This window comes from Triturus cristatus, chromosome 5_2, assembly GCF_964204655.1.
Source record: "Triturus cristatus chromosome 5_2, aTriCri1.1, whole genome shotgun sequence".
Classification (NCBI taxonomy): domain Eukaryota; kingdom Metazoa; phylum Chordata; class Amphibia; order Caudata; family Salamandridae; genus Triturus; species Triturus cristatus.
In genome coordinates this window covers 397803872-398092229 of record NC_140588.1, presented here as the reverse complement: position 1 = coordinate 398092229, position 288358 = coordinate 397803872, and positions in this window count along the sequence as shown.

Here is a 288358-nt window from a genome sequence, read left to right as displayed (position 1 = left end):
TGTGTCCTCAGTGCCATCAATTATAACAGTTCATGGTTTAAGAAAGTCCTTTGTTTGATGCTTGGCACTCCTCCCAGGATGTCCTTCACAGGTACAGTCTGCCTGGGGTCAGGACGAGGTTATTGTTGCTCATCTTTTAGCGCAGTCGCACTTCACATAGGGGCATATGCATCAACATTAGCATTTGCGATTCCTTATTAGCGAAAAATAAGGATTCGCTAATAAGGAATAGCAAAAGGCTATGCATGTAGGAATCGCTATTCAAATAGCGATTCCTTAACTTTCCTTAATTGCTACTAGCAAATAGCGAGTAGCAATTAAGGAATGCCGTCCCAATCATTCCTATGGGCCTCCGGCCCATAGGAATGAATCGGAGATTGCATGAGCAAATAGCGAGTACCAGTAGGTTCTCGCAAATTGCTCATGCAATTTCAATGGTGCAAGGGTGTCAAAATGACACCCTATAGCACCCCTGAAAATGATATGTGCACATATGTTGCACACACACATGCTCTAAGGGCATGTGTGTGCGCAACATAAAACTTTGAAAAATGCACAAAAGTGCATTTTTCAAAGTTTTTGCAAATTAACATGCAGTTCATCCTCATGGTAATTTGCTCCCCCTATTAGCGAAATCGCTAATTTTTTAACTTTGATGCATTGCATTTAAGGAATCTCACTTTGGGATTCCTTAAATGCAATCGCTATTTAAGGAATCGGTATTTAAGGAATCCCTATTTAAAGAATCGCTATTTAAGGATTCCTTAAATAGCGATTTTTGCTTTTGGGTTGATGCATTGGGATTGGGTATTTTTAACTTAATACCGGGAGCTATTAGCGATTCGGTATTTTACCGACTGGATTTTGGGTTGATGCATGAGGCTGCATGTGCCTTCTGTGTCTTGTCGGTGCATCAAAATAGGGATGGCAGCCATTTTGTGGCCACTCCCGAAAGGTCAACTTAAGCAAAGAGACATAAAACGTAATTAATACATGGAAATGACTATCAAAATATTATTCCCTCACTAACCCTCTATGTGTGTGTATTTATCTAGCAAAAGCAACACGCATTGCAGTTTATACTCACAATTTAAAGCACGATTCACAAATCACATCACAAAAGCAACATATATCATGCAAATTCTAAATATCTGACATTAGTATGCATACAAAATGAGTTTACATATCAATCAAGCCATGCAAATGCGATTCCCACGTGTATTTTATATTTAGTAATGTTGATTAATCAAACCCACAGCAAACCATTAATACTATTAATGTTAATCAATTATTCATGTTAATTCAAAATGATAATATGGAGGAGGTATACGATTCTTAGGCAAAACCTCGCTCCAGCAACCCTCGGCAATATGGGCTGGGATAAAGCCCCATCATCCAGGCAAAAATTGATGAATATACTTCCCCCCTTGGGGGTCACAGAAGATAGGGAACAACACAGCCCTCATCTGTGAGAAGTTGGCCTGGCATATGCTGGTCATTAGTTATAGTGGCCACCTTGCACCAGTCCAATTCGACTCTTATGGTAGATAGGTTTAAGACAACCTTTTAAAGAAAGCTATCCTAGTGGTAGCTGTGGAGAGCAGCCTTCAGGCTAAGTCTCTGAGGAATGTAAAGCAGCTTGTTTTACCTTATAATCTCTTGAATTGCCAAATGAAAAGGACACCACACAGGTATATATATCAAATATATATGTATTTATTTCTAGATACACTCTACTAATCTCTTTATGAGATTAGAACCCAGATACACATTCAAATTTCAACAGTTCTCAATAAATTAAGCACAAATATGGCTGGAGCCCGAGGGGCGTACCAGACCATATACTAAGATAATGGTTTAACAGACTCGACTTTCAAAATGAAAAGGCCTAGGGCCTTGGGAATCGCTGGGGCTTCACTTCTGCAGTGTTAGCAGTTAAGTAATCAGCCCACGGGAGACGCGTGCAGTGTCTAAACACAGCCGCGGGTTTCCTATAGGTTTCAATGGCGTAAGTCGTGGTTTGTATTTTAAAGTTTTAGGGCACTTCGGAGAGGTCAACAAGCAAGCCACTTACAAGGTAAGTATTTCGAGGACCAGCACACACTTGGGCACCGGAGTGCACGAGTTACCTCACCCAGGGAAGCCGGGTGCATAGGTGTCTTTTGGTGTCGGGTCGAGATGCTGTTTTCAATGGAGATCACTGAAGACTTGCTGCTTGTGACGACTGGAGAGGCGCCCGCAGGAATCCGAAGGTGGATTGAAGTTGAAGAAGACCTGAAAATTGAGGGGACAGTATTCAAGGTCACTTGCCAGTGATCGGTGGCCAGCAAGATGGATGACCACGGATGTCGCGTCGATTCAGGCTGTTGATGGAGTTTTGTCTCTTCGCTCACGAGGTCCAGGAGTGATCGACGATGACCAGCAGCTGGATTTGAAGGGTCCCACAACGTCTGCAGCTGATGGAGGTGTCGGCAACCAGATGGGCGCCAACAAGCCTTGGCAAATGCAACTCTTGTGTAGACTGAAGATTGACAATGGTGCATACCAGCAAGGTCTGATGGACTTACTCAGCAAGGGTAAGTGAGGGCAGGCCCGGAGCAACTAGGAGAGCCCTTGAAGTTGATGAGGAAGTCTTCGGGTGAGTCACTAGCCAATGGGCAAGTAACCGCAAAGACGCCTTTGCAGGAAAAGTTTCACAGGAGCCCACGGTCACTCAGGATGGGGTAGGCCGCTGATTTTCGGAACCAGACCTGCTAGGGACTTGGACTACAGATGGTCTAAAGCACAAGTTCATAGAACGTTGTTTATGGTTTGCACTCGAAATCAGTGCACGGTTCCCTTGTATTGCTGTTCCTCGTCACTCGTGGGGTCCAGATGCCACAGCTTCGCTGGGGACTCAAAATGGCCAACGGGAGGTCAGGAAATCCACTTCAGGGGACGCAGGGACTTCGGACTCCGGCGGGATGAAGAGTTTTGGTGCCTGCCAAGCAGGGGAGTCACTCCTTGACTCCAAGGGAGATTCTTCAGTCTTCCAGAGATAGTGGAACGTCGAAGGGCCAGGATTCTTCTTTGTAGAGCGTCGTCCAGGGTAATCTGAATTGCATTGGCAGTGCTTGGTATCTTATAGTGAAGATAGGGGAGGGACTAGCTCTATGACCACTCCTCTAGGAGGGTCAGGGTAGTGGGTGGTTACACCCACTTCCCTTTGTCCAGCTTCGCGCCAGAGCAGGGGCAGGTAGCCCCTGAACTGGTTTGAGCTGGCATATGCACAGAGGAGCCTACTGCTCCCCCAGTGAAGGACTTCAAAGCACTCTAAGAGTGCACCTACCTAGCTCCAATACACTAAATCCTGTCTGGGAGGTGGTGACACCTCCCTGTGACAGGATACCTTTTGTTGGGCTTCCTCCACTGCGAGTTTCGGTCATCAGCAGGAGGGCAGCCCAGTGTCTGTGCTGGTGGCATCCATTTTGTGATGCCAGGGCTCTAGGAGATTTCTACCGTTTAGTACAGTGAGTACATGTCATCCCCTCTAGAAGGGTGGGATCATACTCCCACACCAGTTACTGGTGTGGGGGTATGATTCCAAGTTGTTTGACACCAATCACAGCATGTTTTGATGCAGTCATTCCAAAGTTAGCATTTACCGCGAGGTTATAATGCACTTAAGAGTATATGGTTTAACCGCATCCACAAACAGCAGCAGAGGATAGACTCTGCCAGCTACAGAGGGGTCCTGCTCATGCAGAAGCACCCCCTCACATAGTAAACCAAGCACCCTGCCCTCAGGATTGTTAGGGCCTGTAATAGGGGTGACTGATAGGTTTATATGTGTGTGTATGGTGAGATATAGGAACCTATACCTCAGTGAGGAGTGCTAACACTACCTCACACAGGCTGCAGTAGCAGGCCTGTGGTGTCAGATTGTGAATGCTTCCCAGGGGTGGCATAATACATGCTGCAGCCCCTGGTAGGCCTGTGGAGTACCAATGCCCTAGGTACCTAAGGTACCATATACTAGGGGCTCATAAGGTACCACAGTATCCAATCACTAGTGCATCTAATATTCACACCAAGTTGTTTTAGAGAGATCAGTGAGACTGGGGCCCTGATTAGCAGGGACCCAGCCAGACTATAGCCAGAAACCAGTGTATACATCAGAAAAAAAGTGGGGGCAACATAAGTGCAGATCCTACTCTCCTACATTATCCTATAGGCTATTTAGGACTCCAAGGCACAGTTGGAGATAAAGATCAGTGAGGTGACATCTGATGGCTCCCTTCTCAGACAGGATTTGCGACAGACGGTAGAGATTGTCTCTGAGGTAGAGGAGAGGATCTTCTCCCTAGAAGATACAGTGAAACGTCTATCATAGGAGATGGCCCACTTAAACCGCAAATTGAAAATCCTCCAGGATCGTGCAGAAGATGCTGAAAACAGGGCGCAGCACAAAAACTTCATTTTATTGGCCTTCCAGAGGGTGCAGAGGATCAGGACCTGGGCAAGTTTCTAAAGTGCTGGCTCCACTCCTGGGTCGATCCTGCGCACCTCTCCTCCCACTTTGTGATTGAGCGAGCGCACCACTCTTTGGCCCAGATGCCTCTTCTTGGCCCATGAGAGACCGAACTTTGAACTACAAAGACTGTGACGGTATCCTTCAAGGAGCTCACTAAGCCAAAATGTTGATTTTTCAGTCTAGACGCAATGTGATTTTTCCCGACTACACGCGGGGATGCAGTCCCAATGCAAATCCTTTGATCAAGTCAATGCAAAACTTCGCCTCATGCGCATCTCTTATATGCTACTTTATCCCACCAAGGTGAGAGTGATTCATCATTCTAAAACTCTCTTTTTTAAATCCCCAGTAGAGGCTTTGCAGTGGCACATCTTGACCAGTGTGGGTTAATTCCTTGTTGGGGTACCAAACATTGTATTCATTGTGTCCCTGTGGCTCTGTCTGTCATATAAAAGCCTTGGGAGTACTGGTGGCCCTCTTCCTCATTGGCTTCAAAAAGGATTTTAAAATGGGTGATTGACTTTTTATTGACACAACCTTGCATGCCATGGGTTTGGGCTGCAGTTTAAGGCATAAGTGAAGGTCTTGTAAGCTGGCCCCCATGTCGGGTGAGCCTTAATGGCATCTTTTCTCATGAATTCTCTATTAGATGATATACTCGCCAGGGCTATCCCTCGTCCCCGCTTCATTTTGCCCTAATTATAGAACCTGAGGCCACATGCGTACGATGCGAATCTCAGGTATGGGGTTTTGACTGGGGCCTCGCCAAAGACGTCTGCATAGCTTTGTATGCGGACGACGTTCTGCTTTTTATGGCCCGACCAGCAGAAACTAGATGCAGGGTTCTTCACATTTTACAACTCTTTGGCGTGTTAATTGCCCAAATCCCTACTAGTCCCTCTGCAGGGCAACCCAGCACTATATCATGTCAGTCTCATATTCCGGTCTGTGAGGTCAACTTTCCATATGTGGAAATGTAAATCTTTACAGAGCCTGGCCTCACGCAAAGCCTCAACTTGGACACCATGACTCATAGGGTCCGCAAGGATTTGAAACAGTGGCAGAACCTTCCCCTCAATGTCATGGGTCACATTGCCCTTTTTAAAAATGAAGGTTCCCCCAAACCTACTGTATGTCCTACAAAATTATCCCTTACTCCTGCCTCAGACATTGCTTGATGCTATCAGAGCCATGGGATGACAATTCCTTTGGGCAGGCGGCTCTTCCAGGGTTGCTTGGGGGAAATGTACCCAGGTGCCCTACGATGTGGGATTAGCCATGGCTGATAATAAGGTATATTAATGGGCTACTCATCTTCTCCCTCTGAATGACTGGTTGCATGGGAGATGGGATGATCCTGTATTCAGAGGCAAGCTGGTCCTGCTGGGTCTCCAAAAAATAATGGGTAGACTATACGGTGCCCCTATCAACTCGCAGTTGCCGGAGATCCCCCAGGTCGTGTTTCTTACATGGACGGCGGCACTACACTGGACTGGGTAGAACTGTAGGCTCACTCTGGAAACTCCACTGTGGGAGGGCACATGGCTTCATCAGGTGGCCTCACTTGAGGGATTCAGGGGTTGGGACAATATGGGAACTTCCAGAATTGGAGATGTTTGGAAGGGAAGGGCGTTGAAGTCCTTTCAGGTACTGGTGGCAGAATTTATTATGCCTTCCTCCCAGTTTTTTCATTATCTACAGCTCAGCCATGCTCTCTCCCCTCATCAAGATGCTCTCACTGATGTCCTCAAATGAAGCCCCCTGAAGTGTAAGTTTCTTATGGGTCACTTGGGTAAGGTAGGGGTGTCACAGATTTATCGATCCCTAGTAATACATTCCTCCACGACAGTAGATACCCTGCTAGTCAAATGAGAGGCTTGGGTTGGAGATCTAGATGAGGTCAACTGGCGTGATGCATGCATGACTCCCCGGACACTGGGGATCTCAGCCAGGCTTCGTCTGATACAATTGAAATATTTGTACCAAGCATATATGACACATTTGCGGAGGTGGAGAGCTGGCCTCCACGATTCCGCCGCATGCCCCAGATTCCAACACTCTCCTGGGGATTTCTTCTATGTAATATGAGCATACCTGGTCATCCAGTCTTGCTGGGAGGCTCTCTTTTCTATCCTTTTTGCTGTGATTGGAGATCATATTGAGCTGCAACCACAGATGGACATTTTAGGTATTCTGGAGGATCTGGGTGGCTCCAGAGGGGTCAGAACGCTGGTGGGCCCTCCAGCTTTGATAGCCTAGAGAGACATTGCTCGTCACTGGACTACTGTGTCAGCACATCCTATCGAGGCATGGAGGAAGGGCATGGAATGGTGTGGCAAAATCAAAGAAATTATATATGTGGCAAAGGGGTGTCCTAAAAAATTCACAAAAGTGTGACATAAGTGGTAGGAATATTATGGTCTGTTAGGAGGATAACTTCTGTCCAGCTGTCTGTGAGCAGCGTGTTGGAGGCTGTATTGGTGTCTCTAGTTTGCGGGTGCATTCAGTATTGCTCTATTTAATTTCCTCCTTAAAGATGTATTGTATGACACAATTTGTGTTATAATGTTTGGGATTCAAATCAATAAAATGTGTTATAAAAAATAAATCACAACTTATTTTGAAGTCAGATTTTAAATTGTAAGTCTGAAATACCGCTTTTAGAAGGTTGGCATTTTCTTACTTTAACCATTCTGTGCCTCTCCCTGTCTCAGAATACATTTCTGGGTTGGGTGACAGCTGGGCTTTGTGCATTTCCTCTAGACATTCACACAAAGAGAGCTGAGGTGTGACAATTGCATTCTGATGGCCCATCACCAGGCTGATAGGCCTTCCTGAGGTAGATTTGATTGGAGGAGCTGACACTTGCACGTGAATAAAGCTGTGCCTGGCCGCACACAGAGAGCTGCATATTCCCCAGTTGTAATTCTGGAGCCAGAGTAGGAAAGGCATGGACCTTGTGACCTTCAAAGGCCTCTTTGAAGTCTCCTCCACTTCAAAGGCACATTTGGGTATAAGTACTGGAGGACCCCTGACACCACCAAAGGAGAACTTTGCTGGAACCAAGGACATTCTGCCTGGAAGAAGAGCTGCTGTGCTGTAGGAGGGACTGCCACTTTGCTAAATGCATTGCTATGTTGGCCTGCTGAATGCTGATTGCTGTGCTGTAAGAGGGACTGCCACTTTGCTATCTGCTCTGCTCTCTTAGACTGTTGCCTGCTGCTTCTTGCCTGGAAGTGAAAAAGACTGGTCCTATTCTCTACATCCTTGAACCCAAGTTTCTCCAAGGACTTGCAGGCTTGCCTCCTGTTTTCTGAAGTCTCAGGGTCATAAAAAAATTATTGCAATTCTGCTGGTGCTTCTGGACATCTGTGAGTCCTACCCTTGCCTGAGTTGACCCCCTTGACTCCTGGGCCCCAGAAGTGGGTCCTGCAGCAGTTTTCTGCAAAAAGCGATGCAGTGACAACTTTGCATTGATCGGAATCAACGAAGTACCATACGATGCCGATGCAGAGCAAATCCAACGAAATTTCTGCGCAGCTCCACAATGATGTGGACCCGGCTGCAAGGCTTTATGATGACACCGCTCATTCCATAGACACCACTCTGAGGCTAGACTTCGACACATAACACAGACTGTGTGAAATTGGATCAATGCATTGAGTCTTCATTGGTGACGCTGCCTTCATCCAAGGTACTTTTTCAGTGAGCCCTGCATTGGTCCTGTAACAGGCCTGCCCTCCATTGTGGTTGCCCTGGAACTTTGGATTTACATCGGTCTAGCACACTCTTCCGTAACCTTTTAGTGCTATTGACTTCTTAGCACGGTTTTTGGATTCAATCTTTAAATATTCATATCTGGACTTCTACTTATTGGGCTTTTGTCATTTTGGTCTTGTTTTACTCAAATAAATATTCTATATTCTTCCAAATGTTGTGGAGTCTTTTTGTGGTGTTTTCACTGTGCCACTGTAATTAAAGTGAGCACAAATTATTCTGAGTTTTGTATAGCGCCTGGTTACCAGTAGGCATCCCAGCGCTTGCTGGCTAATACCGCTACTGCAAGGATGAGGGGGTTACACAGCAAACAAAAAAGTTTTTAGGAGTTTACGGAACCGGAGGAGACTGGCTTCCGAGCGCAGCTGTAGGGGTAATGAGTTCCACAGAGAGGCCACATTTATTGAGAATCTTCTGCCACCGGTTCTTGCCTTTTTCACCCTGCCAACCTGAAGGAGATGTTGATGATCAGAGCGGAGAGAACAAGAGGCCTTGTAGGGCTGGACCAATTCCTCCAGAATAGGTGGACCTACCCCATGCAAAACTTTGTGGGCGATACAGAGTGACTTAAATTTCACCCTGTCCCTCACCGGGAGCCAGTGCAATGCCCTCAACGCCGGGCGGGCAGATTGCCGTCTAGGGAGACCCGTCAGGAGCCTGGCAGCCGCGTTCTGCACTTGCTGCAGTTTGTTCAGAGTAGCCTCGGGAGCGCCCAGGAAAAGCGCATTACTGAAATCCAGTCGCGAGATGATAAGTCCCTGGATAAGAAGCCTACGAGTAGCTACTGGGAGCAAAGGCAGAATCTTCTGGGCTGAGCGGAGCAGGCCGAAGCACACGCCAGCAGTTTTTTTGGCATGGGTTTTAAACGATAGGTCCTGCTCCAGCCATACCCCCAGGCTCTTGATCTCCTGCTTGGGGGGGGTACCGGTCCAAGACAGTCAGGCCAGCTGCTGGGGGACAAAGATGGAGAAGAGTTCCCCAGCAGCATCAATTCCGTCTTGGAACCATTTAACTTTAGGGCTGAGCTGCACATCCACGTGTAGATCTTGCCAAGGCACGTGTGCAGCCGGTCGGAACGGTGCGCCGACTGGGAAAGGCCAACCACCAGCTGAGTATCATCAGCGTAGCTGATGATTTTAATACCCAGCGGCAGTACCACACTCTCCAGGGGGGCCATGTAAACGTTAAATAAGGTAGGGCTCAATGAAGAGCCCTGTGGCACACCACACTGGAGAGGTGATGGAGATGATTTTTCCTGGCCTTCCCAGACCTCAAATGAGCGACCTTCCAAAAAGGAGGCGAACCACTTGAGGGCCAAACCCGTAATCCCCACCCCCGAGAGCCGTTGGAGAAGCACCTGATGGTCCACGGTGTCAAAAGCAGCGCTGAGATCCAGGAGGATCACTGCCACTGCGCCTCCCGAATCCAGCATGCTCCTCGCATTCTCCACAACGGCCAGCAGGGCGGTGTCAGTCCCCTGACCGGGGCGAAAACCCGTTTGGGAGTCGCCCAAAAGGGAGTTGGTTTCCAAAAAGTTCGAAAGGCGGCTGTTCACCAGCTTCTCAGCCACCTTACTGATACCCGGCAGCAGGGAGATAGGCCGAAAGTTGGCGAGGTCGGCGGGATCAAGGTTAGGTTTTTTCAAAAGGGCCTTAACCACCGCCCCTTTCCAACTCGGGGGAACTACCCCCTGGACGAGAGACAGGTTTATCAGGTCCGTCACAGGGCCACCAATTACAGATGACACCAGTTTAAGATATTTAATAGGTACTGGATCTTTCGGGGAGCCGCTCTTCATAGACCCCAAAGCCATCAAGACTTCCTCCTTAGTGACCGGACCCAGAGAGGCCAGCTCCGCCGATTGCAACCTAAGTTGGGAGGTAGAATTAGAATTATCCCCCGAGGGTGTGCCCTCATCGAGCCGGGGAAGAGAGGCCAGTATACTGTCAATTTTGCTTTTAAAAAACAAGGCCAGTTCTGTACATTTTTTACGGGGGTCCTCGTGGATAACCTGAGGATCGGGGGCATTCAGTAACTCCTTAATCACCCTGAATGACTCTTTAGACGAGTTAGCCGCCGAGCCTATGCGCTCTTCAAAGAATCTTGATTTTGCCACCCGGATAGCGGCTTTATACCTGCTCAGGGCCACACGATATTCTGTACGACTTGCTTCACTCCAGTCTCTCCTCCAGGACCGCTCTAGCCTCTTGCATCCCTTCCTCAGGATTCTGAGTTCTGGCGAGTACCAGGGTGCAGAGCCCATTCGCTTCCCCTTCGTAAGTTGTTTCTTTTTAGGTAAGAGAGTATCCAAAGATTCCACGAGCCAGGTGTGAAAAGTAGCATCGGCAGCTATTGGATTAGCTCCCAGAGGGGGCTGCGTGGCCTCCAAGTGTGCCACCCAGGTGTCAACTGGGAGCCTCGACCAGGCTCTCTCCAGAGTGTGCACCCGTGAGACCACTGCAGTTGGGCTAATGAATTGCCATGACGCGGACACCAGAAAGTGGTCTGTCCAGGGCAAGGCAAGAGCCGGAGATGACGTAAGGTGGTCCAGGTTGGAAAGTATGGGATCAAGCAAGTGGCCCTTCTCATGAGTCATGCCCGAGTTGGCCAAGTTAATTCCAAAAGATTTAAAATCATCGAGCAGATCCACTCCCGCAGCATTGGTGGGGTCCTCAAGATGTATATTGAAGTCCCCGAGGACAACAAAGTTGGCAGTTGAAGAGGCAAGAAGTGCAGTAGTTTCAAGGAGAGAATTAGAGAAGCTACCCAGAGGTCCAGGAGGACGGTAAATCAGCAAACCTACCAGAGACACTGTAGGTGACAACCGAAGGGAGAACTGTAAGCTCTCACAGTCAGTCACCCCTCCATTCTGAATCTTACAGGCAAGAGCGTCTCTATAGAGAACCGCAATTCCTCCTCCCCTCCCCTTAGGTCTATCAAGATGAACTATGTGAAAGCCCGGGGGGAGTGCTCTGACCATGTCTGGACCTGAGCTGGGGGAGAGCCAGGTCTCTGTAAGAAACAACACATCCAGCTCGTGGTCTAAGAACAGTGAGTTAATTTCAATGGCGTGGCTCGGCAGGGACCGGCAATTTAGCAAAGCCATAGAGAGAATAGATTTGACAGCCACTGAATTATGGCCGGAGGGGCAGGCTCTACATGGTAAAAACGGAATAGTTCCCATCTGTGAAAAGCCACACCTAATAGGGTGTGGTGGACGCATCGACAATAGTACTTCCCTCCCATAACAAAGCCTGGTCAAAGATGGCGCCACAGAGTCGGGCATGATGACAGGCCCTAGGCCCGTCTGGGCCCGGACGGGCACAGACGGGCTTGACTCTGGCGAAACTCCGGCGATATTCCGGTGATGACGCTGCGTGATGACGCTGCGCGTCAGCATGGTTGGCTTAATGCTCGCCGAGCGCGGGCTATTCGAATCACTAGAGCGCTACCTGCGCCTCACGCAATGTCCCCCCTCCCAAGATGGCCACCAACCCGAGACAGTGGGCAGGGACCCGCTAAAACGCGGTGATTGTCCAAGTTACGATGCGAGTGAGGTGGCAGAAATGCGGGAATGCGGGTGGCTGACAATTAAAAGCAGGGGAAAACCAGGAAACTAAGCTGAAAATAAATGACAAAAACGGGACGATTTTTAAAATTGAATACAGCAGCAGCCAACAGCGGAGTAGCGGTAAGTGCGAGGCTATCCCAACGCAAGTGGTCAGATGTTAAGGGTGCTCACCTGCGGTTTGCCTGGCTTTATGCTCGCCGAGCGCGGGCTATTCGAATCACTAGAGCGCTACCTGCGCCTCACGCAATGTCCCCCCTCCCAAGATGGCCACCAACCCGAGACAGTGGGCAGGGACCCGCTAAAACGCGGTGATTGTCCAAGTTACGATGCGAGTGAGGTGGCAGAAATGCGGGAATGCGGGTGGCTGACAATTAAAAGCAGGGGAAAACCAGGAAACTAAGCTGAAAATAAATGACAAAAACGGGACGATTTTTAAAATAGAATACAGCAGCAGCCAACAGCGGAGTAGCGGTAAGTGCGAGGCTATCCCAACGCAAGTGGTCAGATGTTAAGTCCCTGGATAAGAAGCCTACGAGTAGCTACTGGGAGCAAAGGCAGAATCTTCTGGGCTGAGCGGAGCAGGCCGAAGCACACGCCAGCAGTTTTTTTGGCATGGGTTTTAAACGATAGGTCCTGCTCCAGCCATACCCCCAGGCTCTTGATCTCCTGCTTGGGGGGGGGTACCGGTCCAAGACAGTCAGGCCAGCTGCTGGGGGACAAAGATGGAGAAGAGTTCCCCAGCAGCATCAATTCCGTCTTGGAACCATTTAACTTTAGGGCTGAGCTGCACATCCACGTGTAGATCTTGCCAAGGCACGTGTGCAGCCGGTCGGGACGGTGCGCCGACTGGGAAAGGCCAACCACCAGCTGAGTATCATCAGCGTAGCTGATGATTTTAATACCCAGCGGCAGTACCACACTCTCCAGGGGGGCCATGTAAACGTTAAATAAGGTAGGGCTCAATGAACAAATACTCTACACATTGCATCTTAAGTTATGCCTGACTGCTTTGTGCCAAGCTACCAGAGAGTGAGCACAGGTTGCTTTAGGGGGCGTATCTGACTTACCCTGACTAGGATTGTGGTCCCTACTTGGACAGGGTGCAAACCTCTGCCATATAGATACCCTATTTCTAAAATTTACTGTTTGAGATCTACATAAATCCTCTACACATTGCCTCTAAGCAATCCTAACTGCTTTGTGCCAAGCTACCAGAAAGCGAAGCACAGGCTCATTTAGTGGCTGCTGTGGTTCACCCTTACAAGGATTGTTATTATTATTTAAGGTGGGTTTTCTCCCCCCTCAAATAATACTCTTATTTCTTAATCTATGTTTGATGATTAAAAAATGTATAAAGCCTTCAAGGTAATCAAAATGTGATAATTCCATCAATTTTCTCATACCAGGATACTCATGTGTTTCACATTTGTCATTACCTTCTTTTTCATGGCGCAAGTTAGGGAAAATAAATGTTACACTTTAAAAATTTAAATGTTTGCATTTCTTTGAAGAATCATGCAAATTTTACTTTTTGGGTGCTAGTGTAGAAAGCTTTTCCTTTACTTCAGTGCCCCATAACTGATCTGACAATCTAAAATTGTCCAAGAACCCTTGCATACATAGAGTTGAATTATCACTATGGCAAGTCTATTTGGCTGAACACATGTAGCAAAGACTTGGTCATAAGAACTCATTTACTCCAGAGGTCAAAATATAAAATGTCAGAGAAAAACATATTTCAAGGTCAAGGACAAAAAATAGAACCATTAGTTTCTGCACAATAGTTGGGTGGAAAGAGTAAAGTTATAGTATGGCAGTATAATAACGCTCATACATCACTCTAAAATGGATTCTTGGTTACGATGTTCATTGACTAATTTTGCATTTAGTTTCTGCAATTGTGTCCTGAATTCTAACTAATGATGTATAATAATGCTGTTAATCTTTAAAACCGATGGAGTATAAATAACCTTGCTAAATCATAGAGACTAAACCAATGACAAATTGAGAGACCGATTCTCCCAGGAGCAAGCCGGGAGTTTCAGAAATTCTCTCTACAAAGAAATGTTTTAAATGGGAAATGGGTGACTAAAAGGTAATGAGTCAGGTAGTATCAGCTACCTATTTAATTTGTAAACACCAATGCTGACACAAATGCCAGCCTTTAATGTGCAGGAAATATTGCCATGAGTTTGTTGTATTCTGAAAATACAGCATTTTGTTTCGAAAATATCAGAATTTTCAGTACATATAGCAATTTTGTCCTCAAATAGAAGTCTATGTCATTAAGTGCCACCTTTCCTTATCAGATGTCAGGCATGCCATCATGTGTCTCGGTATTCATCATATGTCAGCCACTACAATGTTATGCCCAAGATAAGTCCGGTATGCCAGTTATCCTCTTGTTACAATCAATAGCATTATGATTAAGTGCCACAATAATTCAGTGCAACATGTAATGCCATGATGCACCTCAGTTAACCAACTGATGTAGCTCAGGTATCTACCCCCATACAGATCAATGGAATGATGTACCCAACATAACACTCTTATGCCATTCAGTGACATTACATGATTGATTCTAGTTAACAAATGTATGGAGCCCATATAATGTATGTATTGCAGCTAACTGCATGATGTTTCATATATTCTAAATAATGCCATGATTCCGCTTCCCAAAAATGCTTGACTTTATAATGATGTGCCTCTGTTATCCACTAATATTTTGGTGGATGCTAGGCTGGACCAAATCTATGCCCACATTGTGAGTAATTTGTGTAAGATGTCATTTTAGGCCTATTGCTAAGTCTTTGACAGATTACATGTGCAAGATCAATATGGGACAAAAAATGATTCATGCATTGACCATAAGTTGGCCCTAAAAATAATCGTGAGCAAGAGTAACAAAATTGATTGCCAGTACAAATGAGGGATGTGTTCTGTGTACCTTTATGGTATATTAAGGTACCTCTTTACAAATTTCCAATAGACTCATAACACTACTGCAACATACCTAATTTTAATAGGAAAATTATTTAACCAGTATGGGGCCCATATTGGTTACCATGTGTGAGAAAATGACCCTTTTTATGCGGCCACAGCAATTTTTGCCTGAATTTTGTTGCTGCCTTTTAGAATCCGTTCACTGGGGGCACTGATGTCCAGTGCCCAGTGTATGTGCTCTGACCCTTAAAATGTAAAAATTGTCTAATCCCTGATTGGCATATTTAACTCTTATAAAAGGCCATAGTATATTGTGTAGTAACTACACACATGGTATGGAAAGTTAAATGTCACCTGTAGACTACAACACTTTATTGTGCCATCCACTATTGTGACAGTGAAAGCATAGCTTGAGGCGTGCCAGTGTCACCAGACCGCTGCAGTTTAAACATGCAGCCTTTCTATCAGAATAACCATTTTGACATGGGAAAATCCTTGCTTTTAAATAAGTTACCCGTATTCATGCCTTGTAGCCCACAAGATAGGGCGCATGGAATTTTGAAATGAGACAAGAAGACATTTATTGTCACCATGTTCCTGCAGTGACAAGCCCCCAAATTCTATTTCCACTGTGGAGGGCCCAGGCTGTTCTATGCAAAAACTAGAGCACAGATGGGATAGGATACTCCATCACAAAGCTTGACGACATCCCATCCACCGTATTACAAATGCATTATTGCCCAGGGCACGTACAGTGTGGAGGACGGAATGTCGGTCATTTTTGTGAGGGAGCATCCCCTTCGCCAAACTCTAAATCAGGTCTTTTATTACTTGTGATGGACAACTATGCACCCCAATTAATTACTCACTGTCTTACACCATATATTGGCTAAACTAGCCATCTTGTCAAAACTGGCACTTTCTTTCCCATCCTTTCTCTAAGTTTGGGTTGAGGCCAATGCAATTTATTGCACAATTACTTCTGGTATTTTAATGATAACTGTGACCAACCATGTTGTTTAAACTAAGAGTTGTGAACGTTTGGGAGAGGGTTGGACCTGATGCCGATGGAATAATAGGCAAGGCTATGGAGTTTCCTTTCAGCTGCCCATTATCATCAGAATAATGAAAGCATTCTTGCCTTAATTATTTGTCTCTAGCCCAAGTGACAGAGAACATCATGGATGCTAATTAGAATGACCTAACAGCAAGAAAAATCCCAAAACTGGGAGTTAGTGAAGAGGGCCTGAGTGAGCAAAAAAGGTAGCAATAACCAGCTGGTGGATGCATGTTGCCTGAGATGACCCGCCCTGCAGCCAGAAAGTGTCACAACTTGATATAGGAGGTAGCTGTAGTGGAGCGGGGACTTAAAATGATTATTTGGTTTATGGTATCAATTTTATTACTCATCTTTAGGAAAGTCCTCACTCGTTGCTGGGCCCAGGGCCCAAAGACCGTGGATATAAGAAGAGAATGCTGCAGATCAGCAATTCTAATTTTCTATCCATTAGATTTCAAATAACGTTTCTTGGGAGTCAATGATTAGATTTGATGTGAGCTTTCAAAGTTTTAATACATCGTTTAGTAAGTACATCTTTAATCTCAAAATAGGTATTCAATTCATTAGTAATACAATACAGAAAAATTATATAAAGCAATTTCCATAAAAGTAAATTTCTATTCTAAATCTAGGAAATGAGAGAAAAGGTGTCTTTAGAACCCATAAAAAGTTCTAATTGAGTGGTAAAATTAAACAGTCCTCAATCAGTTAGCACTCCCCATAAGGAGAAGTTCACAAAGTTGCTTTAAAATCTCAGAGCAGCATAGATTCAGGCAAGGGAAATGACTTGGGGCCATATGTATCAAAAAAGAGTTTTGCGAGTCTCAAATTGCGATTGTTAGAGAATCGCAATTAGAGAATTGCAAAATGCAATGTATGTAGGATTTGCCAAAACATTTGCGAATCCTACATATTCCCAGTTGCAAATCGCATATTGAGATTCTCAAATAAGGAATACCTTCCCATTCATTCTTATGGGCTAGGAAGCCCATAGGAATGAATGGGAAGATATTCTCAAGTTGCGGTTACCAATTAGAGAATCGCAAATTGAGAATGCAATTTCAAGGTTGTAAGGGTGCCAAAAGGACGCCCTGTTGCACCCCTGAAATATGCATGTGTGCACATTTTGCGCACATGCGACATATGGCACTTTTTAAAAATCAAAAAAGGGCTTTTTTAAAGAAAATCGCAAATTACCATCAACTTGAAGTTGGTGGTAATTTGCAATTCCTTAAGGCCAAATAGCAAATCTCTGGTGCTTCCAGAATTGCATTTAAGGAATCACAATTTGCAATTCCTTAATTGCATTTGCAAAATAGAGAATCGCAAATTTTGCACTTCTCTATTAAAGGCTTTTTCAAATTCGCAAACAGGCCGATTCTGAGAATCTGCCCGTTAGCAAACGGGGAAAAGGCTTGATACATATGGCCCTAGGTCTCTCTGAATAAATCAGAGAAAATCTCAGCAAAGTGCTCAGCAGAGAGTCTAGAAAGGCCCTGTAGAATCTCCTCACACTACTCTAGGAAAACTCTCTAATATAACATTTTGATATCTTTCTTTTTAGTTTGAAAATGCTTTATTAGAGAAAATGAGAGAGAACAACGAGATACAGAACATTCAAATAACATTGTCCATGTTGAATTAAAAAAGAAAACAGTAGATCAATATTCGCTAACAAAAGAAACATAAAAAGCATTTTGTAAAAAAAATTTTATAGACAAAAAAGAAAGGGGGGGAAAGAGAGAAGAAGAGGAGAGAGGAAAGGAGGGAAAGAAAAAGAATAGGTAAAAAGGCATTATAAAGAGAATAGGAAGAAAATCAGGCAAAAGAATAGGTAAGGTAGAAAAAGCAAAAAAGCCTAGAATAGGGAGTATTTAAATGCAGGAGACATAGATGTAAATGGAAAAATATAAGAAAGATGGAAGAAGAAGGACAGAGAAAGAGCTGCTCATGGAGGTTTAAAATTCTCAGAGGATAAGGGAGAGGTACTTTTCAGAGCCATGCGGTCAAGATATGTTGTGAGAGGCAACCAAAATAAATCTCTATTAAGGGTAGGGGTGGAAGCAGCAGCAAAGCGCACATCAAGCCTATGGTAATGACAGAGAGAGTTCCACCAACATTGTATAGAGAGTTTAGTAAGATCCTTCCAGTTAAAAGATATGTGTTGAAAAGCCAGAGCAAGCATAAGATCTAATAGACCAGAGGAGTGTGGAGGAATATCTAAAGTGTCAGAAAGACTACCTAAAAAGAGAAGAGGGATAGAGTAGGGAGTAGAGATTGAAAATAGGCGAGAGACATAAGACCACACCTGACCCCAGAGTATGAGAACAGAAGGGCAAAGAAAGAGTAGATGAAAGAGATCAGCATTAGGGGAGGAACAGGTCCAACAGTTAGAATCTTTATCAAGAGAAAAGCGAGAAATAGAAACTGGAGAAAGATACAATCTGTGGTATAGAAAAAACATAGATTGGGTCAGTGAGGCAGAACGAGAGATTTTTAAGGACCTGGACCAAACTTTACTCCAAAGAGCTATAGGCCAGTCACAGCCCAGATCCGACTCCCAAACACATTCCAATTTAGATTTCGGACGGGTCGGATTGGGGGAGGAGAAAAATGTATAAATAAGAGAGGCTTTGGGAAGAGTAGACAAAATCTGAAGTAGGGGGTAGGGAGATAAGGGAGACGACGACGAAGGAAGGGAATAATAAACATCAAGTATAAGGGCCATGAGGACAGTGAATCTGCAGAAAAAGGATTGCGGGCAATGAAACAAAAGTCGGAATCGAGGAAAAGAGCATGGAAGAAAACCATCAAAGAGTTGGTTAACCCACACCAGACCTTTTGATCTCTACGCATTCCAGCAAATAGGGCGATTGTTTAGGAGAATAAGCGAGTTATACCAGATAGGGGAGGCCAAAAAGGATTCACGAGTAATAGGATCAGGACGGACCAAAGCGTATAGAAGAGAGGAAGTGTGTTTGAACAAGGGGAGAGGAGTGGTTAAGTTATGATAGAGACGAAAGTCCGGAAAATTGACTCCACCATTCGATTTTGGTTTACGAAGAGCAACTAGAGCAACCCTCGATTTTTTATGGTTCCATAGAAACTTAGAGAGACAGGAGTCGATGCGTTTGAAATAAATATCAGGAATATGTATGGGGAGCATGGAGAGAATGTATATAAGAATGGGGGATATCATCATTTTAATCGAGTCCAGCCGACCCCACCATGAGAGAAAGAGAGGATTCCAAGAGGATAACAATTTATCAATATGGGATAGTACAATAGACATGTTCAACCGAATGGATGAAGAAATGGAGTTAGAAAACCATACTCCGAGATATTTGATTTTAGAAGAATTCCATGCAAAGCCAGTGGCAGAGAACTGATGAGGGAGACAAAATTTGGTGAGAGGGAGAATCTCAGTTTTATCAGAGTTGATCTTGTAACCAGAAACTTGGGAAAAGGAATTAAACTCGAGCAATAAGGCAGGAATGGATTTTTCAGGATCAGAAATAAATAGGAGAATGTCATCTGCATATGCAGAGAGTTTCAAATAGGTCTTGTCATAAGGGAAACCAGAAATAGATAAGTTATTCCTAATAGACGTAAGAAATGGCTCTAGGGCCAAAACAAAAAGTAGTGGGGACAAAGGACAACCTTGACGGACTCCACGTTGGAGGGGAAAATAAGGGGATAGATGACCATTGACTAAAACAGACGCCTTAGGGGCAGAACAAAGTAAAGAAATAAAATTAGGGCCAAAACCGTGCCACCGCAAGGCGGCAAACAGAAAGGACCAATCCACTCTATCAAACGCCTTCTCAGCATCGACCGAGATAGCGGCTAAAGGGATGGTGAGAGAAGGTAATTTATTTAGGACATTGAGGAAAAGGCGGGAATTATCCGAGGTAAGTCTGCCCTTAACAAAACCACACTGTTCCTTGCCAATGAGATGGGGGAGAAGAGGATCCAAGCGTAAGGCGAGAAGTTTAGCAAATAATTTGTAGTCTACATTAACTAAGGATATTGGTCAGTAGTTTTTACAGAATTGGGGGTCACGACCATCCTTGGGTATAAGGCAGATCGTAGCCTCGTGGAAAGTACCAGCAGCTGTGCCAGAGATAAAGAAGGACTGGAAAAGTGAGAGAAGTTTAGGAAGCACAAGGTCTGAAAAATGCAGATAGAATTCCACAGAGAAGCCATCAGGACCCGGGGATTTACCTTTAGTTAGAGTCTTTAAGGCGCTATCAAGTTCGGTAATAGAGAGATCATGCTCAAGACCAGGGAGGTTTAGATGAGAAGTGGAGGGGGCAGGGATGCTATCGAAATAGGACTGAATAAGAGAAGCAGAGGGAGGCGATTCAGGAATATAAAGTGACTGGTAGAAAAGTTGGAATTGGGCAAGTATATCCTGTTCCTTGTGTAAGAGAAGATTATCGGTAGAATAAATCGAATCTATAGAATTACGCTCCCTCCGGGACTTAAGATAGTTAGCTATAACTTTACCCGATTTGTTGCGACCTCCGTAGTAACGCGCACTACTCCGTAGTAAGATTGAAGAAGCATTATCGGTAGTAGTTTTGTTGAAATCGAGTTTGGCACGTATAAGATCTGGTAAAACAGTTTTATTAGAGGAAGTATAGAATTTATGCTCTAGGGATTTAATATGAGCCAGCAAATCTTTCTGTTTATTAAGGAAGCGTTTCTTTTTCTTCGAAACAAAGTCTATTACAAAACCACGAGCGGTTGCCTTAAAAGAATCCCAGATAACATGAGGGGCTAAAGAGGGATCGGAGTTGAGCAAAAAGAATTCTGTAGCAAAGGAGAGAAAGGAAGAGGAAAAAAGAGGATCCATAAGAAGAGAATTATTGAAACGCCAACGAGAAGACTTGGGATGTGGAGGGAGAAGATCAAGAACTGTGACAATTGGAGCTTGGTCCGAGATACCTATTGGTTCTATAGACGAGGATAGAAGATTTTGAGAAAGAGATTGAGAGAGGAAAATGTAATCAATCCGAGAAAAAGAGGCATGGGGAGGTGAAAAAAAGGAGTAGTCTAGAGTATCAGGATGGGAAAGTCTCCATGAGTCAATGAGGTGTGATTTAGAGATAGTGTCTAGAAATTGGGTGTGTGATTTGTGAGGTGTAAAGCGGGCAGAGGATTTGCGATCAAGAAACGGATCAACAATTTGATTACAATCCCCTCCCAAGATAAACATGGAATCACTGTATTGAAAACATTTTGAAGTGATTAAAGGCCAAAAATTGCAATCGGGGTGGGTAGGACCATAAACATTAAATACAGTCAAAGATACAGAATTGATTAACAACTTAACTAAAACCCATCGGCCTTCAGCATCATTCTCTTGAGAAAAAACTTTACATTTGAGCTCCTTGTGACACAAAATAGCCACACCATTCTTTTTATTAGATGTAGGAGAGAATAAGACCGTTCCAACCCAGCCTCTCTTCAGCTTAAGAGACTCAGCCTCAGAGAGATGAGTTTCTTGTAAAAGGACTAAATCAGGATCATAAGAAGCTAGATGGGAAAGTATTCTCTGTCGTTTAATAGGATTAACAAACCTTTCACATTCCATGAAATAACTTTGAATTAAAAACAGTAAAATTGTAAGGAACAAAGAAAAGCCATAAATACAAAAAAGTCATAAAAAGTGCCAACCTATATATGAGAAAAAAGAGCGAGACAAAAAGAAATTCGAGAGATACAATAAGAGAAAGAGAAGGGAGAGAGGGGAAAAGGCAAAGAGAAGAGTGCCAAAAAATACATGAGAAGAGAGAGTGAGAAAGAAAAGAATTTAAAAAGGGAAACATAAGAGAACAAAAGAGAAAAAATAATAAGAGGGAGCAAAAGAGGGGGGAAAGGTACAACCAAAAAATAAAAAGGACAGAAGGGATGACAGGGGAGAGGAAGAGAGAGGGAAAAACAAGAAGAGACAGTACATATCCAAAAAGTATGACTGAAGACAACATACCTGAGGGGGAGAGGGGAACAGAGGACGGTGGGGCAATGGCAACACTCAACAAGACGAGCCCCCTATATGCGAGAGTCCGAACCACACAAGGACAGAGAAAAACGCAGAGAAGGAGGCGACAAAATGAACTAGACCCAGGCAACCTATTAGAGCAAAACAAAGAAAAGCAATTAACACAGAAAGAATTAAACCTAAGAATAGAAATATGATGTCTAAAAAATAAAAACCTGAAAAGAGGCAAAGCCTAATAGGAACATTACACTAAGACAACTAATATAACATCAAAACAATACAACTGCAATGAAACCGGAGGCAAAAAATATGAATTCAGGAATCCAAGACCTGTAAGGAAAGAAGATTATACGATCAACCATTAGAAGGGGCGGAAGTGTCCATGCCGTTGGGAGCGTGGATATGAATAACGTTTTTAAGTTCTCCAGGATTCTGAAAAGTCCACGTTTGATTTTGGTACGTGACTTTGAAAAGACATGGATGGAATAAACCATATCTAGCGCCTAGAGAGCGAAGAGGAGCTCGAAGTTTCAGGAACTCCTTCCTTCTGGTCGCAGTAGCATTGGAGACGTCTTGTGAGAGAAACACCCTCTGACCCATCCAGGAGATCTGACGTTTGGATCTAGCAGCCGAAAGGACCGAAAGAAGATCTGCAAATTTCAAAAAGAGGATGATGACTCCACGTGGCTTGGTCGAGGAAGATGTACGAGGGCCAAGTCTGTGCGCCCTCTGAATACTGAGAGAAGTGGTAGATGGCATCTCCAGAAGTTTCAGGAGAAATGAGGTGAAGAACAAGACAGGATCGTTTCCCTCCAAAGATTCCGGCAGACCATAAACACGAAGATTGTTCCTTCTATTACGATTTTCTAAATCCCCGGTGTGTTGCTGAAGAGCGAGGACCGACTTCTCCAAGGAGGAAATTCGCTGTGAATTGGCTGGAATGTCTGTAACTTGCTGCTCCATCAGAGACACTCTATTCTCCATAACGGACCCCTTCTCCTCAAGGGATTGCATCTTGTGATTGGTTTCTTCAACAAACGGCCGCAAAGCACGGATCTCGTCTAGGAGGAGCTCCAGAGAGACAGGGGGTGTCGTCTTATCTGGGGAGGGAGGATCGTGCTTCAAGCGCTTAGAAGAGGTAGTAGGTGGAGAAGTCTTACCAGTCGATGTTTGCGCCGACAGAGGACGATTTGAAGAAACTCCCGCCATTAGGTCTGCTTTAGAAGGAGAGTCTGTGAGGGAGGAGGGTGAACTCGTTGTCGCGGGAGGGCGTCTAGAGGGGATGAAAACAAACTTTGGACTACGCAGTTTTCCCATAAAGAGGTAATTGTCCACAAACCTCAAGGCGCCCAGTAGATGACGTTACAATCCACAATGGGGAACATGGACGCAGAACAAGGCAGGAAAAAGAAGCCATGCGAGCAGAATTGAGCATTGCAAAACGGGCGAAAATCACCTCAGCTGGAACGGCATCTCATTCCCTCGCAGCGCGCATATCCAAAATGGCGGCCGCACCGAGGAAATCTTCCCTGGCAGTCAAACTCCGAAGTGCGTAGCTGCTTACATCCACAAACCGCCTCACGATGCGCACAAAGCATTCTCTGGAGCGATGCAGGCGGCAAACGAGCGTCCGTGAGGGGGAATCATGCCGGTAATATCGAGTGAAGGTCCCTGTGTGAAGAGCGGAGACTCTAGGCAGCCATCTTGCGTGGTGCCGTAGCCATGCCCCATTTTGATATCTTTCACTAAGGCAAAATGTTGCATTCTTCAATCTTCTCAGCAAATCAATGTGCTGTGTCATCATGGGAACAGGAAAGCTTCCATCATCTAAGTAGTCCAGGATAAAAGACTTACAGACATTAAGTACTAAAACGAAACCTTTCATATTCAATGTACAAGTTGATGTTTGGTTCCCACTGTTCCTTTCTACAACAACAAAAAACAGTCGATGCTTAGGTCTCTATATCACACAGATAAAATCAAGCAATTCACACACATTCTAACTTGTACATTTTGCTCACAAAGAAACATTTTACGGACATTTAACTACACAATTTAATACATTATTGCATTCTATGAAAATATCTCAATGGGAAGGCCAAAATCTAATGTTTTCTATTCGTTCATGTTCAATTCATCAGAGGAAAGAAAATGGAAAAAATGCATTCAAAAGTTTCTCTAACATAATGGCCCTAATTATGATGCCGGTCGGACGAGCGTCTGACATGCATCGTACTGGTAAAGGGACTCGCCGACAGGTAGTCGGCAGTCCTGACCACCTAATTAGGATCCCACCACCATGGAGGCGGTCGGAAATATGCCTTTTGGCATTGAGGCATGTGCTGCGGCCCGGAAAAGGGCCGCAGCACAAGCCCCTATGCCGAAAAGCATGGTTTCAAACATCCCTACACCCTCTGTCCGGCACCTCCTGGTGCCTTCCACATGGGGCATGGATGTATGTGGGGGCACCTGTGGTGCCCACCTGGCCTCATAGCGCAGGCTGCAGGGGGACGGAGGCCCTGCTAGGGGCCCCAAACGTCCATTTCCAACAGCCTTTCAATGACGGTCGGGCTGTCATTGAACGGCCGTCGGAAAGGGCCATTGTGATCCCTACGGCAGTGTTGAGCAGGCACCGCCCTCATTGTAGGGATTACATTCCGACCGCAGAGCTGAACGGCTCCTTGAGCCCGTCGGAAACCGCAGCGGTTGGTCCTTCACCCATGTGGTCAAACCGACTGCATTGTAATGCAGCGGTCTGACCGCTGCTTTATATGTCGTAGGGACCGTCAGTCTCACCGACATCCTAATGAGCCCCAATATGTGCAGCTATGAGAGCCTAGTGCTTTAAAAATGTGGCTTTTCTTTTGAGGCTTACACATTATTTCTACTTGTTAATTGTATTAATTTTTATTTATTAAAAAAATTTTTACAGGTGCAAGCACAAATGACTGATGTACATGCTTCATTAATAAGTGGAGAATACCGCTCACACACATCACTGAGAGAGAGCACACTGACAGGGAGGTTCTGTTTTTGTAATTGGATGGAATAATGTTGTTAAGCTGTAGATATGTATTCATTACTGTGAGGGTAGATGGAAAAGAGTTATTACTCAGCTCTATGCACTAAATGTTGATCAACACAGATTTCTAGATGTACTGTTGAACCGTGTAGTCCAGTATGGACATTTGCCAAAGTTGACTGGCAGGGTTTTATCAGTGTGAGAGGCAGTAGAGTGGATAGATCCTACCCGCCATTAACACTAGTATCAGTACTTAAGACATCCAAAGCATTGGAAGAATGGTTAAACAACTGGAAAATGAGAGACGCATGGATATTTAAATAGCCTGAGCTGAAGAAGTAGTCGCAATATTCGCACAAACATGTTTTACATGATAGATTGAACTACACATTATGCGGAAATCTGTGCACTAGGGTGGCACAGCTAGAGTACATGAAAAACTATTTTCAGATCACAAGCCTCTTATTCTGGAATGGACCTGGGCTATGCCTAGCACACCAATACTAACATGGAGGCAACAGGTAACTGCATTAGAAGGCACAACCTTCAAGAGCATATTACAGGCACAAAATACTGGAATACCTGAAGAACAATCAGGGCCCAGCTGCTGACTCCTGACTTCTGGGTAGAGCAAGAAGCATTTGAAATGGTCTTGAGAAGGAAAAGCCTAGGAACAATTCATGGTGCCAAAAAGAGATTAGACGGAGAAATAAAATCAGTAGAGGAACCGTTCAAAATTTGAGAAAAAAAGTCTCTAGAGGGTCTTTAGAATAGCTAATTACCACTGAAGAAAAGCTTTCATAATTGGCCTAGAGAATACAATGCTTAAATTGGGAGGAATATCTAGCTAAAATGCATAATGAGGGAGATAAAACAGGAATATTGCCATTTAGAATAATTAAAGCAGAGGGTGAGAGTAACCATATAATTCAAATATGAGACTCCCTGGGAGCATTACGCAGCAACCAACTAGAGATAAATAACTGTAGATAAATAGGGAATTTTGCAGATATTATGTTAAATGATGTAATCAGGGACTGAAATAGAATTTAGAAACAAGAAAAGAGAGCTCTAATTTGATAGAAGTTGTGATTAAAGTATGTGACCATATAGTATACGTATACATAGTATGTTAAACACTTAGGGCCATATGTAGGTAAGTGAAATTGACCAATTCCTAAATACCGAATTTTACCGAATCGGTATTTAGAAATCGGTATTCCGTATGTACCTAATTTTTCTGTAAAGATTACCGATTCGGTAAAATTCGGGAAATGGTTATCGATTCCACAATACCGACCGGTATTCCTGAATCGGTATTTACCGAATCGGTATTTACTGATTCGGTATTTACCGAATCGGAATGTACTGAATCGGAATTTCAAAAACACATCAATTGAGGAATCAGCCAATCATGTGCAACCAACACCCCTCCTAACCAGGAAGTGGCCACACCCAGGCAGGTGCACACAATTAGGCCTGGGCGAAAATTTCGTTCCGTTCGCGGAAATTGCGATAATTTGACATTTTCGCGTTCCGCGGAGAGCGCGAAAATGTCAAAAATTCCGGTCTCCGCAGCTTGGCGATAATTTGTTTCTTGCTCGCGCTGTAAAATAATACATTCTCGCGCGCGCGCGATCGCCTTACCTGAATCCCTGCGTTCGCCGACAAGTTTTCTTGATCCGGTCGCGTTCTCCATGAGATGTTGTATTGTTTTTAGCCATTTGCGATGTCTCGCGACAGTTCGCGCCCGCAGGGACGTCATGCGTCGCGCGATCACGTCTTTCTTCTCGCGATCATGCACCGCGAGACAACTCAAAACAAGATGGCCGCGCCCGCAAGCAACCACATGGGTAAGTTGGCGACCCGCAACCATGCAGAAAATCTCGCGAACATGCCGGAAAAAAACTTCCGCATCTTTGCGATATTTCCGCTTGTTTGCGATAATTTTAAACATTTTCGCGATAATTTGCGAAAGTTAATTTCGCAAATTCCGCCCACCCCTACACACAATCAGAACCCTCTGAAGAGGCTGGGAGTGCTGAGGAGTGCTACAGAGCCAGTGCCTGAACATTGTTAACTGATCCTGCACAATGGCCAGCAAGGACACAGATGGAGGTGAAAGGAAGAGGAAAATGAAATTCAGCCAGAAGGAACTGCAGGTACTTGTGGAGAAGGTGGTGAAGCAGCACAATAAGCTTTTTGGAAAGCAGTCCCTGCAAGTTGCAGAGTCTGAAAAAAGAAGAATCTGGCAAGGAATCCAGTCGCAGGTAAATGCCATTGGAGTGACCCCCCGGGACATTGATGTGCTGAAGAAGCGGTGGTATGACATCCGGATCATCACCAAGAGGAAGATGGCTGATATTAAAAAACAGGCCAGCCAGACAGGAAGAGGAAGGAACAGGGCACCTGCCCTGACAGACCTGGAGCAGCTCGTGGAGTCCACGATAGAGCCTGAAATTGTCGTTGGGATTGGTGATGCAGACAGCTCAGCCAGAGCTGCTACCAAAAAAGGAAAGAAGCATGCGCAGCATTGTGCCCCCCTTCCCCTATCCCAAATCCCCAATCGGGCAATGTGATTCCCACTCCAGTACAGGTTTTTGTTCAGACCAGCAATGCATTATGGGTGATGTAGTCAGGGAAACCCCTATCATGACAGGAATTGCACCGAACAACAAGGCATGTGACACACATCTGCGATAATCAGTCACAGGACAATGAGATAGTGTTGCAGAAATGTATTATGATGTGAGCAATGCAGGGCTGCAGGTACACTGAGCTAATGTAAAGTTTCTGTCCACAGGCGACACATCGCGCAGGACTGCTCAGGAGAAGGGAGAGAGGGCACCCCGGAAGCACATCACTGAGAAGGCCACCACGAGTGCAGGGCACACAACACCACCAATGCCAGCCTCACCGCCACAGCCAGCCTCACCACCACAGCCAGGCACGCCACCACAGCCAGCATCGCCACTTCTGCTAGCCTCGCCAGCATCAACACCACCTGCAGTGGTGAGACCTAGGAGGCGTGCTGTTGCCAGACTGCATGTGTCCGATTCCTCCTCAGAAGACTCGAGGGGGGATCAATCAACCACCGTGCCACTGGACGATAGCAATGCTGGGGTGCTGTCCACCGTTGAGGGAGCACACACAGGTGCCAGATGCCGCCGCAGGGCTCGTGTGAGCAGTCCGCCTCCACAGGGTGAGAGCCATGGTGTCTTCGGAGGGCTGGAGGCAACCATGGTGAAGGTGCAGCGCCTACAAGGGAAGGCAATACAGTTGGTACTTCGACAAATGAAGTGCCTCAATGATAATATGAGCAACATTGACAGGGGCATTTCCTCAATGGCTGAGGGCATGAGGGAGATGGCTGCGGGCATGTGGGACATGTCCCAGTCTGTGATGCTGTTGTGCAGTAAAATGGAGGAGGACAGAGCAACACGGCGAAGGGAGAGGCAGAAAATGGAGCACCATACGAGGGCAGTGAACCGACTGGCTACTGCCACTACTCTGCTCTGCAGGCGCTCCGTGGCCATGCAGGAGGGGCTTGTGCACTGCAGCACTGATGTTTCTAGGGGGCTGGTTAAGGTGACCACTGCTCTTGAGGTACTGCTGATGAGCCAGTCTGCCAATACTGGTGCTGTGGATGTTGTGGACAGCGAGGACACGACTAGTCGGAGCAGCATTACCCCCCCCTGTCACAGACACACGAAGGAGCAGCAGACGGCATGGGGCTGCCACTGGTCCCACAGCCAGTGAGGAAAGTCAGTCACTGGCATCCCACACTGTAGTGCGTGGCCGCAGACGCTAATGCAGGCCACACTGCCAGGACAGACTTGGGTGAAGTAACCCATGACTTCCTACAATGGATGTCACCAATTTGAAAGCCCAGTTTGGCTGTTTGTGTTGTGGCGTAGTGCCCACAAATTAAAACTACGTCACTGCATCCAACAATTGGGTGTGTCTCCTTACTTACTTAGAAATAGTTGCATGTGATCTCTGCCCGTCTCTCTCTCCCATCTGTTGCTGCTGGCACTCCTGCTGCGTTGGGCTCTGGCTGTGCAAAATCATCATCATCATCCTCCTCAAAATCTGTTATTTCCACTTCTGTACCTTTCTTTGTGGCAAGGTTATGCAGCATTGCACAAGTAGCAATCATCTTGCAGCAGATGATGGTGTGTACTGGCGTGCGCCTCCGCTCTTGTGGAGGCAGCGGAAGCTGCTTTTCAATAGTCCAAACGTGCGCTCCACCACGTTGCGTGTTGATTTGTGTGCCACATTGTATCGTCTCTCACTCAGGGTTGATGGGTGTAGGTAGGGAGTGAGGATGAATCACCGCATGGCATATGCACTATCGCCTAGGTGAGAAAGAGGGTGCTATTAGTCACATACACCAATACACATTCATCTGCGGTAAGTATTAGGGTAAGTATTAGGGAGTGTCACAGTGATTTACCTAGCAGGTATCCTTCTCCAAATTCTCCCGCAACCAGGCGTGTGTAGATCCCACTGTTCTGGAAGATGTAGGAGTCGTGGGTGCTCCCAGGAAATTTGGCTACGATGTCAGTAATTATGTTGGCAGCATCGCAGATTACCTGCACATTTCTGGAGTGGGTGGACTTTCTGTTCCTGTAGATATACTCAGTGGCTGCTGGTGGGCAGATTGGAATGTGTGTGCCATCGATGCAGCCTATGACATGCGGGAACTGTGCCATCTGGTAGAAGTCTGTCTTGGTTTTCAGCAGTTCAGCCTGTGTGTTTTGTAGTGTTGCATTCTCTGCATCATGGCATCCAGGAACTTCCTGAAGAAACGGGACAAGCGACTCTGGGATACCCCGCTTACCGCAGCTATCACCCCCTGGTAACTGCCAGATGCGAGTAGATGGAGGCTACACAGCACCTGCACATGTGGTGGTATAGCGTGCGCCCTTGTTGTTGGATGGTCCAGGAGTGGGTGCAAGTCCCTTATCAGGTCCATGATGGTTTGGGGGTGTAGCCTGTACCTTTCATGTATCTCTGTCTGTAAATGCGCTCCTCCCGTATCCAGACCCTCATTCCTGCTGCCTGTAGACGTGGGCGCCTTGCAATCACATACAGAGCCGCCATGGTGATCACGCTGTTGCATTTTGGGATTGCTTATATGCACTTTAGCTGATTACCACCTGCTTTCACTCAGTGTTAAATACCGACTCTTAAATACCGAATTTCATGCAATTCGGTAATACCGAATTTACCTACATCTCTTTTCTCGTTTTACCATTTCCTATTTACCGATTCAGTAAATAAGAATTCGGTAATTCCGATTCGGTAATTTAGAATTCGGTAAAGTTGAATCGGTATCTACCGATTCATAATTACCGAATCCTGCTTTTTGGCCTCTTACATCTCAATCGCCGAAATATCGGTCGGTAACGTGATATTTACCGAATTTCGGCCGTTACCGACCGGTATTTAGCTACCTATATATGGCCCTTAAAGTATAAATTCAAAGCTATGTAAAATGATGGAAAACCTAATAAAAAGTAAAAAAAAAAAAATCCTAATCTGGCAACGACAGCAGGATCCAGGGACTGTTGTCTCGCTTTGTTCTTTCCAAGCACAAGTGCTAGTGCTTAGTCCTCCAGATGTATCTTTCTTTGTAACCAATTCAATGCCATACATTTCCTTCTGTATGTAAAGCAGCGCGCTGTAGTCAACACTGCGCATGCGTCCGCTCTCTTGACATGCAATAAACTTTTTTGTTAGTTGATTGACATATAAATACGGTGGCACATTGGTTCTGTCTTTCTCTTGCAATCCTTGCTCCAGGCCACCAGTTAAATCAGTGTCATCCTATTGGCTGAGTAAACTTTGTTTAGCCGCGATAGTGGAGTTATTACCCATTTGTACCATTTTGACTTTCTCACTCGTTATGGTCATTTGATTTCTCTAGACCAATGACTAAATGCCATCAATAGTGATTGTGCGGCTTGTTCACTGTCACTTGGGCAATCCAATTTATTAATGTAGTCTCGACATTTTCCCTTTTAATAGTTAAGTGTATACTTCTCTGAGCCTTTTGGATTTATTTAGAACGGAACGCATGTGTTAAATCCAATTTTTGAGGTATTTTCTGTCATTGCCAGGTTTTCCTTGAGCAATATGTATAAAGTATAATGTTGGAGTGAAAAGTCTATTTAAAATGTTCTTTTTTACTATGCCAATCTTTGTACATAACTTGCTTCTTGGGAGACGTCTAAGATGGCGGCTGTGAGGTAGCACAGTTTATGCCCATTTTGAGTTACTTATTCAAGGATTCTCATTCAATTTGCTGCACCACTCTGATTTCACTCTAATTATCTGAGGTTAGCAGTAAATCATTCAGTATCATTAAGCATTATTCAACTTTATGTCATGTTGGGCCATATGTAGGTAGCTAAATACTAGCCGGTAACGGACGAAAATCAGTAATTTTCCCGTTACTTGCCGGTATTTAGCCCTTTCTAATGTAGGAGGCTGGATGTAAGGATTCGGTAATTTACCGATTCGTTATTTTAAGGAATCGGTAAAATACCAATTCCTTAATTTAAGGAATCAGTAACTTACCGAATCCTTAAATCCTATGTAGGGAGAACTCAAGTGAGTGCATTTGTGGTTTGAGGATTTGTTATTTACCACCAACTACAAGTTGGTGGTAAATACCGAATACCTTTCCAAAAGCAATTTTGTGCTCTGTTAAAAGTGCCATGTGGCAGACAAAGGGCATGTATGTGCGCCACATGTGCACACATGCATGTTTCAGGGGTGCAACAGGGTGTCAATGTGACACCCTGCCACCCTTGAATTTGCTCCCCCTATTACCGATTCGGTATTTACCAAATCGGTAATAGTGAATGGCTTTCCATTCATACCTATGGGCCTCCAGGCCCATAGGAATGAATGGGAAGGTATTCCTTATTACCGATTCTGTAAATACCGAATCGGTAATAACGAATATTACCGAATCGGTAAAATTTACCGATTGTTTACTGACATTCTATTTACCGATTCTTAAATACCGAATCGGTAAAATTCGGTATTTAGGAATCGGTAAATAGAAATTACCTACATATGGACCGTATTGTTTAATTGGTGCCAAATGTATGCCCAGTCACCCTCTTAAGTTGTGTTTCCTTTGTCTTTTGGACAAATGCATATTGAACAACTTGCATTTTTTGGTGCAACGAGTATCATGTTAATACAGTTATTATTTTGTAATATTTATACATCGAGATACGGCAAAGCTAATGGACCTCGTTCATTGTGACTGATTTGTTTTGTTCAACTGAGTTATTGTCCAATCTTTTTTAAATTCATCAGGTGTGTTTTTTAATTCCCTTATGTTTGTCATATTGGTGTTCTGAGGAAAGTGCCTATTATTAGTGACAATACACAACACTGAATACATGCAAAAGGCTAGATGTCCCTAAATGCCCTCAATTGTTTGAATTACTTTGTTTTGAATTTGTAGAATCAAGGATTTGTCTTATATCCTTCTATTATGGGCTCGAAGCGTTTTTCTTTTTTCGTGTTTTGATTTAGGGGAGTGTAAGTAATTAAGTTAGCCCAGGTTGTGTACTATGGTTAATCGATTGTCTGTGTTTGTGTGTAAATGTAAATATTTAGTTGTGTAACAATATTTTTTCGACTTTGTGTCTTTTTGTTTTTTAATTAGAGGTTTTACTGAATATATTTCATGAACATTTTGTTGGTTGATTAGTCTGGCCTCGAAAGGGATGAGAGATGCATTTAATTATTTGTAATAGTTATAGAAATCGGAATATTTTTTGTCCTGTAGGGCGCCCTGTGTCTCAAGTGGTATGCAAGGCAGGGGATGAAACTGCAGTGCACGGTGGTCACCTTTCCCCAAGAAGTCGAGGACATAGCAAAACTGCAGCCAACCACTATGAAGGTGTATAGTATTCCAAAAGAAAACAACCTAAGAAATGCCCTGCTGCTACATCTCAGAAGAGGAGCAAAAGAATTCAGACAAATGTTGAAGGATACCTGGTGGTTTCACTCTGCTCCACCTTTTAACAAGGTGGATCAGTGATAGAGGGCCGGGAGAGAAGTTGAATCAAAGAACAGTTTTTAACTCGCGGAAGTGATGCACTTCTGCATTCCCTTGTGGAGCACATGAAGGCTATTATGACAAGCTATGGCATCTGGCACCATAGCCTCTTCCACAGAGAAGAATATCCTAATTATTGACTTCAAAATTGAGATTCAGCTGCCCTATGGAAGTTTCATCCACAAGCCGCTTTCTGAATAGTACATCGGCTATCCTTTTAGTTTTTTTAGCAGACCTGAGACCTTTGGACGTATGTGTATACTTTTCAGAAGACATTGTCTCAGCACAGGAATCTCAGTACCTTTGCCACTTTTGCATTCCGCACAATGGGACAATGGATGTCCATCATTCTTGATATTCATGCTTGAATCTCTTCCACAGTTTGATAATCGTATGTCAGAGTATCGCTGTCAGAAATATTGTCTGACATAAATTTCGTGTCCTAAATACTGTTTACAAAAAAAAAAGAACATGGGCCTATTTACAAAGGGAAACATGCACATGAATAATTCTACATGAGTATATTTACTCTTGCACTTTTTCCTAACTTTAATACTTTGGGCTATTCACTATTTACATGTATAAAGTTACTGAAAAGTGAAATGTCCCCACCCCCAAATTCAGGGAGTGGAGCCTGATTTACAAGTGTAAAGTTACTACTTGCAACCTTTCATACATAGGTGTCGATCTCCATAGCTAGGATGGAGTTCTCTGCATATAAAATGAAGAATGAAGACCTATGCATGTAAGTATGTGAATAGCATGTTGTAACACTATTGGTAGTTGTATTGTAGTACTACTAAATGTACTACAGAATGAAGTTTGTGAAAATGACCAATTGTGTAAAAATCTACAATTTTTGACTCCAATGGGAAGATGTTTTTGCAAACAATGCTTAAGAATTTATATTTATGTCAGATAGTATTACTAATTAAAGGTCTAGGTGTGGCAGTGGAAACAGCATGGAGGTGGAGTCATGAATAATGTTAACTGACATATTTATTTAAAAAAAGAAAACCTCTGAAGCAAAGTAATTAGCTACAAAGAGAAATGTGACTGTAAATCTGTTTTGACTTACTTAATTGGTAATAAAGATGTTGCTTTTAAAATGCCTTACAGGGTTCAGGCACCAGCTGCAGAAATTCTTGTCTTCCTAGAGATGTCCTAGTAATAATAATAATAATAATAATAATAATAATATAATAATAATAATAATAATAATAATAATAATAAGATAACTCTGATAGTTAATGCACTTTTAGGAGAGTTCTGTGTTTTCTCTAGTCACAGTTTTGACTCATAAAGTAGCATAGAGGGTTATTGTGGGCGCTGCAAAACACATTGGTGCCGATTACGATCCTGTAAAAAAATTCCCCGTACGACTCGTATCCGGTCTTTTTACCGTACGAATCGTACAAGTGCCGTACAAACTGCCAAGTACGATTCGCATGAGAAAAAGTCCATACGAATCGCATTGGGAATTATTCCCCACACGTCCTCGGGTCGAAAAATGTGTCCGACACGTCCTCGGACGATTTACCGTACAAATGTGAAAAGTGAAGTCCGACCGCGGAAGTACGATCCATCCTGTGTGTCCGATGTTACAACCGTATGGAAAAAACACTGTCCGCACCGAACTCCCATAGCAACCATGGAGACATGTGCCCGCATACGCGCCCAACACTCCCCCCAGCCCTTCCATGTACGAGTCGAATCCCCACCCATGTATGGACACCCGTGTATGTACGAGACGTACCCCCACCCGTGAATGTATGGAGCGTACCCCCACCCCAACCGTGTATGTACGACTTGTACCCTCACCCGTGTACGTATGGAGCGTACCCCCACCCCAACAGTGTATGTATGACCCGTACCCTCACCCGAGTATGCATGGAGCGTACCCCCACCCCAACTGTGTATGTACGACCCGTACCCTCACCCGCGTACGTATGGAGCGTACCCCCACCCCAACAGTGTATGTACGACCCGTACCCTCACCCGCGTATGCATGGAGCGTACCCCCACCCCAACCGTGTATGTACAGACCGTACCCTCACCCGTGTACGTATGGAGCGTACCCCCACCCCAACAGTGCATGTACGGACCGTACCCCCACCCCAACCGTGTATGTACGACCCGTACCCTCACCTGCGTACGTATGGAGCGTACCCCCACCCCAACAGTGTATGTACGACCCGTACCCTCACCCGCGTATGCATGGAGCGTACCCCCACCCCAACCGTGTATGTACGGACCGTACCCCCACCTCAACCGTGTATGTACGACCCGTACCCTCACCCGTGTACGTATGGAGCGTACCCCCACCCCAACAGTGCATGTACGGACCGTACCCCCACCCCAACCGTGTATGTACGACCCGTACCCTCACCCACGTATGTATGGAGCGTACCCCCACCCCAACCATGTATGTACGACCCGTACCCTCACCCGCGTACGTATGGAGCGCACCCCCACCCCAACCGTATATGTACGGACCGTACCCCCACCCCAACCGTGTATGTACAACACGTACCCACACCCACGTATGCATGGAGCATACCCCCATCCCAACCGTGTATGTACGGACCGTACCTCCACCCCAACCGTGTATGTACGACCCGTACCCTCACCTGTGTACGTATGGAGCGCACCCCCACCCCAACCGTGTATGTACGGACCGTACCCCCACCCCAACCGTGTATGTACGACACATACCCACACCCGCGTATGCATGGAGCGTACCCCCACCCCAACCGTGTATGTACGGACCGTACCCCCACCCCAACCGTGTATGTACGACCCGTACCCTCACCCGTGTACGTATGGAGCGTACCCCCACCCCAACATTCTAAGTACGTAGCGCACCCCAGGCCCCAACACCAGCACCTTCACACAACATCGCGCATGTACGAGCCTTTGCAACAGACTCACTGCTGCCAGACCCCACAGACAACCCACAGCACCATACTTGAACCTTTACTACACCTTACACTTGCACACCTTCACACAACCACCTTCACAAACACCCCCTCATCACATTCACACACACAGCTGCACAACCACACCCACACACCCACAACCAACCACACCCCTCACCATGCCCACTAACAAGAATCCAAAGTTCACTAGCCGAGAGTTGGAGGTCCTTGTCGATGAAATCCTCAGAGTCGAGCCACACCTCTTTGGAACATTGGTCAGACAGACCAGCATTTCAGAAAAAACAGCCATGTGGCAGACGATTGTCGATGCTGTGAATGCTGTTGCGTCCACCAGAAGGACCAGGCATGAATGCCAAGCCAGGTGGTACGATCTGCAGAGGAGGGTCCGAGCCAAAATGACCGACGACCACAACCAGGCCAATGTCACTGGAGGAGGGCCGCCCCGCAGACCCGTACAATACCATCCCTGGGAGGAGAGGGTGATGGCCATACTGCCGGTGGTGGCAGTGGATGGATTAGAAGGACTCCGAGACCCGGGTGAGTACACAAACAACTCACCTCACATGGGGGGAACGTCATCCACAACCAAACTCACAAACAGACACGCAACCACCCCAAGCTATCGCATGACTCAACCACACTCCATGAACACGCACATGCCACTGGCGCCACCATGCCCCATGCACCCAGCTGGACAATGCCAAGTCACAGGCCACAGAAAACACCAACACAAGACACGGTAGGCCGGATGGCGGGAGTGTGTGCCCCAAAAATCACATAGTGCAACTCAGAAGCAGACAACAATGCCCCCTGCCCATATGGCCTAGGTCACAGCCAGACAAACAGTGTGTCCCCACACAGGAAAGACTTGCCAGCAAATGGCGGACGCCTTGCAATAACACATGGGGGTGACGGCACGTTTTTGCACATGACAGCAGATAATGAACAGCCAACACTGTGAAAGAGTGGCAGCACACACCACCACAGCAGCAGCGCAGACACAGACACTACACCCAATGGGTGCCTGGAGATCAGAAACAAACTCACATCAACAAGCCAAGGGCCATTCAAAGATCTGCAAAAAGTGTGTGCCTAGGAAGCTGGGCTGAGGTGACAGAGGGTGACACACAGAGGGAGGGAGAGGGGGACAGAGAGGGAGGGAGACACAGGGAGACGGACAGAGGGAGGAGGCTGACACACAGAGGGAGGGAGAGGGGGACAGAGAGGGAGTGAGAAAGGGACACACAGGGAGCCCAATTCAGCCTTGGGGGTGTGGGAATGTCTGCTCGTCAGCAGGTGGACTGCGTGCATGTAGACAAGGGTGGCCAGTGCCAGAACCCCCCTCTTCTCCATGGCAAAACACAGGGCCATGTCTCAACCTGTGCACGAGCACAACGCCAGCTACCTGCATTATCTAAGTGTGTTGAACCACTCCATGTGCCCACATACAGTGCAACACGGAAGGCGCCAATGCTTGGCTCGCCACACCTGCTCACTCCACTGCTGACTGCAGTCACAATTGACGCAGCAAATAAGACTGTGCCACACATAGGTAAAGTCGCAAAAGCTGTGGCCAAGGGACATACCCATGCACAAGTGCACTGTGAGTGGAATGCAAGACATATCCAAATTCCCAGAGGAAATGTGCCAACTTAGAAACGAATGAAACATGGATGTTGCATGGAACAAAATTAACATTGTCTCTCTCACACATAGGTCAACGTCGTGAATCACCCCCCAACACTGGGGGGGAAGACTCACAGGACCGGGCTCTGCGGGATGACGGACCCACCGGCAGCGACGACTCTCACCACTTTGTGGACGAACCCGACCAACCTGGCCCCTCTGGTGTCCAACGACCTGCAGCACCTGAGTCAGGTACAACTGGGCCAACCACCACCCCCACTCCTGCCACATCCCAGGAGACACCCAGGATCCCTGCCCCACCACCACAATGCAGCCAGGCTGGCCAGGAGGGACACGGTGTACCGGGCACCCAGGAGGAGGCAGGCGACAACGCCAATACCACCCCTCAGGGGTCCCGGAGACCCGATGAGCCCACAAGGGCAGGCCAGGTGCAAGTGGGCAGGGTTGGTGGGAGTGGAGGACGGCGGAGGCGTGAGCCTGACCGGTTGGCTGCGGAACCGGTATATTCCCATGTCAGAAACATCCTGGACACATACCGGCAGGACACCATGGGCATGGCCCAGGTTGTGTCCATCCTTGAGGAGATCAAGACCCAGCAGGCCCAGCAACATGCGGAGCAACATGCCTGTCTACTGCGACACCAAGGGCGGATGGAGGACAGACAGGCTGAGCTCATGACGGTGTTCACGGGAATTCACAGTACACTGCGTCGGATAGCCGACAACATGGGCAACCCTCCCTGTGCCACCAGGCGTAGAACATCACCACCCACAGGGAGGGATCAGGAGGAGGAGGAGTCATCCGACGGAGCATCCCAAACATCGTCACGGCCTGCTTCTGAGGGTCCCCGCAGGAGGGCGGGTCGTCCACGGAAAAGACCGTGAGGGTCAGCGCAACAGCACCATCTCCCAGGACACCTGGCCTGGCACCTGGCCCACTGGACCAACAGCAGCACAGCAGCAAAAGACATTCTCTGCCACATGGACTTGCTGGTCACTGTCTGACCAATGTTGACAAAGACTGAGGCATGGACTCTGAGGATTTTCAATGGCAAGGCCACCAACTCCCCTAGTGAACTTTGGATTCCACACACCCGGAAAGCCCCTCATGTCATACCCCCCCCACGTACCCCAACCAAAATAAAAACTTACACGATAAAGAAATGATGCCTACATTTTGCATTATTACCTTACATGTGTCTTGTAAAGTCTAACCATGCCTGAGTTCTCATTTGACTTCAACCATCCACACCCTGGGGCCTGAGTCTGGCACAGGACACACATGCGTCACAATGTATTAGGAAAGACGGACATGGAGCACCATACACACCCGTGATGGGCCCAACCAGCTGAGGGTTGGCCGCACAACCGTGCCGACAGACATATTGAGTACAGCGACAGCCATGCGCAGAGGTCAGGGATCATGTGGAGTGTCCTGGGGGGCACCCAGGTATGTGTGGACAGGTGGCAGAACCATGTCCTGCAAGCTTGAGTCAGGTGGATGCAGAGAATGGTGGCCTGGCCAACGTTGGATGCATGGGGATGGCACATGTCACAATGCCCACACAGTCATGGACATCATGCACAATACACAGTCTAATCCCACACAAACAGCTTGCATCTTGCTACTCGACACATAGACACATAGCCACTATCACGGAAAACCATGCCAGACATGCCGTATGCACCGTGGCAACACACCAGCATTGACTGAGAAGAGGCACCTTGGAGGCATAGGGACACCTTTATTATTCATGTATTTGGGAATGCAGAGGCAACTCGGAGTACACATGAACAGGTCATGTGGAGTAACATGTGGGTCCAACACTGGAACCCCCCTTCTGCAGCACAAATGCGTGATAGCCATGGAACTGGCACACAAGTGTCGGCTAACAGCTAAACATCCCCTGCTGCTCACGGAGAGGCTGCCATACACCATTGATCCTCTGATGTGGAAGTCCCACACCATGTCAAGCCAATGCAAACCGTATGTGTCCGAGGGCAGTGTTACACACATTGATGCCATCATCACAATCCACTATCCCATCACAGATGACTGGCAACAAGTCTGACCATCTATTCAGGTCTACACAGCTACATGTCATGTGTCCCATGGTGATGCGACATGTCTGCAGAGGAACCAAACATCGACAGGGGCAGTGTGCACACATCGTAAACAACTGCCACACCCAATACACCCCTGATGCATCCCTTACCCTAAGGAGACTTCCAAACTTGTCCGTGCGTGTAACGCTGAGTCAGCACACAATGACATGTCCATGAGGAATAGCTGTGCCACAACAATGCAACCAGCAGACGGCATGCTCAAGTACCTGGGGATGAGAGACACACAAGAAGTCAGCCACAAAAAGCACAGCCACTTGCATGTGCATGTACTCGACACATGTAAGGATGACAACATGCTAGGTCACAATTATGACTGGGGAAATACAACCATCACTGGCACCATCACTCCAGTGACACATCCACACACACCTCTGACTCACGTGGCATACATGCAGATGGACACACACATCGCAACACATGCCACACGGGGACCAATGCGTGCACACACAGACACTGGTACTCACCACTAAGCAAAGAAGTCGCGTATGAGCCGACTCCGGATGTCCTCTTGCGGAACCACATCCTCCACATCACTAGCCCCATTGCCAAGCCCTTCGTCCTCCACGGGTGGATGGTCCTGATCATCTTGATCCAGGATGAGTGGCACAGCTTTCTCAACTGCCATGTTGTGCAGCATGCAGCAGACCATGAAGATTTTGCAGACCTTCGCCGGGGCATATGGGAGGGCGCCGCCGGTCTTGTGGAGGCATCTGAATCGGCTCTTCAGGAGGCCAAATGTCCTCTCTATCACTCGCCTTGTCCGGCCATGGGCGGTGTTGTAGCGGAGCTGGGCCGGCGTGATGGGGTTGCGGAGAGGTGTGATCAGCCATGGCATAGCCATCGTCCCCTACATGGAAACCACATGGACATAAGTAGGACAGGAGAAGCGGTCGTGCTGGAAGTCTACGCAAAATACAGGACAGACAGAGTGTACCCACCAACAACACTTGCTCGTTCGTTGCGCAGCTGCGTCATCATTTCAGGCACCCTGCTACGGCTCATGATGTAGGCATTGTGTGCTGATCCTGGAAAACGAGCACAGACATGTGAAATCACCATGTTGGACAGACACACCACAAGGGCATTGATGGAGTGGTAGTGCTTGCGATTCCTGTACGCCACCTCCTGTGCCTGTGGTGGTACCACAGCCACATGTGTCCCATCTATGGACCCAATGATATGGGGCATCCCTCCCAGGGCATAGAATCCACGCTTGACCCCAGTCAACAGTTCAGGAGTAGGGAAATGGATGAACTCATCCAGGTGAAGCAACATGGCCTCTAAGAAATCATGCAGCACAGGGCTGAACATGCTCTGGGACATGCCATCAACATGAGCTATGGTATATTGAAAGGTACCCGTGGCAAGAAAATGTAGGGCTGCCATTACCTTCAGCTGGGTGTCAGTGCCGTAGGATACCTGTGCAGCGGTTGCAGGTGTGGTGCCAGCCTCGCCGTCAACTCCTCAATCAACGGTTGGGGGAAGCGGTAGCACCGGATACAGTCATTCTCCCGCATGTCAGCCAAGTCCGGATTGGTCGGGGAAGAGGCGGCACTCTGCAGTAATTTGGAAGTGACAAGGAAGAGTGAGTGCACTACAACAACAATTTTTTTGTACTGAGCACATGTCAATCTGTCAATACACATATGCGACATACGGAGTCAGGTATGTGCCACATGCCCTGGACACGTATGGCTGCCAGGTGACACTCCTACCAAGACCCAGCTACACACGGAGATTGTGAACCTCCACATGCCATGGCATGGGATTAGCTGTGTCCCAGTGTAAGTGAACAGCCAGACGCAACACAGGAGTGACATACATCAACACATCAGCAGAAGTAGGATGTCGATTTCAGAGACTGGTAGCGGAACACTAGAGCCACAGGCCACACAACATCACACTAGGACAGCCCACACACCTTGCCAATATGGTGTACATGTAATGACTCACCACACATTCATTGAGAGGATGCAGACATGTCCTTGTTACGCTACTCCGTGTCCCATGCATACATACGCACCTCACATTCGATACCACATGTGGCCTGGTGTGCGTAACAGTGTGCCATGTCCATCTACACACAGACACATGTTGGTTGCTGCAACAGCTGATGCATTTGAGGGAGCACCAACATCAATCTAATGGGAACACCCCACACATACATGACATAGACACATCGTGCACCGTGGGTAGTCACATGTCTGGTGTGGTAACCCCTGTAGCGGGCATCAGGGGACACTTGCGTGTGTTGTTGACTGTGCCATGCCAGTGACGCTCATCTCAAGTGTGCAGTACGACATGCACACATGTCAAAGGCGTTAAGGGCATGCCTGGCACACATTGCACCGTCACACATAACATCTGTACACATCTCATCATACATCTGGTGCCCTCTCGACTCAGGAGTAATGTGCCACATCACAGCCTTTCACACCTGTGCCCCACACATGTAGTGCTGCCCAGACAATGCCTTGATGTCCATCCATGGACAAGTATGTCAGCCCTATTCCTTCCTGTGTGCTGCCTGTCACCACTGTGATGTGTGAAAGGCACCGTACATTCGCTCAGGGGGCCTGTGTACGTTCCCTATCTCTATGGGAGTGCTGCCGTATGTGTACCCATAGTGATAGTGAGCGTACGCACGCGTGTACAGTCCGTACCACTATGGGTACGCATACGCGAGAACTGCTGCTACTGATTCCCTGGAACCATGTCAAGGTCTGTGGAGAGGGCACAGCCTTTCACCCTGGAGGAGAACCTGGCTTTGCTGGATGTGATCCTCCCACAGTACCCCATGCTGTATGGGCGACCAGGGTATCAGGTGAGTGCAGAGTCTACTAGCACAGACTGTGCCCTTTGTTTGTGACTGTGACTTCTGGCATTGCGTCCAGGTGTGACACACATGCTATGTACTGTAGGGGGGGTCCCAGGGGGGGGAATGCCTGATGTCTCCCAGCCAGTGCATGCTGTGGTGCATGTCTGCCATCCTCACTTGCATTGTGTTTACTGTGACAATCACTGCATGGTGCATGCCACATTCTGCCTGTCTTGTCCTCCTGGGAATGTAGCCTCTACAGTCCTCATTCTATTATGTGGTCAGCCCAGTGTGACAGGTGACTGTACCCACAGATGTGTGTTAGTTCTGTGTACCTGTGCTGAGAGTGTCCACATGATGTGTTTGTACCCTGGACATCGGTGTGTGTGTAAGTCCCCTGTCATGTGGGTGGGTGCATATGTGGAGTGTGGCACCTGGGCTGCATGAGGGATGGATATACCCTGCCCATGTGATGTGAGCAGGGAGCGTCTGGCCCAGGTGAGGAAACGCTGCCAGGGTTTAAAGGTGCTGTGCAGATCCATTTACCCACAGTATAGCGGTGCTCTCCTGCCTCCCTTCCCCTCAATGTGCAATGCAATGTGTTCCCTGGTCTGTGTGTAGTCACTCCTTCACAAGGTTATGTAGGCTGGCACTTTCTCCACGTGAACTATGCCTGTTGCATCATGTGTGGCGGTGGTGTGTAACAGGTTTTGGGACCTTGCCTGTGCCCTGTCCAGTTCAGTACTTGTGGGTTCCATGTCAGTTGGCACTGATGCTGAGTCCAGACATGGGAGTTAGTCTCTCAAGTGTCATGCCTTACAGCACGCATGTCCTATGTTGTGGCCTGTGACATGATGTGCATGAGTGTGCAATACGCATAGTGCAGGGATGGTGGCGTGTGTTGCAGTCATTCCCATTCAGGACCATGGAGTTGTGTGGCCACTACTGTCCCCTGGGGCATATTTTCCTAGGTGTCATGTGTGTCATCACAAAATGTGGACACTCTCAGTGTCTACAGCATAGGTTGTGCTCTGTGCCATTGTCCCCTGGCACCATGTATATTGACGTAAAATGTAGTACAAGTGTCCACTGTACAGCCTGACCTGATTTTCCTTGTTCATACTCACGGTGGCCAGTGCCTGTGTGTCTTGTTACAATCATCTGATGCTGCCCATTTGTACATGATTATTTGGAGAGGCGCACCTTGGGTATTTGGTTTCCAATCTTGCATTCATCCAGCCCATGTGTATTTCACCCAGACTAAGAGATGTAAGTGCTTCCTGTGTCTCAACAAATTGTCTCATGTAGGGGGTGGTTGGTGCGGGCAAAGCCTACATGTCAAAACCTGATATCTCCTTGCTAGGTCTGGACAGTGTGTGATGTTTGTCTGCACATGCACTCAAGGTGCAGTGAGCCAGTCATGGTGGGCATGTTTTCAGTATTACCTATGCAGCATGTGCCTCAAGTTCATGGATATGGTCCCTGCTCATCCCTATTTTCGGCAACGCTGTGTGGTGCAGATGCAGTGCTGGATTGTCCCCAGGGCCTGGCTCCTCTGTCAAACTCAATTTCATGTCATTTGCTATTGTGTCATGCTCTCCATAGTTTTTCAGTGGCATGGTGGGTCAACCAACTGTGTGTTGCATGCCCTACATCTGTACCTTGTTTTGTAGATGTTACTGATCTTTCTTTTCAGGCTATGCACTGTAACCTATGTAGATTGGACTCATGTGACATATGTATACAGGTGTATGATTAATTGCTGTCTCTTCACCTTGCCCACAGCATCGTCGGGGGAGACATGAGCACAGACGGAGCGGAGGGACCGAGCACCAGTGCCAGTGACATCGTGCCTGGCACATCGAGTGGAACTGAGGCGGAGGAGAGTGAGGCCGAGGACCTGTCCACTGGCACGACAGAATATGAAGCTGACGGGTCCGAGGATGATCTCTCCGAGTGGGCGGAGGCTGCACCAGCAGCTGACAGCAGCACAACATCTCTCCCCGCCCCCTCCATTGCCATCAGCCGCCTCCCACTTGCTTGTGTCCCTTCCCAGCGTGCCCAGTCACCACATGTCTCCTTCCTGCCAGGCACCGCACCCCCTGCCCCTGTCTCCACTGCTGCCGCCAATGCCGAGTCTGTGGACATCCAGCGGCAGTTGCAGGTTGGTCAGGCTCCGATGCTTAATGTCCTCCATGGCCACAGCCAAGTGCTGCACAACATGGAGGCATACTTGGAGGGCATTTTCTCATCGCAGGCTGACCAACGCAACTTGCTGAGGTCCATTGACTCGACACTGACTGCAGCAGTGGGTCTCCTGCAGCGCTACGTCCAACCCCCTACCCCTGACCCATCCACACTTCCCACTCCCATGCCTGTCCCACGTACACCCAGACGTCAGCATGCACCCACCACAACAGACACAGGCACCACACCAGCAGGGAAGGTCAAACGCACACCTCCTGGCACGCACACACAGGGTGAAGTAGGCACACCCACTGGGTCGGGGGGCAAACGTAAGACACACAGCCAGAGTAGGAGTCCGCATTCCACCCAATCCACTCCCTCCAAATCCCCTCCCCTCAGCTCTCCTGGCCACATATCCGGCAAAGACTCCTTCATGGCCACTCTGTCCCTGAGCCCCACAGTGACACCACCCCGCAAGCGGTCAAGGGAGTCCCCGGTCAGGGTGGTTGAGTCCCCCCCCTGTCCACACCCTCCCCCAGTGGCGGTGCGACCCATCCCTCCACCCACCCCCTCCTTGGGGCCTGTGGTTCCTTCGGGTGCAGGGGAGTTGCTGGAGGACCTTGCTAAGGTGTGCAACGCCATCCTGGCCTCCGCCTTTGGCCCTGACCCACCCCCTGTGGTGGAGTCCTCCATCCCTGCACCCACGACGCCTACCCTTCACCCTCATGTCCCTGCGGTGCCTGGTCCTTCCCCCACACATGATGCCCTCCCCGCTCTGGAAGACGAAGGAGTCTGAGTGTGCAGGCAAGCTAGGGGACACGCGTCCCACTGTGTCCTCCACCTGGATGTGAACTTTGGATTGCCCTATGGGCATTGTACATTTTGAACTTTCAAGGGACAAACACATTTTTTTGATGCTGAATAAAGCAAATTCTTTTTCCTTATTACACTACTGTCTGTCTGGTATTGCTGTTGGTGGACCTGCCCCATTATTTTGGGTGGTGATAATGTGTTGGGTGTGTGGGAATTGTCGTCTTGTGCTGGTCATAGGGTGGATCCTGGTATCTGTGTGCCATCACAAGCTGTTGGCTACATAACTTTGTTCATGTACGCAGTTACTGCATGGTGTCATCGTCCCAAGGTGTGTTCCTTCCTCTGTGTAACCTGACATCTTCCCTGCAGGGTCTTTCCAATATGTGGTGCTGAGCTGTGTCTACATTGGCTGGGTGTGTGACGGACTCGTTAGACTTGGGCCATGCATGCTGAGCGATGTCTCCACCTGCATCATTCGTGGCGTCCTTGGTGGTCACTGTACTTGTGTATGTAGACTGTTGCCATGACTTCATGTGTACATGTTTTCTTTTTGGCGCTATGCATGTGTATACTCCCAGCCTCGCACACATGTGGTACATGTACTGCAGGATCTTTGTGCACCTGACTGACATTTGTGGGCATTAGATCTGTGGGTACTCCACCCTTTTCTTTGCAGGGGCACTGCTGTGAGTGTTAGGCACCCACCCCTCCTGTGTCTGGGCACTGCTGGGAGTGATAGGCACCCACCCCTCCTATGTCTGGGCACTGCTGGGAGGACTCCCACCCACCCCTCCTGTGTCTGGGCACTGCTGGGAGTGGTAGGCACCCATCCCTCCTATGTCTGGGCACTGCTGGGAGGACTCTGCACCCACCCCTCCTGTGTCTGGGCACTGCTGAGAGTGATAGGCACCCACCCCTCCTATGTCTGGGCACTGCTGGGAGGACTCTGCACCCACCCCTCCTATGTCTGGGCACTGCTGGGAGGACTCTGCACCCACCCCTCCTGTGACTGGGCACTGCTGGGAGGACTCTGCACCCACCCCTCCTATGTCTGGGCACTGCTGGGAGGACTCTGCACCCACCCCTCCTGTGACTGGGCACTGCTGGGAGGACTCTGCACTCACCCCTCCTATGTCTGGGCACTGCTGGGAGGACTCTGCACCCACCCCTCCTGTGACTGGGCACTGCTGGGAGGACTCTGCACCCACCCCTCCTGTGTCTGGGCACTGCTGGGAGTGATAGGCACCCACCCCTCCTATGTCTGGGCACTGCTGGGAGGACTCTGCACCCACCCCTCCTGTGACTGGGCACTGCTGGGAGGACTCTGCACCCACCCCTCCTGTGTCTGGGCACTGCTGGGAGGACTCTGCACCCACCCCTCCTGTGTCTGGGCACTGCTGGGAGTGATAGGCACCCACCCCTCCTATGTCTGGGCACTGCTGGGAGGACTCTGCACCCACCCCTTTCTGTGTCTGGGCACTGCTGGGAGTGATAGGCACCCACCCCTCCTATGTCTGGGCACTGCTGGGAGGACTCTGCACCCACCCCTCCTGTGACTGGGCACTGCTGGGAGGGCTCTGCACCCACCCCTCCTGTGTCTGGGCACTGCTGGGAGTGATAAGCACCCACCCCTCCTATGTCTGGGCACAGCTGGGAGGACTCTGCACCCACCCCTCCTGTGTCTGGGCACTGCTGGGAGTAATAGGCACCCACCCCTCCTATTTCAGGATATGTGCGCTTAGAACATACACGGGTGTGGGTTCGCTCCATGCATACGAGGTGGGGGTACGGGTCGTACTTACACTGTTGGGGTGGGGGTACGCTCCATGCATACGCGGGTGAGGGTACGGGTCGTACTTACACTGTTGGGGTGGGGGGTACGCTCCATACGTACGCGGGTGAGGGTACGGGTCATACATACACGGTTGGGGTGGGGGTACGCTCCATGCATACGCGGGTGAGGGTACGGGTCGTACTTACACTGTTGGGGTGGGGGGTATGCTCCATACGTACGCGGGTGAGGGTACGGGTCGTACTTACACTGTTGGGGTGGGGGGTACGCTCCATAAGTATGCGGGTGAGGGTACGGGTCGTACTTACATTGTTGGGGTGGGGGGTATGCTCCATGCATACGCAGGTGAGGGTACGGGTCGTACTTACACTGTTGGGGTGGGGGGTACGCTCCATATGTACGCGGGTGAGGGTACGGGTCGTACATACACGGTTGGGGTGGGGGTATGCTCCATGCATACGCGGGTGAGGGTACGGGTCGTACTTACACTGTTGGGGTGGGGGTACGCTCCATGCATACGCCGGTGAGGGTACGGGTCGTACTTACACTGTTGGGGTGGGACGTATACGTACGTGGGTGAGGGTACGGGTCGTACATACACGGTTGGGGTGGGGGTACGCTCCATACGTATGTGGGTGAGGGTACGGGTCGTACTTACACTGTTGGGGTGGGGGTACGCTCCATACGTACGCGGGTGAGGTTACGGGTCGTACTTACACTGTTGGGGTGGGACGTATACATACGCGGGTGAGGGTACGGGTCGTACTTACACTGTTGGGGTGGGGGGTACGCTCCATACGTATGCGGGTGAGGGTACGGGTCGTACTTACACTGTTGGGGTGGGACCTATAAGTACGCGGGTGAGGGTACGGGTCGTACTTACACTGTTGGGGTGGGGGGTACGCTCCATACGTACGCGGGTGAGGGTACGGGTCGTACTTACACTGTTGGGGTGGGGGTACGCTCCATGCATACGCGGGTGGGGGTACGGTCCGTACATATCCGTACCCACGCTATGGAATGCTGTGCGGGCCGTACCCAGGCCTTTGCCACGTGGGTACAGCCGTCCCGCCATTGTTGGGGTGACGTAGGTGTGGGCGTGGTACGACTCATACCCACGCTCTTAAGGCGTGGGTACGGGACGTACCTGTATTGTTGTGTTGCCGGTTCGCGTCGTCAAGCACTTCCGTTGTGGCGGACGCTGGCTTTGCTGGACACGCCCCCACCCCCTCGTAGTGACCAGGGCCTGGGGGTCAGGTACGTCCAGGGCATGTGTGCTGTGTGACTTTGGTGGGGGTTTTGTGGCCTGCCCCTGCTCCTGCCCCCCCCCTTTCCCCCCTCCCTTTGTTGTTCTGACCTTCTGCGGCGTCTGCGTCATAACCTGTAGAGGAGGTCGACTGCTATGAGGGCCGGGATGACACGTCGGTTCGGGTCCATGTCTGTCCGTCGCGTACAGGTACTCCTTGTTCGCGTTGTCCTGATTTCCCGGCAGTTTTTGGCTGCCGGAAAATATTGTCCGTGCGGGATGACGTCGGTGCGAATCGTACTTCCTGGTTCGTGAATGGCAGGCTGCGTGCGTCCCGATGTCACATCGGCGCTTTCCCGGATCACATTTGTATGATTATTTTCGTCGGTCAGGGTTTTGTACGATTCGTACGGAAATGGTATTTCCGTGCGAATCGTACTTCCATGTTTGTATATTGTTCCGACCGGGTAAGCGTCGGACGGAGAATATGCTCCGTCCGACGATTCGTACCCGGTTTTTACAGGATCGTGATCGGCACCATAGTGTAACCTTTATCTCACAGATTTGTATTTTTTGTAGATAACACAGTGGGTTACTGCTTTTGCCACAGAGACCGTTTTCTTACTTGTAGTTCATATTCAATCATTCTAACATAGCACAGTGAGCTATGCAGCTGCATGTGAGTTGCAAGGCATGGGTTTAGAATGTGATATTTGTTTCTCAATCATTCGCTAATATAAAGTTAATGGAAAGGGTTCCTTTGGGTACTAATTAAGTTGTTTTAATACAGACAACCCCAACCACTGCATTATGTTTAAGTCCTCACTTTATGTTTCTCCACACCATGCACCTTCTACATATGATGCACAACAGTAAGGTGGATATGTGGCTCCTGCACATTAAAATCCCCGTTGTCTTATATAGCATTTCTTATACATTGATTTGCACAAAGTGTGTATGTCTATGTGTGTGTGCCAAAAATGAAATTATGGTAAACCTCACAAAAACCCAGATCCTGGTGTTCAGAAGGAAGGTCAGGAAGTAAGGAAGTTGGTTCCTGGGTTGTCTTTTGGTCTCTAGGTACTTGTTATAAATTCCAAGGTGTCTGGCTGCAGGAACGTCTTTCTTTTTGTTTGCATTTAAACTCATCAAAGCCAAAAACTGCCTCTTTAATTGCAGCATTTCAATCATTATACCGCAAATTACAAAGCGCCACCTTGGCGCCTCTTCTTGCAGTGGTAAAAGTCAAACTTATTCCGACAATCAGCTTTGGCAGAGTGGCTTTCCTGGTGAAGTTTGGGGCCTTTTTTAATTCTGCTCAAAGAAAGGCATTTTGCATTCTTTCCGCCTCCCGATAACCACCGCCCCGGCCCAATTGCAGCTGGAATTTGGTCTGCTAAACCAAGTGTTACAACAGTACGGATCTCTACTTAAGCATATGTCACTACTAAGCCTGTCTGATCAGTTGACACTGCTTGCTGAGATATGGGAAGAAATTCAAACTACAATACCAAAAACAAATAGCTGGCCACAGGCTTTCAATCTGGCCATGAATGTCCTTGAGGCAAAAGAACTATGAGAATCAACAATCCTGTACGTCCTCTTTAATATATCTCTAAACAAGCAAATAGTGAAGATCTCATGGAATAGGGTTAAAAGAGACTTTAGTAAAAGAAGCCACGCATGGACAGTCATTGACTCTTATTAAAAAAACACCTGCAATCATACTTAAGTGCTTTACTGAGATTGTCTTATAAAAGCAAATTGCTGCATGCGCGTTTTGGCATGTGGCAAACTACTGATTGCCTGCCAATACTGTCAAGGAAACCTTTGCGCTCTAAATACAAGCTTTGTCATCTACACACAGAAAATAAGAAGCTGTCCTCACGCCTTACTCTTTGGTTTAAAAGGTGTATGTCCCCCAGTGGCTGCAGCTTTAAACATTTTTATCTTAGAAGCTTATAGGCTGTTGTCAGACAAAGGTTTAGATGCTGCAGTGTGAAGTTGGTGCAATCAGCTTCACACTAACGCCGTTGATTTTTTCCAATGTTCCCTGTTCCATTCTTTTAGCACTTTTGCACAGTTACTTTAGCACTTTATTCTAGATATAATGGAAGTGGCTTTTCCGGACATGATGCGGAACAAGTTCATGAGGGAATACTGTGGAGGAATTTTCCTGATTTGATGCTTCTTATTATTATCTTTCACACTTTGCTGCGAATTTTGCACCAATTGTAAAGTGGACAGGTCGCTGTCAGACAAAATGTTAATTACAGATAGTTCAGTATGAGGGGCGAGCAAACGTGTTTTTTTATCTTGATGTCTGTTCTTCCAGCTTTAGCAGATTTTATTTGTCACACCCCCACTTTGTATTTAGTATTGAAGAGTCAATGAAAGATAATTGGTACTAACATGGAATAAGAACATATGGGGTGACACTGCTGTCCAGAATGAGTCTTACCCTTTCCCTGTTTCTAATTTATGAGACCTTTGCACTTTTAGCCCATCTTGCGGCGCCACATTTGCACTACTTATATGGATTATGGGCAGGTCAATGTCAGATAAAATGCCTAAGATAACCCAACCTCACCCCCTTCTGAACTTGACACAGAGCAGTCAGGCTCCTCCCAGAAGCAATGTGTAAAGTATCTGTACACACTCACAGTAACACTGTGAAAACATCACAAAAGGACTCCACACCAGTTAAAAAAAATAGCCAATATTAATCTGAATAAAACAAGACCAAAATGACAAGAATACACCATACACAAGTAAATGATGAAGTTTCAAAGATTAAATCATTTATAGTGCTCAGAACCACAATAGCTCCAACTGGGGCTATAACAACGTGGTTGACAAAGTCGAATCTCAAAGTTCGGGGCCAACCGCTATGGAGCGAGGGCTTGGTGCGGAGTAGTACAGACCCCAGTTACAGTACATGGAAAGCGATGTCAAAACAAAGTTGTTACCAAGTGCCAGGGAGGTGAGGTGTCGCTGAGGGCAGTGCGGCACTGGTTCCTTATTGTTGGTGCAAATCAGCCCCTGGAGAAACTTTGAAAAACAGGATGCAGAAAGAAAAGTCCAGTCCTTTCACTTCCAAGCCATAAGCAGCAAGCAGTAGGCCAGCACAGCAAATAAATATCAAAGTGGCAGTCGCTCCTGACAGCAACACATTTCTCCTTCCTGGCAGAATGTCCTCAGTCCAAAAGTACATGGTATCAGACGTCCAGCACTTACACCCAATTCAGCCTTTGAAGAAAGAAAACTTCAAAGGAAGGTCTTTGTAGTGCGCAGGGCTCTACTCTTCATTGCCATGTCTCCAGACCACCACAGGGGGGTGAAGACTATGTTGTGAGGGGGCAGGTACAGCCCTATTCAGGTGCAAGTGTCAACTCCTCCCACCACTCTAGCTCATGAAGACCCATCAGCCGGGTGATGGGTCATCAGAATATGAAGGGCCCACCTCAGCTCCCTTTGTGTGTGACTGTCTATATTGTATCCACAAAGTCCAACTATCATCTAACCCAGATGTGTATTCTAGGGACATGCAGAGGCACAGAATGGCTAAGTGAGAAAATGCTGACTTTCTAAAAGTGGAAATTTCAATTTAAAAACCAACTTCACTAAAAGATGTATTTTTAAATTGTGAGTCCAGAGACACATAACTCCAATTTCCCATCAGCCCCCAATAGGCAGTTACACTTGAAAGATGTTATAAGGCAGCTCTAATGCTAACCTATGTGAGACATAGGCCTTGCTGTAGTGAAAAACACATTTAGCAGTTTTTCACTACAAGGACATGTAAAACACAACAGTACCTGTCCTACCTTTTAAATACACTGCTCCTGCCCACAGCCCTAGCTTAGGGGTGCCTTACATGTTATAAAAGGGAAGGATTGGTCCTGGGAAGTGGATGCTATTACCAGGTCGACATGGCAGTTTAACTGCACACACCGACACTGCAGTAGCAGGTCTGAGACATGTTTGCAGGGCTACTCGTGGGGGTGGCACAATCAGTGCTGCAGGCCCACTATTAGCATTTGATTTAAAGACCCCGGGCACACATGGTGCACTGTCCTAGGGACTTACTAGAAAATCAAATAGGCCAATCAGGGAGAAACCAAATATAATTACATTTTAGACAGGGACCACTTGTACTTTAGCACTGATCAGCAGTGGTAAAGTGCCCAGAATCCTAACATCAGCAAAAACGAAATGCAGCACACAGTCAAAAACAGGAGATAAGAGGCAAAACGACTGGGGAAACCACACCATAAAAATGCCAGGTCTAACAAGGGGGATTAAGTAAATGTTTCTTTTTAACTTGATGTCTTCTTCCATTTTTAGCAAATTTTATCTTGTCACGTCTGCACTTTATATCTGGCATTATAATGGGGGCAATGCAAAATAATAGGCAACAATGTAGAACAAGAGGAGATGGGGCATTACTGCTGTTTTGAAATAAGGCTACCTTTTCCTTGTTTCCCTTTTGTGCTGCCCTTGCACTTACAGAACAACTTGTGCGATCACATATGCTCTATACAACCGGTTTTATGAAAGAGGTATTGTAAGGCGAGATGGGACACAGTGTGAAAAAGATAATATGATATGATATTGCTCCCCTGAAAGAGATTATTGTTTTAATTTTCTGTGAACCTTTTTAATGTATTTTATTGTGATCCAAATCCATGGTTTTAATTAACTGACATAAACCTCCCTTGTGTGAGATGTGAAGCACTCGGATCCCTACACTGGAATGAGTAGCACTGTTAAAAAAAAATGTAAACACTAAATGAGTAAGTGCTATTTACATTGTTATCAGTGTAATTACGTATATAGACTGATACATATGGCATTCTCACAATGTAAATGTAAATATCAAGGTACTTAGAGAGCACACTGTCACCAGACGGCCACCTTGCGGTGTCGCCTTTGCGGTTTCCTGGCGCTGATACTCATACCGCTGTGGAACCCCTCCTGGCTTTCCCTGTGAAGTGTCCACTCCTGGGCACCCCCAGGGTGAAGCCAGGCATCCTTAGCGCTGTTGGGGCCGGTGTGGAGGCTGAGCAAGCTATTGCCCAGAGTTGCAGCGTGGGGCCCGTGATTAGAATAGGCACCGAGGCAAGAATATACAGGTCTGAGGAAATTGAGCCCGAGCCCCGCCGAGGCGGGAATCGAACCCTGGTCCCTGGCCTGAACTCCGTTTCAGGGTCTGCCGCTCTAACCATTGAGCCACACTCCTCCTATGTATGCACATCTCATACATGCAAGGGTTGAACAAAGTTGAAAACCTAAGAAGCTGTGTGTCTTTTCTTACCCCCATTGGATCGGCATCTTGGGAATAAGCTCTAGCTAGCTGCGCAGCCTGGATGACACTAGAACAAAATGAGGGCTGATGGCCCTTTAAATCAAGCTTTCATTTTGGGCACTGCTAAAAAGTGTCCCTGTGTTGGCAAATTGCACCTGGACTAATTCAACACATGTCACTGGGGCCAGCTCAGATCCCAAATCGGTCTCACTAATTGCTGCAGGGTTTAGTTTCCAACTATATTCCCGCCATTGCTGTAGTGGTAGCCGGAGGAACAGAACATCTCCCTCTGACTCACCACTCGAAGCGGGTGGAGATCTCTTCAGAAGGAAGGATTAGACCTTTGGGGGACCCAAGCACTAAATGGTCTGGCACATGGTCAGGTAGGAGTAACCAGCAGGAAGATTTCACCTGTGTCGAGTCATCTTAATAAGATACAGAGGATAGACATTTTACTGGAACCTGTGCGCGCTGTTTCCTGACCAGGAAGCATTACCCACTCCTGTACAAGTTAGGACCAACCCCAGGCATGTTTTCGAGTGGTGGGTAGTCAATACAGTTGCGAGGAACCCAGATCTACAATTTTGTAGCACGTACTATTGTTCAATAAGCAGTTTAACACATTTACATGATTACACATGTATGTGTTAAAGCTTGCTTTAAAATCCATATTCACCTAAAAACAAATACTTATCGTGAATTTTTTATAGAAGAGAGAAGCATACGAGTAACAGATTTCCATTTATTTTCTGGCAGCTCAAACCAACTCACACAGAAGCTCTTTGAGCCTAAGAAAACTGCTTTCAGAAAAATAAATCCACGCCTAATGAGACCCAGTGTGCTTTGACTGGGGGAAAAACTATTGTGTACTCTCATATTTGAATAATAAAAGAGCAGCATGAAATCTTATTTTTAAAACAAACTGGTTTGGGTCCATTAGTAAAACACGCATTGCAATAAAAGCATCTGAGCGGCATTGTTTCAATTAGCCAAGCGCCATTAGAGGCAGCTAATTTTTACGAATTATTGCTTCGTCGATATTTAAATCACTGATTGCCAACCGTTTTATCCAACTCTTCTTTATAAACGTAAGACACCCATGCCATTACACAGGTGTGATAAATCATTGTTAAATCTCTGTTAATCTGTATTCGAGACACACCTCACAGGTTGGAAGGTAATGTCAACAGAAATATTTCATCCAAGCACAGTTCTGGCTTTGAAGGACACTGCTCCTGGCTCCAGGGAGGTGAGAACATCGTGTGACTCATATCGTGTATTATAACACATGCACCGGGTTAAAAAGATTATCACATAAGGAGTTATTTGGATTTATTGTCATTCTATTTGCTATCTAGGGGGCAGATTTACAAGTCCCGTGCGCCACTTTTGCGCCGTCGTTGCGTCACTTTTGTGACACAGCGGCGGCGCAAACCTACCACCATGCTGCAACAGATTTACAATGTGGCGCATGTAGGGAGATGCGTCACGCTGTAAAGCCCTGCGCCACATTAAACCCGCGTCAGGTTTAATGTATGCAGGGTGGGCGTTACGTCGGAAAAAGCCTCGGAAAAGTGACTGCGTGAAATCTACAAGATTTCACGCAGTCACTTTTCCGACGCTGGTGCGTCAAATCCTTACGCCTGCTTCAAGCAGGCGTAAGGCGTGAGGCACCATGTTAGGGATAGGGCAGGTTAGAACAGTGCTGGAGTTGCATCGTGCTGGCGACACAACTTCAGCACTGCGCCAACCTTACGCTGGCAGATGCGTCACGCTTCTGCTTGTCCTTGCACCACGATGCACCACATTGTAAATGCGGCGCATCTGCGGTGCCCCATGGGCAAACTTGCGTGATGCATCTTCCCTGGCGCATCTCTGCTGATTTGCATTTGATTCTTACTTAACCTTCACTTATGTATCCACCGTGTCTGCACAAGGTATTGGAAGAGTATAACAGTAACAGTATTAGCTATTACCGTTAAAACAACAGGCACGAAGTCCTGATTCCACCCTTGTCACCCACAGAAAAGCTTTAGTTAATAAATGTAGGTTAGCAATGATGTTCCCAGGTGCATTTATGATTTACACTTGGAAAAATCCTCCTGAACTCCACATCAGCCACAGCTCCTTCACTAAGGCTGTGGAAAAAGGAAAAAAAGGAAATGATAATAACACAAGGTTATTATCATTTAACTTTTCCACTGAGGGAAGTTTACTGGGTGGGGCTAGGCTGTCGTCACAGCCAGCGGGAGAGGAGTGGGTATGATGGTTTTGGCCTGCCGTCTTTGGCCTTTCACACAGTCATGGACACTTTGCATGTTCTCCACTGGATGTTTTGTACAGCCTGGGTGGAGAACATGCACAGGCTAATAGTCCCTTTTTGAGCACCGAACACCAGCGCTCAGACCAATCACGACGCTGCTGTCATAGTAACAGCAGTGTCATGACTGGCTTAGGAGAGCCTATGTGTGCTTCCAGCAGAAACAGAAGAGGATGGAGGTGCGTTGAGGTGGCGGCCAGCAGCCAGGTGAGTCAATTGATTGATTTTCAACCCCCGGCACTTTTTGCTGGCAGCCGCTACTGCTCCACATGCAAAACTTAGAGCTGTTTGAAAGAGCCAGACTCAACTGGGTTATGCCTACGAATCTGTCACCTACGAGTGCAGTGAATTTTCCACTTTCGTGAATGACAAATGAAGCGGAGGAGTGGGCATTCCAAGGGGAGTCTTCAGGAACAAAAACGAACTAGGGTGGACACCCAAACATTTGTCTGTATTGTTAGTCATTCTCCATGCATGGACTGGTGAAGAATTCAACCTTCAGACTTAAAATCTTTTCTGGAAGTCAAATTTCCTCAGCGGGACAAGAATGCAGGCTGCAGCTGTAGAATGGTTCGACAGTGTCACATGTCAGTTGGAGTTGGGCACACTAAAACGGATTTGCTTCTGCAGAGAAGAACATAGTGAGAGATGTAGTGAAATCAGACCCACTGGTGATGCACTCTTGGAGGATCAGACGCATCAGCAGCATCCAGGGCAGATTCAGTTGAAACTGGTGAGCTGGAAACCTCCAAGAAAATGGCTTTCTGCAGCTTTTGTGTCCCTGTGGCTTAAGAGGTGTTCAGCCAATTGAACCTTGAAGTTTTGGGTGCAAGTGGGAGCATGTTCTCACAGGTTTCCACAGCAGATGCAGTCGTTTTGACCTTCACAGGTCAAGTAGGTTCTAAAAATTGTGCCCAGTGGTGCCACATATATGCCTGGCACTAGCCTCTTGGTGGGGATGGAGGTGGCTCTTTCCTAACCAATAGGGAAAAAGTTCCCTGGGGGAACCCTTCACATTTGTGCAGCAGTTCCTTTGTACCATACTACAAACAGTCCTAGAGTGTGTTATCTACATCTATGTATGAAATGGTAGCCCTTGTTGAAGTTAAATAAGTTCCTGGGCAGTGCCAGGTGATCATTGTGTCAGAGGACCAGAGCACCTCCACATACCCAATGCCTTTTTCTGAGCTCAGGGAGCAAGTTCACACCACAACAGGGAGCTATTCGGCTGTCGAGTGACAGTTGGAAGCTCATGCATATAGGCTTCTAGAGGTTTTAGGCATGCAAAAGCTCACGCTTTAAAAAGCACCTTTTGTAAAATATTTATTACAAATCCGACTTTAACATAAAATTGGGTTAGTAACCAATATTTAAAAAGTCCAAGGGAGAACATTTCAGCTGGTTCTAGGAGGATTAAAATTTCTTATCTTTAACAATTTGTCCTGATGCTTTCCTACGGACAGTGAAAACTGCTTTTCTGGCCTTGTCTTTGGAAAGACATATTTAGCCTTAAACTTTTGCATGTCCTACTTTTAAATATCATGCACCTTACCTTATTGTGCATTTAGACCTACTTAGGTGTGACTTGTTAATACTAAAAGGACAGTTTAGGCATTGTAAAAGGGTATTTATGACAGGTCGAATTTGCAGTTTTAAAACTCCACAAACAGGCTTCAGTGTTAGGTCTGCAGTCATGTTTTGTGCTGTCACTCTAGTTGTAGAACAATATCTGCTTCAGTCCACTAGTGATATTTAGTAGGCCCGGGTGTAATTTTAATTAAGCTGGCATAATTGAAGCAATTTAGGTAATTCCATGTTACTCTTTGATGCAGAGTAATCGATAATCAAGTGATTACGCCTGCTCACGTAATTAAAAGTAATTTGGGGAGAAAATAATCTTACAGCAGGAGCACATTTAGCGAACGCGAGCAGTCGCTCGCTATTTGTGTTCTGGTGTATTCAGCGCTATTTGCTAATGCAAAATTAATCCTTTTTTCCATTTTGGATGCAAGGGTGCATTTCGTGCTTAAAAAATTGCTCAATATGCCAGGAGGAAGTTGGGGGTAAAGTTCTACCCTAAGAGCACATTAAGGGGCCGATTCTGATCCTGGACTTTTATTTTACATACAAATCGGATCCGCATTTTTTTCCTTACAAATCGTACAAGTCCCTTCCAACCCGTGTAGTACGATTCGTACGGGAAAAATACATACAGATCGGCCCGATCCTTACAAATTGGATCGGCAAAAGCTGTACGACACGGACTTGTAAAAAAGACCATACAATTTGTAAAAAGGCTGTACAACCCGTCAAGTACGATTCGTACCGGGTTGTCAGCATGCGATTTGTATGGAAAATGGCCTGTATACGGGGAACGACTCATACCGGGCTACGAAGCGAACCCCTATATGCCTTGTACCCTGGTATGACTCGTTCTGGGGGTACGACTCGTACCGGGGTACGGGTCGTATAGGGGTATGAGGCATACAGGGGCCCTCCCACATGCGAGGCGTGTGTATGGAGCGTACCCCAACATCGCGCATGTACGCACCGTACATACACAATTTTGGGGTCCGCACCGTACATACGCACTTTTGGGGTACGGTGCGTACTCAAGCGATTTTGGGGTACGGTGCTTGTACAGTGCGTACACGACCAGTACCCCTTCTGCGCATATATACGCACCATACCCCACTTTCCGTGTCATCGGTACGCTCCGTACATACGCACCGTACCCCTATATTCATGAAGTGTACGACGCGTACATGGGGGGTCCGTCTCGTACTGTTTTCGGGGCGTACAATGTTTTCCCGGCACTTTTTGGCTCCTGCCGTTTGTACGAATCGTACTTGACGGGTTGTAAACTGCTGGCGGGAATACATGTGAACGTCGCGTACAGGGCAATCCGAATCGGAATCGCTTGTATATACGAGTTGTATGGTCTTTTTACAATTTGTATGGAGAGCGTCTATTTGTACGGATCGTACTTCCTAGGTTGTAGGGGAATCCTTACAAGTACGAGTTGTATGGGGAAAACGCACCATACCACGATTTGTACAGCGTTTTTCCAGGATCGGAATCGGCCCCTAGATATCATGATTTACAAGAGTTCAGGAGTTGGAATATATATACATTTTACATTTTATTACATTATTTAATAAAATAAAATGTTGTATGTTAAATAATTTACAGCTTTTTGCCGTTGATATTTTGAAAAGTACATGTATATATTTTAACATTTGTATAATATTTGGAAAATAAAAGTGTATGTAATATACATATATTTTAATATATAATAATTATTATATTATAATTTTTTATAATAAAATAATTCATGTATATTTTACATTTTTTATATGTTTATTTTAAACATTGTTTAAATAATATATATATACAATTGTATACATTTGAAACATTTTTAAATCATTTTTTATTATTTTCCATTCATTCCTATGGAGAGTTGGTCCTATTTTTGTTTTAATTATGCCACCATTTTTTTTCCCTTTATTCACTTTTTCACCTATTTAATTCGTTGTTTGGAACCTCGCGTTTGGGAGCTGCTTCGTCTCTGTTTACTTTTATTTACATTTAAGTTAATTTTAAGGTAGTGTTGAGTTAGTGGTAGCGTCAATGTATTTGTAAAAGTGTTATTTAAACATTTATACGAAAGTTATGTGTTGTTTACGTAGGTTAGTGATTTTGTGTTTTATTTACATTCGAATGTTATTAGAATGCAATGTAATTTGACTTATTACTTTACTGGGGCCGATTCGATCCCGGCCGCAAAACGAACCAACTGGCATGGACCCGGACCGGATACCAACCGACACGGACCAGCGCCGTACGACCCGTGCAGCACGATGCAATGTGTGTGAATTACAACCAACACGTACGGATTGCAAGCCGTACGACCGAGCCGTAGGGAAACTAGTGATCCGGCCGGAAAACCGACACGAATTTCACCGACCGACACGAACCCGGAATGAACCCGACTAACCCATACCCGCGATGTCCGACCTGGGCAGAACGATGCAATGCGTGTAAAACCAGACTGACTCGCACAGAGACCAAGCCGCACGACCGACATGCACAGACAACCGGGCCCACAAGCAATAGAGACCTTTGCGACCGATGCATATGAAACACAGAAGATACGCAGCGTGAACGAGGCGGAGAAACCCGCACAAGCCAACATCAGCATCCGTTTCCGTCAGATGAACGTCTCCTTCATGCTTACAAAACCCAAAGGAAAAAAGACAAAAAAAGGACCAAACAAGCAATGACAAAGCCAATAAATATCACATAATAAAAAACTGGGACAAAGACATACCCACAACTCCAACTATATAAATCACTACCATCATCCCTTGCAAACAGGAGACACAGCCAGAAGCAAACACCATCACACAGCAACCACAGACACACTCACAACTCACCCATCACACACATCAGCACCTCATCCAAAAGCACACACACATACAGCCAGCAAAACCAACACCAACCCACCCTAACACACACATCTCTCACCACCACCACCCATCACCATGCCCCCAAAGAAGAATCCAAAGTTCACACATAGTGAGTTAGAAGTGCTGGTAGACATCAGAGTAGAGCCACATTTGTTTGGTACATTGGTCCAAAGGACCCCCATGTCATAGAAAACCAAGATGTGGGCGAGGATTGTGGACAAGGTGAACGCTCAAGCACCAGCAAGGCGCACAAAGGATGATATCCAGAACAGGTGGTATGACGTGCGCAAGGAGGGTCAAGAAACTCATCGAAAAAGATCACGCCCAGAGTCAGTGCACCGGCGATGGCCCTCTTGCCAAACCAGTCTACTTCAGGACCTGGGAGGAGAATGTGCGGGACATCCTACCACCAGAGAGCGTCCATGGGCTAACAGACATACTAGAGCCTGGTGAGTACACAAACAACAAACCCAAGATTGTGTGGCAAGGGGACAGTGAAACCATGCACCGCAAGCAAAGCTACAGTAACCAATAGATAATCATACCAAGATGTGTATGCCAGTCAGACAAACACAATACCTGCCATCTCATAGTGACTTGGAACTGTGTCATCACATGAACCAACCAACAAACAAATAGAGCAAGGCAGTGGCACAAAGCTTAATAGACACTGCCAGACAGTTTGCCACCACAAACACACTACCTCACAGTGCAGCTGACTGACAGGAAGGAATTGTGGGGATGCAGGTGAAGTGAGTGTATCCAAAAGCATGATGGGACCTGTAGTCACAGATAATGCTCCCCCTCCTGATTGGCCCTTCAAGACCTCTCTGAAACATGCCCACATCACAGGGAGTGGAAAATGACTGACAAGATGGCTGACACTGGCTCCTGCTGTGGGGAGCACAAGGCCCTGCTAGGGCATGTGCGCAAATAAGAAGCAGGACACCACTGACTGACATCCTGAAAGACAACTTGCACGCCCCACAATGTAAGCACATTTCATGGTCGGATGTCTGGCCGGGTGGGAAGGAGGACTGACAGCTCTGACCATACTTACCAGCATGTGGAGACACACACACCCCTCAACACAAACTCCACACAACTCACCGCGTAAAATGCATTGAGCCACACCTCTGTGAAATATCAGCAACAGATACACCATACTGGGTGCTGCTGTGTGAAGCACAGGGGCTCTCTTTGGACTTGTAGCCAAACAAACACGAGGATTTCACAGTCAGCCATCTTGGTGCTGGGAGGGGTGGAAGGCAGAGGGCATGCCTTGCAGAGGGGTCTGGACTGCATGATGACTCCCACCTGGCACGCATCATAGATGCGTACCAGGATAGCACTGGATGATTTGGCCAGGTAGTGGGGATCCTCAAGGACATGCAACATGAGCAGGCTGCCCACCATGCCTGCATGGAGGCCAAGTGGGATGCCCTTACTGCGGTACATCGGGACATACTCCAATGCCTCCGCCAGATCAACACAAACCTGGCCACACCTCCCTGTGTGTCCACAACATCTGTTGCAATACCATCTGCCAGCACCACAGGGAGGGAGGAAGACTCTGGCGGAGAGTCCCCTGCACCGCAGAGGCCTCCACCTGAGGATCCCCCCCAGGAAGAAGAGGGGTCGTCCGAAGAAGGACATGTGAGAGGCAGATGTCCCAGCACATCCCCCAGGGCCTCTAAACCTGTTCTGGACAATGTTCTTTGTGTGCAACCCGTTCACCTTGTCCAATCGCACACAACTCGCCCACATGACATGGAGGGTTCATGTTGTGCTAATGTAGCAGATGACTGTGGACTTTACTCTGGACATTTCATCTACCAGCACATCCAACTCTAATGTGAACTTTGGATTCCAAAACCAATGTACAGCACCCACCATCCTGTGCACTTTCCTCACACATGTTTGAAAATAAACTCACCAGTACACCATACTTGCCTCTGTTGTGATTCCAACTTGTCATGTGTCATGGGCATGTCAATCTGCTACACAACACAGTGCATGCCAAATACTGCAACAATGTGACCAACGTAAGGTGAGTCATGGTGATGTGACACATGTGAGGGAGACACACCACTATGGCACCACAACACATACTCACCATGGCCATGTTACTCATTGCACACAATGATGCTGACCTGAAACACATTGGCATGCACAGACACAACACCAACCCCAGTCAGTGGTAACAAGTCCACAGGTGAGGTAAGCAGATGTCAGTCAGATGTGGGAAGACAGACAACGCACATAACAAAGCATAGCACAGGTTCATTACACATCAGCAACATGTTTATTCCACAATAGTTGCAAGGTAATTCTACGTAACAGTGGACACACGCTCACAAAGTGTTGGAGAATTGAAGACCCAGGGATGTGTGGTACATCAGTTGATGGGAATTGACAACTTCCACACTGGTGTTGGATTCTGGGTGTTGGGAGTCAGTGTTGACCAAACAACAGGCAAAGTACCCTGGGAAGGAGAGACACAAGGCACAGTCAAAAGCACAGCAGAACAGGAGAGAAATGCAATACACATGCACAAAACATGTCGCAAGAAACCTACACAAAAACAAGTTAGCAGTACTACCCTATTGTGGAGTACACACCACCTGAATGGACACGTCACTGCACGCATCCAGTCAAGTGGCACACAGACACACTCAGACAGCAACAGCGCAGCCACAACACATTCCAGGCTACCTCCATACATTGACATAACAACCCTGGAAACTCACATTCAGGTAAAGAAGTTCTTGATGAGCTGTGAGCGGACGTCACCCTCATCCTCATCATCACTGGCATCTTGGCCCAGGCCGGGATCCTCCACAGGTGCCGGAGGTTGGTCATCGTCATCGTCATCCTGGATGAGAGGCACCTCCTTCCGCACTGCCAGGTTGTGTAGCATACAGCATACAAGGATTATTTTGCACACCTTTGCAGGCTCATATGGGAGGACCCCTCCGGTCTTGTCCAGGCAGCGAAAGCGGCTTTTCAGGAGGCCGAATGTCCGCTCAATCACCCTCCTGCTCCGACCATGTGCCTCATTGTAGCGCATCTCGGCTGGTGTCACAGGGTTCCGGAGGGGTGTCAGCAACCACGGCATGTTGGGGTATCCGGAGTCACCTACACACACAAAAATGAACAAGTAGATGAGTTTTGTAGGAGTGCGGAATACAACATTGACAAACACACACAATGAGAAACAGTCAATACACACTGACAAGCCGTGCATGCTGAGCTGGCATCTGTGAGATCAGCGTTGAAATGCGACTACTGCTCATTATGTAGGCATCGTGTGCCAAACCAGGGAACCGTGCACACACATGTGTGATACACATGTCAGCAAGACATACCACCAGAGAATTGATGGAGTGGTAGTGCTTCCTGTTCCGGTATGCCTGCTCATGTGCCTGTGGTGGTATCAGGGCCACATGTGTCCCATCAATAGATCCGATGACGTTCGGCATCCTCCCCACTGCATAAAAGGCATCCTTTATTTCAGGGAGTTCAGCTGGGCTAGGGAACTTGATATACAGGTCTAGGAAATGCAACATCCCCTCCAAGACATCGCGTAGCACCCGACTAAACATCGTTTGTGACATACCACCAGCAGTAGCCACAGTGTACTGGAAGGTACCAGTAGCAAAGAAGTGCAGGGCTGCCATCACCTTCACCTCTCGGGTCAGTGCTGTAGGGTATGTCCGGCCAAGTAGCAGATATGGCGCCAACTGCTCCGCCAACTCCTCAATCAGTGGCCTGGTGAAGCGATACCGTCTGATGCAGTCGTGTTTCTGCATGGTCGCAAGGTCTGGGAATGGTCTATGGACAGCTGGTGCCCTGCAGTACAGAGATGCACAAAGGAAGATTGTCAGTTCCTCCACCCATGTGGCCATGACCAGGCTCAATATCACATGATAGATCATGACATTACACAATGTACTGAGGTGTGTGCTGTTGGGCAAGGACAAATATGTTACCTACATGACCATCACCTCACATCTCAATTCCACATGTCCACATGAGTTCCATGTAGTGCAATGGCCAATCATCTGGCTGTGTCACCCAACCTATGAACTGATGTGACGTTCCAAACACACACCACAGTGACAAGTGAGGCCTGATGACTTCCAGGCATCACAGATCTTTGCCATGCAGAGATCCAGGGTCCCTGTATTGCCACATCGACACTGGCATGGACATAGCGTATCACATACACACCACAGGGCAAGCGTAAGTCCCACAGGTAGTGGCCACTGTTGTTCCTACAGGCCCTACATGTACGTCTCTTAGACACACACACACCATCAAGGTTGATGCATATACCACATGGATGTGGAGACTGTCACCCATTGGGCACATTTGATCAGACACATCTGAGACACAACAAGCACACAGACTGGGTGCACATCAGTATTGTGGCTACAGGTCTGACTGTGACGTGCATGCCATCACCCCCTGGACTCAGGGTGTATGTGACATGCCCCAAACATATCCCACATGAAACTGTGTCCGTGACTCATGCCCATTACTGTACAATTGCACATCACAGTGGTAATGTGCAAGACACACAAAGGATTCTGCCCCCATGTACACGTGCACAGCCTGGGAGTGGCTGCACAAAAGTGCCACCCAACAAACCAAATGTGGCCCCCCCAAACACCCAGGGAATGCAGCCTTACATGCCATGGGACACTGTGTGGCCAATGCTGTAGTGTGGTAGGTGTGCACAGGTGTCCCTGGCAAGTAATTGTGTGTTGAATCCGTAGAATGGTCACACCAATGAGGTCCGACGCGGGTGACAATGAGTACGCATTGCACGGTTCATGACCCAGCCGTGCGTACGCTTTGCCATTGAATGCAACGAGGTCCGACGCAGGTGACAATGCGTGCGCATTGCACGGTTCATGACCGAGCAGTGCGTACGCTTTGCCATTGAATGCAATGAGGTCCGACGCGGGTAACAATGCGTACGCATTGCTCAGTTCATGACCGAGCCATGCGTACGCTTTGCCATTGAATGCAGTGAGGTCTGACACGGGTGACTATCATGCATACGCGTCGGGCAGGCATGGTCCGAGATAGACGTACGCCTTGACCATTGAATCGTATGGAGATGGGTGCATGTGTATTTTCAAAATACGTGTTGTACAGTCAGTTGACCGAGCCGGGCGCACCCATTGGCTCTGGACTGTCATGGAGACGGATGCGGATTCAAAGCTGGTACGAGTTGTGCACTGGAAATTCAGTTAGATGCCTACAACAATGTTGCAATTTCAAGTGTTTCATGAAGGTGAAGATTTGAACGATGCGGAAGGCATGTACGAGTTGTACATTTCCATGGATTGGCCAGATTCATAGAATGCAACCGTGTTGGATCTATCACCTGGGACACATCGCACAGATTCTGCCTCTTCTGCAGCACAGATATAAGGCTGCCTGGACCCCAGGGAGCTCACTTGCCTGCACTACATGCTACTGGACCACATCCCTGCTACCACTGCTGCTGTCTCTGCATCCTCTGGCTCCTGCTATGGCTCGTACTCTGGAGAGGGCCCCAGCCTTCACTGAGGAGGAAAACCAGGCCCTGCTGGACGGGCTCCTTCCACAGTACAGCAAGCTCTATGGGAAACCAGGGGAGCAGGTGAGTGTGCAGTCCACTGCCTTCCTAATTATGAATGTTGTCTGACTAGCAGTACTAGCAGTGTGTACACCAGTGGCAAGCATTCTCACTGACTACTTTCACCCCCCAAAGTCTGTAGGTACATGTAATGAACAGGTGTCTTGCTGCTAAAGTGCATTAGTGCAAGCTTAAACTATCCAGGCATTGTTAACATGTCAGACATGCAGGTGATTTGTCCTTCCCCATGGTTGCACTACCTGTGTAACTCATTTCCCTTTGTGATGATGACATGTATATCCAAATGTGTGCAGCACAAATCTGAGGCATGTGTGTTAATGTACATTTAACTTTGTCATCCTCACAGGTTAATGCTCACCAGAAGCAGGAAATATAGCTGACCATCGCCCGGGCTGTTCGTTCGGTGGGGGTCTACAAGCGCCGGATCCGCAACTGCCAGAAGAGGTGGCAGGACCTTTGGGGCTGGACCCGGAGGATAGCTAGAGTCCAGCTGAAGCTGTCACCTCCATGCAGGAGGGGCGGACACCGGACCCTGACCCCCCACATGCTCCGGATACTGGCGGTGGTCTTCCCGGTCCTTGATAGGCAGCTGAAGGCCAGACAGCAGCAGGAACGGGGTAAGTCCATGTCTAATCTGTGTACTATGTCTGACAAGCTAATTGCAGTCTTTTGGCCTGGTCACACTGATGAATACAAGCCCCAGCTAGGCCCGCAAGAGACAAGGGTTCGCTCTTCTGTAACGAAATCTATAAGGAAGTTGGCACGGAAACTGCAAAGTACAAAAACAACGTTTATTAACCCTTAAGGGTGGTCCTACAATCCACACAACACTCTTCAGTATTGCAAGGAGTAGCACAAAGAACTTGCATACACAGTCCCCTTTTATACACAGCAATGGGGCTCATGAGTGGGTGGATACCACAGAGTTGAAGAACATTACCATTTAGGGTCATTCTCGATACCGAATCAATACAAGGGCGGAGCTAACACACTCCTTGGGCCCGCGAAAACACATGGTCAAGCAAAGCTAATTATAACAGATGTGGTCAAGTCTGGGCATGCGCCAGACGGACAAGAGAGAGCTATTTATAACCTGTTGCTAGGCAGATTACAAGAGCAACTAACACAGAGGTCGGACTCTCCTCGTGGTGAACACATGGCAGCATGTCAATACAAAATGGAGTCCGGACTTCGGCCAACATAATGGGGAGAACACGATAAAAGGGAAACACTAATGTTTTCAGTAAATGCTTAATCACATTCTGCCTTAGTTTACAACAGACGACCCTTTCAGCATTTACTGAAGACATCTGGCTTCCAAGAATAATCATCGTTTATGTCAATTATCATCATTCCCTTAACCTCTTTAGCTAAACCCTTCTGGCGGGCAACATCGGCAATAGCTTTCTTATCTGGAATGCAGAATGAAATGCATACGGAACAGCACAATGGTCCACATTGAATACACATACAGAGAAAGAACAGAATTGCTATAATAATGCAGAGACCAGTTAAGACCTTCCATCCCCAGGCAGTAACCAACGCCCAAAACCATCCAGAAAAGGACCAAGTGCCGTTTTCTGTGTGGATTTCAGCTGCTATTTTATGCAGCTTATTAATGGCGTTATAAACGGATGGCGTATGATCAGGAATGAACACACAGCAGCTACTTCCAATAATTTTACAGGCTCCTCCTCGATCAGCTAGCATTACATCCAATACCATACGGTTCTGCAATGCAACAATTCTGGTAATCTGTAATTCTTCCGTAAGATTCCCAAGAGCAGCAGCAGTCTGATTAGTCACAGCTTCTACCACTCTTGTTAATCTTCGGATCTTCCTACTATTCAAAGCGGCTCCAACAAAGAAGAACAATCCTAAATTAAAATCAATATACTGTTGCAAACTGGTATCTGTTTGATCCACCTCGTCAATTGATAGAGTACGTTTATATCTATTTACAGTCACATTATTCAACAGTTTTAAATCCTTATGATATGACGCGGGTGCTAAAAATACAGGAGGTAATAGGAATGATACATAGCATACCCCAGACCACCCAGCCGGCAAACGGTAATAACCTTTATTTCCACATACAAAGTAGGTATTATGGGATGCTAGGAAGGTGCTGTTATTTAACCCATCAATGTTTAACACAGTTATACAATCACTGACACCAACAGGGATAAAACCCACACTCTGGACACACAGGTCCGCTTGGGCTTGTGCTACTTGAATTACAAATTTATCCTTCCCCACAGTGTCTCTGGTGTTCGTGAAGATATAGGGGATGGATTCATTGTCCGGTCGGTATTCTTCCCATTCCCAAATTGTCCCATCCGCTTGTGGATATCCATTCTTGTCCTGATGGCATTCTTTATTAAGTCTGAAAAGCAATCGTCCCACTGTCGGTTTTCGAGTGGCAAACAACAGAGTGTACCATGCTCTACAGGAGCCATTGTGAGAGAAAGGAAGTGGTATGAATGGCGTACCTCCTTTCTTCTGATGGGCTGGCATCATCCCGCATATCCAACAGTTCGTAGCATTTGTAGCAACGTGGGTGTGATGCAGCATCTGAATGAAAGTGTTATTCAAATAGGATTGCCGATGCTTCAACTCTTGGTATGGCAATGTGTAAAAGTAGTGCTCCGCAGGCACTGGAGTCGTCAACACAAGCATCTTTCGAGCAGGAGTTGCCTCCTCCACAAACCATGTGGTTATACCAACGATGGCTACTGTTAGCATGAACCCCAACGCACAAAGAATTTTCTTCTTCTCCATGTCAAAGGAAACAATACCCTGATATCTTCCTGAAACTAAAAGTCTGTCAGAACTCTTCCCCTTGGGCAGCGGTTGATTTCTTCACCAGCGGGCCAAGACGGGTGTCGCTACACTAATGCAGGGCTGATCCCCCCCCCTTGCCTCATTGGCTCTCCGTTTCACTAACCCAAGGGCCGTTCTGACAGTATGTCCCGGTACTGGAAACCTCACTTCCTTGGTCGCAGATGATATCGCCTTCCTCCAGAAGTCGTGTGGTCCGAAAAGAGCTCCTCAGTGTCGTTTGGCTCTGCAGCACGGCCTGTCTCTGCTGCTAGGATGTCTCGTTGATCGGTCAGCACGGCAGACTCCACCAATCCGGGCGGTACCTTTCGACAGTGCAAGGAATGGATCCAATTCTTCCTGTTCGAGACTCGCACTGCCGTCCTCGTTGCAAGAAGGACTTGCTCAGGTCCGACCCATCTCGGCTCCAAACTGTTCGTTCTGTCGAAGACCTTCAGCATGACATGATCCCCAGGCCGGAGACCATGTCCTTCACCGGTAGACCGATCAGGGAGCGCCTCTCGGACCTGTTGATGAATGGAAACCAAGTTATCCGTTAACTGTGCCAGATAATCACTCATCATCACACAAGGTACATCATACACAGCCTTAGGCCTTGGTGGACCCCAAATATTCATTGGGCGTCCAAATACAATCTCATAGGGTGTAAGGCCGGTTCGAGAGTGTGGCACCGACCTAATTGACAATAACGCCAGTGGCAAGGCGTCTGGCCAAGTCAAAGATGTTGAAGCTTGAATTTTGGCGATCTTAAGCTTCAGTGTACCATTATACTTCTCGACTAGTCCTGCAGACTGAGGATGGAACACGGCGTGGAACTTCTGGGCGATGCCTAGGCCCTTCAAGACATACTTTATAACATCTGCTACAAAGTGAGGGCCGTTATCACTCCACAGAAGTCTACAGACGCCGTATCGGGGGAAAAACTCTTTCAGCAATAGCTTCGCTGTAGTCATTGCAGTATTGTCTTTCGCAGGGTACGCCTCAACCCACTTACTGAAGGCGCAAACCACTACTAGAACATACTTCAAATTGTTACAGCGCTCAAGCTGGATGTAATCCATCTGCAGAACCTCAAAGGGTGCAGTGGGCGTCGCAAATCCTCCTGCTGGAGTTCGCGTGCCTTTCCCTGGGTTATACTTCAGACAGATCATACAGGTCTGCACCACCCTCTTTGCTGTGCTAGCAATCTCTGGATGCTCCCAGACTTGGGTAAGCAATTTCACAATTGCGGAAGCTCCAACATGTGCTAGCCCATGTGCCATCTGAACCATAGGTTGTACGAAAGCCGTGGGTAACTTCCATCTATCCATCTGCTTATTTCTCCAGCAACCCTCGTCATCCAGTTCTCCTTCGCTAGCCCATTGTTCCCGCTCTTTGTCAGAAGCGGTCTTTTGTATTTCTCGCACTTCCTCCTTCGCATCATGCCATCTCTCCACCTGTGACTTCACTACATACATGGCAGTAGTACCGGGCTGCATCGCAGTCTCCCGTGCTACTCGATCCGCTAACGCATTCCCTTCTCCAACCTTATCAACTACTTTCCTATGGGCACTACACTTAACAATGGCAATTTTCTTTGGGTATGTCAATGCAGTTAAAAGGTTGTGGACTAACTCCCCATGCATTATCTGCACCCCATGTGACGTTAGAAACCCTCTCTCCTTCCAGAGTAGGCCGAAATCGTGCGCTACTCCGAAGGCATAGCGGCTGTCTGTGTAAACATTCACACACAATCCTGTACTGAGCTCACACGCTCGTGTTAGCGCTATTAGTTCCGCTGCTTGAGCTGATTTCTGTGGTATGCGTGCTGTCTCCACTATCGTCTGTAACGTGGTAATTGCATACGCTGCTGAAGTCGTACCATCTGGTAGCTTCAGGCATGATCCATCCACCCACAAGTCTCCATCTACATCTGAAAAGGGCGTATCCTGGAGATCAATACGACCCTTTGTTTGTTCCTCAGTCACAAGAATACAATCATGCGCTTTCTGTGCCTCAGGCTGGGTCTCGGGGTATGGCAACAATGTGGCCGGGTTTAATGTCACGCACCTTTTTAACGTAATGTGAGGAGCTAAAAGCGTCAACTCATATCCCGTTAAACGGGCACTGGTCAAATGCTGCGTCTTTGTTTGATTAAGCAGGGCATCAACAGCGTGGGGAACTAACACCAACAGTTTATGGGACAATACAATTCCTTCACTTTGGCGTATTGACACAGCTGTCGCCGCAACCGAGCGAAAACACCCTGGTAATGCTCGGGCGACAGGATCAAGCACAGCCGAAAAGTATGCACAAGGGCGCTGCTTATCGCCGTGCATCTGCACTAAGACTGATAATGCACATCCATCTTTCTCATGCACATACAACGAAAAGGGTTTTGCATAATCAGGGGTCCCTAACACTGGTGCTGAACAAAGGGCCTGTCTCAATTGCTGAAAAGCAGCGTCACATTCATCTGACCAGGGGATCGGGATGGGCGTGTCTTTTGTCAAGAGCGCTAGTAATGGCTTAGCTATGTGTGAAAACCCCAATATCCACTGTCTACAAAAAGAAACAAGACCCAAAAATGCACGCACATCCTTCTGCGTGGATGGCCTTGGTGTGTCCAAAATTACTTGTATACGATCTGGTGTGAGTGCACGCCCCTCCTTAGACAAAAGGTGACCCAAATAAGTCACCTTTGGTCTACAGAATTGCAATTTCTTCCTAGAGACCTTGTGATTGTGGGATGCTAAAAAGGAAAGTGAGGCTATCGTACTTTTCTCGCACAACTCCAGGGTGTCAGCCGCCAACAGGATGTCATCGACATATTGAATGAGGGCGACCCCCTCGAGTAAGGCAAAGGAATCCAACTGTCGCTTCAAAGCCTGACTATAAATACTAGGGCTTTCTGTATAGCCCTGGGGAATTCTACAAAAACGATAAGATCTATTGTTTAATGTGAACCCAAAAAGAAATCGGCTATCAGGGTGAATGGGAATAGAAAAGAAGGCATTTTTCAAATCAATCACTGAGAACATGGTCGCCGTAGGCGGGACCAAGGTAAGCAACGTCGTGATATCGGAAACCACCGGATACTGAGGTATCACGATCTTGTTCACCTCCCTCAAATCAATTATGAACCGATAGACCTTTGCATCCGTGTCCTTTTTCAGAATAGGGAGAATCGGACTGTTACAGATATTATAGGGAACTTCTTCCACTACTCCTACTGCGATCAAATCTTGCACAATCTGTATGAGAGCCTCCTCGCCCTCCTGGGAAATACGATATTGTGGGAGGCGCGGTAGTACCGCCCCCTCCTGGACACTAATGTGGACCGGAGGGATCACCATTTGTCCGACATCTGTGTCCGATGTCGCCCATAAAGTTTGGGGGAGGGTAGCCAACAACGCGTCCTCTGAGATCGTACACATCCGCCCAGATCGGGGGTAGTTGTCATTTAAAATCACCCTCACACCCTCAGGGGAACAGCGAATTGTAGCCCTAAAATGCTTTAACATATCAAGGCCCATAATGTTATCCGGTGTGTACGGAGCAAGCAGAAACGGACAAGGCGCAGAAAAACAATCAACTTTAAATGCAAGGGGCTGTGAAAGAGGGCTGCGGGAGAGTGTACCGTCAAACCCTACCGATGTAACTATTGAGCCGGATGGGGGAGCCCCCGGAACCAAGTACCTAGACAACGCACTACGTGTCGCTCCTGTATCCACTAGGAACTGATCAGTAGAACCTAAAACCTCAGCCGATACATAAGGACCCGTCTGATCGACCGGCACCTCAACTGATTCGGACCCCCATCCAACGCATTCCTATGCATGCTGAGAATCGTGATATCCCAATCGATCGCTGTCCGATACATGATACTGGTGCTGGCGATCGAAAACATTTGAGCTATCTCGGTGCTGTCCAGCAGTATCGAAACGGACATTATCGTTGGAATTCCCTCTAAAGTTCGAGAAGCCCCCTCTACCTCTCGGTCCACCCGGAGTGTGCCCCTGACGCGAAGCACGCAACGCTGGGCAATCCCTGGCCCAATGGCCCAACTGCTTGCAATACGCACACTGGTTCCTATTCAAATCAGATCGGCCCGAAGGGGGACCATAAGATCCACCCCTTCCCCTATTATTATTACCCCGGCGGGGCGGGCCATATACTTGTGCTAACATCACTTTGGTTTTAAGATCTTTCGATTTCTTCTCCTCCTGGCCCTTCGCCTCGTGCTCCTGATGCTCATAATACTGGGCGATGATCAGAAGGGCCGTCGGTGTCGCGGAGGACCAAGAACTCTCACTCGCTTTTAACCGGGCCACAACTGCCGGCAGCAGATTAGCCACATATTTGTCCGCGAAAAGGTGGCGGCCCGTGTCGTCAGTAAGCGACTGGCCACTAAAATCATGGAACGTTTCCTCAAAACGCGTAAAGAAGTCCGCGACTGACTCGTCAACTTTCTGTTTACATGCTGCTAACATATTCCAGTCAATCTTTTTAGGGGGGATAATCGTCTTCAACTTAGCCACAATAGCCGCAGGGAGATCTAAAATATTCTGGGGTGGTTTCTGTGCGGGCTTCCGTTCCCTATCCTCATCCTCAAGGTCAGACCACCGGGCCTTGAAGGCAACCGCATCATCCACCTTCCGGACAGAGCGCCACGTATCCGGCGGTAGGATAAGGCCAAAGAACAGGTCTATATCCGCCAAGGTCATAATGCAAGAATTCAAGGCCCCCTCGACTTCTTCATAGAAGGCCGCTGGATTCTTGCGGGGGTCAGGCAGCGCATTCTTTAATGCCATAACATCGGCCCTATGCCATGGAGTATAAACCCAGTTATATACAAAATATCCCCTTGCGTCGGCGGAGTTAACATCCGAGCTAGTCCCCGCTCCCTTAGGAGGAACATACAAAGGCGCCGCCTCTCGCATTGGTTTAGCATGCACTATGTCATCCTTATCTGACTGGGAGGCGGATGGGTGGCCCCCTGCTGCAGACGAATCCGACTGCTTCTCCTCCTCCGTTTGTTGACGTGCTTTCTCTCTAAGGGCCAGTACCTCGTCCCGCAAAGCGAACAGCCGCCGAGCCGCCTCAGAAGCCTTAGGGGGAGAAAAAACACCATTACGTAATGCTCCGGCATCCGAAGACACGTCGTCAGGCTCAAAGACACTAGAATATTTTCGGAAAGCTGCAATTACTTCTTCTGAAAAATGAGACAGAAAATACACCCTCTCTCTATCTTGCCACGACCCCCAAGCATGGAACAACTCATCCATAGACATCTTGCCCTTAAGTGCACGGAGGGAAAGTTTCCGAAGCTCAGCCATATGCTCGGCCGATAACATGGACCGTGTGTCAACCTTACCCGGAGCCGGGCCAGAATCTTGCGGCCGTGGAGCAGATGCGCCAACATAAGGGGGCGGAGAGCGATCTAGTAAATAAAAATCGTCATCAGGATTATTAAGGACAGGATAAAGCGGCTGACGAACAACATATTGACCCGAAACTTGTAGCCTACGCTCTTTCTCTTGTCTGTCCGTTTGCTCTTTGTCCTCCCGACGCTTCGCTTCCTGCGCTCGCATATGATCATTCTTTCGCTGCTCCTTATCAAACAGCGCTTTCTCACGTTTCTCTCGCTCACGCACTTCCTTCACCCATAATCGCACACACTCAAACATATCCTGACGAGCACGTCGCTTACACATACACTGTTCCACATACTCAATCTTACGTATATCAAACGATCCATACAAAGGCCATCGCAACTCAGGATCCTTCCTAGTATATTTCCTCCATAACGTGCTGTGCATTATGGAAGAAAGACCATGCTTCACGTACATATCCCTATTAGGAGTCCCCTCTGGGGGAGCTGGAGCAGATTCCTCGAGGTTCAACCGGTTCCCAAGACAGCAGCACCACTTACGAAGTGCGCTAAAAGCAGGCATGCTAGAAATAATGCAAAATATGCAGTATTATCAAGAAAAATGGCACTTAATCGTTGCGCCGTTCAAAGTTTACACAGCTCCGGAGAAATTTCTCCACATTACCTGCCTATATGTGTTGCAACGCATATATTTTCACAAAGACAAATTCAAAATATGACTAGTCACCATCAATCAAACTCAAATAGCCAGACCAGGCTTCAAAACTCGGAGCAAGTACCGTACAACGGTTCTTACCAATCAAGAGTCCAGGTTCCAACTGCCAAGCTCCACAATCGCCCAAACGGCTCTCACGGCAGGACCGACAGAAGAGGTCTCAGTCGATGACCGGCGCCACCCAGATGGTCAGCTCGGAAGGGAAGGAAGAAAAACCTCGGGATGCCAAGGCTAAGACGCCGCTGGCAGTGATCACGTCCCTGGCCAAACTCCTCACCTTCGTCGCGACCAGTCCTTCGAGCATCCGAGTCGCCGATGAGCCCCACGTGACGGGCGCCAATTGATGAATACAAGCCCCAGCTAGGCCCGCAAGAGACAAGGGTTCGCTCTTCTGTAACGAAATCTATAAGGAAGTTGGCACGGAAACTGCAAAGTACAAAAACAACGTTTATTAACCCTTAAGGGTGGTCCTACAATCCACACAACACTCTTCAGTATTGCAAGGAGTAGCACAAAGAACTTGCATACACAGTCCCCTTTTATACACAGCAATGGGGCTCATGAGTGGGTGGATACCACAGAGTTGAAGAACATTACCATTTAGGGTCATTCTCGATACCGAATCAATACAAGGGCGGAGCTAACACACTCCTTGGGCCCGCGAAAACACATGGTCAAGCAAAGCTAATTATAACAGATGTGGTCAAGTCTGGGCATGCGCCAGACGGACAAGAGAGAGCTATTTATAACCTGTTGCTAGGCAGATTACAAGAGCAACTAACACAGAGGTCGGACTCTCCTCGTGGTGAACACATGGCAGCATGTCAATACAAAATGGAGTCCGGACTTCGGCCAACATAATGGGGAGAACACGATAAAAGGGAAACACTAATGTTTTCAGTAAATGCTTAATCACATTCTGCCTTAGTTTACAACAACACTTCCATATTAGAAATCAATCCTTAGCACACGTAATGATTCTGAACAACTGGTACGTATAGTATGTTAACACAAATAGACATATACATAGAGCAGAAATTAGTCTTTTCTTCTTGTCAGTAGTTCTTTTATTTGTATGCGATTCTCCTTAGTCAGTCTTTCTCAGCCACAAGCCAACATGTGTTTCGTCGCATGAGGGAAAAGTAGTCCCGTGACTTTTTCAAGGCTGTTTTACATGAAATAAAATAAAGAAACAAAATAATATTTGTAATATTCAACGTTGTGTACTATAAACAGAAAGTTCACAGTACCCAAGTGATGGAAATACAACCTTAAACCAGGTGGGATGTGTAAAAATTATAACTGTCATGTTGCAACCACTTTGTCAAATTGTTAGGGTAGAACGACAAAGCACACGTTGAAATACCATGAACAAGTAAATTAAGTCTATGATCCTAATAGAGATGGAGAGAGCTGGTAGTAGTGGTTGTGAAGTGAGGTATTGTGTTCTAAGCATCGTTTGGAGTGATGAGTAGTGAGTCATTTAAGGTAACACTACCGGGTGAAGTGCCACATTTATATGTGTATAAATGGCCCGAAGTGAGTTACTAAACAAATATAGTCAGGTGAGACTATCCTTCCCATTGATTGTGCAACACATAATAAAAATGGATATATATCTACCTAGTTTCAGATTTAATGAATCATCTGAAATCATAAGAAGCACAAAAAGGAAAAATGTAAGTAGAAAAATACTATAGGTATCATCTGTCTTTATATAGAATGGTGTTGATAGCTAAAAATTCACATACTTAGTAAGCGGTGATACTTCCAAACCGCAGATGGTTTCAGTAATCTCGGCGTCTCTTTATAATGCTCACGTCGTCTTCACTCAGTGCTAAGAATAAACATAAAGACGGCCCATTTGTAGTGTGATATAAGGCATATCTGCGTGGGAAAATATAAGTTCCAAATGGGCAGGTACTCATACTTCGTAAATCATGTTCATAAAGAAGGTGGTGTTTTGACCACCGTCGGTGAGGACAGATTATTATTCCGATAATAGTAAAAATATTTGGATAATATACCGTTCTGTTGGCTATATCCTGATTTACAAGTCGTTATGTAAATAACACATAACGGAACGACCCAGGTCTCCCTCATGGCATATAACAGTAACTCCCATAGTTTGTTAAACTGATAAAAGAGCCCCACACGTAATACCTCAGTCAGCTAAAGTTAACTTGTCTACTCTCTACGACTTTAGTAAATAGGGGGTGAAATCTAACAGGGTGCTTACCTTATTCCACCGCAGTGCAAGATTATTCTTAACGCCCGTAGATAGTGCCCGTAGTCGAGTACGCTAGTGTACGTTTGGTAGTTTCCGTATTTCAAGTTAGAAACGAGATCTAGTCGTCTCGCTTATGTAAAATCCTGTTAGCTGCTTGCTAGTAAGAGCAAAAAGGGACTACGAATATCTAGCGTTAATTTGGCCGCCATCTTGGAACGTATACTAAATGTGTGAATAGATCAATATTTAGATATTCTACAATGATACGGATCCAGTATAACACTAATATCGGTGCCGTGAATAGAATACTTTAAATCGACCGGTCTCTCCATCGATTAGATTCATTACAAAACGAACTTAAAACATTATCATGCTGTATTAGTAATTAAAATCTACTCGTCGTATCTTTCACATGTAGACTTGAAAGAGAAAATGCGAGTGAAAATGTTTACCATTTCAAAAGACATAGCACATCACAATATGATTTGGACAGAATATTGTCATCTGATCCTATTTTACACAGTATAGGTTTGACTCAAAGTCTGTTCACTGGGTTAAATAAAATTATGAACACTTTCATGGGTCATAGTTAAAAACCTTAAGTGTCTCTAAGTATATCCATCTGTAAATCATAGTTAGAAGTTATTTTTGGTGATTATTTCAAAATATTCGAATACAGTGTATTAAATATTATATCCTGTTTTTTCTCCCCTTTCCTACAGAAAAGGAATCAGTGTGTTATAATGTGTTACTCTTGTCAGACAGTTATAATACAAATCATATTACCTCCCCAAAAAATAATGTAGTTCATGGTCTATGTTAAGTCCCTGTTCCACACTGTGAAGTTTGAGAATCCAAAGGGCCTCTTTCTGTCTCAATGTAAGTTCCCTGTTGCCTCCCCTCGGGTTACTAGGGACATGTTCTATTCCATAAAATTTGAAATTGCGAATTATAGATTGAGCCGAGCAGATTGACATGTGTGCTGCTAGTGGATATCTCATGTCACCTTGTTTGACCGCTCTTATGTGTTCACCTATTCTTTCCTTTAGTGGTCTAATCGTGCTTCCAATGTATTGCTTATGGCATTTGCATTCAATTATGTATATTACAAATTTGGTCTGGCAGTTGATGTTAGTTTTAATTGCGAATTTTTTATTCCCTGGTCCTTCAAACTCTGTCTTCTTGTCATCCGCCCATTTGCATGAGCTGCAATGTCCACATATGTAGAAACCCTCAGTGTGTTTGCTCAACCAGTTAGTTTTCTTAACAGGCTTAGGGTAACTGGGGCTGAGTATGTTCCTCAAAGAAACCCCTCTTCTGTATGTTATGTGAGGTTTATCCGTTATAAATTCTTTGAGAGTGCTGTCTGACTTGAGTAAATGCCAGTGCTTGTTCAGACTCTTTCTCAGAATCACAGACCAGTTGTTATAGCCTGTGACTAGTCTAATTTTCTCATCTTGTTTTGTCTGTTTGGGTTTTTCTTTTAGTGTATCTTTGTGTGTTACTTTGTCAATCCTCTGCTCAGCTTTGGTAAGTAATTTTTTGCTATAACCTCTTTTCTCAAATCTAGTCAAAACCCCTTTTTTGTGGATTTGGAATTCTTCTTCATTGCTGCAATTGCGTCTGGTTCTTGTTAGTTGTCCGTATGGGATTGAGCGTATTTGATGATACGGGTGTGCACTACTAGCATGCAGCAAGGCGTTGCATGCTGTTGCTTTTCTATATAGTCTGCTATGTATCTTGTTATCACGTATATAGAATTCCACGTCTAGAAAGGAGATGTTAGTTTTGCTAGATTCCATAGTGAATCTTATGTTGTATTCATTGTTGTTGAGGAATTCCAAAAAACCCAACAGTTTCGACTGTGTACCTGTCCATATCATAATTCAATCGTCTATGTGGAGGAGTGTGGCTCAATGGTTAGAGCGGCAGACCCTGAAGCAGAGTTCTGGCCAGGGACCAGGGTTCGATTCCTGCCTCGGCGGGGCTCGGGCTCAATTTCCTCGGACCTGTCTATTCTCGCCTCGGTGCCTATTCTAATCACGGGCCCCACGCTGCAACTCTGGCCAATAGCTTGCTTAGCCTCCACACCGGCCCCAACAGTGCTAAGGATGCCTGGCTTCACCCTGGGGGTGCCCAGGAGTGGACACTTCACAGGGAAAGCCAGGAGGGGTTCCACAGCGGTATGAGTATCAGCGCCGGGAAACCGCTAAGGCGACACCGCAAGGTGGCCGTCTGGTGACAGTGCGCTCTATAAGTACCTTGACATTTACATTTATGTACGACCCCAGAACAAAATTGAGTCATTCCATTTTGAGCCCGATGGGCCCCAGATCTCCATCTCCTCGAACCAACCCATGAACAGGTTGGCATACGAGGGTGAAAATCTGGAGCCCATGGCTTCTCCTTGTTTTTGTCTGTACCATTATTCCTTGTAAAGGAACACATTGTTATCAAGTATTAATTCGACCATCTCTATTAGCATTTCGGTGTGATTCCAGGAGCTAGCTGCCCTTCTGTTTAGCATCCTCCTCACTGCTGTTATGCCAATGTCTCTTTTAATACTGGTATAAAGTGTTGTTACATCCAATTTCACGATTGTCATGCTTTCTTCCCAGCTCAAATCAGCTAGGGTGCCCAAGATGTGTTTTGTGTCTCTAATATAAGATGGTAGATTTGTCACTAATGGTTTTAAAAAGATATCCACGTATTCTGATATCCTCTCTGTTGGTCCGTCTATTCCTGATATGATGGGTCTACCAGGGGGAAAGGGAAGATTTTTGTGTACCTTAGGTACCGTGTAAATACAGGGATATCTTGGTCGGTCTACTTTTAGGTACATTAACTCATTGTCATCTAGTAGTCCCTGTTCATGCCATCGTCTCAGTTGGTTGTTGATATAGTTGGTTAGCGTCCAAATAGGATTACCTGTTAGAGTCTCATAGCAGTCCACCTCATTAAGTTGTGATAATATCTCTTGTTCGTAGTCTGTGCTACGCATAATCACCATATTGCCCCCTTTGTCTGCCTCTCTGATAGTTAAGTCCCTGTTGTCACTAAGTGTTCTAAGTGCTGCCCTTTCTTTATGTGTGATGTTATCTTTTTTCATTCTAGAGGCGGTATTTTTGTGGCTGAGAAAGACTGACTAAGGAGAATCGCATACAACTAAAAGAACTACTGACAAGAAGAAAAGACCAATTTCTGCTCTATGTATATGTCTATTTGTGTTAACATACTATACATACCAGTTGTTCAGAATCATTACGTGTGCTAAGGATTGATTTCTATTGTTCAGGGCTTTGCCCATAATTCTAGGAAGTCCGGTGGTTCTTCCTACCTTTTAGCACCGTTATAATAAGTAACTCAGATTACTATACATGTGAATTTTCTCTTGGCGCCATATACCTATAACCAATACCACCAAACAGGTTTTAACACTTCCATATTACGTAGGTCTTGTAGTCCAATACTCAGGTCCCTCAATTGTGTGATGCACCCTCCCCATCTGTTCCACGTGTGTGGCCCCTACAGTCTGCTGCTTGTGTCACTAGGGCACTGTGTCCCTGCAGTCAGCTATGCTTCATCTACCGAACAGCATCTGTTCCCGTGACTCTGTTGTGTGTTTCATGGGTGGGTCAATTGTTTGCCCGATGCCTGAGATCTGACATGTGATCTGTGTGTGCCCTTGAGATGTGTTCCACTTGCTGGTCTGACTCGCCACATGTGGCTGGGGTATTCCAAACAAACCCATGCAGCAGGGGACTCCAATTTTGGGGCCTCAGGAGTATGTATATCAAGTACATCACACTTGCTTAGCCACCTGACTACTGTCCAGGGCCAAACACTGTTTCATGGAGACCTGGGCAGTCATGCCTCCTCAAGGGCATTTAGAAACACTCTGTAAACCCACTCCTGTGTATTAAATTACAGGTTGTGCTTAGTTAGTGACATGTGCCCTTAGGTGTCTGCTTCTGTGTCATTAGGGTGTGGCTTGTTGTTACGTTCAACTGGGCTGTCCATGATTCAGAGGGTCAGCAGGACATCTGAGATGTGACTGTGAGAGACAAGACCTGTGTGACATATAGGTGTATGATCATCTGACAGCGCACAATGGTGTATGCAACTGTGTCCTTCATGCAGCTGGGTTACATGCATGGCAGACTGTGATGTGTTAATGTACAGGGAGTTGTGTTTGCAGAGATTCATATGTCTGATTTGCATGATGTGGGGTCTTCTGGGTTCTGTATATGTTTGCAGGGGATGGCCTAGTGCGCCGGTCATCTGCAGAGATAGCTTTACCCCTGAGCTAGGATAGGGAGTCAGTGCATCTTGTTGTTGTCTGGATGCCCTGCCCCTGTGACAGGAGACAGTGTTGACTGGCTTTCCAGGCATCCCAGTTCCATGGCATTTAACTTGCTATGAGTGATCCTGCATTGTGTTCAAGTGTGCACCATGCACCCCATTGTGGCATTGCCCATCAGGACATGAGAACATCATAGTGTGTGTTGCTGGCATGCATCACAAACATGTGAAATGAGTCTCTGCCCATTCCTTCATCCGGACACCTGTACTGAGTCAGTAGCAAGAGATATGCTATGTGTATAGTGACATACTCCTACATGTTCACTTGCATGTCCAAATAATGTCTGGGTGGTGCATGTCAGCACATTGGGGTATTAGCATCCAACATGCAACAGACATATGTGTGCAAGTGAAGGAGGGATATGTGTGCCATGGTTCATGTTGAGAATGACAATTGGCTTATTCTAAACAGTGTTGGCACTTTGAGCTGTGTTCAGCTGATGATGCCAGGGTTTGTCCTGTGATGTGATGTACTCACTGTGGTGTGTGCAGTCGGTGCAGGTGACTGATGTTGTTCTCTTACTTTCCATTCCTATCCAGATACATCCACTGCCACTGGAGGGGACAGCTCCATGGACCAGGAGGAGCCATAGAGCCAGACAGGGACAGAAGGAGAGGAATCAGGGGGACCCAGTGGCACGGAGGGCAAGTGGAGCCACACAGAGGAGTCGTCAGCACCATCACCCCCAGCTGAGGGCCACAGCAGCTCTGAGGATGACAACCTTGTGGAGGCGGGTGTCAGCAGCCACCAAACCCCAGCTAGTGAGGCTGTCCCCGCCACCGCCACCACCACCACCACAATCACCACCCTCCCATTGGCTCATCCCAGAGGTCCCTGTAGGTTCCCGTGTTCGTGAGCATGTCTTCTTTGTGCCAGGCACTGCACCCCCTGCCCCTGTGTCCCCTGCTGCCCTGAGTGAGGAGTCTGTGGACTTACTTAGAAAGATCCATGTAGGGCAGAAGTCGATGCTGAAGGTCCTCCATGCACACACCAGTCTGTTGACACAACTGGTGTCATTCATGGAGGGCATTTCATCGGGCATGTCTACCCTACAGAGGACCAATCAGTCCATGGCCTCCTTCCTGATGACAGCAGTGTCCCTCCTCCAACAGTCCCGCAGCCCTCCTACCCCTGAACCACCCACGATTCCTAGCAGCCTACCTGTCCCAAGCACACAAACACCTGCACATTCTCACAGAGCTACAGACACGGGCAGCACACAAACACCCAAACCAAGGTCTAGACATGCACACAAGCAAGCGCAGGGGACTGATACCACACTCACAGGGGCTGGTTTGCAGACACACACACAGTCATCCACAACCACTCCACAGTCCTCTGAACGCTCTCCCTCCCAGCCCCCTTCCCTTGCCTCACCTGCAACCCCATCTCCCCAGAAGCTCTTCCTCTGTGACCTTGGCCTCTTCCCCACCGACCCAGCAGATCCTGATTACAAGGGGAAGAGGAAGTCCCCACACATGGAGGGGAGTGCCCCTCACACCCAGACACCCTCCCCCAGGCGCAGTCAGACTGAGACCCTCACTCGCAAGTCCCCCCAGAGCCAGAAGAGCAATACCCCCGCCACCACGCAGCTCCAAGGCAAAGTCTCAGTCCTCCATCCCCCTGACCACCACTCCAGAGGTTCTGCTGCCACTCCCTGCCCCGGGTTACCCCACCCACAGATACACCATCCCCAAAATGCTAAGGCCCTCCCCCCCACCACTTGCTCCTCCACACCTGGCCAGATGGTTAGTGCCACTGATGTGGGGACTGTGTCCCCCCCTGTCCTGCCGACCTCACCTGCACCCCATTCCGCTCACATCGATGTAGGCACTGCAGTGGAGTCCACGACCACCCCGTCTGACTTGGGCACTGCAGTGGGGACCCAATCTACTCCATTTGACCTGCCCACTGGAGTTGTGCCGGCACCCACCCCATCTGACTTGTGCCCCACAGTTGTGACTGCACCCACCACTTCAGTCAGATCTACTGCAGTTGCAAGTGTCTCGCCTGCATCCACCACCTCTTCACTGCCTCCTTCTGCTGCGCCCTGATCCTGTCCCTGTGGTGCCTGGCCTGCCCCCATGTATGCCCCTCCGAGGGGATGACCCCGGTCCTTAGCAGTGCAGGCAAGCAACATGTGACAGCTGTCACTCTAGTTCACTCCTTGGCATTTGGACATGGACTGGCCTTTGGCCTTTTGTTTGAACGGACATTTAACTTTTAGTATGCTGAATAAAGCTTTTTTCTTTATCCCTGTGAACTTGATTTAGCTGTACATTATGTTGATGATGTTTAACATGCCCTTGCACCTGTAATGTTGGTTTCCAATGTTGAATACTGATGTGTTGATGTGAGGTACTCCATGTGGTCCATGAGATATGTATCCTATTCTGGTGGGTATCCATGTCATCCTTTGCAGCTACCTGGGTGTGTCATGATCAATTATTTGTGGACATCTCTGTGAACATTTAATTTGCACGGTCACATCTCTGGCTTGCACCCATGCACATATGATGTGCTTCCCATTGTCCAATTTGTCTATTTCACAGACTTTGTGTGCATCACCACTGGACCTACAGGTGTGGGCATCATTGGTATAGGAGCAACTGAGACCTCTGTGCAACTTGCTAGACATATGTTTTGAGTATGTGCAGATGACTTAGGGGAGACTCACATACCCAGGCTGTTGAGACCATTGCCTTCATTGTGTGGTAACTGATGGCTGACTGACCAAGTGTTCTGTTGACATGAGTGAGAGGTGCTGTGGATATGTTTGGCACAGCTGGGCTTCCACAGGAGTTGGGTCCCCTCAAGTAAGTGTGTTGCCCCGTGACATAGCCTGGGCCCATGGTGTGTGTTGTATGAGCATGTGTGTGTGTCCACACCCCTTTTCGTACACAGGCAGTGTTCCCTTGAGATGTTCCTGTTGTTGATGCTTGCTGAGTGGTACTGGGTTCATCCCACTACTTTGCCATGGGCTACCAGATGTGTGGGTGCAGGACACACTACTGTTAATTAGTGTATCATCATTGGGATATGTCAGTTCTGAGTGGTGATGATGTTGTCAGACTCAGATGGGACACAGTCAGGGTTCCCCAAGGCACTTGTTTATTTGCAAAATCATGTAGTTGTCCCTAGGTGGTACCTTTCAGTGATTGAGACATGTGTATGTGTGTGTGACTGCTCCCACTTGTCGGGTTCATGGCTGCAATGTTGGCAGGTGTCAGCATGTGTGCCTTGTGGTTCTCCTTGGCTTCTGCATTGTCCTGGGACTGTGGCAGGTATTCTGAAGGTTACGTGAGCTTTGACGTCATTGCCATGTACCGCATACTGTGCAGTATGTCTGTTATTGCCTAGGGTTGTAAACTGTCCTTGTGTGATGAGTCTGGGCACCTTAGTTTCTTCCAACATTCCTGTGTTTTCCATCGGTGCATGTGCAATGTCACCTGTCCATGTGGGCTTCACAGATGCACATTGTTGTAGTTCAGGGTGTGTGGGGTTGAAGGTGGACTGATGTAAATGTTTGCATGGATGGTCCCCTAGCTCCCGTTTGTCCATGGATGAGGAGCCATGCTGAGTGATTTGTGTTTGTGTATGTGTGACGTACGTTTGTACGACATCTGCCTTTGCCATCACAGTGGAAGTGTCATGCATGCTTGTGTCAACCCAATGTCCGGTCACTGGGCGTAGTGCTGTCGTGTGTCAGTCTCTTGCTGTGTTAGTTGGTGTTCATTCAAGCTTGTGTCACATGTGTCTATTGTGCTCCCTTCTCATCTCACAATGCCTGTTTGCCCACTAAGGGTGTCCCAATGATGGTTTACTTTTGTATGGCACTGTGTCCACATCTGTGTCACTGTGGTTCAACCCCCCTCATGTGTTGTGTAGTTGCCTGGGGATACTGAGACACACACACACACACACATGTTGTGTCAGATGTGAAGTGTGAGGTTGCCTAGCTGCGATTGTGCATCTGCATAAGTGCATTGGTATTGCTGTCGTGGGCCATTGTCTGGATGCTGTTTCTGTGATTTTCCCTGCTGTCCCTGTGAGTCATGTCACATCATTGTGCACATTCATCCTGGTTGTTACAGGCCATTACTGGCATGGAATGGGAGTTTGTGAACTGACATCTACAGTCTACACAGGTTGTTTTGATTAGTGTGTCTATTTTCGAGATGTGTGTATGCTTTGTGATGGTCACTTCTGCTCTTGTGTCATTGTACACTGTATGCATTGTCAGCCCCCATGTGTGGTGCCTGTCTGCACATGGCAGAGAGTGTGTTATGTTTTCACAGCACTGTTAGCCTCACCACATCTCTGTGGGAATGGGACACAACCACTACTTCGCCCCAGAAGTGTTTAATGTGTTGGGAGCAGGGATCATACATGCTGTTTGTTATTTGCAGCTTTGACCATGATGACACTTACCTTTTGGTCACTGTGATGAGGGGGGGTTTAGACCCCATCACCACAATGCTCAACTTCTGCTGCAGTTTGGAAGCCCACACTTAACTTTTGTTCTGCACAGTGAGGGGGTGTTCTTTTTACATTGACACGGTGCTATAGTGATGCTTGCCTTGTGTAGGGCACACTCATTTGTTGGTCACACATGTACTGTTAGTTACATTGTATGTTCAAAGTCATAATCAATGTTGTGGGCATTTGTCACAGACTACACACTGTTGTCATGATGTTAGGGGGGATGTATTTTGCTGACATAATATTGGAGTATGATGGATGTGTGGCACATCACCCATCCTATGAGTGGGGGTGGCAGTAGTGATGGGCAACAGGTCACCTATGGCTGGGGGTGGCAGGAGTGATGGGCACCAGGTCCCCTATGAGTGGGGGTGGCAGGGGCGATGGGCAACAAGTCCCCTATGGCTGTGGGTGGCAGTGGTGAGGGGCACCAGGTCCCCTATGAGTGGGGGTGGCAGGGGTGATGGGCAACAGATCCCCTATGGGTGGGGGTGGCAGTAGTGATGGGCAACATATGCCCTATGGCTGGGGTGGCAGTAGTGATGGGCACCATAAGCCCTATGGGTGGGGGTGGCAGTAGTGCTGGGCAACAGGTCCCCTATGGCCGGGGGTGGCAGTAGTGATGGACACCAGGTCCCCTATGTGAGGGGGTGGCAGGGGTGATGGGCAACAGGTCACCTATGGCTGGGGGTGGCAGTAGTGATGGGCACCAGGTCCCCTATGAGTGGGGGTGGCAGGGGTGATGGACAACAGGTCCCCTATGGGTGGGGGTGGCAGTAGTGATGGGCAACATAATCCCTATGAGTGGGGGTGGCAGGGGCGATGGGCAACAGGTCCTCTATGGCTGGGGGCAGCAGGAGTGATGGGCACCAGGTCCCCTATGAGTGGGGGTGGCAGGGGTGCTGGGCAACAGGTCCCCTATGGGTGGGGGTGGCAGTAGTGATGGGCAACATATGCCCTATGGCTGTGGGTGGCAGTAGTGATGGGCACCAGGTCCCCTATGAGTGGGGGTGTCAGGGTGATGGGCAACAGGTCACCTATGGCTGGTGGTGGCAGTAGCGATGGGCACCAGGTCCCCTATGAGTGGGGGTGGCAGGAGTGATGGGCAACAGGTCCCCTATGGCTGGGGGTGGCAGGAGTGATGGGCACCAGGTCCCCTATGAGTGGGGGTGGCAGGGGTGATGGGCAACATGTCCCCTATGTGTGGGGGTGGCAGTAGTGAAGGGCAACATAAGACCTATGAGTGGAGGTGGCAGGGGTGATGGGCAACAGGTCCCCTATGAGTGGGGTGGCAGGGGTGATGGGCAACAGGTCCCCTATGGGTGGGGGGGCAGTAGTGATGGGCAACATAAGCCCTATGAGTGGGGGTGGCAGTAGTGCTGGACAACAGGTCCCCTATGGGTGGGGGTGGCAGTAGTAATGGGCAACATATGCCCTATGGCTGTGGGTGGCAGTAGTGATGGGCAACATATGCCCTACAGCTGGGAGTGGCAGGGGTGATGGATGGGGGTGTTAGTGGTGCTGGCCATGCAACCCCTATGGTGGCCTGTTGTTAGTGGCCAGGATGTGGATCCCCTGTGTGTGTGTGCCATTTTGCGAGTACGTGTCGTTTGTGTGGTAGGTGTCTGACGTACCGCCTGCGCCGTCGGAGTCGGTTCCAGATCCGGTCATAGATGTAGAGTACTGGTATGACCTGCACGATGGGATTCATGATGTGTTCGTGTCATACACGCTGCTTGTTGCTCTGTCACGTACCCGCTGCAAGCTGGTCCGTCTCGTAGCCGTGGATTGAGTTGTGGCGCGAATCGTAGCTGATATGCTTGTTTTCCGGATGCTGTGACGTGACGTACGTGGCGACCCGTCCGGCGCCTAGGAACTACGCATCGTACTTGTCAGGCCGGAAACTGCTATGGATACTGCTTCCGGGCGACTCGGTTCGGCGTTCGGAGTTACGGCTCGGACGGAGAAGGGAGCTTGAATCACAGCCTACCTGTTGGCTGTGTTTTTGGCAGTTATGCGCGTCGTACTTCCTCTACAGGATGGACCGGCTACGGGTACGTGTGGGTCGCACGGTAAGGCTACGGACAGCTCTCGGAGAGCTGTCCTAACCGGGATCGGAATCGGCCCCACTATGTGTGTTTATATTTATTATATGTAGTTATTTCGATTTGTGGGTTTATATATTTGTTATGGGTGGGTGCTGTTTGCCTCTATTTACAGGTTCGGGCTTTGGTGAACAGATGGAGTTGTTCACGCTTTTTTTTTTAGTAATGGAAATTGTTGTTTCTTGTTTTAAAACAAGTTGCTATACATTTCCTTTTTTTGATCGGGTTGTTGGAGCGTTTTTTACAGCTAAGGGGCCGATTCCGATCTCGGTCGGAAGGGCACCGAATCGGGTTCGGCCGGAAAAACTACAAGCCGTACGTGTGTTTTCTGGCCGACTGCACGAGCGAGCAAGTACGATCCGAGCTACTTGAAATTCACCGACCGAGTCGTTTCCGGGTCGGAACCGCTCCATACGTGTCGGTCGGGAGCTAACCGTGGCGTGCAATGGATGCGATTTACAACCGAGCCAGTACGATGCACGTGTCGGACAGCCTGTGCGAGCCGGAGTGTCCGGCTCGCAAAAGCTCCCGGAGTCGGATTTTGGGGGTCAGCGTCGGACCCCCTGACAGCAGCAGCCCTACGACTCGGACACAGGGGGAGACCTATGGGTCTCCCCAACACAGGCATGTACGGTGCGGGGGGCACCGACTCGTACCCACTGTAGGGGGCGCACTTGTTAGAGACGTACCCATTCAGTCAATGGGAGCCCATGTGCGTGTCATATGACCGGCTCCCATTGACTTCTATGGGAGTCCGACTGAACCGAGTCCGACAGCATACGTGCGCATAGTATTCGCTCGGTCGGACTGTAGGGGTCCGGCTCGGTCGGAAAACACTCCGGATCCGATTCGGTCGGAGTGCTTTCCGACCCGGATCAGAATCGGCCACTAAATATTTTCCAGTTTTTATGGTTTCTTTATTGAGAGGATTGCTGCATTGGATTTTTTATCTACAGTTGTATTTTCCCATTTCTTGGGGTGTTTCATTACTACATGGAATAAAGCTTGCTCCTTCAGCCATTTCTAGGGTATATCTGTGAAGATATATACATATGTGTTGAGTAAATATGCTTTTGTGAATTATAAATATGGTAGTTTTAGTAGTAATTGAAGGAAAATACTTACATTATTGTTCTTTCTGTTTTGTTGATAGCTTTATTTGCTGCTTTTTGATTTTCACAGTTGTAATTTCTGTAGATGGGGTGGAAAATTGTTTATGTTAATTATATTAGAGAATATTTTTAAGGTTCTTTGTCTTAATCATTTTTTTACACTGAAAGTATACTTACTTTTTGTAGTAGATGAATTTAATTTGGTGGATGTTCTTTTGTTGATACAGTTTGTCAAAGCTGTGAAGAAAAATGTATTTATTAGTTTTGTTTTCTCATTTTAGGCATGTAACAAAATTAGACAATTTTCTTTTATTTCTAGGTAAAGTTGCTTTTTTAATCGTTCATTTTTTTATCATGTAGAGTTAGATAAGGTTCTTAATCACATTTGGATTTTTTTTTTTTTGCTGTGGTTGTTAGCAAGTTTAATTTTGATATAAAAATAGTAGAACATTTAATCAATTTAGGTAGTTACGTTAAGGATGTTGAGGCATTTATAATAATAAAAAATGCTTTTTCTTACCTGTGTTGTAGTATAATCTGTTATAGTAGTTTTTGTAGATCGTCTTTCTCTCTCTCTCCAGGAAAGTAACACTCTCCTTCCGTGTTTGGCCGATAAACGGTAATTTTTTTAAAGTTAATTCTTTCGTTTTTATAGTGTTTAGTTAATTACTTCTCAATTTTAATTGGTTTGTGCTCTTTTAGTTTAAAATCATTGGTTGAGATAAATTTTTTGAATTTTGTAGTAGTTACCTTTTAATTAGGTAAATATATGTATTTGTTTGTTTGATGTTTATAATATATTGTTTGTTGTAGTTATTTAAAAATATGTAATACTTTTACTTTATAACGTTAATAAGTGTTGTGTATTATATATATATGTGAATAATTATGTGTTAGTGAGTATATTTATTGTTTTTTGTGAATTGATATATTTATTAGGGTTTTATATAATTGTTTTATAATTGTTTTAAATATATATTATTTCTAGATATGTTGTTATTATTTAATATTATTTGTTTTAATACATTACATTATTATATAGTTGTAAGAGAGTTTATTTAATGTTGAATAGTATTATTGATATTTTTTGTATAAGTTATAATTATATTTGTAAGTCGATATTACTGTCATCGATATTTTTGTTGTGCCTCTTTATAATTTAAATGTTTCAATATTTTTGTTATCAATATGTTTGTAGTCGATATTTTTGTTCACGATATTTACTAGGCCATATTAAAATATCGATAGTTGTGTAAAATCTTGTTTAAGTATAGGATGGCGACAGTTTTGTATACGATATCTTTCCATCGATATTTTTGTACATCAGTGTTTTTGTTATCGATATTTAAACAGTGATCCCATTGTTGCACCCACATACCAGACAGGAGCAGAGAGTTACATATAAAACATTAATCTCATAAATGTGGACTTAAGTAAGTTAAAATCAGATGGTGCATAGGAAACGATAGGTAAGGGATTGTCAATTGTTAGCAACTGGTTAGGTAACTTAGGTTATGAATTGGTAATTTCCATCTTGAGAACTTTAGTGGAGATCTTTTTGTGCATAATGTTTATGATTATATCTATCAAATTTTGAAAATACTGAAAGGAAAAAGAAGGAGTGTAAAAGAATCAGAACTGATATTGAAATAGAAAATGAACAATGTAAATACTATGATGAAATGCAAATCTTAAAAGAGAGTAGAAAATAGAGGTTAAAGACAACAAACCTGTAATCTGTGACGAGATCTGATGAGTTGAGATTGTGATGGATTGATTAGCCAACAGAGGGGGGCTTGATAGTACAAATATTTCAAGACTGCTTTACATTACACTGATTTAGACACAAACCTGAATGTGCATATTCCACAAGATGAAGGATGTGATACAGCAATGGAGACCAGTGAAGTAACAGAACCGTAAAAGCGTGATTGAAAGAGTTAGAAAAAGGAGAGATGACATCGCTCAATAGTTATAATGCTTATTAATAGATTTATGCAACAAGATTACTCATGAAATGATGTTTTACTATTCACACACAGATGAAAACTAATGAATCTAATGATGAGGCCTAACATTTCTAATGCCTTTCATTGCAAATGTATTAGGAATAGATTGTGGTGCAATTATGCAATAAAATTAGTTTGGAAATTTTACTTAGTGATGTGATAGTAGAGACCATAATGATTATGAAAATTAGAAAAAGATTTTAGTAAAATGGTCTTCAAGAATAAGCTACATATATGAATGTTGAAATGTTGTTGCAGAATGTCATAGCTAAAGCTAATCATTTTTGTGTAAAAATACATTTATTATTCTTCACTTATTATGAAATAATGATTTGATGCAATATGTTTGATTCTAATTAAGCTTAATTCATTTAAACCTTTTGTATGCATTTTAAGCTCAAAATGTGTTCTTTCTTAACATGCAATGTTCCCTTAGCAAACAAAATAATTCATTGCCCTTTCTGCAAGTGTTGCATTATTTGTTCTGTGCATATTTTCATCTTAACATTTAAAGTACATTCTTTCAAAGTTCACTGTGAGATGGCTCGGTGGGAAAGTCAACTCCAACCTAATGCCGTAGACTGTTACATTTTATATTTCTTACCGTTGACAAACCTGTGAGGCTAGTAAAGCTAAGTCATTCAAATTAAGTGCTTGGGAATGAATGCAGGAATAACTAAATATAATTAGTAACTACATACATAAAATATTCATATGTTGGACTGACAAGTGGAGTGACACCATGTCATTAAGATGTCATAAGTAAGTCCAAAGGAGGGAAAATGCAAGGCTATTATTTTTCTTTGGGACATACATCCACTCTGTGTCATTATTTTTCTTTCCCTCTCAATGTGAGGATGCCCATAAAGCAATGCAATGCTAATTTTCCTTTCTATGGGACACAACTCATTACACTTTTCATTTTATCTTTTATCACAATGCATACATTTTCCCTATCCTGGACTGCCTTTTTGCTGATGCCAGTGACGGCCCGTGAAGGGCGTTTTACCGGGGAGGTGATATGGCGCAGAAGAGGGGCAGGGTGGGGGTTTGCAAAATGTGGCAAATGGCCAATTTCAGGTAAGTTACGAAAAAAATTAATAAAACGAATTTCGCTGCGCGCGCTGCATCGCCAAATGCGATGCAGCGCGCACAACGAAATTCGTTTTATTAATTTTTTTCGTAACATACCTGAAATCGGCCGTTTGCCGCATTTTGCAACCCCCCACCCTGCCCCTCCTCTGAGCCACGTCACCGCCCCGGTAAAACGCCGTACACGCGCCGTCACTGGCTGATGCCCTTATGCAGTAGATCTTGAATCCTACTTTGTCGAACTAATTGATTTTAGCTTCATATTTTCTATTTGCCAATGCTCATGAACTTACCCTTAAAGGACTTTAAAATTGATTAATTTACCCCTTTGCTTTAAATTTCCAGATGCTGTTAAAAAGGGACAGAACTATCCTTCTTCCTTTAATGGTGGTAGAAGCCTGTAACCTTGTTTCTGATGTTTGTTTTAAACCATTCTCTTTAGATTTGAACCTCTGATTAAATGTGTACACTAATACACATTAGTGTACACTACTACTACATGCCTTAATATTCTTGACTGAGATGCTTAAGAAATTGCTTACCGGTATCGATTCTAGAACATTAACATAATAACTAAACTATCTAAATTGCCTAAGTCTATTATTGTGTCCTGATGTTCTTTATTTGAACCTGAGTTAAAATTATTCTTTTGATTTTAGTGAATCTTTTCAGAATTTTCAAGTTCTGCTTCTATTCTGTGCCACAGTAGCAGAGCTTCGAGTGTTTATCATTTTAGTTAGTTGGATTTCTCCATTGGGATAATTTTTATTTACAGTATGGTCCTGAGAGTAGTGTATTTGAACCTTATTTCAAACATGTGAGTTAGCAACCAATTAATAGTCCTCATTAGGTGGCTAATGTGTTTTGGACATCCTATTTCCCACCCCTGTCGGCAGAGAAAGATCCATCAGAGGGCCATTCGCCTTTGTGTTGAGGGTAATGCTGAAATCCGCCTTGCTAGATACAAATACCAATAAGGGAATCAGTGAATGTGTGTGTGTGAGAATCCGTAACTGATGACTTGTTTTCTGTTCTGATATTGTTTTTAGTGAGATCAGGTGAAACTGAGAACATTATCTATAGTTTTGCTCATATGTGGATCAGGAGTCTATCTAAGCCATTAAATAGTTTTGACAATCGCGTGATTAGAATTGGCGACGACAAAAGAAGGAGGAAAAAGAGGGTGGGGCTCCCCTAGGTAGCAATCTCCCAAAATATAACAGTACAAAAAGGCAATCTGGGTGGAGGGGTATGGAACCAGGAATAACCTGAGTAAGGGGACCCCTATTCTCCATAGTTTGTGTGTCATCCGGATTTTTTTATACAAACTAAGATGAACCCTCACCCATTAACCCTGAATACTAGAAAAATAGTCATCTCCAATATCATCCTGTCGCTCCTTGCTTTTAATGTCAATTTAAAAACCATTTATAAAATTAGGAAAACAGGTTATTCAAAAGGGATTTTTTAAATCATGTTTTCAAGATTCCCCATTTCATAACCAATTGGGAATCACCCACTTACCATAAAGTACTCTATGAGCCTTCAGGGATTCCTTCCGCCCCGCTAAAAAACTGATGGATGAGGCAACTCAAATATGAAGCATACCACTGGGGTGTCAACAATGATGTCCTATGGTCACAGTTGTAACAATAAACTGATACCTTTAGGATAGGAATTCTTTTGACAGCAGGTCACTGCAATTATTGCTGTTTTTTATCGCCCATTTGTAATAAAGTGATTTGCATGCTGTTTCAGTTTGTTCATGCAATGGAAATGCCCTAGGCAAGTTTTTTTCTGTGAAGGGGTAATTTCCCCACAGACAGGCAGCCTATAATTCTTTAAACACAAAATCTGATTTCTCCTTAATAGAATGCCGTTCATCATATGCCTCCCACAAATCTTGTTTAATATACTCACTCTTTGTAAAGTATACCCAAACCTCCCGGCTTGGTTTCAGGAAAAGATACTGGTGCACCAAATAATTACAATTGTTACCTGAAATTTTAATTACACAAGCAAAAGTTCCTTAATTCCCAGATTTTGCGTAACATGAAATTCGTAAATATTCTTGACATTACTCACTATGTGATTTCACATAGTTTTTCTTTTTTACCCAAGTGTGTATCTCGCATGAAAAAAGTCTTACGTGATACTAGAGTGAGATTGGTTCTTGCATATAGACATGTTCTACTAAAACCAATTTCATGCTGACAAATTGCCAGACTATTTAATGGAAGGTGGGCTTTAAGTTATAAACCAAACGCACAAATGTCAATTTACATTTCGCAATAAAAATGTTTTATTGTAAATATTAATGTAATTTTGCGACATTTCACAAAAAAACAAGTCCATTTCACCCTACACTTCATAAAAGTTCACATATATGCCCATTCTATTCTGACAAATGAGGATTAGCACAGACGTGAGAAATAATAAAGTAATCAGGACTTTCACAAGACTCTCTCCTCACTCTTTTATTCATCTCCCACCCTGTCTCTACCTATCTCTTGCTACCTATCCATACCGCAGCCCTTTCTATTTGCCTCGTTTTTGTCTATATCACTTATTCTCGCTCTATTATCTATCTCTCCTTACTTTTCTCACTCCTATTTACCCCTTTTTATTTCTCTGTCTTCATCCCTGTAACATACTTTTATCTCCTGCTCTCTACCTTGCCTCTCTCTTTATCCCTCCCTTCTGTAACAATCTCAACTTTCTCAGCTTCACTAAATCTCTTTCTCTTTCTAACTCTGACACTTCTCCTTTCTTCTCGTCCTCTGCTTCAACTTTCTGCCTCATGTCTCTCATTTTACCTCACCTCACATCTCCAACCAAAACACAATTTCCTTGTCAGTCTCTCCATACTTATGTACCTACCCAATCTCTTTAACACTAACTTCACTACTGCACCTTTCTTTTGTCTTTCAATATAACCATCTCTACTCTACCTCTTTCTACCTATCTCTCATGACTTCACTTCTCTCTCCATCACTCCCTACTTCGTCACTCTCTTTCTCTCTCTATCTCAACTTTCTCTACCTTATCATCTTACTGCAGTGTACTGCTCCATTTCCATCTCACCTCCCTGTATCTCTCCTCATCCATCTCAACTTTCTATACCTCATCTCTATGTGTCGATACTTCTCTATACCTCACTTCTCTCTAGCTCTCTCTCTCCCACTCATCCTCACCATTCTCTACATAATGTGTCATCTCTCTCAATCCCTTTTCAACTGCCTTTTCAAATTATGTAACTGCTTGTATTCAACCTTGCAACTCCACCCCCTTCTTTACTTCGACCATTCGTCATGGTACATTACATTTTGTCTTGCCTATTCCTTTCTTGCTACCTCTCACTTTACCTCTACCTCTTTTTCTCTATCTGTCATTACTTCCTCTCTTTCTCTCCAATCCTTCTCTGTACATTCCTCTCTATTTCAAATCACCTTTTGTACCTCCCCTCTTGCTCTAACAATTTAAATCACTCTGCCTCTCCTCTGGTTACCCTCTCTCTTTACCTTATTCTCTGCCTCACTACTATTTTTAACTAACCTGTCTCGCCATACCTCACTTCTCATTTTTTATTTCTCAACCTCAAAACCTAATCCCACTACCCTACTTCTCTATTTTTATTTCTCTCTACCTCTGTTTCACCTCTCTGTGTACCCTAACCATTTTCTCCCTACATGTTGTCCTCCCTATCTCTAACCCTCTTACCTCAATAAACCCCTACCTATCTGTCTACCTCTTCTCCAGTACCTATCGCTTCCTCATTCTACCTCTTTATATCTTTCTTTCAGGCTACAGCACTTTTATATCCTTACATTACTTTTCTCATTATCTCATCATCCTCTTTACCCTATTTCTGACTGTTCCTCACGTCTTATTTATTTATTTATTTATTTATGAAGTGCACACATCATCCCCAAGGGGACATCTCGGCACTAGAACCAAACAAAGAAACTCTGCAAATAAACACCCTTTAAAGAGGATGCAACCAAGTCTTCAAATGATTGCGAAACAGCAAAGATCCTCCAGGAGACGCATACCTAAAGAAAGCCAATTCCAATGAAGTGCATCTAAATGGCCGAAAGAAGGCCACCCAACCTGGCTTTCCAAATTCGGGTACAAAGAATCAGAGCTTGCTGTGAAGAACACAGTGCTCTACTAGGCTCAAAGTAGCTCAGACTTCCAAGTAAAATAGTTGGTCATGCCTCCTGAAGTGCATTATGCGCATAGCAAAGTATTTTAAACCTGGATCTCTTCCGTGCTAGGAGCCAGTGTAACTGATTAAGGCAGGTGGATGCTGAACTCCTTCCCGGGATGTTGCAAATAAGTCTATCAGCTTAATTCTGAATAAGCTGCAAACGACTGAAAAGATAATCGGCCATCCCTAAATATAAGGTGTTGCCATACTCCAGTCTGTTCAAAATGAGCACCTGTGGGACTGTCCTTCAAACTAGAGGAATCCATCCAAATAGCTTCCTCAGCATGCATATGAGGCCAGAGCAATTTACACACAACAAGTTTACCTGGCACTACATAGTAAGGGAGTTTTCTAATTTGAATACCACGGGGCATATTAGCAAGACCAGCGATAAAATAAGAACTTGGGGGCATATTACAATACAGGCAATAAAATTATCGCTGTTTTAGCGGCAGGAAACTGCCACTAAAACAGCGATAATGGGCTTGATAATATGCGTTATAGAATTCCAATAGAAGCCCAGGTTAGATGTCCTGCACATCTAACCTGGGCTTCTATTGGAATTCTATAACGCATATTAGCAAGCCCATTATCGCCGTTTTAGTGGCAGTTTCCTGCCACTAAAACGGCAATAATTTTATCGCCGGTCTTGCTAATATGCCCCCAAGTTCTTAGTAGGCTTAGGAGCCAACCCAAGGGAGTTTGGCAACCAGGTGTCATTCCAGACTTTATCCACCCCTCTGAACAACAGGACTTTTGGATTTTTCTGCGGTCAGCTGCAAGCAATTAGAACCTATCCAGCTAGCGACCTCCGGGTGACAGCCCAGGAAATTCTCATGAATTTGAAACTTATTCTCATTGATGGTAATAATAAGCTGGGTGTCATCCATGTACGAAAATGGCTCAAAGCCCCAAGATTTAACAATGTTCACAAAGTGAACGACATTGACATTAAACAAGGGCAGGCTTAAAGATGACCCTTGTGGAATACCACCCTTAATCTGCAAGGGGGTAGATTTACCTGGAGCCAATAAACAGAATAAGTGCTCCAGTTCTTTGGAGAGTGGTGAAGAGCAAGCCTGCTTCATGGAGCCCACAAACTAACCGGAAGTGAGACAGTATTGAAGGCAGCAGACAGGTCTAATAGGATCAGGGCAACAGCCTTCCCCTGGTCTGTCTCCGATCTAATTCTTTCAACCAAATCCTGCAGGGTGGATTCTGTGCAGTTATTTGCTCTAAAGCTCATTTGGGGAGTGTCAAGAACATTGTTGACTTCCAAAAATCGTGTTAACTGGGTATTAACTATCCTTTCCAACACCTTCACCAAATAAGGCAGGAGGGAGATAGGACTATAGTTGAAAACCCCCCAGCCTCTGCTCCAGCCTTTTTTAATAGAGGCAGAACAAGTGCTGATTTCCAGCAAGACAGAAAGCCAGCCTTCTCAGAAGATAGCCAAAACAAGCAGGCAATTAAGGACTTAGGACCGGGGCAAGTCGAGAGGGGGACAGGGATCCAAAGGAGACTTTTCATCTCTTGATCAAAGCAGGCAACAGGTGCATTGGCGTTTAGGAAGGTAAACCTCCTTGTGCTCTGGCGGATTTTGTACCCCAGGTTTCACTGCTCTTACAAGCCCATAGCCTACAGAATTGTATACTGCTGCTCAATGAAATACTACAAATACAGGACCAATCACACTGTACCCGGTTACCTCGGATATCAGTAACTTTGTCCTATTAAATGCAAAAATGATCACATGTTGTGAATAATACCAAAAGTGAGAGAATTATTTCAGCATCCATTTATCTTGGGTTCTGATGTCGCCTTAAATACCTTGAAGGTGGAAACACGTTGACCGTTACTTTTCTGAGAGTGGTAAAATCCAAAGATGGAAATGTTGATTCAATCATCCTGCATTGGGGAACTTAATCAGGAGGTCTAAGGATAAGACTGCGGTTCCCCAAACATTATTTTGCGGTTCACTTTCAAACCAGTACAAAGGATGAATGGAACCAGCACTGTGTATGTGAATTTTAAACATTAAAATTATTTACGGGAGAGGCCAAGATTTATCGCAATTTTGTTTGTTTTTTGAGAAATATGTGAATTTATGTATGTTTATGATATTGATAAATATTTACTAAGCATTTGTCTTAAAGAACGCAAAGGAAAATAAAGCAGTGCCAACAGCTGGGTTTGGAAATATGTGGTCTTATGAGTTTTCTTGGATATACGTCACCATAATTAAGTTGATCGGCCTTTCAAACACATTTAGTGTGTTTGTGATAATAAATGATGTTAAGAAGTTATTCCTGCACTCACCTTCTTCTTTTTTGTATGAATAGTTAGCCAAAGAGTGTCAGGGATTATAGGACATCCCCATACACTTTAGAAGTAGTTTTTAATAGAGGCGGCACAAGAGCAGATTTCCAGCGAGACTGAAAGTCAGCCTTCTTCAAACATAGCCGAAAACACCAGCCAATAAAAGGACTTAGGACCAGGGCAAGTCTAGAGAAGATTTAATGGGGACAGGGATCCAAAGGAGATCCCGACTTTACCTCCATCATGGTCTTTTCCACTAGTTCCTGGTTAATCTCCTGGAGTTTACCCCAGTAAATAGATGTACCGGGTGACGACTGACTTCCTCCTGGAAGAACTCTGTCACTGGGGATTGAGTCTCAAAAGCAGAGTAGATCTTCTCAATCTCCTCATGGAATAATTCAGATAGATCTTCACACAGCTGAACCGAAATAGAAATAATTTGATTCACAGCTGTAGGCTGAGATAGTTTCTCATCTTTCTTAAAGAGTTCTTTGGAGGAGCTACAATTCTCCTCTAGTCTACCCACAAAATTAGCTTTTTTATCGATCTTGAGCATTTTCTGATGGTATTTTAAAGCATCTCTAAATTCTCTTGTATTCTAAAGCATCTCTAAATTCTCTTGGTGATCCAGGGGGGAATTAAAAATCCGCCAACAGCATCCTAAAAATCTTACCTCCTAGCAATTCTAAGATCGTTTTTATACCATGTCCCTGAAGGAGAGGATCTCAGTGTACGCCTCAATTTAAGATGGTCACATCTTTCAAGAGGCTCAACAATTGTAAACTCCAGAGCTTTAATATTGGTACCCACAGTGAGATCAAAACTTATAACTGGAGCTCAAAGTTGTCTGTGAATGACTTTAGAGAGACTTTCCTCTAGGGCCTAGACCTCACTGGTGGAGTGTCATGCATGGCAAGAAACTTGTTCTGCACCATAAATGTTAGTTTTACTAAAAAATGATTCGACCAACATACAGGATCAATAGAAAGATTGGAGATGGAACAGAGATTTGAAAACAATAGATCCAGAGTATGTAGTGCTCAATGGATGGCACATTTAATCCACTGAGTAAGATGTAACACTTGCATCTTGTTCTCCAGATTCCTAGTATGCAGGTCCTCCTTCTTCTCAAAGGGGAAAATAAACTCACCAATCAAAATTAAATATTCATATTTTAGAACAAAAGGGGACAATGCTGCTGCTAAGGTCGCAGCTATTTGAGCCAGGGGGTCTATAGCTGACCTATCCGCTGAGCAAAAAAAAGAGATCTTCGTGGGGAGCTGAAATGGCAGCATCTCATAGTCAGCAATCGAGGATGTATTAATTTACGTACACTCAAATCAATCCCTAAAAATGATTGCCACACCACCTCCCTGCCGGTCATCTCGATTACACCTCAAGGTCTTGTAGCAGTATTGTCAAAGCTAGCTCCACCATGAAGTGATAGTTCAGCCATGTCAATGTGACAAACAAAAGGTCATGGTTGGAGCTGTGAATAATATATCCCAAACTTCCAAACAGTGCTTGGTAGGGACCTTGGGTTAAAATAAGTGCAGCTGGTATAAGGGCCAGCTCTTATAGCCCTTGATCCTCTCTCTTCATTCAATACCCCAGAATGAGCTAGTGTGAGAACATATGCACCATTCCCATGATCCAGAAGAGTAGTCTCCTGAGAGTTCAAACATCCCCACTTACAGTTCAAACAAGAAAAAGGGTCAAAGGTAGTTCCAGGCACCCCTTTACACCAGCCATCCCTAAATATAAGGTGTTGCCATAATACAGTCTGTTCAAAATGAGCACCTGAGGGACTGTCCTTCAAACTAGAGGAATCCATCCAAATAGCTTCCTCAGCATGCATATGAGGCCAAAGCAATTTACACACAACAAGTTTACCTGGCACTACATAGTAAGGGAGTTCTCTAATTTGAATATCAAGGGGCATATTAGCAAGACCAGCGATAAAATAAGAACTTGGGGGCATATTACAAGACCGGCAATAAAATTATCGCTGTTTTAGCGGCAGGAAACTGCCGCTAAAACAGCGATAATGGGCTTGATAATATGCGTTATAGAATTCCAATAGAAGCCCAGGTTAGATGTCCTGCACATCTAACCTGGGCTTCTATTGGAATTCTATAACGCATATTAGCAAGCCCATTATCGCCATTTTAGCGGCAGTTTCCTGCCACTAAAACGGCGATAATTTCATCGCCGGTCATGCTAATATGCCCCCAAGTTCTTAGTAGGCTTAGGAGCCAACCCAAGAGAGTTTGGCAACCAGGTGTCATTCCAGACTTTATCCACCCCTCTGAACAACAGGACTTTTGGATTTTTCTGCGGTCAGCTGCAAGCAATTAGAACCTATCCAGTTAGCGACCTCCGGGTGACAGCCCAGGAAATTCTCCTGAATTTGAAACTTATTGTCATTGATGGTAATAATAAGCTGGGTGTCATCCATGTATGAAAATGGCTCAAAGCCCCAAGATTTAACAATGTTCACAAAGTGAACGACATAGACATTAAACAAGGGCAGGCTTAAAGATGACCCTTGTGGAATACCACCCTTAATCTGCAAGGGGGTAGATTTACCTGGAGCCAATAAACAGAATAAGTGCTCCAGTTCTTTGGAGAGTGGTGAAGAGCAAGCCTGCTTCATGGAGCCCACAAACTAACCGGAAGTGAGACAGTATTGAAGGCAGCAGACAGGTCTAATAGGATCAGGGCAACAGCCTTCCCCTGGTCTGCCTCCGATTTCATTCTTTCAACCAAATCCTGCAGGGTGGATTCTGTGCAGTTATTTGCTCTAAAGCTCATTTGGGGAGTGTCAAGAACATTGTTGATTTCCAAAAATCGTGTTAACTGGGTATTAACTATCCTTTCCAACACCTTCACCAAATAAGGCAGGAGGGAGATAGGACTATAGTTGAAAAACCCCAGCCTCTGCTCCAGCCTTTTTTAATAGAGGCAGAACAAGTGCTGATTTCCAGCAAGACAGAAAGCCAGCCTTCTCAGAGGATAGCCAAAACAACCAGGCAATTAAGGACTTAGGACCGGGGCAAGTCTAGAGGGGGACAGGGATCCAAAGGAGACTTTTCATCTCTTGATCAAAGCAGGCAACAGGTGCGTTGGCGTTTAGGTAGGTAAACCTCCTTGTGCTCTGGCGGATTTTGTACCCCAGATTTCACTGATCTTGCAAGCCCACAGCCGACAGAATTGTATACTGCTGCTCAATGAAATACTACAAATACAGGACCAATCACACTGTACCGGTTACCTCGGATATCAGTTACTTTGTCCTATTGAACTGCAAAAATGATCACAAGTTGTGAATAATACCAAAAGTGAGAGAATTATTTCAGCATCCATTCATCTTGGGTTCTGATGTCACCTTAAATACCTTGAAGGTGGAAACACGTTGACCATTACTTTTCTGAGAGTGGTAAAATCCAAAGATGGAAATGTTGATTCAATCATCCTGCATTGGGGAACTTAATCAGGAGGTTTAAGGATAAGACTGTGGTTCCCCAAACATTATTTTGCGGTTCACTTTCAAACCAGTACAAAGGATGAATGGAACCAGCACTGTGTATGTGAATTTTAAACATTAAAATTATTTCCGGGAGAGGCCGAGATTTACCGCAATTTTGTTTGTTTTTGGAGAAATATGTAAATTTATGTATGTTTATGATATTGATAAATATTTGCTAAGCATTTGTCTTAAAGAACGCAAAGGAAAATAAAGCAGTGCCAACAGCTGGGTTTGGAAATATGTGGTCTTATGAGTTTTCTTGGATATACGTCACCATAATTAAGTTGATATGCCTTTCAAACACATTTAGTGTGTTTGTGATAATAAATGATGTTAAGAAGTTATTCCTGCACTCACCTTCTTCTTTTTTGTATGAATAGTTAGCCAAAGAGTGGCAGGGATTATTGGACATCCCCATACACTTTAGAAGTAGTTTTTAATAGAGGCGGCACAAGAGCAGATTTCAAGCGAGACTGAAAGTCAGCCTTCTTCAAACATAGCCGAAACCACCAGCCAATAAAAGGACTTAGGACCAGGGCAAGTCTAGAGAAGATTTAATGGGGACAGGGATCCAAAAGAGATTCCGACTTTACCTCCATCATGGTCTTTTCCACTAGTTCCTGGTTAATCTCCTGGAGTTTACCCCAGTAAATAGATGTACCGGGTGACGACTGACTTCCTCCTGGCAGAACTCTGTCACTGGGGATTGAGTCTCAAAAGCAGAGTAGATCTTCTCAATCTCCTCATGGAAGAATTCAGATAGATCTTCCACAGCTCAACCGAAATAGAAATAATTTGATTCACAGCTGTAGGCTGAGATAGTTTCTCATCTTTCTTAAAGAGTTCTTTGGAGGAGCTACAATTCTCCTCTAGTCTACCCACAAAATGTGCTTTTTTAGCGATCTTGAGCATTTTCTGATGGTATTTTAAAGCATCTCTAAATTCTCTTGTATTCTAAAGCATCTCTAAATTCTCTTGGTGATCCACGGGGGAATTAAAAATCCGCCAACAGCATCCTAAAAAGCTTACCTCCTAGCAATTCTAAGATCGTTTTTATACAATGTCCCTGAAGGAGAGGATCTCAGTGTACGCCTCAATTTAAGATGGTCACATCTTTCAAGAGGCTCAACAATTGTAAACTCCAGAGCTTTAATATTGGTACCCACAGTGAGATCAAAACTTATAACTGGAGCTCAAAGTTGTCTCTGAACGACTTTAGAGAGACTTTCCTCTAGGGCCTAGACCTCACTGGTGGAGTGTCATGCATGGCAAAAAACTTGTTCTGCACCATAAATGTTAGTTTTACTAAAAAATGATTCAACCAACATACAGGATCAATAGAAAGATTGGAGATGGAACAGAGATTTGAAAACAATAGATCCAGAGTATGTAGTGCTCAATGGATGGCACATTTAATCCACTGAGTAAGATGTAACACTTGCATCTTGTTCTCCAGATTCCTACTATGCAGGTCCTCCTTCTTCTCAAAGGGGCAAATAAAATAACCAATCAAAATTAAATATTCATATTTTAGAACAAAAGGGGACAATGCTGCTGCTAAGGTCGCAGCTATTTGAGCCAGGGGGTCTATAGCTGACCTATCCTCTGAGAAAAACAGAGATCTTCGTGGGGAGCTGTAATGGCAGCATCTCATAGTCAGCAATCAAGGGTGTCTTAATTTCCGTACACTCAAAGCAATCCCTAAAAATGATAGCCACACCATCTCCCTGCCGGTCATCTCGATTACACCTCAAGGTCTTGTAGCAGTATTGTCAAAGCTAGCTCCACCATGAAGTGATCGTTCAGCCATGTCAATGTGACAAACAAAAGGTCATGGTTGGAGCTGTGAATAATATCCCAAACTTCCAAACAGTGCTTGGGTAGGGACCTTGGGTTAAAATAAGTGCAGCTGGTATAAGGGCCAGCTCTTATAGCCCTTGATCCTCTCTTTTCATTCATCACCCCAGAATGAGCTAGTGTGAGAACATATGCACCATTCCCATGATCCAGAAGAGTAGTCTCCTGAGAGTTCAAACATCCCCACTTACAGTTCAAACAAGAAAAAGGGTCAAAGGTGGTTCCAGGCACCCCTTTACAGCAGCCAGACAAATGCGGCCCCTGGAGTTTTAGAGCAAGCAGCCTATTGCTCGAAAAAGTAACCAAAGGTTTCTTACCTTTAGTAAAACTTCACTAAACCATTCTCTTTAATTCCCTACCCTTCTCCCATATCCTCCCACTTCCCATTTTTCATACTCAGGAGGGCTGAAAGTCACTGTCTAGATAGAAAGATGTACACATAGAAAGAGGAGAGGAAGGACAAGTCAGGGGAAATGAATTAAGTAGAAAATTATCAGATTTCTCTCAAATTGGAATAGTGAACTTCTTCAGTACTTATTGCTGCATTGAGAACAGCATTTGCGAAAAGAAATTAATTTGGAATTACAAATATCTGGCAATTAAAGTTAAAATTTCAAGTGCTATCTGCATGTGTCTTGTTTTATTATTATATACTAATCCATCAAGCATCCATCAAGTCATCTTCATTGATTCTTTACTAGAGTTAAGTAGTGGTGGGTTAGGCACTACATTCCATGTAAAATGCTGTTGTGAGACAAAATAAATGTAGATCCAAGTGTAAACAATTACTTTATCGATGCATGTTCTTACTTTCTTTTGTTTCCCTTTGATTGGTGGACACAAGTCAGCTTGAGCATCTGGATATTTTCTAAAAGTTAAACAAATTATTCAGTATCGTTTGGTATCAAGAAGGATTAAATTGGCTTAAAGTGTGCATTAAATTTAAAGTTGTTCTGAACAAGGGGCCCCAAAACATGCCTTGCTTTGGGCCCCAGTAAATGTGATCTATTGTCAATCTTCAGCACATGTGAAGTCATCTTCCATTCACTCTGCCACAGTTGCCTTCCAAAACTGGTGCCACTCATGAGATAGATCTCACCAATTCATGTAGAATGCATCTTAATATTTTGTGTTCACAAAAGGCTCCAAAGAAAAGAAATGTGAAAGACTATGTAGGACACGCCACCTGGAGCAAGTACTTGTCTTTTCAGTCTTGAGACCCAACTGACAACCAATATCCCTCATTCACCAACCCCAATATTCTACCTTTGAGTCACGAGTCAGACAGGCTGAGCACAAACATAGAACATTGCACAAGATGTTGTTATCTTTTCTTTATTTGGTTTAGTTGGCATTAGGTTTTCTATTTGGTGTTGCACATTTCACATAGCCTGCTTACTCCACCATCAGGCATTGTGATGCCACAAAATGTAGACTTATAGATGGGTAACAGTGAATTACACGGATGTTTTCAGTGACTGGTTCTGAGTGACATCAAATAGACAGTGAGAGCAGGACTTGAGTTCTCTATGATGTCCCTCCCACCCTGGGTTGAAAAAAAATCGCTGTAATTAACTTTTTACCCGTATATAATTTTATGGACTGTATGACCCCCAAAGGCATCTGCTTCTGCTTTCGGCAGAGGAGTAAGGGGGAGACATGCATAACATTGCCTCTCCTCCTTGTCACGAATAAAAGAAAATACAAAGCCTTCCGCCACCCACTCCACCATTCTCTGTGCCTTCCTAACCTTCCCTCCAGATGCTGTGCTCCCTGTTTTCAAATGCTGCTCTGACATGCTGTTGGAGGACACAGCCAGAGCAGCCTGGAATTCCTTTATGTGGTTTTCCCAAAATTGTTACTACCTCATAGCAAAGAATTAGTGAACTTGGAATCCATTAATTCGCTTTAATTGCTTTGTATTTTGGGCATGCATAGCATAGAATTATAAATAGGTAACAATGAATTAAGGGGATGTTTTTCACTGCGAAGTTCTGAGTGACATTAAATAGAAAAAAGAGCAAAGCTTGAGTTGTCTATGATGTCACTCAGAACCCATAGCTCTATAACTTTTTGTTATGTATGGCCCCCAAAATTAACAGCTTCTGTTTTAAACTGCTATGCAGTGGCAGGGAGGTAATATGGGCACCATATATAACGTGGTCTCTGTTATATATCTCTGTGAGAGGGTAAGGGGTTGTGTTATGAACTGTTGGAACCTCATAACAGTGATTTATGAGATTCAGAAACTGAAATACACAAAAGAGGCTCACTATGGGGCATATTTACAATGAGGCGATAAAAAATTATCGCCGCTTTAGCGGCCGTTTTCGGCCGAAAAGCGGTGATAATTTTATCGCTATATTAGCAAGGTCACGCTAACGCATGGGGATTTCTAACGCCCAGCTTTGCATCTCTAATGAGATGCAAAGTGGGTGTTCCTGACCTGACATGATAGGAGAAATGTCGCTAAGCGACATTTCTCCTATCATCAAGCCCCACGCTATGAAGCATAGCGTCAGGAAAAGTAGCGATAACACCTGTTATCGCTACTTTCCTAACACCTGCTTCAGGACTGACTTAGCCATGATATCCTATGGAAGGAGGATATCATGGCTAAGTTTTGAGTCCCTATCAACAAGCTAACGTGAGATAATCTCACGTTAGCCAGTTAGCGTGAGGATGTTTATCGCTATTGAGATAAGCGTTGCTAATAGCACGCTATCTCAGCGATAAAAATCCACGCTAGCCGGCGATAATTATCCTAGCGCTAAGTGCGCTTTGCGATAATTATCGCCGGTTGTTGTTGATATGCCCCTAAGAGACCCAGACATAAAACTATAAATTGTTACAATAGAGTAGCTATATCATTTTCTTATTAAAGGTGAGTATCGCTATCAGAACTACACAGTAATAAAAAACAAAATGTAGACAAAGTTTTAGAATGGATATCAGACTTTCAAGTATTAAATATCCATGGTTGTGTTTTATTTGAACCTATCAAAATGCCATAGTTCTACAACAGTAATATATCTTTGCTCTTCCAAAAAACAACATTCTGTTGAAATAAGGATTGGGGGAAAGCAACATGTGGTTGGGAGTCAAAGCCTCTTATGCGTAAACGAAAACAGAGGAATATGTCACCAGGTAATTTTCTAAAACCACACACATATATTTTTTGGCAGGAAAGCGAAAATATGTTTTGATTCAAAATGCAGCTCCCACAGTGAAAAGCAAGTACCAAGCCGACCTATACCGGGCAGAATGACAATCTAATTAAGATTTCATATGAATAGACCCTTGCTGTGAAGATCAGCAAGTGTATTTGAAGAGTGAATGATTTGGAACAATTGTGTACTGTTTGGTGCACTGATTTTCCGCCTTTTAATTCCTTAATCACTGGCAGGTGCTGTGCAGTTGTCATAACCCATCCCATTCAACAGCATGTTGCTGGAAATGCGTTAACTAAATTGTAGCTGTTTTTCTCCGTTTGTTCAAAGTTTTGTGAACAAAGCTAGCTCTTTCTCACGAATGTGATTCTTTAATGTCAGTTAGTACTACAAAGAGGCGTTCTGATAAACTGAGACATCTTTCTTGATATACCATGCAGGCGCTCCATTGATCCATTCAAAATGTGTGACTTGTTAACTTAGGAAAGGTTGGGACCTGTCAGGAAAGGAGGCAGGTTTATTTATTTATTTATAAAGCACACTGACACCTGGAAGGCATCCTGGCACTGTCGTACTCCGTGGTAGAAAAAGAGTGTAGCCTTACTCAGTCGCTAGATACTAGATTAACAGCCAGAGACCCTACTCTAATTTTGGGAAAAAACGGGTTTAACCTCCTTTCTTATGTTTGAAAGCTTTATTAAAAAATTGATGACAAGAAAGAGACATCAGCACAGATTGCAATACAAAAACCATTGAGAAGCTTAACACTGCTAATATCAGTATTAGAAACCACAAAGCATTTTAGGAGGATTTTAAACGTTGAGGGGGATAAAGGGAGGGGAGGAAGGGAGGGGGGGAGGGGGAGAGGGAAAGGGGGATATAAAGATAATAAAATAACCATACAATATCTAAAAAATACGACACATAACCAAATTGTAAAAGTCGTAAAAAGTCAGCGATGCACAATTACCATCATAAAACAAGTAAGAATATTAAACAAAACATATAGTGAATAGGAAAGGAGAGAGTTCGAGATGTTCAAGGAGGTTTAAAATTTTCTGCATTGAGACATATAGGTTTCTTTAGGGCCAAGCAGTCCAAATATGTGGTGAGAGGCAACCAGAAAAAATCAACATTGCGAGCAGGTTTACAAGAGGAGGCAAAGGAAACGTCCAATCTATGAAAGTGGCATAATGAATTCCACCAACCTTGCAAGGAGATGGAAGCTAAAGATTTCCAGTTGGAGGAAATATGTTGGAAGGCAAGCGCAAGCGTGAGGTCAAAGAGACCGTGTAGATGATCAGGGAGGTTCAAGGAATCAGAGAGGCTACCCAAGAAGAGAAATGAGTGTGTAAAAGAGGAAGGGAGAGGGAAGATACGGGAGAGGCATGACCACACTTTCCCCCAAAAGGTAGAGACAACAGGGCAAAGAAAAAGCATGTGGAAAAGGTCAGCATCAGAAGAGGAACAAGTCCAACATTTAGAGTCGGAGGAGGGAGAAAAACGGGATAAAGAAAGAGGAGAAAGGTAAAGCCTGTGATACAAATAAAATAAGGATTGAGTAAGAGAAGCAGAGCGGGAGATTTTTAGAGATCTGGACCACAGCTTATCCCAAAGAGTAGTTGACCAATTACAAGAAAAATCAGTTTCCCAAGCGAGCTCCACTTTAGATTTGACACGATTGGGACTAGAAGATACAAGAGATTTATAGATGAGAGATGCTTTAGGGAGCGTAGCAAGAATATTAAGAAGAGGAGAAGGAGACGACGAGGATGATGATGAGGAGGGAAGAGAGTAGAAACAATCAAGAATAATTGCCATGAGGGTTGTGAATTTCCGCAAAAAGGAGCGAGGGCATCGAAATAAAAGTTGAAATTGGGGAAAAGAGCAAGGGGATACACCGTCAAAAAGTTGGTTGACCCATATTATGCCCTTTACCCTCCATGCTTTCCAGAAAATAGGTCTATTTCTTAAAAGGATAAGAGAATTATACCAAATAGTGGAGTTTAAGAAGGATGTACGTGTGACCTCGGAGGGAAGAACCAGAGGGTTTAAAAGAGAAGAGGTATGTTTGAATAGGGGGCAAAGAGAAAAAGGATTCCTGGAAGAGAATCGCATCACCTCGGCAAAAGAGAAGGGTAGTAGTAAAGACTGCTCAATGAGGAGCCAGAGGGGGGTGAAAGGAGAGAGAGTAGATGAGATCCATCTCGAGGCCTGACGTAAAGAGAAGGATCTATGATAAAGACGGAAATCAGGGAAGTTAACCCCACCATTGGATTTAGGCTTACGAAGGGAGGCAATGGAAATTCTGGATTTCTTACCTTTCCAGAGAAAGCGAGAAAGAAGAGAACCAATTTTTTTAAAGTAAGATGCGGGGATGTGAACCGGTAGCATAGAGAGGGTGTAAATTAAAATAGGGGCGATCATCATTTTGATTGAGTCCAAGCGACCCCACCAGGATAAAAATAAGGGATTCCAGGCTGAGAGTGACTGATCAATCCTGGAAATAACTGCCGAGAGATTCAATTTAACCGAGGATGAGATGGAGTTAGAAAACAGAATACCAAGGTATTTAATCTTGGAGCTACTCCATGCAAAACCAGTAGCAGAGAAAAGATGGGGAAGACAGGATGAGGTGAGAGGGAGTATTTCGGTTTTGTCCGAGTTGATCTTATAACCGGAAACCAAAGAAAAGGAGTGAAACTCGGATAATAAGGGGGGGACGGAAGATTCAGGGTCAGAAATAAATAGCAAGATGTCATCCGCATAGGCAGAAAGTTTCAATTGATGAGAGCCATACGGGAAACCAGAAATGGAAGTGTTATTGCGAATGGAGGATAAAAAGGGCTCGAGAGATAAAACAAAAAGAAGCGGGGAAAGCGGGCAACCTTGGCGAACACCTCTCTGAAGAGTAAAAGAGGGAGAGAGTTGTCCATTCACAAGCACCGAGGCCTTGGGGGCAGAATATAGGAGAGAGACAAGGGATATAAATTTGGGACCAAAACCATGCCAACGCAATGAAGCGAACAAAAAAGACCAGTCAACCCTGTCAAAGGCCTTTTCTGCGTCGACAGAGATAGCAGCAAGAGGAGTTGAAAGTGAGGGGGCTTTATTTAGAACGTTAAGAAGAAGGCGAGAGTTGTCCGAAGTAAGCCTGCCCTTAACGAATCCGCATTGCTCTTTGCCAATGAGATGAGGCATAAGGGGGTCTAAGCGCATTGCAAGTAATTTGGCAAAGATTTTGTAGTCTACATTGACTAACGAAATCGGTCGGTAATTCTTACAAAACTGGTGGTCGCGGCCTTCTTTGGGGATCAAACAGATGGAGGCATCTTGAAAGGTGCCTTCAGCCTTGCCAGAAGAGGAAAATGATTGAAAGAGGGCTAAAAGTTTAGGTAGTAGGATGTCTGAGAAATGCAAATAAAATTCCACAGGAAAGCCATCAGGGCCAGGGGTCTTCCCTTTAGTAAGGGCCGACAAGGCAGTGGAGAGTTCCTGAAGAGAGAGATCGAGATCAAGATCCGGAAAATTCAGGTGAGAGTTAGATGGTACAGGGAGCTTCTCAAAATAACTCTGAATAAGGGAAGGAGTGGGAGGACACTCTGGGGTGTAGAGATTCTGATAGAACAATTGAAATTGCTCAAGGATTTCTTTGCCTTTGTGGAGAAGAGTGCCAGCAGGGGAATATATTGAGTCTATAAGAGTGCGTTCCTTACGGGATTTGAGATAATTGGCCAAGAGCTTACCAGATTTATTGCGACCTCCGTAATACCGTGCACTACTGCGAAGGAGAATCGAAGAAGCATTATCTGTAGTTAATTTGTTGAACTCTAGTTTAGCTCGCAGGAGATCCGGTGACATAATTTTATCAGAAGAGGTGTAAAACTGGTGTTCTAGAGTTTTAATATGAGCCAGGGAGGATTTCCGCTTTTGAATAAACTGTTTCTTCTTCCGAGAGACGAAGTCAATAATGAAACCCCTCGCGGAGGCTTTAAAAGAGTCCCACAGAGTGTGAAGAGAAGTACTAGGGTCTGAATTGAGAGAGAAAAATTCCTCAACGAAAGAGCGAAAAGAAGAAGAAAAATTGGGATCAGTGAGGAGTGCACTGTTAAAGCGCCAACGGGAAGGTTTAGGCTGTGGTGGGAGAAGATCAAAAACTGTCACGATGGGAGCGTGGTCCGAGATGACAATAGGTTCAATAGAAGAAGACAGAACGTTCTGAGATAAAGAATTAGAGAGGAAAATATAGTCAAGACGAGAGAAAGATGAATGAGGAGGAGAGAAAAAGGAATAGTCCAACGTGTCCGGGTGTGAAAGACGCCAAGAGTCAATAAGATGTGATTGTGAGATAGTATTAAGAAATTGTTTGTGGGGTTTGTGTGGTGTAAAACGGACTGTGGATTTGCGGTCAAGGAACGGGTCAACAATCTGGTTGCAATCACCTCCAAAAACAAATGAAACATCTTTATATTGAATACATTTCTCTGTAATCAAAGGCCAAAAAGAACAGTCTGCTTGTACAGGCCCATAAACATTAAACACAGTCAAAGGAATCGAGTTTATCAATAATTTAGCCAGCACCCAACGACCTTCAGAGTCCGTCTCCTGGAACAGAACCGTACATTTAAGCCTCTTGTGACAGAGGATAGCAACTCCATTCTTTTTGTTGTCAGAGGGTGAAAATAAGACTGTACCTACCCAACTTCTTTTTAACTTCAGGGATTCAACATCATTAAGGTGGGTTTCTTGCAAGAGAGCAATATCTGGGTTGTAGGAGGCCAAATGGGACAGAACTCTCTGCCGCTTGATAGGGTTAATAAAACCTTTTACATTCCATGTAATAACTTTGAATTAACAAATAATGTAGAATCAAGTAGGACAGAAGAAATAAAGAAGAAGAGGCATACGCAAAAGACAAGTCGAAAAAGAGAAAACTTTAAGAAATACCGATGAAATAGGTTAAGAAGAGAGGAAAAGAGGTAAATGGAAACAAAGGGACATCGGAATTGATCAACCAGTACAGGGAAGAGAAAAGGATAAAGGAGAAGGGAAAGGAAAATAAGTACAAGGAGAGACAGCACATATCCCAAAGGGACGACTGAGGAGAACATACCTGAGGGGAGTACGAAATAGGACAACAGGGAAGTGGCGACACTCAACGAGACAGATCCCCCGAACGGGAGACCAGGCCGGATCGCACCGGAACAAAAGGAACATAACCGAAGAGCCAGGATGAGGGGGAGACGGTCCATCTAGATAAATGAATAAAGAAAGAGTAACATTTGAGAACATGAAGACATACTATGACGAACCAAGGATGATAATGCAAGTGTTGAGGAACAAAACTGGACACAAAACTTAGAAAAGATATGAGGGAGTCTAAGGTTAAAAACATGTAAGTAAGAAAAACATATTATAACCTAATACGAAGAATTAATAAACGGAGACAGAGGCAGGAACAGAAATGGGTGACCTGTAAGGGAAGCAAAAGTTAGACATATCAATTAATCAAAAGATGCAAAACAGTTAAACAATCAGCCACAAGAAGAGGAGGAGGTCTCCATGGCAGAATTAGAACGGGTATGAATGACATTTTTGAGTTCAGCAGGATCCTGAAAGGTCCAAGTCTGATTCTGTAACGTAACTTTGAAAGTGCATGGGTGAAATAAACCAAATCTAGCACCAAGGGACCTCAGCGGAGCTCGCAGGGACAAAAATTCCTTCCGGCGGGAGGCAGTGGCATTTGAAACATCTTGGGAAAGGTATACTCTCTGACCCAACCAGGAGATCTGACGCTTGGCTCTGGACGCTGAAAGGACAGAGAGAAGATCTGTGAATTTGAGAAAGAGGATAATGACACCCCTTGGCCTGGTTGAGGTGGGTGAACGAGGACCAAGTCTATGCGCTCTCTGAATATTAAGGGAGGTGGTGGATGGCATGTCCAAAAGCTTCGGGAGAAAGGAGGAGAAAAAGAGCACAGGGTCGTCCCCTTCTAAAGCTTCCGGCAAACCATAAATACGGAGGTTGTTCCTCCTATTCCTATTCTCCAACTCCTCCGTGTGCTGCTGAAGCGCCAGAACAGATTTTTCTAAGGAGGAGACTCTCTGAGATGTAGAGTGAAGGTCTGAAACCTGTTGCTCCACAACTGTAACTCTGTTGTCGATAGATGACCATTTCTCCTCAAGAAACTGCATTTTACTATTAGTCTCCTCAACAAAAGGCCGAAGGGCACGAATTTCCTCAAAAAGCATCTCCATGGAAATAGGGGATGATGGCTTCTCTGATGAAGAGGCATCCTGCTTAAGGCGTTTAGAAGATGAAGCAGATGGAGGTGAAGATTTGTTTGAAGGAGGCTGTGTTGAGGAGGAGCGAGGGAGGGTTACTCCCGCCATTGGTGCTACCTTGGTAGGAGAGTCCGTCGGTAAATGAGGTGAAGAGGTTACCACAGGAGAGTTCCCCGAAGGGGTAAAGACAAACTTTGGATTACGTAGTTTGCCCATAGAAGCCAGTCAGGAGTTGACAAGCAGTAAACAAGCAGTAAACAAGCGGGCGACTGTGAGGAAAGATGAAGGGATTCAGTCGCATAGAGGTGGAGTAATAATCCAAGGAGAGCTTGTGGAGTGAGTAAGGAAATGTTCCAGAGCGAGCAGAGACAAGCCAGTGCCCAACTAGGCAAAAATGAAGAGTGCAGGGTCAGAAACCAACCAGATCAAAGACGTCCTCCGTCAGAGGCAGTGAGTGCAATCAAAAAAGGAAGACAGGAACATCACAAAGAAAAAGTCATTTATCAGGAACTACCTCATTCCATCCATGTGGAGCAGCACAGGCTAGAAGATATCCATGTGGCATGGCAGCGCCCAGAATGGATGATACCGCAGTCAGGAGGCGTGAAACTCCAAAAAGGGCAATGTAGAGCAGATGCAGTCAAGCCGGCAGAAAAACGGACATCACGCCACAGACAAAATGGCGGCCGCTCTCTGAGGAGAGAGCGACTGCGGCGAAAAAAGGGGCACCCCGGCCCTAAAAATGCGTCAAAAAGCGCTCACCAGAAGCGCGCTGCATTCCGACGTGTAAATCTTGTGTCTGCGGTGAGAAAGGGCTCTCCGGAGGAAAAACGGGATGATTGAGAAGCTCCGTTGCGTCGGAGGTCCCGCGTCAGGCGGCCATCTTGGTCGGCGTCGTGGCCACGCCCCCTAACCTCCTTTCTAAAGTGTAAGAGATCATTAATGGATCTTGTGGTCACTGGCAAATCATTCCAAAGGCGAGCTGCTACAATCATGAATGGCTATCCCCCCAGCCTAGTCCTCTTAAGGACTACGCTCAGAAGGAGCGTAAACTTGTTTGAGGCATACCATTTTAATTTATTTTGCAGAAAAATTGGCCCAATGCCATGGAGTGATTTAAAGACAATGCACAAAGACATGAACATGATTCTTTGCAGTATTCATAGTGGTGTAGGTCAGCTAGAGTTTGGGTTATAGAGTATCTTCTCGGCCTACTCAAGGCCAGTTTGGCTACAACTGCTTGAACTCGCTGAAGTCGCTTAGTTAAATACTTGGGAGCTCCTAACTGTAAGGCATTGCAATAGTCCAGTCCAATTAAAATCACACTCTGTACCACCAGTGCTCTAAAGGAGATAGGGATTAGTGGAAGAGTCTTTCTGTGCACTCTAATTAAGGTCAAACAAGTCCCTACCATCTTATTGACATAATCCTCCAAAGTAAGCTTCCTATAAGCCTCTGTGGGCATCAAAACCTCATCCAAAGATCCTGGCCAAAAATTAGGTGGAAGTGAGACTGGACAACACAAGATCTCTGTCTTGTCTCCTTTAAACTGCAGCGAATTGGATTTGTGCCACGTTGTAATCCCCTTTTACTCTTGGAATGTGTCTAGTGGCATTGATTGATCGCCATCCAATGATAGAATTAGTTGGGTATCATCAGCGTAATTGACCACCTCCACTTTATATGATTTGATAAGTGAAATCAATGGGCTCATATAAATATTAAAGAGTATGGGACTGATTGAAGACCCTTGTGGAACTCCAAATGTATATAACAGCTCTGAATTCTAAACAGAAGATAGGAAGGGACACAGCCTGCTGTCTATCAGGCAAATAAGATTGTGGCAGCTTTGCCACCACACCCCTAATTCCAATTGAGAAGAGCCTGTCCAAAAGAACATTATGAATGACCGTATCAAACACTTCAGATAAGTCCAACAGAATCAGAACCACTGTATGTCCCTTATCTGCTCTCATTCTGAGAATCCATGGACATTAGCAGAGCAGTTTCCATTCCATGACCTGGACGGAAACCAAATTGCTCTTCCACCAGAATCTCTTAGTTTCCAGATAATGAGAGAGTGTTTCACTAACAGAACGTTCCAACATTTTCACAGGATATGGAAGAAGAGAAATTGGCCTGTAATTACTTAATGACTTGGGCTCTAGAGATGGTTTTTTTAAAAGTGGGGTAAGACTTTGAGTGCCAATCTGCTCTCTCAATAAGTGTGGGTAACAATCAGCCCCATAATAAATATACAGTATAATTGACTGTGCAAATTAATATTAACTGCATGCAAAAAATCAATCCCTACAATCTTTATGATGTTCTGTATGTAGCTTGTAGACACATCCTAACATGTCATCAATGCTGAGAAGGTGGATATGATGTCCTTGTAGTGCTTTATTTAAACAAGTGGTTGCAAGTGCTGTCCACTAGAACTCATTTTTGGACTAGGACTTGTTTTTTTATCATAAGAGTTTGAACCAGTACAAGAAAGAGAAAGGCAGATAAAAGTGAAGGGTGACAAAACAGGGATACTGTGACAAAGAGAGGAAGCCAGTATGGCAATTGACCTGCAAAAAGATGTTAGAAAACTGGATGTGCAGAGTGGTGAAAAAATGAGTCATGAGATTGAATCAAGGTTAGACAGCCTTGTTATTTGGCAACCACTGTACTGGGCATCACCAGTGGCAGAATCCTAAAAAACAAAAAATTATGCACAACATTGATACTGACAAATATATTGACATAAAAAGCTGGGGTAACTCAAATATTGTGGTGTAGAGTATTGCAGTTAAGACTCTATTATTTTTAGGTGTTTAATATGTTTTTATTATAGTTTCAGTTAATATTGCTTTTGTATTAGATTTTAAAGTTTTCGCATTTTTGATGTTATTAATAGATTTTTTTAATTGCCTGTAATGCTTATAGTAGTTGTTTCATAGTTTTTATAATATATTTAAAGTTTAGTTTTGGAGTTTATTGAAAAAAAAATGTATTGATGTGTTATTCAGTTTATAGAGGAGTAACATGAGAAGATATTGGAATAAATATTTAACATTCTTTGTACAATGTTTTCCAATTTGAAGTATGTAATTTGTTAATTAGATTCATAATTATGCAAATCATTTAATTGTTACAATATTCAATTAATATTTAACACCACTGTTATTTGATTTTGTATCCATTGGCTAAGTAGATTATTAATTATGTTGGTGTTTTGATTCTTTAATTATTCAATGGTTTGTTTGCTAATTGTTAATTTTTTTATGTTAATATCATTTTTTAATACAATTATGTTGGGTTTTCACAACACTTTCCTTATTGTTGCCTAGTTTGTAGAGGAAATATTAAATCTGATCCCTCCAAACTCCAACATTTTCTATAATGCTGCCTAGGTTTGAGTGGGAATAGTATATTTGTCCCCTCCAAAGACCAACACTTTCCCTGCTTTTGCGTGTGTTGGCCTGGCAATAGGAAATCTAAGCCCTCCAAAGTACAACACCTTCCCTTTTGCTTAGATTGCAAGAGTAATTTTAACTCTGACCCTCTAAAGTTCAAAACTTTCCGTACCTTTGCTTACGTTGGTGTGGAAATTGTAAATGTCACTCCTCCAAAGTCCAGTGTTTTCCCTACTGTGAGTTCGCTTGGAGAGGGAATAGTGAATATGATCCCTCCAAACTCCAAAACTTTCACCAATGTTGTTTAGGTTGTAGTGAGAATACTAAATCTAATTCCACCAAAGTCCATTGCTTTCCCAACCGCACCGAGATTGGGAGTGGGAAGAGTAAATCTGACCCTTCCAAATTCTACTTTAGAAGAAACACATGTTGACTTTGTATTCAATGCCAGGCTGTGTGTTGTTGTCACTAGTCATCTACACTACATCTCTGGAACTCCAAGAAGAAAAATGAAACAGCACCACTGAACCACTTAATTGTTATTGACATCCATTTTATTACAGTTTTATCTACTTACCAGTCTGTGTAATCTAAAATTTTTCTTATCATTTTATTGAGTGACAGCTTTTACCCCACTAGTATATAACACCCATTGGTAACCTGTGGTTTGTGTTGATAGCACCAGTATCTGTTAGACACATTTCCAATGCATCCCTTCTGCACACTAATTCTTTGCACTGCATATGTTGGGCATTTACAACATATTTTTAATGCCTGCCGTTAGACCTGGCATCCTTTGTGTGGTTCCCCCCCAACCTTTTGCCTTGAAACTTCCTGTTTTTGCTGACTTCATTATTGCTGGACTTAGGACTCTGCACACTTTACTAATGTTAACCAGTGGTAAAGTGATTGTGCTTGTTGCTCAAAACATGGTAACATTGGGGCCGATTCACAGAACTAACTTAAGACAAAATCCTAAACGTACTACTTTTGGTATTCACAGAAGTTAGGATTTTGTCTTAAGTTTGTCTTCCCTGGACCGGAAACAAGCTTCCTAGGACCGGTTTCTGGCATTTCAGCCGTCTTCAGCCAAGCTTGCTTGAATCCAGTGGCAAAGTGAGCAAGGGACTCACGTCTGAGCATACCCTGCCAACTTATGGCATTCAAAGCAAAAACCAAAGGAAATGATGGACGGAGTGTTGAACATTGCAAGCACTCACCCCCAGTCAACTGATCTGGGTTTAATCCATCACCGTTCTTTAGGCCACTCTGCCACCCCAGTTCAGACATGGCCATATGCAAATCAGTCTGACCCTGTGCCTCATGGGAACAGTCCAGCCCGAACTGCCAAGCCATGTCTTCCCTGGACCGGAAACAAGCTTCCTAGGACCGGTTTCTGGCATTTCAGCCGTCTTCAGCCAGGCTTGCTTGAATCCAGTGGTAAAGTGAGCAAGGGACTCACGTCTGAGCATACCCTGCCAACTTATGGCATTCAAAGCAAAAACCAAAGGAAATGATGGACGGAGTGTTGAACATTGCAAGCACTCACCCCAAGTCAACTGATCTGGGTTTAATCCATCACCTTTCTTTAGCCCACTCTGCCACCCCAGTTCAGACAAGGCCATATGCAAATCAGTCTGACCTTGTGCCTCATGGGAACAGTCCAGCCCGAACTGCCAAGCCATGTCTTCCCTGGACCGGAAACAAGCTTCCTAGGACCGGTTTCTGGCATTTCAGCCGTCTTCAGCCAGGTTTGCTTGAATCCAGTGGCAAAGTGAGCAAGGGACTCACGTCTGAGCATACCCTGCCAACTTATGGCATTCAAAGCAAAAACCAAAGGAAATGATGGACGCAGTGTTGAATATTGCAAGCACTCACCCCCAGTCAACTGATCTGGGTTTAATCCATCACCGTTCTTTAGCCCACTCTGCCACCCCAGTTCAGACATGGCCATGTGCAAATCAGTCTGACCCTGTGCCTCATGGGAACAGTCCAGCCCGAACTGCCAAGCCATGTCTTCCCTGGACCGGAAACAAGCTTCCTAGGACCGGTTTCTGGCATTTCAGCCGTCTTCAGCCAGGCTTGCTTGAATCCAGTGGCAAAGTGAGCAAGGGACTCACGTCTGAGCATACCCTGCCAACTTATGGCATTCAAAGCAAAAACCAAAGGAAATGATGGACGGAGTGTTGAACATTGCAAGCACTCACCCCCAGTCAACTGACCTGGGTTTAATCCATCACCGTTATTTAGCCCACTGTGCCACCCCAGTTCAGACATGGCTATATGCAAATCAGTCTGACCCTGTGCCTCATGGGAACAGTCCAGCCCGTAGTGGCATAGTGGGCAAAAGAACAATGGATTTAACCCAGATCTCTTGACTGGGGGAGAATGGCTGCATTGTCAGCATTCCGTCCATCATTTGTTTGTTGTAACGCTTTGCGCCCTAAGTGGGATGGGTATGCCCAGATGTGGGTCCCATGCTCACTACGCCACTGGAGTCAAGCTATCCTGGCTGATGACGGCTGATAGCCAGAAACCGGTCCTAGGATGCTTGATTCCGGTCCAGGGAAGACATGGCTTGGCAGTTCGGGCTGGACTATTCCCATGAGGCACAGGGTCAAGACTGATTTGCATATGGCCATGTCTGAACTGGGGTGGCGTAGTGGGCAAAAGAACGATGGATTTAACCCAGATCTCTTGACTGGGGGAGAATGGCTGCATTGTCAGCATTCCGTCCATCTTTTGTTTGTTGTAATTCTTTTCGCCCTAAGTGGGATGGGTATGCCCAGACGTGGGTCCCATGCTCACTACGCCACTGGAGTCAAGCTATCCTGGCTGATGATGGCTGATAGCCAGAAACCGGTCCTAGGAGGCTTGATTCCGGTCCAGGGAAGACATGGCTTGGCAGTTCGGGCTGGACTGTTCCCATGAGGCACAGGGTCAAGACTGATTTGCATATGGCCATGTCTGAACTGGGGTGGCGTAGTGGGCAAAAGAATGATGGATTTAACCCAGATCTCTTGACTGGGGGAGAATGGCTGCATTGTCAGCATTCCGTCCATCATTTGTTTGTTGTAACGCTTTTTGCCCTAAGTGGGATGGGTATGCCCAGACGTGGGTCCCATGCTCACTACGCCACTGGAGTCAAGCTATCCTGGCTGATGACGGCTGATAGCCAGAAACCGGTCCTAGGATGCTTGATTCCGGTCCAGGGAAGACATGGCTTGGCAGTTCGGGCTGGACTGTTCCCATGAGGCACAGGGTCAAGACTGATTTGCATATGGCCATGTCTGAACTGGGGTGGCGTAGTGGGCAAAAGAACGTTGGATTTAACCCAGATCTCTTGACTGGGGGAGAATGGCTGCATTGTCAGCATTCCGTCCATCATTTGTTTGTTGTAACGCTTTTCGCCCTAAGTGGGATGGGTATGCCCAGACGTGGGTCCCATGCTCATTACGCCACTGGAGTCAAGCTATCCTGGCTGATGATGGCTGATAGCCAGAAACCGGTCCTAGGATGCTTGATTCCAGTCCAGGGAAAACATGGCTTGGCAGTTCGGGCTGGACTGTTCCCATGAGGCACAGGGTCAAGACTGATTTTGCATATGGCCATGTCTGAACTGGGGTGGCGTAGTGGGCAAAAGAACGATGGATTTAACCCAGATCTCTTGACTGGGGGAGAATGGCTGCATTGTCAGCATTCCATCCATCATTTGTTTGTTGTAACGCTTTTCGCCCTAAGTGGGATGGGTATGCCCAGACGTGGGTCCCATGCTCACTACGCCACTGGAGTCAAGCTATCCTGGCTGATGACGGCTGATAGCCAGAAACCGGTCCTAGGATGCTTGATTCCGGTCCAGGGAAGACATGGCTTGGCAGTTCGGGCTGGACTGTTCCCATGAGGCACAGGGTCAAGACTGATTTGCATATGGCCATGTCTGAACTGGGGTGGCGTAGTGGGCAAAAGAGCGATGGATTTAACCCAGATCTCTTGACTGGGGGAGAATGGCTGCATTGTCAGCATTCTGTCCATCATTTGTTTGTTGTACCGCGTCTAGTTGACCTGCAGCACTGATTGTGCCACCCACTTAAGTAGCCCTTTAAACATGTCTCAGACTTGCTGATTGTAGAGTCTGTGTGTGCAGTTTTAACCTGCCATGTCGGCCTGTCAAACAAAAACTGTCGCCAGGTCCACACCTTCCTTTTTAATATACATATGTTACCCCTAAGGTAGACCCTGGACAGCCCCAAGGACAAGGTGCAGTGTATTTAAAAAGTTGGACATGTACACTACTGCAAGGCCTATCTCCCCCACAGGTTAACATTAGAGTTGCCTTATTACATTTTATAAGTGTGGTTTCCAAATGGGAAGATATATTTGGTTTATGTTTGGTGTCTCTGGGATCATAATTTTGAATCTAAAGACAGATTTTAAATTACAATTCTGAGAATTACAGTTTTAGAAAAATGGCATTTTCTAGCCCTACCCATATGGTGCCTGCAGCCTATGTCTGTTCACATGACTGGATGTAGTTGGCAGTTGGGAGTTTGTGTTTCCTCCTAGACACCCACACATAATGAGAACTTGTGTGTGAATGGATGGGCTGTCACTGGCAGTATGGGAGAGAGAAGCAGGGCACAGCCCCATTAACACTTAAATAGACTGTGTCCTGTCTCCACTCAAAGGGCTGCATACCCCCTATATTTAGTCTGGAGCCAGGACAGAGAAAGCAGGGCATCTATGCACTTCAAAGGCATGCCTCTAGAAGCTTCTCCGTACTTCAGAGCCATAACTGTGTATAAAAGAAGGACTGAGAAAAAGACAAATGAAGGGAGGGTCCTAGGGAAAGAATTTAAAGACCTGCAAAGGATTATATCCCCAATCAAACAATACAAAAAAACATAATCCTTGGGTCTGAGTTATCTGAACACGAGGACAAAGACAAAAAGGTCCTGACAATATCCCTACAGGCCGAGCTGGGGGATAAATCCCTTTAGGACAAAATCCCTCACCCACCTATGGTGGCATGCTTTATCATTTGGGATTCTCCTCCCAGAGGAAAAACCTGATTACTCTGAGGGCTACAACCCCCTCTCTGAGAGGGAGGAGCACAGGGATGTTTTTATATCTGCTCTAACTGGATTTGCTAAATCCACCAAATGAGACCTGTAGTGTGGGTGAGGACGCAGCGCAACGAAAGAAATAACGTGGGTGAAGTGAAGATAAAACTAACTAGAGAGAACAAAATTGTTGCTTGATTTGTAAGTTCTCGCTGCCAGGATTAGAAAACAGTGTACCTGTGGTATGGATTTAAACCGCATGTGTGAAGTGATAGATTGTGGTCGACATGTTTTAGTTGTAAAGCCCCTATCTCGGGCAAGGCTTTCTTCAGGACCTCTAAGATGCTGCTGCTAAGTGAAATGTACAGCAATTTTTTTTCACTTAGCAGCAGCATCTTTGAGGTCCTGGAGAAAGCTGTGCCCCAAATAAAGCAACAATTTAGTAAGTCTAATGTACCTCAATCCTATGTTTTTTTATTTTCTATACATATGTATATATATTTAAAAAAATTGTGAATAATTTTTAGTTAGGAAAACTAAATTCATTCTTTTTTTTTGTAATAATGTACAGAAGTTGTGCACCCTTCGCGCATCCTACACGATGGCTGCACGCATTCCGGTAGCCATTTTGAAAAGTCGCACTGGGGTCGCGACTTTGGCATAGTTTGTAAAGTATGAAATATCTTTAAATTAATTATAAATAAAAGTTTTCCTTTAAGTGTTTGTCTAAATTAATGTATAAAAGTATTTTTAAATTATTATTTTCAGTATAATTTCGATGAAAGTAAAGTTATGAAATGCGCCGTGTAGCCGCTTAATGTGCGCAACATCTCCCCACGTGTATTTTCGTGGTCGTGCCATGATCGTGCTGAGATTGAGCCGAAGTCGAGACTTCGGCGTACTTTTAAAGTTGAAAAAATGACTATAGAAAGTTTGAATATGATATTAGACTGAACAGTTTTGCTAATATACTTATTAAAAGTTTATAGAAATTTTTATTTATAGTGTATAATGATATATATGATTTTAGAGGGTGCGCGAACGGTGCGTGACGAGTGTGTGCACCCTACGCGACTTCATGTCAGCAAAAGAAAAAAGGAATCTGATTTGTTGAAATCAATTCCATTGTGAAAGAGGGAGGATCCATCCTTCTGATATTTCCCTTACCTTTTGTCCCTGATAGAGAGAAGACCTGTTTCTTGCTTCTCTTTATATTGATATACCTTTTTTGTGTGCTTGTTTATTTTTAATACAACTATGGCTTCTAGTTTTGCCGAAGTTGATCCACTTGCAGTAGAGGAGGAAGAACAGATGGTGCAGCAGAAGAAGAAAAGAAAGGAAAGCATCTTTTGGTCCTTTTTTAGTGTATAAGAGGACCTGCGATGAATGCCGCTTCTACCTTCCGTAACCTAGAACGACACAGTACGGTCAAACTGCGGTGGGACGCACACTCGTTGACTTCTCATGGCACTGCTCCACACTTTGTGGAGGAAGCTTTCCATTAGCTGTGTTTTCTGATGACGTGTCGCGCCGGCCCCGTCCAACAACAGAACTCCTTTAGATCGAAACCGACTTTTCCACTCTCTCACTGGAAGTGAAACCAGGCCACGAGGACACTTTCACAATACAAAAATGCACTTTTCGGTAAAAAAACACATTCCTTACTCCTAATCAAATACAAGACTCACTGAAGAACAGGGGCCAGCTTCTATCAGTAAACAGCTGTTACAACGACTTTTTTACTTCGCAATACCATTACAACGCATGCATTACCATGCATGCGTTGTACATCACGAAGTCATTACTACGCATTTTTTTAGAACGCATGGTCATTTACCACGCATGCCTTTACAACAAATTTCGTTGTAAAGGTATGGATGGTAAGTGACCATGCGTTCTAAAAGAATGCAGATGATCCACGTCGTTGTAAGGAAACATAGGCTGTTCCGTTTCCTCACAACGACATGCACCGCCCCTCAGAGACAACGTGAAGCAGGAACCATGAGGAGTGACAGGTAAGGGGGATTGGGCATGGGGGTTACTTTTCTAGGGTTTAGGGTAGTGTAGTGGTGTTTGGGTAGTGTAGGGGGTCGTGGTGGGGGTAGTGTTTTAGGGTTTAGGGTAGTACAGTGGTGTTTGTGTAGTGGAGGGGGTCGTGCTGGGGGTAGTGTGTTAGGGTTTAGGGTAGTGCAGTGGTGTTAGGGTAGTGTAGGAGGTCATGCTGGGGGTGGTGTTTTAAGGTAGTGCAGTGGTGTTTGGTAGTGTAAGGGGTCGTGCTGGGGGTAGATTTAGGGTTAGGGAAGTGCAGTGGTGTTTTAGTAGTATAGGGGGTCGTGCTGGGGGAGTTTTAGGGTTTAGGGTAGTGCAGTGGTGCTTGTGTGGTGTAGGGGTTGTGCTGGAGGTAGTGTTTTAGGGTTTAGGGTAGTGCTGTGGTGTTTGGGTAGCATAGGGGGTCATGCTGGGGTAGTGTTTTAGGGTTTAGGGTAGAGCAATGGTGTTTGTGTAGTGTAGGGGGTCGTGTAGGGGGTCGTGCTGGGGGCAGTGTTTTAGGGTTTAGGTTAGTGCAGTGGTGTTTGTGTAGTGTAAGAGGTTGTGCTAGGGGTAGTGTTTTAGGGTTTATGGTAGTGCAGTGGTGTTTGGGTAGTGTAGGGAGTCATGCTGGGGGCAGTGTTTTAGGGTTTAGGGTAGTGAAGTTGTGTTTGTGTAGTGTAGGGGGTCATGCTGGGGGTAGTGTTTAAGGGTTTAGGGTAGCATAGTGGTGTTTGGGTTGTGAAGGGGGTTGTGCTGGGGGTAGTGTTTTAGGGTAGTGCAGTGGTGTTTGTGTAGTAGAGGGGTCCTGTTTTAGGGTAGTGCAGTGCTGTTTGGGTGGTGTAGTGGGTCGTGCTGGGGGTAGTGTTTTAGGGTTTAGGTTAGTGCAGTGGTGTTACAGTAGTGTAGGGGGTCGTGCTGGGGGTAGTGTTTTAGGGTTTAGGGTAGTGCAGTGGTGTTTGTGTAGTGTAGGGGGTCATGCTGGGGGTAGTGTTTTAGGGTTTGGTGTAGTGCAGTGGTGTTTGTGTAGTATAGGGGGTCGTGTTTTAGGGTTTAGGGTAGTGCAGTTGTGTTTGGGTAGTGTAGGGGGTCATGCTGGGGGTAGTAATTTAGGGTTTAGGGTAGTGAAGTGGTGTTTGGGTAGTGTAGGGGGTCGTGCTGGTGGTACTGTTTTAGGGTTTAGGGTAGTGCAGTGGTGTTTTTGTAGTGTAGGGGGTCATGCTGGGGGTAGATTTAGGGTTTAGGTTAGTGCAGTTGTGTTTGGGTAGTGTAGGGGGTCATGCTGGGGAAGTGTGTTAGCATTTAGGGTAGTGCAGTGGTGTTTGGTTAGTGTAGGGGGTCATGCTGGGGGTAGTGTTTTAGGGTTTAGGGTAGTGCAGTGGTGTTTGGATAGTGTAGGGGATCGTCGTGCTGGGGGTAGTGTTTTAGGGTTTAGGGTAGTACAGTGATGTTTGGGTAGTGAAGGGGGTCTTGCTGGGCATTGTTTTAGTGTTTAGGGTAGTGCAGTGGTGTTTGTGTAGTGAGAAGCGCATGCGCTGTGTCTCTAGGCGAGACCTAAAAAGCATTGCACCAAGATGGCTGCCAGCACTTCCTGGATTGAAGTGTTGGCAGCCAATTAGAGCCAAGCTTGTGTTTGTGTAGTTAGGTCCCGTCCAGATATATAAAGATTTTTTTCCTTTAATATCTCAAAAACTACTGAATGGATTTACACCCTTTAAAAAAAAGGACACTTTCTGAACCAAGCACTACCTTTTTGCCAAATTTGATATAATTCCGTTCAGCAGTTCGAGCTGTAGCTGTGTCTAAAGTTTCCTATGAGAAATGCATTTTTTGACCTCTTTTTTTTAAATTTCTCAGGAACTACTGAATGGATTTACACCATTTAACAAAAAGGTCTCTTTCTAAACCAATGGCTACCTTTTTGCCAAATTTGGTGTAATTCCGTTCAGCAGTTCGAGCTGTAGCCGTGTCTAAAATTTCCTATTGAAAATAAAATGGAAAAAAACACGTTTTGGAACCCCCCTTTTTTCTCGGCCCTGCTTGGCAAATCACCCAGAAACTTTCGGGATAGGAGCTGACCGGCGCGGGCCATAAGTTTTATAAATTTCGCGAAGATTCGTCAACTGGCGCCAAAGTTATTGGGAAAACAAAAAAACGCTTTTCCTATGGAAACTAGGTCCTAACTATAACTATCTAATGGTGACCGCCAGTAGAATATATATATATATATACATATATATATATATATATATATATATATATATATATATATATATATATATATATTTATATATACATATATAAACCAAACTGCCCCACAGCAATAAGAACGCCCTCAACTTCAAAAGCAAACCTTCCGGTTTATTTACAGGAAAGGAGGCTACAGCATTCATGTACGTTTTTCTCCGATGCGTTTCGAGGCTACTGCCTCTTAGTCATGGATAATTGACACTCCACAGATAACTCCAAATCAGCATGCTCATTCAAATACCCTTGGTGGGCGTCGCTCAATGTGTAATTATTAAAATGCAGGCTGGACCTTGTTGTAAGGATCAGAGTTCATTCTTACCCTCCAGTGGGCTCCGCTAAATGTCCATATTTAAAATGTATTGTTACCCTCCGGTGGGCCATGTTTGCTGCGCACGTTTCTATTATCCTCTTCTAAAGTGCTGGAATAAGTCAGGCATTGTTCATGCTCACAGCCTCTCACTGATAGTCCGGAAATGGTGCAGTTCTCCACGGCAGGGCTGCCGTGTGAATATGTAGAAACCACAGTGCCCCAAAGCAATAAGAACGCTCTCACCTTTAAAAGCAAACCTTCCAGTTTAATTAGAGGAAAACGGGCTACAGCATTCATGTACGTTCTTCTCCGACGCGTTTGGAGGCTCCTACCTCTTAGTCATGGATAATTGACAATCTGCAGTTTTCACAGAAACACACAGACCCTGGATGATGTCTAACCCTGGGCATAGCTTGCGTAGTAGCGCTACGCCTAGCTACGCAAAGTGCACTTTGCACTACGCACGCTACACGTAGGTATGCGAACTGCATAGTTTGGTAGGGAAATGCTGTTTGCACTGATTGAACAGTGCCAGATGCTTGTCTGCTCTGTGCAATCATTGCAAACGGCATCTTGCACAGTGCAAGCGGCATTTTCTGCCACTTGAGTAGATTTGTACTTGAGCGGCAGCTTTCTCAACCCGGACTGGTGGTTTCTCATCGTGAGCATACGCGACCACTCGCAATGAGAAACCTGACCTCCCCACGTTGAGAATCTCGCCGGGAAGTTTATTTTCCACGCTCACGGTCAGCAACTTGATGTTGAGAACCGCGAGCAAGCAAAAAATGCCCGCTACGCTACGCGTTTTTGCACTGTGCTACGTGCAATTTGCATAGTAGCGCAAACTACGCACGCTCTGTGAGCGTAGCATAGTACTATGCCCAGGGTTAATGATGTCATCAGTGATGTCATCAGTGATGTCATTTGAGATGTCATCAGTGATGTCACTGACTATGTCATGAATGATGTAATATATGACGTCATCAGGAGTGCATTGCAGGGGCACAAGTTATAGTTAGCCCAACTAACTATAATGGCCAAATTTCTCTGGTTTTGTATGAGTGAAATGTCCAACTAACTATAACGTCCCTAAAACCTCTGTTTTTTCTGTGAAATTCTAAGCTTTTTTAAATGCTAATTTCTAACTATAAGGTCCCTGAAACCTATGTTTTTTTTCAGTGAATATATATATATTTTTTCAGTGAATATATATATTCACTGAAAAAACCATAGGTTTCAGACATGTTATAGTTAGCATTTAAAAAACCTAAGAAATTCACTGAAAAAAACATAGGTTTCAGGGGTGTTATAGTTAGCTGGACATTTCACTCGTACAAAACAATTGAAATTCCCCCGTTATAGTTAGTTCAGCTAACTATAACTCGCGCGCCCGCAATGCACTTGTGATGGCGTCACATATTACATCACTCATGACATTGTGGTAAATAATTTAATTACCGGGACTTAATTTTGGTACAGAAACATAATAAAACAGCTCAGTAAATAAGAGGCAGAATCCGTGGTATTAGAGGTTCGGAATGGGCTTTATTCCAATGATCGATTATAATCGGTTGCTCCAAGTTCCGTCACCACGAAGGTTCAGGAAGTGAAGTACATACTTTATTGACAAGAAATGACTTTTATAGAACATACATTACAATGAAGCGAATGTGGTAGGCGTAACAATTGATAAGGAAAATGACGATTCATATGCGTAACCGAAAATGGGCGTAATGAAGAGTAAAAAGGAACATAATTGGTTATGATGTCATATATAGGTGGATCTATAAGATAATACTTGGCATAGATGCGCGCGCAGCAGCATGACGTGTGATTGACGTGCAACTAGGGGGTGAAGGGGACTTGACATTTAGCTCTACATGTGGAGACGAAAAGTCTGGGGGGTCAAGTCAACCTAATCCCAAATCATATCTAACATCCTATGTTTAAAGAACTATGTTATCCAAAAAGAAAGATCTCTCGAACAAAATCTATTCTATACTGACTGTGAGTGTGTGTACAAGCGTCTAAGTGTCTACACTAGATGCGAGGGTAGGAATCTTCCATAGTAACAGGGCTATGAATTACTTGCATAAAGACAGAGAAACCGGGCCCTTTGCTCGGCAGCTGGAAGAATGTTTACTTAAACTACTAGACAGGAATGCATCGGCTGGGGAGCGAAGCAGATAACTCGAAGGTGAAATACAGTTCTTGGCAGAGAATAGGCTGATGTCAGGCTTCGTGAGCCGCGCAGAGAATGAGACAAAGTTCATGGTCACAGATGCAGGCTCAGACTAGAGTTTTCAGAGGCAGAAGGCAAGAAGAGTTTGATGACAGAATCAGGGCCTACTTGCCTGGACTGTAAAATGGCATAAGTGAACCATATAAAGTCGGTGGCCTTTCATACTTAGGAATGAAATATCCGACCTATTCATGGCGGATCTGACAGAGGACATGTTGACGGTGGACGCACATGTGTTTGCGTCTTCATAACTGGAACTGGAGGGAACATACATGTACTTGTGATTCATACATGGAACCGTTGGGGTCCAAGATAGGGGACATAACTGATCAGAAAAATCCATATTTCCACATTCCCTCCTTGTCCCCTACTTGCCCGTTAAGAGACATCAATCTTCATCAATCCATTGATCTGTTCATATAACATCATTTGTTCTTCTTTCTTCTTCCGTGATGAATGAAATCTTGGTGGTGGAATACACGATGTGGCACACAGACCACAGATCGCTGGTCCACATTGTAGACATAGACAGCAACTGAATAGTATGAGAAGGCCGATACCTAGGAAAGATAGGACCTTCCATCCAAAGGTAGATAATACACTCCAAAACCAACCGGACCAAGTCCAGGTGCCTGGGTTCTGGTGTATCTGGCTTACAATCTTATGAAGGCGAGTTATGGCTTTATATACAGATGGCGAATTTTCTGGTATGAATACGCAGCAGCTTGATCCGATGACCCTACAAGCTCCGCCCCTATCAGCCAGGATGACGTCAAGGACAAGACGATTTTGAAGCACAACAATCCGCATAGCAGACTGCTCTTCTGTTAAATTGCCTAAAGCGGAAATAGTTTCATTCACTACTGCTTCAAGGGTTCTAGTTAATCTACGTATCAGCTTACTATTAGTAACAGTACCTATATAGGGAAAGATGCCTTTATTAAAATCTACATACTTGTCCCATGCCGTCTCAGTATAATCGACAATTGGGAGATCTCTCCGCTTTCTGTTGTGTACTAAATGAATATTTCTATAATAATCAGGAGGAGCTAGGAAAACGGGTGGCAAAAGAAATGCAATGTAGCAGGTACCATCCCAATCTAGAGGTAGACGCATATATGCAGTCTGACCACATATAAAGTAGGAGTGGCGATAAGCCCTAAATGAAGATTTGCCTTGATCACTGAATTCTACTATAGTAGTGCATTTACTATGGCCCATATGTATGGAACCAACTTTTCTTACACACAATTCACCCTTTGCTGGGAATACTGACATGGTGGGTAAAACTAGTTCAACTTCGGATTCGACATTTAGAATCATGAGATTAGGTGTAAAATTACCTAATCCATATACTTCATTTTCTAGATCAGTTCCTGTTCCTTTGGGGCGACCCTCCTTGTCAGGGTAACAGACTTTGAATAAAACTAGGTTCAGATTTCCCCATACCCAATGGTCTTGATAAACTGCTGTGTCTGAGTCTATGGAATTGATTAAGCTGAACCATGCTCCACAGGAGCCATTATGTGTAAACGGATGTGGAAAGAAAGGCAGGACTCCTTCATAATTCTGATAGGGAGGGAGCCGGCCACACACCCAACAATTAGTAGCATTACTAGTCTGATGGGAATGATGTAACATGCTAATGAAAGTGTTATTGCGCAGCGCAAGTCTATAGGACAATTCATGCGGGGGTAGGTCACTAAAAGAATGTTCAGCAGTAACATTGTAAACATGTCTAGAAATAGGATAATATATGTGCAACAATATACTTGCAGTAATTATTAAAAAACTCAAGAAAAACAAAATTAATAACGTCATTATGCAATGGCTACGCAGTGATTTACAGTACGCCTGTCGTTTCAACATTTTTCGCGATTTTTCATGATTCAGGTCTAAGGGATACATGTCGGAGACAGATTCAACCGCTTCACCTTGGAGAGGACTTAAACAATCAAATCGTCCGACGGTTTAGGCCTGAGTTTTTTTTTATAAAGTTCCTGACTGTTGGCCTCAGCCAAAGGTAGTTTTGAGTCAATGGGTGAAGACACACGAGGTGGGCTATTCACATCCGAAGGAAGTCCATGAAATTTCTTGATATGACTTGAATGAATCCATCCTTTTCTGCCTTCAATCTTCACGGCTGTTCTTGTGGTCAGCAGGACCAACTTGGGTGACTTCCACCTGGGCTCCAGCTGAGTCTTTCGGTCGAAATTCCTCACAAGAACGAGGTCCCCCGGGACTACGTCAAGGGGTTTCACCTCAGTGTTGTCGGGAAAGGCTGCAGCTACCTGTGAACGACAAGATTGTAGTGCAGACATCAAGGAAGCCAAGTAATCTGTCAGCATATTACAGTCAATATCAGTTATTTTTCGTGGCATAGGCGTCCCCCACATATTTGGTGGTCTGCCGAAGATCACTTCATACGGGGATAGCCCTGTTCGAGAGTGTGCTACCATTCTCGTGTAAAAGAGTGCAACTGGTAGTGCTACTACCCAGTCGACACCTTTCTCCCTGCATATTTTGGACAATCTAATTTTCAGGGTCTGATTATGTCTTTCTACGAGACCTGCTGCCTCAGGGTGTCGGACACAGTGGAATTTCCACTGATATCCTAACAAAAGTGAAACATGTTTCATTAGTTCGGATGAGAACGGCTGGCCGTTATCCGAGTGAACAACACGTGGTAAACCGTATCGTGGGAAGAATTCTCGAACCAACTGTTTGGCAGTAGTCGGGGCAGTGTAATCTGAAACCGGGTATGCCTCCGTCCAACGGGAAAGAGCACAAACAACTACGAGGACGTATTTGAATCCTCGACATCGTTCCATCTGGATATAATCCATCTGGAGGACTTCGAAAGGGTGATCAGGAGGATGAAATCCACCCTGTTCTACGGGAACGCTTTTTCCTGGGTTGAACTGGCAACAGATCATACAGGTACGGACCTTTTGTTTGGCTGCTGCTCGTAAATGTTTATTGGACCAAATGTGTTGAATGCTATCTAGCATAGCTTTTTCTCCTAGATGTGCTGGACTATGTATAGTGTTAATTATAACTTGGACCATTGAATCAGGAAGGAACCACACAGACTTTTCCTTCATCATCCATCCTTGGTCCGTTTGGATCCCTCCTAATTCGGTCCATTTCTTTATTTCATCTGGTGTAGCATGTGTCTGGATGTCAATTACGTCAAAAGTAGGATCTTTAACTGTCATACAATGTGTCGGCATCGGGACTATTGTCTTTGTCATGTCGGAGGTTTGAGTTTGAGCAGTCTGTTTAGCTGTTCTGTCGGCTAGATCATTGCCTTGAGAAATGATATCAGTGACTTTCGTATGAGCTTTACATTTCATAATTGATATAGCAGTCGGTAGATGTATCGCATCTAATAAGGCATGAATGAGGGGTCCGTGCTGAATGTGGGCACCGTGGGAAGTTAAATAACCTCTCTCTCGCCACAGCACGCCGAAGTCATGTACAACTCCAAATGCATAACGTGAATCAGTGTATATGTTGACTTTTTTATTAGTGGCTTGAATACAGGCTTGTGTCAGAGCGATGAGCTCTGCGGCTTGAGCTGACAAAGTATTTATATGATTTGTTTCAATGACTTCAGTATCTGTTGTGACTGCGTAAGCAGCCACTAACTCTCCTGTATTTGTTCTCATACATGAACCATCTACATACAATGTCAGGTCTGGATCTGACAATGGGACATCGGTTAAGTCTTGTCTGGGTTTCGTCGTTATAGTAATAACTTCAATACAGTCATGGGCTAGTGGGTCTGTTCCGGTTACTGGCAAAAGTGTGGCAGGATTCAATGTGTTACAGCGTCTGATTTCTATATGTGGCTGAAACAATGTAAGTTCATACCCTGTAAGTCGCGCTAGAGTCAAGTGTTGTGTTTGCGTTCTATTTACAAGAACCTCTACTGCGTGTGGTACTTGAACTGTCAATGGATGTCCTAACACTATGGCATCGCTTTGTCTGATTGCTAAAGCTGTCGCTGCCACTGATTTCAGGCACGCAGGCAAAGCCTGAGCTACGGGATCTAATGTACTAGAAAAATAAGCACATGGTTTGTGTGCTCCTGCTTGTTCCTGAGTGAGCACTGACAAGGCAGTACCTTCGCGTTCTGTAACAAAGAGTGTAAACTGTTTACTGTAACATGGTGTTGCTAAAACAGGTGCTTGACATAAAGCTTTCTTCAGGCTTTCAAAAGCTTGTGTATGTTCCTGAGTCCAAGGGAGAACAGTCGATGTGGCTGCCTCCTGTGTTGTCAACTGAATGAGTGGTTTTGCTAGAAATGCATACTGAGGGATCCACTGCCTACAATATGAAGTGAGGCCTATAAAAGCCCGCACCTCCTTTTGTGTCTTGGGTATTGGCATGTTAGCAATCAACTGGATGCGGTCAGGTGTAAGCTGCCTTCCCTCCTTGGACAGCGAGTGTCCAAGATAAACAACTCGCTGGACACAGAATTGCAGCTTAGAAGGGGACACCTTGTGACCCTTTTCAGCTAGAAATTGTAAAACTGTCAGTGATGCTTTTTCACATTCCGGTTCGCTTCTCGCGGTGATCAGCAGATCATCGACATATTGAAGCAAAGCAGTGTTAACTGGCATGTGGATACTGTCAAGTTCTCGTTTCAGTGCTTGGCTATAGATGCTGGGGCTTTCTGTAAATCCTTGAGGTGCGCGTGAGAATTTAAAGCTACGTCCATTTAAACTAAATCCGAACAAATATTGGCTTTCCGGATCTATTGGGACGCTGAAAAAGGCATTCTTGAGATCAATTACAGTAAAGAATGTTGCTTCGGAATCAATGGCTGTCAATAATGACGAGATATCAGGGACCACAGGGAATTGTGGCACAATACACTTGTTTAATTCGCGCAGATCAATAACCAATCGATATACTGGCGGGGCCTTTGGATCTGTTCGTTTAAGAATCGGAATTATTGGTGAATTACATACATTGGAGTCTGTTTCCACAACTACTCCTTGGGCAATGAGCTCGTCAATGATTTGCAGTAAAGCCACTACAGCATCTGGTGGTAACTTGTATTGTCGCATTCGTGGTAGTACCACTCCTTCCTTTAATGTGACTCGATATGGTGTAATATTCATGCAACCAACATCAGTAGGGCCTTGTGCCCATAGATGTGTAGGTAAAGTCTGCAGTCGGGGATCCATGTCTCTAGATACATAGTGACCTTTAAAATCACGTAAAAACAATCTTACTCCTTCCGGAGAACAACATATTATAGCTCCTAGAGCTTTCAGTGTTTTTATTCCTAACAGATTTTCTGGACATGATTTAGTAAGCAATAAATCGGTAGTTCGGGTCAAAGGTCCTATCGTAAGTGGAAGAGGTTGTGACACTTCATTAACAATAGGTTTTCCTGAAAAACCAAGGGAAATATTCTGAGAGCCTGAGAGGGGTGCCCCTGGAACTTCACTACGTTTTATTGTTGTTCGACTTGCCCCTGTATCGAGTAAAAATTTTCTATCTTGGCCTAATAATTCACTATGTACATAAGGTCCTTCTTGATCTACAGGAATCTCGATAAGGGGTAAGTCAACTTCCCTCTCTAGGCTGGTTCATGCGTATCGCTGGTAATCAGGATAGTCATACTGTGCGGTCTGGTACAGTTGTCGTGTCGTGGTTTGTGTGGCAGCGACAGGCAGCGCTGGTGCAGCTGGCACGAACTGTACAGACTGTGGTGGAGCTGGCATGGACTGTGCATGCTGCGAGGCTCCTTGTTCATTCTGACCCTGTCTAGGTGGCCGTGGTCTTTCTTTTGTATTACCTATGGCGATATTATGTTTCAAAACTGGACAATCGTGTACGTAATGACCTGGCTTTTTACAATAATTGCATGTCCCTTTTACAGGTCCTGTTGAATCACCGGAATGTGTCATACCCTTTTTATGTCCTTCAGCTGGAACTGTCTGAGAAACCAGCATTTTCATTTTCGTATCTTTCATGCGTCTGTGTTCATGTTCTTGTTCCTCTCTAATTCTATTGTGATGGTACTGTAACATTTGTAACATTTGTGATGGAGTGTTACCTTGCCAGGTACTCTCGAATTTTAATACTCTATTCTTTACTTGGGGCAGGGCATTTTCTACTAATTTTGTTACAAACAGATGCGGGTATGATTCGCTACTTGCTTTTATGCCACTATTTATACCAAAACATTTTTCAAATCGGGCATAGTAATCACTAGTGTCTTCATCTTGCTTCTGCTTACAGGCTGAAATTGTACCCCAATCTTCCTTTTTCGTAGTTAATAAACGTGGCAGTACCTGTACTAGTAAACCTGGTAGTGCTTTAGTTTTATCCCCAAGTCCTGCTCCTGCAGTTCGGGCCTTTTCTTCTGCTTCCAATACTGACCATTCGATCTTTTGGTCTCCTACCTCCCACTCTTTTTCCCTGAGTTTCTCATAGATGCCAGCAGGCATCAATACCTTTAATATTGTCATAATGTCGGGATAGGTATACTCTCCCATGAGTAACATGTCTTTAATTTCTCGGTGAAAACCCGCTGGATCTTTGTCATGACTGGGTACCACTTTCTTCATTTCTAACAATTCTATTTTTGATATGGGCGTGTATACAAATACGCGTTTAAACTCATTGTCCTCGCCCTTTATTGGGTGTACTTCTCGTAAAGGATTCTGTCTGTCCATGTAATACGTGGTTCTTTCCTTAATGGGTAGTGAGACACGTTCTGAACATACAAAAAGAATGTACTGCTTTCTTGATTCTAGAATTTCTTTAATTAATTTAGTACCTGAACCTCTCCATCTATTCATGAGTAATTCAGTCAATATATCAGGTAAGGGACCAGGGTCCGAATGCTGACTCTGATATAGTATAAGGAGTTGTTGAATCATATAAATCCCAGCTAAACGCTGTTCATCTGGGGTGAGATTCAAAAATGTGCGTGCTACTGTATCATCACCATATTTTCCGGGACTGTCAACCCAATGGACAGCTGACCTAGCTAAATCTTGTTCATCCATAGAATCGAGAAAATGATAACCCCTTCGTTCTCGGAGTAATTTGTCGGCGGCTTGGAACGAATGCTCGTTAGACCTTATATGGACTATGGGTGTTGGGAAACTCCTGTTATTATCTGGATATATCGGACGTATCGGGTCAATAAGACATCTATTACTATTACAAGATCTTCCTCTACCTACATAGGCTATGGTGTCTGACTGTCCTGTGGACAGTCCTGATCCTTCTTCCTCGCTTTGTTCGAACTGGTCTACCGCTAATCTCTCTTCGTGTAGGCGTTCTATTTCTTTACGGATCTTTCGGCACATGGCTATTATACAATTTTGCTTATCATGTCTGCCTTCTGATATATTCTGGCTCCATCTGGTAAGAATTTGCATTGCTTCCGGGTCTACCCCTGGTCGATCTTGATTTCTGATCACACAATTTATGAGGAAACGTAACAGTTCCCCCTGTATCTCCACTTTCTGGTATTCCATAGCTCTGTTAATACATTCAGAATCTTGCCCTGTTTGGACAAAATGATATATTTTATCTAGATGCGCAGTCATTCCCGGTAACTTCCCTAAATACACTGCGGCTCGTCTGATACGCAGTGATGCCAGGGTCATTTCGTCCTCTTTGCCGGGCACAGGGTCATATCTACAATCTACAAGAAGTTCCTTAAGCGTACGGGCATTTATGAGTTTGGGTGTACGTGAATGTGCTGACTCTTGAAAAGTAAGTTTATTTATTCTGGGTGGCGTAGAAAAAATATTGGTAGCACCTCCCGTAGCCCCATCTGGGGTGTCGGGTGTGAAAGGATTCGTTGAACGCGATACAGCAACTATAGGTGTGGACACAGCTATAGAAGTAGCTGTAGGAACAGATGCAGAAACAGATGCGCTTGCCGGAACTTGTGACACGATCTGTTGCTGTAGGGATACGGGTACTGGATCTTGGCGTTGAACATCCCTGGTATGCGGTCTATGTGGGGCAGAATTAGCATATTCGGGAGCTGCGTCATCTAAATATGAGGAAAGAAAAACATCTTCTGCGGTTCTAGGATGCCCCTTAGGATGTACCTTTATTGGAAATAATGGAGTTGGCAAGTCTTTCGGTATCTCTGGAGTAGCCTTAGGTAATCCTTCGGCCAGAAGGGGGTACATACCATTCATAAGGGCATTTCTTTGTCTGTCTACTTGTTCTGATTTCACTCGGATACCTTCTTCAATTAATAAATTTTCTCGAACTTTATTTGAACTCTCTTTATTCTTTTCTTCCTGTCGGAGTGCTTTTTCTGTGCGTCTATGAGATTCTTTACGCCATAACTCAACGGCATCCTTCTGTGACTGTCTGACTTTCCTTTTCCATAACTCTTCCTCGACTTTCATGATGCACTCTGCATCCCAGGTCCCCGCTGCGGGCCACCTCTGACTTTCTGGTAATTCCTTGGTATAGTCTACCCATAAATCAAGAAATAATATAGCGTCTAAGCCATGTTTATGATACATGAAGTACCCTGGAGTGTCCCTAGGAGGAATAGGAACGGCTTCTTCGAGTACCCCTTTTCTTGTAGTGATCTGTCTTAGTTTCGAAAAGAGCGGCATATTGAGAACTGATCTGATACTTGATTTTGAACAAACTTAATACAGTAAACACGATAATGAACAGTCATTCACACCACAATATGTAGAACGTACTTAAAACATTTAACATTTTAACATTTACCTGAACAATCCGTAATGATGACGGTCTAAGGAAAACTTAAATCACTAAACATAATACTCGACATTAACTGAATTATATTCTTGATATACTGCTATACAGTACAGATACACTGCTGAAACAGTGCAGACCGGATTTGTGTACCCAAACCCGTCTTGACCGGCACAACCTATGTGCACGTCAGAAAGCCTCCCCAGTAATGGTACTCACCGGGTAGCTCGGAAACGGAAGGCCTCGGAAACTGAACTGAACTTGAACCGGACTGGACTCGACTCGAACACTGCGGAGACTGGACTCGACTTGGGACTTCGGAAACTGGTGGGCCTCTGTATACCTCGGATCTTGCTCTCTCAGCTAGGCTCTGGTCGGGATACTTCGCACTTCTCACCGCCTCGTCTGGGTGTTGATCGCAGCCTCAGTCGCCCCCGCTTGACCGGAGGGAGATACAGGAAATCCTGCTGGTACGCGTTATTGTCCGTCCAGCTGTGGCAGGAGACCGGGCCTGCAACTCACCGCCGGCGCGTGAGATGAGAAAGTGTCCCTATTCGGGCGCTATTCTTGTGGTAAATAATTTAATTACCGGGACTTAATTTTGGTACAGAAACATAATAAAACAGCTCAGTAAATAAGAGGCAGAATCCGTGGTATTAGAGGTTCGGAATGGGCTTTATTCCAATGATCGATTATAATCGGTTGCTCCAAGTTCCGTCACCACGAAGGTTCAGGAAGTGAAGTACATACTTTATTGACAAGAAATGACTTTTATAGAACATACATTACAATGAAGCGAATGTGGTAGGCGTAACAATTGATAAGGAAAATGACGATTCATATGCGTAACCGAAAATGGGCGTAATGAAGAGTAAAAAGGAACATAATTGGTTATGATGTCATATATAGGTGGATCTATAAGATAATACTTGGCATAGATGCGCGCGCAGCAGCATGACGTGTGATTGACGTGCAACTAGGGGGTGAAGGGGACTTGACATTTAGCTCTACATGTGGAGACGAAAAGTCTGGGGGGTCAAGTCAACCTAATCCCAAATCATATCTAACATCCTATGTTTAAAGAACTATGTTATCCAAAAAGAAAGATCTCTCGAACAAAATCTATTCTATACTGACTGTGAGTGTGTGTACAATCGTCTAAGTGTCTACACTAGATGCGAGGGTAGGAATCTTCCATAGTAACAGGGCTATGAATTACTTGCATAAAGACAGAGAAACCGGGCCCTTTGCTCGGCAGCTGGAAGAATGTTTACTTAAACTACTAGACAGGAATGCATCGGCTGGGGAACGAAGCAGATAACTCGAAGGTGAAATACAGTTCTTGGCAGAGAATAGGCTGATGTCAGGCTTCGTGAGCCGCGCAGAGAATGAGACAAAGTTCATGGTCACAGATGCAGGCTCAGACTAGAGTTTTCAGAGGCAGAAGGCAAGAAGAGTTTGATGACAGAATCAGGGCCTACTTGCCTGGACTGTAAAATGGCATAAGTGAACCATATAAAGTCGGTGGCCTTTCATACTTAGGAATGAAATATCCGACCTATTCATGGCGGATCTGACAGAGGACATGTTGACGGTGGACGCACATGTGTTTGCGTCTTCATAACTGGAACTGGAGGGAACATACATGTACTTGTGATTCATACATGGAACCGTTGGGGTCCAAGATAGGGGACATAACTGATCAGAAAAATCCATATTTCCACAACATGGTCAGTGACATCACTCATGACATCACTCATGACATCTCAAAGGATATCACTGATGACATCACTGATGACATCAACCAGTGAATGTGTGTTTTACTGAAATTTAAATATGTTTTTTATATGTATATATCAAGGTTGATGGAAGAATAAATAGGGATATATGTGTTTTTAAAGTTTTCTTTTTTTAAATTGTTTGTATAATGGACTGATTAAGTGTATCTTAGTGAATACATGGGTTACTGAGCAATGTTTAAATATGTAAATATGTTTTTAAATCTCACACTTTTTGTATAAATGTAAATGTTGGAGACTTGTAAAGCGCACAGCTACCCCAGCAACGGGGCGTCCCGGCGCTGTAGACCGCTGGGGAACCCGTCCTGGCTATCCCTGTGAGATGGTCCCTTTCTGGGTATCTCCAAGGTGAAACCAGGCATCCCCGGCGTCTGTGGGGGGCCGTTGTAGAGATGAGGCAAGCTTAATGCCCAGAGTTGCCGAGTGTGTTCCTGGTTAGAGTAGGTACCGAGGCGAGAATTATCGAGTCCGTTTTGACCCTGGTCCACGACCCTGCCGCGTCGGGAATTGAACCCTGGTCCCTGGCCGATTCTCTGCTTACGGGTCTGCCGCCTCTAACTAGTGAGCCACACCTCTCCAGTGACTGCATGGGTTGGTAAGTAGCTACATGAGTGTCTATATGGGCTATTAGTTGGTTTGTGAGTATTAGTATGAGTGTGTGAGTGTCTGTATGGATCAGTGGGGGGTATTACTTAGTGCGTAGATGGATGACTGAGTGACAGTGTTTGTATGTGTTGAACATAGCATGTGTACAGGACTGTATAGGTGAATGAGTGTGTGTATGGGTGTGTTAGTGAGTGAATTAGTGTCTCTATAGTGTCTTTTAAGTAACTACATTTATTTAAATTAGTATATGTGAGTATTGGTGGATATAAGTGAGTATATGTGAGAGTGAGAGTTTGGAAGTGTTCCTGTATAAATAAGTATATGTTTCTATAAGTGATTGTTTGAGAGAGTAAGTATGTGTACGTTTCTGTAGAAGCAAGTGTAGTGGTGTGTGTATAACGGTATATGCAATGAAATGGATGTTTGATTCTTTATTAGCATGAGTGACTGTGTGTGAGTAACTCTATGAATCAGTGGTGGAGTGTTACAGGATGTATAGGTGTATGTGTACATATGATGAGTGAGTATAAATGTATGCGTGACTATATATGACTTGGTGAAGCAGTGGATGTGTATGTAGATGTTGAATTTACTGAAAATTTTAGTCTCTATTTAAGAATGTGTGTATCAAAGGTTATATTAGGGTGAGAGGAGGTCTGCCACTGTATCACAAGGATGATGTCATCTGTGATGTCATGAGTGATGTCACTGACCATGTCATGAGTGATGTAATATGTGACGTCATCACAAGTGCATTGCGGGCACGCGAGTTATAGTTAGCTGAACTAACTATACCGGGGGAATTTCAATGGTTTTGTACGAGTGAAATGTCCAGCTAACTAAATGCTAATTCCTAACTATAACATGTATGAAACCTATGTTTTTTTCAGTGAATTTCAAAGGTTTTTTAAATGCTAATTCCTAACTATAACACCCCTGAAACCTATGGTTTTTTCAGTGAATTTCAAAGGATTTTCAAATGCTAATTCCTAAATTTAACATGTCTGAAACCTTTTATTTTTTTGGGTGATTTTCTAAGATTTCTGAAATGACAATATCTTAAATGTAAAAATAGCTCTATTTATTTTTTTGATATTCATTTTCTACATTTTTTAAATTATTTATTGTTAGATTTTTTTTTTAAATTACATTAAATATTTGTAATCTAATTTGATTTTTTTTCAAATATTGAAACAAATTTTTTTTTTGTTTAAGAATTTTTTGCAAAAGAAATTTCTTTTCTTTTCTGTTTTTCAATTTTTTTTTTGGAACCGCGCACCCAAAGCGCACCTTCCTCGATCACTGCGCGGAACCTAGCCACCATTTTAGGACTGTTGCGTAGGATCCACGTGGGATATGCGATGGGTATGTATTTTCATGCGCGATTACTATGCGACCAGTATGCGACTCCAGCCGCATACGCGAGATATACGTATTGCTTAACGTGACGCTCCCATGCTTCCGCGTAACTTCATATACGTGTTCGACACGGTGGTTGCGGAATCGTGCACCCAACACGATAGGAGTCGTGCACCCAACGCGTGCACACCAGGGGGCTGCGCTGGATGCAGAACTCCTAATTTTACCGTAAAAAAAAAATGGCACCTGTTACTAATTTCTATTCTCCCGGGCACCCCATCCCCCGGGGCCTATATGCAATGTTGGAGCCCGTGGGGGGAGCCCCAATGCCCCCACGGTCTCAGCCAGCTCCCCGCGTCCTTCGGGAGCCAGCATTGCTTTTCCACACGGGGAGCTGCTAACGTGCAGTTCCCCGGAATAGAGATTGCCAGAGGAAGTTATCCAGTTTGAAACAGTAAGGAAATACGGAATGCCAGCTCACATTACGTAGCAGTGCATGTTATTAAGAAGCAGATAACTGCAGTTAGAAAGCTGTATGAATGTTGGTCTGATTGTGGGAGTTGGCTTGCTGTTAAGAAAGCACGCAAGATTGGGAGCTGTAAGCTTAGAAACGTCGGGCAGTTGGACATTCTTGCATAGTAATGAATGACTGCCATTGTGGTCCCACTTTTCAGACATCCTCTTTAAGACAGCGATATGTAAATGGGAGAAACCACTGCTCGTGCATAAATGAGCTACCTTATATAATCACATACAACATGACAAACAACATGTACACCTAGCAGACACAACGACACTACATACTGTGGGAACCGTGGCTAGCCATGTACACAAACCAAACATAGCACCTCTGCCACACAATACAGAATGCGGGGAGTGATGGGAGCAATGTATGTGCGAAGGTGGCAAGTGATTCTCGATTGTAAAAGTATACAATGCAAAGTGTTGAGGGGATGTGCAGGACAGACTTGAGTATGCAGAGCACAGATATGTACATGTCAACATATACTGATGGTCTATTGAGTGAAGTGGACAGTGGACGCAACCATGATAGTACGGTCAGTAGAGAAGATTATGAAAACATAGCGCGTACGTGCCCCCTCCCCCCCAAAATCTTTAGCATAGTGGCCTGGCTCGTCATACGCAAGGCTAGCGTAGGGGTATCAAAAAAAAAAGGCACGTTTCTCTGGGTGTGGTTCTCTTCCGGAATGGTGAACATGTCTGTCAGGTATGTGCAGCTTACACCTCCACGAGGCTGACGCCATGAGCAAAGGTGGCTGCAGGAATAATGCTCTCAGCCTGCTGGTACCCAGAAACCATCATGGCTGCTGCAACACACATATGCCCCACAGTTCACCTTTTGACACCGCCGTGTGTGAAAGAGGGCCCACCACGTGCCGGCGGAAGCTTCTGGGCCGAGGTCTGCAAGCTGGGAAGGCGCCTGAGGCCCAGCACCGTGGAGTGTTCTGTATACTACTAACACAGTAGTCCAACAGGTACCAACAGTGGAACGGTGTCTTGATACTACAATGGACGATGTTAGAACTGCATCTGAGAGTGCAGATGAAGGTACTCCTTTCGACCAGCTATTACCAACTCTAGGTTCCAACAGTGGAATGGTGTCTTGATCCCACAATGGACGATGTTAGAACTACATCTGAGAGTGGAGATGAAGGTACTCCCTTCGACCAGGTGTAAGCAACTCTAGGTCCCAACAGTGGAACGGTGTCTTGATCCCAGAATGGACGATGTCCGATATTACCTGGTGCTTGGATTTCACAGAACTCTCTCCATTGAGGTGCATCAGACTCTGTGCTTCCGTAGCTAATTGCTGCACATGATCATTTGGCTTGGCTGACTGCAGTTGCTGGAGTACACTGCTGTACAGCAGGTCTGAACAGTGGAACGGGGTCTTGATCCCAAAAGGGACGATGTTAGAACTGCATCTGAGAGTGCAGATGAAGGTACTCCCTTCGACCAGGTGTAACCAACTCTAGGTCCCAACAGTGGAACGGTGTCTTGATCCCAAAATGGACGATGTCCGATATTACCTCCTGACTGTTTTTCACAGAACTCCCTCCGTTGACGTGCATCCGAGTCTGTGCTTCCATAGCTAACTGCTTCACATGATTATTGGGCTTGGCTGACTGCAGTCGGTGGAGTACACTGTGGTACAGCAGGTCGGAACAGTGAAACGGGGTCTTGATTCTGTGATCGAGGATGTCAGAAGTTAAAGTTTGTGATGATTTGTGTGTACCCCCTCCGATCATGTGCAACCAACTCCGTGCTTCCGGATCCAATGGCATGTGGCTGTGAGGCGTTAATGACCACTGCCTCTGGCCTACACTGCGGTCAGCAGGGCTCACAATTCAGATCGAGTGGTGATTGTTTAATTACAGAATCCAGTAGGCAACTAACTACAACGTCTATTGAAATATACACAATAGCCTTTTAGTATACTTGCTTGAAGAAGTTTTTTAAGATGACTTATAGGTCTAGTACAATGACCAAATTCTTCTTGGTAGTGGTAAAGAACACTGAATAACAGTGTACACAGTGGACAGCAGAGATCGCAATTCGAATTGTTTTGATTTATTTATTGCAGAGTTTTGTGTAATTTATGTTGTTGTATTTTGTGAAGAGGAAGTGAGAAAAAGTATTCATGGAAGACTGTGCTCATCACTGCCTTCAATTTACACTGCAGACAGCAGTGTTCACAATTCAGATTGAGTCGCTATTGTAGATGACGCAGTCCTGTAGGTAAAAGACATTGCTCCAGTGCGCTCTGTCCGCACCACGCATACGCATCATCACAGGGTCTGCACACGGTTTTTGTTGCTTCGCGTACGGCAAAAAGGACAGCTCAAGGCAACGCCACATGGCTGTGGGCCCTTGCTGACCGCTCTACACTGCAGACAGCAGTGTTTACAATTCAGATCGCGTCGCTATTGCAGATGATGTAGTGTTGTAGGCAACAGACATTGCTCCTAGTACGGCCCGCCCGCAGCACGCATCATCGCTGGCTGTGCACAAGCTGAATGCTTTTGATGTGGTTATCTGAGTGGACCCTTTATGATACAATCTTTTTGTGTATTATTTCAGATCTACTGCCTGTATCTCAGTATACCACAAGTTATGGTTCTTTTACAATAGAATCTTTTCTGTATCATTTCACATCTAGTGTCCCTACCTTACTGCAGCACAAACTATTGACCCTTTTATTATTGAATCTCTGTGTGTGATCCAATGATTACTGTTGTAGTTGATGCTAGCAGCAACCATTCCCTGAGGGCTGGTTTACACTCACCCCACACGCATTCAGCAGAGACGTCACTGGATATGTGACCCTGGTAATAAAAAGGAGTCGAGCGCACGTTCCCGTACCCACTTACACTATCTATCTGTGTCCGTGTGTTCATTATCTATGCCTGATTCTGCCCCTGGGCCATACCACATTACATTGTGCTGTGGACAGCGTATGCAACCATGTTACCTCTGGCAGTGGGGAAAAGTTCTGTTATGTAGCTTTTAGTTGCATGGCTATCACAGGTAGAAGGCTACTTTACAGAGCATGAATATTGATGAAGATGATATTTGCGTGTTGTGTGTAGTGTTAGATATGTGTACATAGCAAAACGTTTTCAAAAAAGTTCTGTAAGCAGAAGAGGAGTCTCTCATTAAACACTGTAGAGAGAATGACTAAAATGGGTGGGGTTCTCCAACTGTTACAATGAGAAATGTTATGAACCAATCAAATGCTTTTCTTTAAGGTCACATGGCAATCACGCACCAAGCGTGCAAGGAGTCAGCACCCGACGCGATTTTGAGAAAATATATTTACCATAATATAAGTTTATTACAGTTAGAAATATATAAATGTTTAAAATATTTTAGATTATCGCTTGTTCTCATATACACTTTAAACTTATTTAGATATAGTTTTGAGACGAAAAAAAATGAGGGAATGGCATTCCCGGCGCGACAACAGAGCCTGACAGCGTTCACTCGTCGCATACGCAATGCGCAGCGGGCGTGACCCCATACGTATATGACGTAAGGCGTGGCTTGTTCCTGCGTACCCGTCGCATACCACAGTAGCAGCCGGCACGACCACATACATATATGATGTTATGCGGGACGCAGTGCCACGAACCCGTCGGATACGAAATGCGCATCCTTTACGAGTTTAGCAATATGGTTGTCAGACTCTAATTACGGTACTCAAACTTACACAGGAACAGAGATGCTAGTTCCCAAATCCACCCCGACAGCAATCCAGAGCTTAGTGTGACAAGTCTCTAGAGTGGCTATCTAGGGAGAAGGGGGAAAGTGGATAAAATAACAAAAGAGAGAAGAGACTGTTCTGCGGCTTCCTTCAGGAGTCCGTCCAGCAGACTTCTTTTGCTGAAGAGATAACCTGTAGATAAGAGTTATTGTTATAATAAACTTTTAGCCCTTAACCTCTCTTATCTCTCAACCCCAATTGCCTTATTTCCTTACCATGCCAATTTCAGAACTCTGCTTCTCTTCTATTTCTTTTCTGTGTGCGCTTTTATTTCATTAACTATATTCTTCGTCTGCAATTAAAAAGGAAATAACTAGCACCCAAGGTTTATCTGCCTCATATAAATCTTTCTCTCTGAGCTTCTCACTTACTTTCCTATTTTTCTTTTTACTCTCCTATGTCTTATCTTCCTTGGTATCTGCCTTAATTCACAGCTTCCTTTTCTTTTTGCACACCTGTAATATAGTTACATTTATCTGTTAAGAACTTCTGCTTTCTTTTTAACCTGACATTTTCTATTTTAATTTGGTGTACTACTTACTGTGTTTGAGGTCTTTTCCTATTGGTAATTATTCATCTGTTTGTTTAATGCTTTCTCCTCTTTTCGTGATGGTATTTCGCTCTCAGTACTTAGCTATTGTTCGACGACTTATTTCTGTGGTAAGTATGTTTTGTATCTTATTCTATTGTTTGTAGTTGCTCAAGAGTTCTAATCTAAATTGCAATTCTCTCCTCGACTTTTTCAGGACTTGTCGTTACTATTCGTTACCTCTGTGAAGAATTACAGTAAAGCCACTTCCCTCACAGTAAGTTCTATGACTCTATTGCTTTCGGTAATTTACTGCAGTTCTCTGACGTGACAAATATTTACTTCAGTTCTCTGACGTGACAAATATACACTCGTTAACTTAGCTTCATTTTTCTTGTTCTTCCTTCAGATGCTCCTGTTGATGCTGCTTCCTCTCCCTGACGACTCGGTGCGAAATCTCCACAACTAAGATTTGCTGTTCTCCTCAAAAGTCACTTAACTTCTTGGAACTCAGATTTCGGACTTGTATCAATGACTTCCGAAAACTCTTCAGGGTAGATTCTGAAAAGCCTTCGAGCGAGAACTAAAACACCTTTAGTCAGCGCGCACTGGAATGCGCACCTGACTCTCTAGAATTCTTGGTGAAGTGCGCAGTTCCTAGGCAGCGCGAGCCTCACCTAGGATTCCAGCGCCTTCTCTGCCAAACACTAGAACGCTAACAGCTACTCAGTTCTGGTGGCCTTTTCTGGCGCCATTTCCGAGTCAGCTCCACCCATGAACCTTCCATTGCTCGGGGTGTACAAACTTTGAGTCTTCGATGCGCAATTAAACCTATCTGTAATCTTGGGTTTCTGACAGTACCCTCCAACAAGGTAGGTTCTCTCCTCTGGGGTTTAGTTGGTGATCGTAGGTGAAAGGCCTTGACTAGTCTTGGAGCATGGACATCTTCCTCTCGTTCCCAAGACCTTTCCTCGGGCCCATAACCCTTCCAGTCCACCAAATAGTATAACTTCCCTCTTTGTATCTTGGAGTCTAGAATTTCCTTGACTTCGAATTCAGTACCAGTCTCTAGCTGAAGAGGCCTTGGAGGCAGGTTTTTTCGCAGATCTTCTGGAGCCTTCTTCAACAGGGATATGTGGAAAACTGGATGCATCTTCAACTTTGGTGGCAATTGAACTCGGTAAGTCACCGGATTTATTTTCTCCTCTACCAGATATGGACCAACAAATCTCGGTTGAAACTTCCGATTACCTTTCAATCTCAAATTCTTAGTAGTTAACCAAACCTTGTCTCCTATTTCCAATGAGGGGCCTACTCGTCTCTTTCTGTCTGCATAACTCTTATATTTATCTTTAGCTAATTCAAGATTTTCAATTGCCCTCTTATGTACCTGATCTAACTGTGTTACAATCTCCTCCACCGCTGGAACTGAGATCTCGGTTTTCCTAAGGGTCGAGTTGGGATGCCTTCCATAATTCATAAAGAAAGGGGAATACCCAGTGGAAACATTCTTTGCATTATTATGGGCAAACTCTGCTGCCCACAAATAATCCGACCAATTTCCTTCTTGTTTCAAAAGAAACAATCTCAGATACTGTTCAAGTTCCTGGTTCACCCTCTCGGTTTGACCGTCAGTCTCTGGGTGGTAACTGGTGGAATAACGGACTTCCGTACCCAACCCTTCCATGAAAGATTTCCAAAAGTGGGAAATGAACTGTGGACCCCTATCTGTGATCACAATTTTAGGGATTCCATGTATTTTCACTATTTGAGCACTAAAATGAGTCGCCAACTGCTTAGCTGTTGGCACTTCCTTTAAAGCTGTAAAATGAGCCATTTTAGAAAGGGAATCTACTACTACTAAGATGGTATTGTAGCCCTGACTAAGGGGTAAGTCAGTTATGAGGTCTAATGTAACAGTGTGCCAAGGATAAGGTGGAGTGGGTAAGGGCATACGTAAACCTTTTGGGGCCTGCCTCTCGGATTTTCCCTGAGCACAGATCTCACAAGTCTTAACATATTGCTCAATACTCTTCGACATTTCAGGCCACCAGTAGTGTCGCTGGATCAGTTCTCTGGTCTTTGCCTCTCCCTTATGTCCTGCCAACTTTGCATCGTGGCATTCTTTGATAATCTGTTGTTGCAACTCTTTAGTGGGAATGTACAGAGCTCCTTGGAAGTAGGGCAACTGATTACGAACCTCTCTTCCTTCCTCCTTCGCCCACTCTTTCAAGGTCTTTTCATCCATGGCGTCAGTGATACCCTGTTCAAGATCAACTGAAGTGATTGCTCCAATAATCTTCTCACTTGGGATAATGGATTGATTTCCTACAGGTGTCTTTTGATTTTCTGTGTCTATCCTAGACAAGGCATCTGCTTTTCCGTTCTGGGCCCCTGGTCGATAAGTAATGACGAAGTCGTAATCAGCAAAGTACAGCGACCATCGCAATTGTCTTGGTGTTAAGGTTCTGGCTGTTTTTAGAAATTTTAAATTTCTATGGTCTGTATATACTGTGACTTGATGCTGTGCCCCCATTAAATGATGTCTCCAATCTTTGAATGCGTCTTTTATGGCCAATAGCTCCTTCTCTGTGATGGTATAGTTTATTTCTGCCGGAGTTAATTTTCTTGACCTATAGGCGACTGGATGCAGCTGCCCCGTTTGCTTGCTTCGTTGGGACAAAAATCCTCCCACCGCCTGATCAGAGGCATCGGTCTCCACATAAAATGGTTCAGTCGGATCTGCATGTTGTAGGATTGGGGCTGACGTAAAACTTCTCTTTAGGGATTGGAAGGCTTCTTCAGCTTCAGTTGTCCATTTAAATTTGACCCCTTTTTTCAATAGACGGGTGAGTGGCAAAATCTTATGCGAAAATTCTCCGATGAATCTCCGGTAAAAATTGGCAAAACCAATAAAGCTTTGTACTTCTTTGACGCTCTCGGGGGACTTCCAATTTATCACCGCTTCGATCTTCTTGCGGTCCATAAGAATGCCTGTTGGTGAAATTATGAAGCCCAAAAATTCAACCTGAGAGACACTGAAGGCACACTTCTCTAGCTTTACAAACGGTCTGTTTTCTCTCAGCTTCTGTAAGACCCTTCTAACCTGATCCTGATGTTCTTCCTTGTTCTCAGAGTAGATAAGGATGTCATCGATGTACACCAGTGCACACTGGTCGATGAATTCCTTCAATACATCGTTAATGAAGTGTTGAAAGGCTGCGGGAGCGTTACACAGCCCATAGGGCATAACCTGATATTCAAATAGGCCGAACCTCGTTCTGAAGGCTGTCTTCCACTCATCGCCCTCCTTCATTCTCACCAGATGATACGCTCCCCTCAGGTCCAACTTCGTGTAAATTGTTGCTCCTTTCACTTGATCTAGCAAAACAGATATTAGCGGCAATGGATAACGTTTTTTTTTTGTAATCTTATTGATGGCTCTGTAGTCAATGCAAGTCCTCAAATCTCCTTCTTTATTTGGCACAAAAAATAGGGGCGAGGAGACTGGGGACTGCGAGGGACGAATGAAGCCGTTTGCTAGATACTTGTCCAAATACTCTTTTAGGTGATGGTGTTCTTTTTCCGTAAGGGCATACACACGGCTGCAAGGTAGATTCGAACCGGGTTCGATCTCAATTTTACAATCATAAGGTCTGTGGGGTGGTAATTGTTCTGCCTCCACTTCATTGAATACGTCTTCAAAATCTCGATATTCCTCTGGTATGTCTTGCACATGAATTACACAAATTGATTCTCCCGTCTGACACAACGAATGTGCAGGATTCACCTCTTGCTTTTGCAACTGGCCCCTGTAACAATTTCCCAAACAATAATCTGATTCCATCTTAATGGCTCTGGTACTCCAGTTGATTGTTGGATTATGTTCAGTAAGCCAGGGAAGCCCAAGGATCAACTGGAATTGGGGGGCATCGATTAAGTTAAACTGGATCTTCTCCTCATGTCCGTCATTCGAGATCAGATGAATTAATTCTGTGTGACTGACTATTGGACCAGAGGACAGGTTGGTTCCATCCACTGCCCTAACGGGCTCTGCTTTTAACTTTTTGATGGCTTAGATTCCCACCTTGCTCGCAAACTTTAGATCGCAAAAGTTTCCAGTGGCTCCTGAGTCGATCATCACTGAGACTTCCCTCAGCGTCACGTGTCGAAACCTGATTTCCATGGATAAAGTTAGATGTGGTGCTGCAGACTGTAGAGTATTGGCCACCCTATGTTCTTTTGGAGTCTGATCGAAAATCGCATCCACCTGTTCAACTCCTCCAACAGATGGTGCCTTTAGTTTTCCTTCGGCTTGAAACTTCCCTTGGGTTTCTTCGGACACGCACGTACAAAATGACCTCCCGATCCACAGTACATGCATAGGTTGTTGGTTCTTCTCTTTTCCTTCTCTTCTTTGGAAAGAAGACCCCGTATTGTACCAATCTGCATTGGTTCGATGCCCTGCTGACCTTCATTGCTTCGTCCTCCTTCCGACCTTACTCGATCAAATCGTGGAATTACTGACTTGAAATCTTTCCTTTTTTCACCTTTTCTTTCCCCATGACGGAAATCGATTTCCAGCACTAAATCCACCAACGCGGAGATTTCTGTGGGTCTATTGGGTATTCCGGCCAATGCATCCTTTAGCTCATCTCTTAAACCTCGATAAAAAACCGCTGCTCTCTTACTCTCAGGCCAGTTGGTTTCCACCACGAGTTTATTAAATTGAGCCAAATAAGAGACCACATCGCGGTTGCCCTGTTTCAGGTCGAGTAGTTCGTTGTCTACGGTTTGGGATATCCGCTTTCTGTCAAATATTCGAAGGAACTCTTCTTTGAAGTTCTCATAATTCCGCAATATGGGATCGTCTTTTGAAATCAGAGGCAAAGACCAGGATGCTGCATCCCCACTTAAGTATGACAACACAAAGGCCACTCGAGACTGAGCATCTGGAAAAATGGAAGGGCGGCACATGAAATGTAATGAGCACTGCGTAATGAATATTTGAGCCTTCTGCGGATCCCCACTAAAACGCTTGGGTGCCGCTAATGGAATGACAGGTGAGAGGGAGTGAATCACCTGAGTTGTCCTCCTATTAGTCCCTTCTGTCAACGAAGCTTGAGCGTCCGACCCTGAACCAAAAGGTTGTCTAAGTCTTTGCGCCAATTCTGCGGTTTCTTTTCTAGAATTAACTACTTCTAATCTGAGGTTCTGGTTTTCCTCTCGGACTGCACTTAACTCTTTTTGTATGGTATCTAATATTGTTCCTAAACCTTGTACGTCTATACCCTCAGCCATCTCTGTTCGGGTGTAATATGCAACGTGGGCACTTCACTCTGTCAGACTCTAATTACGGTACTCAAACTTACACAGGAACAGAGATGCTAGTTCCCAAATCCACCCCGACAGCAATCCAGAGCTTAGTGTGACAAGTCTCTAGAGTGGCTATCTAGGGGGAAGGGGGAAAGTGGATAAAATAACAAAAGAGAGAAGAGACTGTTCTGCGGCTTCCTTCAGGAGTCCGTCCAGCAGACTTCTTTTGCTGAAGAGATAACCTGTAGATAATAGTTATTGTTATAATAAACTTTTAGCCCTTAACCTCTCTTATCTCTCAACCCCAATTGCCTTATTTCCTTACCATGCCAATTTCAGAACTCTGCTTCCCTTCTATTTCTTTTCTGTGTGCGCTTTTATTTCATTAACTATATTCTTCGTCTGCAATTAAAAAGGAAATAACTAGAACTCAAGGTTTATCTGCCTCATATAAATCTTTCTCTCTGAGCTTCTCACTTACTTTCCTATTTTTCTTTTTACTCTCCTATGTCTTATCTTCCTTGGTATCTGCCTTAATTCACAGCTTCCTTTTCTTTTTGCACACCTGTAATATAGTTACATTTATCTGTTAAGAACTTCTGCTTTCTTTTTAAACTGACATTTTCTATTTTAATTTGGTGTACTACTTACTGTGTTTGAGGTCTTTTCCTATTGGTAATTATTCATCTGTGTGTTTAATGCTTTCTCCTCTTTTCGTGATGGTATTTTGCTCTCAGTACTTAGCTATTGTTCGACGACTTATTTCTGTGGTAAGTATGTTTTTTATCTTATTCTATTGTTTGTAGTTGCTCAAGAGTTCTAATCTATATTGCAATTCTCTCCTCGACTTTTTCAGGACTTGTCGTTACTATTCGTTACCTCTGTGAAGAATTACAGTAAAGCCACTTCCCTCACAGTAAGTTCTATGACTCTATTGCTTTCGGTAATTTACTTCAGTTCTCTGACGTGACACATATTTACTTCAGTTCTCTGACGTGACAAATATACACTCGTTAACTTAGCTTCATTTTTCTTGTTCTTCCTTCAGATGCTCCTGTTGACGCTGCTTCCTCTCCCTGACGACTCGGTGCGAAATCTCCACAACTAAGATTTGCTGTTCTCCTCAAAAGTCACTTAACTTCTTGGAACTCAGATTTCGGACTTGTATCAATGACTTCCGAAAACTCTTCAGGGTAGATTCTGAAAAGCCTTCGAGCGAGAACTAAAACACTTTTAGTCAGCGCGCACTGGAATGCGCACCTGACTCTCTAGAATTCTTGGTGAAGTGCGCAGTTCCTAGGCAGCGCGAGCCTCACCTAGGATTCCAGCGCGTTCTCTGCCAAACACTAGAACGCTAACAGCTACTCAGTTCTGGTGGCCTTTTCTGGCACCATTTCCGAGTCAGCTCCACCCATGAACCTTCCATTGCTCGGGGTGTACAAACTTTGAGTCTTCGATGCGCAATTAAACCTATCTGTAATCTTGGGTTTCTGACAATGGTGAATAGGATTCGCGTGCTGATGGAGCTTGGTACACTACCGGTACGGGGCTTCAGTTTTCTCAACAACAAAAAAACAAAACAATATACAAACTTTTTTTGAAGATATAAAACATTACATATTTTTCAAACAAAAAAAAAGGATAATAGTTCCAAAATATTAAAAAACAAAATAGAAAAAATATAGGATTTATAAATATTTAAATATGAAATTAACATTTAAAAAACCTTTGAAATTCACTAAAAAACATAGGTTTTACAGACATTATAGTTAGGAATTAGCATTTAAAAAACTTTAGAAATTCACTGAAAAAACCATAGGTTTCAGGGACGTTATAGTTAGTTGGACATTTGACTCATATAAAACCAGAGAAATTCACCCGTTATAGTTAGTTGAGCTAACTATAACTTGCGCGCCCGCAATGCACTGGTAATGACGTCACATATTACATCACTCATGACATGGTCAGTGACATCACTGATGACATCACTGATGACATCTCAAATGACATCACTGATGACATCAATGATGACATCATCCACATGATAATCTGATGCACATACTGATGGCCTAATATAAACTTTGATACACGCACTCTAAAATACAGACTACTATTTTGGAAACCATACCCACAACAATGCCAGATACTACATACCACCCACTATTTCCTAGGTCTACACTCACATCCACTCACTTATATATGCAGCTACTCATCAATACAGTACTATAATATTATATGCACTCATACATCTATACATACAGTCACAGTCCGCCACTCATCCATAGAGTTACTCACACACCTAGTCAGTAATGCAAAGAATCAATTACATACCCATTTACTCATGTATACAGTTTTACACACCAAATGTGTTATTTATAAACTCACCACATCACTTATTTATGCAGATACTAACACATACTTACTGTCTTATACAATCACTGATACAAGCAGACACTCTTTTATACATCCACTCCTCAAATAACTTACTCTCACGTATAGTCATTTATATACTCCAACACTCACATATACTGCCTTAAAACATATGTAGTTACTCACACATATACCAGTGAGACATTCATTCACTCACCAACACACCCATACACACACTAACTCACCCATACAGCCCTTCCCAGATGTACTTTTGAATCCATACAACCAGTGAATCACCCACTCAGACATGTATGCACAGTCACACACACCCCCACCCACCCACACAGACACTCATACAGATACTCAGACAACAAATTAATAACCCATGTAGACACTCATGTAGCTACTCACCAACCCATGCAGCCGCTTATACACCAACTGAGACACTAATACAGACTTTCACACAGTTTAGTCACTAATCCATACATTCAGTAACACATGTTCAATCACTCTCTTATACAGTCAGTCACGCACCTACTAAATAATCCATTCAGGGACTTGTAAAGTCACTCTTTCTTTCAATACACCTTGGCATAGATATATATGAAAAATATTTAAACGTTACAGAAACACACATTTACTGGATGATGTAATCAGTGATGTCATCAGTGATGTCATTTGAGATGTCATCATTGATGTCATCAGTGATGTCACTGACCATGTCATGAGTGATGTAATATGTGACGTTATTACCAGTGCATTGCGGGCGCGCGAGTTATAGTTACCTCAACTAACTATAACGGGTGAATTTCTCTGGTTTTATATGAGTCAAATGTCCAACTAACTATAACGTCCCTGAAACCTATAGTTTTTTCAGTGAATATATATATATGTATGTATGTATTACCTACTAGCTGTCGCCAGTAGGGAGTTATAATTAGGACCTTGTTACTATAGGAAAATTGCAACATTCTATTCGCAATAACTTTGGCGCCGATTGATGAATCTTCCTGAAATTTTTTAAACTAATTCTTTGTTGAGATCAGCTCCTATATTAAAAGTTTGGGGGTGATTTATCAAGGGGGGACAGAGAAAAAAGGGGGTCCCAAGACGTAGTTTTTCAATGTTAATTTCCATAGTAAACTTTAGAATAACCCTGGGCGTAGTGGGCATAGTGGGGCTACTCGGAGCATCACGGAATGGGGGCAAATCTACGCACACCTGCACACTCTGCGTAGTCCCGCTACGCACCACCCACCTCCCTCCCGCCCGCTTTTAAAAGGCTGTGAGAATGTACCAAAACTTTAAAAAAACAAGTTTAAAGTAATTAAATAACTTACCTGAGCTGCGGCATCCCGGGGCTCCCTCTTCCTTTTCTATCGCCAACTTCTTCCTCACAAATGCGCATGCGTGGGGGCCCGGGCATGCGCATTTGTTGCGACAAAAGCGGGCGAGAGGGAGGTGGGTGGCGGGCAACTCACTCTGCCGTGGGTGTGCATAGCCTTCCTGCCCTAAGCCTACTTTGCGGATCGTGAAGTAGGCAAAACTACGCACACTCCACTTCCAGAGCGTAGCACTGCGCCCAGGCTTACTCTAGACAAGGCTACAGGTCAAACGGGTGAACCGAATTACCCCAAATTTGGCAGGGAGAAGGGTCTTGGTCTAGAGAGCATGCTTTTGTTTATTTGGTGTAAATCCGTTCAGTAGTTTTTGAGAAATATTGAAATTTACAGATATCGATATTTGGGAATTCTGCCATCTGATTGGCTGAGGTGTTACGATCACAAGCTTGCTGCTGATTGGCTGCGAGCGCTTGCAACTAGGAAGTGTTGGCTGCCATTTGTGATTCAGTTGAAGCGAGTAAGGGGGAAAAAGGGGGGAAAATGTGGGAAAGAGGAGGGTAGGAGCACTGTAACCTTTGTGGGGTGTTTTTTGGTGTGCTATGTGCTATAGGGGGGGTGCGAAGTGAACTAATCATACCTACCGGTGTGAAAGTTCTAGGCTACAAAAATTAAGTGAGGTATTGGCTAGTGTGTGATGTTTCTAAGGTGAGCTTGTGCGCGACTCGAGGATTAAAGCGTGAGCCCACACTGTGTGTATTATGCTGTGAAGTCATGTGCCCTGGCCACTGCAGTACAGTTGTGGAAGTAATGTCAGCATATGGTTATACCTACTAGGATGAACTACTGACCCGTAGTGGTGTGAAAGTCCTGGGTATGGAAAATATGTGAGGAATTGTCTAGAGTCTCATGGAAGGAGGAAGTGATGGCCGCCATTTTGTTATTCCGTTGAAGCGAGTAAGGGGAAAAAGGGAGAAAAAAGTGGGAAATAGGAGGGTAGGAGCACTGTAACCTCTGTGGGGTGTTTAGGGTGTGCTATATAGGGGGTGCGAAGTGAACTAATCATACCTACCGGTGTGAAAGTGCTAGGCTACGAAAATTAAGTGAGATATTGCCTAGAGTGTGATGCTGCTAAGGTGAGGTGGTACGGGACTCGGGGATTAGAGCCTGAGTCTAAATTGTGTGTCATTGCCGTGGCCGCTTCGGTTCAGCTGTGGAAGTAGTGTCAGCATGTCTTTATAACTACTAGGACGAACTACTGACCCGTACTAATGTGAAAGTTCTGGGGTACGGAAAATATGTGAGCTAGTGTGTAGAGTCTCATGCTGCTAAGCGGAGCTGCTGCTAGACTCGGGGATGAAAGCGTGAGCCCAAACTGTGTGTCATATGCTGTGAAGTCATGTGCTCTGGCTGCTGTGCCACATCTGTGCAAGTGGTGTCAGCATGTAGTTATAGCTACTTGGAGGAACTTTTGTTTCGATCATTTTAACTTTTGTATGGTGCTTAGGGGGTGTTATATAGGGAGTGCGAAGATAAATCTGTGTCTATGAAATGAATTTGGTATTTGGAAAGTGGAAAGCACTGACTCCTACGGGTCTGATGGCGGTGGGGGCGTAAGGTGAGGTGCTGCTGGAGTTGGGAATAAAGCTGTGAACTACTGATCCCTATTGTAAACTTTTAACGTGCACGTGCCGTTAAATGGTCGATAAAATTATGCAAAAGTATATCGTTAGGTTAAAAAAAACTAAATTATGAACTTTTAACCTGCAGGTGTCGTAAAAGGTTCCAGAAAGTGTGGTGATAAAATCGTTTGAACTTGTGACCTGTATGTGGCGCGGAATAATAAGTAGCTTTTCGGAAGGAAAATTCAAATTTAACCAATGGAGGTAAGTTTTGGAATGACGTTGAAGGAATGGAGTATTCTGATTTGTTCTTTACATGTATTTATGTGTGGAGCAACAGAGAAATTGTGCCATTCCTGGTTTCATTCTTGGTGAAGTCGTAGCTTTACATGTACTATGTGAGAAAGAGAGAATTGTATGCATGTGTCATTTGAAATCTGGATAACAACTACAAAGGTGAGTTAGAAATCAACAAGGTGTGTTATGTGTTTTATAGTATTGATTAAGTATTTGAGGTGATGTTTTTAATTTTGAAAGTATTTTTTATTTCAAAGTAATATAGTGTTAGTAAAGTGTGGTGTTTGATATTGGTTATGAAATATGCATAAAATGTGAGCTGTTGTTATATAAGTATTTTATATATGTTTAGGAATTTTTCACAGAGAAGAAGTGTAGTTTGTCATCGTTATAGGACTGTATTGTTTTGAAAATGAGGTACAGCGTTAATTTGAGTTTGTAATGTATTTGGGGAGATAAAGAAAATGTCACACGTTTGCAACTGATACATTTTGTGGAAATAGTGGGGTGGGGGGTGGTGGTAGGGGACGTATGTGTTATTAAGTTAAAAGCGATAAAACAAAATGCAGAAATGTTATGTGGGTAGGTTGTGGGCTTATTTTTGACACTGAGAGGTAGGTTTGAATGTAAGTCACGGTAGGTTGTTGTACAGTGGGGCCGTGTACAGTGTTTGGAGATTACATGGAGAGGAGATGGAGACAGGAGAAGTGATATGTTCCTTTTATATGTACGCATAGTTTGAATCATGTGATCCTAAGTTGAATATGAATATGGTTTCTGGTTTGTATTTGGGTATAGTGAATAGTTTTTGTAGTTTCTGACTAGTGAATAATAAAAAGGTAGATATACTAAAATATATGGTAGTAAACGTATTAATTATTGTCTGTTCTTATGGAATAGAAGTAGTTGGGGAGTGCTTCTTTAGAAGAGATGTTTTATAAATGTGTGAGAGATCAAAAAAACGTAAATGTGCGGTATATTTTCAGTATGACTTTGTTAACATTAGAGAACTACATGTGATTATAAGTGATACTATTTGTCAGGCTGTGTCGCTGTGGCAGATATATGTAGGTGTTGAAGTGGTTCATGTTTTACTGATGGTGAGTTTCACTATCCTTTTTGAGACACTCGTCAATTTATTCATTCCATTTCATATCTTTAATATAGATACAGTAAAGGGACTGTATATCAAAAGTTTGGGAATTAGAACTTTGTTTACTCTCCCCAAGCCCTGCTATACACTCTACAGAGTGTTTAAACAACTTTCGTAACCTATAGATGTCTAGCTAGTAAAGGTGGTGTAGTTCGACTGGGCCCATTTATAAACCATGCTATGGGATGGTTTATGTTTTACCTGCCAATTTACATGTTTGAATACTTTTTGCTGATAAGTGTTCTGGCAGACACCTGTTAAAATTAACATCATATATGGGTATTGTGGCGCTACTGGGAATGGTGGGGGTTTCTGTTTGATTTCGTACGGTTAAGCAAGGGCGGGGGTGGGGGTGGGGGAGGTGGTTATGTTGCTGATTGAAACACAGAATTTAGTTACGTGCAGATGTCGAGCCACTAAAGGTGATCTAGTACCACTGCGAGCACTTATAAAGCGCCCTATGGCATGAGATATGTTTTAGTCGCAAATTTGCATGTTTTAATACGTTTTGCTGATGAGCGTTTCAGGAGACATCTGTTGAAATTAAGCCTCTGTTTGGCTATAGTGGCGCTTCTACGTTTGCTGGGGCTCTTTCTTTTATTGCGTAAAGTTAAGCAAGGGCGGGTGTTGAGGTGGTGTAGTGGTACTGTGACTATTTATAAACCGTCTTATGGTATGGTGTATGTTTGAGTTGCAAAATTGCAGGTTTTAATAGGTTTTGCTGATGAGCATTCTGGCAGACATCTGTTGACATTAAGTCTATGTACGGCTATAGTGGCGGTAACGGGAGTGCTGGGGCTCGTTGTTTGATTTCATAAGGTTAAGCAAGGGATGGGTGGGGGTGGGGGAGGTGCGTATGTTGCTGATTATAAGATGGATATTTGTAACGTGGGCATGTGTAGTTACTGAAGGTATTGTAGGTTCACTTGGCCCATTTATAAACAGTGCTATGGGATGGTTTATGTTTTACCCACCAATTTGCATGTTTGAATAGTTTTTGCTGATAAGTGTTCCGGTAGACACATGTTAAAATTAAGCCTGTGTACGGGTATAGTGGCAGTACTAGGAATGGTGGGGTTTTCTGTTTGATTTCGTATGGTTAAGGAAGGGCGGGGTGGGTGTGGGGGAGGTGGGTATGTTTCTGATTAAAACACAGAATTTAGTAATGTGCAGTTGTCGAGCTACTGAAGGTGATGTAGTACCACTGGGAGCACTTATAAAGTGCCCTATGGCATGGTATATGTTTTACCTGCAAATGTGTATGTTTTAATACGCTTTGCTCATGAGCGTTCCGGTAGACGGTTGTTGAAATTAAGTTCTTGTATTGGTATAGTGTGTTTACTAGGTTTGGTGTGGCTCTTTCTTTAATTTTGTAAAGTTAAGGAAGGATGGGGAAGAGGGTGGTGCAGTGGCAGTGTGCCTATTTATGAATCGCTTTATGGTATGGTATATGTTTTTCTGGCAAATTCCCATGTTTTAATACTTTTTGGTGATGATTGTTCCAGCAGACAGGTACAGAAATTACACAACATTTCTGTGGATATGACATCTTCGTTCTGATAGACACTCTTGTACTGTGGCAGAAGGCTGATAGCGTTGATGGAAAATTATGAAACTTGGTGCCATTGTAGATTTTCATGGAAGATTACACTGTTTGTTTGTTACTATGGTGTAGTTAGGGTTCTAAGTGGGAGAAAATAAGTGGGGCTGCTCTAAAAGGGGTGCAAAGCTCTTAAAGGGGTGTGGGCTATGCAAGTTGGGGTGTGGTCTAAATCAAGATAAGTATCATTGTGTGCTTTAGAAAATCCTCTCCAATTATCCTAGGTTCGGAAAAAACATTGTTTAAAGGATTTCCCTTTCTTCTACAACGTGGGTAACCTAGCGTGATGTCTCCAAAATAAGCATGCATACATCGATGTGCATGCTGTCACTGCAGTGTAATAAAAAATTTAAAAAATTGACTATATTTGAGAGGGCCGAAAATAGAGCCTGGTAGAGAGTCGTTTGGAGGCTGCCTAAAAATAAGTGCCGGTCCCCAGACCCGGCCCAATTATAGCGCAGTATCCATGCATCCTAAGCACTGCGCCATTCAACCATCTTTAAATTGATGGATATATTCCTACTTATATGTATACATAAATCTGTTCGTCCGCTTATCTTAAGCATCTATGAGCGCACTCGCCTATAGTAAGCACTATGCCATTCACGCAGCGATACGCCTATATATGCAGAGATATATCTGTCCCAGAATCAATCCTAAGCATTTATTAGCCCACTCGTCTATTGTAAGTACTGGTCTTTGCATTAATTCATCCTTCCATCCATCCATACATTAATACATTGATCTATGTATCTATCCATTGATGCATCTGGCCATGTATCCACTCGCCCTTTATTCAACTATACATTCTTATTTCTGTGCATTGTCTGCTCCCGATCTTACATACAGTGTATTATACTCATACAGCATTGAAAAGGCTTGCAAAAAGCATTGACAGGCAGATTTTTGAATAAAGAATAACAAAGCTTTGAGTTACTCTTTGTGGAGCATACTTCAACACCCTTCTCTGGTGGTGTTTTAAACAAAGGTACATCTGGCGAAAGAAATGTAACGGAGCTTTTAAGTTTAATACATTAATTTAGAAACATATCGTTTTGTCGAGTTGTTTATAGGTACAATGTTTTAAAGTGGACGTGACTGACAGATACTGAATACCTGTACTTCTTATATTTGAGAAAGTATACCAGAGAGCTAATTTGGGGTGGTGAGAACCTTGAGTTCTATATTTCCATGTGAAGTACAGTATAGGAATATAAAAGTAATTGGAAAGCTTTTATGTTCATATTAAAGAGGGGGTGTGAGAAGTTGAACTTAGTGAGGCAGGCAAAGTGTGTATTTTCATAGCACTAAAACAAGACCGTGTGTAAGGTGAGAGCAGGTTCGTGCTGGAGTTGCCTTGTTGTGGTCGTTTGCAGAGGCGCAATCAGAGGGAAATTTCGGGGGAGCCTAATTCTTTCAGCAATAGGCAGAGTGGGGATGTAGGGGTTGTAAATAAGGGTGAAAAAGAACAGAGTCTCCCTTACAAAAAAATTATGTTTTGAAGACCAGTGAAGTACTCGGGTGCAGCTCTGTGTATGTGCCCGGGATGCTGTGTGAGAGAGTCCGGGGCAATGGGTGTTGCGCGCCTGGTGGTCTGTCTGCTAATCACCCCACGATGATGTTGCTGGTGCGTTGCAAAAAGAGAAGGGAAATACTGAGAGAAAATGTCTCTCTTTATTGGATTTCCCTTCTCCTACAATACGAGTTACTTGGCATGATGTCTGAACTTTTAAGTAGTGAGCAATGTGCACACAGTGCCACTGCAGTGCAATAAAGAAAAAAGAAACGGATTACTTTTGTGAGGTCGGAAAATAGATCCCTATAAAGACCCGTTTCGAGGCTCCCAAAAATAAAGTGCTGGTGGTCACATCCCCACAGACACCCCCTCCAGTTAAAGCCCTGGGTGCAGTGTTATGTTTGTGAAGTTGTTGATAAAATTGTTAGGTAATAATGGAAATTTTTATGTGTGATGTTTGGTTGATAATATAATTCTAAGTACATAAATTAACATTTTTAAATATACTATTTATAAAGTTGTGTGCGGTGGGTTGCAGAGAAAGTGGTTTGTGGTGGTGGGGTGTGGCGGAGAGGTGAAAAGTATGAGGTAGTGCAGTTATATATAAATTGGAAAGGAGTATGTAAATAATTAAATAAATACTTGCTGTATGTTCTATGGCACTACTTGTCATCCTAGTGCTCATCTGTCGTGCTCCATCACGTTGCAGCACTGGGTCTGGAAGTTGTCAGTGGAAGTTTTGTAATTGTATTTTATTATTTTAACATAGTGAAGAACTGTGAAAAATAATTGAATCTATTTTTTGTTTTTCAGAAAATTATTTCATTTGGATTGAAATTTGGAAATGCCTAGAAGAAGTAAAAAAAAAGAAAAGAGAAGAAAAATATATATTTGACGAAAAGGAAAGATCTTGATGTAGAAAAAAATGCGAGTAGTAGAGAAACTGTTTGTTCGAGTAAAATCAAAAGACAATTTTTGAAAAAATTATAACGAACATTTAATGAGAAAAACATCACACAAAGCAAAAAGAAGAATTTTTCAAGTAAGGTGAAGCAGAGTTCAATTTCAAATACAAGGAAAAGGAAAGATGATAAGGAGTCAAATACACTGATAGAAGCGTTGTTGAAATTTTTCCCCGAGCTGGAAGCCGACAAGCTGGTGCTTTGGGCAGTGCAGTGCAGTGCAGGCGCCACACGCTTACGAGGTACCTGTCTTTGAGGCTGCACGCCGCACGCCTCCGCCGCCGCTTGCTCCTGTGGGCTGGCTGTGCCCCGCGAAGGCTCTGGCTGAGCGTCTCCGGGAGCGGGAGAAACAGGGCGTGTCAGCGGCGACAGCAACGGGCGAGGAGCTTGTTTACAGACACGATGCTTCCGAGCGGGACTCAGGCTCAGGCAGCACCCGCGGCCTTGGCCGGGCAGCCCGGGGTGAGAGAGACGCCGCCATCAAGAGAGCCAGTACACCCCGGCGGATCACGTGAGCACATTGGCTGCATGCAGAGTGCAGAGTATCGAGTGCCGAGTCACGAGTGCAGAACGCCGTGCACCTGTGCTCTAGAAGCGGAAAGAGACACCAATGGGGGGCTCTGTCTGTGACCTGGAGTCTGGAGTCTCGGTCCTCGGTGAGCGAAGAGGGGTGGACCGCGACTCTGCAACTGAATCTTCAACCGAGGTGCCGTCGGCTGCTCCCATTGCAGGTGTGGTAGAGGAGATCTGCCCTGGGAAGAAGCCGCATCAGCCGGCATCAGAGATTGAGGGCGCGGAAATCGTGCAGTGCTCATTGGAACGCTGCAGAGGAGCCCTGTTGTGCCCCCTGTGCCCCCGAAGCTCAGATCTTCCTGGAAGATCACCTCACGCTGATCTACATCGAGGGGCGCTTTGGTGCTGGCGGCATTCCCTGAATTGTGTGAGCGGGAGGATCGGTGCGTGCTGGCAGTTGGACTGCAGTGAGCACCTTGCCAATCTGGACATTGCGGCATACGCGTGGCCGACGCACCGGCCATTTCGACTGACTGACTTCTGCTCCAGTTCAGGTTTTGCAACTCTCATGAGCGCGGGAGAGTCGGGAGAGTTGGAGTTGAGAAACAGCTGTGGCAGCAGCAGGAGCTGCAGAGTTGGGGCGGAAAACGGTGCGACACGAACCCGGGGGGCTGAGAAGGGGCTGAGAAGGGGCCAGTAAGAGCCCCGTGAGCCCTGCGTGCCCCAGTGTGTTAGAGGAGCCAGAGCAGCCAGCGAAGTCTGCAAAAAAATTCACAAAAGTCCGCGAGCCCTTGTAATCGGCAGTCATCTGTAGAGACTTCAAGCCACTCCCTGGCTACCCCCCTATCCTCATCACTGGGGAATCGTTTGGTCATTCAGCTTCGGTCCCTATCAAGGCCCGGAGGCCAAGATGACCACTTGGGTCCAAAAACACCACTCCAATCTATCTAATGATCCCAACTTTTTAGAAATTATTGAAACAATAACACAAAAAAAAGAATTTCAAGGGAACGCCTTGCCATCAGTAATTTGTACAGAAGCCCAACAGAGCAGAAAGGGAATAGCGGTATCAACCCCACAAAGCCAGCTGTCTAATAATGAGCAACAACAGATTGGACTAGATGATAGCAGACGTTCTCAAACAAAACTAAATCAATTGAATCTTTCAGTACCAATAACAATCTCATCCGTTAGTATGATAGATCACGAATCAGGGGATTCGGGGAAGTGCCATGAACAACACCCGAGTTCACAATGGAGTCAGTCTTTGCTAGGCACACTGGACCAAGTAATAAGGGTGGTGAATTACCAATCCGACAAAATGGAAGTTCAAATAGATCTCATAAACCTAATTGCTGGTCACATTTCAGGCATAAATGCGAAGATGGACTTAATTACATCCCTATTAACAAACAGGGGAAAATTGGAGGATCAAACACACAAAGATAAAAAAAGTGCCTGACTGCGGCTGCGGAAGTATAATTGAGAAATTGGCAAGTCTCCCGGATATTTTAAAGGATATTCTAGGGGCCGTAAAACTAACCTGTAATAACAAGCAGCATATGGAAACCCAATACAAGACGGACATGACAGCAATTTCAAAATGCAACAACTTAATAATAAAATCAAGTAGTAAAGTAAGTGGGGGACGAGAGCAAGCGGAATGGGATGAGCAAACGAATAAAACAGATAACCTGATGGAAACACCACAGAATTCTTTTAAGACCCCACCTCTAGCAAAACCGCCAAAAAGGCAAAGAAAACGCGAAGGGAAGGCCAGGCTCAAATATAAAAAGCAACAAAGCATAGATTCAGAAAAAAACTTTGCAATATTTAAAAAGAAATCACCCCGAGGAGGCAAAATAAAATCACTGAATGATTCCTCGTGTGTGGCAGTATTAACTGACATAGCTCAACTGAAAGATACTTTAGAACCCATTCCAACGGATAAATGCTCAGTTACTGCAGTTAACACCGTTTCCATTCTCCCAAAAAATACGTCGAATCAACGTGCCCTTACAGATGTAGGATGTTCGTCAACAAAAGAAATAGATCTAAAATATAGACAGGAAATGCAGGAACAACCGGAATAAATCAAAGACGTTGGGCAAGCAGGAACATCTCAAACAATAGAAATAAATGCCCCCTGCAATAACATACGCCGAGAAACAGCAATAGAAGATGAACTTGCACACCGGAATGAGGAAAGTAAGACACAGAAGGAACAAAGAAGACGGGAAAATTCAACAAACAAAAAGCTTCTGGAGAAAATAAAAATCAATCCAAAACAACAACATAATCCATTAAAGGTTACAATAATTGGAAAGGGTCGAAGATGCACACCATCTACCACGGAACCAGACCCCGAACCACCAAGGATAAGGTCAATAAGGAACCCGAGCAAAACAGAGAGAAAAAAAGAGAAGGTGAATGAAGATCCAGTGGAACAAGAAGATCACGTTATGTGTGACTCAATAATAAGCAATTCTGCTGCTGCTAAAGACGACATTTTTCAACTTCCCGAAGGCTTCAAAAACCATTTATAGGCCTACGAACTAAAACTGACATTCGTGCCAGAATATCCCACGAAAGGAAGGCAGGATACTCTAAACCGAGGGAACTTGTTAAAGTTGTTCAAAAAAATCCCAGAATTAAAAGGGATAGCCACACAAGACTTGATAGGTGTAGAATTTCAACAAAAAAAATCAAATTTAGCTATTGAAGAAACTGTGACAACTTGGGCCTCAAAGGAACTGGTGGATAAGATATACTTAATAAGATCAAGATTTGGAGCCTGGGGAATTACATTGATGTTGCACAATCGCCCAAGGTACCCTTATCCCCTCCTAAATAGTCCAAGAAATTCAAAGAAGGAAGCCAGAGTTGGGAAAAGCCAGACTTCTTGCGTACGAGGCGTTTGATCCACCACGCCTGTAACGTCACTTATTGGAAATGGGGGCAACATAACAGCTAGTACACAAAATGCGGGAAGTCGAGTATTGGACAAAATTGATTGGTCATGGGTGCCAAAGGCATTAAACAAAAAGCATACCTAATGAAGAATCAAAACTAATAACGGAAATGGAAAAGCAGGACCAAATCACGAAGGAAAAAAGGCTGAATAGTGTTACAATCTGTTCATGGAATATCCACGGTTCTAAAGAAATGGACCAGGACCACGAAACCCTAAACGTTTTCCAGCAACAAGACATCATCTTGCTTCAGGAAGCTTGGAATATGACTCCATCTCAATTCCAGGATTTAAAGAACATCACATTTCGCAGAAAGATTTTCATCGTTTGGACATCCACGAGGCGGTTTATCAATATATTCAGCCCAAAAATATGATTGGGTAACTGAAGAACAGGATGTAGGGGTTAACTGGGTACAAGTGATTAAAATTAGTGGCAAGTCCCCACTAAATAATTTAAAGTGGCAATTTATATTGATCAATGTTTATATTCACCCAGAGAGAAAGACTCAGAAAGAAAAACAGTCTACATTAATGACCCTGATAAAAACAATGCAAAGATCTTATGAGCAATGCTCTATGTTCATTTCAGGAGATTTCAACTGCAATCTCAAAACCAAAGATCGATTTGAAGGAAAGAAGCAAACGAACGGGGGAGGACAAATAATAATGAATGAACTAAAAGACCTGGGATTGACAATCGTGAATGGCAACAAAAAGGGAGATACACCAGTGCCTATCACATACTTGAGTGGTAAGGTTCACTCAACAATAAACTTCACAATCATTAGTAACAAGTTACTCCCCTGCATTGACTCATTTGAAATTGCCGAACGTATAGAAAGTGATCAATTCCCCCAACTAACAACAATGAATATCTCTCATACTCAGGCCCAAAATATAAATTCCCTCATACAACATCCCGAAAAGTTTAACTTAAGAAAATTAAAATGGCGAGGTAGCGACTTGAAAAGCATTCAGGAGACAGCAAGGGAATATGTGAGCAAATTGGGGCCACAGATAGATGATGAACGCGTTAACAACTGGGAACAGCTGGCCCAGGTCCTCACCCGAAGGTTTCCAGCCTTGCCGGGTAGTTGAAGAAGGATAAACACCAGGAGGGAACCATGCTTCAACACTGACCTACGAGACCAAAAGAGAAGTTGCAAGAGAGGTACGATTACAAATGCAGGCAATAAGAATGGGAAGAAACCCAAACAAACGTAGATTAAAGGAAATAAGGAACAACTATAGGAAGATGTTGATGAATGCTAAATGTGCATACAAGGAATCCATCTGCAACAAACTATTGTGTGCAGGCATACTGTCAAACAGTAGGGATTTCTGGGGCATTATAAACAACTTGAATAAAGGAGCAAGACTGCAACAGGAAGCAGGAATTGGAGAGGAAACGTGGGTTCAACATGTACGAAACTTGTACAGCTGTACAGAATTAAGTAGCATTGAAGGTTCCCGTGGGCTCACGTTGGTAGTGAAAAAATCAAAAACAAATCTGAGCCTGGAGAAGGTTAAAAATAATGAAATAGAACAAGAGAAAAGGGGTAATGAAGAATATTCCCTGACCACTTGTAAACAACTACGAGGCATAATACAAAAACTTAAGACAGAGGGAGCAGCAGGTCCAAATGGGCTTCCCAATGCGCTTTTTAAGAACGACCCAGATTTCTGGTCGGAGAACCTAACGTCTCTCTTCAATCAGATATATGCACAGTCCGATGTCCCAGATTCATGGAATGGGAATATAATCCACCCAATATTTAAACAGGGAGATCATCGCAAGTCTTTGAATTATAGGTTGAAATTCTTAATTGATGTAGAGGCAAAGCTTTATGCTTCTTGCCTCCTTCTACAGCTGCGAGACTGGATGGACGACAAGAACATAATTCCCAAATTCCAAACAGGCTTTAGGCAAGGGATGGGCACAATAACAAACCTGGCAAGCTTTTAACAGAAAATGCTTTAAAAAAGAGAACACAGCTGTATGCATGTTTTATTGACATAAAATCTGCTTTTGATCGAGTGAGTAGAGAGTGTCTCTGTGTAAAATTAAATGCATGGGGTCTGCCGAGCCAACTACTAAATGCAATAATTGCCCTGTATAGTGACACCTGGGCAAGAGTGAAATTAGGTGATGGATGCAGTACAACCCCAAGTGTTGACATGCACCAAGGTTTAAAACAAGGTTGCGTGTTAGCACCAAGCCTATTTAATTTGTTTCTCTCGGATTTCAGCAAAAATATGGAAGCAGCCAACTGTCACCCGCCGAAAATGGCCAATAAGCTGATCACCGTGTTACAATACGCGGACGACATTGTAGTACTAAGTCAAACTCCAATAGGTCTACAAAGAGCGATAAATAATCTAGTATCCTATTTAGACCAGGAAAACTTGGAATTAAACAAAGCAAAAATAAAAGTCGTTCGCCTAGTGGATCCTAAAAAAAACAAATTCAAATGGTCGGTGAAAGGGGCAACGGTCGAAGAGCAAGGGTCATATAAATATCTTGGTATAACACTAGGGTAGGGCATAACACACAAGGAGCATAAACTGTCTATAAAAGCCAAAGCGCAATCACTCATTTTTGCATATAGACTACTAAAAACAAAATTGGATTGCCCGAATTATAACCACCTTTTAAAAGTGATGGCTGCACAAATCTTGCCTACCTTGTCATACGGGTTAGTCACCTGGTGTGGCAAGGCGGCTGTCCTATTAAATGATCTCCAGATGAAGATTTATAAGGCTGTTTTCAATCTGCCTCTCTGTCGCAAGTTCGGCTTGAATTCGGCCTTCAAAATCAGAAATTTCGGCGCATGAGCGGCTTTGAAAAGCTATGCCAAAAATTCCATTCTGCAGAAATAGTTAATATGGACAGCTTATGCTGGGAAGAAATTAAGTACCAGGTGGACCACGAAATATCGAGTTCATGGGGAAGTTATTTGAAAACATGTTTGGCCGACCTGGAAATACAAACAGCATGGGAAAATAGGGCAGACAAAGCAAGTATCAGTAAAGCGTTCAATGCTGCAGCAAAAAGAAAATCTTTTTTGGAAGACAAAAATACAATTTCTAAACGTCAGCACGGGTGGACTGTCATCACTTCTTATAAACTATTGAAACCGCAAGCATATTTAATCTCACATTTCAGCCGGTACGTAAAAAAGAGCTACACAGACTTTCGGATGGGCCAACACGACTCAAAATATCTACAGCCATCCTGGAAGTATACTAAACAAACTGCGCAGTGTCGACTGTGTGGATACACCAAGGAATCTTTAACCCACTTATTATGCATGTGTCCAGCAGTTACGTTCCTGAGGAAACGGTATTTAAAACCAATTTTTAACAATCTGAATATCCGCACGTGCAGGCAAGCTGTGATACGCTGGTTGGATGGTTCCTCCATAATTTTGGCCTGCCGGGTAGTAAAATACCTGGTTGAGGTAAGAAAACTATTACAGCAAGCCGATCAGGAGGAAACAGAGAAGAAAGACCGACCAATTTTGGGCTCCTCTGAGCCAATTGTGTAGTAGGATTGAACGTAAAAAAAGATTAAGAGTTTACTTAGTAAGTAGGATCACAGAAGCTGGATTAGATTTAAATATTACTACTGTATTTATAACACGTACGTGCTGGTTGAACACACGCTTTTAAACGATATAACCAATGGGATATTATAAATATTGATTTTAATGTCTGGTTTTAATTGCGATTGTAATGACATTAATTTTACCACTTTTTTGGAATAATTGTAAAGATTTTAATTAATCATACAATACATTTTTGATTGATTGCTTGAAAGATGATAAAGAAATAGTATCTCGGAGACAAAAACAATTTCAAGAAATTCGTCAGAGACTTTTTCGATATAGAGTGATTCAGAATTTATTGAAAACATGCTGCAAATATAAAAGAAGAATGTTCCAATTCAAAGAGAAGCAGCGTATTGAAAGTATAGTGGATACTGCTTTCAATTTGAAACATAATTTGTTCATTTTGATTTTAAAGAGATTGAAAGTATTGGATAAAATAGTGAAAGTATTGAAAGACAAAAGTAGAAAAAAAGACTTGTGAACAGAACCAACTTTTGTAACATCTTTAGTGGACATTGGAGACATAGTTCTAGTACTGAGCCTTTTTTTAATGAGGAAGATAGTTTATCATTTGCAGTTGATACTGGAGGTCGTTGCTACGAAGTTCAGGATGGTGTTCCTCTTCCAAAGGAGGAAATGATTGGTAAAAGTGCAGAAGAGTTAATAGCTGAAAAAGTGCAAGGGAAATGTCCACGAGCTCCTGTGTATAAGTGGAGTTGTAGTAGCATTTGTAGTATTCGACAGGAATCTATTGATAAAATGAGAAATTTGCTACGAGAATATACTCAGAAGAGTATAAAACAGAAGATTAAGTTGTTACATGGACTAGATCCATGTAATGTAAGAACATATACTAAGAAGTATGGGCATTCTCTGGCTTGTCTTTCAAGAAAAGTTTGTAAAAGTGTTTTTCAACATTTGAGGATGTTAGCAGTACACCATTCAGAAATGCGAAATTTTGTAAAGAAACTGTACTATGTAAAAAGTCCTGCATTAAGTTTAAGTGAACTGAATGGAAGTCTTTTAAATGGTTCTTTATCAGATGTTCCAAAAAAGTGTGATGATATTGAAATGCGATATTTTGGTTCAGAAGAGCAGTTCATAGAAAGTGAAAGTTTGACAATTACAGATGTTGGAGGAGATGAGAAAGTGATTAGCACTGATCAGTTTGAAGAAGAAATTGGAAAGTTTAATGTAGTGTGCTCTGAAATACCACACTATGTTTGTGTTTGTTGTCGACATACTCATTATAAAAGTCAAAGTAGGAATGTTGATTTGTATTTGGAAAAGGAGAACATTGGTAAGTGGGAAGAATTTGCAACTTACTTGTTTGTTGAAGGTCGATTTGAGTTAGGTAGTGATCAATGTATATGTAAATATTGTTACAACAAATTAGAAGAGAACAAAATGCCTGCTTGAGCAGTGCATAATAAGTTGGAGTTGGTAGCTATTCCGCAGGAGCTGACCAAATTGAATAAATATGAGTTGGTTCTAATTCAATCTGTTCATCCTTTTCAGACTATAAGTCGGATGGAGCCTAAAACAGGTAAACTGCCACCAACAGACTTGCAAAGAGGGCTGAAAGGAAGAGTGGTGTACTTACCTTTGGATTTTAAGAAAAACATTGAAACTATTGCTGGAGAGAAAGAGGAAGATGAGGCAGTAGTTATTTTAGTAAATGGTGTACCCACAAAGAGTCGGAAAATATGGCAAGAATTTGTGGATGTTAATAAAGTTGAAAAGGCTACCTTATATCTTATAGAGAACAATATTTATTACAAAAATGTAAATGTGGATGAACAGGTAATACGTTTAGAAGATGATTTTGAAATTTTAAGTGGTCAAATAGAGAAAGTGGACAAGTCAAGGACTGAAGAGATTTATGAACATTATACAATATGCCTTTTGCATTCAAAAGAAGTGATGGGAAGTAGCATTGAGTTATTTCAAATGAAAAAAGCACAGGGAACTCCAATAAGTGTATGGGAGAAAAGCTTGGAAGCTTGTTGTTTTCCACAGTTATTTCCTACTGGAGAAGGTGGACGATATGATGACCAACCTGTACGGATTCCGGCTTCAGAATATCGGTCAACAAGATTATATTCGGAAGATCCTAGATTTCGACAGTGCATTCCATACATAGTTCACCTTTTGTTTGAAAGTGATCTGTCTTCTCTCTCGTATGCAGTGAATCATATACTTAGAACTGGAGTTCATGAATCACTTCTTTCTGCGAAAGAATTTCTGGAGAAAGTTCAAGAAACAGATGAAAATTTAGAAGTACAGTTAATCAATTTGATGGCATGTCAACGTGGAACAAATGAGTATTGGTATCGTTGTCATGGAGAACTCAAGTGTATGTTACGGAACTTAGGTACACCAACATGGTTTATCACACTTAGCTGTGCCTGAGTATGCATGGGAAGATTTGCTTGAGATTTTAAGAGAAGCAAATTCTAATATAAAACATTTTGAAATAGAGACTCCTGGTGAACTGTGTTCATTGCATCCTGTAAATGTGTGCAGATATTTTAATCATAAGTTTCAAGCTATGATGTCTTTTATCTGTAATAAAAAGAACCCACCTCTTGGAGAAGTTACCGATTTCTTTTGGAGAAAGGAGTATCAAGCAAGAGGTGCACCTTATATACATATGCTAGTATGGCTCAAGGATGCACCTACATTTGGAAATGATTCTGATGAAACAGTATTGTCTTTCATTGAACAGTATGTGACATGAGAGATTCCAAGAGAAGGAGGAGATAGAAGCTTGAGACAGCAAGTTTTACGTTTCCAAAGTCACGTTGTGGAAAGTATTGCAGAAGGAAATATAAGTCTAACGAAAATTTTACACCAAATGTCAGTTTGGTTTTCCCCGTACAGTCATTTGTAAAGGAAGAGTAAATTCTTTTTTTCTTCTTGAGGCACACAATAACTCGGAAATCTCCAAAGAATACCTACAACTTAAAAAGAACAGAAGTGTCAAAGTATATCAATGACAACAATCCAGTCATTTTAAAAATGTGGAATGCGTACATGGACATACAGTATGTTGCGAATAACTAAATTGCTGTTGCACGTTATGTTACATCGTACATAACAAAATCTGAAAAAACAGAGATGAATCAAATATGGGAAGAAATTGACCAAGAGAATAGTCTTAGCAAACAATTGTACAGCTTTAGTTTGAAAATGCTGTCCCACCGAGAAATTGGATCGTATGAATGTATTTGTATTTGTATTTGTATTTAGTTTTTATACCGCGCAACTATCACCCTACGGGTATCTTGGCGCTTGGGCTATGATGGAACAATACTTTTTAAACCAACAAGAAAGTGCATCAACAGAGACAGATAGGAGGTGAGAGATAAATGAGTGGAAGCCAGGCAAGAAATAGGGAAGTTAAGAGGCCATAAGCCCCTCCCTAGGAAAGAGCCAGGTTTTCAGATTTCGCCTGAACTCCATCAAAGAGTTTGCCTGTCTGATATTCAGAGGGAGTTCATTCCAGTATCGTGGGGCCACAGTACTAAAGGCCCTACCTCCCATTCTGGCCTTCTTGATCCTGCCAGTGTTTAACAGAGAGGCGTTCGAGGAACGAAGAGTCCTTTGAGGTTTATACCAGGAGATCTTCTCCTGTAGGGTAATTGGGCCAGTGCCGTGTGCTGCTTTATAGACAATGCACAGGGACTTAAATTTAACCCTTTCCCTCATAGGAAGCCAGTGAAGCTCTTGGAGCGCCAACGTGGTAGAGGAGCCACGATTCGTAGTCAGCGCCAATTTGGCAGCCATAGACTGGACCCTCTGCAGTCTCTGAAAGATGTAAAGAGGAGCTCCTAAATACAGAGAATTGCAGTAGTCCAGCCTGCTCAAGATGATACTGCGAACTACCAAATGTCTTTTCTCCACCGGCAGGAAAGGTAGGATCTGCCATAGAGCTTTCATAAGGGCAAGACACACCCCCACGTTTTTTTTAACTTGTGAAGCCATTTGCAGATCATTATCGAACATGACCCCCAGATTCCGCACCGTAGTCACAGGGACAATGGGATCCATTTCAGGGGCCAGACGTAGGTCAAAAGGCATATCCCTTACTTTCGCTGGGGAGCAGTAAATCACCTCAGTCTTGCCTCCATTAAATTGCATGGAGTTAGCCCTGAGCCAGTCCGCAGTCTGACTCATACATTTCTGGAATTCATCCATAGTAATGGCATCCCTTCCCTCTAGTGAGAACACCAATTGGGTATCATCCGCGTAGTTGACAATATCAACCCCGTGCGCCTTGATTATAGGAATTAATGGCTGCAGATAGATATTAAAAAGAATGGGGCTGATAGCGGATCCCTGAGGGACCCCATGTTCCACCAAGGTTTTACTGGAGGTAAAAGGGGGCAAGGAAACCAGTTGTTGTCTCCCTGTGAGATAAGATCGTATCCATCTCAAGGCACATCCCTTTACTCCCAAATGCTCCAGTCTGTTCAACAGGATTCGGTGGTTTACCGTATGTCTAAGAGGACCATTACCGAAGAAATGCCTCTGTCAGCCCGCATCCGAAGGTTGTCCAGCACCGTGACCAGAGCTGTCTCCGTTCCGTGACTTGGCCTAAAGCCAAACTGGCTCTTATCCAGGAGATGGAACTCCTCCAGATACCCAGAGAGGGAACTACTCACTACCTTTTCAAGAATTTTTATTGGAAAAGGTAGCAAGGAGATGGGCCTAAAGCTAGTTGGATCTCCCGGATCCAGAGATGGTTTTTTTAATAGTGGAGTAACCACCGCCAGCTTCCATGTTTTGGGCACCATCCCTTCCTCCAAGGATTGGCAGCATATCTGCCATAGCCGAGGGAGTAAAGCCGAAGTATGATCTTTCCAGATCCTATTAGGTATGGGGTCTAATGGAGACCCTGACCTCACATTCTGTGCACATTTATTAAACAACTCATTAGTGAGTGGTGTAAAGTGCTCCAGTGAGGTTACTCCCCCTAGCTCTTCCAGGGGCGACTGTCCAAAGACATTTGGCGGGGAGGTGTCGCACATAGTAAGCCCCCCTACAATCTTAGCGATTTTTTCCTCAAAATGGGAGGCGATTTTATCGCATAGCATCTGTGATGCTACCACCTTATTTCCCACACTAGTGGGATTAGAGAGGTCTCTGATGATCTTAAAAAGAGCTCTAGCGCTATTTGGTGCTGATAAAATAGAATTGAGGAAGAAGTCCACTTTGGCCTTAGCCAGCAATTCTTTATACTGAGCTTGTACTTTTTTAAAGGCCACTTTATCATGCTCAGCATAATGCCTGCGCCAGTTCCTCTCTGCCTGCCGAGAGGCTTTACGTATGATACTTAGCTCTTCAGTAAACCACGGCGCAGAGTGTTTTGTTCTGTCTTTCAGGCGTTTCAGAGGTATGAGCTGATCTAGTACCTCAACAATGTAGTTCTGGTACAGACGATAGTTTAGGTCCACTGACTCATGAGGATCAAAAGGAGGCAGATTTTGAAAAGGTGACTCACCCCTGCTCCTCATGAGTTTTGCCCAATCTCTCCCCATACGATGTATAGCCGGAGGCCGTCTGCTTGTTTTGCCACCAGGTATACAAATCCGGAACTGGATCAGCGAGTGATCTGTCCAAGTCTGAGGTGGAATGTTAACCACCTCAGTTTCTTTAGAGTCAGCAAACAGAAGTTCCAGGATGTGCCCCCCTTGATGGGTAGGTTGCTGGACCAACTGATGCAGGTTAAGACTCTCACAAGTTTCCAGCAAGTATCTTAAGTGGCTATCATGAGCACCATTCTCCCACATATTGAAGTCACCCAAGAGCAGCATTCTGGAGTGGGTCAATGACTGGGCCGCAACAACATCCAGAAGCGCCTGGACCTGAGTAGTAGAGCTTGGGGGTCTATAACTGACCATCCCTGTAAGGAGCCTCCCTCTCTGTTCTTGTAGGGAGAATCCTAATAGCTCAATGCCCGCCACTTCGTCATCCTTAAATGGAGCGAAGTCCCAGGTGTCCTTAAACATCACCCCGACCCCTCCACCCCGTCCAATTGCTCTGGGCTTATGGAAGATCTTATATCCCTCTGGGCAAGCAAGCCCTAATTCCACCAGAGAGTCATCACTACACCATGTCTCCGTGAGGAATAGCACATCTAAATGCAGGTCTTCCACCAAATTAAAAACTTCCTGATAGTGTTTTGTCAGAGATCGACAATTAATCAGGCCACACTCAAGGACCAGGCTGGGCTTTGGCGCCGCAATATCTTTTCCCCCCCCACTAACCTTATTCCTTATATCTAGTAGTTGTTCCCTAGAGTATTTCACTAGTCTTACATTAGTTCTAGCAGCAAGGCCGGTGCTAGGTGCGTCCGAGGCGCGGACGGGCACAGACGGGCTTGCCTCTGGCGCGCCTCCGGCGCGCCATCTGCGCTACCGCTGCGCGCGCGCGCTGCGCGCTTGCATAGCCCCTCCTAAATAGAGGATCGGCTGCGTTGGTTGAGCCACTAGACCGTCAACCAAAATGGCGGCACTACAGCGGTAACCGGAAGAGAACCGGAAGAGAAGAGAGAGTCTATCCCTCGCAAGCGCGAGAGTGAATCAATCAAAGTTTTACGTGCGGGTAAGTGAAATTTTTAAAAACTGAGTGAATTTAAAATTTTGTTGCAATGCACCAGACTAACTTGCTTCCAATGCGAATAATTCTGACGTCTCCCCCACCTCAATACAAGCCCCACACACAGAGCAGGTAGCATAGAAACGCGCTCTCAATCACTCACAGCAGTCCATTACAAAGCACAATACAAGTTTTAGGTTAAAAAGCAATCTTAGGACTGCGCGCTTCTGTTCAGACCGCTTGTGTTCTTCAAGTGTATATTCAAAGTCACGAGGAATCTTGTGGGTAAGTTTAGGTCTTGCCTGAAAATGAAATAAAGTGTTGAAATCATTGGAAGAAATTGAACAATTAGCAGCAAATGAGCCAGATAGTACAGACATTCTTAAAATAAAATGTTGGACACATACTATCCGAAAAGGAGTTAACATCTGAACAGCTATGTCTGTATGAAGTACTTCAACATTACAGCTTCAAAAGAATTGTTAAAGAGAATTTAAAAGAAGGAAAGTTTGCAGTAGTTGGATGTCATGGTTGTTTAGTAAAACATGCACAGGGTAATCTTATAAACCACAAGAAACTTAGTTGTGAAACTCCAGATAAGCAAGAATTTTACTATTTAGCACTTCTGAAGCTGTTTCAACCATGGCGTAGCGAAAGTGAATTACTTGGAGAGTTTGACTGCTACGAAGAGTCTTTTAATGCTTGTAAAGATAGCATTCGATGTCCAATTTTCCCTACATATTTAAAAATTTTGAAACTACTGGTTCACATTTATGTTGTGTGGTAACAGCTCCAACTGGATTAGCTGCACACAATGTTAAAGGAGTTACTTTGCATAGATTATTGATGTTACCAGTGGAGCATGATAATAAATTAGAATATCAGAAGTTGTCTGGAGAAGCTTCTTATGAAGTGTCAAGAGTGCTGAAGAAAATGAAACTTATAATTATTGATGAGCATGGTCTCAAACTTAATGCTTGCTTTTGTACACTTAAGAATGCAACAGATGCAACAGGTATTAAACACAGTTTACGACGTTCTCTTTGGGGGAAAACATTTAATTGTATTTGGAGATCTGCTACAACTAACCCCTGTAAAAGGAGAACCAGTGTTTAAAACTCTTCTACATGAAGACACTAAGAAATCTTTGGGAAGTATTGGAAATGTGAATCTGTGGTTACATTTTGAATATAAAGAACTCACTCAGACTATGCAACAAGCAAGAGATGAAGATGATGCACATATTCTAAAAGATGTGAGAATTGGTGTTCTAAGCAAACAAGGCAAACAAGCTTTTCAAAGTCCTCTACTAAAGAACTTCTTTACAAAGGAAAACAAACCAGCAGAAATAATGTACAAGAAAATGAAAGAAAAAAAGTCTATAGTTTGCTTAATGCCTACAGTGGAAGAGTGTTATACATTTACTAGAGAGCTTTTGAAATTGGAAAATCAAGACATAGTTCACATTGAAGCTATTGATAAAATAGAGCATCAAGGAATAACAATTGTTCCTTCAGAAAAACTACAAACTAAATTGTATTCTTTGGAAAAGTCTGTATCAAAAACTGCTGGCTTAGAAAAAAATTGTAGATGTATGTTTAAACTGTCGGGTAATTTTGAAGCATAATCTGAATGTAGAAGAAGGTTTAGTGAATGGAGCAATGGGGAACGTTTTGGAATTTTTTTAAGTTAAATTTGATCAGATTGCAGAGGTAAGACAGATTGCACGTTCTGCCACACATTTTTTCCCTTGTTTAGCATATGCAATAACTATTCACAAATCACAAGGTTTAAGTGTAGATAATGCTTTGGTAAATGTTGGAAAAACTTTGTTTAAAGAGGGAATGGTATATGTTGCATTATCTCGAGTTAAACGTTGTTGTATTTAATTGATTTTGATGAGAACAAGGTTAGTGCTGATGTTAATTGTGTAAGAGAATATAATCATTTGAGAAGGCTTTATGCTCCCCATTTAGGTGAATATCCTATTTATGAGAAACGTGTTGTGTGTTCAAAACGCAAATATGTTGTAGAGTTAACTATGGTTGAAAAGCAGAAAGAAAATCAACAGAAAAGAAAAGATGTAAAGAAGCAGAAAATACAAACAAGTGATGATGTTGTTGGATACCAATTAGAAAATGCTTCTGGTGTCAATTGCTATGGTAATGTCACTCTAAATGTTATATTTTATATTGGAGATGTTTGTGGTAAAATTATGGAAAGTCAGGAAAAAACTTTATGTTCTGCACTCTACACTTTATTTCAAGAATTGAGAACTGATAGAAGTAAGATTCATTCTGTTTCTGGTATTCGCCAACTGTTGGATACATGTACTGGATCTTTAATGTTCAGTGCTAATATATACAGCAAGATGCACAAGAACTTCTGATGGTTATTCTTGAAGTACTAGAAGATGAAGGAATTCAGATTGAGAGTTTATTTGGACTCAGTTACAAATGGGAACATAAATGTGAAGAGTGTTTATTATCTTCAAGGACTATAGTTGACAGAGAACGATTTTTATATTTAACAATACCTGACTGCAAATCTGTACCATTTTCCAAATTAGTAAAAGAAGATGATCATGAGATGATTTGTTCTCGTTGTAAATCAAGAATGCTATCTGCATTATGCCTATAAAGATATGGAACATATTTGATTATAATGCTGCAACGCTGTCGACCAAATGGAAGAATAGTGGAAACCAAAAGAAATTTTTTTGTTGCTAATCAAGTATTTATTTCTGGAAGAACTTTTGCAACAGTTGCGATTGTTTTCCATGCTGGAAGTACTACTACAAGTGGACATTATACAGTTTATTTAAAGTGTAATAATGGTTGGAGTCACTGTAATGATACACACTTGGAAATGAAACCGAGATTGCCTTATGAATTACCCAACTCATACTTAATTTTTCTGAAACAAAGATTTTAGATACACTATTCGGCTTTAATGGGAAGGTGTACAGATCTTCAAGGAATTCAGACTGGATGCTTTCAAAGCAACATTTTTGATACATTATCTGGCGTATTGGGAAAATGTGCAGAGAAACTACGTAAGATCTTTAAGGAATTCATACTGGATGCTTTCATAGCAACATTTTTGATACATTATCTGGTGTATTAGGAAATTTGTGCAGAGAAACTACGTAAGATCTTTAAGGAATTCATACTGGATGCTTTCAAAGCGCAATGTTTGATACATTATGTGGTGTGTTGGAAAAATTGTGCAGAGAAACTACGTAAGAGCTTTGAGGAATTCATACTGGATGCTTTCAAAGCGAAATTCTCAATATATTATCTGGCATATTGGGAAAATGTGCAGAGAAGCTACGTAAGATCTTGAAGGAATTCATACTGGATGCTTTCAAAGCAACATTTTTGATATATTATCTGGTGTATTGGGTAAATTTGCAGACAATCTACGAAGTAAAGGTAAGCTTTGAACATTTGAAGTACTATTGGATGTGTTATTTGTGTTGATTTTGTATTATATTTGAGAGAAATCGTTTTGTTTTTTTTAACAATGTAGTTCATTGTTTTTTTTCCCTCTGCTGTTTATGATGAAACTACACTGGCATCACGGTGAATAGTGAAGTTAAGTAGTAGCTGATGGCAGCAACAAAAGGGAGAAACATTGTTATCTGAATGTTAAATTGTTTTGTATTATTTAAAAACTCATTGTAATTTGTGAAATGTATTACGTTACATAGTACTTTTGCAGTTTATTTTATGTAGTTGAAAAGTTAGAAAAAATAGTGTTAATGACAAATGCACAATAGTAGTTCGATATTTAAAAATCCTTTGAAATTCATTGAAAAAAACATAAATTTCAGAGACGTTATACTTAGAAATTAGAATTTAAAAAACCTTTGAAATTCACTGAAAAAAACATAGGTTTTACAGACATTATAGTTAGGAATTAGCATTTAAAAAACTTAGAAATTCACTGAAAAAAAACATAGGTTTCAGGGACGTTATAGTTAGTTGGACATTTGACTCATATAAAACCAGAGAAATTCTCCTGTTATAGTTAGTTGAGCTAACTATAACTCGCGCGCCCGCAATGCACTGCTGATGATGTCACATATTACATCACTCATGACATGGTCAGTGACATCACTGATAACATCACTCATGACATCATCCACGTGACAATCTGATGCACATACTGATGCTCTAATATAAACTTTGATACACCCATTGTAAAATGCTGACTACAATTTTTGAAACTATTCACAGAAGAATGTCATATACTACATAGCACTCACTATTTCCTAGGTCTACACACACATCCAGTCACTTATACATGTAGTTACTCATCAATAGAGGACTATAATATGCACTCATACATCTATACATGCAGTCACATGCTGCCACTCATTCATAGAGATACTCACATGCCTAGTCAGTAATGCAAAGAATGACTCACATACCCATTTAATCATGTATACAGTTATTCACACCATCTTCGTTATTTTTAGACATACCACATCACTTATTTATACAGATACTAACACATATTTACGGTCTTATACAATCACTGATAGAAGCAGCCACTTATTTATACACCCACTCTTGAAATAAATTAGGGGCATATTATCAAGCACGGCGTTAAAATTTTCACCGCTTTAGTGGAAGAAAACTGCAGCTAAAGCGACGATAATGGGCTTGATAATATGCCGCAGAGAATTCCAATAGAAGCCCATGTTGACACCAGAACATGGGCTTCTATGGGAATTCTCAAGGGCGTATTATCAAGCCCACTATCGCCGCTTTAGCAGCAGTTTTCTGCCTCTGAAGCGGCGATAATTTTAACGCCGTTTCTTGATAATATGCCCCTAAGTCTCACGTATACTCATTTATATATTCCAACACTCAAATATACTGGCTTAAAACATATGTAGTTGGTCAAATATATACCACTGGGACATTTATTCACTCACCAACACGCCCATAGACACACTAACTCAACCATACAGCCCTTTCCAGATGCACTTTTTAATCCATACAACCACTGAATCACCCACTCAGACATCTATGCACAGACTCATACACCCACCCACCCACACAGACACTCAGGGACCCACACAGATACTCAGACAACAAATCAATAACCTATATAGACACTCATGTAGGTATTCAGCAACCCATGCAGTTGCTTACACACCAATGGAGAGACTAATACAGACTTTTACACAGTTCAGTCACTAACCCATGCATTCAGTAAGACACGTTCAATCACTCACTTGTACAGTCAGTCACACACATATGAAATAATCCCTTTAGGCACTTGTAAATGCATTAATTCTTCAATACACCTTGGCAAATATATATAAAACATATTTACATTTTATAGAAACACACATTCACTGGGTCATGCGTGATGTCATCAGTGATGTAATTTGAGATGTCATCAGTGATGTCATCAGTGATGTCACTGACCATGTCATGAGTGATGTAATATGTGACATCATCAGCAGTGCATTGCGGGTGCCCGAGTTATAGTTAGCTCAACTAACTATAACAGGCAAATTTCTCTGGTTTTATGTGAGTCAAATGTCCAACTAACTATAACGTCCCTGAAACCTATGTTTTCTTCAGTGAATAAAGATATATATATTTATAGCCTAAACGCGTTATGTGAAAATAAACAGATTCCTGATAGCACCCATATATATACATATATTTAGAGCCAACAAAGGCAGCCTTGCACCATGGTGCAATGGTGACTCCGTTGCAGGCAGTGTTGTTTTTGTGCAGAAAGAGGCACCTTACTGCACAAAAACAATCTTGAGAGGTGTTTTCCTCTTTTTTAATGGGTGCTGCCGAAACAGCACACATGTAAAGAGGAGAGCAAGAGAAATAAACATATTGCCCCTTGTTACGCCTCACCTTGAAAGACATACAGATTTGAATCTTCCGCAGGTTTACATCACTTTGTAAATCTAGGGCAGTGTCAAATTCCATGGCTGTTGATTGGAAACACCCACCGCAATGGCCATTGAATGCCTCCCAGGGCGCCGTAAGGCAAAGCATTGATTTGTGCTGTGTTCCCTTACTTATGATTTATGAGGCCATTCAAACCCACGCAGAGTGGCTTTGTATGGCTTCTCAGATCTTTGTGAAAGCCCTGCATCACGCACGTACCACTTTATGTGGTGCAAAAGAGAAGCAGAGCTCTCATAAATAAGCCCCAAAATAAATTACCTAATTGATTAAATATAAAAAACTAAAGATATTTACTAAAAGATATATTTAAAAAAGCAAATTATACAAAAAAATATAAATAAACATACAAATATAATAACATTTAAAAAATAAACAAATAATAATATTAAATATATTTGAACAATATTAAAAAAGGATTGGTCTGGAAATAATAGATATATTATTCCCACTCCAGTCTGTGCAACAGTATGGAAAGCATTGGACTTCAGATGGGTCAAATTGACTATTCCCACTCCGGTCTCTGCAATAGTAGGGAAAGCTTTGGACTTCAGAGGGGTAACATTTACTATTCCCATTCCAGTCTGTGCAACAGTAGGGAAAGCATTGGGCTTCGGAGGGGTTAAAGCTACTCTTCACACTCCAGTCTGTGCAACAGTAGGGAAAGCGTTGTACTCCCAAGGGTTATATTTACTATTTCCTTTTCAGTCTGTGCAACAGTAGGAAAAGCGTTGGACTCCAGAGGGTTAAAATGTACTATTCCCACTCTAGTCTGTGCAACAGTAGAGAAAGTGTTAGACTCCAGAGGGGTTACATTTACTATTCCCACTACAGTCTGTGTCACAGTAGGGAAAGCGTTGGAATTAGAAGGGGAAAAATGTACTATTCCTACTCCAGTCCGTGCAACAGAAAGGAAACCGTTTGACTTCAGAGGGGTAACATTAACTATTCCCATTCCCACCTGATCAACAGTGAGAAGAATGTTGGACTTCAAAGGGGGTGAAATTTACTATTCCCACACCAGTCTGTACAAAAGTAAAAAAAAAGGGCTGGACTCCAGTGGGTAACATTTACTATTCCCACTCCAGTATGTGTAACAGTAGGGAAAGCGTTGGAGTTTGGTGGGGTAATATTTACTATTTCCATTTCAGTCCGACAGTAGGGACAGTAGTTCACGCCAAACACATAACATATATAAAACAAACCTCTATTAATGAATACTAAATTTAGAACTCTTAATATGAACTTTATTATTCAATAAAAAAAGTATATATAAAAAATACAATTAACATGATTAGCATACAATATATTAGTATATATTAGACTATACTTTCTTTCTCAGAGGCCTGACTCCCCACTAACTCTTCCCAGGTGCCTGCAGCCATGCCAGCCTTGTACTTTTCCAGTCAGGACACTGATGCCTGATTATTCAAACATCTCTCAATAAATTCCTCTCTCTGTAGATCTCCCACTGTCCTCCCTAAATATGATCCGCTCATATCATGCTTCTGTTACCTTATAATGAAATGCATAGTAATAAGTAGCCTGTCATGCAATGCCTTTATGTACATCAAGATCTCCGAGCATCATCTATGGTAACCTTCTTTCTCTGCACTGTTCTTTTGGAAAATGTTAAATAAAGCATTATAATGAATTATCCTTTTTTTAAATATGGTAATTTATTTATTACTTAATTAATTTACCACATTATACCCCCGTAAACCTAGCAGCCCACACATAAAATAAAATAAAATAAATAAATGCAACACAATTAACATAATTATCAATCAATTAAATATTATGAATTTAATAATAAATCCTTATTTAAATGATTAGGTTCAACCACATACTTCTATTAACCCAACAGCCCACACCTAATGTATAACTTAAAAAATATAATTATTGCACAATATACATATGTATTATTCTATTAAATATTTACTCATAAAGTAATAATTAATTCTTAATAATGTATTAACTTCCTTCCCTATACCCCTACAAGCCCAACAGCCCACACCTAATATATAACATACAACACATAAATAGAACAAAATGTACATATTTATTAATCAATTAACTAATTAATAAATTGTTCATTTATTATTTATTAATTATCACTCAATTAACTTCTCAACCTATATCCCTACAAACCAAACAACCCACACAAAATATATAACTGAAAAAATATAATTATTACACAATTTGCATATTTACTCATCAATTAAATAATTAATAATAAATTGTTAATTCATGTTAATTAGTATAGCCTTATAGCCTGCCGTAGTGGGCTATACGGCTATTAAAGGCCTGCTGCATCGTTAAAGGCCTGAGCCGAAGGCGAGGGACTTTAACAAAGCAGCGGGACTTTAATTGCCGGTATAGCCCTGCTACGAAGGGCTATAAGGCTATTAGAAAATTCTGCCACTAGAGGGCAGAATGTTCTAACAAATAAAACAAAGCCTTCGGAGAGTGCGAGGGGATTCAAATCCCCTCAGGCTCCTTGAAGCCTTTGTTCATAGCCAGAGCTGTGAACAAAGAAACATTGGAATGTTGGAGCTCCGGGCTTATACCAGCCATTATAAGCCTGGAGCACTCCATTGTTTTCAATGGAGCTTCCGACATTCCAATGTTCTAATTATACTTAATTCCCTCCCTAAACCCCTATAAGCCTAACAACCCATTACAACAATGTAAATTACGATTAGCAGTTCATTAAAAAATATATAGATCACTTAAAATTACAAACTGTATTTAAAAATATTATTAACTACTATACAAACAATAATAACACCTACAATTGATATATACACTGACACATAAAGATAATTTATAAGTATTATTTTGTACAACTATATTATTGTAAACAATATTAAAAACAACAATATTCTTGAAAACCATATTACTTACCTGGAAAACCAATGTTCTTGACAATCATATTTTTGCATGCCAATATTTTTTATCAAGATCTTTTTTTCCCATATCAGTGCAACTCGATATTAACAACTCACTATTTTGTCTAAACACCCCTCAGCTTCAGGCAGGGTAAAGGTAACTTTTTAAAAGTTACATTTCCAACACATTTAATAAAATTCCATCGTAACCATTACACAGAATTTGTATTAATTGTATAAATATGTCTTTGAAAGTTCTGTAAGTGGTACAGGTCAAAAGGTATAGATTCAAGTGTATAATCTATATTTAGATTTTTCCTATGTGCCAGCTTTAGCCCGACCAGTGACAATCTCGTTTTGGGCCTAGTGACTAGAATAAAATGCCATTCCATTTCTAATGTTACACTTGGCCCACTCTTAAATGTTTTGCACCCTACCTTGTGGACAGCAAGGTGCTCTTAGGATTGACATCTAATAATTAAATCCAGGTTTTCTTACCTCTCAGAAGAGTAATCTAGGCAGGTCTATGCTGCAGGGTTGAATCTGCTGCTGTCAGGCTACACAGGATGAGCCAACAGCCATGTTTTCTTTGACATTTAGTGGATGGCGGAGTCGTTGCTGCAGTCAACATATGGCATTTAATTTTCAATGCATGGGATGATTTCTACACCATATGCTATGGCTTCACAGGAACTTTAATTGTATCAATCATGTTTAAGTAAACATGTTTAAAGCGGCATTAGAGGTATTCAATTCACATAGCTCTAAGTCCAGCAAAAATAGTTTCCAGAAAATGCAAAAAAGGTGAATTTCCAACACCCTCTAATAGTTTTTGCATGTCTCTATATTATGAGGAATATAAACTGTATGGCACATTGGAATATTGGAATGTTGGGAGCGCCATTGAAGACAATGGAGTGCTCTATGCTTTTACGGGCCGGTAAAGGCCCGCAAAGCAAAATTCCAATGTTGTTTTCAAAGGCCTCTCAAAGCCCGAGAGGATTTGAAACCCCTCGAACTCCGAGAGGCCTTTGTTTTATTTGTTGAAACATTCTGCCCTCTAGTGGCAGAATGTTCTAATAGCCTTCATAGCTGGGCTATACCGGCTATTAAAGTTCCCCTCCCTTATTAAAGTCCCTCGCCTTCGGCTCGGGCCTTTAACACTGGAGCTGGCCTTTAATAACCGGTATAGCCCGCTACGCCGGGCTATAAGTCTATAGTATGTCACTATGTAGGTATTTGTCTTGCTGGCAATTTATGACCAAAGAATGTTCTTAGTTATCGTATGAGTGTGAGTGGCAGGTGCACTTACAATGGGTGCTATTCTGAATGTGTAATTATCTTATATGAGTTGCCCTCCGGATATCATGTTTCAGAGAATGGCCACTGATGCAAGTGGCTTCATATAGCCACCCCATTGATGACCCCATCGTAATTTGGACTGTAGGACTCAGAATTTTGGCACTCATTCGACTCAAGAAATTCTACAACATGATTGTTCATCTGGGTGTAATTGTCTGAAACAAAAATGAATTTTGAGGTACGTTTAAAATATTGTATATTTTTTCACTGTAACATTTTTCTGCTCTTGACAGTTGTCTCTCTTACCTCTCACTTTTCTTTGTTGTCTGAATTGAATATCAGTATTCTGTGTCTCGTGTCATTTGACTCAAAGAATAACTAAGACCAATTTACTTGTCTCCTATCTCATGCTGTCATTCGATTGGAATAATATAAACAATTTATTCCATTAACTCATTAACGTTAAGTAGAACACAGTACAATGATGCAGAAATAGCATCACTACAAGACCAGTTAGTTGTCATAACTGGCGTGCAGTGCGGATATACACCACCCAACTGAGTGATGTTAACAGCATTCCTTCAGATGTAAACTGATGTGAGCAAAGCTGCAGCTGACACATGTCAAAGAAAATGTTTGAATTATGAATATAAACCTGAACTTGACGTTTTTTGCTGTGTTAAGTAAACTTAACCTAGTGCGCAACTCATCTGAGGGGTATCTCACCACTGCAGACAATCATAGTCAGAAGTCAATTTAGTTAGAATAGAGCATGTTTTTGAATTTGTAGTATTCGGTGCAAAGATGGACATGAAATGGTAAGCTGTTCCAGTAAACCAGAGCTTAGTGAGAAAAGGATCTGCTGACACATCGAGTCAATCAAATACGGGGTACACTCAGCAATGCTTTGACAATGGAACTTGAATTGTTGGCTGGGAGGTAGCATTTGAATTTCTGATGATGATAACTAGGACCTTTATCCCTAAATGAGTTATGCAGCAGATTTTTAAAGTGCTCCTCTGCCTGACTCATAGCCAGTGTAAGGATTTCACCAGTGGGGCTGAAGCGGTGCCCAGCAGAAGGTTGAAAACAATCTTGGCCGGTGTATTTTGCATTATTTGTAATATGGCTGTAAGGGTCACATTGGCTGGGGTAAGTGGTGCATTACCATAGTCTAGTCTGCTGATTATTTGCACCTGGTCTAGCATTCTTCTGACGGAGGTGGGGAGGTAAGGAAAGGCTCATTATAGTAAGGGCATGGTATGAAAACAGATACCAGTAGTAGCCCAGATCTGCTCTTTCATAGACAGTGCTTGATCTATTTTTACACCAAGCTTTTTCACTGCCTGTCTGGGGGTCAGAACTGCAGCCAGTTCAGGGGTCCACCACTCCTCAGACCAGAGTGAGTTAGCCTTTTCAAACATCATGATCTCAGTCTTACTGACATTCAACTTTAAACAGTTGGCTGTCATCCATCTTGAAATGGCTAACATTTCCTTTGAAAAATGACCTTTTGTTTTAGCCTGATTTTTATCAAAAGAAAAGATAATCTGTGTGTCATTTGCATATGAAATTATTTCAAAACGATATGACTCTGCTATCAAGGGGGGTATATTTATGTTGAACTATGTAGTGCTTAAACAGGAGCCTTGCGATCTACCCTTGTCAATCCGCATATTGCAGGATTTGAAAAGGCAAATATAAATGGCTTGAGTGCAATTCTAACAAAAACCACATACTAAGTCCTTGGGTCTATTTTCTGCAGAATATTGGTAAATACGAGATAAGTAAGCCGCAAACTATAACACACATACCTAGCTGTGGAAAATTCCATTCTCAGGACGAAATCCCTCACTCATCAGAGGTGACATGCTTCATTATATGGGGTTCTCCTCTCAAAGGAAACACCTAGTTCCTTTGAGGGCAACAACCCCCTCTCTGAGAGGGAGGAGCTCAGGGATGTTTTAAATATCTATTTTTGAGATATTCTAAATCCACATGTGATGAGCAGAATAGTGTGAGCGAGGGCGCAGCGCAAAGAAAATACAAAATGTGCAAGAAGTGTGAGTAAAACTAGCTAGGGGGCGCAGAATATGCGTTTTATTCAGAAGCGCCCTCTGCCAGGATTAAAAACAGTGCACCAGCTACATGGATTTAAGTCGCAGTAGTATGGTGGAAAGTAGTGGTCAACATGTTTCAGCCTAAAATGCCTTTGAGTCGGGGCGAGGCTTTCTTCAGGACCTATACGGATGCTGCTGCTACAGTGCTCAAGTGAATAAACAAAAAAGGATACAAGAACCAGAGGTGTTCATAGTTCAATTGCTCTGGAAGGAGAATTTACCTAATGGAAACAGAACCATTTGTTCAAATCCGTGCAACCTGTGGGAAATTGGTATGACTAGTGGCTTAAATCTACCATAAGTGAAAAAAGGAACAAGAGAAACTCTTACCCGCTATTGCTGGGCAAGGAGCTCCACCTCAACCTGGCGACAGCTCAGGATGAGGGCACCGCTCTAGGAGGAAGAACAATAGTGGTGCAAGTGTCATTATTACAGTATGTACTTTTCCAAGTCTGTTGACAGTATGCCTGAAGCATACAAACTATGGCAGTCATAAGGTGTTAAGAGCAAACAATGAGGGAAAACCTGATGGATCACGTAGACTGACCGGACATCTAGCGTTCGTTGTATCTCAATGATTAAATTCTCACATGTGTGCACAAACTAGCAGGCAACACATGGGGCGTCAAAAGTATAAAACATCTCTAAATTAACACTTAGGCAAAATGACAGACATGGCAGGCCAGAGAGTAAGTGACCATAAGGGAACACTTACATTACTGCTTAGTCCCTAGCTAATGGAAACCAAGACCATGGGAGACATGGACATTATGGGGCATATTATCAAGAAACGGCATTAAAATTATTGCCGCTTTAGCGGCACAAAACTGCTGCTAAACAGGTGATCATGGGCTTGATAATATGCCCTTGATAATTCCCATAGAACCCATGTTCTGGTGTCAACATGGGCTTCTATTGAAATTCTCTGCGGCATATTATCAAGCCCATTATCTCCCCTTGAGCGGCAGTTTTCTGCCGCTACAGCGGCGATAATTTTAACGCTGTGCTTGATAATATGCCCCCATGATCTTTAAATGGAGCTGCAGAACATCCAAGTACAATAAGGCAGAGCCTCACCACGCCACTCACCTCTGCGTCGATACCCCGTGCTCAAATTGAGCCTGCAACTGGAGGTGAGTGTCTGTGGCCGGAGCGCTCACTTTTGTAATGCCCAAATCCCAATCAACAGCAGGTGTGGAACCCCTGCTCCAAAAGATGGTGCGCATGCGTTGGTGAACTGATACTAGTTCCCTGCGCATGCGCTGTTAGTTGACGGGAGAATGGCATTATAGCCTGTGATTAGGTTATTGTTGTCAAGCTCTCAGATGAAAAACTCACTGTAATTGAATGCAGGCCATTTTAGAAGTATTTAGCATATCCAACAAGAATGATTTGAATATCGGAAAAATGCAAAAAGTCGCGCATGTGCCTCACACATTTGGCATGCTGGGATGTGTAGTTTGGACATCAGAACAGCAGAGTCAGTGCCTTGAAAGTACAAAGAAAGTGCGGGTTGTCGCGCACCCTCTACAAAAACGTGATCTATGTCGAGTGTTCATTAATCTTATACCATAATCTCGGTTACATACAAATATAAGGGATCGGTCAGATATTGGAGACATGTTCAACGTCGCGCATGCGCCTCACATACTGGGCATGCGATTAGAGTTACCAGACCGGCACAACAAATGTCTCAACGTTTGCAAAAGAGGTGCGGGACATCGCAACCCCTGTGCAATTATCACAACCTATTTATAGTGTCCTTCAGTCTGGTGAATACAATCTTAAAGATTGCCTTTACAGTAAATACAGGCGACAACAGAAGAGAGTGTGCTGCGCTGCGCATATGCAGCGCGCGCTCTGTGTGCCAGAGTGAGTTGACTTATCTGACAAAAGACATTAACTCCACCCACGGTCGGTGGTGATATGCCTGGCATTTGAGTCAGCAAGTTTTACGTGTAGATGACCTAGATGTAATGTATAAAATGTGCCAGAAAAATTTACATGCACAAAACCCTGAGATGTGGACACAGCCACGGACCCCCTTAACAGGGACGGTACGTATGTATTGGTTACCAGAAGTACTAAGCCTAAATGGAACGGCTCAGGAACTCCTTATAAAGACACCTATGGGATCTTGTCATTCCAACCTGTGTTGTCACTATCTAATCTGTGCACCCATTGTTGCTCACATCTGAACAGATAGGTAGTGATGTCTGTTATATGGTTTGGAATGAATGGTTTCTCAAGAACCGTCCATCTGAGATCTTGTGGAGAATGATTGGCTTCGAGAAAGTGGCTGGTCATTTTGGTAGAGGATTTATTGCACCAGATCGTACTCTTGTCTTCCAGGATACAGGTTTTGACTTTACATGTAGTCATGCCCACGTATCGATGTGAAGAAATAATCACATAAATTAGCTGTTCACTATTGCAGTTGGTATGGTTAGATAATACCCAGGGTCTGGCTGACCCAATGTCTATCTCTGTGGTGTGAGATGTTTGAGGGCAAGCTGCACAAGAACCGCAAGGAAAATGTCCTTTCACCGGAGGCAAACCCCAAAGGGTCTCTTGTTGACCAATCTTCCTGCATCTCGGTCTTGTGTATACCAAATGGACTTTAATGTTAGTGCTGCGTTTGAAAGCAAAAAGTGGGCGTGGTAATGGTGGCATGGTCCCAATGATCAATATTTTCCAATTAGAAAGGATGCTCTTTTTAATTTTATTTGAAAAGCTACAAAATGTGTTCACACAGGTCAGTCTGTTGTTCGCTTCCTTGGGTTCACTAGGCTCTATAAGTGCTGCTCTGTTGTTGTTGGCTGCCTGTCTCTGAGATCTCTTCACAAGTTTCTTTGGATAGTGCCTAGATTGTAGTTGGGTCGCCAAATTCTGTGCGTGCTCATGATATTTAGAAGTTGACGAGTAATTCCTTCTGATATGTAAGAACTGCCCAAACAGCAATTTCTCACTTAGAGCTTTAGGATGGAAACTCTGATATGACAGCAATGAGTTCCTTGACATCGGTTTTCTGTAGAGCTCAGTACCCAGGCCTCCATCTGTAGGGAAGATTCTGACATCCAAGAAGGGTAAGCTGGTATTCCTATACTTGCAGGTGAAGTTCAAATAATCATTCCTCTCATTTAGCCAAGTTTTGAATTCAATGATCGATGATGGTGCTCCTCTCAAAATCACTATCACATCATCGATGTAGCGCTTCCATAAACGTATATGGTCTTTATACAGATTCACGCTACTGAAAATATGTTCCTGTTCAAAGACATGAACGTAAAGGTTTGCCAAACTAGGAAAAAAAAGCTCCCCCATAGAAGTGTCCGAAACTTGGAGTAAAAGTTGGTCTTCGTACTTAAAAATGTTCTCCTTCATTGCTATTCAGGCACAGGAGATGATGAAAGACACCGGGGTGATTGTGTCTGGAGCTCTGTTCATCAGTAGAGTCTCAATGGTGGATAATAATAATAATAATAATATGAGATTTTATAGAGCGCGACAGCTACCCCAAGTAGGAGTGTCCCGGCGCTAAAACCATCAGGTGAGTTGCGGCCAGCGAGCAATGAAGCATTAGAACAAGTTGAGGTGTCCTAAAAGAGCCACGTTTTTAAGGCTTTCCTAAAACCGGATTCAGTGTTAGCCTGCCGCAGGGCAGCTGGTAGGGCATTCCACAGTGAGGCTGCACCAACTGTGAAGGTTCTCCCTCCTAGACGTGCCTTCACGAAGCGGGGGGTCTGCAGCAAGATCTGAGAATTTGATCGCAACACACGGTTTTGCTTATATAAACGTAGTCTTCTCTTCAGATAGCCAGGACATTTTCCCTTAAGGACCCGATACGCCAGAATCAGGGCCTTAAATTTAATTTGTTTCTTCACTTTCAGCCAATGGAGCTTCTGTAAATGCGGAGAGACATGGTGTTTGAAGGGTATACGTAGAACCAGTCTTGCAGCCGCATTCTGTATCATTTGGAGACGTCCTATGGCATATTTGGGGAGACCAAGGTATAGGCTATTCGCATAGTCAAGCCTGGACGTGACTGTAGCATGTACTAATGATTTACGGCAATCCTCCGGTAAGATATTAAGGACTCTCCGCAGATTTTTCAATGTGCTAAAACAGCATGACGAGACCTGCTGAATTTGAGCGGACAAGGAAAGATCCGCCTCCCATTTCACTCCTAAATTCCTGATACGCGAAGCAGGCGTCGGTGGTGAACCCATTTCTGGTGGCCACCACATCTCTCGATCTGGCACTGAGCCCTTGCCGATAAACAAAACTTCGTTTTTTCCGGCATTGAGCTTTAATTTGTTAGCATTCATTCATCGTGCTATATCCCGCAAACAGCCCTTAAAATTCTTTAAAACATCTGCCGTCCGCTCCTTAAATGAAAAAAACAGCTGGGTGTCATCAGCATAAGAGATCGCTTTCACACCCCAGTTGGCAATAAGGGAAAATAGTGAAGCTAAATAGAGATTAAACAGAAGTGGGCTTAAGGCTGAGCCCTGAGGGACGCCACATCTAAGCTGCTTAGGTTTAGATACAAATGATTGTAAAGCAACTCTCTGTGTGCGCCCACTCAGATAGGATTGCAACTATGATAGCACTGTCCCACCGAGCCCCACATCTTGTAATCTCTGGACCAAGATGGAATGGTTGACAGTATCAAAAGCAGCAGACAAATCCAGGAGCACCAGCATACACCTGTATGTATATGTATACTGTACTGTTGAGACTTAGGGCCCCGCCGACACCGCAGGGGCAAACCTCCCGCCATCCCTGTAGAAAAGAGTCAGACCCCCACATGTCGACCAGGCGGAAAAGGGTTCAATATGGCGGTGGTGTCTCTCTGAACACACCGCCAGCCATATAATCTGCATTTTGGAATGCCTTTGCGTGGCGGCATTGCCGTCCGCCACGGAAAGGCATGCAGACATTGCAGAGTATGCTTGGGGGCCCCCATGGAGGAAACCTACCTATGCTATGGTACCCTTCCTGCCTTTCAAAGCAAAACGTGACAGGCTCCGTGCGGGGCCCGTCATGTTGTGCTTGGAAAAGCAGCGCAACATGTATTTTTAGCATTGCTTTCAGCACTGCCAACCAGAATGTAAAAAAAACCAGGATGCGCCCGCCACTGTGCCGGGCGCATCATCCTAATTAATTGTCCCCACGGGACCCCCACCCTTTTTAGCGTGAGGATGGCAGAAGTAAGTATGAGTTGTGAACGTTTGAAGAGTGAACTAGAAGACTAGAATCCCTTTAATTGGCATAGGAGCGGGAGTATTGAGTAACCAATGGCCTCATCTATCTGATTTCAACTCCGCTTTGAAATTTTATGGAGAAGAGCAGCTGGTGCACTGTTCAACTAAAAAGTGAAATACGGGTGGAAGGAAGAAGGACGGGCGAGATTTAAAATGTTATGTACTACTGTGCTTTATAGTGCTACTCTACCATTCCACTATGTGTATAAATAGTTAACTTGTCTTACTGTTTTTCTAAGAGTATATTTTACAATTGTCTTGTTTTTTTCTTTTTGATACACAGCTACTCCTAAACTCAACCAAAAGGAGTTGGCCGCCAAGGCACGGCGCCGGAAGCTGGAGGCAATCCAGCGGGAATACCAGCGGCTGGTGGTCTTAGCAGAGGAGGAGGAGGAGACTGCGGCAGCAATTGAAGCCTCCTCCAGTGCCCCGGGCCCCAGCCACCGCCCTCCAGTAGTACGGCGCCACCGTGTGGCGGCTGCCCGCCGCCACCGTAGTGCCATCTCTCGTGCCCCCCCACTGTGGCTGCAACTGCCGCGCCCTCAGACGCCGCGTCGCCTGTTTAGAGGAGCAGATGCGTGTCCTCCTTGAGTCCCGCCCCACACCTTAGTCCCTGTCATCAAGTTCTGCCCCTTTTAAATTCTTGTTTGGGTGGGTGGGAACTGGTTTGGGCGTTGGGTTTGGGTTTTTGCTTTACGGACTTTTTCTCCTGGACTTTCCTATGGACATTGGTTGGGGTTAGGGAGGGGGGTGGGTCAGCTTTTGTGGGTTTAGTTTATTTGTTAGGGTAAATTAAATATATTTTCTATGTTACATGCAATGTTGTTAATGTTTTGTAGGTGGGGTAACTGTTTTACATCACACTGTTTCCTTGCTGGTGCAGGGCCGCCCATAGCCTGTGTTTGATTTAAATAATTGGCTGACAGTGTAAGACACAAACAGATAGATGCGACACACCTCACTGATTGACTTGTCCTTCTAGTACTTTCAGTCTGTCCTCTAGTCTATGCATTCTTTATCTGGACTGGTGTGTGAAATTGAAATCATTGACAACATGTCCATTATTAATTCTGCCTCCCCCAAACTTCTCTCTTACCTGTGCTTGATGTTTATGTTCAACTTTGGCACAGCAATGGCTGCATGGTGAAGATGGTTTCCTTTTTCTAACATGCCATGATTGGGGTGGTGGTGGTGGTAGTATAGTAGTAGTAGTAGACACTGGCAGGGCGGCAGCATTTGCAAAAAAAGGAAAAGGAGACAGGAGTAGTAGAATGAAGTACAGTACAGAACTTACCGAGCAACAATAATATGCTAAAATATTTTACAACAAAACATAATGGTGGTTGGGATAGCCTACTAGACAGAGTTACAAACTATAGTTGTGTCGAGTCACTTGACTAGGCCTACAGCCTAACAGTTAGTGCTGTATATGAGGAATGACAACAAACAAATCCAATCAATGCCGGCAATTAATGCTGAGGTATATGTTCCTTTGTTAAATAAAATAACCTCTAAAATATCCTACTCATGGGTGGGCAAGCAGAAGAAGATCATCGCTCTGCCTTGAAATTGAAGTATTGTTGCTTTCGCCACATCCGCCCCAGCAAGTGTGTGATTCAGTATTGGTGTACATTTAATTTAGTCACACCTCGACAATAAGTCACACAGCCCGAGGGAGGAGGGTTACGGTTTGTTGAATGGATGGGAAGGGGGTTTTTGGGAAAGGTTTGACATAGAAAAACAGTATGCATGGACAAACAAACGACAATCATTGAAGACTACAATATCCATATGTTAAGGGAGAAAAAGGAAATGCATGCATGATGATGAGAGACCCGGATTACATACACTTCTAGTTCTTGTTCTGTTGTTCCGGCCTTAATACTTTTACAGATAGCAAATAGAAATTTTAAATATTGGTAGGGAAGAATTGTAAACAGAGAGGAAACCTAATGATGATAACAGCAACTCCAAGAACACACTGTTGTAAAGATTGTATACAAATTATTAATCAAATTATTTAAAAGAAGATAAAAGCGGATACTGTTACTATGTTATCCTGGTAAAAAATGTGGACTGGATTTGCATCTCAGCATTCCTCTTGGTCCTCTCGTCCATCAATCTTGGGTGTGTCGCCTCGCCACTCGCCACTGCCCGGGTGGAAAAAAAATGTTGATTTATTGGTAAGGTAATTGTGCATTTTAATGTTTTCCAAAGTATAGGGCAAGGCCCGGCCTGTAATTGTAGATGGAAAACCAAAGGGGATATTGAGAAACAAAGTTGAAACAAATGCACAAGTTATGGTGTAGTGCAACAAGAACACTTTCCGAGGTGGCATGTATGCATCATCTCTACTCTAGTCTGTTTCCAGCATTGACCTTCAACAATAACAGGAGAGAGCAGGCCCACAGTGGTTAGCAGTAGCACATCCTACGTTAAGACTTTAGAGTACTGTTTTTTTTTTTTAAAGAGTTGGACAAAGGCAAAGCACATTATCCATTCCAAACATAGCATTTTACAGTTTAAGTTAGTAAATCAATGCACCACAGTCATCCCACCGCTACACTCTATTCCACTTCTACACAGACATTTGGGTCTGCTGTGGTTGTTGTTGACGTGTTTACCCTTAGGCTTTTAAGTTTATGCCACTCATGAAACGTCCTCCTGACTTCATCATCAACTCCGATACTTTTACTGACTGACTGTGAAGATCGGCCTGCAGTAGAAGTAAAATTGTTATTTCACAACAAGAGTATAAATATTATTGACTTGAGTCAGTCTGTAATGTGTACAGAAAGATAGATTACTAGTACACTTTGACTTCACTTTGTGCACAACTAACAAACAACGAAAACACAAAGACCAATCGCTCAGAGTCAGTTGTCCAATGCATGCCATTAATTGTCATTACCTGTTCCTTCTCATCTTAAGTTAACAGGCCGTCTATTTTGCCATCATCATGATGGACGGTGCTGTTGTGTCAATCATACTCATTGCGCAGATTGAGTGATTCCCCTTCCTGTATTGAATTAAAAGCAATGTATCACCAAGCTGTAGGAGAAGTACAAATTTCTTATTTGCAAGAAGGAGAAAATTGAATTCACCTTGAGTTAAGTTTAGTGTGTTCTGTAGAAAGTTGATTAGTGGCAGTGCACAATTACATAAATTCATGCACAACAAACACAACAAAATCATTCAGTCTGCGACTCTGCTTCCAATGCATGGCATCAATCATTACCTGTTCCATCTTATTTTCAGTTAATGGCCAGTCCCTCTCGGCTCTGAAAGGAGGATAGCTATAGTAGTCATCTGATTCATGCTCCACTTCTTTTGGCAGGAGTAGGAAAGTTTGAATTTGTTCTTGTAGTATTTTACCATCATCCAATCATCATTCATGAGGGCAATGGATTTGGGCGGGAGATTCAGTATGATGGAGCGGAGGAGCTGGATTCGGAGGACTGTACTGTCAAATTGCAGACACCTGAAAATTGTATATTAAATAAGAAGAGTAGAAGACGGTGGTAATGGATTTGTTGTGATTCACAAGTTTGTAACCGGAACGACAGACACACAAATAAAGGTGGGAAAAAAGGGAGGAAGACAGTAAGTGCAAGCCTAATTGTCAGGGAAGTATAGCTCGTCCTCAAACTCTGGGGGGTCAGCCAGTAGTAGGTAATAATCATCATGTGACACACTACTTCCGTCACCTGAGCCGCTGACCTCATCTTCCTCCATTGCTTCATGTATTGTGTAATTCGGTGGTATGAAGTGCTGATTCATTTTGATCATTGTTAACCTCTCCACATTTTTGGGCGAGAGACTGGTCCTTCTCAATGTTACAATGGAACCAGCAGCACTGAAAACACATTCGGAAGAGACACTTGCGACAGGGCAAGCCAGATAGCTTATCGCCAGCCTGCTGAGCTGTGGCTATTCAGACCTTTTAATATACCAATACTGCAATGGGTTTTGATCAATGTACACCTCTGTTGGGTCGTCCAGATAGGCCTGGACCATCCGCTCAATGTTCAGGGTTGCTTCTGGTAAGCTTTCGTGCTCTTTTCTCTGTGCATTAGCACTGTGCCTATTAATGCCTAACTTTACATACCAATTGTGTAATGATTGTACTCGGCCTAATGATCCAGTTATTGTTTCTGTGGTCGATAGTGATGGTGAGTGTTGTGATCCAAACGCACTGCCCTCAGCCGACGAAGTTGCACTTGATCCTGCATGGCCTGCTGCAGTACTTCTTGTGGGTTGATCTTGCGGACTTTTAAATAGCATCCGTTCGTTTTCCAACTTACTGGCTGCTTCAGCTATACAAGTTTTGTAGCGGGCAACATCAATCTCGGAAAAAGCAAAGGATGTCTTCAGTCCAAATTTTGCACGTGGATCCAGAATTGTGGCACAAATGTAATGTTCTTGTGACAAAATTTTATTTTGTATCCTTATATTTTCAGCTAAACACCAGGATAAGCTCTCCACCAAGTCATGGGCTTGCCTTTTGTCCTCTACACCTTTGAATGATTCAGACACATTATTCAGCTGATGCTCTAGCATTTGCAATAATGGGATAGCTTGGCCCATTTTACAGTCCTCCTTGCTGACTTCACGTGTGAAGACCTCAAAAGGACAAAGCATCTCAGTCAGGCATTAAATTAGGCTCCATTGCTCCATCTCAAGGTTCATGCCTTTAACAGTAGCAGTCCCTCTTCTTTTCCAGACATATTCATGGAGTGACCTGTACTGCTCATACAGACGATCAAGCATGTAATACGTTGAGTTCCAACGTGTTGTCACCTCCTGGATGAGTGCCTTGACTGGCATCCTATGTTCACGTTGGATGATCCTCAGCTGCTTCCGAGCTTTAAAAGAATGGCTGAAATGAGTGCATATTCTTCGGCAGATGGCCAGTAAATTGCTGACTATGGGTTCTTTTTTCAGAAAGTCTTGAACTATAATGTTTATGCAGTGCGCCAAACACGGAACCCTGAAATAGGAACCAAGTTCCATGGCCTTAAGTACATTACTGCCATTGTCTGTGGCAACAAAACCAATACCAAGCCCTCTTGGCCACAGCCATTCCAAAACCTTGCTGCGAAACTCGTGTAAAATGTTTTCAGCCGGATGCGATTTCTCCATGGCGAACATGGCTACAGTTGCATGTTTCTGAGTACCTTCAAAAATCGCAGGTGTGTCAACAGCACCTCGTGCAGATAGCTTATCTCTAACCCCCACAAAAGAGATCCAGTGTGCAGTGATGCACATGTAATCTGTGGCTTGGCAACTGGTCCACATGTCTGTTGTCAGGTGGATATTGTGAACACCACTCTGCTGCAAAGCTTGTCCAACCAGCACATCATGATGTAGTGCCGGAACAGCAATTCTTGTGAAATAGGACCGGCTGGGAACCTTCCATTTAGGGCAGATGGCAGACACAAATTCAAGGAAACCCACCCCTTCCACAAATGAAAAAGGAAGAAGGTCCAGCGCTAACATTTTAGCCAGCTTCACATTGTACAACCGTGCCGTTGGGTGGTTGCGTTGGAACTGCCCCTCCAACCTAAACATGCTCTCAATGGTAGGCTGGATTACTTTCCTTTGTGGTGCTGTTTTCATTAACCCACTAAGGCTCAACGACACAGATTGTCTCATTGCGGTACTCGATCGCCTTGGTCTCTCAGCCTGACTCAGAGTATGGCTCTTACTGCGGTGCCACTCTGATATTACTGAGGAGGATGTGGGCGTTACCACTGCACTACTGGGGACAGGGCTGGAAATGCCTCCCTCTTCTTCACCTTCCACCGCAATAATATTGCTCCCTGATTCTTCCTGACCAACTTCAATGGGTTGAGTTTTTCTACTTTCTTTTAACTGAAGTAGGTGATCCTCCCACACAATAGTGTGGTGTATTCTGAGATGACTTGCTTGTCCTCCGGTACCATAGTTTGTACCAAGCTTACCACGCCGAACACCTTGCCGACAAATTGAGCATATATCAACGTTCTCCTCCTTGGCGCTAACAGAAAAAAAGTTCCAAACTGGGGAGGAGAACTATCTGGCACTGCTGGATGTGCCACTTTCAATACCAGGTGAGCTGGAGAGTGTGCTTGAAATGTGACCCTGTGCACCTAGACTGTGACTTTTACTACCACTACCTACTGAGATGGTTGAGCTGGATGGAGGTCCCTGCCGGGCCTTGGAAAATATGGCAGCTGGAGGTAGTGGTGGTGTAACCTGTGTTGGTGATATCCGTGCTACATCCCGCTCAGTAGCAGCCTTTCTGGATAGGGTGAGAATGTTGGTCTCCAATCCCTTTGGGGCGGGAGTAATGTGCGTGATGTCTGGCTCGTCTTCATCAACATCATCACCCCCCTCTTCTACATCTACCTCCATAATTCTAAGTTTTTCTGGGACCTTCCTTTTCAGAAGCATTGTCTTGTGGCTTCTATCACTCTCAGACTGAGCTGGTGGGAGCCAAGTGGCATCACGATCATCAGAAGCTGGGCTTGAAGAAGAAGATGATGGACTAAGCCTCCTTTTCCTTGCTGGTGGTCTGGAAGACAATAGCTCTTCTGAAACAGTGGTTTGACTTTGCTCCACTTTGTCTGCAGGAAGCTCGATTTCCTGAAATGCCCCTACGTCAGGAGCAACAACTAGTATGGGGGGCTGTTGCGGCCGCTGCTGTTCTTGTTGCGGCTGCTGCTGTTCTTGTTGCGGCTGCTGCTGTTCTTGTTGCGGCTGCTGCTGTTCTTGTTGCGGCTGCACACTTATCTGCTGAGTTTGCGCCTGCGTTGAACTTGATTGTGTACTACTTTGCGGTAATGACATTTCTTCAACATCGCTGCTCGTTAGTAGACTGGCTACCTCTGCGACACTAAAGCCCTTGGGCCTAGGTTGGTGGGGTTGGACCGCTGTGCTGCTCCCAGCTTGGTTCCTGGACAACGCTGCTGCAGGCGTAACTTTTTTGGTGCCAAAAAAAACATTGGCCGACACACCACCAGTAGTGGTTAATGGCACTTCCTTTTTCTGTTCCTTCTTCTCACCGGCAACTTTCTTGGTACTGGACCTGGTACCTTTCTTTGGGGCCATCTTCTTCAGATGTCAGGCAGGATGCAGATGCACAACAAGTTCTGGTCACACGTGGACGTGATGCGCAGCAGGACTTCTGTCTGGCTGGCAGTACAACGGGTAGCCGGGTGATGCTGATGACACCTCCTCCTCTGGCTTTTTGTGCACCTAAAAGCAAATAAGCCAGGAGAAGAACATCAGTGAAATGTTGCATTTTTTGTTGTGGTTCAGTTATTTAGTACTGTACTAGTGCAAACAAAAGATATAGTTTTTTTGAACAAGGGCTATGTTATACTACTGTGTACAGTCACACACTACACTCTCAGGAAGGATAGGAAAGTTAATAATATCCACCAAAATAAAATTGTAATGGAAGTGGGGTGGACCCTATTTGCCATTAAATTATTTGAGCATCTCAGCATCCATGGAGCTGCTGCTGGCAAAGGGGGTGGATGGATGGAAGCAGTAAGCCAAATAGCCAATAGGAAAACCATGCAGGCCTATGGCAAACGCAGGACATTAATAACTCCCAGTCCAAACACAAAAAAAGGCCACCAGCCACATGGACACTCACAAATCACAAACAAGCAGGGGGCCTGGGAAACACCAGGAGCTGACAAAAGACCTATAAAAGCCAGGTAAAGAATGCATGCTAAAGCACAATGCTCTGCCTTTTTAATGCAACCAAATGGAAATACAAACATTCACAGGCCCCAAAAAGGTCTACAGGGTGCATGCATTGCACACCAACACACCAGACACATACAGCAAAAGCATGTCTTTAAGACAACCAATTCAGAAAGGCCACCCCAAAAAAACACACTTCCCCAACTCAATCCAATGCCATCCATGCCCTAAATGATGTCTAAATTCAACAGACCACACAGAAAACACTTGATTAATAAAGCTGTGGCTACCTGCTCTGATCCTAGTGGATGAAAAAGCAGGCCTGTTGGCAGACAAGGCCAGGCAAGCTTGCAGGCCTAGGCTTCAAAATGGCCACCAGCCACATGGCCAGGCCCAACAACATCAGAAAGCCCACCCCAAAAAAACACACTTCCCCAACTTAATCCAATGCCATCCATGCCCTAAATGATGCTTGAAAATGAAATACATTAAAAAAACACCAAAGGAACAGTTGCTTCATCATGCACACACCCATGAGGCCATGCCCATGACTAGCTCGGGCCTACTACTGACTACTACTACACTCAACATTTAAAAAAAAAGGAATGATGATAGATACTAAAAATAAATTGTAGTTACAACAACTGCAATGCCCACAATCAAACAGACACAACAACCACTTAAAATATCCAAATCAAAAAATCCTCAAACCCTATTGCAATGATACAGCAGACAAAAAGAGTGATCTTCCCAGCTCAAAATCCAAAGGCAGAATGAGCAGGAGATGGAAAAAGCACTGGGAGGAGCCTGCTGGACAGGAATAGGAAGTTGGAGATTCTGTGTCACTTCCTCTCTCTCTCCACCTTTTTAAAAAAGGACTCCTTGCACAAAAAGGACAGCCAAATGTCAATCTGAGGAGTTGTTTCCATCCAAAATCATCATTTGCAGAAGGTTTCATGCTGCTAGAGCTGATATTCTTCTCCAAATTGAAAATTTTACATGTTCGAGTTCTCGAGCTTCACATTACTTCCGCCGGATGTCGATGGTGTGTCCAAAATGACTTGATCGCGTTCTCTCGCTCCCTGTCGCATTGGATATGACGTGTTCGGGGTCTCTTTCTCCTTTTCGCGTGCCCGCGTCCTCACTCTCTCGCTCGCGGTGGAGAATGACGTGTTCGAGATCTCAATCTTCTCATACTCGCACGGTGCATGATCGCGAGAAGAATGACGTGATCGCGCGACAAATGACGTGATTGCGCGACAAGTGACAATAATGCGAGCGCGAACTGTTGCGAGACAGCGCAAAATGGCTACCAACAATCCAATATCTCGTGGAGAACGCGACCGGGTCGGGAATACTTGTCAGCGAGCACGGGGATTCAGGTAAGGCGATCGCGCGCACGCGAGAATGTATTTTTTTACAGCGTGAGAAAGAAACAAATTATCGCTAAGCTGCGGATTGCTGACATTTTGACATTTTCGCGCTTTCCGTGGAACGCGAAAATGCCAAATTATCGCAATTTCCGTGAACGGAACGGAATTTGGGCCCAGGCCTAATTGTGGGCCTCTTCCCTGAGGACTTGTTGTCAGGGTACCATCTCTTCTTCTGCTCAGGTAGCGGTTGGGACTCCTGTCCCATGGAGCTATTTTGGGGATCATTAGAAAACACTTTGTTTTTATGTTTGTCTACCCTTCCTTCTTCTGGTGGGGACCATGTCCACCCTTGTGGTGATTCCTCGTCAGATACCTTCTTATAGACCCTGATGATGAGCAGTAGTCCACCTCCTTAGCAAGATCCCTAGGGTCAGTGATCTTAGTATCAATCAGGTGTTGGCACAGATCTGCAAAACAAAGATTGAACATGTTCTCTTTTCCAGTCAGGTTATACAGCCCCTGGTAATCCTTCACACCAGTGCTCTGTACCCAGGAATCTGGTGCCTTGTAAAATAAATCTACACAATCCACTTAGGACTGATGGGCCAGCTACTCACTAACCCTAAATATTTGTCACTACACTACAGTTCAGGGGTGAGACCATATTTTCTGAAAAGGGTTTCCTTCATGGGGGATACCTCATCCTGCCACCCGTCTGTAGGGTCATAGAGAGTGCCCCCCTCACTCGGGGTATGCTTCAAGAGACTAGTCCCCAATCCTCCTCAAGAATCCTCTGCATCTGCAAAGCTAAAACATAAACTTTAAACCATTTTTCAATGTTGTACCCCACAACAAAGGCAGGCACCATACCGTTAGAAATGTGAACCCTCTTGTCTCCACAGGATACTATAGCTACGCTGCTGCCAATGTGGCTGGGCCTTTCTTGCCTAGCTCTTGCTCTCTGAGGCTCCTCTTGTTAGCCATGTTTCTCTCCTCTGCCTCCATGGCCAATTCTTTTTTTTCTGAGGCTCTCTCAGCCTCCTTTTGAGCTGACTCCATGGCCAGTTTCTTTTCCTCAATTTTTAACTGGGGAATCTGCAGCCTAAACTACCTTTCCACCTTCCTGCCCACCAGATCTTCTGGGGACAGGCCGTAATAAGACACACCACCCTCTGCTCTGGCAGGGAGCTTCAACTTGGGAGACAATTCATCCCACTCAGCTGACTGATGCATCTCAGGAACCTCATCAGGGCCCTACTATGGTCCCTCCACATCATCTTCCCCATCCTGGTCATCTGTGGGGACTGGCAACTGGTGGGTCTCTGCCCATGCCCTCAGACACTTTTAGAGCTCTGCCTTCCTGGTGGTCCTTTTGGTGGGCAGCCCCCTCCACTTGCAGTATTCCTGGAGCTCAGCCACAGTGTAGCTCTGCAGATATTTTGGAGCTCATCTTTCATTCTTGCAGATGAAACCATAGACTCCAACTGTCAGGTCGAGTAAGGATGAATTCGGAAAAAAGCAAAAAGGTCAATCAAGGAGAAATGTAAAACTCAAATTGGTCGTAGATTATTTATCTAGGATTTACACAAAATCACTATACAGCACTGCATATGCACAAGTCCTAATCCTCACCGCTGAAAACCACGTACGAAATTGGGTTAGTGGTTGAGGAGGGTGAAGTCACAAGCAACCTCCAAATTAACCTGTGCTCATCCCTCTAGTGACTAGCACAGAGAAGTCAGCTTAATTTAGATGCAAAGTGTAATCTATGCAGCACTTCAAACAGTAGTAAAATAGAAACACAACACAAGATAATTCCAAAACCAATTTAGAAAATTGGACTGGAAGTTAATATAAATAACAGGACCAAAACCACAAATATCCAATCAGTAGAACCCGAGATATGCAATTGTGAAAATAGTGCCAAAACGCCCAAAGCAGCAAGTGTGGTTATCCGGTCATGTCCGACCAGGACAAAGTCACAAGTTTAGGCCGACCACGATGGAGCATGGGCTGTCTACAGGGAACCAGTTAGGCTAGCTGAAGAAAAATCCTGGAGCGTTGCAAGGTCCTGCACCGAGGATGCATCAAGCAGCCAACGGGATGTGAGGTCCTAGTCGGAGATGACTTGTGCAGCATCCATTCCCGAGGGGCTGCAATATGAGGTCCTGCATCATCATCAAGGAGGGCATTGATGAGGGGGCTTGGAATGCAAAGTTCAGAGTCAAGGACAAGTGACTCACCAGCTGGGTCCGAAGAAGCTGCGGGTCGTGCAATGCAAAGTCTTGCCTCCTTGTTGAAGATGCTGCCAACAAGGGCTCGCAATTTGGGGACTGCATCTGGGATGCATTGTGCCACTGCATTTCTGATGAGGCTGTGGGCTATGAAGGAAATGCGTAGTCCTTCTGATGGGAAAGTCAACACAGGAGAGGCGATGTGTCACTTCTGCTGGGTCCACAGATGGGCTGACAGAGTACCTTCAGGTTCCCCTCCAAGGGTCCAGGACTGGGATGGCTCCACTTGGGAGGGCAGCACTCGCAGATGTCAGAGTCTAGGTACTGGGTTCAAGGCTGTTCGAAGCCTGTTCTTTTCCTGAGGCTTTTGATCGGGAGGCCAGCCAACTAGCCCTTAAAGTTACTTGGAGGTCCTGGGTTTAGAATTGCAGGGCCAGTCCTTCTCACCCAGGAAGGACAGCAGGGCAACAGGGCAGCACAATGGGGCAGCAGGCCTTTAGGGAATCAGCCCAGCAGAGGGGAAATCCTTTCAGCAGCACAGCAGTCCTACTCCCTGACAGAGTCTTCCACAGGTCCAGAAGTGTATTGAATATTTAGGCCTACTGGTCCAATATTTATACCCAGTGCCAACTTTGAACTAGAGGAAGCTTCTAGAGGGTCCCACCCCCTTGAGGCACTAGGCATTTCCAACTCCATGTCCTGGCCCTAGCTTGTCTAGGGTCACAAAATACCAGTGTTAAATCCTTTTGAGAGTGCTCAGGCAGAGCCTTTGAAATGTGCAAGTGTGATAGGTAACAGCTCCTCCCCCTCGTTAACTCAGAGTGTTCCATCCTGTCAACACCTAATGTCCCTTTGTCTCACTGTCTAGGAGCAAAACACAAAGACCAGCTGCTAGATACACCTAGCCATGTCACCCAGGATCAGGCTGCAGGTATTAAATGATTAGGACAAGAAAACGTCAACTTTCTAAATGAGGCATTTTCAGAATTTTGATAAAAAATCAACTTTACCATTAAAGAGGGATTTTAATTACACTTTTTTAGAAACCAATCTCGAACTGTCTACCTGCTCTCAGTTGAAAGCTACAGCTTATTGAATTTGATAAAGTAACCCCAATATTATTAATATATTGAGAGGTAGGCCTGGAAGTAGTGAAAAAATTATTTAGGAGATTTTCACTACTAGTACATGTAAAACATAAAAGTACATGTCCTGCGTTTTATGTACACTGCACCCTGCCCTCTTGACAGTTCTGGGCCTACCCTTGGGGTGAGTTATATGTATTAGAAAGGAAGGTTTGGGCCTGTCAAAAGCTTTATTTTTGCCAGTTCTAAATGGCAGTTTAAAACTACATACACCGGCTTCAATGGCAAACCTGAGATATGTTTTACAGGGCTACTTAAGTGGGTGGCACAATCGATGCTGCAGGCCCACAAGTATCATTTAATTACAGGCCCTGGGCACATGTAGTACTACTTTATGAGGGACTTAAAAGTAAATTAACTGTGCTGAATTGGGTATAAGGCAAATCTAACATCTTTTAAGGGGACATCACAAGCACTTTTGTACTGGTTGGCAGTAGTAAAGTGTGCAGAGTTCTAAAGCCAGCAAATACAAGTCAGCAAAACAGGAAGGCTGAAGGCAAAAAGTTAGAGGAGAACCACGCCAAGGATGCCAGGTCTAACATGTATCTTTTTGAACAAAAATGTTCACAAGTAAGTACACACAAGATCATTACATCAGTGGTAAATAGGTGTACCGCAAGATTCCATGTCGCAATAAACTCCAAATGCCAGTATTTCTCTTGCAAGGTTCAAACATTATATTTCTCTACAGTTGATATATGTATAATAACTAAAGCTACCAATACCATGATGGACCATACATCTTACCAATAGTTCTTTTTTTTAAATATTTTACTATACCACAAATAAAAATATTTACAAATCACAAATGTGATCATAGTGCATTTATCTCCATATTACAATACCACATCACTATAAATGCCTCTTGGACATAACACATCAGATTTTTTTTATAGTTCAGCAAACCATTATTTTTTATATACTTATAGGGTCTATCTGATTAAAATTGTTAAATTCAATGCTTTGAACAATTAATAATCTTACAACGAGGAGCTCATCCTAGAATGGATTATCAAAATGAGTAATTCATCTCTTTGCACGTACACAAACTAACCTGCATTTTTAAAAACATTTATTGAAGAGCATAGGTTGTTGTGTATTATTGTTGCAATTTGATGGGCACGTCAATAGCTTTGTTTCATTCCAAACTGATGATCTATATGACAACGAAACATAACAACATGTCACACACAAGCAACAACACCTACCCCCCTTTTGTAATAACAAGATATAACGTATTGTTTCAATGAAAAATAAAATAAAATGCACAATTGCCAAATATTTCATTTCTATTGCTAAAATTACAGTGAAAACTTAAACAACCTATTTTCTTTAAAATATAATACTATTATGGATAAAATGCAGTATAATAAACATAACTACAACCCTGAAAATGGGTGGAGAGCTGGTAAGGGCAAACATGGTGGGAGATCGTTGCTGTACGAAAATGTCTTTAAGTCTAATTATGGGCATATATATTCTGCTCTAGTCCTCCCAGTCATGGAACTCTTCCTCCCCATCAAATGGTGGGGGTGGTGATTAGGCAAAAAGAATGGGTGGTGGAATGGGGTCAAAAAGGGGTTATGTGAGGCTGATAGTATATATGGATAAGGACATGGGCGATGTTGCACTAAATTCCATTCTATCCTTTGACCAAAATCCTGGAGAAAAGTCACAACCATGGTCTGCACAGCACACAGGCCCCCTAGGGGAACCAGGGCCTGGGAACAGAAAATAAGTGCCTAGAGCAAAGGAAGGAAGCCTGATTTCTTCTGGCTAGGAGGCCAGGTACCTCTTTGGGATAAAGAAGAGATGGTGGTACTGGTGGTGGTGGTAGTGGTGTTGATAGCTCCAAGAACAGATATAATGCTTTCACGCTCCACACCAAGGGTGTTGGCCAAGGTCAGACAAATCACCTGGTGACGCTGATGATGACCCTTGCCTATGTCAATTTCTCACCCTCTGTGCTGCTGACCTGTCTGTACTATTTCTACCCCATACAATTGAAAATTATGTATCGGCCTTACGTTCTCTAGCTGGTTCATATGCATTTGAAACCATTAACTATGAACAGGTACTAAGAGTTCAAATAATGATGAAAACAAAGAGTAAAAAGATACAAGAAAGGTTATGGTTAGGCTGTAGTTAACATTGCCAAAGGCATTGACCAATCTGAAAAGTTTGTTAGCGAGATCAGAGGTCAACCTCAAACACTTAGGGGCCGATTCCAATCTCGGTCGGAAGGGCACCGAATCGGGTTCGGCCGGAAAAACTACAAGCCGTACGCGTGTTTTCCGGCTGTACGAGCGAGCACGTACGATCCGAGCTACGTGAAATTCACCGACCGAGTCGTTTCCGGGTCCAAACCGCTCCGTACGTCCCGGTCGGAAGCCAACCATGGTGTGCAATAGATGCGATTTACAACCGAGCCAGTACAATGCACGCGTCGGACAGCCTGTGCGTGCCGGAGTGTCCGGCTCGCAAAAGTTCCCAGTGTCGGACTTTGGGGTCCGCGTCGGACCCCCTGACACCCGCAGCCCTACGACTCGGACACAGGGGGAGACCTATGGGTCTCCCCAACACAGGCATGTACGGTGCGGGTGGCACCGACGCGTACCCACTGTAGGGGGCTCACTTGTTCGAGACGTACCCATTCAGTCAATGGGAGCCCATGTACGCGTCGTACGACCGGCTCCCATTGACTTTTACCGAACCGAGTCTGACAGCCTACATGCGCATCGTACTCGCTCGGTCGGACTGAAGGGGTCCGGCTCGGTCAGAAAACACTCCAGATCCGACTCGGTCGGAGTGCTTTCCGACTCGGATCGGAATCGCCCCCTTAATGCGAAAGTACAAGACCCCGTAGCACAGGTATCACTAGGAAAGACTCTGGTTTTAAAGACAATAAATTTAGTAATAGGAGAAATCCTGTGATCTGTTACAGATGTGGCAGTTTTGATCATGTAGGAAATTACACAGGGTGTCATGCGTGGAATAAAATTTGTATTAAATGCAAGAAAGCAGGTCGGTTTGGGAAAATGTGCAGGTCTTTACAACAAGTTAACTGTGTTACTTGTGAAGAGGATGAAATCTCTACAGAATTTAATGAATTCAATTGTATTTCTTGTGTCTGTGAGAATAATTGTAAAGGTTTTCCATCTGGTATAATATTGGTTGATGGGAAAGAAGTGACAATGATGATCGATTCTTGTGCCTGGTACTATCATTGGCAAGGATGTATTTGAAGAATTGTGGGATAGCAGAGAATTACTCCCTCCTGATATCAGACCTGGCAGCTACTAGGGGCACAAAATTTACTTAGAGGGATTTATTTGGGCAGACTTGGTTTTCAAAGGAAAAGAAATTAAAGGTAAATTGTACGTAGCTACCAGAGGAGTATCCATACTAGGTTGTATAGTGTTTCCACAGACGATGAGGCATTTGTGCTAAATATAAAAAACATGTTTCCGAGAGTGTTTAATGATACACTTGGGAGATATGTAGATTTCAAACACAAAATTATACTTAAAAACTCATCTGTTCCTGTGAGGCATAAAGTCCGCAATGTACCTTTAGCTTATCGCAATCAGTTGAAAGACATGTTAGCAGACCTGGTTTCTCAGAAGATTATTGAACCAATAGAATCTTCCCCATGGGGTTTCCAGTGGTGCTTTCCCTCAAAAGTAACGGAGATCTTCGTTTGTGTGTTGACCTCCACAGTTTGAATAAAGAGATCTGGATTGACAGGCACCCCTTACCTAATATACATGAATTAATTTAAACTCTGTCTGGTGCCTGCGTGTTTTCTACTGTGGATCTAGCCAGTGCATACCACCAAATTATGTTACATGACGAATCTAAATGCCTAACATCATTTATTACACCGGAAGGCATGTTTCAATTTTTACGGATGCCATTTGGGTTAGCTAGTGCTGCCTCAGTTTTTCAGAGGCTTATGAAGGATGTGTTGGAAGGCTGCTCCAGTGCAATTGACTTCCAAGACGACATTTTAATTTTCGGGAAAGATCTTGAGGAACATGACTCCAATCTAAAAAAGGTCTTGGACAGTATACAGAGGAAAGGCTTTACGCTCAAATCCTCAAAATGTAAATTCAGGAAGGATAGCGTTGAATATCTAGGACATGAAATTTCAAGTGAGAGCATCAAACCGAAGTTAGACCATGTAATTAGCATTTCCAAGGCACCTGCACCTACCACTAAAGAACAGTTATTTTCCTTTTTAGGTCTAACTGAATTTTATAGCAAATTTGTAATGAATTATTCTTCAAAAGTATTCCCTCTATGTATATTGTTAAAAATAAATGCTAAATTTGCCTGGGGTGAGGAGCAAAAATTGGCTTTTGAAACACTAAAAAAGGAAATCAGCTCTGCTCCTTTTTTGAGACCTTTCACCATCGGAGGAGAATACATCGTAGCAGTGGATGCTAGCAGCACTGGTCTAGGTGCCGTGCTCATGCAAAAGAATTTTGGTGAAGAGTACGTAGTGTCTTATGCTTCCAGATCTCTGCGTGGTGCGGAATATAATTATTCCACGATTGAGAGGGAATTACTTGCATGCACTTGGGCTGCTCAGCACTTCAGACAATTTTTTGGGGGCACAAAATTTCAATTAAGGCCAGATCATAAACCCTTAATTAATATGTTAGCAGCTGGGGGTGGCAGAACCCTTACAGCTCGTTTGGCTCGATTAGCTGCCAAATTACAAGAGTACCGATGCTCAGTTGTATACATTCCTGGCCGCATGAATGTACATGCCGATTGCATGTCTCGGTTACCTTTGCCTGATGTTCCAAACCCTGATAAGGATACAGAGGAGTGTGATATAGCTTATACTATAGAAGATGTTAATTATAGTATAAATTCGGAAGCCATCTCGGAGGAAATTTGGGCAAAGGCCATGTCGGAGGATGACATCCTGAATGGCGTTGTAAAATACTTACAAGATGGCTGGCCTGAAAGAGGAAGTTGTGTGGAGAAATTAGTTCATTTTTTAAAATTAAAGACAAACTTATGTTTTCACACGGATTTGTAACCAGAGGTGATAAAATTGTTCCTCCTCAAAAAATCAGGGAACAATTGATTAATTTGTCCCATGAAGGACATCTAGGTATGTCTTGCACTAAGCAACGCTTGAGGGAATTTTATTGGTGGCCCTGCATTGATAGCATGGTGGACAGGTGGGTTAGAGAATGTGTCCAATGTTCTATGAGTGACAAGTCAGTCAAACCGTTATCTGTAGATATTTCTCCCATTGAATATTCGCAAGGGCCATGGAGGAAACTGGGCATTGACATAATTGGTCCTTTGTGTCTTCCCTCTGCCAAACATGTATTTGCTCTAGTGTTGGTAGATTATTTTTCAAAATGGCCAGAAGTCAAAGTTGTAGACAAAATCACCTGCACTCAAGTTATAGAATTTTTAGATAATATCTTCAGCCGGGAAGGTCTTCCTGCTGAACTTGTTTCCGACAATGGTCCACAATTCATTAGTAAAGAGCTAGAGATGTTTTAAAATAAATGTGGTATTATTCATAAAAGGGTTTCTAATTATAATCCTATGGCCAATGGTCAAGTTGAAAGCTTCAATAGGGTTGTAAAAGAATCCATACAACTTGCTATCAAGAACAACATTGACTGGAGGAAAGCTTTGCGAGCCACCTTACTCACATATCGCACATCTCCCAACTCAGTTACTGGTTGTTACCCATTTGAAATGTTAAGAGGAAGGAAACCAAGTTCGAAGCTCATGCCTTGGTGGTTGAAAACAAACAATATTCATGACCCAATTTTGGATTTTAAATTAGTCAGAGAACGTGTTCAAAAATATCAAGACAAAATGCGAAGAGATACTTGCAAAGATCGTCCGTTGAATTGCAAATTTAGAGTGGGTGATTTTGTACGTGTTAAATTCGGTGGTCCTGACAAAAGATGGTCAAAATGGTCTGACCCTGTCAAAGTAACTGAAGTGTTTAGCAAAGCTGTCAGAGTACAAGGCGGGAAAATTTGGAATTTCAGACGAGTATCTATGTACAGGTCTAATGATGTTGTTAGCAAACCATTGGTTCTTCCGCAAAAAGACACTGTAATTATTAAGGAAAAGGAAGACTTTCAGAATTTTCTAGATACTCTTGGTTGTTTTGATTCTGAACCTGATGTTTTTGTTCCATCTCCTAATACTTATGCTCTTGGTACTTGTGATACTTTTGTAAAATCAAGCCTGATTCCGGATGCTGTTGTGGCACCAAGTACTGTTCCTATTGTGAAACAAAATGTTATTCCTGTAGAATGTTCACCTCCTCAGAATGAAGAAATATCTGTTCCAAGGAAGAGTATTCGCATTTGAAAACTACCTGTTAAAATGAATGATTTTGTTCGATTTTAATTGTCATTCATGAGAAGTCTACATTGTAATTTTATTTTTTTTGTTTTGTTTTTTGTTTTTTCAAAGGGGGAAGGTGTGTAGTGTTCATATTATTTACTGTCACATATCAGTGTAGAATGTTACTAGTCTTCTTTGATTCTGTGTTCCACTCCTGACGGTTGACAGAACTTTTCTGAGAATGATGAGGTAGCCGCATCCGAACCGAATCAGTCACAGCCATTGGATGTTGGTTGTTATGGTGGCAGAAGTGCGTTTCGATTCCTATCATCATTGCGTGGAACCCTACTTGAAAATATATGAAAGTCCCTCAAGGTCCAATGAATAGGTTTTGAACGTCGCAGTAGGCGTGTCATTTGCAAGCATTGTAATGCATTGGGCCGAATCAGATAATGCAAGCGACGCGAACCTATAGCTTTGGCAGTATTGGATTAAGACCACCTCTGCTGTTTAGATATAGATATAAGTCTGTCTTGAGACTTCACTTGCCTGCACTACCTTCATCAATACTGCACCTCCCCATCTCTCTCCTGCTGTTACCACATCCTCCGGGAGCTACTATGGCATGTACAGTGGACAGGGCCCCAACTATCAGCAAGGAGGAGAACCAGGGTCTGTTGGACACCCTCCTGCCACTGTACAGCCAGCTCTATGGCAAACCAGAGGTGCAGGTGAGTGATGATCACACTGCATTTTCATTGGACATGTGCACTCACCATGCTATTCTACCATTAGTAATCTCATTGGCAAGCATGTGAGATGTTATCTGTAACTTTAAAAGTGAGTAGATACATGTTCCGGGCAGGTACACTGCTGTAGAAGTGTGTGTACTGGGGTGAACATCTTATCACTCTTCTTATGGGACAGTGTCTGCATTGAACACAGGATAACTGCACAGAATGCCATATGCCCAGCCCTTTGGCATTGTTGCCAAACTGAGCATTAACAGTGTGTACAGGTGTCTGACTCAGAAACATGTTGCATGCGCACTAAGGTTCTGTTACCATGTCATCCTTACAGTCAACCCACATGAAAAGGGAAAGATTTAGAGGACCATTGCCAAGAAGGTGCACTCCGTGGGGTTGGAGCTTCAGCGCGTCTGTCCTTGTAGCAAGAGGTGGCAGGACCTTTGTGGTTGGGCCAAGAAGATCGCTGAGGTCCAGCTGGGCCTTTCATGTCCTGGCAAGAGTGGCGGCTGCCGAACATTGACCCTCCACATGATCCGCATCCTAGCTGTGGTCTTCCCTGACCTGGATAAGGAGTTGAAAGCCAGACAGCAGCAAGGAGAGGGTGAGTATGTGCCTTGTCGCACAGCTTTGTTAGACATGTATGCTACAGTATCTTAGCCTGCTGCCCGTTTTCCAGGTTGTAAGTCAGCCAAACCCACCTATCAGTTTTGTAAGATGCATATGCACAGGGTTAATTTGATGCCCAGTTATGTAACTTTCATCAGGGAGATGTGAGTCAGTTATGTTCAGGGCAGTGACTGTTGTGCAATGTACATGTGATCACCACAAATCACACAAACATGTGCATGGAGGTAACCTTCTGGAGTCATGCAAATGCCCAACATGTGCCAGCACATTGACTAATGTATGACCTGTTCTCATTGTGGTTGCCACAAAGGTGTGAGGCATGTTGTTATTTGAGCAAACAAGTGTGAAAAGGCCATGCTATACATCCCTGCAGCAGGTGACATCAATATTGAGGCATTGGTGAATTTTGCTTACTCATTGTTCCACTGTTAGGTCCCAGCCGTGCTGCTCAGTGTTATAAAATGTATCCCACGGGCTACTTACAGGTATGCTAACTCTGGTCATCTGTCACACTGGCCTGTCACATGAATGTGTACATGATTGCATTATTTCCATTTAAATGAGTGAGTCCATGTGTCTGACTCTGTAACAGTGACAATACTTTCCATTCAGTGACAAACACAGGTTGTCACTGGTTGAAACATGCCTGAAAATATGAGGTCTGATATTAGATGCACATTCACAACAGTTGCCATGTGTATAAATGCTGTTGACTATACATACTTGGGGCTTTGTAAACCATGTGTATGATGCATCACTGTCAGCCTGAGAGGTTTAAATTATGCAATATCTTGAAGTGAATCAACAAAATGAGATGGGAAGGAAGAGCGATCTAAGCTGTTGGAAGTGTGCACTATGTCTATCCCTCAATTCAATCCTGCTGGAAACATAAAGCTGGCTGACACGTAACCACCTGAAACTAAATGCTCGAAAAGCAGAATTCCTCCTAATCTCACCCCACAAACATTCTCCGGTCATGGAACAATGGTTGAATCAGCTTACTGCTCTTAAATGCAGACCTCTCCTTGTGGATTCGGCATCCTCTCTGGGTATAATATAAGACAAAAGTCTAAACATGCCGAAGCACATCAGCTCCCTTACCAAAGGAACAAACTGCCAACTCAGTATCCTAAGGAATCTCAAACCCTATCTCCCTGCTCATGACCTAAAGGTTTCTGTGCAAGCATTAGTGATCTCAAAGCTGGACTATGGTAGCGCAACACTTTGCGGCATGCCCAGAGTAAAGACGGCTCCTCTTAGGGTTGCTCTCAATTCTGCTGCTAGGCTCATAACTGGCACAAAAAAATTCAACCATATTTCTCCGGACTTGCTGTCCCTGAACTGGCTTCCATATGAAGCTTCGATACCGTTAAAAATTGCATGCATAGCACACAGAGCCATCCACTTCAAGACCCCGCTGTACCTCGCACAGAAACTGGAGCTCTCATGTGGTTTGAGAGCCTCCAGAAGCGCCAGCACCCTTTTGCTCAAACCACAAAAATTCAAGAAAAAAAAGACCTACGATCGAGTCTTCTCAGGTATGGCTCCGTGGATCTGGAACTCCCTTCCCCCCAAAGTCAGGGTGAACCCTTCCACAGTACTCTTCAAAAGAGAAGTCAAAGGGCTCCTGATGAACAAATTTTTGCCTCAGTCTGGCCTCTTCATCTGATTCTGGGGCGAGAGCCATTGATTTGTGGCCCAGCAGCCTGGCTCATTAGAATATTTGGACATTTTTAGACAGTGAATTTGCCTTTTTTGTTGATTCTGTTCTGTTTGCTTGTACCCTTCTTGATGCATAAACTGTAAAGCGCTCTGATACCCTCGGTGGTCATGTTCACGCTATATAAAACTTTCAAAATAAATAAATAATAGAAGTGAGGGACATTCAGACTTGGGCCATACAAAGGTGAACCTCTGCAGTCTAGACAGGATTGGTACACAGTGTTGACTGGGCTCATGAAGAATAGAGGTTCAGTACTGATAGTCTGTACAGACAGTGAACCCAGATGGGCCATTAGCTTGGTGTTCCACCAGCGGCATTGTGAGGAGGCAGTTATTAGACTTGGAAGTGTGTGGACCATTGATCACATCTGAAAATAGTGAGCTGTTTACAATGTGCACAACATGCTGATTCATCCTCATGACACTGTGCACGAAATGACACAAGACAGAGGGCCACGTGCCTCTCACCCTAGCTATGCCTACTACCTTGGTGAATCCTCAATCAGAGTCAGGTGCGCGACCTGACAGTAGTGAACCTAAGTCACAGGAAAAATGAGCACAGTCACTGTTATCTGTATGACTTGAAACCTGTGACATTAGAGCCAATGTTTCCCAATTTGATGACAAGGGATGGCAGAATAGATACCATGTCTCAATTCAACTGTGTGAATCCTATATCCATTGTGAGCTCTATACTCCCTTGGAGGAGATGAGACATGCATTTCCTGACACAAGACCGTCAGGTGCAAAAGACGATACATCACCTGCTGCATAGTGAAGTAGCTGACATTGTGGTCCTTGCAATTGATGTTGATACAACCAATGTTGCAGATAACCACATGTGTGAGGGAGCAATGGTTAACTTGCAGAATGACAAGTGCCATGTATGTAACTGTATGTAAAGGCGAAAGCATTAGTAAAAATGATGTCGTTGTTTGAACTGTGAGGATTTGTGTTGTCACCTAAGTGTTAAGTACATTCAGATGACTTATGTGAATCTTTTTCTTTTTTATTCACAACATCAGCACAGGTCAGCAGAGGAGACAGTGCCATGGAGATAGAGGGAGCAGTTCGCCAGTCCGGGACCAGTGCCAACTCAGATGTGGAAAAGGGGGAGGAGTTAGGCCAATGGGCCAGGTTCTGGCTGGGCCGTTTATATGTAACAAGGGAGTGGGCCAGAGCCTGTTTTGTTTCCGCGTATTAAATTAGCGCTAGACCAAACGTGTTACTTTTATCTGATCTGGTACTTTATTTATACCTTTGTTTTAAAAAATTTTTTTAAAAAGGATTCTTTGTTTCTTATTTAAAGAAGAAAAAAGACAGTAATGTCTATATACAGAGAATACTTATATACATGTAATTTACAACAAATTCAACGACATTTTTGTGGTATAAATGCACAATCCAAAAAAACCAATAATGTGAAAAATTCAAAGTCAATTATCCTAATATCTTGAAAATATTATATCAAAGTCATATTCCAAATATCGATATTATTTCGTCAATTTAAGGCAGGGAAGCCCTAAGCTAAAACTCTCCCCGGCTGAAAGAAAAGGTAGGCGTTTGAAACTGACATGCTGAGACCAAGTGTCACATAATATTTTATGAATAAGCACACGACTTTAAACAACATCCTAAAACTTGGCTTCTTTCCAATACAGGCAAAGAAGATTAAACGGATAAAAACACACTAGTGCCCAGGTATACTAACTAACGTATATACTTAAAGAGAAAGATGTAAGAACTTAAAATAGAGGGAGCCCTTATGAATTTAGTTCTTTTTTTTACTAAATAAGTATTTATTTATCCTAATTTCAGAAACCCTCATTGCTGTCAAAAATCAAGAGCCCTGATGAGAGTCCGTATTTTGAGTATCAGGGATTTGAAAGGCGTTGGCTTTATTATGATACATGATATAAACATGGAGGAATTTTGAATTGAGTTTTTCTTTCAGGACATAAGAAAAATTCTATGTACTTGATATTAATATTTTCCCCGTGTTTTCCTTTCTTGCTATGTTTCTTCTAATTGAAATGTTGATACATATAGCACCACTCGAAAATTGATGAAATAATATCGATATTTGGAATATGACTTTGATATAATATTTTCAAGATATTAGGAAAATTGATTTTTTACAATATTGTTTTTTTTGGATTGTGCATTTATAACACACAAATTTTGTTGAATTTGTTGTGAATTACATGTACATAAGTATTCTCTGTATATAGACATTACTGTCTTTTTTCTGATTTAAATAAGAAACAAAGAATCCTTTTAAAAAAAAGGTTTAAAGCAAAGGTATAAATAAGTACCAGATAAAATAAAAGTAACACGTTTGGTCTAGCGCTAATTTAATACGCAGAAACAAAACAGGCTCTAACTCAGATGTGGAGGCATCCTCTGGCGGGGAGAATGAGGGGAGTCACACTGAGGGCAGGTCTGCAACTCCACATCCAACATCTGAGGACCAGTCAAGCTCCTGTGATGACTCCCTGGGGGTGTAGGACACAGGAAATGATTCATCAACAACAGAGTCCACCACCACCACCACTCCAATCTCCATCCTCCCAATCCCACTGCCCGTGGTCGCTCACGTGGGAGGGGAGCCGTCTCCTTTGGCCCAGGCACTGAACCCGCTGCCCCTGTCTCCCCTGCTGCACTCAGTGTGGAGGCAATAGACATCCTGAATTAGATCTCTGTGGGGCAGATATCAGTGCTGAATGTCCTCCATGCACATATCACTCTGTTGACACAAATGTTGTAATTCATAGAGGGCATTCACTCTGAAATGTCTGCCCTACACAGATTAAATCAGGCACTGGCCTCCACACTGACAGAAGCAGTGTCCCAGCTCCAGCAGTCCCTCCACCACCTACCTCTTCCTCATCCACAGTCCCAACTATCCTACTTGACCCAAGCACATGCAAACATGCACATACACACACCTTAAAAGTCACACGAAGCACACACATACACAAACACAAGGGCAGCCCCACAGACATGCACACTCAGGAGACAGACAGCACACTCACCACCAGGGACACACGACCAGATGGCACACATGCCTTCACAGACACTCTGCAGACTTCAGAACCCTCTGCCTCTACAACACCTGACTTTCCTGTTCCAACCTCTGGTGAAAAAGTCTTCCTCTTTGACCTTGGCCTCTTCCCTGCTGAACCATCCACACCCTATACCAAAAAGAAGCAACCCAATCCCCGGTACATACATCTAAATCTGCCCCCTCCACCTTGGAGGAGAAAAGGCAAAAAAAAGAAACTCATACAAATCACACTGGTCTCCCAAGCCCAAAACTGCTCCACCAACTTGGACTACCCCAGACAAGCCCTGTACCTCCCACCCCAAAAAAACAGTCCCAATAAGTCAGAGTCCCTCCCCATCTCTGTATATACAATCCAGGATTATACCCTCCCCAAGATGGTTAAACAAAGCCCTCCCCTACATTGAGCACTCCCATTACAGCTGCCTCCACATCTGAGCCTGCCACTGCAGTAGACCCACCGCCCCCTCTATTGGACACAACTACTGCAGTGGACCCAACCACCCATCCTGATCCCATCCCTCCCAAAACTCAACCCAGTCCTCCTTAGTTTTATCTCTTTGGTGCCTGGCATGCCCCCTAGATGCACCTCCCAGGAGAGGTGACCCCTGCAGTTTTTGTGCAGGCAAGAGTAGATGTGCAGGATGTTTGTGTCCATTGCACATATGGACAAATATGGACAGGCCATTGGCCTTATGTTGCTTATAGGTTTTGTTTTTACATGTAGAATAAAGCATGTCTCCAGTTTTTTACTGCGGATGTCTGTGTCCCACAAATTGGTTACAAGTCAACTGTAAATCATGTACAATTGTTACTGTAAGTATCCAATGATGTGAGTATGTAATGGATTTCATGTGGTCTATGGGGTATGTGACAGGCAGTCCAAAGAACAACAGGCCCATCTCCCTACTGGACACAACTGCCAAGCTCATGGGTTGGCTCCTCCTATCCAGGTTGAAGGAATTGGCCCAAGAAAATAACATCTTGATGCAGGCACAATATGGTTTCCAGAGGGGGAAGGGCACTGTAGACCAATGCCTTAATCTCTCACTCTGTATAGATAAATACACGAAAGTAAAAGGCGGGAAAATCTACATGGCCTTTATGGACTTGACATCGACATTCAATTGTGTGTCCCACCAGAAGTTATGGCGCGTGATGGAGGTGATGGGGATCGACCGCCCCTATAATTAATTTCATTCGCCAATTGTATGCCAATGGCACTGCATGTGTCCGGTATGGCACTAATGGGGAATGTACATGTTCATTTAGCATTGATACAGGAGTCAGGCAGGGATGTGTTCTCACCCCATATCTTTTCTCCATCTACACAAACGGGGTTGAGGCAGCCTTGACTGGCTCTCCTCTAGACGTACCCATGTTTGATAATACCCCCTTAACAATATTAGCTTATGCTGATGATTCAGTGTTAACTGCGAGAACGGGGGATGCTCTTCACAGCCTTATAACATCTTATGCATCATTCATGGCTGCGCTGGACCTCAAAGTGAATGAAACTAAATCTTCTATCATTGTAGCCTTATTTGACAAGAATCAATCATGAGCAAACCTGGTAGCGGCAAGAGTGTTAGGGATGGAGAGAAGTCTGCAAGCAATCAAAGTTTTTGCCAAAAAGCTAGGCGCCAGTCCTTTGGACCCAATTAAAACTATTTACTAGGCAAAGACACAGGCAGCGGTAACTTACGGAGCAGGCGCTTGGGGTATGGCGCATATTGACCAAGTCAAACTTCTGGAAGACAGCTTTTATAAATCAAGGGTTTCTTGACCCCCTTCTTTCTCCAACTATATTTTACATCTTGAATTAATTAGCATTGCCGTACATGGTAGACTTCATTAGATTGGTACCAGTCCTGTTTTGGTTCACCATATGGCACAGGTCCCCGGTCAATCTAACACAACATATATATTTAAAGACTGTCTAGTGCTGGATCACTACCATATCGGATGGCTGAGATTTGTGGAGGCAGAATTAAGTGCAATTGGGCTGGGAGATCTATTGAAGGACCAAACAGCATGCAGGAGGATTTCTAAGCAGAAACTAATCAAGTCATATATGCAGAGAGCTAACCATGTCCGTAGGAAAAGGAACCATCAACAAAAGGCAGCCCTTCTTTATGATAAGATACCCCCTTTACTAGAGGAAGGTTATTATTACCTAGCCCGCACCACAATAGTGCAGCATAGATACAAACTACTGAGATTTTGTCTGAATCTCATCTCTTTGATGCTAGGGTACCCGGAGAGCTAATTTCGACATTCAGATTTGACCTTATGTGCTTTCGACAACCATTCACCCCAATCGGATCTTCACTTAGTACTGTTCTGTGAGTTCTACCAGACAGAAAGAGAAGCCTTCCATCTCCAAATTCGAAGGCGTTATAATTTTAGCCAATGTAGGGCGGCACTGTATTGTTTAAAATCTCTCCCTGTTCCTTTTATCTGTTTTTTGGTTGCTCCTTTCTCGTGGGCCTGTATGAGAAAGCGAAAGGTGCAAGGCTTTATGATAGTATAATTGGTGTAAGCAAGAACCATAAGTACTTATATTAAGTGATCCCGGTTCATTAGGTACTCAAAGCCTAACTTGATTTTAAATGATTTTAATTATCTTTTTTACTTGTTTATTTTATGGGGTCTTTGATTGCAATTGTCTTTTTATGATCTGTTTTAAAGAGATCATATAAAGATTTTCTTGATTGATTGATTGATTGATTGAGTATGTGACTTTTCACAGTATGTATTCAAGATTTTCTTGTCTACATTTGCTGGGTGTCATCGTCCACATAATTTTTGTCTATGAGCATGACATCAAGTTGCCAAGCTTTTCTTTTTAGATCACAAATGCACATAGGTCATGTTTTCATATTTCAACATAGTGCAAGTGTTTCAAATTGCAGCAATTCAGGATGCCCATGCTAAATTTGTTTGTGATGTGCAGAAAGTCACCTGTCTCACCATTACACCGGGTTACTTATGGAGTTTGATTACGTGCTGGTGACTTTGAACACACCCATGTGCATAATTTAACGGTACAATACTTGTATGTCACTTGATAGTGGTTGACCCATGTCTGTGTTTTGTTTAGATCTGGTAGACTAGTGGCAATGAATACCTTACCACAGAAGTCATGCCACTGTAGGCAATTCCCCTTCATGGCTGTGTACTCATCTGATACATTGCCTGAGCCCTTGGTGAATGTAAGGTGAGGAGTATTTTCACAGTCCTCAGACCCTGTTGCCTCATAGGACTTTCTACAGATATTCTGCAAGGTGTCTGTGGTCTTAATAGTCCTTTGTTTTCTTATTCATACGTGAGTCAGGCCATCCTGCTTTGGACTGGCTACATCATGTAGATGTTGTGTTTTGTCTCTCCAAACTTGACTTTCATGTTAACTGCCACATATCATTCATATTTGAGCATATGATTTGTGTGTAGAATGTCATTTGTGCATGACTGACAATGGTGTGCTTTTAAGCTATGCTTCATGCTGTTCCAGATCACACAGAGCTGAACTAGGGGTGCTAAGATGTCTGTTGGATTGCCTTTGCTACATGTTTTAAGCTGAGAGGACAGTGAGTGCACAGGAGTGTTGTGGATCCATCAGCAGTGCAGATGCAACTGTAGCCAGTGTCACATCCATGCCCTCATTTGCCACACAGGGTAGGAGGTGGAAGTTGTGGTGTGTAGCTTAGCTGCAGGTGTGCTTGGCAAGGTTAATGTTGCATGTGCTAAGCTGGCTCCAATAAGTGTAGATGTGGGAGTGACTGGAGTTTCCAACTTTGATATGGAGTGGAGACTCCTACATAATGGAGCCAGGACAAACTTAGCTATTGTCAGAGAGTGTAAGGTCTGGGTTAAGTTCATGGGCAGTGTCTTGTGTAGGAGACATGAAGTACCCACATAGTCCCAATGTGAGTGTTGGTATATGCGGGGGTGTGAATCAGAGTACGCAAGCTTGTTACACTGGTTTGATCCTGCATAAGGTATGGTATGAATAGGTAGAGTTGAGAGAGGTATATCCAGCTAGACAGATGATGAGAGCGGTAGTCTTTGGCACTACTGTGAGATATGACTGGAAAAGTGCATTTACAATGTGTGAAGTTAGTTGTTTATGTGCAAAAGTAAATTGTAAGTAGTTTTAAATTATTTATAGTGGGTGGGAAATGGTAGCTATACATTTGTCATTGTTAAATATTTTAATAATGTGTTTATATTTGTTTTCTATACAGGTAGGATTTTTATATATTTTGTTGTTTGTTGTGATTTTAGATTATATCTATATTTGTTTATATTTTTGAGGCTATAAAATATTATTGTTATGTCAAATATTTTTAATATGAATATACTACTTCACACTATATACTTAAATTTTATATCTTAAAAATAATTTAAAGTTTTTGTTAGGAATTTAATTTAGATATAGGTGCTTTTTATGTAGGTGTGGACGTTTTTCAAAGTATGGATTTTGCGATGGTTTCTATGTATTCTAGTCCTTTTGTGTTTTTTTTGTAGAGCCTTACTTTGAATTGTAAATGCTCATACATTGTTTTAGTTTGTTTTGTTAATTTGGGACATAGTTGTGTTACAGATTGCTCTAGTCTTAATTGTTGGTAGCTTTGTTCTTTTTGGATTGATTCTAGTAATTTAGGTAGGGTGGGTTGGTTTTGTTTCATTTTGGCTTGGAAGGCATTATGCCATCCTTCCACTACGTTACTAATTTTTGCTTCCTGGTTTATGTACTGTTGTACACATTCCACCTTGGATTGTGGAATTTTGGTTTTCTTCTATGTTCTGATCTATGTAGTATTCACACCTGGGAATCCTTGAAATTGTCTAGATGGGGACTTAGTGTTTGTTCATTGGTTTGGTAATAGGGGCTTTCAATGAATACATTGTAGTGTTCAACAAATTCTGTTATTGGGACGTAGGCTAGTGCAATTATTTTTTAAATTTAATATGCAAAGTTGGTGTTAGGTGCATAGTGTACACTAAGGGGCCAATTACGATGCGGGCAGGAAGGCTCCTCCCCACATCGTAATCACTGGTTTGAATTCCCTACCGACCAAGCCATTTTGATGGGCTCTGTCAGAAGGGAATCTGAACCAGTCTTTCGAATGGCTTGCGACAGGCTTGCAGAGCCCATTCGCCATACGGAAGGCCCACAGTAATCCCACCTCTTTCAGGCCAAGGGATTACGATGGCAGTTTCCCACTGCCTTTTTGTGCTGGCCTTACTGGCACAATAAGGCAGTGGGAAACAGCTTTGGGGGCCCCCAGCATGGCTATGAGAGCAAGCATTCCATTCGGAATGCATGCTCCCATAGCAAAGTATATAATTGCGACCATACAGGGTTTGGTCAAATCCTAATTCCTGGAATGGAAGTGACGACTGGAGGCCGTTTGGTTCCAGTTCCAGAATGATGCCAGACGGACTCGGGTTCGTCCGGCATCGTAATCGGCCCCTAAGGATAGATTTTTGTAGGTGTCTCCATATGCTTTGATCAAAATGGCAATAGCAACTTTGTATTGCTGTGTGAGGGTAATTTTTCTGGATAGCTTGTATCATTGACTGTTTAAGTCTTTGATAATTATTTGTGGATAGTAGTTATTAGTTTCTTGCTTTATTTTTGTTAGTCGTTCTACATGGGTAGTTGTTTCTTAGGTAAATAAATTGAGGGGATGATGCTATTGTGGTACAGTCCATGGATTGTGTATAATTGGAAAAATGGTTTGGGACATGTTTTGAATGTACCATCCATCATCCATGTTTCACACGTTTGAAGTTTTTGTAGGTTTTTGGGAGTTGCAAATATTAAAATTATTTTGTCATTTGATTTGTTATCATAAAGAAGGATTTGTTCTTCGTTATGAGTTAAAGTAAGCTCAGGTGGTATTTCAACTTCACTGATTGTTTTGGGGGCAGGCGGGTGTGAGTAGTAGAACTTTTAGTTCTACACTTGATCTTTATAAAGTTGAGATGGAGGATAACTGTCCAGTCACATGTTTAGGAACTCGGGGAAGGGTGTCCTTTACTATTACTGTGGTGGGTTTCTGAGAGCTAGTTCTAGCTTCTTTACTTATTTCTCCTGAGGCACAGCCGGGAGCAACGATCTCTTGCTAATTTTTAAAATTGTACCTGTTTGTGTTTTTAAAATTGCTCACCTACCTATCCTTGGCGCATCTAATCTTCCTCGGCCATAGACACCCCCGCACAGCGGATTCAGCGCTGCAGCGGGTGAGGTGTTTGGTGTTATCTTTGCCGCCATTTCCGCGTTCAGCAGGAGACGCCCACCTGCGTTGGCCACGCCCCCTTCACCAAAGCCTACATATAGCACTGACTACGAGCGCCGCACAGCTCACTTATTTCTCCTGAGGCACAGCCGGGAGCAACGATCTCTTGCTAATTTTTAAAATTGTACCTGTTTGTGTTTTTACAATTGCTCACCTACCTATCCTTGGCGCATCTAATCTTCCTCGGCCATAGACACCCCCGCACAGCGGATTCAGCGCTGCAGCGGGTGAGGTGTTTGGTGTCATCTTTGCCGCCATTTCCGCGTTCAGCAGGAGACACCCACCTGCGTTGGCCACGCCCCTTTCACCAAAGCCTACATATAGCGCTGACTATGAGCGCCGCACAGCTCACTTATTTCTCCTGAGGCACAGCTGGGAGCAACGATCTCTTGCTAATTTTTAAAATTGTACCTGTTTGTGTTTTTAAAATTGCTCACCTACCTATCCTTGGCGCATCTAATCTTCCTCGGCCATAGACACCCCCGCACAGCGGATTCAGCGCTGCAGCGGGTGAGGTGTTTGGTGTCATCTTCCCCGCCATTTCCGCGTTCAGCAGGAGACGCCCACCTGCGTTGGCCACGCCCACTTCACCAAAGCCTACATATAGCGCTGACTACGAGCGCCGCACAGCTCACTTATTTCTCCTGAGGCACAGCCGGGAGCAACGATCTCTTGCTAATTTTTAAAATTGTACCTGTTTGTGTTTTTAAAATTGCTCACCTACCTATCCTTGGCGCATCTAATCTTCCTCGGCCATAGACACCCCCGCACAGCGGATTCAGCGCTGCAGCGGGTGAGGTGTTTGGTGTTATCTTTGCCGCCATTTACGCGTTCAGCAGGAGACGCCCACCTGCGTTGGCCACGCCCCCTTCACCAAAGCCTACAGATAGCGCTGACTACGAGTGCCGCACAGCTCACTTATTTCTCCTGAGGCACAGCCGGGAGCAACGATCTCTTGCTAATTTTTAAAATTGTACCTGTTTGTGTTTTTAAAATTGCTCACCTACCTATCCTTGGCGCATCTAATCTTCCTCGGCCATAGACACCCCCGCACAGCGGATTCAGCGCTGCAGCGGGTGAGGTATTTGGTGTCATCTTTGCCGCCATTTCTGCGTTCAGCAGGAGACGCCCACCTGCGTTGGCCATGCCCCCTTCCAACCCCCTCCTCTACCTGTATATAGTAAGTGTCCCCACCGGAAGCGCAGCGGACGAGCGCAGCGGGCGCGACGATTGCGCGCCGAAGGCGCGCCTAAGGCAAGCCCGTCTGCGCCCGTCCACGGCCGGCCGGGGCCTGGGGCCCGTCACCCTGCCCAATATACATCTTTTGCCCCTAGGGACTTGATCGCTCTACACACATTCTGGCCGCTGGAATCCACTAGCTACTTAAAATTACAACAACTAGGCATTTTCCAAGCCCGCAGTACTTTTCCAGAATTCCGGACCCTCCCGTCCTCCCTCATCCCCGAGCACACAGTCACCCCCCCTCCTTCTAAACTCTTGCCCGCTCAGGCACCTGCTAATATGGAACTAGCAATCACATATCTTAACACCCGGTCGTTAGTCAGCCACCAACTTGACATATGCCACCTCCTGGATACAGACCGACCCGACATTCTACTCTTAACGGAGACTTGGCTGAATGAGGATTCCCCCCCTGACATTTTGGCAGCCATTCCACCTGGGTATTATATTCTCCAAGCCAACCGGCCAGCTGGGAAACCTGGTGGTGGCGTTGCCGCCATTATCAAACTCTCCCTCAGGTTCACTTCCCTCTCCCTACTCACCATTCCCCAGGTTGATTGCCTAGCAATCAGATTCGAATCCTCGGTGTCCCCCCTCACCTGTGTCCTGGTATACCGTCCTCCCCAACCCATGCCCATCTTCCCCTCGCTCTTTGGCGACCTACTCTCTCAGCTCGCAATCAATAACTCCAAACTCCTGGTCTTGGGAGACTTTAACTATTGGCCATCAGACGAACATGAAAGCTCCCACTCCTTGGCTTTTACCGACCTATTAAGTGGGCTCAATGGCCTTCAACACATCCATACGGCCACTCATTCCAAGGGCCACATGCTAGACCAGGTTTGGACCTACAATCTTGAAATCAAGTCCCTTGCGATCTCACCTTGCCACTGGTCGGACCACTTCTTAATCTCCTTTCTTCTCCTGGTCCCTCCATCGCCCCCCCGTAACCGAGGCCCTAGCCTCCTGGCCCATAACTGGAACAAAGCAGACCTCGATCTATTTCTCACCTCTTTAACGTCTTCGATTCTGCTCAGCCCCGGTTCCATAGACTCCCAGGAAGCTGCACTTGTCAAATGGCTAGAGTCCGCTAGCGACAAGGTCGCCCCCCTTAAGTTAATCAGAACTAAGCGTCCCCATGACGCACACCGATGGTTTTCAGATAGCCTTAAAACTTTAAAACTGGGACTCCGCCAAGCCGAGCGTCGCTGGCGTAGAAACTTTGACCCCTCAGAAAAATTACAATTCTTAAAATTATCTGGAGAATACAAACAGGCAATCTCAGTCGCCAAAACTGCTTACTTCTCTACAAAAATTCTTAATTCTGCGCAAAAATCTAAAGAAATCTTTGCCATTGTGGAGGAGCTCTCACTCTCGGACAGGGTGACCATCAAACCCCTCCCATCTCAGGCACTATGTGATTCCCTTAACCAATTCTTCACAGATAAAATCAGCAAAATCAAAAACAGTATTTCCTCTGGATCCCCTGTGACGTCCATCACAGAGGTTACTCCCTTTTTTAACCTCCACTCCCTGACCCAGCTTCCCCCCATACTAGAAGGAGATTTTCTCTCTTTGCTTAATAAAGTCTCATCTGGCTCCCCCAGGGATTGTTGCCCTCCTGTGATTCTCCGTGCTGCCTTTTCGGCTTGCCCTACCCCTCCGCTGGCCCTCCTGAACAATTCCCTCCTGCTCGGTGAGGTCCCCAGCCAGTTTAAGAACGCTGAGGTGGTTCCCATACTAAAAAAAAACAACGCTGACCCCGCGGTTATAGGTAACTTCCGTCCCATCTCCCTTCTCCCTTACCTGAGTAAGGTACTTGAAACACATGTAACCAGCGTCCTCTGTTCTTTTATTGAAGATTCCAACTTCCTAGACTCCCAGCAAGCAGGGTTTAGACCTGCCCATTCTACGGAGGCGGTCATCCTCTCTGTCATGGAGGAACTCCATAGAGGTGCCGACTCCAATATTAGTCAAGCCCTGATCCTCCTGGATCTATCGGCGACCTTTGACACGGTTGACCACACCATCTTAGTCGACCGTGTCAAGGAGGCGGGCATCAGTGGGACGGCCCTTAGCTGGTTCTGCTCCTTCCTGACGAACCGCCACCAATCTGTCCGACTCTCCCAGTTCTCGGCTGACAGGAAGAAGCTCACCTGCGGAGTCCCGCAGGGTTCGTCCTTGTCACCACTCCTATTCAACTTGTACCTCACCCCCCTGATCCGCTCCCTCCGGACATTCAGCTTGTCTTCAACCTCGATTCCTCGGACGAAGCGGCCCAAGACTTTCAGTCTACCCTTTGCCACATCAGTAATTGGATGGGTGCTCACCATCTTAAACTTAACCCCGACAAGACTGAGCTTGTTCTTGTCGGAGGCCCATCCAACCCCTGGAACTCCACCTTCTGGCCCCTTTCCCTTGGCCCCCCTCCCTGCCCCGCGGACAAGGTGAAAAGCTTGGGAGTTTACATCTCCCATGATCTCTCAATGAAGCATCAGGTCAGTGCCACTGTGTCCTCCTGTTTTTTCCAGCTAAGGAAGATCCGGAAAATAGCTCATTTCCTGACCACCGAAGCCCTCACTTTGGCACTGCTGGCATTAGTCATCTCCCGGATTGACTATGCCAACGCCCTGTATGCAGGCATTCCACAATATCAAATCAAAAGACTACAGCTGGTACAGAACCAGGCAGCCCGCCTGATCTACCATCAACCCAAACACCACCACGTCCGCCCCCTGCTTAAAGCCCTTCACTGGCTCCCTGTATCGGAGCGCTGCAAGTTCAAACTAGGCTGTTTGACCCACAAATCTCTGGCCGGCATCGGCCCTTCCTTCATCTCCTCTCTTCTGCATCCTTACGTCCCCTCCAGGCACCTCCGATCCTCTCACCATGCGCTCCTCCAGACGCCTAGGTTTCGCCGCAAAAAACACGGAGGTCTCAGATTTTCTTTCCTGGCTCCCTCTTTCTGGAACTCACTCCCGTTGGAACTCAGACTCTCTCTCTCCTACCCTCACTTTAGGTCCCTCCTCAAAACTCACCTCTTCCGCAGCATCTACACATAAGCACTCATCACCTTCCCTTTATGCCATCTTCCCCAAATAAGTGAACAGCGCCAAGAAACCGTCCAGTGTACGCTGCGCTTTACAAGAATTTTTTACATTACATTACATTACAAGAGTTTCTAAAACATCTCTTTCTTCTATCTTTGCTATATTAGGTGGGTGGTTATGCGCTTTGACATTTATTACAGTAGTTTCCTTTGTTTTTGCCCTCCCATAACATGCATTGGAAAAATATTTGGTGCATTTCCAATTAATCTTGTCAGCTGTTTGTTTCTCTTGGGTGTGGACATATCCCATAGAGCATAGTAAAAGATTTCCTTTCTGCGATGGTATGAATTTTGCACCTTCAGTCATTTTGTTATTTAAACTGGTATGAGAAATCTTTTTAGAAAATGTTAAATATATTATACATGTTTTTATTGTATTAAAAATAGTAAAAGTTTTAAATATACTTACATGTTTGGTTTTGTAGAAAGTGAGTGGGCCCGATTCACTGAACTATCTTAAGACAAAATCCTAAATTTACTACCATTTTCGTATTCACAGAAGGCACTTTCTCATTTTGGTATTCACAGAAGACACATACTCACTTCGGTATTCACAGAAGTTAGGAGTCCTAACTTTAGGACTCCTAAATGCCTTCTGTGAATACCGAAAGTCTTAAATTTAGGATTTTTCTCAGTTTAGGAGTCCTAAAGTTAGGATTCCTAACTTTACTACTACTAAACTGAGAAAAATCCTAATTTTAAGGCTTTCGGTATTCACAGAAGGCATTTAGGAGTCCTAAAGTTAGGAGTCCTAACTTTACTACTACTAAATTGAGAAAAATCCTAATTTTAAGACTTCCGGTATTCACAGAAGGCATTTAGGAGTCCTAAAGTTAGGACTCCTTACTTCTGTGAATACCGAAATGAGTAAGTGCCTTCTTTGAATACCAAAATGAGTAAGTGCCTTCTGTGAATACCAAAATGGTAGTAAGTTTAGGATTTTGTCTTAAGTTAGTTCTGTGAATCGGGCCCTTAGTTTTTATGATGTTTTCTGTTAGTCTTTGGATGCAGTGGTTGCTTTTTTTGTTGTTGAAGAAAAATGTATTTTTTGTTTATTTGTTTAACAGCATTGTTTGTATATTGGGGAGTGGGTAGTTCGTGGGGTTTGTGAGTTGGGACTTTTAGTTATTGGATTAGTATTTTTTAAATGTATACTTACTTTGTTTGGAGCGGTTTCTTGGATGTTGTTTGTAGTTTGTGGAGTGGAGTTTGGATATTCAGTAGAGGAGAAATAATTTATAATAACATTAGGTTATTTGTTTTGGTTTAGTTTAGTTTTCTTTAGTTACATTATTAAATCATTTTCATATTTTACCTACTTTGTAAAGTTGAATTAGAAGTCTTGGATGTGGCAGTGTGATGCTAGAAGAAATCCGGCAGAGATTTTGCTTCTTCTGGTATTCTACTGATGTAGTACATTTTTATGTTGAGTTTTCATAGGTTTATATAGTGCAAAATTATGCTTTCAATTGTATTGGTTTATTTGTTTTGTAGTTGTTTTTCATTGGTCTTTGAAGCATGGGTTAAAATTGTTTTGGCAGTTGTTCCTTTTTTGGTAAACACTAATTAATGTTAAATTATGTTTTTTTTAATATTATGTGTAAAATTAGTTATATGTTATTATTTTTTTGTAAAGTAGTAATGTAGTAAATATATAAAGTGTTTTTTTTTTAGTAAATTTCTTTGTAAACATTATTTATTTGATGATGTGAGTTTTGTGAAGTATTCTGTTTTATTTTAATATTGATATTATTTTTAGCTTTTTGATTATATTGCGTGGGTTTGTACTATTGTTTATATTATTAATGTCATCATTTGTGTTATTTTTATCATTTTTAAGGTGTCAATATTTGTGTGTTACGATAATGTGTTCTATATTTTTGGTTCCGATATTTTTGCAGTTTTGTATGTTTATTTAATGGTTACGATATTATTTTTTACGATATTTCTGTTTTCGAAAATAGGTTTATTTGTGTTTTACTGGCAATATTTTTATTTCAATATTTGTGTATTTTAATGAATAAATATAGGATGTTGATATTTTTGTGGTCGATATTAGTGTGTCAATCAGTTTGTTGGTCAATATTGGTAGTGTCGATATTATGTCAGTGAGCCAGCCAAAACCTATACCTAGCACAAACACTGACGTTTTAGCCCTTAACTAAACTACACTAGCTCTCCACCCTAAATCATAAATAATATATTTACTGTACTGACAATGGATTTGAGCAAGGGTATACTGTGGATAAGTGGAACTTATGCAGGACTCAGGAGTAGGGAAAGAGCAGCGCCACTGGAAGTATTAGTTATCTGAAAATCATGCACCTTCCAGATTAGTTCAAATAATGTTGCAGAATCTATAGATAAGTTTAGTAGCATAAATTTAATGTACCATATTTTTCTATGGTAATATATAAACTTTTGCAGATTAGTCATTTATTTAAGCTTGTATTAAATAGTGAAAGTTTCACCCCATGAATTCATCTATATGAATTGTTCATGCATTTTAGCAAAAACATTTTTTTTAATTATGCAGGTGGTCTTGGATTACTCAATACTATGTACTGAAAATGTACTGCACGCAAGGTAAATTGTTTTATTTGTTTAATTACTTACCTTACCCCTGTCTGACGTATGTTGGACTCCAGTAGCCCCCACCCTGGCCCTCCCCCGCCCTGCCCCACTGCCCCGCAGCACTCCCTCAACGAGCCGCCACTGTCCCCAGAGCAGTCCAAACCCTCCCCCTCACCTGTAGAGGATTAATTAGAGAGGTCTTAAGAGTCTAGGATGAGGTTAAATAGACCCAAAGGGACTTAATTAGAAGACTGATTTTTGAGGGGCATTATAGTTAGGGAAGAGTGGGAAATGTACACGTGGTGTGGATTTGAACAGTTGGGGAAGGGATATTTTTTTATTCTGTTTTTTCATTGAGAGGGGTTGTGTCTATATTATGGGTGGTGCGAGGGGGACAGTTGGGGAAGTGGAAGGAATTAGGTATATTCTTTTTTAGTGTTTATCTAGAGGGATGGGCCTGTGGCAAGTGATATAAGTGGGAACTACTGGGAAAGAAAAGCAAATTGGTTTAGTGTTTTTTAGGATTTAGGGAAAGGGGTAGACCTGTTGCAGATGGAGTGGGAGGCAGTTTTTCTGTATAATATATATCATTTATGTGCACTATATGGCTTTGTATTCATTATTATAATTATTATTATGATTAATATTATTGTGACATCCCCATTCATTGAAAACAGGATGCTCCTCCTGCCCACTGGCAGAAGCTGAGCCTCAAAACAGGACCATCACAAAGAAATTCTCCAATTGTCCACCCCCACTGTGATCTCTGTAGTATCTTTCTAATTGGCCTGAGCTCCCTTTCCAAGCTACTCCTAATGAAGTCCTACAGTTCACCCTACTGCAATCAGAGTTGGAAAACTGACTATGTGTAAACTTTGTCTCACACCCTTAAATACCTGATTTCACTTCAACTCCAATCAGTGATGTTTGTATATAGCCTTGCCCTCTGCAGTCACCAATAAGGAATACATATAATCAAGGGAATTGAAATGTCACATTATGCATACTGCCAAGTCCAGGCACGATCAAGCCCACAACCACCTTCCTGTACTTACAATAAATGAAATGTATTGTCTGCCTCCCCACCAATATCTCTGAGTATCTGTTGATGCAGGGAATTTACCAAAGGAAAAACTGCTGGCGGCACTAGAAAGCCAAAACAGAGGTGATGCTAAAGGAAAAGCAATATTCTTCTTACAGTGAATGGAGCAGTTGAACTAGCAAACAGTAACTATTTTTGCTTTGCTTACATCACATCCACCTTGCCTAGTGTAAGATCTGCTGATTGGAATAAGTAATGGCCCAATATATTGCTCAGCTTGGGGAAGAGGGTTAGAGATTTCATGAATGGATGGATTAGAAGAAATCCAGGAAGCTGAGAGAGAGAGAGAGAGACATACAGCATGCAATAACTCCATGACCACATCAAATCTGTCATTGAAAGAAGATGACAGTTAAGGTATCCAATTCAAATACTATTTAGCAGCCCACCAAATCCAAAGTTAGCTCATTAGGCCTGATTACGATGTTGGACAGACTTCTGTACGTCTGCCATCGTCCCGGGGATGGGGACCACCCGCCTATAAGGCGGTGGTCTCACATTTTGCATTACAATGTGGCCGCCACCACGGAGGCCCCAAGTCATGTTTTCCATTGCGGTGGGAGCTGCTGGCTGCAGCACCCGCTGCAATGGAAAAAAAGATTTTTTTGCATTTCCCTGCACAACGTGGCAGGCACCATGCGGTGCCTGCCACATGGTGCAGGGAAATGTAGAGGGGCAACCCAAAGTGCCCGGGGGCACTATGGGCCCCCAAAGTCCATCCCGCCAGCCTTTCCATGGCAGGTGAACCACCATGGAAAGGCTGGCGGGGAGGCACATCGCAATTCCAACGGTAGTACCTGGTAGGTACCGGCTCCATTTTTGGGATGGGAAGGCCTCCGCCGTACTGGCGGGCTCAAGGAGCCTGTCGGATGCATGGCGTTTGGATTTTCAGACCGCCATGGTCCCGCCCGCCATTATAATATGGTAGGTGGGAAATGACCTCATGATGGCGGTGAACCCGCCATCTATAACATGTCGATGGCAGATTCCCATCATCGTAATGACCTCCTTAGTTCCCAAGGTTAAAATGCAAAAAACGGAAGGGCACACAGAGTTAAAACGTTTTATAGTGAAGGTAAAAAAAACGTTGCTGTTAACAACTGCATTCTTCTAGCATGGTCCATCTTGGCAACAGGACTGAACCACAGAGCAGGAGTACCACGGAGGCTCCGCATAGCAAGAGAAGTCTTGTGAATTGAGAAAAGAAAATTATGAGTCAGAGTAAGCATGGCACCTGAGGAGGGAGAGAGAATCAGAGCATAAGCTGGAATACAATTAACAAAAAGCCATTTTAGTACTTATGCCAGAAAACTAACAGCCTCTACCCTTAGTGTTTGTTCTCCCAAACAATAACAATGTGCAGCTATGCCCACCGTGTCCACAACCACTTTGTATTTGCCGAGCAGGCCACTAGTCAGCATTATCGTGGATAAAGCACCTCTTTCAAGTCCACAGGGGTATGCTTTTTTGAGTCTTGTTTCCCACAGAAGTAGATTGGCATTGTTCCTTCTCCCAGATGTGGTTGGAATGACTTACAGGGCTTATTTCATCCAAAAACAGAAAGACCTGTTGAACAGATAAATAGAAAATAAATTATAGTCCAATTTAGTGTTAGACAGATAGGGTACTCCATCACAAATGTGACAGAGTACTTTGTCCTCATAACTCTCAGTGCACACCCCCCATTTTGAACTTGGCGGACTGTTGGCCTCATTGACAGAAAGCTTCCTCTGTTGGCCTGACTGAGTACTGGCTAACATGGTAACGTTTTCTCAACACCTGCCCTACTTACAGATCACAGTCTAATTATTTGTTTTCTGTCCATCACCACCACAGAAAATCTGGTGGTGATAAACAGAACATTTTAAATAATGACCCCCACTCTCTGGTTGTGGAGGTCACTTGTTATTTTGTTTTTCAAAAATGAGCTCCCACTTTAGGCGTTTGTTTTAAAAAAAACAAAAGGTTTGATGGAGGGCCGTCAAAACCGACATCAGTGATGCACCAAATTTGTGGTACGTGCAGTGATGCCAGTTATTCTGAAGGTAAAAATATTAACGTTCGGCCAGTGATTTCTAAGTTTGACAAGCAGTAAGTAGTCCACCAGGGTGGCATACATAATGTTTGCTGCCACACTAATGGATGTCAAGCCACCTGCTAAACCTTAAGAGATGATGAAGTTCATTTCACGAAAGACAATCGAGGGACACTCCCAGTGACATGTGGAAGCATTCTTCCAGAGTAAACCAAACATTAAATACTAAATTTACCTAAGTCCCCCGATCCGTTACATGACTCATCATTTGACATTCTTTGATTCAAGTTACCTGTTTCAAGTGTGGTATCCATCTGTGTATCTGTGTCTCTTTCACTATCGAAGTAGCAAACACAAGCAGTGCAGTCCTTTGAATCTTCATTGACAAATGTGAATGGAAAAGAAAATTCTGGCATACAAGGCATATATTTGTCTCCTCTTAACCATCAGTCACCAGAATAAAGTGGATGTGTCCCCCTTAATTGTGTCACGGTTCCTATAAACTTGCACTATCGAGCCTTGTTAACGGTCCCATCCTCAGTTCTCAAAAGTAACATCTGTGTATGACAAGAATTGTGGACTATGTGGTAAGATCCAATTAGGGGCACTACTTGGCAAATGGGGGAGCAAACGGGGGCTGCCCTGTTACCGTTGCTCAAGAAAACTTGTCATAGGGCTCAAATCATTTTCATGAGGGCATCTTGCCTACTGTTATGCCTTTGTACTGGAAAGCTACTGAGTCTAGACATGATTTAGGCCTCATTTAGTACTGTGACTACAATTCCCAGGAGGACTATGATGATGACCATATAAGGTAGGGCATGAGTATAAAAGGAGCCCCGCCTGAGCACTCATGCTCATTATTCTACAAAGGTTTCTGGGCTTGGTGCACTCTTTATTTGGATCAATTGTTAGGCCCTGCTTCTTAGTTTTGGGTGAGAATTAATACTGGAGCAAGTTTCTAATGAATACCCTTCTCCAATCTTGAACATTTTCAAAGACATCAGGTAAGGGCATTGTAGGCCACCTTTGTAAAAAAGAATAGTACTTCCTTTGACTAATTAAGGGGAAAAGATAATCATTGAGACAAAAGAGCACGAAAGTGTAAAAGAAAAATGAACAAAAGAAAAGCTAATTTTAAACATCAACTCATGGCTATGGTCACAATATACAAGGACCGATGGAGAAAAGACCTACAGTGAATGACGATTGTAGGAAGTTGTTTTTTATCGTTGGCTATTACTTTTTCTCTACTGGTAAGATATCAGAGAAACATTCACGACACAGACAAAGTTGAAAAAAATATCTTAGTTGTTGTTGCAAAAAAACATAGTCTCGCTCAAGCAGCATGAGGTAACCTCTGTATAAGCAAGAACAAGTGAAAAGAAAAGAGAGAACAGTAACCCTTAATATATCAATGTGGTTTCTACAACTGTTCCTTTATGTGGAAATATTATTATAGGTATATATGTTATTAGTAGGCATCTTAGTACATAGAGTAACTATTATTTGTGTTGGTTTGTCAACAACAACAAATTCGAGCCATCTTAAACAGTACCTCTCTGAAGTTGGAGTGCTGCATTCAATTCTTTCATTTTAGGTAAATATAACTATATTGGTACAACAGTGAGGGAGTAGGGCTATTATAAGGAAAGTTATCTGAAGCTTCTTGTTTTATTTTGCAGATCTTCCTCCCAGCAATTATATCTCCCAAACCATTTGCCTCACCTGGCCACTCCAATCATCTGTGCATCTGTGCTACTATAGAAAGTAGATTTGGCAGTGCCAGGAGGTGGACCCTCAAGATCTCTGTATAAGCACAGAGGAAAGATTGTCTACTGTTCCATGCAGAGAGGTCCATTTAATTTAGTTTACATTAGCCACACAGCAATTATAATAATACAACTGATGGAAGTACTTTTTCTTAAGGCAGACATTTCTTTTCTATTAATTTTCATTTTTAAGTATTATTTAAGCTGTGAAGTATGCTTATTAACCAGAAGTACAAAGTCTGTGGATGTAGGACTGAAGTATCCCTGGGTCCAGACAAAACATACAAATTGTAATTCTGAAAATGTCATCTATGTAATCCATTGCACGTGCAACCTTTTATATATAGGGATGACGACTCCAAGGTAAAGGTGCAAATAACAGAACATAAGAGCAACATTAATACAAAAACAATGACCAAAATCACGACCCACTTCATAGAGGCGAACCACGAAGTAAGAGATATCTATAGGACTATACTAGACAAACCTTTCATCCCCCCAGAATATGAGAGATATCAAGACTTTTCTCCTCAAAAGAGAACAGAAATGGATTTATAGGATCCGAAATGATAAAATGATGAGATACTGTGGAACCAGCTAGGCAACCTCTAATAAAGGCAAGGCTCTGGAATCAATAGGTTTTGTGGGGAGTAAAATAAAATAATGAGTTTTTCTCTTGGGTTCATCTCTAGGATAGAGATAATTATTTTGTCCCCTTCCCACCCCACTGGTCCCTACTATGGAACGTCTACTTGCATCCTACAAGTGATTAAACCTTCCTAGCGTGGGCACATTCAAAAACACCCTTTGGGTGATGCCCTTTGACAGTCATTTTCACCCAGCTAATCCTGGGTATATTGATTGGTAATAGCCAATGACTACAATTAGGTACCAAAACACAGATACATACATGAAATTAATATGTATTCAGTCATTTACTTCCATGACAGAAATATAGAAGAAAAAATCCAATTTCTTACATGGCCCAGCAATATTGAAGAGATACCAGTGTTTATTTTAACGAATTAGAAATGAAGAAAAATGCAGCATCCATAGCTTCCAATCAAGAAAAATGAGTCAGCACAGGTGACATTGAGGCCTTTCCCCTGCCCCCGGCACTTCTTCGGTTTTACATAAAAACGCTTGCAGGGGGAAGTGTGTATTTATGAGACAGGCCATAGCGAGGTTAGCCTTCCAATTTCTGCCTCCTTCTGGTCTCAGAACTTACCCGACTGGAAGGTTGAAGTGCTACTGCAGGTCTACAGGAAACACATTTATGATGAATCTTCCACAGGCGTAATAGCTACACAGTGTGGCAAGAAGCCCAAAAAAATGCCGTACGGCCCTTGATGAAGTAAGTGATGTACAAATAAACGAGTGATGCTCGCAGTGACTGATTTGCAGTTCTTCATGAGTGCGACCTCAGTTGGTGTCGGTAAGGGTGAGTTAGTGATTGAGCACCAAGGAACAGACATTGTTTCACTTGTGAAATCGGATACGATGACATAGACATACCCAAGCTGATTGGTGTGCTTAAACTTACAGTGGGATGGAATAGACTTTATGAGCGAGCATCAGGAAATGGAATTACCATTCCCAATGTAGTGCAGAGCTAAAACTCAAGTTGTGGCAGTAAAGGTTTCTTTCTGAGGGATCATGGAGGTTAAGACATATTAATCCCAAAAGCAGCGTGAACCACATGGTTTTAAACAAAACACCCTAGAAAATCTTTTTAAACTAGTAAGAATAAGGCTGTTCAAGCCATTTGTGCTTTTCCCATAATACAGAGTGTGACAACAGGGGGATGCATGTACTTGCACTCCAAGTTGAATGAAGTAAGAGACATCTAGATTATACTTCTTATTCCCTTTTGTAAGAATCACTAGTAATGTTTTGATTCCCCTTTTTTAACTAGTTTTAATTTCAATCTCACCTTAGAATGGGTTGGAAGTGTGATCTAGTAGCACATGCTCTGTAAGTGAAAGCCATGGGGTTTCCATGATACAGCTGACATGTAATTGCGATTAATGATAATTGAGGGGTTAGTTTTCCTTCAAATCAATCACCATACACATGATGAAATGTAAAGCTCCTTGGGGAGAAAACAATATATATGTGTGTATTGGAAAGTGCTTACTATTTTATTTATGTTCAGTGTTTGTCTTTTCAGAAACTCCTGAGAGTGTCCACATAGAAAGTGACAAGCAAGGTCATTATATGTAAAAAGATATTTTTAATACATATATCCCTTTCAATACCAGGAAATTTGCCTGAAAAAGGATGTGAGGAAATCAAAAGATCGCTAGTCCTAAGGATGCCCAGACGACCCTCAGAGGACAGTAAAAGTAGCCGAAACATGGCAACATGGAATGCAGTAAGGAGAGACAAAGGGATCCTTATTCAATCAATCAATCTATAAATCAGCTTTATTTTGGCTCAATTGATCCATAAAAGTACAAAATAGTTTATCTACTTAAAAACATTATAAAAACCAGTCTCAGTTCATGACACTGTGTAAGACAGATGTGCAACATCAGATGTCAAGGAAGCTACCACAGAGCTCAGACAAAAGCCAAAGGGACAAAAATCTAAAAAAAAAGTCCTTAAGAGAGGGCTTATTAGGGGTCTGCTATGTCCTGCGGGTAATCTGAGCAAAAGATCAGATATTTAAAAGACACTCAATTCAACAATAAAAGACACAGCAACCAGTATACATCAATACATTAAATATCCAGAAAAAAAAATCCTAAAACATAACTTAAAACAGTAGACCTCTGCTTGGTGGCGCTTTCAATATATGTGGCAGCAGAGCAGCAAATCTTAATTGTGGGTAGGGTTTGCAGGTAGATAAAGGCGGCTCTACAGTAACAAATGTTGGCCGCCCTGAGGAACAGCAACAGATTGTGTTTCCTTAGCATTGAATAAAATTTGCAAAAACCATAACATCTGAGGTAGTTTTTGGTGATTGGTCGTCACAAGCTTATAAAGAACAACAGGAGTGAAAACCCTTAGACCTTGTTGAGATTAGGGTAAGTATGTAAAGAGCAACAACAAATCTCAACTGGTATCATTCAGAGACAGTTATACGTATACTGTATGTAACATTGCAAGCAAGAAAAGGAAGACTCTCAAACTATAAAGTTGTTTAGCAAGAAAGATGTATTAAATACAATTCATACAAAAAGGGGGGGGGAAAGAGGGGGGAAGGGTTGAGGAATTTTAACCAATCAATGGGAGAATGTTACAGTTGTATCAGCACTGCAAGCGAGGTCAATTGGTATAAAACAACCCGAAATTGTACTTGGTGCTCAGAGGTGTTCGTGACACAAGGAGACAGTGACGCAAGTGACAAACTGAAGTCAGCAAGGGACGGCGCAAAGTGAAGTGAAGGTGAATATATACAAAGCAATCAGAGGTTCTGGTCTCAATTTTAACAGTAGAAATAAGTATTTCTCATTATTCGTGGAACCATAAGATGAGGTAGTGCCATCAATTAAGCTGACAAGTCGACGGCGTTTTGATCCACTTAATTTAGGATCGTCATCAGGACCGGGTTGAGGAGTTCAGGCGGTGCTGAAAGGATATGGTCGGTATATTCGAGACCGTAATAGCATAAATGCAGAACCAAATCCAAAATGGGAGATCAGGATCTTGATCAAGTCATTATCCAATTGCGAACGAAGCGCGGTGGTTGGAAGGTCTAATGAATAGAACTAAGGCAGAGGGCATCTGAATCAGCCAGGGTCCGGGAACGTCATCACAAGGGCACTATGGAAGGAGCAAAAATATGTGGCTTGTAACGGAAAAGCAGCAAGAAAGTGCACCATGCATAATCTTGTCACCAAACATTTATGATGCATGTTTCCCACCCACAGTAATTATGGTGCAGGACTAACCACCGGATAAATCCCCATATATGTCTGGACCGTTGATTTAGCTACAGATCTCTGCATTCTATTCTCCAGTCATCCCTCTAAAAACGCATTCTTCAGGGTCCTAATAGAGCTGGCTAATGCATTGCTAGGTGAGGAAAACAAGTCCTCCTATCCAATACTACGGCATATATTCCATATATACTTTAACAAAGGGATATTCAATCCTTATTATCCCCGAGACCATCTCCATTTTCATAGATTTTGTAATCCTATCCAGGGAACCCAGGATTAAAGATTTTTGAAGGGTATTCTTGAGGTAGTTAAACTTATCCTATCATTATCTTTACTGTGTGGATCCCAACACATATATGTTTTTATTTTCTTACCCCTCCCTTTGCTCCATCCCAGGCGATGGTCTGCGCAGAGAAGTTGTAGCAGCCCTATGATGAAGCATGCCACTATTTAGTGGGTGAGGGCAGTTTTATAGTACTTCCCTTTTTTCTAGAGAGGGGTGTGTCTCTAAATACACCTACCTCTTCCTCCTTTTCCTCTTTTTGTGGTTATTGGATCTCTGTAAAAGTCCAGATTAAAAGGACATCCCTGGTAGATTGTCTATTGTTCCATGCACGGAGATGCATTTAAGTTAGTTTATGTTAGCCATACAACAAAAATATTATTAAAACTGATTGTTCTGTTTTTTTTTTAAAGCGGATATTTCTTTTCTGTTAATGTTCATTTTTTAAGTATTATTTAAGAATTCATCTTCAAATTCAGGGAACTCATGTGGAGGGTGATCGCTTGCCACATTTGCGACATCCGAGAAACTACCCTCATCCTCTGTTGTGTCTTTTTGAAGCTTATCATTTTTGAGGATGAAATGTTTAACCATTTTAATGTGAACTCCTCCGGGAGGGGGACAGAGATAGTATGTCTGTAACAATGCTGCCTCCCTAGTGTATCATAACAAGACATAAAGGGCATTTGAGTGAGCTTTATACCCAAGTGCATTCAATAAACCTTTAAACAAAAACAACTTGCTACACTTCAAAAGTGCACACCTAGGGGAACTGAGGGAGGACCTAAAAATAAGAAACAATTGCTCAAACCTAGAAGATTACAAAATAGAGGCAGAAAAACTGCATAACAAGTTAACCAACAGACACAAACATAAAATGGACAAAGCAATAAAATGAACAAAGTAAACCATAGAGACTCTCTGGGAGAGAATAAAATAGGAACTGAACACAAGCAAAGCATATGTGCAAGCACTTGTAGTAATAATTACAATTAAGTAAAGAAAATCATCAACAAGTATTGGCACATTCCTAATTTCAATAATTTGGTTCTTAATGAACCTATGTTCTCATTGAAATGGAATACAAGATTGAGAAACATGTTGGTACATACCAGACCTAAGAAAACAACCAATCTAGAAACGAATACTCCTAAGGAATCTACTACCATTCACTGGACATTAATTGTGTGGTGAATACTCCGCATGACACCCCACGCCCCCATCAAAACTATAGACTTAGATGTAGCTAGAACATGTTAAAAATGCAATCATACATATTGCAATTCCACAAAAGTCATTTAAATGATCAAGTGGCCCTGTGGTTTAATGTACATTGAGAAGATATCTCGAAAGATCAAAATCAGAATCTGCATATATCGCAATGATATTAGATGTCAATGGAACATCACAATAATGGCGGCTCATTTAATTACAATAGGACATTTAGAGAATGACCTACACTGGGCTATCATTGTAAAGGTACTCCCAGTAACTAAGCCCGCGCGGAGGTCCGCGAGCATGCAGAATTGCTTGCTCGTGAGACGTTTCTGACGTTCGGCAATGTGTATTGCGTGTTCAGGGGGAAATATCGGGAAACTTCACCACGCGTTGGCCAATGGGCATAGCCATCTTATTTTTCTACTCATTGCATAGTTCTGGGCCTGTTTTTCATCCCTCTCCAATCTTTTCAATCCTTTGTTTCTGACACTGTTTGTCTGATCTTTTTTTATTTATTATCTATTCCTCTCTCTCCCTAAGTGTATATTTTGGTTTTATTTCTACTTTTGCTGTTTTTTGTACTGTTTTTCGATTACTTGCTTTATATTTTAGCCAAGGCTATTGTGAGCAAGAGCCACCTTCCTTGCGGAAGACAGCGCCCGGAAGGGGTGTAGGCCCAGGCCCTGTTCTCAGGGGTTTCTTCAAGAAGAGGGGAGAAAGGTCCCGATCCCTTACTCGCCGGGTATTAAGCGTATGTCATGATGGTTCTGGTTCTTTCCCGATGACAGGGGGAGACCCCTATCCCCCTAATTTGAGCAGAGTTCTGTAGGTTTGTCTGGGCAAGGTTTTTATTACTTTATTCTTGATGGAAAAAATTCCGATTCAATACAGATTGTTCCAAAGGTGAATAATCATTTATTTGCACTCTCTACATAGGAGTGGGTATGAAGGATAAAGAAAGAGGTGGCACAGCCAACATGTGTTTCACCCCCTACATGGCCTATCGGCCTGGGGCTTCTTCAGGGCGGGTGTTTCTGTAATGAAAGATCTCAACGAAGTAACTGGTAAAATACCGAGGGATTCTTAGGTCGTGGCTAATGCCTATTGCGAGTGTTCTGTTCGGTTTGGAGTTCGGTGTTCTCAGGGGTGTAGGTGGCAGCCCTTGGTTTTTTGTACAGCGCCACCTCCCCTTAACCTTGGCAGCAGGTGACAGGCCTGGCTCCGGCTACGATACCCATGAGGGTCACCGTCGGTGGGCGAAGGTGCGCCGACACACTGCTCCGAGGTTGGGCGCACCCACAACCAACTCACTCACAGGTGGTCAGACATCTTGGGCCGGGAACAGGACCTGCTAGTTATTGAGGTCGTGGGGCTTGGTGAGTAGCTAATTATAGTACTATTGTGTGTTTTGTTCTGTGTAATTGGGAATATTATTTTTTTCCCAAATAGCAAGAATGCTGTCGCTTACATGCAGGTAAGTTATGTTTAAAAATCTTATATTATGTGAGTGTTATTCTTCTAGACACTAGACAAGTGCTTAGCGCCACTAATCTTACTTGTTTGCAACTTTGCGCTCTCTTGGGCTGAATATGTAAGAGAGTTTAGAGAACTTAAGTTAGGTAATGCTAGAGAGACTCCTTTCCTTTGTCCTGTCACTAAGATAGTGCTGGTAGGTAGGTAGTTTAGTCACTTAGGGGTCGATTAGGATGGGGGTCAGAAAACCATTCTGACCTCCGTGGTAGCGGAAATTAACCATCCACATGTACCGTAGGAAAACCGGCGGTCAGATTAGGATGAACCGCCAGAAAAATCCGACCGCGGCAGATGGATTCCACAAAACTCTGCGAGGCCTGTCCGGAACAGGTGAAAATCCATCTGCGGTGGTCGAATTTGCTGCGGAAACACCCAAAACCGCCGCACGACCAGCGGATTGACTGCACGTGAAATTAGGATACGATTGCGGTGGCAGTGGAACGATCAGTTGTTTCCAACCACCACGATGACAACAATTGATGAATGGGATAGCTGGCGGAAAAGCTGTTGTATTCTGACCGCCGCGGTCACTCTGGAAGAGTAATGGCGGTCGAAAGCAACCACACAACAAGGCTACCAAGTGTGGCCATTAATCTGTCTCAGCCTCAAAAAACACCTAACACACACCAATGACACATCCCCATGCCAACTAAAAAACACAAAAACCAGATCAACCCAAACAACACACCTGACATGAATACTCCATTTCGACCCACCCACATAGCTGAGTATAAAACCAGCCCTTTCCCTAACCAGAATTCTTTGCACAACTCCACAACTGAAGGGCCCAACCCCACAGCACAAAGGAGAGGCAAATCTGTACACATCATACCCTAACAACCACACAAACACCACACATATTACCACCACCACCGTCACAACTGCACTTTTCCCACATTTGCATATCACACACCATGTCACAGAAGAAAATGCCCAAATTCACTGACAATGAGTTGTCAGTTATGATAGAAGAGGTAATCACAGTAGAACCACATTTGTTTGGAAGCATGGTTCAACAGACACCACTAGCCACTAAAAATCAAATGTGGGAAGGATAGTCAACAAAGTCAATGTAGTAGGGACTACCACGCGCACGCAGAAGGATATCAGGAAGAGGTGGAATGACCTCAAGACCAGGGTGAACGAGCATGCCAACAAGAACCATGAGCTGGCTCAGAGGACTAGCGGTGGCCCTCCCATTCCACCACGAACATTCACCGAATGGGAGGAGAAGGTGCTTGCCATACTGCATCCAGAGAGTCTCACAGGAATACCTGGGGGAGTGGAGGCTGGTAAGTACAAAACATGTCTACCATTACACTGCTATGTACTGTCTTGCACAACTACAAAGCTACATTTCCTAGGCCCAAATGCACTCATGTGCAACACACTCTTCCCAACACATGTCTCACAGATCTAACATTTACTCCTTCTAAATCACCCCAAAGATAGCTAGCAACATTCCCAGGGGGCATGTATACAGGCAACCAGCACTACAACTCCCACCAGGCCCCCTTGTTCCACAACTGAGGAGGATGGAGCAACCCCCCAGCCTGAACCATGTGGTAGACATTGCATTGCTCTCTTCAAACTTACAGGTAGGTAGCCATCCTAACAGGGAGATGGTGATGTTGGTGGAAAGCCAGCACAACAACTCCCACCAGGCCCCCTTGTCCCACAGCCCAGCAGGATGAAGCACCTCCCCCAGCCAGAACCATGTGGCAGACATTGCATTGCTCTCTTCAAACTTACAGGTAGGTAGCCATCCTGGTAGGGAGGGCTTTTTGTGGCTGGGAAGCCAGCACTACAACTCCCACCAGGCCCCCTTGTCCCACAGCCCAGCAGGATGGAACACTCCCCACACCCACAACCATGTGACAGACATTGCATTGCTCTCTTCAAATTTACAGGTAGGTAGCCATCCTAACAGGGAGGGGTGTTTGTGGGTGGGAAACCAGTACTCCAACTCCCACCAGGCCCCCTTGTTGCACAGCCCAGCAGGATGGAACACTCCCCACACCCACAATCATGTGACAGACATTGCATTGCTCTCTTCAAACATACAGGTAGGTAGCCATCTTATGCTCTCTTGTCCCACCCCTGAGCAGGATGGAACACTCCCCCATCCAAGAGCCATGTGTATCCTATTTCCTTCCTCTGCTCCACTTCACAGGGACGTAGCCATCCTAACAGGGGGGGTGTTTGTGGGTAGGAAGCCAGCACTACAACTCGCACAGGCCCCCTTGTCCCACAGATGAACAGGATGGAACACTCCCCACACCCATCTTTTCCCCTCAACTGTGTCACAGAATAGGTAGGCAGACAGTGCATGCACCCTGCCATTCCTCCCAAAACTGCATTGAGCCATATGACCACACCATCCCTCACATGTCACTCAACTTGGCATAGATCCAAAAGCCACATACAATTTTCAGACAGCTAAGCGTACGTAACAGTCACTGAAAACAAACTTTGAATCACCAAGTCACATGTGGAAGAAATTCAGATTCAGAGCCCAATCATGCACAGCACTGAATGTTATGTGTAAGTGCCATAGTGTCAGAGCATGAAGGCCCATATAAACACAAAACATGCATGGTCAATTGGAAAAACAAAGTAAAGTACATGAAATGAAAAAGATATGCATAATGGCTAGTTCTTGCTCAGATGAAACATCTTCCATGCAGAGCAAACCAAAAAGACACATCACATAAAGTTGATATGCTGCAAGTCGTTAGATGACAACATGTCCCTGCAATCACACAATCTGTACGTGGAACATGGTATCTATATACATGTCACACCATGGACAAGTAATGTATGTACCTCAATATCATGTCATGATGCTCAGTACCTTGCAGCCATACAAAGTGATATCAATGTAAACTGCGTGGTGTATATCATGTAACATCAAAATGTCTAACACCAAGCTTGTGGAGAGCACTTCAATGCCCATTTCACCTCTGTTCAACAGGAGATCCACAAGCAACTGCTGCAGAACACAAGCACCGATCTGCAGAGTCAGTCTTCCCCCCGGGACATGAACTCTCAGATGCAGACTCCCTAGTTTCTCGGATGAGGAGCAAGAACCTGGTCCATCTGGACTGCCAGGGCGCACCACGTCCCAGGCCCCCATTGTCCGCACCACCACCACCTCAGCAACAACAACAACGATAACCCCTGCTGCAACGATGTGTGTGGCCTCAACCAACACCACCGCCTACCACCAGTGCTGCCTGTAACACCACCACACAATCAGAGGTTGGCAGGGAGAGTCGGCGGGTGCGTCGAGTGGCAACACCACAGGTCCGGGACAGCAGGGCAGGTGGGAGGGCAACTGGGGGACAAATTCGAGAGGACACTGGGACCGAAGCCCTGGCCAACATCGCCAGAGTCCTTGGGGCATACAAGCAAACCCAGGGACACATGGGCCAGGTTTTGGAAGAAGTGCGTGAGCTTCGCCTGCTGCTGAGGTCCATGGACACACAAATGGGCCAGCTTGTGGGTGTTCTGAGGGACAGTCATGCAGCCCAAAGGACAGCTCAATCCCCCTCTAGTGGCCCGCAGGATGATACTCCCACCACCTCAGCTGCGGCCACAGAGAGGGGTGAGCTGCAACAGGATGACTCCTCAGATACCGCTGAGCCCGCAGCAGTGGCCACCCCTGCAAAACACAAAAGGGACCATCCGAGTAACACCACGGGAGATCACGTGGCAAAGCACCATAAAAACGCCAGTCGCCGACCCAGCCATGATGGCACCTCTGTTCCTCTTGACATTAATTTTGTTGACTATCCTTACCCACACTGCCATGTTGATGGCAGGTGTCTGTTGGACTGTGTCACTATAGCAATGTGGTGACTACTCTATTGTCTCATTTACCATCACTGACAACTCATTAATTCACTTAGCACCATTTTGTAAAAAATCACTTTCCTGTCACAAATACTCATTGTAAATAAACACACTTTACACACCTAAGTCTTTGTGTCAGCTCCATATTTATCACAGTATGTACAATGTCGACTCAGATTCCAATATACCTGAAGCTCAGATTGTGACGAGGCATTGATAGGGTGAAGGAACCTAGAAAGACACAAGAGAATGAAATTTACTTGTCAGGTGATGGAATCACAGCTAGTACACAACACTAGTTATCAAGGTACACAAACCAGCATACATTACAATGGGCAACAATATCAACATAGACTTCATGTGGCTGGTCATGTCTACCCTGTGCCACAAACATCAGCCATTAGCACAGAGCCAACAACAGGCAGCAGTCAAAAAGCTTTTCTAGGCCTTGTCACTAGCATCAAAGACAGCAGACAATGTCACTGTTGTACAATGTCACTCACACTCAAGGGAAGTAGTTGTTGATGAGCGGTTGACACAGGTCTACACCTTCCTCCTCTCCACTATCGTCGTCTCTGGGCATGTGTGGGTTTGCAGGGGGGGCATCTGCTGCTCATCATTGTCCAGGAGCAGGGGGGATCTCTTTGCGCAAGGCCAGGTTGTAGAGCATGCAGCATGCAACTATGATCTGACACACCTTTTGGGGAGAGTAGAGTAGTGCACCTTCGCTCTTGTCCAGACACCGGATTCAAGACTTCAGAAGACCAAAAGTACGCTCCACCACAAGACGTGTCCTCCCATGTGCATCATTGTAGTGGACTTCACCCGGGGTCCTGGGATTCCTCAGTGGGCTCAGCAACCAAGGCCGGTTGGGATATGCAAGTCACCTAGGTGTGAGATACACAGAGCAATTTTTTAATATAACAATAGCTGAGGACAGCATGTCACACATACAGCACACTACTTGATTCTGCGTACTCACCAACAATCCACGCACGCTCCGGATGCAGATTTGCCATCAGCTGTGGCATGATGCTGTTACACAGTATGTAGGAGTCATGTGCTGATCCTGGAAATCTTGCACACACATTGGAGATTATCATATTCGCTTGGCATACCACTTGCACATTAAGGGAATGGAAATGCATCCTGTTCCTGTATATGTGCTCACATTCCTGTGGTGGAAGCAGGCAAACATGTGTGCAGTCAATGGCGCCCATGACATTGGGGATGTGGGCAAGGTCATAAAAATCACCCTTCACAGCTGCCAATTCATGTCTCCTGGGAAAATGGATGCAGCGGTCTTTGTATGTCATCATTGCGGAGAGGACATCACGTAGCACTAGGCTGAACATTGGTTGAGACATCCCACCTGCGCTGGCCACCATGTACTGGAACAAACCGGTTGCAAAGAAATGCAGGGCCGCAATCACTTTAACTGTTGGTGTCAAAGCAGTCGGATAGGTTCTGCGAGGCCTCAGAGGCGCTCCAACTGACCACATAGGTCTTGAAGGGTAGGTCGATCCAAACGGAATTTCCGTATGATGTCCTCATCCTCCATGTTCGCCGGCAATGTGAACGGACGATGAACAGTTGGTTGGCTCGTACATAAAATGAAAGTGGACACATGTAAATGAGATTCCCCTATGAGATGTGTCCAACATCTTACGTCTTGACTGACAGTTCCAACAATGACTGAACTGAAACCGCACCTTAAAGCACAAGTCACATGCAGAGACTCCTTGATCTCAAGTAGTTGTACACATGTTCAGTGTCTTCATACGCAGTACCCACAAAACAGATTCTGACTATGTGAATGGAAAATGGTACATTCCGACATCTTGTGTCACCAGCCCTGAGAGTAGTTTACACAGTACATGTTTGAAACAGCAACACTGCTGGCTTCTATGTAGCTGCTGTACCTGCTACACCTTCTTGTGTGAGTCGGACAGAACCCACATTTACAACACAATGAGCACAGTGTGTGTAAGCAGATAAACTATCAAAATGATTTCATCAATCTACACAGTTAAAAGGCATATTATGCAGTCAGTCCATCATCACTGTGGGTTGATTAGCCATCTCACACATTGACATGTTTACAAATTTGAGAGTCCATTACCCAACAGATATGTGTACATGCACACAAATATCATATGTGACATGTGAGGAAGTACATGCCAATGCATGTAATCCTGTGCACTGACATGGCATGTGTAGTCATCAGTGAGTTCAAAGTCACACTAGCATGGCATTTACCAATCAGGTGGCATGATTCATTGTAAGTGTTCACTGATGTTAAGTGGCCATTGCCATTGCTACAGCACGAAGTGTCAATAGGTGCTGTATGCGTGCATGGTCATTGGCACCAATTGAAAAATGCCAATTCGCGGTAGCGACCGACTAGCCCCCGCGGTGTGTCACCGCCAATGCCCATGCCCTACCAGCCGATGGGAACCGCGATCACGGTAGTGTAATACACATTTGAAAATCGCGGTAGGCGTGCTCCGCCACCGCTTGCCCAGTCATTGGTTTAATTTGAAAAAAGCTGGCCAGGAACACCAATTGCAGCAGCTGAGTACCACTGAAACAACCCCAGGGGGCTATATATGTCTGTGAGAGAGCCACACATTTCCACAGCATCCAGATACTGCTGCCTGCCATTCTTCATCCCCAACTGCTGCTGTTCCTGTCTCCTGGACCCAGTGATGGTGATAACTGAGAACATCGGGCCTGTCCCTTTACCTTAGAGGAGCTGGAGGTCCTGGTGGACGAGGTGCTTTCACAGTATGGGAGGCTGTATGGTACTCCAGATGTACTGGTAAGTGTTTCAGAGGCACAGTTTGAGAGTGCTCATAGTGCTCACATGATATTGCAGTAGTATGTGCCTGCGTGTGCAAGTTAATGTGCATGCATCCTCATTCTTGATGGACCATGCTCCATACAAATAACAAATATTGCACTTGACTATTTGTGGAGAATGGAAACATGGACATTTCTACAGTCCTTCTCCAGCAAGTAAAATACAAACGTAGGTGTGAGACTTGGTGATGTAAATGAGTCATACGCTGTCTGGCATGCTGACTTCATGCCGATGGGATGTGTAGCCTTATTTCCACAGAACCATGGCTGCATTGAAGGATGGGAGGGACACTCAGTGTTTTTGCAGCCATGCTGTCACACTGCTGGTTTGCACAGTTGAAGTCTGAAAAAACATTGCCTGGACTATGTGATAACATAGTCCACGAGGTTGTCACATGCTCATTTGTGACATTGCAAAGGAATATCTTCCAGAGGGAAATGAAGAATGGGTGTACAGGTTTTATATTGCCCAAATGGATATGTGTGAATTATGCACAAGAGTAAAATGCCTGAGTGTGACACTTTCGGTGTTAATTCACCTATGACGCATCAGAAAAAGTTAATTTGGAGATATCAGCATTCCATTGTTTTCATTATGTATACTGACTCGCATGTGTAGGCACTGTTTACCCTCTCATATTGTACATGCATGTGCATGTTCTGAACTTCTGATGGCCCTCGCTTAACCTCAATGTGAGTCCCCCTGGCCTGCACAGAAATTACCCAATTTGACAAGGACCCATCACTAAATGGACATATGTGTTGTCTGCCACCCTATTTCTCAATGAGCTATCTATGGCCTGAGGATTGCACAAGACAGGCATACACCTTGTGAGAAGAGTGTGAGAATGTAAGATAATGGCCTGAAATGTGACCTCCATTACACAGGTAGCGATTCACTGGCCAAGGACATGGAGGGGTGTGTAGTGTTGGACACAGTGAGTCTGCCCCATCACATCATTACACATGTATTGTATGTCTTGCTCACTCACATTCTGCATCACAGATGAGGGTCTTCTTTGCATTGGTGTCTGTGCTGGCACTCTGCATGTGTATGGGATGCCCATGTACTGTGTCCATCCTCATACATGTATACATTTCTATGAAAGTATTTGATGCAAGTATACTACGTGTCATGCTGTATGGCCTCTGTTCAACATTTATGTCTTGGTGTGCTCTGTTTTTGCATGCTCCTGTACTGACACACAGTGGTACATGAGACTGTGTCACTGAAACCTCCTCTTCTTGTATCCCATGCCTGCGGCTTAAAGTCCACCAGTGGAAGGCCATATGGAGGGCCCTTGCACGCAAGGTGCGGGCTCTGGGTGTCTCCAACCGACGGCACACACACTGTCACAAGAGATGGGATGACATCTGCAGGCTGAGCAAAAACGTGGCAGAGATGACGCTGGGGGTGCTCCCTTGGACTGGCAGGTTGGCGCGCAGGAGCATGACACCACTAATGGACTGCATCTTGGCAGTGACACAGCCAGAGGTGGATGGACGTTTGAGGGCCCATCAGCAGCAAGTTGGGATGAGTATTCTGCAAAGGGTGACTTTGGGTGTGAGTAACTGTATGTATCCCAACCCTGAGCCAGTGCAGAGCTCTGTGATGTTTCTAGTGTGATGCAATGGCTTGTGAGTGGCCTCTGTGTTAAGTGCAGCTGTGATGCATTTTTGCTTCATGTACTTTCTCATGTGTTTAATACAATGACCCTTGACATTGCAAGATGAGATGTGGCCATGTGACATATGCTGCATTATCGGTGTCATAGACATCACCTGGCAGTGAACAGCAGTGAGTATCACTTAGTGTGCTTTTGTAGATGTGTGCTGTGCACAACTTGGAAATTGTGGGAACTACACATCTAACATCAATGTGCAACTATTGTTGTGCTTCAAAGCACAACATGGTGGATATCAGTAGCTTATGGCCATTGCAAAAGGACATTTGGGAGTCAGTATCTGTGTTGTTCTCTTAAAGTGACTCCATATGTGACAGAGACAACATGTTGAGATGTATATCTGTCTCACCTACAGGCACGTAGGTATGCTTACAGAGATTAGTATATTAGGCTACAAGGAGGCACAGGCCAGCTATTTGGCTGTGTCAACGTCACATGGGTCATTCATGTAAACTATGCATGTTTCCATGCATCTTCTGAGGATTGGATAAAGGTTGCACATGCAGAATGCACATGGTGGTGGGCAACATGGGGATATCATTTTCTAGTTTTGTGCTTTGCTTACATATGATGTTTGCGAGTATAGCACTAAACTGAACCTATGTCTCTGTCTATTTCAGCATCGACCCAGGGTATGGACATCAGTGGTGAAGCTTCTGGCACCACTGCTACACATGAGCTCACTGACACCGATGTGACCAGCAGCTCGGAGGGGGACAGGAGTGCCCTGGATGAATCATGCCCGGAAACATCAACCTCAACATCATCTGACTCCAGTGGGGACTCTTCGATGTTGGCGGGCACAGGGAGTTCAAAATCAGTCTCATCTTCCACCACACATCATCCAGTGCCCACTCTCCCACCTGCTACCACTAGTGCTGTCCGTGCCCGCAGCCCTAGGAAGGGTAGAGTGTCCTTCCCCCCAGGCCCCGCGTCCCCTGTCTCCCCTGCAGCCCTCAGTGTGGAGGCAGTGGACCTTTTGCGCCAGCTTTGTGTGGGTCAGGCTGCTCTCCTGAATGCCTTCCAGGATCATAACACAAAGTTGGCACAGGTAGTGGGTATTCATTCTGATGTGGGTGGGCTACACTGAACTGCGCAGTGTTTGTCCTCCACAGTGACGGCAGCCATTAAGCTGTCACAGGCTCCCAGTCCAGCTCCAGTCCCTTCAGCAACCACCCTGCCAGTAGAACCACCTGACGAGAGTGCCCACACGCCAGAGCCCTCAGGCGCAAAGTCTTCCACAAGCAGCACACAACAGCAGCACTCCAAGAGGCCCAGAGCACAGACACCATCCCCAAAACAAAAAACAGGGACACAGGAGCGTAAAGGCAAAAGTCCATCAAGTGACACTCAGGGGCATCAGGCCAAGACGCAGGCCTCAACCTCACAATCATCCAAATCACCACCTTCCAAGGGTACTCCCATCCCCACACCTGCTCTCATTGACAAACAACCGGTTGCCCTGTATGCTGTTAACCTTTTGCCTGCAAAGACTCAGCACAAACACTTCTCTAAGGGACATTCACCCACAACCTCAACTCCCACCCACAACCCTGTGAAGCTGGGACAGTGGCTGGTTTACCTGGACAACTGGGGATGGAGGAGAAAAGGCAAGGCCACCCCAAGCATACCACCAGATCCAGAAAATCCCCACTGATAGAGCCACCTGCACCTGATACACCTTTGGTGGAGAGTGAGACTGTTGTGCCCACCCCACTTCCAACTCCTGCCAAGACAATTGTGAGCTATTGAATCCCCAAGAAGTTGAGACCCAGCCCTCAACATTCACCCTCACACACTGTGTCCCACGGCAGCATGTCTCCGCCTCCCCGTGCCTACACACCATCCAGTCCAAGCAGCCCTCAAGCTCCCACAGCCACTGATGCCTCTACCTCAGCTGGTCCTCTCTCTCCCAGGTCCAGCCCTCCAACTGACCCGACAATAAGCCACCTCCCTGTTCAACTGACAGCCAAATCTTTGGCAAAGTCCCCCTCCCAACACCATCTCTCCCACAGCAGTGCCTGGACTGCCCATCTGTATCCCCGGAGCTGTGGTGATTCCCATGGCAGTGGACTGTGTTACCCATTCCCTGTGCAGTTTCTCATGCACACATGTGCACACTGGAACAATGGACTGGCCAATGGCCTTGCTGTTTGTCACTTTAGATGCCCATTCCCTGTGCAGTTTCTCATGGACACATGTGCACACTGGAACTATGGACTGGCCAATGGCCTTCCTGTTTGTCACTTTGGATGCATATTCCCTGTACAGTTTCTCATGCACACATGTGCACATTGGAACTATGGACTGGCCAATGGCCTTGCGGTTTGTCACTTTGGATGCCCATTCCCTGTGCAGTTTCTCATGCACACATGTACATAGTTTTAATTTGTACTGGCCAATGGCCTTGCTGTTTGTCACTTTGGATGCCCATTCCCTGCGCAGTTTCTCATGCACACATGTACATACTTTGAATTTGCACTGGCCAATGGCCTTGCTGTTTGCCACTTTGGATGCCCATTCCCTGTGCAGTTCTCATGCACACATGTGCACACTGGAACTATGGACTGGCCAATGGCATTGCTGTTTGTCACCTTGGATGCCCCTTCCCTGTGCAGTTGGTCATGCACACATGTACAAACTTTGAATTTGTACTGGCCAATGGCCTTGCTGTTTTGTACTTTTGATGCCTATCTGGGTATTATGTAATAAAGACAGTTACTCCTGTTGTCTGCTTTGTCAATGTCCTTGCTAAATAAAATGTTGTATGTGTGGGTATCGTTTCATGTGACACATGCTCTGTATGCCACTTTAAAATTGCCAATTGCTTGTCTGACTTTTTCAGAGTTTGCCAGAGGTGACAGACACTTTTGTTCTTCTTGACTCTGAGGCTTGAGGGTGCAATGATGGTTGTTTGGGATGATCTACTCTTATCCTAATCATTCTATGCTCAGCTTGGCTAAATTGTACACGTCATGTTAGGATGCAATACCACAACACAGGTGAATTCTATCCACAGGATTACTTGCGGGGTGACCAGGGTCCATCATATCTGTGTGATCTTTCTTGATGTTTGAACAGCAGTGGTGATGTGTAGTCATCTTGTGTAGGCCTGTCTTCATAGTCACATGGGTACATTTGAACTTGAGTAGTCATACAGTGTGAATGAGCTGTCATTGTCAGTACTGTTGATGTGTGTGTGCCCCTGCAATGCCAATTACACATAGGTATGATCCAGGTAATGAGTGCCTGTTTGTTTACATTGTCAGCCATGTGCTTCAGATTGTGGGGACATGTAGGAGTTGTAGGTTGAGCACTGTGCAGTGTGTTGGTGTGTCCTTGCACTCCTGGGGGACACCTACTTGTTGTTGCTGCCAGTTGTGAGTATGCAGTGTGTGACTGTTAAGTCTGTGTTGTGTTTTGTTGATCAGCCCTGTGTCTTGTTTCTGTTTGTGCTCACTGTGCAGACCTGCTGAGCCACAATTACATTATTTGTGAGTTTTCTAGTGCATTGCTGCCACTTGACCCATTTTTGGCTCCAGTATGATATGTGGTATGTGGAGTCATACCATCCCCTATAGGTGCTTCTGATGCCTACACATTGTGAGTTACTCCTCTATGTGTTTGTGGACTGTACACTCCTCACCTGTCCACTACTGATGTACACACCACTTAAATCTCATGTCTTCCACCCCATGCCTTGCCAGTGTGTGAGCCTCCCCACTACTTCATAGTGTGACACTATGCTGTGTGAGGATGATCTGTGTACAGGACCAATGTACCACTCAGGACAGTTTCACAGTTAGTTTGATGTTAATTTATTCTACTGGTTTGCAGTCATGGTTGCTCATGTGCAGTGCATATGTTTGAGCATCACAGTCCTCTAGTCATGAGGTTTGCATCTGGGTTTCACTGAGATGTGCATCTGTGGGTGATGGCTAAGCTGTATGTGTGTTGCTGAGGTACTGCTACTCTTCCTGAGTGTGATGTTATCTTTGCGCTGAGGTGATTTGTGTTGTGTGAGTTCATGATGTTGCACTCAGAAATGTTTTCTACTGGTTTTGTAGTTGTGTACACACTGCTTGGTGTGCATACAGTGCTGTGTGAGTTTGTTGCCTTGAACTTGCTTGGTGTGTATCCCCCTGATGTCCAGCTGAGTTTGTAATGTGATGGATTGGTATGTGCCTCTGTTGTGTTGTTCTTGTGGATGTATGCAGTGTGTGGGCTGTGTTGGCTCTTTCTGCTGACAGGTGCAAAGTGTGTGATGTTCTATTTGCATGACATTGAGTGTGAGTAGTTTATACATTGTGATACATTCATATGTGTGTTGCATTTTTAGTGTGCATTTATTGTGTGTATGTCACATGCAGCAATGTGGATTCATTTTCATGAACTTGTTTTGATTGCAGAATAGTGGTTTGTCCTCCTGTCACTTGTCAGGATTGTGCATGTGAATGCTTGTGACACCATGTTCACTTGATGACTGGTGTGGTGTGTATGTGTGTGCTAGCTGTAATGTGCCCTTCATCCCAGTTATTGTTCAAGATTGTTTATTGATGATGTAAGTCTTGTTTGTGTTGGGGTATGGTGTCTGTGCATTTGTCCAGAGTGACACTGTTGTGTATTCCTGTTCTGTCTAGGGTCACATTGCCTTTCCACTGTTTGGCTGCATATGGCTGGGCTTGTTGGTCTTCTGTGGATGTTGTTTGAGAGATTTGTGTTTGGCTATTGGTTTTGTGTCAGCATTGGTTCAGGCATCCCTGAGTGTCAGTCTGATATTTGTGGATGCACCACAGAGTGTGTAATTGGTTGTCAGTGAACTCACAGGACATCATTTTCACCATTATCTGTGTTTCTCACAGGTGCGGAGTGTTGCAGGTGTGAGGTGGGTAGAGGAAGGGTATGTGTGAAGGTCCTACTTGTGTTTGACAGTCAAGAAGTGTGACAATGAGCCATGTGTGTTGTGCTGATGACATACACATGTCAAGTAAGTTAACACAGATGTGTGGCTAGTCACTGTATGAATTCTGACACTTCCTATCATTCCTGTGTCTGTGCATGGCTTGCCTTGATGTATCCCTGAGTTGTTGCACAGAGGTCACTGGTTTAATTTCACTCATTGTGCCACCCATGTCTGATTTGAGGGCCTAAGGGTGGTATGATGTGTTCCTCCTCTTGCATGTGATGTACACATGCTATGTGGCTTGCTCCATGGTGTTCCAGCACTGTCCACTTCACTTTTGGCTAGCCCATTTATTGTCCTCCATTGCTGCTGGCCTATGGTATGAGTATGTGGTAGTGTGTCAGTGTGGGGTATTTCTGAGGGACTGGGCAGGCAGTGTGAACAGTTCAGTGGATGTTTAATTGCAGTGTGAGTCTTCATTTTTTAATTATACTCAGTTTGATTCACATAAGTGAAAGGTAGGTGTGAGGAGGAGGGTTGCCCAGCCCCTGACCTCCAGTGCAGGGTGTTCCTCTTCGCTCCCACCTTCCCAGTCACTCTACCTTGTCCTTTGATGTGTGAGGTGCATTTATGGCTACACCTGGCTGATAAATTGTGCAGGGGGCACAGTAGGAGCACACAGAATGTGCCCAAATGGGTGTGTGATGTGTACTGTGGGAAGGGTGAGGGTGGAGCCCTGTGAATCTCGGCAGACTGCCCATGCCTGGTGCTGGACCTGCCTACTACATTGTGCACAGTTTTCCCATGTCTTCACTGCTGCGGTGACTTTCCCGGGACACTGCAGTGATTTTGCAGTTGATGGGTGACCCGGATGTGAAGCTGTTGCTTTCTATCAGGTAGGACATGTGTGACCCTGGGGGATATGTTCCTATCCCCACCAGAGTGTCTGATGTGGACAGGAACGGTATGTCAGCACAAGAGTTGTGTGTTGTGGTTGTATGCGGAGTTGTGTTTTTACATACCTGCGGTGTTGTCCGCGGTGATGTCTTATTTGCTGGTAGTGGATGAGATACAGCAGAGGAAGGGCTTGAAGAGCTGGATCCATGGCGGTCAGGACTGCCTGGAGGTGAACGGGATTGTCATTTCGCTCTCCGCAGTAGTGCTTCAGCCATCTCAGAGTGGCTGGATTCTCCGCTGCGTTGCGATGGGCTGTTTGGGGCATCGTGATTTGTACGGCAGTCGGGACATCATTTCGCACGGTGGTCTTTCTCTATTGGCTCCATCCACCACTGTTGCGGAAGGATCACGTAACTCCGCAGCGGATGGGAAATGGGCTATGTTTGCCCATTGTAATATGGCGGACGCGAGGACCGCCGATGGAGTGCAGAGAAGGACATTTTCCGCCACCACCAGCACCGCGGATGTGCCTCTGTCTGCCATCGTAATGAGCTCCTTATTATTAGTTGGTAATTTTTTAGCGGTCTGTGGCGTGACGCGTCCTCCGTCACATGCATCTGACTCCAGTCCTTAGTAGAACCTTTTGTAGTTCGTTAGTTAGTGAGTAATATAGCAACTCATCAGCACAGCAGCAGCAACCAACTAACAATTTGGTGTATGCAATATGCATGCGCCAATCTATGCATTTTTGAGGACTAAAATAAATGGAAATGCAGACTTAGTGAACTATTGCCCCATCAAAGGGGGTTGATTCATTGATGATTTTGAATGAGATTGAAACTTAGGAGAAGCAAATATATCTTTGGGCAATGTACTTCCAATGCCTTGGGAATAGGCGGGCTAGGCTAGGTGGTACTTAGGATTCTCGAATTGGAATTGGAATGGAACACTGGATTAATAAATAATAACTAGACGGTCCACAATACTACTACTAGTCGATCAGATTAGATAGGTCAATTTTATTGCAATTGTTGTTTCCTGTACAAAAATGTTTTTAGAGCGTTTTAAAAAAAAATGTATTTGTTTTGCACCAATCAATTTTTGTCTCTATATTATATTTTACATGATCATCATCCATGGGCAAGAAGATGATGGGGTCGTCTGAGGCTGGAGCTGGAGGTGCCTCCCATGGCCAAGATCCCTCCTCTACCGAGGACTCTGTTGCTGGTCCCAGTAGGTCCTACTGTTGTTAATATTAATAATTATATGTATTTAACTTTTACTGCACCTTATTTCCGTTTCCTAATTTTTTTTACTCAATTCTTCTATGATCTATCTGTTTCTAAATCCGTGTTATCCATGCATTACCTACCTACTTAGTTATATTTTTTTCTAGTGTCTGTTTTATTTTTTACATCAATCTAACCTCCTCTGAGTACTACTACTATTAGTCTGTCTGTAGCTTGCCCAGCTGGCTACTCTTTATTTTTTATAAAGTTTTAAAACTCAGATTCACCAATAGCTCCTGCCACTGAGTCCAGTCCTTTGTGTTGTCTTCTTCTTAATCTTGAGAGACTTTTCGACAATTGCCACCAACAAAATGCCCAACCAGATATTTTACTACTTTTGATTTGATAGGACATACTACTCGCTATTCTACTCTATTCTAGTACCCGATTCCTGCTAGTGATGTATGTGGTGGATGTATGTATTGTATTTTCAATCTTGCAAGTGAAAAAAAAAAATAGGAGGAGGCGTTTATGGCATCTAAAAAAGGTGTAATGTTTTTTCTAAGCGTACAGACCACCAGTGCCAGGGCCTGCGGCAGGGTAGGCAACGCAAGCCGGGGGGAGCAGATGCGGAAGCTGCTGTAGAGGTGGGTGAGCCAGCAGCAGTGGCGGCGGTGGTAAATTGTACTTGTATTCCTTACTTATTGACAATAGTTACAAAGTCATGGCAAGGGTGTACACCGTACTGTTGAGAGAGTTGTGAATAACGGTTGAAGAAGACACCCTTTACTTAGCATTAGCAATAGCATTAGCGGTGGGAGATGAGTAACTACTGGCATCTTCTATCTGACTTCAACTCAGCTGGGAAAGTTTTATGAAAACGAACAGTCAGACGACCTTGATGGAGGGGTTGAATGAAAAGGGAAAGAAGGTTGGACGGGCGACATGTAATATATGACTGGCAGCGAAGGATGCTTGGGATGCATAGGTGGCTGATAGGAATTGGATGCATGGATGGTTGAAAGATGGGTGGAAGGTGAAAGAAAGGATGCCTGCCTGGGTGGGTGAAACTGTATAGGTGATAGGAAGAATCCTTCAGGCGGTTTCATAGGTCAAACTCAAAGGCAAGCAAGGAGGGACGCATAGGTGGTGGTTTAAAGAAAATTACAAATGTATGTTGTTGGTGAAAGGTTTGTTGAGAGATTAGAATGATAGCCATGTTTACTTTGAATAGATGGATGCCTGGATGGTATTCAATTAATCATCATAGCATTGGTGGAGTCTGTCACTGGATGAAGACAATGTAAAAGAAAAATAAACTGTGCCAGAGTAGCAAAGCCAAGGAGAATAGAATAAGATTAGAATTGAATTAAAAAAATTATAATGCTAGACGAGCAATGAAATGATAAATGGAAAAATCGCTGGGAAGATAAACAAGGACAGTCTTTTCTTAAGGTTTTTGATTCAAGGTTGTATTTCAGAATACTCCTTTGACTCACAGTAGTTTGCAAGCACAGCATATATATTCTGTATGTATGTACCCATTCCAATCCATCATAAAGTGCCTCCTTCCGACTCCGAGGGCCACTCCCTATCTATTTCATTTTCAACTGTAAACTGCCGTGGATGGCCTATCAGCTGCATGGTTACACAATCAATCAATAGTACCTCATATCGTCCCATAAGTAATCAATGATCGTTTAGATCAGATATCATCTGCCTTGTAGTAGTCAGGGTGAAAATGCTTTCAAAACACACTTAGGGTCATTCTTACAATGAGCAGGCTAAAAACTACCTTTCACAGACCCCAAAATGCACAGCATGTGATGCTTTCATATCCTTTGTTACCTGGGGTAGTATGTGAACTACACGCAACAGGTTACGCTCACAATCGGTACTCCACAAACTTGGCTTACCGGACACCCCGGGTAAAACATGATTCTATTGCATCATGCGCCTCCTGAAAATCAGTGTGGTCAGACAAATCTTATCCTCATAGATAACCTACAGTTGCAGACAGTATCTGTTCATACAGGAAGACAGCTGAGTCCAATAGGTGGAGAAATAGCAAAGTCAGAGACCTATTTCCTTTTGACTACATTCTATTTCACCCTCATTAGTTTGCATGAATGTATTGATAACACAATGCGCTGACTAAAGATTAAAGATGTGTGTGTGAGCATGTCCTCCCATAGATCGGATAATACATTCTAAAATAATGTGTAGCAATCTTGTTCCTCAAAGTGATTTTGAACAATATACTCTTGACTACCACCAATGTGTTCATTCTTAGCATATGCATCACATTTAAGGCAAAGTAAGCCTGAATTTTTATGTGTTATCTGTTGTCAGTTCATATTCCCTGATTGATAGGGACAGGACATGACATGACCTTATAACAGGCTGCTTGAACAAGTCTGATGAAATTCTGGGACCACTGGAGGCCACTATTAGAGGCTCTCTAAGCCTGAATAGAAGCTGAAACAGGGGTGTCCTTAAGGCATTTTTATTTTGACGATCCCCATCCAGTAATATCTAAAGTACTGCCTTGAATATGTTCAAGCCTATCCTCGTTTATAGGGAGCAGGATGAGATCCAATGATAAAGCATACCACTATTAGAGTGGGTAGAGTCTTTAAAACAAAGCTTGGTAGTCCTCCAGGGGACCATTCCACCTGGCCTCAAAGTCAGAAACGAAGGTGGAAGATGAGTATGGGATACCTTTTTGTATTGTTTCTCATTTTAATCATAATTATCAGTCTCACTATGTTTCGAGAAGAGAGCCTGATCCTTCTGATCATGTAAATTGCATCAGCTGCACTGAGCACACTCTGATGAAACACTGGCTACAGGAGATGCATCCGATTTGATTGCCACCTGTTGAGGTTTGGTCACTGTTCCTTTTTCCTTTTGATCCAAATAGACTTCTATTTGATCATCCAAGTAATCCTGTATTATCTTTTTTCTCTTGCCAAAATTGACATTTGCTGTCGCTGAGATTCCTTCACTCATATGCCCAGCTTAAACTCTGGAACATTTAATCATAAACCAGCCCATTACTGTAGTTGGAAGCAAATGTGATGTTGTTGTAGTTGAAGGTTTAGTAGCAAGTCTGTCTTGCAGTGGAGATTTTTGACTTTCCACTGGTTGTTGCTGTAGGTGTATTTGCAACATGTTTTGGGACTTGTAATCACTACCCCACTTGAGTAATTTCGCGTTCTCAAAATGTGTGTTTGCGAGATATTTCCCCCCGAGCACGCAAACAACGTTCGCGAACAGGAAAAAAATATCGCGAACAAGCAATTCCGTGTGTTCGCGGAATTTCTGCGTGCTCACGGAGATTTGTTACTGTTTCGCGGAGATTTGTGTAGCGCGAATACGCAAATTCTGCCCACTCCTAATAACCATTGATAGACCTCTACTACTCAAATAGTAGTTGCAGCATATTAAAGGTGGAGTTCCGATGGGTTGGGTAGTCCTGTATGAAGACTTTTAATGGGATTCTAATAGCAAACTGGATGATTCTCAAATATGTCTGTGCTTTGATGAATGCATGAAGTGAGTACAAATCCTGCGACAGGTGACCAGTATCTTGTTGACAATTTCTTCTTTCTTCAGGAAGTCCTGCACAATTAGTTTGTAGTAATGAGCTGATCATGGAAATATAAAGTTTCCTCCATCAACCATGGCTTTGAAAATATTACTGTGATTGAGTGGCAAAATATTCATTGCTGAGTCCTCTGGGTTGAACACATTTGTATACATTTGTATGTACATTTTCAAGGATGTCACAGAACTAAAAAATGAGATGTGAGCTAAATCAACAGTACCCCCCGCGTCCCACAGTAAGCAATTTCCAAGGAAGTGTTGCGCACTCACTATAAGCAAATTGAAAACATTGTTCACCACATGGAAATATAACATATATGCAATGCATCCTGTTATATTACACACCTTAGATCCTTTTAACAGCAGGCCAGGCCACCTCCGTATGTGACACCTTAATCTGTGTCCAGGATAGTAGACAAACCGCAACTCACATCAAGGGAGTGCAAAAACAAAAGAGGCTCTTTTGTACTTGCAGTTTCATGAGTCGCATATCATGGTATGTTGGCTGTACAAATAAGAATGCCCTGAAGAAGTGCGATGTGTGTTTTTTTACTTCAATCCTTGGATCCATATGTCTAATGTACAAGCACAATAAAGAAGATATGGAACATTCGACATTTTGATTTGGACTCTTTCACATTATTATTTACCGTTGGTTCACCTCATTATGTATTTTTCTAATCTTTCTGGGGCGTTAGCAGCTGCATGTGCTTTCTCCAAATTAATATTGCAACTGCTGCTTGCTGATCAATGCTTCAAACATCATTAGCAACACTGAGACCAACAGCTGGTTTTTGCCTACCCCAGGAGACTCAGGGTGTAGTGATATTTATGAAGTCTATAGCTTGATCACTGGTACTTATACCTGTTGTGAGATGAACAGACTGAAAAGTGCTCTCCTTTATTGATTCAACAACCAATTTCAGCACTTGGTGGTGCAACGCTGCCATAGCAACAGTTGAAAAATAGGCCTGGTTTGGTACCTTGCATTTTGGAGAGAGCGTCTCCACACATTTCAGAAACTCTTCTCTTTCAATCACAAATGGGAGAATGTCACTGTTAACATTTTGGCCAGCTTCCTATTGTATAAATTAACTTGCTCATGGTTTTGGTGCTATGGCAGCTCCATGCTGAACATAGATATGGAAATGGGCTGCCCAATCTGTTGCTTTCTTTGTAAGGCTTTCACCTTAAGTGCACAATACAAATGAAAACTGGAGGTATAAAGATCTATATAACCCACAACGAAGACAATGACCCTTAGAAATGTATGAAACAGAGTCTTAAAGAAAAATAATCTTATAAAACAATAGACGAGAACCCATCACCCACCGAATTGGCTTGCTTCATCATCTGGGCACTCTCAATGAACCTAGCTCTCATTAGAGAATTGAGAGATAAGGTTCAGTAGAAAAAGCAGCAAGGCTTCACTGTTGTAAACAAAGCCAATGTTTGTTGTCAGGGTGGTGGTTGCAGTGCTAGTGTTTGAAAAGTGCAAGGAAAGTGATTTAAAATTGGCTATCCAAGACACAAAAATGTGTATTCAACGCTGTCTTGGAGTAAAAAATAAAAGCAGTGTCTATACAGTTTTAACAAATAGCTGTAGAATAAATCGGTCTACATGTTTCAGCCCCTGGATATTGGAATCCCGGCTTTCGTCAGGACCTCAATTTAATTAGCTACTGCGAAAAAAAGTGCTAGAATGTGCAAAAGAAAGTTTTTAAACGAAAACAGAGTTGATGGATCATACAACCTGCATATATCTGTAGATCCAATTTGGACAGAATACAGACAGTAGTATTAATATAATACCCGGCTTTGTGCGGATGCGCGCCTCACCTCACCTGGCATCTGCTCAGGACGTGAGGCACCGCTCTCTCCGTCGGTACCCCTCACTTAGTCTAAGCAGGAAGGGGAGGTGACCTACAGGGAGCAGGTAGGCAACATGAGTACTGTGGGGTGACTGTATCCCTCTTTTCCTTGTGCCATGCTAAGTTAGCTGTGAGTGATGACTGAAACCTAGGACAAAAGCTACAGGACTAATTTGCAAGATGGAAACATCTTCTACTTCACCACATCATTCTATCAATTCAGCTTCATCTCCTCTCTAATCATCAGCTATCTTTTAGAAGTACACTTACCAGACATTTGCATTTTGGTTTTTCCAATATTCCAGTTGTCACCCAGTATTGAAATGTCCACCTAGCTTTTCACAATGCACTGCTTTGTGGATGATTGAGCTATTTGTGATGTGGTCCTAATGTGTCATAAGCTTAAAGAAGTCCTAGCCTGGGGTAAAGCGCTTCCTTATGGAGCTAAATCCAGAAGAAATTGTTTTAGTGGAGCTATGTGATTAGGTTTAGCTTTCTCTAGGGTGGGCTACAACTGTGGGAAGGATTGGGGTTAGGGTTTGAATTTTCGAATTATAGAAGCAGGTGGTGCTGGTGAGTCTTTATAGCTTAGTATGATTGAATAGAAGTGATATACACTTACTCTGCTACTCTTGAAATGAAGAATTAATGGTTCATCTGCCTTACTTCCAACTAAGCTTTCTGGAATCTACCTTTGTCTGTGCCTCATATGGCAGTGCTCTGGTGGCCGATCCATGTAACGATCATCTAATGAGGTGTTTGGAGAAGATGGAAAAAGGGAAAGTGCTCTTTCTTTTAGTGAAGATAATGTGTCCAAAGGAAAAGCAGTCACAATATCCTTCTCTGTAACAAGCTCAACTTCTTGCTTTGATCTTACCTCCAGAAGATCAGACGTCGCAGACTCTAGCTGTTATTGAGTTTCCCAGATTTGGTTTTCTGCTGGACAATTTGATTTCAGACAAATTGTCCTTTCCTCCCACCTCCACGTCAGGCCCCGTAAATGAGTTTGTACCTGGGAAAGCCACACTCCTCCAGGAACATGGGGGGACACTTCGCAACACAGTCGACTTCCTTCAACTTCCCCGGTTTCAGCCGATGACTCCGCAATGGGTGTCTCTTCATTCGTCGAGGGCGGATACCGTGGGTGTTTTCTTCAGAATTCCTCCGATGGGGATTTTCAGTCGCTGTTCCTCCTAAAAGGGTCACACAGGTCTGTTTTTCTACGTTTGTCAACTGGCGGCTTTATCTCCATGCTCTGAACGTGTTCATCTCTCTCTCCCTTTCTAGGTTTTTGAAAATCCTCCTGACAAGGAGAGACTGCTACAAAACCTCCAAACCATGCAGAACACCATGGACAGACTCGTCCTTGGCATCCCACGACATGAGCACAACACCCAACACCCGCAAGACCTCCACTGGCTCCCCGTCGAGAAGGGAGTAACCTTCAAGCTTCACCCCCACCTACAAATCCATCCACAACATCGAACCCAAATACCGCAACGAAAGAGTCTCCTTCCACGTACCCAAAATTAACCGCCACTCTGCTGACCTCGCCGTGGCAGAAACCCTGTGCATCCGCAGAACCAGAGCGTGTGGAAGAGCCTTCTCCTACATTACGGCCAAAGCCTGGAATGAGCTCCCAGTCAACATCAGATGCTCCCCTACTCTGCACACATTTAGGAAGAGCTTCAAGACCTGGCTCTTCGGCTGACCGGTGCTGCACCCCCCCACCCAGTGCCTTGAGACCCTCACGGGTCAGTAGTGCGCTTTAAACCCCCTGATTGATTGTCATTGGTTCACTGCTCTCCATTACGTAATGAAGGACGTCCTGTTCCTTAACAGGACCGTCTTCTATGTGATGAGGGTGCGGGAATGTTGGGGCTGTAAATAAAAGAGAAGGGTATGGTAATGAGGGAATTGATAACCTTCCTCCTTCTTCTGAATTACGTCATGGTGTGAATCTGCCACTCGTGACAGGGTCATATCGACCAATCAGTGCAGAGTCATCAGAGAATGAGGTAATCTAATCATGCTTTTGTGTGTCTAAAGCGGAACGCCACCATTTTCAAGAAGAGCAGAATGCTTGCCGAAATCAGAGTGTTATGTTGGACCGGCAGGCGCTCTTGTTAATGACACATTACCGTGCGACCATGCTGTCTTTCAATTGGTTGTTTACCATGACACGTGGGACTTACTTAGAAGTCATAACACCAAAGTCTTATGGGATAGTGAGTTTGAAAAGCAATCTCAATCACAAAGGCTCGATCAGGCACATTAGTAGATCTCATGTAAAGCAATAATACTAGAATGAAGTATTGTCCATTTTTTGCACGTTTAGAAGGTAAAATGAAACAAAACCATGCATGCATAGTCAAAATTCAAACTCTGAATTACATTTGTTTCATTCAATCCTTCCGTACTTAATTTAAATGCAAAATTAAGTAGGCTTCTTTTTGGATTAGACTTCGCTCAAGATTGCCCCCATGCAGGTCCTGTTGTATAACCGCTAGGACTGTCCACCGTAAATCTGTCTCTGGGTGATGTTTATCAATCCAGTGATTGACTAATGGTTCTGTCATGACTTTATGTCTAATTCTTGATTTGTGCTGTATCATCCTTTGGCCGACCTCTTGATTTGATTTTCCAATACATAATTTGATGCAAGGACAATTTATTAGATACACTGCATATTTTGTTTTACATATGGAAAAGGTTTTATGTGTTCATTTTAAATGTTTGAGTGTGAAAGTGGATTCTTTCATTGTTTGATGGCAATTCCAAAATTTTCCACATTTGTGGTGACCTTCTAGAGGTGCTTTATTCCATAGATGGCATAGTGTGTTTTTGACTTTTGGTGTAGATTTGTATGCTTGTACAACTTGGCTCCCTATAGTCTATTCTGTCTTCAATAAACAAAGCAGTTTGGTAAAACATTTGTCTATTTTAGCAATCAGGTGCCAATTTTGGTGTATGATTCTCTCAAATTGAGTAGTTTTAAGACAGATTGTAGAGACGCATACAAAACGTTCCATTGTCTTTTATTCACACACAAATACCACAGGAGGATAAACTGGAAACAATTTAAAGTTATTTGGAGGAGCTACCAAGACCACATCAGGTTACAACAAGTTTTACCATTGAACAAAGTAGGTTTGCATTAAAGAAAAACTATTTTAAATTTGATGAGGACCATTTCTTGCAAATAATAGGGGCTGCGATGGGTTGTATCTTCGCTAAGGAGTTGGCCGTATTGTTTATGGCAAAATATGAGGAACGGTTTATCTACAACAATAATCCTTTCTCTCAGCATATCTCTAAATTAGTAAGATTTATCGTTGATATCTTTTCCATGTGGACAGGCCAAGAAGAATCTTTGAACCATTTTTTCAACTGGTTCAATCAACGATCGAGTGACATAAAATTCAGTCTGAATAGTCATATATCTACCATCACGATTCTCGATGTAGCAGTAGTAGTTAAAAATGGACAGCTAACTACATTGACCACAAAAGCAAAGGACTGCAATAAAGCACTCTATTATGCGAGCTACCATCCTCGTAGTTTCTGGGGCAATTTTCCATACGGGCAATTTTTGAAGATAAGAAGAAATTGCTCAGAAATGAATGACTATTTCCATCATGCTTAGTTGTTAGTTAAAACAATGAAAGAGAGTGGTTATCCTAAAAAATTGTAAAAAAATTCAATAAAAAGAGCTTGGTGGACAATGGAACATTTTGTATGTGTCTCTACATTATGTCCTAAAACTATCAATTCAAGAGAATAATATGCCAGACAAAGGCAACTGATTGCTAAAATAGCTGAATCGTTTACCAAACCGTGCTGTGTGGTTTTGTGAGATAAAGAGAAGATGAGGGAAAATTCAAAGGGTTAAAGCATGGGAACACCTATTGGACAGTTTGATGGCCCCGGAAGCAGACACAGATTCATTGAATAGCTCCCTGAGTCCTTGCGGGTAAAGGAAGGGAAATCTAGTTTAATACTGATAAATTGGGTGATAATGGGTACTACGTGATATACTTGACACTTTATTTATAACTGCTTTTCTTGATTGGGGTAACAGTGGGTGGGGGGATTGATGTTATCGTTTTATTGTACTAATTTTTGTAGACCTGAGATATGTATGAAATATACAGTAGTTGGAATATGCTTGAATGCCTGTGGGTGCATGCTGTTTTTAGGTCTCGCCTGACCCAGCGCATGCGCTGGTCTGGCGAGACATTTTGTGAGGGCTCCAAAAAGTGCTACCAGGCCAGCCTAGAGCTACAGTGCTTGTGCGCGGACACGCGCGCCGCGCTTGACCGTGCTTACTGTCACTTTCGCGGCCCCTTTGATGTTTGATCGCGATCCCTTTTGCGGCCGCTTGGCATAGCCAATAGGTCTCGCTTTTGGGACCTTATAAGTGTTTAGTTATGCAACTGTTGCATGGCTAAACACTTATAAGGTCCCAAAGGCGAGACCTATTGGCTATGCCAATGCTTGTTTTTATATTGATATCACTTTTATTCTGTAAATTATAGTTATCTGGGTATTTCTCGTTTTTAAACTATATTTAAATCTATTCATTATAATTATATGTGTACCATTTTAAAGCAAATCACTGTCTATATAGTGCACATCATTTATGAGCTGTATTATATGTATGTCACTATTGAACTAAGTTTCAATTAGTGAAACTAATAACAATTATTTTAACTCACATAATTTATTTTGGGGCCCAATTTAATAATTAGTACATTTTAGAAAGAATACTGAATAGTGGGGAAAACTGCTTTGAGGTGATTAGGTGATCCATAAGCAACTGCCAAAAAAAATCAGACTCTGAAGCTAATAACATCGAATTTTGTATCCCAAAAAGAAATAGCAAAGAATACAGGTAAATTACATGTGAAACGACCTTAGCAGACGAAACAAAAGTAATGAAATATCCTTTTTGTTGCATCTGCTTAAACTTAAGTAGACTTTATATTTTAATTTGAATGTTTTTTTCTATTTATACTTGACATAAAGTTAGAAATCCTGCCATGCAAAAAGAGCAAAGGATATTTAGCAAAGGGGTGTTCGCTCTGAATATTGATGGGATACAATATAAAGGAAAATTATCGAAGATAAAAATATCAACGTAGATGTAGAGTTAGGAAGGAATACTAAAGCTATACTTTCCTATATGCACTTACCTATCGATATTCTGCACTAAATATTCTTGTACCACGATGTTCTTGGGGTCGATATTCAGTAGTACAAAGTAGGAAAAGTGGAAATTATCCTAAAGGAAATATAGCCATCTTGGAGCGGGAAGATAGATGACTTTAATACCCTGGATTTCGATGAGAAAGTAAAGCTTCATGCACCTCTCCATTTTTACTGGATAAGCCTACAATCTTGCTGCCTTCTAGATCCACTGTCAATCATTGGTTTCTGCAACACCTATGTGAGAAGTTGCCCTGATATATTCTGTCCACTAGTTCTAGTTCTAGTGGGCACCTTGTATCAATCCAAACAACCCCTTATTGGTTATAGGTTAAAGACAACCTTTATTGAAAGCTATCCTAGTGGTAGCTATGGAGAGCCTTCAATAAAGGCTAAGTCTTGAAGGAATGTAAATCAGCTTGTTTTACCAGTCTATAATCTCGAGTCACTAAATGAAGGATATCCACACCAGGTATATAGATAAAATATATATATTTATTACTAAACACACCCTCCTCGTCTCTTTATGAGACTAGAGGTCAAAACACATAAGTTACACGTCAATAATCACAGTAAAATAGCACAAATACATGTCAGGCCCTAGGGGCGAGCCAAACCATATACTAAAATAGTGGTATAAGAACCATGACTTAACTAGACACAAGGCCTAGAGCCTGTAGAATCGCTGGGACCCCAAGGAACCACCCAAGGTAGTGACACAGGGGACCCCCGGGGGCCGTGTGCAGTGTGTGAACACAGCCACGAGCTCCAGTTAGCTTCTATGGGGAAAGTCACGGTTAGATTTTTAAAGATTAGGGACACTTAGAAATGAGTCAGGACCAAACCCTTTTGGACTTAGGAAGTTCTAGGGCTAGCACCCACCGGAGCACCGGAATACTCGTGTTACCTCACCCAGGGAAGCCGGGTGCATAGGTGTCTTTTGGTGTCGGGTCGCGTTGTCGATTTCAATGGGAGGTGGCGAAGAAGTGCTGCTGCCGTGAAGATGCGAAGTGTCTGAAGCGATTCCAGCCTGGATCGAAGATGAGAAAAACCTGAAAGCAGAGGGGACAGAGTCTGGGTCACTTGCCAGTGACCAGGAAGGCGATGAGCATATGCCCACCTATGTTGGATGTTTTCAGGTGAAGGAGGTGAAGCTTGACTCTTCAGCCACGAGGTCCAGGAGGTGTCAAGGACAACCAGAAGCTGGATTCAAGCTGTTCCACAAAGGATGTTGAGTGCTGCAGCGTCCGTGCCTGGATTGGACACAACAAGCCTTGGCAACAGCAACCCACGCAGAAACAAGAAAGATGCTTCGGTGCAGACCAGCAAGGTCTGTGGGACTCACCACTTGGATGGGAGTCAGGGCACATCTGGAGCAACCAGGAAAGCCCAAGGAAATGCAAAGTTACCCCCACAGGGACCCACCAGTCAATGAACCAGGGATCACAAAGGGACCTCAAGATGAAACACAAAATGGCAGCCCACGGGTCACTTGGAATGACCAGGCCAACAATCTTTGGTGGATTCAGTGCTCGTGGTGGGGGCTACAAGTCAGCTCAAGCACAACTTCAAGAGACGTCAAGAAGTTAATGCACTTGCAGAAATGCACGGTGATGACAAGTTCCGGTACCACGCTACTCACGAGGGCTGCGGGTCTCAGCTTTGTTGGGGACTCGGGTCAACCTCTGAGATGTCTGGAAATCCTCTTGCTAGGCTGCAAATACTTTGGAGTCCGGCGGGAGCTTCAAGGATGCAGACCGGCAAATTGCATTGTTGGTGCCTGCCAAGCAGGGTAATCACTCCTTGACCCCAAGGGAGATTTCTTCAGTCCTCTGGTCTTGAGCAGAGCATCGAAGGTCCGGGATTCAGTGTCAGAGTTTCGTCCAGGGTTATCTAAAGTCCTAAGGACAGGGGTCCCATACTTATACTAAGGTAGGGGGTTGGACATACTCTGGGGACCCACCTATGGGAGGGTTTGGAAAGAGGGGTGTCTACACCCATTTCCTTTGTCCAGTTTCACGCCAGAGCAGGGGCTGGAAGCCCCTGAACCGGTTTGAGCTGGACTATGCACAGGGACACCAAATGTGCCCCCAGTGCAGGACTTCAAAGCACTCAGAGAGTGCTCCCACCCAGCCCCAATACACATAAGCCTGTCTGGGTGGTGGTTACACCTCCCTGTGACAGGAAACCTATTGTCTAGGCCTCCGCTGCCGGAGTTTCAGTCAGTAGCAGGAGGCCAGACCCGTGTCTGTGGCTGCAGCATCCATTTTGTGATGCCAGGGCTCTATTAAGTTTCTACCGGGTATACCAGTGCTGTCATGTCGCTCCCTCTAGAAGGGTGGGATCATACTCTCACACCAATTACTGGTGTGGGAGTATGATTCCAAGGTGTTTGCCACCAAACACGACATGTTTCCGTGCAGCCAGTCCAAAGTTAGCATTTACCGTTTGGTTATAATGAACTTAAGAGTATATGGTCAGGCTGCACTACTAACAGCATCAGAGAAGGGTCTCCGAATGCTGCAGAGGGGCTCTGCTCATGCAGAGGCACCCTCTCACATAGGAACCAAGCACTCTGCCTTCAGGATTGATAAGGCCTGCCATAGGAGTGACTTATAGGTTTATATGTGGGTATTTTATGAGATATAGTGAACCAAATCTCTGTAAGGGATGCATGCACCACCTTACCCAGGCTGCAGTAGCAGACCTGTGGTGTCATTTTGGGTGGCTTTCCAGGGGTGGCATAATACATGCTTCAGCCCCTGGTAGGCCTCTGGGGTACCTATGCCCTGGGTACATAGTATACCATATACTAGGGGCTTACAAGGGCACCTCAGTTCCAATCTGAACTGTAACTAAAGTACATAGAATCATTTTAGAGAGGAAGCAGCTAGGCTGGGGCCCTGAATAGCAGGGTCCGAGCCAGACTAAAGTAAAAAAACAGTGAAACACCAGCAAAAAGTGGGGGTAAACATGTGAAGCAGATCCTACTCTCCTGCAACCTACAAAGGCTTCCCAATATCTGTATTCAGAATTGTAATTTCTAATTTGATTGACGGTGAATTATTTTGAAAAATGGTGACACTATTGCCTGCTGATCCAATTAATTAACCCATAACTATACTGTGCACTGCAATTTCCCACCTGAAACATTAGAGCATATATCACAGCCACTTGTAAAGGCAGCAGCAGGGCTGGCTGCATTTGCAGCACATCATCAGAAGCTGATAATGAAGTGGAACTGTCAGAGAAAGCTCATCTAGATGCGCTATTGTGGAAGATGAGATTATCTAATGAACATTACAGCTGCCGGAACGCCTGGTGGCCTAAAAGGATGTTTAAAAGGAAGAGACATTGAAGATCAATAACAACACATCAGAAATAAGGAAATATAACACGGGAAAATGGGGACGAATCAGTGTGTTTGGTGAGTGTTCAACGTCGTTTGTAACTAGCAAAAAAAAGAAGCTAGGTGTAGAAAAGGGTGTTCTAGTGCATAGGAATGGGAACTTTGCAAGGTTTTTCTAATGCAAACTTTCCATAATTTGTACGAATACTACAATTACCATCTAAAGTTCACAAAGCTTTTTGAATGTGATTTTTCACATTAAACGTGGACCTTTGCACTTTTCCAAAGATATTTATTTCAAACAAATAAACAAGATTACCATCATCCATCCTGTTTCACATTCACGAGGTAAACAGTTTCAAAATTCACTCACAAGAAAATTCCGCTTCAATATTCAGGTCACAGGTTTGCCTGCTGAAATGTATAGGGAGATGGAGGCCCAAATAAAAGTATTCCGTTATTCCTGGACCCTGACTCATTATACAATTTGGCAAAATGATTGAGAACTACAGTTTGATTTAAAAGAAATGGCTTTTGCAGGACGATAGACGTTTGCAATCCTTTTATTTCTCAAAGATTATGATGTAGAAGAGAGTTTCTGAAGTGCTAATTCCAACACAATATCAGTGACATGCCAATGTGTCTGTTAAGGTGGTTAACACATAGACTAAAGCGAGGTGTATATGAAAGTATGTCTTTGTTGTATTAGAGATGTCCTGTTCCAAGGTAGATTAAGTAAGTTGGTGTTAAAATAAAGAGCCCCACCAGGAGCAGCCTTCCTGCTGCTCAGCCCATCCTCCAACTGACTCTCTCACTCATCCAACATTCCACAGCATCACCAGACACCACACACCAACATCCCACACCCCAATCACACTGGCTGAGCAGCAGGTATAACAGTCTTATAAAATAAATAGGTATTTGACACAGATACACATTTAAACTTTTATTACCGTAAGTTATGCGTGCAGTGGGAACTCAGAAATGTGTGCAATTTAGGCTGTACTGACTGGATTTCAGTTTTATATGTGTTTTTTAAAGGTCGTATTGATTTAATTAGAGTGAGAACACCATGAGATCTTTACAGGTTGGAGACAGAGTTGCTTCAGAAAAGCCAGCAGGTTATTAGCATTACAAATAGCAGTTTAAGTGAAAGGGCGTGTTTTTACCATGAACAGCTGCCAGTTTGTACTTTGCTGAGATGAACTTGGGATATGGCAAGGGTGGGTTGGGCCAAGGTTAAACGGTGGGACAGACTGTGGGGTCAGGTGACTGACCTTTTAGTGGACTCGCTCCCTTCACGGCGCAGCTCCGCCTGGTAGCTGCCACTTCCCCTGTTGGTGCTGCTGACCCCTGGTCAGGAGATTGAGGCCCTCCTCCACCTGCAGGCTCCTGCCTGTGCCTTTTCCCTGGTGGTCTAGAGGTAGAGTGTCACCACGCTGCTCCTGCTTTTCTGCTTTTTTTGCTATCTACCTTTCTGCCTCATGGAGCCCTTCTCAGCTACAACCTGTAGCTGAACATAGAAATCTGCACCGAGGCTTCCTCCAGAGGATCCTCAACAATGATGCCTCTTCTTCAGACCCCGCCGGCTTCCTTGCCCCGCTCCTCTCTTACCTTCTCAGACATTTTTCTTCAACATTTCTACTAATTTCGAAAGAAAGTAAAGACCGGGTCCAATCCACTTTGTGAATCTGACCTGCACTACATTGCGATCGGCCATTACTTTCAACTTTGAGCTGGTCATGCCTGACTAGATGTCTGTATTTGGTGCATTTGGTCTTTTAAGCACTATTTTTGACTTTAAAAATTAATAACTGTGGTTCTATTGATTGGATTTGTGTTGTTTTGGCGTCAAGCAAATTATTAAAAACTCCTCCATTTTTCAAAATTGGTCTGTGATTTTTTGAGGGTTATGTTTTTACTTTGTCACTCTTTGTGTGCTGCATATATACTTTACAGATTGCCTCTAAATTAAGCCTAACTGCCTTTATGTCAGTCATCAGGGTGTTAAGCATAAGTAAATATAGTGACATTTTGTGGTTCACCCTTGGTAATACTGGGCTTACCAGAGGAGAGTGTAAAGGGACGGAAGGGCCTACATCTTAGAAGCCAACATCATGTACTTTTCAAACAGTGGCAATGAAACTAGGGCTCCCTAAAACATTTCGAATTGATAAATTAGACATGGTAATCTGTGCACTGAACATCTTTAGCCACCTGGGGAAAAAACTGTGTGTGATGATTTTCAAGAGGAACCTTCCACATGCTCCATAACAGGTAACATTTTTACCTTAAATCGTTTGTGAACACTACCTATGTTGGTTGACACTGTTAATTAGTAGTAAGTGAAGGAGCGTAATATTTTTTCATTAACTTAGAATTTACTCAAAAATCATTCTTTCGTTATTAAGAATGCAGAATAAACTTGAACAGCAAAGAGGGGTGTTTCCATGTATTTCTTCTTGTTTTATTCGCGGTTTGTCCACTTCTTGTTTAATTAGGAAGCCTCTGAAGAAGAAACTCCTACTTGGAAATGCATTGAGGGCAGTTCAAAACATAAGGAAAAAGGAAAAACATGCTTTATACAAGTACCTGAAGAACTCACAAAATCAGTGAGGAGGAATGTGTTAATTCTGGATAATGATCAATAAACATGCATATTTTGAACTGCTGTATTGTAAACAGAAACACTAGATTGAATGTGATTATATCTCAGATGTACCCCACTGCATGGATTTTTACGAGACGATAATACCTACATTCTACAGTTTGAATGCCAAAGGACCAGACAAGCATAATGGAAGCCATGCTATGTTTTGTAACAGAAATACATCAAGCAAAAAACCTCTAGTAAACAAGGAGTGAACATACCTCATGAGTGTAGACGCAGTCTGTGCATATTTTCCTTGATTCTAATCCATTTTTTCACTTTTAAATAAATATTGATCTTCAGAAGCCAGTAGATTCTGTTTGCTTTGGGTTTCAAATTGTAAGTCTGCAGCACCATCTTGGAGAATGTGTCTGACTAGGATTTGGACTTCATGTTGCTCTTGCCTCGAGGACAAAGAGAATACATTATATTAACCCCTTCAGTGCCACGCCCTTTCCCCGCCCTGTGCCGGCCGTTGCATTAGTGGGCAGGGTTCATGACGAGCTGGACTCGTCATGGGCACAGCGCAACCGCGGCCCATGACGAGTCCAGCTCGTCATGGGCACTGAAGAGGTTAACATCACAACAGGATCAAGGAAGTGTTAAATTGATTGAAGTATTAACACGTATTGGTAAGGCCCACTCCTCTTCTTGCCTGCACAAAATTGTGGAAATTGGGATCTCCCAATTCCAAACCTGAGAGGAACTCTAGAGTTTCATGCTTCTTCTTAGGCTCTTGTGCAGTGTATATTTGGCTAAAGTAAAAGTAGTTTTATAGAACTTACTAAAAAGTGCTATTCGCAAACGGCACTTTAGTAGTAACTTAGAATTTCGTAATAATTTACATGTGTAGCTTAGACCTTTGTAGCAACTTACATATGCAACTCACACTATTGAAGTAGCTGGAGGCGTGATTCACCAAGGTAACTTACAATTGTGAATAGGTTTACACTTTTGACTAAATTTACTAAAATTCAGTATTCACTTTTGTAGCAACGTACCCCTTTGTAGTAAACTTACACTTTTATAGTAAGGGCAGCACTACACCAATTACTGGTACTGCAGAAGGTAGGGACTTACTGCAAAAGGGTCAGTTACTGCAAAAGACCAATCTGTGAATAATGAAAAGTAGTAAACTTCATCAAAAGTGTAAGTTACAACAAAAATGCAATTTGTGAATGGCACTTTTTAGAAACGTTTGCAGTACTACTATAGTAATACAAAATGTACTACAAAGTGCGGTTTGTAAATCAAGCCCTAAACTTCTGTAGTAAATCCAGCACAACACATGGCCAACCACTGATACTCTAATACCAGGCAACAGAAAATTATGCAAGTAGGGACTAAAAATGAAACTTCATACGAAATATTATTAGTTAAGTTACTTTTCAAAAATAGTTGGAATTATAGATAAATAGTATTAATGATAGCAAAATATAAAAACAGTATATAGTTATTTAATTATAAAATATTTGACAATCTAGTTTGAGTTTCAAATATTATAAAACATTATATTTTATTAAAATATTTACATTCATTTTAATTAATTCTACACATTACTTTTAATCATTATTATTGCATATAAAAAAAAACATTTCTTCAGGTGAGAATGTTTTTTTTTTTATTTAACAGTCAGAAAAAGAATCTTAATTTAAAGTGATACATTCACATAAAATAAACTTTTGATTCAAAATTAATTTATTAGTTCGGTAACATTTTGTATTTTGTGCTGCATTTAAACTAAATCCATAAAAGGAATTCAAATGTACATTAATATTTGACAAGAAAATGTGTACAATTTATTTTTGTGTTAACTGCACTTTTAACGGTTTCCCTATAACTTTACTATATGGAGATCTCTGCCACTGTGGGTGGGGAGCACACTATGGTAATCCGATGTCCTCCAACATCGAACTCTAAAATCTAGTTTTGGGCAGTCCCTGTATGCCCAGAAAGTTTAGAAGCAGACGTCTGGTAGAATAAAGCTTTCAGCAACCAGACAGTAAATACACACAAATGATTTTGTCATTCTGTTTGTCTCCTTTGAAGTGCACCACCTATTGTCATATAAAAACCCCAACCAGACCAGTGAAGCAGGTTTTGACACTCCAGGGGGATCTGACACTGTGATGTCAACAAGTGGCCAACTGTCATGGGTGCTGTTCTGGCTGGAGGTACAAAGAAGAGTGCATGCTTGGGTGTTAACTATATTTGTGACAGGGTAGACATCTTTGAAGTTATTCAAGTCATTGAGCCTCACTCACAGATCATCCTGTCAAGGACACAACTACACCACTCCATACCCAAGGCCTTTTGTTCCTTTCCTAGTAGCAAGCTCACATCTCATTCACAGCCATTAAAATGCTAATTACTGGCCAGTAGAAGCTGGAGAAGCTTTATAATGGAATCCGATTTATTTTAGCTTTTAAAAATAGTTGTTTAATTATTCTCCTGGGTAGTCTTGTTCACATGATACAGTATAAATAGGGAATATTACATCCCAGTGCTTTACTATGGAACAGCTAACCCTGCTATAGTGAAAATAGCTTTGAAGTGCTAGTCACAGTGAGAACATGTTTAACAATAATCTTTACGTGTCCTACTTTTAAATACCATGCACCCTGCCTTAATGGTCAGTATGGCATCCTTAGGAGTCACTTATTATTATTTAAAAGGAGTGCTTTCGGCCTGTTAGAAGGGATTATTTTGACATGTCACATTTGTAGTTTAAACATGAACAGCTAGGCTACTGGTAGGAGTCATGCCAGACGTATTTAACAATTTGACAATGTGTGGGACAAAGTGACAATGTTTGCATTGTCACTTGAGTGGGTGGCATAACCAGTGCTGCAGCCCACTGATGACACTTAACTTACCCTCCCTGGGTACACTTTGGGCACCATATACTAGGTACTTAAAGGTAAGTTAAGTATACCAATTCGAGGTATTCCAATGTCTCCATGTTGAAAGGAAAAACACAAGCACTTTACCCCTGGTTAGCAGGGGTAAAGTGCACCGAAATTCTATAACCAGCAAACGTAGGATTCAACAAAAACGCAAAAACAAATTCAGGGTGACCCTGCAGAAAGGGCAAATTTCCAACACAGAGAATTTTATTTATATGTTTCCAAGTAATTACCTGCTCCATTCTTCAGTATTATTATCTCACAGTGATGTACTGTTACCATCCTCCAAAGTTTGCAAAGCATATTGGAATGTTCACATAATTTAATGACACATTTGCTGAATTGAATCAGCATTTTCATATTCCTCCTCTATGTGATGTTGTCTAAAATGCATTAATGAACAACAGGTGTATTAACTTTTGCTTGGAGATTGAGATGTGTGCACTATATCCTATTTGCCAAATGTTGCAGGTGTTGTATGATCCATGCACTGTATAATGCACATTTGATCAGTGGCGGTAAACACTTTGTGCCCAGCTCCAGTAGTGATGCTAGGTCGAGGGGATGTGCATAGGTTGTCATGCCTCTTGAGTGCTCCTCTTTCCTACTTTTGCAGGACACATGGAGGAGTGAAATCTAGGCTCCCATTCAATACTCACCACATGCACATGCATCAGCTCAGTAAATGAGGCAATACGAGATCAAAAAAGCACACAGGGCAAGTTATACTGAAGCCAGGTCCCTTTACTATAGAAGTTCATCCAGGCACCAGTGTCAAAAATCTTGAAACTTCACTGTGACAATGCCTGATGTCATGCCTCATGTCCTAGGAACACATCACTGCACTGTTCTACCCTCCATGTAGAAACTAGTTATGTGAATGTATATTACAACCATGATAAATAAATGAGCCTGTTGGGAATGCATGGAATGGGCAGACTGGAGGGAGGAGGGACATCAGCAAAGAGGTGCACAAATAAATGAACCTACCAGGCACGCAAAAGACAAGTGGGTTAGGTGCAGAAGAGAAAGAAGCAGGAAATGCACAAATGAACCCACCGGGCACACATCATTGGAGTGGCACAGCAGGATGAGGGAAAGCAACTGGACCTGCACAAATAAATGAAACTGCTGAGTGCATATGAGAGGAACAGCCCAGGGGGAGGAGGCAAAGCAACAGAAGCTGTATGAATTAACCCACTGGGCTTGCAAGAGAGGAGTGGCCCAGCTTGAGGAAGGAAAGCAGAGGGAGTTGCGTAGATAGATGGCTTTGGGTACAGCGTACCTAGATCAATGCTGGCCCCTTTAAGGGACTTCTTCAACCATGCTGCAAAGCTCATCACAGGTTCCAAAAGATACAACCACACCACTCCTGATCTACTCGCTCTAATTTGGCTCCCGTTTGAAGCAAGGATTGAGTTGAAAATCACATCCATGACACATAAAGCCCTACAACTTAACATCCCATTGTAACTACAAAAATAACTGAAGCTATGTGGTGGCTGTAGATCTTCCAGAAGTTCAAGTATGTTACTGGTAAAACCACAGAAGATCAGTTAAAATAACTACAATTGAGCTTTCTATGGTATTGCCCTGAGGATCTGGAACTCCCTGTCCCCTGAAATCAGACGGAACCCCTCACCAGTATCATTTAAAAAGGAAGTCAAAGCACCACTAATGAACAAGTTCTTGCTCTAAGGCTCATGCACTGCAATAGACTTCAACATTTAACTACATTTGCTACACTTTGTACAGTTCTGGAATCCTATGATCTTGTATATTTTGTGATGACTTGGTCCTGTTATTGACCCCGTGCTCTTTTGGACCCACCACATCTTTGGTTAGCTTTCAATCATGTTTTTTTTTTTATTGTTTCTCCCTTCCTGACATATTGTAAAGCGCTCTGATAACCTCTTGGATCATGTTTGTGCTAAATAAAACTTTATCAATAAATAAATGAAAAGATTACTCAGTAAAGAAACATAATGAGATTCTTGGGTTGGAGACTGTGCAGCACTTGTGGCGTGGTTCCGTCGCACTCTGTGCTACAGTGAAGAGAGGCAATACTTCATGTTTATTCTCATCCATGAAATGCCATGGGCTGATACCAATGCTTTTGGACAGCACTATGGGCCAGTGTTAAAACCAAGGTAAACCGAGATAGCCAATTTCTAGAGGGACTGTCCAAATGCATATTTCATGTTTTGTGGGTATGTGTATGTGTGGGTCGTCTGTGTTGTGCATATGTGGTGTGTTTCCTGAGACAATAGGTCTTACCAGACAGCAGAGACTAGACCTAAAGTGTTATTAATTGTAAAAAGAAATGTCAATGTTGTAAATCAAGTAAAATGTAAAAAGTGCATATGGTTACCTGGTAAAATCAATTTGATAATTTGAATGTTACAGTTAAGAGAACACTAGGCTCTATAATGGTGCATTGGTCTGCTAGGAGACTAGATATAAAATGATATTGTTAAACAATTGTAATTGTCAGTGACCATCCTGCAAAATGTCAGGAAATGGCATAAAAAGAACAATGGGGCAGATTTATCAACAAGTTGTGTCCCCTTGTGCCAGGCTAAGTGGCACAAGGGTGACACAGCTACTAAATCAAATTTATCAAGCCACGCTATGCCACCTTGCATGGCCTTGCTTGGCTTATAAAATCTAGAGAAACGCAATGCAGCACAAATCGTTGCATTGTGTTACTCTTCCCCAGGGAGGCGTTCCATGGGCGGATGAATGGGTGTTCCCATGCATCCGCCCATGGATTTTGGTGCATTCCAAAATTTCCCATTACTGATTGACTTGGAAATGCATCAAAATGCTACATCTCGCCAGGTGAGGCGTAACAAGGAGAAATGTCTTAATTCTCCTCGTTTTTCCCTCTTTCTATGTGTGCTGTATTCTGCAGCACACATAGAAAGAGGAAAATGCCTCAGAGGATTGTCCCTTCCTGCACAAAAACAATCCTTCTTACAACGCAGGCACACTTGCGCCACGGTGTAAGGGTGTCTGCGTTGGTGCAAGGCAGCACATTGTGTGCTAGTGCAAGGTAAGGACAGGTATGTTATGTATAATGTTAAATATGGCACATTCCTGCCCTTTCACGCAGCACAGGAAGGTGGCTTGCTGCGCTGCGCGAAATAATGATAAATATGCCCCCATGTCTTTATCTATAACAAAGGCATGTGCATCTAGAACATACACATCAGTACAGAGATGTTATGATAGGGCATGCCTTGCAAGGACAAATCAAGAGGTTTCACATACACATCAAAACACATGTAGCAATGCAGAAAATCAAGAGATGCACTAGCTTTGTGTATAAAGCGCTTACTCGTGCTTTGAAAGGCCGCTCAAATACCAACTAACATCCAGTGAAGCAGATTTCAAAGCAACATTTGTCAGGCTTTATTGATTCATGTTTTATGAAATATCGTTTGAGAGCCTTTCTCTTATATAATGTATTTTTCCTGTCGCCCCATGTGTATTTTCATAGGTGTGTCTATTATTCACTGTCTTTGGCTCCCCTCCCCTGTCACTTTGATCTATTCTCTGGCCCAGCACTTACCCTCTGGAGCTTGAACTGGTCTTCTTTTTTTCCAAGTTAAAAAGGCAAGACTTTGTAGTAGCTATCTATAAAGCAGGAATACCCCATAAAACGTATTTTAAGACTTCGTTCAAATGCGTTATGAAAGTTACTGGCGAACTCTCAGGATGGATAACTAAATGCAGCAAGTTGGTCAAATAAATATCTGCACAAACTTTGTGAAAAATATTCTGATTTAGAATGACTACTCAGTCTGAAACCCAAACAACAGGCTTAGAGAGTAACAGTACGCTTCACAACCAATAATTATAAAGATAGGCAGTTTAATTAATCGTAGTTGTATCTGAACCACCCAAGGCTCGTAGAGATCTACGACTGTCACAAAAAAGGGGTCAGATAAACTAAATGTGTACCAGTGCACTTAATTTTGCATCGCTCTTTTCACTGACTAATGCTAAAGCAACATTACCCCCAGGTCCCTTATTTCCTCGTCCCATTCATTTACATATTGGAGATGACCATCTCCACAACAGAAAAAAGACAGAAGAATGCTGTTACACTAACCCCGCCCCTCCCACAGGGAGTATATATACCGGCCTAACCCAGCAGTCTCCCTGTTCTTTTTTTCTGTCTTCCGACAGAAAGGATGTGAAGTTTGCTCTTACCTGCTGTTGGCTTCTGGGATGTCTCGTCGGGCTGCTGGGCTGTCCTCTGCGTCCCTGAAGTCTTCCTCGTTATCTCGTCGAGCTGCTGGGCTTCTCGACATCCTGTTCCACGGTCTCCTGGCCTGCCGGGCTTGCCGGGAGCCGCGTTGAGGGCGGCCGGTCCTTTGTGGCTGGGGCGCCGCTCCTCCCGGGCTGTTCTGGGTTGAAGTCTGCGTCTTCCTGTGACTGGGCCGGTCGGGAAGACGCGCTGCTGTTGCTGTTTGGGACGCCTCGGGCTGGTCTTGGTGAGGCTCCTGGTGTTCCTGGGTGCCGGTTGCAGCTGTTGGATTTGGTTTCCTCTCTGGACTCTACATGGACGCCTGGGGGTGCCGGTTGCTCCTGGTTTTTCCTCTGATGCCTCGGCGCTCGCTGTTGGATGGCGTCTGGGCTGGTGGTTGGGGGTCAGTCTTGAGTGTTGATGGCTGACTACCCTCGTGGTGAGTAACGCATAGCGGTTTGTTTTACCACTTGCTTTCGGCGGCCCACGGGGTGCCTGGGTCGAGTTCTCGTTTTTTCTTTCATTACTGACGGTGACTCAACTGTTGTTCAGTGCCAGGTTATTTGGGTGGCCGTGCGCTTTGCCGATTCCTCTGTTATACACTTGGGGGTCTACCGAATCTGTGTGTGCCATGCTTGGATTCGTGGATCGACCTGAAGCTGTAGTTTGGAGGCCGCGTCAAGAGTCTTTTGTGTGACAGTTCCCTCCACTGCAATGGTTCGAGTCCCACCACCGGCTCCAAATTGGCCGTTTGTTGCCTGATGTTTTTTTCCAGGTTGCAGGGGTTCAGCTCCTTTTGGTGTCCTGCTCTTCCTGCCTTGCGATGTCACTGTGGCCTGGTGGTTGTGGTCATATACTCTTTTTTCATTGGTCTGGGTTTCACTCTCTTGTGTTCCCTGCCTGTGTTGGCTGTCTGCCGGGGGTGGCGTGCAAATCTAGTTTGTCTCGTTTCCCCTCGTGCCTACTGCTGCTGTCATATATGTTTCTATGTGTATGTGTTCCTCTGTGCAGCTTGTGGTCTGCTATTGCACTTTGGATGGACTTGGTGTGGGAGGGGCAATTGTTCGCGCCTCAGGGTTGCTGCCGCTTCCTGGGCTTCTGGTGTTCCCTGGGTTGCGTGCTTTCTGCTATGGTGCCCTGCTGCATGTTTCTTCCATCTCTGTCCCTTTTGCTTCTGCGTCTCTTTGAGACGACCCTCTCTGTGTGGGTCTGTTGGGAATGGTGGTGTCCTTCCTGCCTCTAGGTCTTGTTTTTCCAGTATGTGTCCCGCACTGCATTTTGGTGTCACGCGTTGGTACCTTTCCTGGTCTTCGGGTGCCGCTGCCCTGTTGTTTTGGTGCTGGTTTGTTGCCGGCTGGCGGTCCCTGTCGGGGTGTTCCACTGTGCTCGCTGGGCGTGCCTTGGCCGGTCTGGTTCTTGAGGTTCCTGGCTGTTCCTTCTTTGCCTCTCAGTTCCTGCGGTAGGCTGTTTTCTGGTGCTTCGCTCGGGCCCTGGCGTCTGGTCCTGTGTCCTGTGCGGTTCCACTCCGCGGCTTCTGTTGATGCGTGCTTCCACTGCTGCCCCCTGTGGGTGCTCCTGGTTTGAGTCCTGTACGGCCTGGGGTGGCTGGGTTTGACCATGGGGCCTCCTGGGTGCATGGAGCCTTTTTCCTTCCTTCCTTGTGTTGGTTCTGACTTTGTGTGGCATGGGTGGCTTATCCTCTGCCTTTGGGCTGCTTCGTGTGGCCTGCCTGGGTGGTGCTAGGTTCAGCGGCATGACGCTTCTGTGCTGGGTTCAGCTGTCTTTGTTGCTATGGGCTCTGGTACTTTCATTGCACTGTTCCTGGCTTCTGTGGTTTCCTTGGCTTGGTCCTTGTGTTTCCCAGCTGCTGCTTTCCGCAGGATTCTCGGGAGTTGCCCTTGCGTTTCTGTCTCCTGTGCATGCCTTTCGCCTTTGGTCTCCTTCGGTGGGTCCTGCTTGCGCCCTTCACCTCTGGTCTGGCTTTTCCTGGCTCCTGGTTCTGTCAGTGGTTCTGCCCAGTCTGTGGCTGCTCCTGCTGCAGCTCCATGTCTGCTGGATACTCTGTCTGTTGCCTGTATCCTTCTGTTTCACGGCTGGTTCTGGTACTCTGCCCCTGCTCCCTTCGGGTGGCCTTCCCGCTCTGTGCTCTTCCTGCGGTGGTTGTGTCTTTGGGGCTGGGTGGGCCTGGCTGGCTGGTTTCCCCAGTGCGGTTGGCCTCGGCTGTGCTTCTGCTGACCTGCGGTGTTCTTCTCCGCCTTGGTTCTCTGGGGGTGGTGTGTTCTTGACCCTGCCTGGTCCAGTTTCTTTAGCCGGGGTTGGGCCTTGGTTTTTTTCCCTATGGTCCTGTTGTTCCGGGGGCAGTTTTCTGGTCGCTCCTGGTCTGCAGGCTTGCGGCTGCCTCTGCTTGGTCTCCGGCAGTGCCTCCTTGTGGTCTCTGGTTGCCTTCGGCCTTTTATCCCTGTTGGCATTTGGGTGCCTGTTGCGTCCTGGTGGGGTATCCTCCTGGATGTGCGGGTGCTGTCTGCTCAGGGTTGCTCTGCTGTTCGCTTGCGCTGGTTCCTCTGCGGTTGGGTTCTGGTCCTTGCACGTGTGAGGTGTTTCCGCCGTTGTGGCCTCTTGGGTCTGGCTGGGCCTGTTTTGGGCTGTCTCCCGCTACTGTCTTTCCTGATTGCCTGCTGCCTCTGGTTGTGTCGGTCGGGTGGCGTGCCTGGCTGCAGCTTGTTTTAAGGGGGTCTGGTGGCTTGTTGCATTGCTTCCTTGCCTGAGCCTTCCCTCCTCTGTTCCCTGTGGTTCGGCTGGGTTGGTCCTGGTGTGTGCCTGGTTGTGGGGTCCACCTGGGTGTTGCAGGTGCTTCCTTTGGGTGGCTGTCCATTCCGGCTTCGCTTCTGGTGCTGTCCCCGGGGCTACTTGCTCTCTGACTTCTGGTTTTGTCCTTGTGGCTGCTGGTGGTTCTTCCCTTCTGTGGACTCTTTGAGTCTCGGTTCCCCTGTGGGGTGCTGGGGCCTGGTGTCTTCTGTGTTCTCGGCCCTTGCTGTTCCGGTTCTTTGTGCGGTTGCCTTGTTGGTTGTGGCCGGGCTCGCTCTGCTGTTTTCCTTGCTGGGGCTCTCTGCGCCCTTCCGGCCTTTGCTTGCCTTTGCTCTGTTGGGGTCCTCCCCTCTTTGGCATTCCACGAGTCCTTCGGGTCCTTCTGGTCGGGCTGTTTGCTTGCCTTCGGCTCTGGCTTCTTGCCTGCTTGTGTTTTGTTGCGGTTTCGGCCATGGGGTTTCTCCCCTGCTTCTGCCTTCCCCTGGTGTGTGCTGGGCCTTGGGGTTTGGTTTGCCTATTTTTCTTCCGCCCTGGCTTCTGTTGCCTCTGTGGCCGGGTTGGTTTTGGGCGTCCTTCCCCTTGGGGGTTGGTGTTTCCCGGCTGTGGTGTGTGGACCTCTCCGGTTCCTTCCAGGCCCCTGGGGGCTACGGTTGTTGGGCTCGGGTCTCGGCTGGCCTGTGTTGTTGGTCCTGCCTTCTGCCTGGTCTGTTTGGGTTCCTCTCTGCCAGGCTTGTTCTTTCATGGTCTTTGGTTGGGTTTGGCCACTGCTGCTCCCTTGTGGTTCCCTTGTTCTGGTCTTGGGTACTCTGGATTGTTTGCTCGGCTTCCTGTTCACTTTGGGGCCTGTTGCGCCTCTTCTCTGGTGGTCGGTGGGTGCTTGTCCGGGCTGTGGCTTCCTGCTCCTGTCTCCCCAGCATTGCTGTTGGGATGTTCTGCTGGGGCTGTGTTCTTTGGGTCATACGCTCCCTCCTGTTCCCCTTTCTTCTTTCTTTCCCCGGTGCCTTGGCTTTCCGTCTTGGCGTGTCCCTGGGCTCTTTCGCCTTCCGGGCTGGGTGCTGGTCGGCTGTCGTGGTTAGTGCTGGTCTCCTTTTTTTTCCTGGGGCCTGGTGCTCTTCTGTGGGGTTTCGGGGGCTGTTATCCTCAGGGCTCTCTGGTGCTGTTTCATGCTGGTGGCTTCGGGGGGGGGGGGGATTGCTTGGGCCTGGCCGTTTGCTCCCCTCTTCTTCTGTTTGGTCCTGCCCTTGGTGGGCTTCTGTGGCCTTTTCTTGGGGTTCCCTTTCCGCTGCCTGTTTTCGGCTGGCGTGGATTGTCTGGGTCTTGGTCTGGTTCCTGTTGCCCTGCTTTGGCTTGGTGGTGTGTTGTTCTTTGGTCTTCTTCTTTGGGTGGCCTCCTCGCTGCTTTTGTTCTTGGCTGCCTAGGTGGGTTGTGGTGTCTGTTCTCTCCGCTTCCCTTGCTTGCTCTAGGGCCTGCGGTTAGCTGGTTTGGCCTCTGTGGTTGTCGGCTGGTCTCCAGTTGTTTTATTGGGTGCGCTCCTGCTTTGGTGAGGCTCCCTCTTGTCTGGGTGCTCTGCCTGGGGGTTTTCGGCGGTTCTTCCTTTTTGGCTTTCCTTCGGTGGCCGCCTTGGTGTGGTTTCCGGGGTTGGCTTCTGTTTTTTTTGGGAAGGCCGGCTTTTCTGCTTTGGTATTCTCCAATATGTAAATGAATGGGACGAGGACATAAGGGACCTGGGGGTAATGCTCTATTACTTACCGGTAATCTTCATTACTCAGGGTCCTGTTGTCCTCGTCCCATTCAGGCGCCCCACCCTTCCTCCCGGACGGCCAGCCTTCCTCTTGGGGGCTTGGTGGTTCAGGGAGACTGCTGGGTTAGGCCGGTATATATACTCCCTGTGGGAGGGGCGGGGTTAGTGTAACAGCATTCTTCTGTCTTTTTTCTGTTGTGGAGATGGTCATCTCCAATATGTAAATGAATGGGACGAGGGCAACGGGACCCGGAGTAATGAAGATTACCGGTAAGTAATAGAGCATTTGCAAGGATCAATGAAAATGCAGCTTTTGCGCTGAACTCCTAAAGAACTAGGCAGTGTTTCACTGAATGACGAGAGAAAAAATGTGTTTGCTATATTCCTTAGGCATAAATGTTCCTACACTGGCCGGTCATTGCAAATTTTAGTGCACAATTTCCCTATATCTGTGCAAAATAATGTAAAAGTGACCCCAAGTGCCCACATACCAAGGTGTACATACATTTGTACCAAGTTG